The sequence below is a fragment of the Tenrec ecaudatus genome, chromosome 13, assembly GCF_050624435.1.
Source record: "Tenrec ecaudatus isolate mTenEca1 chromosome 13, mTenEca1.hap1, whole genome shotgun sequence".
Classification (NCBI taxonomy): domain Eukaryota; kingdom Metazoa; phylum Chordata; class Mammalia; order Afrosoricida; family Tenrecidae; genus Tenrec; species Tenrec ecaudatus.
Window position 1 is genome coordinate 77,491,925 of NC_134542.1, and position 288,358 is coordinate 77,780,282.

The following is a 288,358-nucleotide window of genomic DNA, read 5'->3' on the forward strand; positions in this document are numbered from 1 at the left end:
AAAATTTCATTTATAGGATTATTTTTCCACAACATGCGTTTAATTAAAACGTGGAAAAGAGCTTTGCAGGACACACACACACACACACACACACACACACACACACCCCACAATTGGAGACCTGTCGGTCTAACGTGAGAACATGACTCAGAATAGCATGAAGCAGTGCATAATCATTCGCAGTGGGGTCCCTGTACGGCTGTGGAGTGTCGTGTAAATGATCACCATGTGGGAGTTCACCGATACATATACAATAGATTTATTGGAAAACATCTGTTGTCCATGGGAGATAAATGTCACAGCAAATTGCTGACAAAGGTTTGTATTGAAAATCCCGCAACACGGTGACAAAGTTTTCTTAAAGCAGTTCATACAAGCCTAGTATTGGATCACATAATCAACCTTGAATCTTACCCAAATCTACTTGGTACTTTTTGCATTGTTGTCTGTGATGCTTCCCAAGAAGTGGTGAGCATGTGTCTACATATATATATATATTTTTTTTCCCAAATGGCTAAGTTAACATTAAGTTTTAGTTTACATATAAAGTCATAAGTATTAAATGCTTCATATTAAATCAAGGGAAGGCATAAATACAGTCTTTTAAAAAAGCTTTCAAGCAAACTGTTTTGATTTGGGTTTTTTGAAATAAGTCACTAATGCTAAGCTATAAAGACTACAAACGAGTAAGACTACCTTTCAAAATTCTTCGGAATGAAATCATCAGGCATCTTCAGGTCACTAAGGTCTGAACGTACAAACTAGGGAAATATGACCTGTCTTTTTAAGAAAGCGATTGTTCTCGTGAAACTGATGAGGAGAATGCGTGTTGGCAAATGTCTAACAGAGAGCAAGGAACATGAAAGTTCTCACCATTGGCTACTGTATATGCTCACAAGGGTGACTCACTGCGCAGAAGTTTAAACACAGAAAATGAAACGAATATTGCACTACTTACAGTATGAAGGTGGATTTGAGATGAGAGACAGAATTTACAATATACGATCAAAGCAGTTTTATTAATAATTAATTGTGGCACTCTTCTTGTATATGTTAAAAAATAAATTGAAGATCAAGTCATAGACAAGTCTCCCTGTCAACACCTTTCCCTGAGTCAGCTTTCTTCTCTTTTCGGCTTTCATTGCTACGGAGGAAAAAGGAGACATTTGTTAATGTAACCCTGCCTGGCAACGGTGAGATCGGCTTGCTCAGACACCCACCCCTTCTGCCCCCAGCCACCCCCAGAGCCCTTGGCCATTGCTCTCTCATGCTGTGAAGCTCAGAATCAATAGCAACAATTAAAATCCTCTGCACTCGGTGGGATAGAAACCAAGAAGTACAGAGAGGGGGGAAATTAAAACAAACAAAACAGAAACAAGACTGAGACGTTGTTCAAGTTGTCCCCAGAGCATGCAAGATTCACACCACGGACCTTAGTTGAAAGCAAATGAACCCCTGATGAGGGTTGACAAGGCTGGTCATGCCCTGTCTTAAGGAAGCCCGGACAGTGGGCAATGGCACAAACAAGACGTCACAGTAGGCATTTCTGGGCTCTGCTGCACGTGGCTCCTCCTTCAGGGGCACACAGCCCCTCAGCTTTGGTGAATGATTGGGTCGTGGAGGCCACCGGTCTAGAGGCAGTGGGGAGGGGCAGGTGCTCCCCTGTGTCTGGACTCGTGGGCTAGCTGCTCACTGACAAGCCCTCGCTGTGTCAGAAGAACAAGGTTTCTCTTCAGACTTTCTCAAAGAAACTTTCCAAAGTGCCTTCCGTTCGGTCTCCTCCCCAGTTAAATTCACCCAGGGGACAGCTGTCATTCTCTTCCATATTCTTCCCCAGGCTCGCTCCCCATCCTCACAGAGGCCGTGTTGATGGGAAATTCACATGCTGGGAGTTCGCACGGAGTGCCCGCTTCCCGAGGGGCAGGGCTGCCCACTGCCCACTGCGGCCAGCACACTGCCCGGTCACGCTCCACTTTGGGCAGCCTCCTTGGGCACCTCCCTGCACATGGCAGGAAAGGGCACCAGCAGTCAACCTTTGAGGGCCTGGGCTGGGCAAACTCCCTACATTTCTCCTGCTAACTTTGGCCTCCCGTGGAAATTTATGAAATAATGGATGGCAGCAGACCCCTTAGTTTTATAACTTTTCCAAGGAATTCAGTGACAATTAAAAAACAAAACAAAACACCCTTTCTTTGTATGGGCCCCCAGTGCGGCTGGTTCCTCGGTGGTCAGTAACGTAAGACACATTCCAAAGAGTGTGCTTTTTAAATTGTTTTTCCTCCAATGCAAGCTAGAAACAGCCCTTCTCAGTTGTCACCACCACCCGGCACCATCAGGTAAGAAGTGCCGGAGCTTCTGCCATCGGAGGCACGCTGCCAGCGCCGCGAGCTGGTGTGAGTGAGTGTCTACGGCACTCGGGTTGGTGCCTGCCACACTGCTCAGCACATACCACTTACAGGTCAGAGCAAAGCCACTTCCCTTCCCTGTCTTTTCTCCTTCAGCACAAGGAGATGACAGTGCGCACATGATGTGTTGAGAGCCTTAACTCTGTATTTTTACCTCCTCTCTCTGCACGACTCGTTTGCTTCTACTGAAAGTTCCATTCATGTGACAAGCGACGGCGACTCCGCTTTCCAAACGAGCTTTGCTTTGGATCCCACCTGGCTGTCCGTCCGCTCGACAAAGCCAATGAAAGAGAGTGGCTTGGGGCTCCACAGGACCTCTGCGCTCAGGAGGAGAGGAGAGCGGCCCAAGGCCCAGAAGTGGAGTGGGAGTAAGCCAGAGGTCCTGGATTTGTGACGTCATCTCCCTGCCCTTGGTTTCCTCACCTGTGAAACTAGGTTTGGATTGGGTGGTATCTAGTTTGAATTCCGGAGTTCCACAGTTCTCATTCCTTGTTCCAATGGGCTCTTTTGAACGCTATGCCGAACAGATCAAGGCCTTTATCACCCTATCTGTAGGGCTTTGTGGGGACAGGGGCAAACTTGTGGCAACATGTGAACGGTTCCTACGTGGCCAATACTTGGGAGACTAGGAAGTACTGCATGACCTTTGGGTAAGTTAATGACTGCCCAATGGCACTATTTGTCACCAAGTGGTGAATGTTGCTTCCATCTGCAGATGTGCACACAGCCCCCCCCCCCACCTGCCACCACCCCTCTCTGTGTTCTGCTTTGGTCATATTGATTGGTTATGCAACTACCTCTGGGTAAATGTCTATATATTTCTTTTAAACTAATGGATTTGGTATCAGGTTAGACTTCAAAGAACTATGAAATGGAAATTATAGAGTAAGCTCAAAATTGCTATGAAACTGACTCATTGCTTCTTACCATGGCTACTATCCCCTTTCTTGTTACGTTCATGTTTCTGGATACCGAGGGACAACAAGCCCTCATTGTGTTTCTATCTTGTATCACTATAATAAAAAGATTGCATATTTATTGTGCACCAGGCATCCTTTAAGAACTAGGGCTACAAAATGGATAGGACAATGCTTCGGGCCTTAAGGAGTTAACATTTTAAATATACCTTCTCATTTATTGACTATCCCATTATCCAAACTGTCACAATGATGAATATAGTAAAAATATCTACTATCCAATTATTTTGCCCATTGCTGTCATGCGCCTGGCAGCAATGAACACCAAGGTGCCAGGTGAGAGTAATGCTGGTTGTGATCGTTCTATGTCAATGTGACAGGTCATGACTCTCGGTGGTTCTGTAATTATGCAATGATGTCATTGGCAGTTATATGATAATGTAGTAATAATGTCACTCTCCATTTATGATCTGATGTGGTCATTCCCCATTCTTGCATAATGCCAACGTTGCCTAAAAACCTGCCCTTTGGAACCTAATGGTGCTGATAACAGGAAAGATATAAAACGAAGTTAATCGGTCATGAGAGAGCAAGAGGCAATCAGGCTTTTTCATATTGCTAAGGGATTTATGATGGGGTTACATAACAAAACAGTTGCTATGAACAATATTGACCAAGAAGTTATGAAAAGTCTCAGATTCAGGTCATCAGAGAAAAGAAGAATCTAAGATAGGGGCCAGGGGGTGGGCTTGGGGTGGGGTGGGGGGTACACAGCTTCAGAGTTCAGCTTCTGCCACCAAGACAAAACTAATCAGCAACAGCTGCCCATCTCTTCCGATGCACTGTGTGTTTGTCTTCTAGCTATGTGATGATCTTTATCCTCTGCGAACTTAAAGTATCGAGGTAGACTTTGTGTTGCAAACACACTCCGCATAACATATACCAATTTAACGGTTTCTCCATGTACAGCTCAGTGACATTGATTACAATCTTCAAGGGTTGCAAGTATTCCTACCCTAGTTTTCCAAATTGCTCTTCCCCATTTACATAAACTCATTAGCCCCACTATGTTTCCAATGAGACCCAGTTCCACAGATCTGCTCAGTGAGTTGCAAAAGAAGCTGGTCACAGATAACTTGCTACGCTTGTGTAAACTAGGGTCAAAAGTAGACATTCTAGAGATGTGGTCGAGTTTGCAGTTAGCTCATAGAGCCTCCTCGTTGTTACACTAGGCAAAGTCTTTTATGACAAAGAAAAATGAATGAAATAACTGCGAACATACAACTGTCATTCCAAACTCTCTAAGCAAGAGGTAGCTAGCCTTCTCTGATAGGCACACCGGACTTATAGCAACGAGAAGTAGGTTGGCGAACAACAAGGTGAGCATCAAAGGCTACATGGAAGTCAAATTCAGTCTCAGTAGTCACAGACCCTGCTAACTTGGGCTTTGGGTCTTTTGGACCAGTAGATACTCCCACATAAAGTCGGATATTCATTATTGATGTCATACTTTATTACCTTGAACAGAAACCAAGCGGAAGTAGCAGTTACAGAAGGGAACTGCTGCCACTAGCTCTGGGAGCGCCAGGATTCCAAGGGCCCTCTTACTGTCCATGGCCAGTTTAGAGAAATTAACGACCTAGAGATATTTTTCACATGGAAAACCAAAGTGGTTGCTTTCTTTTCTTTTATTTTTTCATCACATTGTGAGGTAAGGAAAGCTGGGTAAAAATTTCCTCTGGGAATATTCTGGACCTCCCCTCAGTAGGAGCATATGTTCTAACCATAAGAAATGAATGGTTATAATGGTTCGACAATGGACTGCAATCCAAGAAGTCAGCAGTTCCAAACCACCAGCTCCTCCTTGGGAGGTAGATGAGGCTGTCTACTCCTGTAAACAGCTACAGTCTCAGAAACACACAGGGGCATGTCTATCCTGTCCTACAGGGTTGCTATGATGGCAATGAGTTATTTGAAATCGGACTTGATTAAAGTACCTTACAAACTGTCCACTAATATCAATCTACTGTCTGAAGACTAGAAACATATTTTTCATCCAGATACATGTTTTTAAAAACAACTAGGCTTGTGTGATGAAGGGCATTATTTAGGTTTTCTTTGGAATCCCCGCTAATCACAAGGCTGGCAGTTCAAAACCACCTGCTGTTCTGCAGCAGGAAGATGGGGCTGTCTACCTCTGTAGAGAATTGCAGTCTCAGAAACCCAGAGGCAGTTTCTACCCTGTCTTATAGGGCCACCATGAGTCAGTATTGACTCTCTAGCAGATGTTGTTAGTTTGGATATTTCTTGGGTTGGAGATGGCCTATAATATCATGTCATGGAAAGTTTTACTTGATCCAAAGAAAAACAAGAGAGAGCGTCCCTACTACAAATTCATGTAGTACAGGAAGAAGAGCAACCTACAATTCTCCCTGTCTCAGATTCCTCCCCCACTCACCCACCCACATTCCACACAGCCAGCCTTTGACTCCAGTCTTACACCAGTTGTCACATTTCCAAATATCAGAGAGCCATATTTTTTCATGTGAAAGGGTCCACAAGCACATATTTCATTGAACTGGAGGAATCCTCCTTCTTAACAGTGCTCTGCTTTTCTTTTAAGAATTCCAGCAAAACACAGAGTTATTGTGAGTTCCAGTCTATCCGACTGACATGGGCGTCTTTGGGGAAAAGGAGATCAAGCATCTTTTAGAATCCAGTGTCATTTCTGCTTGAGCCACGCAAGGAAATACCCGCAGACTTTAAAACCCCATTAAAAGAAAGCAAACATTAACCACTACCAGCCCGCCAAGACTTCAAGACAATCGATAGAGTCTCTTTTAGAGTAAGTGTTGGAAGGTGTTGAGAAAGAGACAGCAGAGACAGAGAGAGAACAGGAGCTAACCCCCAGCTTCTGACATGCAGACTCTCTGGACATCCACTGTTTGTCTTGTTGATGCTATTTGGGGTAGAGATGACACTGTAACAGCATGCTATTTTGGGGTGACAAAATACATGCTCCAAGTCTAATGCAGCCTCTTTCTATATCCACACAGATTTCCCAATATTTCCCATGAAGTCAGACAATGCTTGCAGATTTGGATGCATGAATGCAGGATGGTGCATAAATGGAAGCTCCCAGTTTCACAGTTGCTTCATTTAAGGAGTGAATTTTCTTTTTCCAATCTAGAAATTTGGTACCACTATTAAATACCATTCTGTGGGACTTGTTGATTTATGCATGGTGCATTTATATCAGTCTTGCAGGGGGAAATAACGGTTAACTTGAGTTACCAACTCTCTTCTTGAGTTGAGGAAGAATACCGGAACCCTCAGTGTGAGGTGGAGCTAAGTCTGTGATTCAGGACTCTCCAGGCCTGTTGCTTCCCCAGACACACAGAGGACATGGGCTGACCAGGTTTTTTAGAAGACACCATTTAACACAAGGGAAAGTAATCAGCAAAGAGGTTTGAGGGAGAAGGTCTTACCTTTGGGAAATCAGCTGCTAGAGTGATTAGGACGGGGAGCTTTATGACAAAAAAATGTGATATAAAAATCAAGTAGAAAATGTTAATTTAAGGCTATCAAAAGAAAAGAAAAAACCCTAAATATTCATAATAAACACTGTCCCAAATCCCTCAATCACTTTCTTAACAAAATGAAATTTTAGCATAACACAGGAATTCCTTTTTCCTCAAGACCAGTGTCTAAGAAAATTGGACAGGATAAGATCTTATTTTTAAATCATGGCAACCCTCTGATGACTGAACCCTTGAAGACAAACTTGTCCCCCACATGCATGTAAAGCTCTCACTGGCAATTTTGAGAGTTGTGTGTACGTGTGTGTACAGAGAAATAAGAACTGGCAGGACCTTTTGGAGTTAGGGATCAGGGCAGATTTTCCAGGGAGTTAAACTTGAGAACCTGAAGGTCATTAAAGGATCCCTTGTAGTGTTTTATAATAAAACGTAAATTAAAAAATATTTAAGAGTGAAGTAGAAGATAAACTTACAGTAATATAGGCTTTTAGTATTGTCCTTAGACAGACCTAGCATTAATGGGTGCCAATCTGTTCCTCACCTCTCTTTTATTTTGTCTCCTTCTAATGAGAATGTCCCCTAGGACACTTTTTGGTGTAACTATGGGTGGAATTTTCCAAAGGAACAGATCCAGCGGATCCTGAGGAAACCTAGACTGCTGACCATGAACAAGCCCAGGAAGATGAATGATTCTCAGCCTCAAGTCCAGCATCTCCTTCTGAAAGCGCTTGCTCCCCTTAATATAGAATAGATTAGGAGAGTCTCATAAAGGAAAAGTAGTAAGATTCTATGTGCCTGGCTGCTAACCACAAGGTCAATAGTTTGAAACCACCAGCTGCTCCAAGGGAGAAAGAGAGGCTTTCTAATCTCCTAAAGAGCCACAGTCTCAGAAACCCACAGTCACAGTTCTGCTCTGTCCTACAGGGTTGCTATGAGTTGGAATTTGACGGCAGTGAGCTTGGTTTGGGAAGGTATTGAATGTAAAACTGTCCAAGCTTGTGTCATATGATTTTTAAAAATGGTTGCAAATGTGGTCAGACATCTAGGAGGGCTAAACAATTAAATTTCATTTTAAAAGAGTAGAGGCCAAAATGAATATCAAAAATATCATATACTGGGGACTCATTTATAGCACCATTTCCCCCCTCCACCGCCATAGTAATTTGGAGTTCACTTTCAATTTGAAAGAGAGATATTAAAAAGCATTCAAACATTTGTGATAAATATTATTCTACCCACTTAAAAAAAATTTCTGAAATACTTTGATGGAAACCAGTACTTATTCTTTGGGGCTAAAGACTGCATGTCATAAAAGTGATTGGTCTTAGCATATAATCTCAGGATTTTAAAATTCAAACCTTTTGGAAGGAAAGCTTGACTCCTTATCTTTCGGGTTATCAGCAGTCATCAGAAGATTTCTCCACAAAGCAGTCTTTGACATTTCATCAGAAATATTGATCACAGATGGATCCTCTCTAGATAGTTTACCCAAAAATGAAATAACATTCAGTGAGTTAACAGCACCTGCCCTGTGATAGAAAGCCTAATATATACCTGTGTTGAGTGTTTTTACAGTCGTTTGTACCAACCCCCCCCCCGATAAATATTAAATAGCTCTCTGAAGTATAAACATCTCATGAAAAAATAAAAATCTGAAGGAAAAATTCTAGGCATATAAAAATTGATTTGGCCACAATTTCCAGCACACACTCCATATTAAAACGTGAATTCTACATGGTGGCTGCTCCATCCCCTGCCTCTACCACACTCACAGGAGCTGTCTTCTGAAACCTAGATCAGATCACACCAACCTTGGGCTCAGAAGCCTGCACTGGCTCTCAGCATCCCGAATAATAGCTGGCATCCTTCCAACGCCCCAGGAGCCTCTGGTGCCACCTCAGCCCTCTGGCCTTGTCTATGGCTGCTGTTGCTCACTCCTCTGGGGCCCCAGGCTGTGGTAGAACACAGCACTCTCTGCCACAATGTCCCTTCCAAGCCTTGCCTCCTGTGAGGGTGCAACTCTTCCCTTCTGTCATGTTCATTGTGTCTTCTTGTCAACACTCCCCCTCCCCGCCCCCAATCTGTGTCACCTTGGCTAGGCCATGATTTGCAGTATTACTTGATTATCCTCTATTTTATGACCAGACTAATTATCCGGTGGGTTGTAAAGCTTAACTTCCATGATGTTAATGAGTAGAATTAGAGGGAGTTATGTTAATGAGGCAAAATACAATCCATGGGATAGGGATGTATCTTGACTTAATCTCTTTTGAGATATAAAAGTGATTAAACTTCAAGCCCCCTAACCTAACCTGTGAGAGAAAACATTTATCCTTGTGAGAGGCAGACACTTCGAGTACTTCTGCTTAGATGCCGTCACTGGACACCGGACTCCTTCTCTCAGAGGTCTCTGACTATTGAAAATTGCAATTCCAGCCCCTCCTGGGACTCATCCATTTTCGTAACTCCCTCCCCCTATCTTTCACTTTTATTGCACTTTTGTCATCTGACATACCATAGATTTTGCTTGTTTGTCTGTGTAATGTTTTTCCCTCCCCACCCCATTCTATTAGAATACAACCCGAGGCCAGGGATGCTTGAAGACACCAGATCCTGGCACTTAGCACTCTCTCACTACACAGTGGTGGATAAATGAAAACAGGCTGTACTTCAGACAGAAGTTTTCCTAACTGGCTGGGGGACTCACAACACCAGGGTCTATCTGACATATTACACCAGGTGGATATTTTGTTTTGTTTTTAAAAGCACCAATTACAGATGACACTCAGAAGACTACAAAACACTGAGCTAGAAATACAGCCAAATGGCAGCAAGAATAAGTGAGAGCCTAAGTCAGAGACGGTGACAGTGAATGAGATAACAACATTCTTTTAGCAGAGGGAAGAAAGTCTGCTGTGAAAAGGAATCAGGGTCTACCCAGGTCCTAGGCTGACATCACATCTTCCTCAATGGCGAGTGTCCACAAAAGAGCAACAGATGAACCTTTAAGAAGAAAAGCCTCGGGCAGAGTCCTGGCCTGGACGTGTGGTCTTCACTTCTACCCATCCCTCCAGCTCCTGGTCTGCCTAGAAAGATCATTTGCCAGTAACTGAAGTCAATTCGTTTCCCAGAGTGCCATGGGGAAGACAAGTTTTTCATCATGTTCATGACAGTCTTGTTGTGAGCAAGAGTTTAGAAAAAGCTAAACTAAGCAAATTCATTTATTTATATTTTTTTACAATGCAGTAAGATTTTGAAGTCTTAACAAGCCAATGTGCACTGTGAATCTCCAAAATGGCATACAGCATGGGACCTTTCCCAACGTATGCAACCACAAGCCCTTTGGAGAATCTCACTGGTACCACATGAGACAGATTTTCTACAAAACGCAGCTGGGAAAATGCTGGCTTCAACTAAACGACCTACCGAATTGTTCAATTTAAATATTATGAAAAAAATTTTAAGTGCTCATCTTTTAGAGGTAGACAATGGTAACAATAACAAGAAATCTTAGGGTTACCCTTTTAGAGTCAGAGCCTCTTCTATTTTGAATCTTTCACACTTTGAAAAATTCCCCACTCAGAGAAAACTCTTCCGCTTGTATTGGCACGCCTGAAATTTCCTTACGCACTTTGAGACCATGAAATTGGGTACTAGCTGATGCACAAAACATAATTGGACAAGAAAAATATGGAACTTAAACTAAAAGCGATGTAATTTGGGATCAAATACTTGGAAAAGTTTATTCTTATTATTACTCTTATAACTTACAGGAGTTTGCTTTCTTCTGTGGTCTTTGCACACAAAGATGGCGCACATATATTGGAGAGTTGCATTAAGATGTTCTAAAACGATTGCTGTGATTGAATTCTGCAACTGAGGCATTATGTCTCTACTTTTTATTTACTTGAGCAACATTATTTCTCTATTTGTGTATTTCTCTATTTTTCTCCATTATTTCTCTAGTCGTGTATTTTCTTGAGCATATCCCAAGAGTTAAAACATTTACAGTTGCTCAACTGATTTATCCCAGAAGCGAATCTGACCCTTGTCTTCTGGGGTGCTACTTTCCTACAAACACATTATGACATGCGGAGAAAACACTGTGGGCCAGAGCTCCCTGCCACTCTTTATCTCACACAGAAAGAGTGGCCAATTTAGTCCCCAGCCTTGGGCAATCCAATTCCTAGCCTAGAGCTTTCTACTCTATCACAGTGTCAATAAATCACGATAGGAATCCACACAACAACAAATTCCTAAATAGGTTACATCACCACAAATCCCACTACTCAGAGTGGAGTACCTGGAAATGATTATCTCACCTATAATGCCCTTCCAGTGGGAGCTGCACTGTGCCCTCGTCTTCCATTGCCAGCATACTTTGTTCTTCCTGGAAAGACACATATAAAGTATGTCCAACTAGCCTGATGAGTCCCCATTTTTCATTCAAGAGGAAACACAGATTCATGTTTCATTATCTCATTAACCTCAGAACCTTCTACTTTGTTTGCATTTATTAATGCCAGCACAGGTCCTTTCAATAAATCATCAGCTACCAGGAACATAAGTAATTAATGAGAGACTTGTACCACAAAGTAATTTAAATGCTAACAACAATCTCCATCGTGTCACTCAATGCAAAGCATGGTTAATTTCCAGAGTTTAAAAAAATCATCTAAGTTTCATAAAGACAAAAGCACGAGGAAGGGACTCAGTGTCATTGTTACAAAGTGAAAGTACATTTTATCTACTTAGAGAGGGCGAGGGAAGTGTTCAGAACAGCAGTTCTTAAACTTTCATTGACTTCCCAATCATCTTGTGGGCTTGATAAAACCAAAGGGTGCTAAGTCCCGCCCCGAAGTTTCCCATTCAGTAGGTCTGAAGTAAGACACAAACATTTTTCATGTCCAACAAGTTACCAGGTGATGCAGATTCTGTTGGTCTGCGGACCACATTTTGATTACCACTGTGCAATAGTGAACTCATAGGCGTAAGATCAAAACACATGGGGTGGGAAATGGCAGAGTTGACTGAACTTGGACGCATCTTACGCTTGGGTTTCATGGCCCAGATTTCTTCCCATAATCCTTCCTGATATTATCCAGGTATTCATCTTTCCATACATAATAATTTTAAACTATACATTTGGAATAAAAATAATTTTAGAGCTATCATACTCACGTGCTCTGGTTTAACTTGTTTTGAGCACCAAAAAAGAATTTTAGTTACCTGTAATTAGAACTATTGAATTAATTTATTTTCATGTAGGTCAGTTAGAACAGCTTATGTTCAGAGAATGATTAAGGATCATGTAAGAGTATTAGAATTCCAACTTCAAAGCTGGGAATTAACAATACATCGAGATGAAACGCTGCATGACCTCCTTCCTAAATGTAAAGTGAACAAAGACGTTAGGAACGGATTTGTAGCCTCATCCCCTTCCGGCTTTCAGTGGTTTATCCAAGAGTTAGCTCGGCTGGCTTAACCCAGGTTGTCAAAGAGATAAGATCTTTGGTTGAGGTCATTATTTCTGGTATGCAAGAGTGCAGGCTTTGACCCTGAATTTGCTCATGCCATGGTTTGAAAAACCATTGACATACTTCTTGTTCCTAGGAAAAAACTAATCTTTAGCCCCTCTGAAACACACAAACACACACATGCGCGCGTGTGCATATGTATCAAAACGAACCTCACTGCCATTAACCCCATTCAGACTCATCAGTGACCCTCTGTACAGATGTAGAATGCCTCGTCTTTCTCTTGTGGTTTCAGACTGCTGATCACCCCATGTGCGTGCACACACACATGTTTGTGTAGGTATAAACATATATGCATATAGATGGGGCATTTTTATGTGTTTATATAGCTACGGGGCTTGGTTAAACCACAGGGGTGCTCCTGGTGCATTTTGTGATCAACTCGCCACTCCCCACGGCAGGCCCCTCCCTGTGTGGGTTTTGGCCATACTACTTGCCGAGCATCTATGCCCAGTCTATTTTGTGCAATACTGGAGAGCCCAGAGGACTGTTCAAGCTACTTCGTTGCTTATAAGCTTCCCCCCTTAAACCCTACATTATATTTATGTTCTATGGTGCTAATGGCATGAACCTGCTAACTGTTTACATGAGCAGAATGAATTTTCTTTTCATGCTCTGCTGTTCTTCAGGAGAAAGTCGTTACAAGCATTTTCAGATGTATTTTATTACCTTTGTAAGTAATACTTGTGTTGAAAGAACTTGATCGACAGCTTCTTTGCGTACTACTATGAGAACTGACTCAAGATGAGCAGGCAGTATGCCACTGAGTGGAGACCACCTGTAACCTTTTAAGTACCGAGCAAGGCTAACCTTCAGCCTAGAAGAAGGCACGCCTTTCGCAGGAGCCAGTCAGCATGTACAGATGCATCACAAAGCACACTAAACCGTCTGCATAGCCTGGAGCCATGGGCAGAGCAGACATATCCTTTCAGGTGGACCAAGGACCTTTCTGTAGGAGAAGTTCCCGAATGTAACTCAATGAAGACGTTTCTGTGTCCCCAAATACGATTTAAGTGAAACCAAGATAAAGCTTAACGTCATTCTTCCCTTCGCTGTCAACTGAATGGTATCGTGTTTTCTGGCCAACTCAGAATAAAATGCCAAGAAGCCAGATAGAGAGGTTGAATAAAACATGAAACCAAAGAAGACTGAGGCTCAAGAGGCAATCTACCAGCAAAAAAAAGAGAGAGAGAGAGACACTAAGGCTTTGTGAACAACTTTGTTTTTTCCTCAGACGATTTTCCACTTTTCTCTCAAATTGCTTTCAATAATTATTTTGCACTCTGTGGCTTGTTAGCATGTGTGGGCTTTATACTAGTCATAATTCGATCCAAACAAAAACTCATCACCTCTAAAGATAGCATTTCCAAGCCATGCTTATCTGAAGACGGCTGAGAGAGCAGCCGCTGCCTTCAGTGCCAGAAGGCAGCTGGGTGGGTCCCCGGCCCGGAGCTCGGGGACAGACGGCCTGCTGCACCCAGGCAGCTCTCTGAGGACCCCACCCACCGAGTGAGCCTTTCTGGGCAGGGCAGCATCAAACCCTGCGCTGGTGGGTACGACTAGCATGGCCTCGTCTATCTCAAACGACAGCAAGGCAAGTCTGAGGAAGTAAAGCGTAACGCACAGCCACCGCTTTATAAAGCGGAAACACCTTAAAATGCGTTCAGCTCACCTTTTCAGTTACAAAGGGGCCATTAAAAAATGTGCAGAGTTGCAGAGACTGGGGAAAGGAGCCAGGGTGGTGTAGTGGATTGAGGGTTGGGCTGAAAACTACAAGGCTGATAGTTCAAACCCACTAGCCTCTCTGAGGGAAAAAGAGCAAGCTGCTGCTTCAGTCCAGATTCACAGTCTCTGAAACCCTAAGGAGCAGCTCTACTCGGTCCCATAGGTCCCCGAGGAACTGGGTTAGCGCTGGGCCATGGCAGGGTGGATGTGTTATCGGGATGATTGTTGATACTCCACCGAGAACATCTGAGAGCCTTTGCCAACTTGACTAGAGCAACAACATCCGTGCCGCGATTGCGGTGGCCTGGTTTAATTAAGGTAGTCACAACATTGCCCTCCCAATACGAAATAAGTGAAGGACAGTTAACTTGAAGGCAGGTAACGTGAGGCTTAGAAAAACTATTCTACTTCAACAACAAACCCAACTGCTGTCGCGGTGGTATGTTTCCAGTACGGATATTTTTACTGAACGCATGCACCATGTGATCACGCTACAATGGACAGACCGAGAACGAGCGGGAGTCGGCCATTAATTCACTCAATAAATATGTATGATCATGGTATCTGATCGGTACCAGAGACACAGTGAGGAGAACGGGATACAGCGCATGCTCAGCAGCCAAGGATCACTGAGAAACGTTCAGGAGCCTGGAAGCGGCCTCAGAATTCTTCCGAATGGATTGGTTTGGTGGCAGAAAGGGAGGCATCTAGGACAGTGTGGAAAGGATGCACAACACGTGGTTGTGTGGCAATGAACAAGGAGGGGCGTGGCTGGAGCCCACAGATGGCACTGAGCAGAAGTGGAAAAATAAAAATTGGGGCCAAGGGTGGCCTGTTTTGATGAATAAGATGTTCCATATTACATGATATCAGTTAGAATTGTATTCTGAGATAACATAGAGAATACAATTCAGATCCCAGGATACTTAAACAATGCTCTATTTGACTGGGCAAAATCATCATCTGTTACTATGTCCATTTTTCAGGCCAATCTAGATCTAAATAGTAGTCCCCCCTGCAAACTCAAAGCACAAATTGACAACAGAGAGACTTAATGTTTATAAACTGCTTAAAGTATTACAGAAGGAAAAGTGATTTCTGAATTCATAAGAAATGAAAGAAGCATAATAAATGGAAGGGCCTCCTGGTGGAGATTGATCAAGGGCAATGTAACTGAGAGAAATTACTGAAATCCAAATGAAGGTGGAGTATGACAGTGGGACAAAAGGAAAGTAAAAGGAAACAGAGGAAAGAACTAGGAGACAAAAGGTATTTATAGAGTTCTAAATACAGCATGTACATATGTAATTATATTTACATAGGATGGTGGGGAAATTTATCCACGTGCATAAATTTATAGGTTTAGTATTAAGGCAGCAGATGGACATTGGATCTCCCCTAAAGTACTTACTCAATGCAAGAATGCTTTGTTCTATTAAATTGGCATTCCATGATGCACACCTTCCCGACACAGTCACTTCTAAGACAAATGTGTGCATAAGCAAATGTGGTGAAGAAAGCTGATGGTGCCTGGCTATCAACAGATATAGCGTCTGGGGTCTTAAAGGCTTGAAGGTAAACAAGTGGCCATCTAGCTCAGAAGTATCAAAGCCCACATGGAAGAAGTACACCAGCCTGTGTGACCACGAGGTGTCGAAAGGATCAGGTATCAGGCATCAAAGAACAAAAATCATATCATTGTAAATGAAGGTGAGTGCAGAGTGGAGACCCAAAGCCCATCTGTAGGCAACTAGATACTCCCTTACTGAAGGGTCACGGGTAGATGACAAGCCAGTCAGGTTGCAGGGTAGCAACGATGAAACATATAACTTTCCTCTAATTCTTAAATGCTTCCTCCCCCCCTACCATGATCCCTATTCTACCTTACAAATCTGGCTAAACTAGAGGATGTATATGGGTACAGATAGCAACTGGAAACAAAGGGAGTCCAGGACAGATGGTCCCTTCAGGACCAGTGGTGAGAGTGACGATACCTGGAGGGTGGAGGGAAGGTGGCGTGGAAAAGGGGAACCGATTACAAAGATCTATATATAACTTCCTCCCTGGGGGATAGACAGCAGAAAAGTGGGTGAAGGGAGACGTAGGACAGTGTAAGATATGACAAAATAATAATAATTTATAAATTATCAAGAGTTCAAGGGGGGAAGCGGGTAGGGAGGGGAAAAATGAGGAGCTGATATCAAAGGCTCAAGGAGAAAACAAATATTTTGAGAATGATGATGGCAACAAATGTACAAATGTGCTTGACACAATGTATGTATATATGGATTGTGATAAGAATTGTACAAGTCCCCAATAAAATGATTAATAAAAAGAAATGGAAGGGCTTCAAAATCCCTGTTCCACCCTTTTATATTCTGGAAGACAAAAATGAGGCCGACAGAAGACAAGACGCATCTCACTCTCCCCTTGCATGAGCAGTAACAAAATAGTTTTGTGGACACACACACGCAGGGACGTTGAGTCCATTACAAGCCTATGTGTGCAGAGAAACACTGCTCGCTAGGTTTGCAAGACTGTGGCCTCTGCTTCTGTTTTGTTTCCAAACACCATGTATTCCTACAGAACATCGTTCACGTTCTTCAAGCAATATTTATTGGGCACTAACAAGGTCCCAGGCACTGAGGTGAATTCCAGAGTTAAATAAGATTTGGTCCCTTCTCCCAGAAGGAGCCCACAGAATGTATCGGGGGAAATTGAGTTAATGGACAAGTGTAACACAGGGCTTTCTGGGTATCCTCTGATTTCAGCCCAGAGTCATCTGACAACAGCAATGATAGGCCGGTTGTCCCTCCTCTTCTGAATCCAGCTTGAATTTCTAGCAGCTCCTGGTTGAGGCACCACTCCGTCTGTGTTAATTCTCTTCAGTATAATTTAACTTGCATGAGATTTCAATGATATTGTTCATTAATTTCCATATTTTGTTTGATTACCTTTCTTGGTAATAGGCACAGATATGAATCTCTTCCAGTTAGCTGAGCAGGTGACCAGCTTCCAAGTTTCTTGGCATAAAAGAATGACGGTGTCCAGTGTTGCATCAGTTTGTTAAAATGATCAGACCTTTCTTCCGAGAGGTTTCTGAGTGTTTGGACTACCACCCTTTCAGACAGTATTGGAGCGCCTAACCCAGTGGTTCTCAAGCTTCCCAATAAAGCTCCTCATGTGGTGGGGACCCCCCAACCACAAAATTATTTTTGTTGCTACTTCATAACTGTAACTTTGCTACTGTTATGAATCGGACCATCTCTGTGAAAGGGTCGTTCAATCCCCAAAGGGGTCACGACCCACAGGTTGAGAACCATTGACCTAACTATTTATATTACACAGATTCCTTTACATACATGTGTGTGTGTGTACTTTACATATATACATATGTACATATATATTGAGTCAGCTAAGACTCATAGAGACCCTATAGGACGACTAGAATTGCCCCTGTGGGCTTCTGAAATTGCAGTTCTTCACGGGAGTAGACAGCCTCGTTTTTCTACCTCAGAGTAGTGGTAGTTTTGAACTGCTGACCTTGCGATTAGTAGCCCAACACGCACAGACATGCACGTGTGTGTGTGTGTTCCACAGCCATCGAATTGGTTCCAACTCATAGGATCCTAGAAGGTAGAGTAGAATTGTTCTCTGGGTTTCCAAGGATGGGAATCTTCGTGAGAGCAGAGGTTTCATCTTTGCCCTCCTGGAGTGGCTAGGGAGTTCAAACTGCTGATCTTGTAGTTAGCGGCTCAACCCATAACCTACTGAACCACAGGGCTCTCTCCATGTGTATAATGTTAAAAGTAATTTGAGAATCTTAAAATGCTATATTGTGTTTCTTATGAGTTCCAACAGATAGATGAGCTGATATATTATTAAACTACTTATTCAACGATAAGCGTTGAAAAGAAAAAAAAATGGGGAAACCATAAAAAAAAATCCATGTAACTAGATAGAAGCAACATGTTTTTCTCCAGGATATTTGATTCATTGTCTACAAGTGACTTATCCAAATTATTATAAAATATTAACATTCTAAGAGTAGCCTATTCAGATGGGATTCTGTGACTTTAGGGAAGGTCTTTTCTCAATGTCAGCATGCATCAGCGTCACCTAGCAGCCGAGTCAAACTCGTGAACTGCCCAAACCCATCACCAGATTTCCCTTCATTTGGCTCAGGGTGGGACGTGAGCATTTGCATTCCCAAGAAGCTGCTAGGCGGTAGCTGATGCAACAGACCTCACGGGACCGCAGGTTGACAGTGACTGCTTAGGAAGGAGAATCTGTTTGCCTCACCCTACGAGTCAGTTGCAAGGCCACTTGGCTTGTAAAATAATAAAGCCATGCTCTCTAACTCCACCAACATTTCTGATCTTTCTTCACAGCAAGACAGACTGCTATTTTTTCTTTGCACTTCCTCTTAGACTGATGTGGTGCTCTCTTGGTCTTTCTCACGATCATGCTTTAGACCGATCACAAGCCCCGCTTGCTTCCTTTCGCTTCTCACAGCGTGCATGTGCTGGGGGACCCTTCATAAAACAAGAGGGGCCACTATCATGGGCACTCCCGCAGAGTCGCAGTTCCAGAATTTCTCTAACACTGTCCCTTGTGCAGAAGCAAATATTTTGCTGGTGGTTTCTGTTGGAAGAGCAGCCCTTTTGTTCCATGTGTACGACGTCCCGTAGAAAAGGGGAGTCAGAAACCAGCACGTTGTTCCTCTGGGCACATTTGGGTCTCCAGAATGGATTCTCCAGTCTTCTCTCTACACAGAGCAGTGTGCAAAATACCAGGGTTCCAGTATTCATTTCTACCCTGATTATAATCCTTTCTTCCTAAAAACGGAAGCATATGCATATGCATATGCATGAAGTACATGAAAATTTGGAACAGAAGCTCCGCGACCTTGGACTGGCCTGTGTAGCTATTTATTCTGCTTAGCGCATTATTGAATTTTAAGGTCAAACTAATGTTTTCTCGATGCCATAAGACCAAAAGTGGGCTACTGATAGGAAAACCCTGGAGGATAAAGGTGCAAGATTGTAACTATCATCAAAAGGTCAAGCGGTGAGCCGAGTTTAAATTCAAGTGTCAGGGAGCTGAGACATTCCTGTTATTTAACATCTTGCCAGATCACGATCAAAGTTACTCAATTAATTTGAGCAATTCCAGAAATGCACCATTCCCGGGGAACGTATCTGTTTACAACCTTTGTGCACACTGCGCTGCAAGGCTGACTGGGTGCTGTTCTAAGATGCTACACGAATCCATTCCCTTCCCTGAAGTCCACACGTCTCAAGAAGATGGGACCCTGAGAGCTGGAAACCAAGGAGAAAAATCAACCAGGAATTTAAGTTTCAGCTTAATCTTTCTTCATCCCTCCTACTCTCGATACGAATCTAACTCTTTTAATACTGATTCCAAGAGAGAAAGTCAGCATTTGACAACTTATTTCTCTCTCTTCAGTTGTCAGAGGGAGGACTTGATTTCTTTGCACTGGTCAGGAAGGTATTTTAATGTTAAGGAGGAAGTATTTCTTCCCTGCATCTCTCTTTCTCTCTCTCTCCCCCTAAATCAGGAGGGGCAAATGACAGCTCTTGAGTCATAGGTGGCTCTTTCAGTATGTACACGTGACTGGAGTAAAAATTGAAAATGAAAATAAAGCTATCATCGTTTTGTTTATAAAATTTTATTCAGATAAGGGTGATTCCATTTGTTTGTAGGAATATCTGTATGGCTCTCAAATGATTTTTAAATTGCTGTGGAGAGCGAGGTTGGCTCTCCCATCTCAAAAGTTTGTCAACCCTGTCCTATACCAAAGATCCCATTGAGCATGTCATTCTATCAATGTTTGAGGTGTTCAGCCTCTGTGAGTGGGTCTGCTTCATTACAAGAAACCCCCCAACCATCCACGCACACCTTTTCACTTACACAGATTTGCAGGATGTAGCTGTAAAAGTGCCGCCAATAAATCTTTAAACTAATTTTGTATCCTTTCAGAAAGCTCGAGTGCTAGGAAATTTAACAATAGTTAGTTCTAAAACCTCCACCTCATGGTTAGAATAATTAATTGCTGGGGTAAAACACGATATTCATGGGTATGCATGGGCACACAATGCACAAAGGTAAGAAGCTCATTACATAGGATCTCTGCCCCTCTGCGATCAATAAATTCCCAAGAAGATACATGGCATATATATGGACGAGCACCAGACACAGGTATGTGAGTGGGCAATGGAAAAACAAATTCAAAGAGACCTGTATTTTTTAATAAACAAACTTGTTTTTTCCCTATTTCATAGAGCAATAAAAGGAGAATCTGAAATTGTCTCTGAATGACAGCAGAGAAAGAGCTACAATATATCTGTACTACACTCATATTGTTTTTCATTTGACAAAGTTCTATGGGCAAGATTGTTCCATAGTATGAGCGTGGTCGAGAGTCCTTGTGGAAGCAATGTTTACATGACGAGGGTGACTCGCTTTTTCCAACAGTTAGAATAAAGACAAAAATAAAGCACAAAAATTACATTTCAAGTTGCTGGCTTCCTATACTTTGCTGTTAGATGCCGTAGAGTCAGGTCTGACTCATCAGAACCCTGTGTACGACTGAACAAAGCACTGTGATCCTCACAACTGTTCTTGTGCCATCGAGGCACACACTGTAGCAACCCATCTCGCGGAAAGCTTTCCTCTTTTTCAATGGTCCACCAATTTAACAAGCAGGATGTCCTTCTCCAGGGACTGGTCTCTCGTGGCAACATATCTGAAGTACGTGTGATGAAGTCTCCCCATCCTTTGCCTCTCGGGAGCACTACAGCCATATGGGCCTCTTCGCAGACTGATTGTCCTTCGTCTACAGTCTTCCTTTATGTCCAACTTTCGAATGCTGAGGAGACCATGGAAAATACCATGACTTCAATTAGGAGCACCTTAGCCCTCAAAGTAGCACCCTTGCTTTACAACATCGGTGCAGGAAATTCCCCCAGGGCAATGTATCATTTTTGGTCTCTTGACTGCTACTTCCATGAATATTGATTGCGAATCCAATCAAGATGAAATCCTTAACAATTTCGATCTTGTCTCTGTTTATCACGATTTTACCTACTGGTGTAATTGTGAGGGATTTGGCCTTCTTTAAATGGAGCTGTACTTCACACTGAAGGCTACAATCAGGGATCCTCATTAGCAAGTGCTTCAAGTCCTCCTGGCTTTCAGTGAGCAACATTGAATTGTCTCCATCTCACAGGTTGTCCATAAGCCTTCCTCAAACCTTTTACTTCATGCAGTGCAGCACTTTGGTGACTTGCTCACACACCGACGGAATAAGTATGGTGAGAGGACACAAGCGTGATGCACACCTTTTCGGACTGGAAACCAGGCAGTACGCCCTTGGTCTTTTTGCTCAACTACTTCTTAATCGATGTACAGGTTCCTCATGAGCATAATGCAGTGTTCCGGGATTCCCGTTCTTCTCAAGGCTCCCCATAGTTTGTTATGGTCCACAGAGCCGAATTCCTGAGCACAGTCAATAAACCACAAGTATTCTCTCTGCTGCCAGCCAAGACCCATCTGACATCAGCAACGAATCTCTCCCTCCACATACTCTTCTGAATCTGGCCGGACCCCCTGGCAGCTCCCTGTCAATGGACTGCTGCAACCATTGTTGGATCTCCAGCAAAAATTTACATTCATGTGATACTAATAAGATTGTTCTATACTTGGAGAGTTCTGTTGTGTCACCTTTCTTTGAAGTGTGTACAAATATGGATCTCTTCCAGTCAGCTGGCCCAGTAGCTGTCTTCCAAATTTCCTGGCATAGATGAGTGCGTGCCTCCAGTGTTTCATCAGCTTTTACTATGCTCACTAGTGGCACAATTACCAAAGGATTGGGAGAACTATGGGCAATACGGTTGGCATCCCAAATTGTTTTCCTAGGAATTAAAAGTTTCTTGTAAATTGCTTTCTACTTGAACGATTTTTAATTACATTAAGAATGAATAAGTTAAGGCTTTGGAATACTATATTCTGGTCTATATAAAATTTTAATTGATTTTTGTGCCACATTCTATTATATTTCTCTCAAATAGTATCTTTGGATAAAAGCAAACATCTACTAAAATAAAGGGTCAAAAATAAGATGGGAACTATAGAAATAATCTAGTTAAAGCCTTAATAAAACACTCAAATATTTAATAAGAATCTTCGTATCAAGAATAGATCAAATTTTAGAAACAGATTATAATATGATATGACATTTTAAAGTTATTATAGTATTTTTAGAAATATGATGGTAAGCATGCCTCCTACATTATGTGGGAGAGTGGAAATATGCAGAGATTAAGCAGCATTTTCATGACAGGGCGCTACTCACGAGAAGCCATGGTCAGCGATGGCATCCCATGAAACTGAATGAAGGCACGGCCATCATTAGAATAGCTTCATGTGCAGAAATCTCACTAGACTGTGTGGATTCATCATTCTAACCTCACTGAATGACTGACCAAAGCCTAATCCCCCTGAAACTTTGTATCAATGGGTTCCCCGAAGGAGAACGAAACATACCCTTGGACTGTGCAAGTATCCGAACAGACGGAATGCAAATATAGTTGCTGACTACCTTGTATGAGAAGGAAAGATGGAAAAAATGATGCGCACTTACATCCAGATGCTTTCTTTTAGCTCCGTTTACGGTCACATTGATCTCTTTTTATATATATTTATAGTCCAGTAGTTTTTATATACTTGAAAAGCATTTTTAACAACTACCCTTAAAAACAGACCCAAACTTACACTTGAATTTTAATATTTTCATAAATCTTAAATTATTTTAATAGTTGACAAAAGAAAAAAATAAATTAGAGGTCTATAAAAGTGCTTAAATTCCAACAGTGGTTCAAACAATATTTACTTAGTAATAAATCACTTTGAAAGTAACTTAGATTGTATTTCTCCCTCTTAAGTATTTCATATATTCCAAGAATAGCACATTTTTAATTGAATCTTTTTATTAAAACTTTTCCCATAGAAAAATGCCAACATTTTTTCTTCATTTTCCTTTTTTTCTTCTCACATATTCAACCAAAATGCAGTCATAAATTTGGAAATAGTTGAACACCAGAAAGGTCTGTCATACACCAGGCACACATGAAAAATGAAATCCTAATGAGATATGCAAATACTTTATACTTAATTACCCTTCAAATAATCAGAAAAATAAACCTTACAATTCAAAGGATAATTAAATTGTACAGGTATTTCCATATTTGTTAGAGTTTGATATTCTCCTGTGAAATCATCACTCTTTTCCCTCTTGGTGAGAGTTCCAAAGATGTGCTTTTCAGCATTGCGTTTCCACTGAACTATCGAGCTCTGGTTGTTTGTAATCAGTAAGACTTTAAAGATAAAATACAGTAATTTGTTTTCTAACGAGGGATTACTGTACAAATATTCTTTTAAAAATATAAGACATCGATTTTGCTCTGACTTACTTCTTTTTCAGCATCTTCTAGTTTCTTTTTCTTACTCTCGGGCATCAAGTCATCCAACCAGCTAAGTTCCCGTTTGGTAAATAAAAAGTCCATCAACTTCCTCACAAATACCAGAGCTAACACCTAAAGCAAATAAGGAAAAAAATTTAAGACCTAGAAATACAGGAATGGGATACATAAGGTGTTTCATGTGCCGGGGTGGTGGTGGTGGTGAAATCAGTGTAGATCAGGGCTGAGAGTAAATACTGAAGTGCGCGCGCACAGCATCTGAACTTCAGTGCTTTAATTTCCTGTTCTAGTCATCTCCTCACAACAATAGCTCTGAACTGATGCAATGCAGAAATCATTTGAAGAAGCTTAAAATTATTTTAATCTATAAAATATGTTTGAATATTCCCTTAAAACATGTGGCTAACATTTTGTGTTATATTATTAGCCCATTCTTATCCATGCTGATAAATTTCCTTTGTAATAGTTTTAATAATTTATTAAATTATTAACGACCACATTTATGTAGTATTTAAAAAGAGATATTGAACAAATTTAATTGTAAAAATAATTCTAATGTTTCACCTTTTAGCATATCTTTAACGTTAAATCTCAAAAGTTTACACTTTTCCATCCAACTTTAATTAATTTAAACTACTACCAATATTCAGAATTCTAAAAACACAAAACCCACATGCAACAAGGAAATCACAGGAAATCTCAAGGCCCATCTTAGTCACTCGGTTTAGTCACCAAAATTTACACCAAGGTTTCCAATAATTGTTCAAAGGGACTCTATTGTTCCGATTCCAGGTTATGTCTTTCCAAAAGGTGCAGAACAATGCAGGGAAACCATTGGCTCAGAAGCTCCTACCATCATGGGAAAGACGATAGCGGCTCTGGACACTTTGATTATCCACAGCAGGCCGAGGCAGCTCATCTGGATAATTGTAAAGAGGTGCACTTTTCGCAGAGGTACATGCCGCAGGTATATAAAATCGGGCTGGTGTTTTGCAGGCATCCAAAAGAGCCTTATTCTGTCAAATAACTGCAAAATAACAGATGAAGTTATGGTTTTAGAGTAATACACATAGAAGCAGGAAAAGTCAAGGTCTATGGAGGTCCAAGATTTTTGGTTTACAGGACACATCTGAATCACACACTTCAGTTGGTATCTAGGCACTACAGTCTGCAATCAGATGGTTTTGGCTTGATAATACCCCACATGTTTTTGCATGGAGACATGATGTAATCTCGAAGAGTTTAAAATTATTAAAGTTAACGTTAACATTGCTACTTGAGAGAGTAGAGCCCCGAGAGACAACACATAATCATCATCTTCTTTTTGTCACCTTCTAATTGCATCCTTCAGGAACCCTCATGGCAGAGAGGTTATGAGTTGGGCCTCAGTCTGTATGCTTGGCAGTTCTAAACTACCAGCCACTCTGTGGGAGAAAAACTGAGCTTTCTAATCCATAAACAGTTAGTCTGGGAAACCCACAGGGGTCACTAGGAGTCAGCATCAACTCAATGGCACTGAGAGTGAGTGATCTCATCCCTTATCTGCTCCTTAAACATCAGGGCTTCCTAGCCTTCCAATTCTCTGTTTCTCTCCTGGCAAGTTCATCCACACCCGTGGCTTGAACTTCCCAGACCTAGTCGGATTTCTAGACCCTGCACTAGCTCTTGTGTAGGATGTTTGACCTCCTTATTTGAATTCTGTTGTTTTGACCTCGCCAGTTTGATGCTGACAGTTGTTGATACATACAGCCTTTACAAATGCAAGCATCTGAAACCATACAAATTTAACCTCGGTTCATTTTTGTTAAGAAAATAGTTTCCAGTGAAAATCTTGTCCAATCAATTTCTTAATTATTTGAATTGTAATGGCTATATGGTCAAATAATTTACATATTTTTCAATTGCATTTTGGTAGAATGCTTTAATCCAAATCAATGGTGTTTTTGTTTGAGTTTTACCATAAAGATATTTTAATTATTCTCATATGATATAATATTGCCATAGCTTTGGCTTTGAGAGCATTTTTACCTTGCAAATCAAATTATACAGATTAAATTAAGATTTTATATATTAATTTTTCACTGAAAGCTTTGCTTCTCCTGTTTATTACTTACTAACAAATCACACTGCATGGTAGCTTTATTTTAGATAGCTCATTTTGTCTAATTTTAGGCCAATTTTTATATTGTAAAGGTGATTTAGAAAAAGCTTATTTCAATAGTTGTAAGTTCTGTTTTGTGCTATTTCTAGAGTAATAACCATTATGTGTTGTCACAGGGGTAATTTTAGATCTTATTTCTTAGCTATCTATAATAAAACGGAGCAATTTCCATCCAATATTTCAAAATTACCCTCTAATGTAGAGCAGTCAAAATGCTCAAGGGAAAAACTCCTGTCATATGGTCACCTCCTTATATGTACAGGAGGAACCTCAAGCCCCAATAAACCCCTGTTCTTCTGTGTTCCTTGCCTGCAGACACGGCAGGGCCACCTTAACTCACGTCCACACTAGAGTCATATACATGTGAATTCATCTATGCTTTCGTGTCCATTCACATATTCTAACAGCACTCACTGATCACCTTGCACGCAGCACTGTCTTGTGCTTGTGATCCGTTCCAGGCCATCTTCAAAACCCAGACTCCCTGCTGTCCTGTCCATCTCGATGCACGTTAACCCCACAGGACAGAGCAGAACTGCCCCTGTGGCCTTCTGCACTGCAACTCTTTCTTGGGGGCAGAAAACCTCATTCTTCTCTCGTGGAGGAGCTAGTGGGTTTTTTTCTTTTTACATAATTTTACTGGGGGCTCAGGTAACTCTTATCACAATCCATCCATCCATCCATTGGATGCCAAGCACATTTGTACATTCATTGCCATCATCATTCTGAAAACATTTGCTCCACTTAAGCCCCTGGCATCAGCTCCTCATTCCCCCCCCTCCCACCCCGCTCCCCGCTTCCCTCAATTTATAAATTATTATTTTGTCATATCTTGCCCTGTCCAATGTCTCCCTTCACCCACTTTCCTGTTGTCTGTCCCCCAGGGAGGAGGTTATATGTAGATCCTTGTAATCGGTTTCCCCTTTCTACCCCATCCTCCCGTATAGCTACTCTCAGCATTGGTCCTGAAGGGATCATCTGCCCTGTATTCCCTGTGTTTCCGGTTCCAATCTGCACCAGCGTACATCCTCTGGTTAGCAAACTTGGGGTGAGCAGCCCAACATGAAACCGCCATCCATTCGTGCATTGTGACCCTGCACCCCAGAGTAGAACTTCCCGGCAGGTTTTCAAGTCTGCAGTGTTGATGGAAGCTGGTTGCCAGGGTAAATGTCCTAGGCACACATCTCTCCAGATCGCTCCTCTCTGCATCATTGAGTCTTCTCATTTCTGTATCTTAAATACTGTACGTCTTAAAATTAGAAGTTACTAAACAGGCCAAACAGAAACCCTCAACTAAACACACGCAGTGCAGGATGGAAGTCAAACTTGAGGGGAAAAATAACCCCCCAGGTTACAATGGCCTACTTCAGTTTCGAAAGCACCATGTTTCCCCGGACACCAGTCCTTCGTGTGCGGACTGATGTCATTGAAAAAGTGCACTTCCGTGTGTGGGTGCTCTGACTGTTGCTGGGTAAATGGCACACGTGCTTTACTTTAGCTTCCTAAGTGTTGGAGTGAACATAGCTAGGATTACATATCTGAATAAAGAAATCGCACTCGGGAGAACACTGTGATCTGGTTTTGTTTTGTTTTTATTGTTTTCCTTTCCTGGCTGTCTTTCACAGGAAGATGCCTGGATATTAAGTTGCTGGCGTGTTATTGTTGTTGCTTCATGCTTCCAAACAACCAGGTAACATAGAAATCCCTTTAACAGCGGGAGTTTCAAATTAGCGTGTTCTTCAAACTATTGCTTTCAGCACATTTACTTATTACTACTCAAGTAATACTAATCTTGACAAATGTACCGTAATCTGAATCTTGCATGTTTAATTTATTTTGTTCCACTATGAATATCCCATTTTCTCATCCAGCTAGCCACCATTCCAAGAAGAACTTTCAACTACTGCTTTTATCTTGGCTCACAGATTTCTCCGTGTGAGACCCTGACCTCCTCGTGCGATCCTGCTTCCTGTTTTATTTGTGCGTATTTAAACCTCATTATACGTATCTCCTGGGTCTTTGATAATGTTTTCTTCAATTTTCACTTGAAAGATTCACACCAAAAATAATTCCAAAACTTGACATTTTTTGTTTAATTCTAAACCTCATGGGTTTAAAATCATTTGAGTAGAATTAGAGGGGAAAATCTGTTGAAATCTATCAAAATGATATTAGTTTATTTCTTAAACTTCTGCTGCTGTATTTATGTCAGCCTGGGGCCTAATAATAAATACTTTTCACTTAGAGATGAAATTAGTACTCGTGGAACTTTTGCCAGTGGCAAAAAAACAAAAACACAAACCTCCTAAGAATAAGCAACACAGCAAAACAAATAAACAAAAGCTCGACAGCATTTGTTCTTATTTGCCTTACCACACAGATTTTATCAAGATATACTTTCATACCTGTAATTGTAAGTGAGAAAATTAAATATAAGTAAAATTGAAACACATAATACCTTCAAGCATTTTCCTATCTCAAGTTATTGTACCCTGTGAAAGGCTGAACAGCCGTCCTATGAGTTTGGGTGTTCAAAATTACTAAAGTCTTAATAATGACTCTATATTGAAGTCCTTCTGCAGCCTTGGGACCCTGTATTATCCTAAAGCCTAAGCTATTTTTCTCTCCTAAAAGCAGAGGCTGGATAGTTATTCTTTCAGGAAAGGGGGGCCTGTGTTACTTGACTCACAGTCAGGTGACTTCTTTTCTACGATTTTGTATAGCAATGGTCTAACTGTGGCATAGGAAAAGTGTGAGTCATAATCTCCTTTAGGTAAACAAACAAACTCTGCAATAACTAAGCTGCAAAATTGGTCTCTGACTCTAAACAAATTTTCAAAATCACGTAAAGATTATTCTGAGACCATAAGCCAAGGAAGGGTGTGTCCCGGTGCTCTGTAAACATGTAGAACACACTCGTGGTGGTTTTAAAATACGTCCACACATACTTTGATATGCCTTCTTCTGATTTCAAGACGAACTGAGTGACTCATTTCTAATAGTTAGTAAAAAATGTGTAGGTGATGGTGTATGATTTAGGGACTAGGCCAAAAGGCACTTCATTCTCTTGCTGTCTCTCTCAGATCACTCACTCCGGGGAGAGCTTGCTGCCCCGTGGTGAGCACGCTCAAGCATCCTGAGGCCTCATACCAATAGCCAGAGAGCAACTGGTCTTCCGTTCACAGCTTTGGGCGTGAGCCTTGGGTCTTTCAGCCCCAGGGAAGACTTCTGGTGATGGCAGCTCTTACAAACATTTTCAAGTCATGAGAATATTAAGCCGGAATCACCTGTCTAAGCTGTTCTCAAATTGCTCGCTGACAGATACAGCGATGTCATCCATGTTTCTTGCTTTTATCCACGGAGTTTCAGAAAAATGTGCTTTGCAGCAATAGAAAATGAACATAGTTCCTAGATTTATTTAACCAGGATTTATTTAAATCATGTGTAAGACATCTCTAAGAGTTTGCCAGCTGTAAAAGCTTTTCTTTTTAACTTTACAAATGATTCCATCGCTAATTGTAACACTAGAAAGAGAAACATGGGACAAAATTCGTCCAGGACATTATGAACGTCTCACTCCCAGGTAGCCACCTTCTCCTCTGTTACAGTCGGCACTCACGCGGTTGGTACTGTTAGGTTCTACTGTGCCGGTTCCGACCCTCAGTGAGTCATGTGCCCCAGAAAGAAGCGCCGCCTGGTCTTGTGCCATCCTCACAGTTGCTGTGTGCGAGCCCCTGCTTGCAGCCATTGTGCCGATCCAGCTTTCACAGGGTCTCTCTCTTGTTTGCTGCCCTCCCGGTTTTCCAAGTGCCAATACTCTTAACTGTATCAACTCCGGAAGCTACAACTTGTTCTGTGTTGCCTGACCCCCTTTATGTTATATCATGAGTATGTTTTCCATGTTACTTTTATTATAACAATTATCAGTATTCAGGGATGTAGCATAGATGCTAGCTACTGGATTTCGGGACTGATTCTAATATTTTTGTAGTATGTAGCCCAATGAATATTTTTCTGCCCAGAGCTTTTCTATTTTCATAAATAAATGTTCATCAACCTAATTACAGCATTAAAGAGAAATATTTCAATACCTGAGTATTTTCTTTCTGTTTCTAAGAAGGCTATAACACTCCATACTCATACAATTTTAATAACTATGGCAAAAAAGTGCCCTAAAATCTTGAATCATGAAAAATTAAAATCATAGATCTTATTTTTAAAGGGGACCCTGCTTCAAACTTTTAAATTTTTATCAGGTTACCCAGTTTGGAGAAATTTAATTGTTGTCTAAAATCTTCTCCCTTAGATGATGCAATTTACTTAGCTATATATGGCTTAAACCTTAAGATATGTCATCACAGGAGTGCCAATATGATCGGAACTTACCTGAATTCCCTTTAGAGAGGAAGCACCCATGTAGAGAAACACTCCGTACAGCACTGGCATGGGGATAAACTGTAAAAGAAGAAATATGGAAAAGTCATAAATTATCCTCACATGTAATGTTACCAGGTGTTTTTTCACTTACCTAAGTAAAAAGAGAAACAAGATTAATACATTTAAAAGCCAGTAGCAGAGCAGAGTCAAAAGACGTGCATGCAAATCCTAGCTCTAGGATTTTTTAACTGTGTACACTTATGCAAATTACTTAAATGCCGTCTTAGAGTCTCAGTCTCTAAGAATGGATGGTAATAAGTAGGTTATTATGAGTATTATACAGGTGAAAACCTATTTTTAAAACACCCACTATGTAATAAACAACAAATATTAACAATTAGTATTATTATACCACTTTTAAGACAATCTGAGTTTTGCTGCAAGATAGTAATACATTTTAAGTAAAGCTTAAAATGAAGCTAGCATTTAGATATTGTTCCCACATCATACCAGATATTTGCAAGCATGTGGAGTGTTGCATTTTTCACTCTCTATTGGAATAGCTCAACACCATCCTATCGCTGTCTGAAAATTAGTTATTTAATGTAGAAATTAAATCTTGAAAAGCACTGCTGATTAAATAGTTCAATTAGAGTTTTCAAGTTATGGACAAGTAAAATGAGTTATTTAAAATGTAATCCCCACACCTTGTAAATATCTGCCAAAACTACATGACAAAATAATTACACGTTAACACTCTTCAAAATGAGTTCAATTATTTCGAGTGTGACAAAATAAGTGTCTGCCATGGTATCATCCTTGCAAACTGCATCTATGACCATGGATATAACTGTTCCCAGCATGGTACCACTAGCTGACACTAAGTTATATTAATTTCAGATATGTCTGTCCACTGACACGAAAATGGAAACTTTATTTTGGGTAAGCCGGCCGTGAAGTCAGATCACAAGTCTGTCAGAAATAATGAATGACTTTTTCCCATAGCTTGATTGCAAATTCAAAATTATGATAATAATTTTACACATCTAAATTTTACTTTGTCAGGCTAAATCTTTATTTATATATATATATATATAAGGATGCTACAATATTAGACAGACCCCCACTTCTTAAATTTAAAAAAGGAGCCCTGGTGGTGCAGTGCTTAAGTACTCGGCCGCTAACCAAAAGGTTGTCCGTTCAAACCCACCAACAGCAGTCAGACTTCATAGAGATTAAAGCCTTGGAAACCCAATGGGGGCAGTTCTACCCTAAAGGGTTGCTATGAGTAGTGGGTTTGGTTTTGCATAAGTTAAAATGAATTATATAAGCATAGTAAAAAATCACATTCAGAATATGCCACATAATATTTACAAATCTATTGCTTGGGTGCAAATTAACTTCCATAAATCATAATAAATACATTTGATCCTCTTTGAGTTCATAAAGGCAAAGTTTGTTACCTTCAGAATACTGGTCATAAAAACCGATGAGCCCATAAGAACAAAAATCATAAGCCCGGTCACTCTTTGCTCTCGAATGCCGAGAAATTTGGGTTGTTCTCCTGGAGCTGAGCATTCTGATTCCAGTTTGAGGCTGTTGACATGTGTGATGGAGAGGACAGTGGCAGCCACAAACCAGGGTAGGCCCATGATGGAGCACACCCCAAGCATGACAGCCACCATCAGTAGGTCCAGATGGTATCCACAGCCTTTCTGTTCAGAGACAGAGAAAGGAGAGTCTCAGAGGAGCGCTTCCTGGAGCAGCAAGGATCGAAAGAGACCTTGCTCCAATTCAGAGAAAAACGTGTTAGGTTTTTAATGAATGGACAAGAGATATCGTCTTTAGTATTACACATTGTTTGCTAAAATGAAACATCAATGCAAAAAAGGTAACAGTCTCCAAATATATAATCTACTTGAAGAAAAGTTATTAGTACAGGTGTTACCATAACAATTGCATTATTATGCTTTTTATTTTCATTGTGTCTATTCCAACTCATAAATACTTGTATAGGTTCAGTGCATGCCTGAGTGTGTGACATTTGCTTTCATTCAATTTCCATTGGATATGACAAGAGGCAGGGGGCCTCCAAAAATCTCACATTGTCTTTTAATTCCATGGTCCCAGAAACCCTTTGAAGCCCCCTCTTGTCATCATTTCATTAGGTGGGCAGCTTAATTCACAACTGATTCGCCTATCCATTCATCCATTAATTCGTGCAATTTAGTAGTTAAGATAGATAGATAGATAGATAGATAGATAGATAGATAGATAGATAGATAGATAGAATTCAAAGGTAAAAGAGTAAGAGCCTGAGTTGGACAAAGTAGAAAAAATAATGTTTTCTGGGTAATAGTGGTCCCTCCCCCCTAAAATTAGAAAACCAGTTTTGAAAAATACAAATATATACTAATTTTTTAAAATGCCATTTCCCTCTGATTGTGTTTTTGCAACAATGGAGCATCTTGATTGAATGCAAATGAAGGAAAGGAAAGCATTCTGGCAATTTCACTAATTAATCAGCATTCTTCCTCTTGTCTCACATTTAAATGTCTTTTAAAACTTGGACTTTGTCACCAAGTTACTAGCTGGTATGCATGCCAGCCCAAGGGACGTGTCCCTTTGTCAGAGAGAGAACTCTGTACCTTCTAACATATTTTTTGTAGATTTTTTTTTTCTCAAATAAAGACAGAACCAGAGTTTCTCTTCTCACATCCATCCATGAAGCACGGAAAATGGACATATGGGGGGAAAAGAGAGCCTAGCAACAGGTGATACGACACCAGACCCCACTGAAACCAACATGCAGCAAGACAAGAGGCCAGCCAAGAGGACCATCTGATACCCAGATGCCAGTGCTGAAAAAAGTCGTTTCAGAGCTTGGCAGCAATTTCCTGCATCTGTCAAGTTAACCACATAAAAGACTATAGATTGACATGAAGAACCAGGCTGACAAAGAGGGCAACAAAGCACATATCAAATGCCATAATCATCGAGAGAAAGCGGTGCCAAACGAATGTTGCAAACGCATTCATTTACTCAAACGATCTGAGATTGTATTGCTGTTTATTAAAAACGATGTCAAAAGAAGCTTGAACTGTCTACAGAAACATGCAGAAAAGCCCATAGTTGTATTTTTAGAGAAACTTTTTTTCCCTCTAAAATAATCTCTCTTTCCCCCACCCTCTCTCCTCTCCCACTCCCTCTGTCTTCCCTCTTAGAGACTGCACTCGATAGAAACGATGTATGTGCTCATGGTTCCCAAAGGTTTAAGTTAGTCTATACCGATTCTATTTCTAAAGGGAACAAAACGTGGTCCAGTGAGAAAGGCCCTCCACAGGATGACACGGTGGCTGCGATCCAGGGCTGCACCAGCACAGAGGGTGAGCGTGGGGACGACCTGGCAGGTTTCCCTCTGCTGTACACTGGGTTTGTATGGGTTGGGACCAACTCGGGGACACCTTAAATATGCACGTCTATCAACATTTTTATCGATACCACCCCTTATATCTCTGATCTTTCCGTTCTCAGATCGCCTCATTTGAAACTTTCCTCCCTCTTGTAAGACCCAAAGGTCTAGGGCGGTACATCTAGCTGATTTTGAATTCTTGCATTCTGAACGGGAGCGCAGAAGTCACATAGCCACCGTATCTCAACACAGGTCATCGTGCAGGGAGCACATACTCATTAAACAATAAAACAGATCTTTTAATGGCATGAAGCATCCTCTAAACTGAAACCAATCAGAGGGGCTTCAAAGAATTTGTACAAGGAGCTCCGGTGGCGTAGTGGTTTCGCGTGGGCTGCTAACCTCAAAGTCAGCTGTTCGAAACCACCAGGGGCCCCGCGGAAGCTAGATGGTGCTGTCTACTCTCACAGAGTTCCAGTCTCAGAAACTCACCTGGGCAGTTCTACCCTGTCTTATAAAATGCAAGCGACTCGATGACAGTAAGTTTGTGGTTTACTGGAATTAAATGATAACGGAGCGTGTGACCCACTGCTCAACCTGCTTCCTGGGCCACGACCCGCTGTGTAGTGGGGGTAGGTTTGAACGTGATGGGGGCTCCTCCATGCATGACACCTTCCCACCCTACAGCCTGCAAGTGCGGAATTAGCCGGGCAAAGTCAAGCACAAATACAGCAGGGCTGGGTCTAGCTTCTGAGCAGGGTAGCAGGCATCCAGATTATCCTTCGCACAGGGGTAGCAAATCCAGGTTATCCACAGGGGCAGCAAATCGCAATTAAGGAGCAAGATGCCACCCACGAAGCCTCCCTTCAAGGGTATCCAGACCTTGGACTTCGTGTGGAAGCTTACAATTAAGCCAACACTGTGGATCATGCAGTTAACGCGCTCAGGTGCTACACACCAGTCAAAGCTTCAAGTACATCCAAGACAGCGTCCACTGAAAACCCCGGGAGTACAGTTCTATTCTATCACGGCATTATCAAGGAAGCTTGCCCAAAGAGCGAGCCAAGCGCAGGTTTACCTCAGCTTACTTAGGAATCTGCCATGTGCAAGTTGTGCTTATTTACTAACCTGTTCGCTAGAGATCGGTAGGTGATGCAAAATGCACATGTGTTCGCCTTGCTTACTAAGTGGGTGCTCCATCCTATCAGGAATTGTGTATTTGAAATAAGCCTTTATTCTAATGAAAGGCACTGTGTGGCTGAGAGAAAAACAGATGCTGGCCACTCCTAGAAGCAAATCATTGATATGGTTTAAAAATGAAATTGTTCATTACAGATTTAAAAACAAGCCCATGCTTACTTCACTTACGAAGTAACCTGGCACCGGGTCACCATGAGTCAAAAACAGCAAATGGTGTTTTGGTTTTTGGTTAAATCTAAGTCTCAAGAAGTTAAGGAGCAAAAAAGAAAGAAAGAAAGAAAGAAATTTTGGCTACATATTACTTAATTTATTTAATAAAAAGCCAACTAATACAGTCTTGAACTATTTTTATTTTTCATTGTTCTAGATGACAAATTTGCCAGTTCAACATTTCTTCAGGTGTACCTCAAATTACCATGTGACAAAAATACCAAATGGCTGAGTTCTGCATTTAATTCTCTAAATATAAGCCCTTGAAAGAACCATTTAAAGAATGATTTATTGCATTTTAGACATTCTGCACCATACATAAAAGGGGGAGATAGGGTATATTTGTACATAGTGTGTTTCCAAATTCCTCCTGTGGACGCATTGTGAAGACCAAAGGCCTAATGTAGGCTTATGAGGAATAAGAAGCAAGGACTATGTGGTCTACAAGGTTGAGAGACTTAGAAAGAACAAGAAGAAAGATTAGCCAAAAACTCTGTAATCACTCTCCTCGAATCTCCATTTATTTACAGATTGTGTTCAAATAAATATTAATCCATTAATACTGAGAAAATACACTGCTGAGTCCTTTTAACTGATAGTCTTCACATAGGCAATTTTTCAATCAGTGGCATTTCCGCCGAGTTCACAGGAGCCCTGGTGGGGCACAGTGGTTATGTATCGGGCTGCTAACTGCACGGTCAGCAATTCAAAACCACCAGCCTCTCCTCTGGAGAAGGATAGGACTTTACACTCCCATCAAGAGTTATAGTCTCAAAAACTCACTAGAGTTGAGAATGCAGGGGTTCAGAATAGAGACCCAAACCCACCTGTGGACAATAGGACATCCCCTCACAGAAGGGTCACAAGGAAGGGATGAGTCAAGCAGGGCACACTGTAGCACTGTTGAAACACACAATATTCCTCTGGTTCCTTGAGGCTTCCTCACCCCCACACTATCCTGCCTTTCAGTTCTGGCCAGACCAGAGCACGCACACAGGTACAGATAAGAGCTCATGGTACGCAGAAACCAGGTCAGATAAATCACTCAGGAACAGAAATGGGAGTAGCAATACCAGGTGGGTAGGGGAAGGTGGGGAGAACAGGGGAGGAAGGGGGAACCGAGTGCAATGATAGAAGCGTAACTACAGCACACCACACCACATCCCAGCAGAAACTATAGAGGAAGGAAGACAGCGATCTGTGTAAGATAAGCACATAATTATAACTTATCATTTATCAAGGGGTCACAAGGAGAAGAGGGGAGGAGGGAGGGCAAAAAGAGGAGCTGATACCAAGGGCTCAACTAGAAAGTGAATATTTAGAAAAATAATGCTGGCAACATATGTACACATATGCTTGATACAATGGATGTATGGGTTGTTATAAGACTTGCAAGAGCCTCAAATAAAATGATGGTTTTAAAAAAGAAGAAAAACAAACTCACAGGGGAAGTTCCATCTTGGCCCATGGGGTCACTATGAGTCAGCATCAACTCAACGTCAATACGTTGTGTTTTGTTTTGTTTTACAGACTTTTAAAAATCCCTTTAAAAAGTGAGCAATGGTTATATGGCTTACTTTCTTGCTTAAGCAGGAGTCATTTATTTAATTTTAAAATATGTGTCATGCACCATTAGTTAGGCATTGGGCTGTGTGTTAAAGTCTGGTTAGACTAGAGAAACAAATTCATAAACATGCATATGTGTGAAAGAAAGAGCTTTATATACAAGAGCAATTGAATATTGAGAAAACCTCCCAACCCAGTCCATGTCAAGTCCATAGATCCAATATTAGCCCCTATGTTCATTATCAGTCTATAAATTCTTCTTCAGGCTCACACAGCACATGCAATGATGCAGAAGGCAGAACGATCACAGGCCAGTGGGTGGAAAGTCTGTGTGTGTGGTGGAAGCGTCTCAGTGCTGCTGCGGATCTGCATGTGACTCCTCAGCTCCAGGGCTCTGGCTTCATTAGCCTCTCTCCGTGTGATTGTCAATAGCAATGTCTCCCAGGGAGTGAGTGTGTGTCCCGCCTCCAGTGAGCTACTTCTCTCCTTAGTGCCTCCAAATGAGGTCATCAAGCTGCGATCTGATTGACAGGCTAAACTCCACCCCTTCACTCTTAAATTTCCAATTGACACCAGATTATGTAACTACCATAGGCTGATCACCACAAGATCTGCAGTTCAAAAACACCAGTTGTTCCTTGGGGAAAAGATGGGGCAGTCTGCTCCTGTAAAGATTTAGTCTCAGAAACCCTAATAGGGTTCCTATTAGTTAAAATCTACTAGAGGGCATTGATTTGATTTTGTTAGTGTCATCGAATTAAATATATATATTCATTGAAAATTATAGTAAAGATCTATATGGTTGGTGTGGGATGATTGCCATGGTAGGTTTATTATGTAAAAAATACGGTAAGAATTATATGTAGTATAACATATTTACTTGGCATATATAAAATATTGTGTTATATCTAGATAATAAAATTATAATTATTTTTCACATTTCTCTTTTAACTATCATATATTAGTTTTAAATCTGAAATGTAGAGATGCTTTTAATTTGAAATATATAAACTGGCACCTAGGGCAAATATTTTCCTACTCTTTACAAAGGAGTAGAGTAATGCAGTCGTCAACAAAAGTATTTGAACTTGTTTTGTAGATACACCTAAATTAATAGGCAATTTTAATAATAATAAAAATTGTAAAGATTTTTATTTTGGGGGGAGCGGGGAGGGAGGAGGAGGGGAAAAAAAGGAAATCGAGCTGATTCCAGGAACCCAAGTGGAAAGCAAATTTTGAGAATGACGAGTGAGTGCTGAGAATGTATAAGGGTGCTTTGCTCAATTGATGTATGTATGGATTGTGATAAGAGTTGTATGAGCTCCAATAAAAAGATTTATTTAAATAAATAAATAAATCTTAAGGCAGTTAGCCATAAAAATTGTAAAGATATCTTAAAATCAAATAAGATTTGTAGATTATTAATATTAAATAACTTGGGCATCAGAATCCCTTGTTCTGAGATCTATAAAAAACACAACAACTCCACTCCAGAATGTTTTATTTCAGGAGTTTTCTGGACCTAACGATATTGACTTGTGAGAGCCAGTTGCCCATTTTTCCTTTTTTTTTTTCTTTCTACAAATTGATGTCCCATTGGTTGCATGATGCCAGCCATGCTGTGAGTGTTCACAGCACAGAAATTACAAACAATATAAACCACGGTCTTTTTCCTTCCCCTCAGAGAGCTGGTAAAACATTCACCAGCACTCCATTGATCTAGCTCCTATGACCCACGTGAGATTTTGGTAAAATACACCTGACTTTATGAGATATTTTTATAAAATATATCCTTATTCATTAACATTTTATTTGGCAAAACCCACATTTGAATTGAATGAACTTTCAAAATGGGTTTTTAACCAGTAAGTTTCTTTCTCCAAAGAAAATGAAGCATGTTCCAAGCGTTAAGATAAATACACACATACCTAGTATGTATACAGCATTTCTCCTAAGCAATATTTATTAAGATTTAAAATATTTTATGCGATATTCTGTTGATGATGACAGCTGAAATCTGTTGGTCCATAAAAATAATAAAGCATTTTGAAATTTATATCATTACAATATCCCATCAGATAATTTCATCACATAGTATTCAACCTTCCTAACACATTTACAATATTATAATGCATGATTTCCATGGGTTTAATCATTTCCCCCACTAGAGTTTAAACTTTATAATGCATGATATCTATGGCCCTCACCATTTTTTCCCTAGAGTTTGACGCTAGCTGACAATTCTCTCTGGTGGCACAGTGGTTATGCTTTGGGCTGCGAGCCACAAGGTCAGCAGTTTAAAACCACCAGCTTCTCCACGGAAGAAAGATGAGGCCTTCTACTCCTGTAAGTGGTTACAGTCTTGGAAAGGGACAGGGCCACTTCTACTCTGTCCTATAGGGCCACTCTGAGTCAGTGCTAACATGATGCTAACAGGACAAGTTTGGCTTGGTATTGAGTTATCAAGACAAAACAAGGAACAGTATATGTGATTAGAAGCTTTGGTCTAGATGCTTCTTAATCATTTTACTGAATTCTTTAGCATATCCCTAAGAGTACTAGTGTGCATATTACATAAGTTAGACAAACTGCACTAGAGGACACCATTGAAGTGCATAACCGCAAAATGGCAAAGTCAGAATATAAGATACAACAATATAAGTAAGATATAGTCTGATTTAGGTCTCATTTTGTGAAAAGAACAAGTCAATGGAATATGCGCTCAAACTCCTAAAACAGTGTCACTTGCAATCATTCACATTTGTGACTAGGCATTGATGTTATAGGTATTATAAGCAGAGGAATAGTTGAAGAAAATGGGGAACACTTGAAGAAGTGATTTGTTCCAAGAATGAAAGATCTCTAATAGACATACTTGAGTCGATTAAATAAAGGAATCTTGTTGATGAAAGACACATTTTTAAGGGTCTGGGTCACCAGAATATATCATCATTTCGTTAAAATATAAAAACATGCTAAAGAATGTTAGACTTTTGTCAATGCTTTTTATTTTATGCCTTACATATAAGGTCACAGACTTTGATGTCTTAAATGAAAGGGGTTGACTGAGCGGTACAAACAAAGAAATAAATTATTTTAAAGCACATTGTATAAAGCTATCTTGATTAGCTAATAGAAAGTATGAACCTAAAATATGATTTAATATTTCACAGTCTGAATACAGAATAGAGGCAAAAGTCAATGTGAATTGGAATCAGAATGATTTATATGACTATGGATGTTAAATATACCTTCAGTTTATGCTCCTTTCGGTTGATGATGACGGCTGTAATCTGTTGGTCCATAAAAATCAGAATAGTACAAAGCAAAGCTGGAATGATCGCAGCTAGTATTGTCCACCACGGGTTTGGACCTAGGGGTGTCACAAACCAGCCACGGTCATCTCTGGTGGGCTGTGCAAACAAAAGCATGTCCGTAGTGGTTAGCTGAATCGATGAATGCCCAATTACATGAAATCTTACGACGCGACGAGAAACTGCCGAGTGGGCTCTACGTATTAACTTAATACTCGAAAGCATTCATAACTGTTCCATGCGTCCCTCTAAGCCATTTAACCATTCTAATTAATTTCATCTTTATAACGTCTGAAAGAAAGTGATACAGGCGAGGCAGCTGAAGCTGGGAAAGGGTCTGTCAGTACCCAAGGTCACATACGTAGTTAGTGACGTGGTCAGAAGCCTGTTCCAAACCCGTTTACAGCTGTACTGTGTTTCCAGCTCTATTTACCATGTAGCACTGCCTCATGATGAAATGAAATCAATACAATGCAGTTCTCTCAGTTTCAACAGGCTCCCATGTCTTTCCGAAACATTGTCTATAGATATTCCAACTAGGAGGGGGGAGTTGACAAAAGATGTTTTCAAGCATTCTCTAGGTTTGCTTCTTTGGTTGTTATTTATTTTAAATATTAGGTCAAAATTTTAGGGGTCCATGGTCATTTTATTTACTACTTTGTTAATCTATAGTGCTCATATTTTCAAGGACTGGGATTACAGACATTGACAGTGGAGATTAGATTTTAGAGAGTTAGACAGTAGATGCTGTGGTAAGTTCACCTTGAAGACACTTGGTACTTGTAGTTTTGGAGACGGAATCCCAAGGGCATAGTCAATTAGAACCATACAAAGAATTGTCAGAAAGACAGCAAAGTCACTCACTATCGACCGAACCTGGAAATAATAAAAACACTTGTCACTTGGAGGAGCTATAAATAGTGATGAGTACTCAGGAACCTAATCTAGAGTCACACGTTATAAACACTTTCTGACATCACATCACAATATTATCTTTCATGCATACTATAATATTACCATTAGCTCTGTCAGAACCTGAATATATATTTATATATCCATGTCATTAAGACTGCTGCACACTCTAACTTTTCCAGAATGAAGCTGTAATGGTGATTGTGTTCTTTTAAGTGCGTTCTTTCAAGCACTGATTTAAAAATCTACGTATGTTGGGAAACTTTAGAACACAAGGAGGCCTGGTGGCATAGTTGTTATGCATTGGGCTGCCAACTGCAACGTCTATAGTTCGAAATCACCCACCCATCCACCAGAGAAAAACGAGGCTTTCTTCTCCCATAAAGAGTTCCAGCCTTGGAAACACACAAGGGCCGTTCTACCCTGCCCTACAGCATCTCTCTGTGTCAGAATGGACTTGGCGGCAGGGAGTTTGGTTTTTAGTTTAGAACACAGAAAAGTCCTACGGCTGAATTTTAGAGCTCTCTTCAATATACACCTATGTACTTGTAGTTGTTGTGCAGTTTATTACAGAACAGATGCACAGCAATAGGAACCAGAAGATTGTCATGTCATTAATATTTTAGCACAATAAACTCAAAGAACCATAAAATGCCATTACATATTTGTATTAAAGACGTAATGGTGACATTATTTTATATAACAACAGAGTGGGTAAATTCCAACATTATTCTGGGCAAGCCTGTTTTGAAAGGCATTTATCCATTATAGAGTCATCTTTGAGCAAATCTCCTTACACAGTTATCAACAAGATATGGTTTCTATTAGGATGCTTTTATCATACACACATAAACAATAACAATAATCATTTCAATTTACCAAAACCCCATAATTTTGTGTTAATCAAACTAAGGTTTCGGTCAAAAGAAATGAATCTTACACTTCGTCTGGGAAAAAGGTGAAACAAACAGAAACCCTTTGTGATAGAAACAGTTCTTAAAATATTCCCCCAGAGTGGGCAAAGGGAGCCAGCGAATGAGGATATGAAAATGATCATAATTTATCATTTATCAGGGCTCCATGAAGGTGGGAGGGTAGGGAAGGGAGGGCGGAAGGAGCTGATACCAAGGCCTCAAGCAGAAAGAAAATGTTTTGAAAATAATGATGGCAACATATGTACAAATGTGTTCTATACAATTGATGTATGGATTGCTATAAGAGATGTAAGAGCCCCCCCCCATAAAATGATTTATTCATTGAGGGGGAAAAGCCTCTAAAAAGGAGAAAACGGACATTTTCCCAGAGTGAAATGTTGATGATCATCTTTAGCTCATGCCTAAAGAGTTTGTTTCCTTGCTCCTCCCACCCCCGCTCAATGCAACGTTCTCGGGTTACTTTGCAGTGCTACATATTGAACTAAACTGTCTTTTCTGCTTCCTGTCCTTTCCAAATATGCAGCTGCAAATGGGACAGGTGAGGAGGGACCGACACTGAAAACCGGAAGTGAGTAGCGGTCCAAGGAGTGTCGTAGGGGCTTTCCCAGTTCGGAACGGCCTGTCAGCTGGACGAGTTCCCAGGCACCGGGTTCTGGGTAATCGGGAACGGCGTGTGCTTTCCGTTTCCAAGAAGCCTGCGTGTGAAGCTAAGAGCTTACCCTTGGGATTTGTAGTTACGAGAAGAACATACTTTGTATCCTGAGAGGTTTGCTCTTCCCTCCCCTCACTCTGTCCTCACCCCAAGCTCCCAAAACTTCCTGAGTGATGCCTTCGATCACCTGGTGACGTAGTGGTTACGACTTGGCCTGCTCACCTCAAGTCCTGCAGTTAGAAACTAGCTACCAGTGGCTCCACCTTAAGCAAGGCTTTCAACTCCCCGTTGGAGTTACAGCCTCAGAAACCCACAGGGACAATCCGGCCCTGTTCTAGAGAGTCGCTAGGAGTCAGAGTCGACCCCTTGGCGGTGAGCTTGGTTGTGTTTTCTATCACATCAGGGGACCCAGTGGTGCCGTGGTTTATATGGATGCTAACTGAAGGTCAAGCTCACCAGCCACTGCCAGGGAGAATATTTCTGCTCCATTAAAGATAGATACACAGCCTCAGAACCCCCCAGGGGCAGTTCTACTCTGTCCCCTGGGGTTGCTACGAATCATTATCGACACGATGGCAGTAGCTTGGTCTGAGGTTTTATTGATAATCACATCAACTGCGCTTTCTTCTGTCCTAAACCATGGTTTGCTTTATAGGTTTTTACTCTTTGACCAGGAAAGCTATGGGTACCTTTGTAGGAAAATATCTGCTGGTCTTGAACTGCTTCAGAGTAGCTGACATAGTGACCGTGGCAAAGAACAGGATCACCGACCAAAAGAGGACATCTGGCACATACGGGTGCTCGTGGCCACAGGCTCGTCCCACGTACTCTCCATGCAAAGATTTGCATTCCTGTCACCGGGAGTAAAACACAGGGTGATTTAGAAGAGGTCGAACAAACTGGACACATTTCTTGCAAAAAAAACATGAACAGCTTAAGGTCAACTGCCATTGAGCTAATGCGGCCTTTCATCAGTATCTCTCACAAGGATGTCAGGAACATTACATCATGCTTTACAAAGCCTATCTGCGTTGGCACCAGGTTATCAGGAAGAATGGCCTCTGAGCAGCCACCTCAGCGAGGTGTCAACTAGCCCCACATGGAAAAAGCACACAGCCTATGTGACCCAAGAATGGCAACAACAACAACAAAAATCCAAACCCCAAGGACAGTGTCAGAAACCCACAAGGGTAGTTCTATCTGCCCTATCGGGTCACTGTGAGTCCATATTGACCCGATGGCAGTAATTTGGCTTCTGGAGTTTATGAAGAAAGTGGAAACCCAAAATCCATTTCTAGGGGCATCACACAGATTAAACCTTCAATGAATCCCCACTGACCATAGTCCAGGGACAGAAAGTATTGTAAAATAGGTTATGGTAGATACAGTTAGGCTAAAATGTAACATTTTACCATTTAATCTCCCTTTTGATCCATTTTAAAGTAGTTTCTTTCCGCTTTTAGCATTTTCTGCTTTCTTTTCAATTAAGGTTTTTCCCTCTTTTGTTTTTTTAATTGATGTTATTTGTTTTGTGTGGTTTTCTATCTGTGAAATCCGGGATAAGTCAATCTACAGAAGCAGTAACTGGATGACTAATTAATTGTGAAGGTGGGACACGGAACAGGAAGATGAGAGAAGAATCGATGCATTTGAGTTGTGCTGCTGGAGAAGACTATTGAAAGAAGTGCCATGCACTGCTAACAGGACAAGCCAATCTGTCTTGGAAGAAGTAAGGCAGAGTGCTCCTTAGGGGCAAGGATGGCGAGACTGCATCTCACATGCTTTGGACATCGTCGGGAGAGACCAGTCAGTGCCTGCAGAAGGACGTCCTGTTCGGTAAAGTCGAGGGGCAGTGAAAAAGAGAAAAGCCCTCAGTGAGACAGAGACTCAGTGGCTGCAAGAATGGACAGAACAATTGTGGGGACGGCACAAGACTAGCAGTGTTTTGTTCTGCTGTACACGCGGTTACCAAGAGTCAGAACTGGCTGATGGCATGTGACATCAACAGCAACAGGGGCATGGCTGGGAAGGTTGAGGGAGCTAAAAACAATGTGTATGAGAAAGAAGAGCATGACCAGCATTGACTGGGTGATGATTGTACACCTCTTCTTAGTAGGAAGCATTATGTTTTATGATAGATATGTGAATTATATGCCAATGAAACTATTTTTAAAACCTATCTGGATCGGTCCTAGGAAAAATCAAAAGATCACATCTTACATAAAATTTAAACAGGAACTGTTTTTCTGTTTACTTCCTTTAAAAATGAAATAGAAATGTATAAAATAAATCTATTTACCCATCAAAGTCTGTTTTTAACCTCCTGTCTACTAAGTTGCTGACCCTCAGTTTGTTGAAAATACGGCCTAGTTGGCAGTAAGTGACTACTAGGACCAGAGGCTGTCAAGCCCTGTAAACAGATCATTTCAATGAACTTTCACCTAAACCGTATCAAATAGGTCCATGTTATTATTTTTATTTGAAGCCGGAGGAGACAGGAAACAGAGAGGTTAGATCATTTTCAATGGCGCTCGGGGCAGCAGAGCTGGGACACGAACGTGGAAGCTGTCCAGGGAGTATCATTGCACATGAGAGAAGAACAAGGGTTCGGCAGAATTTTCTCATTTGAAAGCTTCCCAGAAAGGTGAGAAAGACTCGAGAACTGGGATGCACAATTATGGAAATAAAATTGTGATCAAAGGTGGGGCTCTTGAATTCAGGCCAAAGAACAAGTGAGCAAAAGTGACTAGGTGAGCCCAGCCAAACTCACATTGGCGATGACTTCTCCATGTCTTTTTTATTTTTCATTTTTCTGATACTTTATGTATTTCTATAAGTCCCTGCAAGAGCCTGTTTAATTGCTGCCTTAGCCATAAGGTGGCAGCAAAGTCAAAATAATTTTCTTTCTGCTAGAAAAACAGATAATTTTAAACATTAAATATCTGATGGGGGTGGGGTGGGGTGGAGGCTCCTTTGAGCTCCTTTTAGTTTCTTATTTTATTGGAAAAAAATAATTGTATATAACTTAATTTTTATTTCAAAAGAAAAACAACACTTTAAAGACTCCAGTGACTTTATTAGTCCTTGAGGTATGCTGGCCCTGGGCTGAGACTGAACAGGGGTCATGGTACAGAGAGACCTCTACATTTCCTGGATTTGGAGCACGTCATCAAGAGGGACCAGTCTCCCGAAAATGGCATCCTGCTTGGTAAAGCAGAGCATCATTGAAAATGGAGAACCTCAATGAGAAGGATTGACACAGCCTCTGTAGTAATCGATGTACTCAAGCAAAGCCATTGTCAAGATGGTGCAAACTCCAAAACCAAACTCCCTGCTATTGAGTTGATGCCAAATCATAGCAACCCGGGGGACAGAGTAGAGCCGCCCCTGTGAGTTTTTCTGAGACTGTCAACGCTTTACAAGGTTAGAAAGCCCAGTCTCTCGCCTATGGAGTATGGCTGGTGGACCTTGGAGATGGTAGCCCACCTTGTCATAACCACTACACCCCAGGGACCCTCTGAAGACTGTGAGGACCAGGTAACATTTCGTTCTGTTATCCGTGGGTCTCGATGAGTCAGAACAGACTCAATGACATGGAACAGCAGCGAGAACAGTGAGACTTTAGTGGGGAATGTGCATGGGAAGATGATCAGAAGAAAGGGCACACAATGAATCTAGACCCAGGACCTGAACTCCATGAACAGCAGAAAATAATAACTTCAATAGATTCTACAGCAAATCACAAAAAGCTACATTATTGTCCGAGAGTACCGGTGGCTTTCCGAAACAATTCTGACCCCTTTGGTAATCTTGCTTCTGAATTCCAGTTATGCATGCCAAGCTTATGTAGAATGAAATATCTTAGCTAACTAAAAACAACAGAAAAAAAACTCAGAAAAAAATCCTGCAGGTCTTAATTATGTTTTAATTTTTTTCTCTCTCTCAACTGTGAAAATAAAGTGTCCAGGATGAGGTCTTTGCATCTGTTGCTTCTTCTCCTCGCTGTTCAGAGATGCTACTAGATCAGTGAGTAAGCACCATGAGTCAGCCATTGGGCTTCTAACCACAAGGGTGGTGGTTCAAATACAACAGATGCTCTTCAGGAGAAAGATGAAGCTTTCAGCCCAGATAACGATTCATAAATGGCCATGGGTTGGAATGGACTCAGTGGCAGAGGGTAAATAAGAAGCAAATAGAATTGCTAAATATAAAGTAGAGTTAAAAGTCCACACTATCTGCGCAGACCACACAGGAGCACACTAAGAAGGGAAGAGAAAGAGAGAGAGAGAGAGAGAGAGAGAGAGAGAATGAACAGCATCCTGGCCCACCAAGCTTGGACTGCAGGGCAGGGCTTGGCACTGCATCAGACCCCATCAGAAAACCTTCCTACAGGTATGCAGAAAGACCTGGAACTGCTCATAGGCTGTTTGTTGTTTTTCTTTCTTTTTTTTAATGTCGATCTATATAAGATTGGGGGGATAAACAATCCAGAGGGGAAAACAACTGGACCAACAGTCCGTGAAGAAGAGGAGGTAGGGGAAAGGGTAGCTAACAAACTCAAGGACACAGGAACCACAAGAGATCTATGTCCAAGAAGGCATAGAGTGCCTGGTGGGGTTCTATCAAGTGCAATGTAGCCGAGAGGAAATATAGAGAGCCAAATGAAGTCCAAACCTGCTAGTAGGACAGGAGGAAAGTAAAAAGAAATATAAGAAAGAACTAGGAGGCAAAAGACATTTATCGAGGTATAAGCATAGGCATGTACATGTGTAAATATATTAATATATAATTATAAGGATGTAGGTCTATGTATATATATTTATATGTTAAGTGTTAAGATAGCAGACAGACATTGGGCCTTTACTCAAATCCTCCCTCAACACAAGAACATTTTATTCTAAAAAACTTGGCATTCTGTGATGCTCACCTTTCTGACATATCACTGAAGACAAAATGGTTGCATAAGCAAATTCGGTGAAGAAAGCTGATGGTACCCAGCTATTAGAAGAAACAATGCCTTAAAACAGGCATCCTCAAACTATAGCCCATGGGACACATGCGGCCCACCGAGGACATTTATCCAGGCCGCCAGGTGTTTTTGCCCCATTTGCATTTTTACTTCAAAATAAGATAAGTGCAGTGTGCATAGGGATTTGTTCATAGATTAAAAAAAAACACTAAAGCCTGGCCCTCCAATGGGTCTGAGGGGCAGTGAACTGGCCCCCTATTTAAAAAGTTTGAGGACCGCTGTCTTAAAGGCTTGAAGTTAAACAAGCATCCATCTAGCAGGGAAGCAACAAAACCCACATTGAAGAAGCACACCAGCCTGTGTGATCATGAGGTATCAGACATCAGAAGACCTAAAAAAAAAAAAAACCCAGCCATTTCTATGTGAATGAAGGGGGTCTGAATGGAGACCCAAAGCCCATCTGTACACAACTAGCCATCCCCTCACAGACGGGTCACAAGGAAGGGATGAGCCAGCCAGGGTGCAGTATAGCATTGAGGACACACAAAACATCCCTCTAGTTCTTTAATGCTTCCCCCATTCCCACCATCATGACCCCAGTTCTACCTTACAAATCTGGCTAGACAAGAGCATATACACTGGTACTGATGCAGATAAGCGATCTCAGCACACAGAATCCAGGACAGATAAATCCCTCAGGAATTGTAATGGGAGTATCCACAACATGAGGGTAGGGGGAAGGTGAGCAGAGAACGGGAAGAAAGGGGGAACCGGCTGCAATGATCTACCTACAAACCCCCTGCCCCCCCCCCCCACCAACTAGGAGTATGAACAACAGAAACACGGGTGAAGGGAGACAGCTGATGGTGTAAAATTTATAAAAATAATTTATAAATTATCAATGGTTCACGAGGGTGGAAGGGAGGGGGAGGGATGGGTAAAAAGAGGAGCTGAGACCAAGGGATCAAGTAAAAAGAAAAATGTTTTGGAAATAGTGATGGCAACATATGAACATGTGTACAAATGTGCTTGATACAATTGATGTATATATTGTTATAAGAGCTGTAGGATCCCCAATAAAATGATTTATGAAAATAAAAATAAATGGAGAAAAAAGAAAAGAAGTCCATGATAATACCTATAGATTTATATGTAGTATACAATTCTTCTCAATATTCCTTAGGTTTGGCTAGGTTTCACTTTCAAGTTTTAAAAATGTAGGTGGCATCTAAAGGATCAATTTGCTCTTTTATAACTTATAATAAATTTCCAAATAGCATGCAGAGTTAATTTAATTCAAAGCAAATTAGAAAATCACATTCTTTTTTTATCCTGATTGAGCATCCAAACTAAACTCACTGTGGAGTCAAATTCTGACCCTATCACAGGACAGGTAGAACTGCCCCTGTGGGTTTCTGAGACTGTAATTCTTTCAGTGAGTAGAAAGCCCAGTCTTTCTCCTGAAGTTTCAAACTGCTGACCTTTTGGTTCATAACCCCAGGTGGTATGAGAAAAATGAGAACTCTTGACGTACTAGATTCTAAATCTTCAGATTTATACTAACTGTACCCTCCAATAGGCACTCACATACATATATACAAGAAGCCCTGGGATTTAGAATTGAAACTAATATGGTTTCATCTGCAATGAGAACTTTAAAATGTTTATGTATACTACAATAAAAATAATTGACAGCTCATAGGTGGACAAGCATGATGACAATAGATGAGAAAGAGAAAGGAACCCTATCGACATATAGGTATGACAGAGGCTATTCCTACATATGTATTTACCTGTACTGCAAATATACCCATGAGTATATAGAGCCTATAAGGGGGAAAGTTGTGAAAACTGCTTAGCTGTAACGAAACACTTTCAGAGAAAAAAGTCCCTGAGCCTAGGGCTTAGCACGATAGTCCAAGAGGACACAAAAGTCAATTGGCATAACACAGTTCACCAAGACAATGTGTTACATCTTACTTTGATGGACAGCAACTGGGGCCTTAAAAGCTTTTGAGCAGCTGTCTAAGGTGCATTTATCTGTCTCTTCCCACCCAGAACAAAGCAGAGTGAGAAAAATTAAAGTTACTTGAAAATAACTAAACTGATGGACTAATGGACCACAATTTCAAACCTTAATTTCTATAACTCTGAGATCAGAAGAGCTAGATAGTGCCCGGCTATCCCTACTGCCTCTAAAAGGGTACACATTTAGAAAGTCCTCCTTAAAGTGGGAGAAAAGTGTAGGGGAAAAATTTGAACCATAAAAAAAGACCAGATTTATAGGTTGGATGAAAACTATTGGACAGTCCCTCCCCTCCCCATATCCCCTTTCCACACACACACACACACACACACACCCAAGCACACAAGATTATGGCCTTTAGTCATCCTTCAAGTCAGGAAATGAACTCACCCTGAGACTCAATTTTAGCCAAATATAGACAAATCAGGTGAAAAACGATCCTACAGAAGTCCACACTCCTTAGAGTGATCAGTCATCTGAGTTCAAAGGGACAGCGTTTGCGCAAGGTCCACGTCCAGAGGCAGGAAAATTAGGAATGGAACACGGGAACAGGAGCCACAGGAAGGAAGCGGGATAAGCGATGTGATGTTGTGGAGCTTGCAAACAATGACGAAGCAAAATGGGCATAAATTGTTGAATGGAAAATTTCTTTATTCTTTAAACTTTCACCAGCTTGTAAATATTATGGTAGAAAGTTAAAAAATAAAACAAAACAAAAAATTTTATCAATAAGTTGATTTCTACTAAATATTATTCCAAAAGGGTTTAAGTTTAAACAATTTTGTAAGTTGGCAAAAACAAGCTTCATAAAATAACTAAGTAAAATTGGCAGTCATCTCCTGTCCCTTATAAACACAGAAGCTAAATGTGTAAGTCAGGCATGGAAATAATTCTAATCCATTGCTAGTTAACTGCTTGTGAATATTTTAAACATTGCCATATTGCTTAGGAATTCCTTATATGAGTAATGGTTGATTTTTGAGAAATTGCTAAAAATATACAAGGGAGCTTCAAAAAATTGTGGAGAAATGGAATAAAAAGATAAAAATATAAACTCTATTTTTCAAAATAAGCTCTATCAAGGTTTGCCAGTGACACCACCCAAACCAAACTCACTGCCAGTGATCTTATTGGACAGGGTAGAACTGCCCCTGTGGGTCAGGCATGGGCCGTTCTGAGGGTGGTTGTGGCTGTGGCCCTGGAGGGCTGCATCTTCGTTCTCCCACAGAACAGCTGGTGGGTCCAACCTTGTGGACTGCAGCCCAACTCCATGCCACCAGGGTTCCATGAAGCACATCCTTAAAGAACCGAAGACCCTGGATTTAATCCGGCGAGTGCAGTGATTTTTACATTATAAATAGAAGAAAATGTGTCACTTTTAACGATTTTTTTTAAAATTAGGAAACACAAAGAAGTCAGAAGAGTCAAATTAGGACTACCAAGTGGATGTCTAATGATTCCCTATGAAAAACAATTGCAAAAGTATCTTTGCTTGATGAAAAGAATGAACCGGAGTTTTGTCGTAGTGGAAGAGGACTCTGAGCGATAAAGCCTATTGCCCTTGCTAAATTAACAAGATAAAAATGACAATTCATGAGATAGGAAATAATTCGATACAATAATATAATACCTTCCAAATAAATAATACACATGTGAGGCCTATTTAACTAAACTAGTTATACTGGACATTGGCACAGTGCTTTAGTTAAAAATGTCTTTGATGACATTGGTAATTTTCCTAAGAAAAAACTTTAGAAAAATAATCTAGACAAAAATTATAGCTTTTTAAATAAACTATACTAATGATACAATCAATAGAATTATCTTAAGCCCCATGAGGATGATTGATGAGGTACCACCACAGAAGGATAAAAATGTCTCTAGAAGTGAACCAAGGACATATAGAAACTATCGTTGTATGCAGGGATTTTGAGCTCCCACTTAATTACAGGCCTAATATAAGAACAATTAGTTCTTGTGACACGACCCTGCCAGGTACTCACTCTCCTGAGATCACTGAAGATCTGGGTACCAAAGCAAAGTATGGTGACAAAATCAGATGGTGCTTAGCTATCAGAAGAAATATGTAGTACTTGTGGTCTCAAAGGTTCCTTTCAAAATAAACAATCATCTAATTGGGGAGTAAGCTAACATCACACAGAAGAAACACACCAGCAGGTGTGATCCAAGGATTAGAATCAATAAGACTCAAACCCCGAGGAGGAACCAATACCAATGCCTAATTTTTAAATACTTCATTGCAAAATGCTGTGGATAATAGCGGAAGTCCCAAATCCATTAGCAGGTCCTTCTGTGAATTGAGTCCCCAGTGAGTCCTCACTGCCACAGGCTAGGGATTTGAACAGCATGATAGCAGAGGTTTGTAGCACATTAGAAAGAGGTTCTTAGCAACTGTAATTAGGCTGGAATGCAGTTAGTCTTGCCATTAGATCTCCCTCTGAACCCACTATCAGTTTATTCTAAATTTTTGATATAGCTTGCTTTCTCTTAGATTGATGCCTTTCACTGTTTTATCTGATCATTGCTGGTCCTTCTTTTTTCCTTTCTGTTCTCTTTCCTTGTTCCATGTGTTTTTCTGTGTAGGGAAGCCAGGATTTATGAAAAAGTAACTGAAATAATAATTGCCTGTGGCACGAAAGGGGAGGGTGGAAAATGGGAAGTCAATATCAGTGGGTACAAGAAAGAAGAAAATGCTTCAAAGTTGATTACTGTGATGATTGTACAACCCTTCTTAATAAGATTTAATTATAAATTGTATGCTGTGTTACTTATAGCTAATTAAAACCAATTAAAAATTAAATTAAGTTTGATAAAACTTTTTATTGACATGCTATCATAAGAATAACACTTGGAGTTTGTAGAACAGATATAAAATCTTTGTTTCACTAGATTGTCTACCTACTAAAATATATAATATCAGTGTCTGATAAAATTAATTAGAATTTATTTAATATGTGCTAGTGATTGTTTTGGGATTTGAACTTAAGCAGGTAGTAAATTGGCAGAAGATTTGAATTTAAAGGGTTTAACTGGGAAGAGAAGAGAGGAAACCAAGAACTTTCATATTTTGATAATTTTAAAAAGAAGAATACATTTAGATTTTCAAAAGATATATTTGTCTGAAAAGAAGGAAATGATGCTAAAATAGAAATTCACAAACATTATACCAGATTAAGGATGACTGAGAAATGTGCTATGAGAAAAATTAAAATCACAAAGCAGAAAAAAGTCAAATAAAAGTAAACAAAGGCATAGGATTTAATGGTGCTAAATGAAAAATAAATTGCCATTTGATTTCTTGAGTGGAAAAAAGTAATTAAATGGGAGTAAGAAAGTCCTTGTTGAAAGGGGCACCAAAATTTTGTTAACACAAGTGACTTTTGTACCTCCCAAAGACCTTAATATTTACAATAAAATATTTCAAAATATTCTCTCATTCACTGGCACATTTTGAACAACTGAAGCAGAATTAATAGTAAACTGAAACCAGTAAGGGTTCGCTACACAGAAGGCAGACTTAATTCGGGATATGCATTTAGATCAATGTGCTTTCTATTAATCTGTTATATTTTTTGTATATGTATGCTTTGGAATAGTCCAGCCCTACTAACTATGAAAAAAACTTTAACTTAATAATGAAGGAAAACTCCTGTTTATGGATAAATATCAGAAACTGCTCAAATTCAAATGAAAACAAAACTCACTTTTATAAAACTATGCACTCAAAAATTGATCTTAGTGGCAATAATTGATTCAGCATGTCCGCAAACTCTTTAAAGCAATAAAACTTAAGATATGACTAATCTTTTAATGTTGCACTTACCGACACAGTTAAATTCTCCCAAATTATGTCAGAGGCAGAGATATTAGAGTCCCTCCATTCTTGCAAGGTGTCATTACTTGGATTATGGGGTTCCACGCAGTTACACCTGAAAAGGCAAAGTCGTTTCTTTGTGAATTAAGTAGTGCCATGCTACTGTTTCCCAAACAAGTGAGCAATGGGTCCTTCTCGCCCCATCAGAGCTTTTCTTCGCCTAAGCAACAAGCAGTTGAGCCATTCTAAACTGCTCTAGAACAGGCTGTTTCCAGAAATCACTAGTGATGTTCCACACGACTTCGTTTACTAGAAGGAAGCTTTAGGCTCCAGACAGAGAAATTATTGGAAAGTGCAGGTTAGCACACAGGTCACTGGGGAGCATTCAAATCTGAATGCTTTCTAGACTTCACACCTATCACACTTCCACTTAGAGTATAAAGTGGTAGATTATAAATACCCAGATACATGATTATTTTTTTATTTAATGTATTTTAATTCATACTGTATAGCCATATGTTATTTGATTTGAATGAGTTGATTCTTAATCTAAAGAGGACGTATAACCTTGTTATACAATTCTACATGGAATCTTCAGATGTACTATTCTTTGAGCTGAGCAATCATCCTTCTGAAAAATTTTAAAATTCTGATTGCTGGGTAGGGGCAGAAGCAGAAAGAAGAAGAAATAGTGGTGATTATGTGATATGTAATAGTCTCTAGACTTACATCATAACATTAAAATGCAGATAGGAGAACATGATATAAAGAAAGATAGCCAACAAAGTAATGGCCTTGGAAGTTAGATCGATTTATGAATGATTTGTTTTCCAAAAGTTTGTTCACAGACATTCTATTTGCCATTCAAGAAGTATTTTCCTACAAAAGTGGTTTTTTAAATGTAATAGGTTGGGCACCCATGTAACCCATAGACACTGCATCATTTGAAACAGTACTTAAATGATATTAATGTAAATGGAGAGCCAAGCTGCCATTTCCAACATTGTTTCTATGGAAACTGTACATTTATTACCTTGTACTTGATAAGTAACCTCTTTCTACTGTTTCCTACATCAGGAATTTAGTCTACTTCTCTTTCACATCCCGCATTGATTTCCCAGAGAGTTAACCATACATCTATCACTAAGAAGCATCTTTATTAGATTTGGGAATATGGGCAGCTCCAGGGACTGCTCTTACTAAGGAAGCGAAGGAGACTCATTGCATTTAGAACGGGTCTCCAGGAGGGAGATGGTTGCTGTTGGCTGCCATGCAGCCAGTTCCGACTCACAGTGGCCCCATATAAACGAATTGTTGGCCCTCTGTCCGTCATCACAATTGTTAGGTTTGAGTCCGTTGTTGGAGTCTCTGTGTCAGTCCATCTCGTTGAGGGTCTTCCTCTTTTTCACATAGTCTCTATCTTACTGAGCATGATGTCTGTTTCCAGAAAATGGTACCACCTGTCAACATGTTCCAAGTAGGTGAGACTAAGTTTCAGCATGTTTGCTTCTAAGAAGCATTCTAACTGTGCCTCCGCAAATCAGATCTGCATCTTCTTCTGGTAGAATGTGGCACTTTCAATCTTCTTCGTCCATACTATAATTCATCAGTGTCAATTCTTTTCCAGCCTCTCTTATTTCTTGTCCAGCTTTCACAGACATATGAGATGATGAAAACTCTCCTGGCCTAGGCCAGGGGAACCATAGTCCTTTGGCGATATCTTTGCTCTTTACACAAGATAGAGGTTTGGCCAGCAGATGTGCCCAATGCAATATGTCGTTAGATTTCTTGACAGCTGTTTCTGTGTTTGTGGACCCATTGATTGTGAGTTCAAATTAATTAAAATTAAGTCCCTGAAAACCTCAATCAATTCTGACTCATAGTAATACTACAGGATAGAGTAGGAGCTAATAAATATGTGCTTCCCTGTTTAACCCCACCATATAAATTTTTTTCAGCTGCATTGAATAAAATTTCTTAAAGATCTTACCAAATCCAGTACCAGTTACACATGATGATGGCAAACTAGATAACTTGCAGTGGAACCTCTAAGAGCAAGAACTTGACTGCTTTGTTTCACAGGTCTCTCAGGGATGGCCCAGGGACAAATCCTAACAGGAAGAGCCGGTCCATACTCAATGAAGACATCCAGGTCGAGGGACTGAGAGTTAATAGTAGAGCTCCTGGTAGCCATGTGTATAGTGTGAAATAAGATGGCTACTTATTGAAAAGATAGAAGACAAAGTATAGACATTACCCTAGATGCAGGTGTCTTCAAACTATAGCCTGCGGGCCACATGAGGCCCGCTGAGGACATTTATCCAGTCCCCAGGGTGTTTTGGCCTCGTTTTTGCTTTTTACTTCAAAATAAGATACATACAAGGTGCATAGGAATTTGTTCATAGTTTTGTTTTAAACTGTAGTCCAGCCCTCTAATGGGTCTGAGGGACAGTGAACTGGTCCCTTTTAAAAAGTTTGAGGACCCCTGCTAGAGTCTCCTGCATAAGGAGGCTTAGATATTACACATATGGTATTCTCCAAAACAGTATAAATTGGTTTTGTCCTGAATATCTTGCTACAACTTTAGAATTGTGCATGTTCCAATGGAAAGAGCAAGGATTATAGGTCTTAAAGTGAACCTTCAAACTTCTATCTGTAAACCTGTTCTCTAGCAAGCAGCGGTGCCTTCCCTTGATGGAGGAATCTCCCCACTTGATCTTACTAATACTTTTCCTAGGGAAAAGAAAGGACTCAACACTGTAGTGGCTTGATGGAAAAATACTTTCATACTCAGAAAATATGATAAAAATACATTAAAATGTAAAATAGAAAAATATATTAATTTTCTTGCAGGAGTTATATAAAAAGAGTTAGCATTGTAATAGTTGTATATATCAAATAATGTGTGCAAAGTACACATATATATTTATGTGTGCATATATATGCAAACACATATGTTTATAAATTCTATTTCCATCTTGTTTTTGTTGGCGGTGTTGTTTTAGTTTCTTTTAATAGATGAACTTACTTATTTGAGGCTCTTAGAAATCTGATTTTGAGTGGACTTGGACTTAGAGGAGGAAGCTCTGAGAGGACAGCCCCAGTCTTGGCTATCTGCTCCCAATGTTGTCCTTTGGCATCCTTCGTTCACTTGGCCCAGACTCGGTATCCTGGGCTGCCTCCTTCTTTCTCTTGGGCCCTGTGTCCTCCCAGAAATGTGCTGCCATTTGTACTGCCAGACACGAGGAGGCATAAAACGCTGAATCCTGGGGGCTTTCTCATCTTGGGTTTCTTGCCTTCTGTGTTCCAGTGCTTTCTTACGCCTGTCAGACATTGTCCTCTTTAGGAAAATGGAAGAGTCTGGATTCTGCTTGTTCTTTTGGGCCCTAGGCTGTGAGGTACAGTAATATCAGTCAGTCCTGGGATATGTCCATCCCCTCCCCGGCTTCCCTTTATTTATCATACTCAAGTTGAGAATGTTTGGATTGGCCTCAGCAATGCAATCCCAGGCAGATCTGTGCTTCATCTCTCCTGTTCCACTTGTTCTGTAACAGGAGTGCCCCTTACTCAGTAACAGGCAAGTGCAATCCTTGGTCAGGGCACCCTGCTACATGGAAAAACCTTGCTTGTAATTCCCACTACTGATGGAGACAACATAATGCTTCTTTTTTTTTCATTTTGTTGGGAACTCTTACAAATATTATAACAATCCTTAATTCAATTAGATCAAGCATAATTATCTGATTGCTGCTACCATAACCCTTCTCAGTGTGGTGGCAGTAACTTCTGTAGCCATTCCTGTTCATAAAAGTCTCACAGTTTGCATTCAAAATCCACTTCAATGAGTTCCAGAGAGCTCATGGCTGAGAAGGAGAGGTACAGCTTCTTGGAAGAGCAGCCAATCATTTCTGTGAAGCCATGGAAAAGAACTCCATCTTATTAAAGAACATTGTTGAAATCAGGATTGCATTATATCTATACATCATTTTAGGTGAAAACCAAACTCGCTGCCATTGAGTTCACCTCTGACTCAGCAACTCCATATAGGATTCCCAAGACTGTAAATCTTTACAGAGGCAGACAACTTCAATATTTCTCCCACTGAGCAGCTGGTGTGTCGAAACCTGTGCCCTGATGGTTAGTAGTCCAATATCTAACACACACTGCCACTGGGGCTCATTTGCTTTGTTACTGTTGACGTTTTCACAATGGTAAGTCTTCCAATCCATGAGCATAGCATGTTTTTCCATTCATGTGAGTCTCTTTGGCTCCCTTGCAGTAGTGTTCTGTAGTTTTTCGTTGTATAAATATTCTATATACTTAGTTAGAATTATCTAAAGTGTATTAATTTTTAGGGAGGTATTACAAAATACATATTTTCCTGATTTCCATCCCAAAGTTCTCTAAAAGTAGCAGAATTCTACTGAGTTTTGAACTCAGTAATATGTCACTGCTGAATCCTTCTATTAGTTTCACTAACTTTCTTGTGGATTATCAGGAATTTTCTATTTGTGGGACCCACAAATGGGATAGTTTCACTTCTGTCTTACATATTTGAAAGCCCTCTCTTTGTCTCTCTGTCTTATTGTTCTAGCTAATTATTTTCAGTACAATATTGAATAAGAATGGTGATAGAAGAAATCCTAGTCTGGTTCACATTCTTAAGGGGAATGATTTCTGTGTCTCTCTGCTGAGAATAAAGTCAACAAGTTAGTTTTGTATATAAGAGTAAGTCAATAAGTATTGTTATTAAGGTCCAGTTCACTTATACACAAGTTTATGTCAAACAAAATGTTTAAACACATCTTGGTGATCAGTGGATGGCTGCAGACACATTCTTGCAGTAATACACCTGCTTTAGCCTCATTAGGGTGACTTCAAAACTCAAAATGGTCTAACCAAAATAGCAGTTCCCAAAGAAATCTGCTGGGCCAGTTAAATTCAAAGCAGAAAAGTCAGTTCAGCAGGCCACTATGACATTTTGTTGTTGATTTTGAAATATTGAATATTGATAGATGTTTCTCAAATGACATGACAATCATAGAGATTCATTAGGAAGAAGTTTTAAGAAAATTGCATTAGTGAGAAAAAGGCAAAGAGAGTTGCACCAATTAATTTTTTCCCATCACAAAGCACCTGCTCATTTTTCAAAGTAGCAGGACTTGTCCTGCAAGAATATCACTTGGAAATCTAACCCCATTCACCCTATACCCTTCAGAAATTTTTGTTCCCTCAAACTCCAAAACATGTAAACAGATCCTGATCAGAGTCCCTTGAGGGTTCCAAAATTGTCATTTTGATGTGGTATAAATGGAAGAGTGTAGACTTCTTCTGGCAAGGGTTAGAGATGGCAACACTGCCTTCTGAAATGTATAGACCAACATGAAGGATATGTCAATAAACAATAGTTTCACATTTTGATATTTTTGTTTAATAAATGCTTTTGTAATTTGCAGCAATACTTTGTGACTTACCTTCATATATGCACTTAGCTATGTTGAGGTTGTGTCCTTCTACTCTTATTTAACTGAAAGTTTTTATTAAGGAAGCATCTTGAATTTTATCAGGTACCTTTTATGCATCAAGTGTGGTGATTCTTTTTTCATTTATGTGATTAATTATGTTAATTTATTTTAAAATATTAAACCATCTGTGTATACCTGGTATGAATCCTATTTGTCATGATATAGTATTATTTGACATGTGTTTTTGGTGGGTGTGTGTGTGCATGCACACATGTGTATACTTTATTGAATTCCATTGGCAGAAATTGTGTTGAGCATTTTTGCATCCATATTCATGAAAAAAATTAACCTATGTTTTCTTTTCTTACTATTGTCCAGTTTTATTATCAGGGTTATACTTGCTTCATAGTTTAATTTGGGAGTATTCCTTCCTCTTCTATGTTCTGGAATCATTTGAGTATAATTGGTATCACCTCTTTTCTGAATATCAGGTAGAATTCTCCAGTGAAGTCATGGCTTGATTTGTTGGGATATATTTTTATATGATGTTTTAAATTTATTTTTATGTTATGAGTCTGTTAAAATTTTGCACCTCAATTTGTGTTAGTTTAGATAGGCAGTGCATTTCTATACATCTCTCATTTTCTATGAGGTTTTAAAATGTATTAGAGAACATATCCCCATAATACATGTTAGGATTATTTTCCTCTAAGTAGGTTGTTGTGACAACCTTCTTTTTACTTATTTTTGAATATTTTAATCTCATCTGTTAATGATTTGGCCAGTGGGTTGTTATTTTATTGATCTTTTCAAAGAACTGATTTCTAGTATTGATTTTTCCTATTGTTTATTCTTTTGCTATTCTGTTATTCTCATTTGACTAGGAATTTTAAAAATTTCACTTTTCATTTCTAAAATTACACATTGGATTTAAAGTATAATAGCATTCGGTTTCCATTTATTTACTTTTTCCTTTGTTCTTCTTGTTATTGACTTCTAATTCTATAGACTGGTGATTAGAGAAGATACATTACATTACTTAGAAATTGCTGAGGCCTGTTTTGTGGCTTAATATATTGTTATTCTGGAGAAGGGTCCCTGTGCATTGCAAAAGAATGTACATTGTGCTAATGTTGGGTAGATTGTTCTGTAAAAGTGTGTGAGATGAAGTTGGTTGATTGTATTATTCAGATTTTCTTTATCATGCTGAATTTACTTTTAGATGTTCTGTCCATCATTAAACGTGGCATGCTAATGTCTCTCACTATTATTGTGGGACTATTTCATTTTTCAGTAGAGTTAGAGCTTGTTTTTGTGTATTTTGGAGTTCTGGCATAGGATAAGGAGACCTAGTGGCACCGGGATTAATGCAGTAGGTTGATAACCAAAAGGTCTGCAGTTGACACATCCTAGCTGCTCCATGGACAAAAGATGTAGGAGTCGACTTTTGCCGAGATTTATAGCCTTGGAATCCGTGTACTCTATGTTAATGGACAACTGTACTCTATGCTAACTCTATGATAACTGTACTCTATGCTAACTCTATGATAACTGTACTCTGTGCTAATGGACATCTGCATCCTATGCTAACAGACAACTATGAATTGGAATAGATTTGGTTTGGGTTTGGTTTTGTCTTTGAGGGCATAAATATTTGTTCAATATGTCATTTTGATAAATTGATCTCTTAATCACTATTTGTCTTCTGCTGTAAAATCTGCCTTAAACAATGTTTTCAGAGATGAGTATTGCCCCCTTTCTTGTTTTTAGTTACTGTTTTCTGTATTTTTCCTTCCTCTGATTTTTAGTTTGTTTATATATCTTTGTCTGAAACGTGTCTCTGGTAGACAACTAATTGATGTATTTTTGTTGCTGTTCATTCCATTCCATCACTCTATTTCTCTTGTGTGGTATATTTAATACGTTTGCATTCAGCATGATTATCAATCAACATAGATTTTTCTACTGTCATATTCCTATAATAACCTCCTTTTATCCTTTTTTGTGATGTTGGTGGTTTATTTCTTCCACCTAATTTCCTCAGTTGAATTCTTCATATTCCTGTAGTTTTATTTCTTTCATTGCTGTTAATTTTGTGTTTACTAAATCTCTCTTCTGGAGACTGTGGACTTCTTTTGTTGCTCACGTCTGTTTATTCAGGTTATAAGGTTCAGGCATTTATTTATTATGAGCTTCCTCTTTCTTTTCTTTTTGGGGGCATGATGGTTTACTTGTTCCACTTATTTTCTTTTCAATTCTGATGAATAGTCAGCTATCAGTGGTGGATAGTGGGCCAGGGGAGTGCAGATGAGAACTCTCTACCTGGCAGGGTGGGGTGTGCAGTGTGCTTGATACCTTCTCCTTAAGGTCATATTGACATAATTAGATTTGAGCGCAGGTCCTTTTGACCCCAACACTTTTGCTCTTACAGCTATAGTATATTTTTTTTAGATCAGGAGTGTCAAACTCAATTAAAACGTGGATCATTTGATGCAACGGGCAAGATTCACATGGGCCACATCAGACTTACAAATTTTGTTAAATTTATATTTTGAAAGGAGGATTCAGGAATATGTATAGGATAATTAAGACACTAGATAATTGCTTTTATTTAAACATTTATTTAATGTACTTATAAAACTAAAATTATTCTCTTTTACCCAAAACTTGCCAGCACTTTCCTCCTACTAGTTTTTGCCTCTTATGTTGTGACTGGAAAATATAACAAAGTAACTAATAAAAAAACACAAAATGTTGGAAAGCTGACAAACGTGATGCACAATGGTCATGGCTTCCCTCTAAAAATGTGAACTAGCGCTGCCGCTAGCTATGATTCGTAACAGCACAACCCAGAGTGCTCTTTTTAACCTTTTCGCTATTGGGATCTGTTTACATGACGACATGGAGAGCGGCAGACATGTCACTTTCAAACGTCACTGGAACTGAGCGCGTTTATACACGTCCACAGGCCCCGGGGATAGGCACTGGGCCACGTGTATACTCACTTTCAGTACTTAAAGGGTTAACGGGGAATTGTGTGTGCGGTATTGCCTCAATCTCCCCTAAGCGCTATTTTCTTCATAACAATTTTTAAATTTTTCGTTTTATTTCAGAGCATCGCGGGCCACAAACAATTACCCGGGGGGCCCGCGGGCCAGTAGTTGACTCCCCTGCTCTAGATGCCACTCAAGTAACCTGGGGGCGCAAAGGTAAAGTGCTAAGGTGCTACCCAGAAGGTTGCTATGCCCCAGCAGCTCTGCGGGAGGAAGGTCTGGCAATCACCTCCTGTAACGATTATAGCAAAGACCACACCTGAGGCAATTCTCCTCCACTATACAAGGTCACTGTGAGTGAAACGCTGGCTTAACGGTATCTCACAACAAAGCTTCCACGTTAAGGAAGCTGCTCGTGTGAAGTTTAAGTTCTAGTCTACTAACCAAATAGTTGGTCAGCTAGGGGTGACATTTTAGACTACTAACTACAAGGTACGCAGTTTGAAACCACTACTTGCTCTGTGAGAGAAAAATGAGACTTTCTACCCCAGTAAAAAATTAGTCTGAGCAACCTACAGGAGCAGTTCTGCCCTGTCCTGTGGGGTCGCTCTGAGTCGGAATCAGGGGGAAGGCAGAGGTGTTCTTTGCAGCGGCTCCACAGAGAAAGCCGTGGTGGTCTGCTCCTGCAGGGCAGTTCTACCGTGTCACCTGGGATTTTGTGAGTAGAGATCAACTTGATGGCACCTAGACACAACAGACGTCATTCAGTGCCATTTCTGTCAATATAGGCAGTAGGGTGAGAATGGGCAGAGATGACTCCAGACTAGATTAAGTGATTTAGCTGTGTATTTCCCCCCAGCTTTCCCTTTCAGCATCCTACTCTGATTAAGAAAATTTCCAGATTGCACTACTGCCCTGCTTTCCTATCATAACTACATCATCACACCTGTAATTTATCTGCTAAATTCTTACCTCCCATAGCCCTTTTTCCATTGGGAAGAAATATTGAAGTCAAAAAACTGAACAGAAAATTTCAAAGGAAAAACTCAAGAAGACAAAGTATTATAATGAAATGTGAAAAGACCTAGAGTTAGACAACCACAAAGGAATGACTTGCACAGCAAATCTGAAACTAACAGACCTGAAAAAAAAAATTCAACGCTCAATTGCAGCATTGAAAGATTCTAAGGGCAAAATATTGAATTAATCAGGAAGCACCGAAAGATGAGACTAAAACACAGTCATTCTACCGAAAAGAGTTAGTCAGCATTCACCCACTGTAAGAGGCAGCACAAGAGCAAGACTCAGTGGTACTGAAGGAAGAAATTCAAGCTGCACGGAAAGCATTAGCCACCAACAAGGCTTCTAGAATTGCCGTATACCAATTGAAATGCTTCAACAGCCTGGCAAAGCACCGAAACCCTCATTCACCTATGCCAATATATATGGATGATAGCTACCTGGCCAACTGACCAGAAGAGGTCCATATGTGGACCAATTCCAAAGAAAGTTGACCCAAGCAAAGATCAAATTATAGAACAATTCATTCATATCACATGCAAGTGAAATTCTGCTAAAGATCATCCAACGACAGTTGTAGCAGGGAGTTGACAGTCTCAGGACTGATTCAGAAAAGGACATGGAACAAGGAATATTATTGCTGACATCAGAAGGATTCTGGTTGAAAGCAGAGAATACCAGAAAAATGTTTATTTGGGTTTTATTGAATATGCTAAAGTGTTTGTGTAGATCATGACCTATAGATAGCCTTGAGAAGAATGAAAATTCCAGAAGACCTCACTGTATTCATGTGGAACCTGTATGCGGATCATTAGACAGTTGTGCAAGCATAACAGGGGAATGCTACCTGATTTAAAATCAGGAAAGGTGTGTGTCGGAGCTATCTTCTCTCACCATACTTACTGAATCTGTGTGCTGAGAAAATCATCAGAGAAGCTGGACTATATGAGGAAGAATGTTGCATCAGGCCTGGAGGAAGGCTTATTAACAGCCTTCGATATTCAGAAAACAAACCTTTGCTTGCTGAAAGGGAGAAGGGATTGAAGCACTTACTGATGAAGATCACTGACGTCACCATCAAAGTGAATTACAACTTAATGGAAAGAAAACAAGTGTCATCACGGCTGGACCAATGGGTAACATCAGGATGAAACAGAAAAGATCGAAGTTGTCAGTGATTTCATCTTTCTTGGGTCCACAATAAGTGCTTGTGGAAGCAGCAGTCAAGAGATCAAACAACACATTGCAGTGGTTAAATTTCTTCCACAAGATCTTGCTAAAGTGTTGAAAAGCAAGGACGTTACTTTGAGGACTAAGGTGCACCTGACCCAAGTCATGATATTTTATTTTTCTTTTTTATAAATAATTGTATTGGGGGCTCTTACAACTCTTAAAACAATCCATACATCAATTGTATCAAACACATTGGTACATACATTGCCATCATCATTTTCAAAACATTTTCTTTCTACTTGAACCCTTGGTTATCATCTCCTCTTTTTTACCTCCCTCCCCTCCCCTCCCACCCTCATGGCCCCTTGATAAATTATAAATTATTACTATTTTCATATCTTACACCATCCACTGTCTCCCTTACCCACGATTCTGTTGTTCATCTCCCCGGGATTGGGAAGTATATGTTGATCATTGTGATCAATTCCCCCTTTCTCTTCCTTCTCCCCTGCCCTCTTTCCCCTACCCTCATGGTCTCACTACTCCCATTATTGTTCCTCAGGTCTTTATCTGTCCCGAATTCCGTGTGTCAAGAGGTCTTATGTGTACCAGTGTGCAAGCTCAAATCTAGCGGAAGTTGTAAGGTAGACTGGGTCATGATAATGGGGGTGGGGGACATTAAAGAACTAGAGAAATGTTGTGTGTTTTGTTGGTGCTATACTGCACCCTGGATGACTTGTCCCTTCCTTGTGACCCTTCTGGAAGGGATATCCAGTTGTCTACAGGTGGACTTTGGGTCTCCACTCTGACCCCCCATGTTTGCATCAATATGATTGTTTTGGGTCTTCTGAGGCCTGACATCCGCTCCTGTGGACACCTTCTGATCACACAGGCTGGTGGGCTTCTTCCAAACCATGCTATTTTCAAGCACTATGCATACATGTAAAAGTGGGACATTGTGTACGGACGACGGCAGAAGAATCAATACATTTGAATTATGGTGCTGGTAAAGAATATTGAAAGTACCAAGAACTGTCATCATCATCATCATCATCATCATCATAAACAAAGGTGTCTTGGAAAAAGTACAGCCAGAATGCTCCTTAGAAGGAAGGATGCTGAGACTTAGTCTCACATATTTTGGATGCATTACCAAGACAGACCAGTCCCTGGAAAAGGAAATCATGCTTGCTAAAGTATCAGGGCACCAAACAAGAGGAAGGCCCTGAACAAAAGAGACTGACACAGTGGCTGCAGCAATGACTGCAACGCAAGAACAGCTTTCCAGGAAGGCGCGGGACGAGGCAGTGGTTCGTTCTGTTATCCATAGGGTCTAATGTACACATCATAACAATGACACCAAACCATAGCAACGTAGCCCTATCTAAACTTGGCTACTAAGGTGATCTTCCTTCTTTCCTTTACTGCTCCTTGTGAGCAGGGACATTTGCTTTCCAAAGACAATGTACTCCTAGCTAGCGCAATGGAATAAATGTGGTACCTGAATCCTTGGGAGTTATTTAGGTTCAGTGGGGCTCTTGAAAGCACTAAGGTAGAATTTGGGGAATAAACAGGACATACTTGAGAGGCTCTTTAAAAAAAAATCTGATCTTTCAGCAGGCTTTCAGCATGAGTGGTTTCTTGTGCAGTCAAACTCTAGCTAATAATATTGGTCAGCGGTAAACTGACACTAGAAGGATATATTTTTATCTCAAATATTTATTTTGTACATCACAGATATTATGTACAGCCAAGAAAAATCATCATTCTATGCTGAGTTCCTATCTCTGCGATTTGGGGCCTCAGCAGATAACTCTAAAAGACTTCATGTCTGCACTGGAAGTTTGGAGATAAACTCTGTACCAGCCCACAGTGACTCAAAGAAGGTGCTGGAGGACTTGAGGTGTTATGTTTTTAACTATCTTAAGAAGATATTATAAATAATTAGAAAAAGAAAGGAAAATGGAACACATTCCTTGTTTGCCCTGGTTCTGATGAACTTAGTCCAAATACGTTCAATGCCAAATTACAAGACCACAGAGAGAAAAGGGGAGAGGAGAAAGGAGGCGAGGCCAGGAGAAGAGAGGAAAGAGGAAGGAAAGCATGGAAGCTCTCCTGTGAAAGGGTGGATTATGGCTTTGAAAAACAAAAACGTAAGTATACGGTATAGTTTAATGCTCAGACTCTGAATTCTGGACCTGTGGTCTTACAGTGGGTGTGTGTGGGGGGGGGGGGCAGTGTTAGTGACACCGTGAGAGGGGTGACACCAAAATGATCATGGAAAGCGTTCGTGCTCTATAATTAGCAGAAATTCTATTATTTTTGTATAAATACATTTCAGGGTCTTGTAGCTCTTTTAACAATCCATACATCAATTGTATCAAGCACATTTGTACATATGTTGTCACCATCATTTCTAAAACATTTTCTTTCTACTTGAGCCCTTGGTATCAGCTCCTCTTTTTCCCCCTGCCTCCTCTACCCTCCCACCCTTGTGAACCCTTGATAAATTATAAATTATTATTTTCATATTTTACATCATCTGCTGTCTCCCTTCACCCACATTTCTGTTGTTCATCCCTCTGGGGAGGGATTATACATTGATGATTACAATCAGTTCCTCCTTTCTCCCCTTCTCCCCCCACCATCCCGTTACCCTCATGGTATCATTTCTCCCATTAATGTTCCTGAAGGGTTTATCTCTCCTGAGTTCCATGTTTCAAAAGCTCTTATCTCTATAGTGTCTGGGGTCTTAAAGGCTTGAAAGTAAACAAGCGTCCATCTAGCCCAGAAGCAACAAGCCCACATGGAAGCAGCACACAAACGTGTGATCATGAAGGGCGGAGGGAACCAGGTTTCAAGCACCAAAGGCGGGGTGGGGGTGAGGGGAATCATATCACTGTGAATGAGGAGAGCACGTGATGGGGACCCAATGCCCATCTGTAGACAATTGGCCATCCCTTGCAGAAGGATAGTGGGGAGGAGATGAGTCACTCAGGGGTCAGTGTAGCAACAATGAAACTCAGAACCTTCCTCTAGTTCTTAAACACTTCTTCCCTCCAACTATCATGATCCCAATTCTACCTTGCAAACCTGGATGTACAGTGGTACAGATGGGACTAGAAACACAGGGATTCTAGGACAGATGAACCCCTCAGGACCAACAGTGAGAGTGGCGATACCAGAAGGGAAGAGAGGGTAGAAAGGGGAAACCGATCACGGGGATCTACATATAAACTCCTCTCTGGGGGATGGGCAAGGGAAACGTGGGTGAAGGGAGATACCAGTCAGTGTAAGATAAGATAAAATAATAATTTATAAATTATTAAGGGTTCATGAGGGAGGGGAAACGGGGAGGGAGGGAGAGGGAAAAAAGGAAAATGAGGAGCTGATTCCAGGAACCCAGGCAGAAGGCAAATTTTGGGAATGATGAGGGCAATGAATATATAGGTGTGCTTTGCACACTTGATGTATGTATGGATTGTGATGAGTTGTATGAGCCCCAATAAAATGATTTTAAAAATAAAAGCTCTCATCTCTACTAGTGTACATGTTCTGGTCCAGCCAGATTTGCAAGATATAACTGGGGTCATGATAGTGGGGGGGGGAAGGTTGGTGGAAGCATTATAGAACTCGAGCAATGGTGTGTTCCATCAGTGCTATACTGCACCTGGCTGGCTCATCCCTTTCTTGTGACCCTTCTGTGAGGGGATGTCCAACTGTCTACAGATGGAGACTCTGACCTCCCTCATTCACATCAATATGATTGATTGTTTGAGGTCTTCTGATACCTGATACTGAATCCCATCAATACCTTGTGATCACATGGGCTAGTGTGCTTCTTTCCTGTGGTGAATAATTCTTATAACAGTTCCAGGTGGATATGTTTAGAGGTCCTAGGACAGTCCAGGGAAGCAGAACCAGCCCCCTTGAAGCTTTGGGCCAAGACTGGATATGACGGTGTGTGTATGTGTGTGTGTGTGTGTGTGTGTCCATAGAAAAGAAAGGCCTTATTCATCGTGTGGTAAGACCAGTTTATATTGGCATTGTTCTTAAAACCCAGGCTCCTCTGTATCCCTCCCTCTGCTTTCACTAACAGGTCTCCAGTCAGAGCCCTAAGCTAATCGCCCTGAAAGACCATAGTGGACTTACATGTTGCCAGCAGGAAACGTCCCTCTGTCCTAGCTCTACCTACAGGAGTCAAGTGCTTCTCCTCTCCCCCAGATGTGTTCGTATCTCAAAGACTAAATCACATGGGAGGCCTTTAACAAAGGAAGCCTCTAGGGTGGCAGACATTTACCCCCAATGGCAGACTCGTACTGGGAAAGCATGGAAATTGATCATTGCTGGTGTAGTGGTTTTGTATTGGGCTGCAATCCACAAGGTCAGCAGTTTGAAACCACCAGCTGCTCCTCAGGAGAAAGATGAGGCTTTCTACTGCCACAAAAAGTTATCATTTCAAAAACCCACAGGGGCAGTTCTACCCTGTCCTGTAGGGGTGCTATCAGTCAGAATGGGCACATGGCAGTGGATGTTTCTAATGTGTTCCAATCAGAACTGTCATTATAACTCAATATCAGTGACACTTTGACTCACGCAGTTCACCTGCAACCACTACAAGCCTATGCTGTTGTTTGTGTTGTCGTCAGTGTTGGTATAAAACCAGAACTTACAGTCACCCAGTCAATTCTGAATAGAGAGATCTGCCCCCATGGGTTTCCCAGACTGTAATTTTATGGGAGTAGGAAGCCATATCTTTCTCCACAGAGTGGTTGCTGGTTTTGAACTGCGGACCTTGCAGTTAGCAGCCCAACACATAACCCCACTAATGCCACCAGGGATCCTGCGTGTTTTTGTAGCCACAAATATTCGTTAAAATTTCAAGTATTTTAGGTACAATATTGTAGTAAACCTATATCAATAATGTTTTTGGAATGAAACAGTAATTAAAGCAGAATAATCAGAAAGGTTTCTGCTCAGTTACTGATATTTTAAAAACTAATAATGTAAGTTAATATAAGAAGATTTTACACAGTATATGCTGATGAGATTCCTATAATCTAAGAAATATTATAAGTAATCAATTTTTACCTATGTTTGTCACATATTATTCTATAATTAAAGTTCACAATATAAAGTAGTACGGATTCTTAAAACCTGATATGGGACGAGGTCCCTGGGGGAGGGGTTGACAGCAGGAGTTTCTGCACCGATGAAGCCAGCCCTGACGGCACCATTGTCCTGGATGCTCGGACACATCCTACGCTCCTTCAAGTTGAAGTCCAGCCGTTTAGTGGAGCCATACTGAAAATGCTATTTGAAGCAGTCTGTATCACAGCATCTTATCTGTAAAATGATGGCTGTGGTAGTAATCCACTGATAGGCTCATTATGAGAATCAAATGTGTTAATACGGGGATAGTCAACTCCAACGGGGCTTGGCATGTAGACAGGATGAACGTGGAGAGCACGATCATTTCTGTTAGCTGTCACTGTTGTCACTACGATAAGCTCGTGAGGCTGGAAAGTGGAAGAATGGGCGATGTGTGCCCTTCTCTGCATTGAAAAATACTGACAATAATTTGGATTTATTGTGCTTGGTTGTTTGGTTTTAAACACAGGCTTTGGCAGTCAGGATTTCTACTACCCTTTACAGTCCAATGAAAAGAATGTTATCTAAGCCATATTGTTTGTCTAAATGGCTGCAGAGTGATTAGATAAATAGTATAATTAAATGCCCTCTTCCCGAAGCCGTTGCTTTTGTTGCAAGGCCTAATGGAGGTGATCACTCTTTCCCACGGAAGAAGAGCCTCTGGCTGTCTCCTGGAAACCATAATTTGGTAGAACTCCATTCCACGTGATCACTGACTTCAGTCTCTGGGCTGCAGATGCTCTCCTTTTGTCTCGGTGGGTATTAATAGTCCTTTCCGATCTGCACAGAGCAGTGTTGCTTTGTGATTTTCTTTTCAAAGTCACTTTATTGACGCAATTAGCCTCCAGAGCGTTGTGTGACAAGTTACGTATTTATAACAAACAAAATATCAGAGAATCCGGATCCAGCAGAGGGCACCCATGTCTTACGCTCATTCTTTTTCTATTTCTCAAAACATTTGAATTCGAAAACCCATAAAAGCACATTGCAGAACATTTATAAATTTTTTTAAGTAACTGCCTTTCTACCACAGTTACTGTAATTTTGTTGGTGTATTTCATTTAGTAATATTATTTAAGCATATTTCTGCATAGTTTTATGCACATACATGTTTTGGTAGCAATGTGACACAAACATTCTCTGTTGCAACATTACTTTTTTATAACCATTAGCTATCATGGCTATAATATTTACTCATTCTTTGTTTATTAAACATTTAACTTTTTCTATAAAGATGACACTGATACAGATAGGAACTGGAAACATAGGGAATCCAGAGTGGATGATTCCTTCAGGAACAGAGGTGTGAGTGACAATACTGGGAGGATAGAGGGAGGGTGGGTTGGAGAGGAGGAATTGATTACAGGATCTACATGTGACCTCCTCCCTGGGGGATGGACAACAGAAAAGTGGGTGAAGGGAGACATCGGACAGGGAAAGATATGACAAAATAATAATTTATAAATTATCAAGGGTTCGTGATGGAGCGGGTAGCGGGGAGGGAGGGGAAAATGAGGAGCTGATGCCAGGGGCTTAAGTGGAGAGCAAATGTTTTGAGAATGATGAGGGCAATGAATGTATAAATGTGCTTTACATAATTGATGTATGTATGGATTGTGATAAGAGTTGTATGAGCCCCTAATAAAATGATTTAAAAAAGAATGTTCTGGTTCTGAAAATATAGAGACAGATAAGGATAGATAAATGTATTTTTATTTCATAGAACTGAATAATACCGGTATGTTGTCATTGGTTCGTATGGATGGATGTTAAATACTTGTTAGACCATAGAATTTTACACCTCGTCTTGTGAGTTTATATACCAAGGGTAAAAATAAGATGTATGCTTAAATCATTTTCTAAAATAATTCAGTAATTTATTTGTTAATTTTTTCATTTATTCATTTTAACGGAATGGGGAACAGTAGGGTGCCTGCCATTAGCAGGTTAAATTCTGGAAGAAGAAGAAAAGCAAAATATACAATAAAATAATTATGAAATATAAAAGCCTTGAAGTAACCAATAAAGGACTCAGAGAATTCTTAAAAATATAAAAAAGATGACAATCTACCCTTTACTGGGCACACACCCAGAAAAGGTAAGAAAGAGACCACGACCAATTGTCTGTGCTCCATTGTTTACTGTAGCACAATTCACAGCCATAGAGAATTGGAAACAACCTAAATTTCCATTGATAGACAAGTGGATTAGAAAACTCTGGCACATACACACAATGGAGAAACACATTGACGCCTGGGAAGAGTTGGAGGAAATCATGCTAAGCAAAGTTAGTCAATCACAAAATGATAAGTACAAAGTGGGTCCACTAAGAACAATCAGCACAATAGGTACAGAAGAAAAGCCCTGTAGCTCACATTACCTGGGTTGAGGTACAGGCAGTCGGGTGGGGGACAGGCCAAACCCAAGGATGTACATATCATCCCAACACAAAGAAGGGGAAAGGGGCTGGGGGAGAGAAAAGGGTGGGAGAGACAATGGCACTAGGAAAGCAGGGCACTAACCCACCCACGAGGAGGGTATTGTTTGTCTCCATAGAAATGGGCATGTGCATGCAGACCCCACCATGCCATGTGCCAAACCTTGAGGGCAACATAACCACATGGAGCAACTCATGAAAAGAGTGGGCTACAGGGCCAAACTGACCCTTCTCTAGAAATACGTGCTACAGAGGACCACGCTAAACCTACAGGTTAGGGAAAGGGGCCAGCCTGTCACACTCACATGGAAGGAACATCACGAAGGAACAAGAGAGAGTGAGGGTCTAGACCCCATATTGGCACACCAAGCCCTGAGGACATCCCTGCACAGACCTGCTAAGGCACAGAGAGGACCATACCTTGAGGCATGATGTCCGCTCACTGGAGCATACCTTGACAAACAGCAGGGAGTGAATCCGGTCTGAACCCCTCCACAGTGGGGCGAACAAAAAGGGAACTTAGCAGATCAGTAATGGAAGCAAAGCAAAGACACAATGCCCTCGAGGAGCCCCATAGTAGACTTCAGGCTCGGAGGGGCAGTTCGTGGAGCCTCCCAGGACCGGTAAGGAGACAGTCATAAAGGTCAGCAGACAGACCTGGAATCAAGTATGATTTTTTGCTCTTTTGTTCTCTTTTTATTCAATATGTTTTCTTTTTGTTTTATCTCTGCTCTTCTTGGTTTGCCTGCCTATAGAAGATAGGCATGGGAAGCAAGCCTGAGGAGAAAGCAATGGGACCGATGGTTCTGGAGAGACTCAGGGGGAAGAGGTGGTGGGAGAAGGGAGCAGTAAGCAAACAATGCCACAGACAGGGGAACAACTGGGGAATTAAAATCAACAAAAAGGAGGATGTAGACATCCTGGGAGTGTTAAGAGCAATAGCAATCTAGCTTAGAGGAATACCTAAGAGGTAGAAGAAGGGCAAGCGTGATGGTAGGACAGGAGGAAGGTAAAGGCAAATGGAGGAAAGATTTGGAAGCAAAGTTATGGATAGAGGTATAAACATGGGTGTGAACATATGTAAATACATTAATTCATTCAAATAGAGGTCTTGGCCTGTGTACATATATTTATCTAGCAAGGCATTAAGAAAGTGGATGGGCTTTGGGCCTCTGCTCAAGCCCTCCCTCAATGCAAGGACATTTTGCTCAAGTAGTGTGATTTCAGAACAGGCAACAACATTCCTGTTGGTTCCTAAAATTTATTTTAACCATCAAAAAGAAAATTCTATCATGGAGTGCTTCATTTTTGGAGACAATAAGTATTTTGGGAAGATATATCAGTAAATGCCTACATGCTAGCTAGGTGGCACAAGTGGTTATGCACAGGGGTACTTGTCAAAATGCTGGCAGTTAGAACCCGCCCAGTCCCTGGAGAAGGACATTGAACCTGGTAAAGCAGAGTGGCAGTGGACAAGAGGAAGGCCCTCCATGAGATGGGCTGACACAGGCGGTGCTCTGCTCTGTTATACCTCGCTGGCTGTGAGTACGAAGCTACTGAAAGGCACCCAACAACCGAAGTCCCTCCGAAGACTGGCCTGCTAATCTACCTCTCAGTCACAGCCTTGGCAGCCCTGTGGAACAGCTCCACTCTGCACACTTGGTGCTGCTCAATGTTCAAATCTACTCAATGGCAAATAACAACTGATGGTGGTATAGTGGTTTCACATCCACATGGTCAGCAGTTTGAAACCACCAGCAGCTCCTGGAGCTCCTGAGTTAGTCTCAGAAACCCACAGGGGGAAGGGGTTGGTTTGCTGTGAGTCAGCATTGACTCAATGGTGGTTAGTGTGGTTTGGGTTTAATCACCTTGAGAAGAAGTTCTTATAGACTAAAGGCATTTGTGACACGAAGGGATGGAGTGACGTGATGGTGGAAGTGGAAGCAGCTCAACTAGCCTAGGTAGTTCAGACGGGTAATGAACATCCACTTAAGAAACATGTACATAATATGTGAAACATTGTACATAATATGTGAAAAGTCTGAGGGAAGATATTTATTAAGATATATTTTTGAAAAAAAATCATAGCATTGGGAATGAGGGGGAGTGCAGAGTGGGGAACCAGGGCCCATCTGGGGGAAATTGGACATCCCCTTGCAGAAGGGCTGTGGGGAGGTAATGAACCAGTCAGAGTACAGTGTAGCAATGATGAAACACAATTTTCCTCTAGTTCTTAAATGCTTCCTCCCCCCCCCCACCCTATCATGATCCAAATTCCACCTTACATATCTGGCTAGACTGGAGGATGTACACTGGCACAGATAGGAACTGGAAATACAGGGAATCCAGGACAGATGAACCCCTCAGGATCAGTGGTGAGAGTGGTGATATTGGGAGGGTGGAGGGAATGTGAGGGAGAAAGGGGGAACTGATGACAAGATCTACATAAAACCTCCTCCCTGGGAGACGGACAGCAGAGAAGTGGGTGAGGGAGATGTTGGAAAGTGTGATATGATAAAATAATAATAATTTATAAATTATCAAGTGTTCAGGGGCAGGGGGGAGCAGGAAGGGAGGCGAAAAAAATGAGGAGCTGATACCAAGGGCTTAAGTGGAAAGCAGGTGTTTCGAGAATGATGATGGCAACATATGTATGAATGTGTTGGACACAAATGATGTATGTACAGATTGTGAAAAGAATTATATGAGCCCCTAATAAAATTATTTTTTTAAAGATATATTTTTTGGCTGATATACATGTTTTTTCCTACAACTAAGAGCTATAACCCTCAAATGTTTTTATAAAGTATCTTTCTTTTTTAGAGTTGGACATATACTTCCTAACTTGGTGCTTTCTTATTTGCTAAATAATGAATGCAATGCACATGAACGGAACGCCTTACATTTTCAAGAAGTGCATTTATAAATAGAAAAACATGCCAATCGAACTGAATTTCCTTAGTTCCATAAATATCTAGTAAGAATAGTGCTCAGAGCAATTAACATATTTTCATAGTTAAATTAGAATGTTTCTTCCCCTAGGAAAATTATTAATAATGTCTCTAAGAATTAATTTAGCATTGCTAATACTATAAAAGATGGGGCCTTGGTAAAACAAAAGTTAGATGATTGGCTGCTAATGGAAAAGTTGGTAGTTTTAGCTCACGAGTGGGCCACAAAGCAAGTCTCAATAAATTAAAAAGCACCAAAAACCATTCAAAACAACCTTAAATCACATCATTATTGAGCGAGCTTTAACAATTTCATGGGGAAAAAATGTATTTTTTCCCCGAGAATTTTTGAAGCCCTGAGTTAGTTAGTTTATGGTGCCAACCTGGCCAATAAACACATGTGGGGTTAATGGAAGGGCAGAGGGATAAATGGCTCGGTGAGACTCGCCTTTCTATTTCTCAGGTCTCTTGCTTTGTGATGGTTGGACCAGGGTGCAGCTGCCTTTGTGGTTCCCTACTTAAGTTGGCAAAGCTGACTTTCTACAAGATATCCCCAAAGAGAAGCTGCATGGACCTACCCCGATGCAGCCCTAGGTGCTGGAACAGCTGTGTGGAGACCCCTGCCAGCGCTGAGATGCTTACACATTCACTGACTCGGCTTTCCTCCTGCAGTCGGCATCATTGCGTCTGTTTTATGAGATGGAGGAGGACGTTGTGGATTGGTGTTGGGCATATGGGCTAATGGGTTAATGTTGGACTTGTGGGCTTGGGCAGCACTGGGATGGGATGCTTTCTTGATGAGCCTTTATATAAACTCTCTCTTATACATGAGCTTCTGTGGATCTGTTTCTCTAAAGTACCCAGACTAACACCAGCCCCCTCATAATCATAGAAAGCAATACAAAGAACAGGAGGGGAAATAAGATACATGGAAAATGCATTACACCCTCTCTAAAAAGTACTGGATAATAGAAGAAAAATTGTGTAATAAGTTTTCTAGACTCAAAGGAGAAAGCACAACATGCCAAAACAGTTGGCACACAACAAAACCAGTGTTCTAAGACTAATTTATGCACACACACTAATCTATATACACACACACACTCACACATACACAACCCCCAACCCGCTGAAGATCAACACCTTAACTTAACGCATTTAACAATTTGACAAAGGGCAGCCGGGGAGTCTGCAGTTTCCAGAAGAAAAGAAATAATAAATACTGAAACAAATCAATGAAACAATAAAACAATAAAAGGAATAAAAAGACAAGGGTCTCGCTCTTTGAAACGATTGTCCAAGCTGAGAAACCACTGGCAAAGTTCATAAAGAGAAGATGCAAACACCAGGAATAAGATAGTGTGATGTTATAACAGAACCTATTGAAATCAGATGGATGTTAAGAGACTACTGAGAGACAAAGCACCCTGATGACTTTAAAACACATCAACAAATAGATTTCAAGATGTGCATGAGCTGCATAAATTAGCGCACACTGGGGTAGAAAATTTGAATACCACAAGGAAAGAAGAAACGGAATACATTTTTATTTAAAACAAAAACAACAAAAACCTTGCAAGGGAAAAAGCGCTGCCTCAGACAACTTCACTGTGAATTCGACCAAACATGCAGATAAGAGGTGTCATCAGTTCTACCCACACTCTTCCCGAGCATGGAAAAGGATTGCTTACCCCCAAACCTATTTTACGGAACAAGGATAACTCTGACACCAAAGTCCCCCAAAGACTTCTCTACAAAAGAAAATTATGGATTGATATCCCTCATGAACATAGGTAGAAAATTTTCAACAAATCCCACCTTTTAACCCCAACACCACATACAAAAACAACATATATCCTGACCAAGAGGGATTCAGACCAGCTAGGCAAGGATGGTTCAATCGTAGAAAAACAACACAATCTACTATATTAAAAATGTAATTATTTTAATAATAATATTATTAGCCATAATAAGGCTTCAGGAATTAATACCTATGGAAATGTTTCAGAAAGCTGAAAAAGCACTCACTCATCTGTCCCCGGAAAGCTGGAAAATAGCTACTTGGCCAACTTTCCAGGAAGAGATCCATATTTGTTCCAAAGAAAGGAGACCCATGAGAATGCTCAATCTATGGAAGAATAACATTGATATTGCTCACAAATAACCTTTTGCCTAACATCCTCCCACAAGGATAGAGCAGTCCATGACCGGGAACTGCCACAAGTTCAGGCTGGATTCAAAGAGGACCTGGAACAAGGGATATCATTGCTGATGCCAGATGGAGCTTGGCTCAAAACCGAGACTATCAGAAAGATGTGCATTTGTGATTCATTGACTATGCAAAGGCATTTGTGTTTTGCATAATACACTGTGGGTAACTTTGAGAAGAACAGGAACAGGATTTCCGGGAACAGAAGAATAAGAATTTCAGGACTTTATTGTGCAAATTCAGAACTTGTACATGGACCGAGGGACGGTTGTGTAAACAGAACAAAGGAATACTGCATGGTTTACAACCAAGAAAGGTGTGTGCTAGGGTTGTATCCTCACGCCATATTTGTTCAATCTTTATGTTGAGCAAATCACCGGAGAAGCCGGATTACATGAAGAAGAGTGGGGCATCAAGATTGGAGGATGTCTTATAAACAACCTGTGGTATGCAGATGACACAAGCTTGATTGTTGAAAGTGAGGGGAAATTGAAGTACTTGTTGCTGAAGATCAAGGATTATAGCCTTTAGTATGGATGGAAATCAATGCGAGGAAGACCAAAGTCAAGTGGCAAAAAGTTTGAAGTTGTCAAGAACTTACTTGAATCCACAATCAATGCTCATGGAAACAGCAGTCAAAAGATCAGAAGACCCATTGCATTAGATAAATCTACTGCACAAGACCTCTTAAGAGTGTTGAAGAACAAAGACGTTACTATTTTGAAGACTAAAGTGCATCTCACCCAAGCTATGGCATTCTCCGTTGCCTCATATGCATGTGAAAGTTGGATATTTAATCAGAAAGACCATAGAAGAATTGATGCTTTTGAATTGTGGTGCTGGAGAAGAATATTGAAAGCACCTGGGACTGCTGGAAGGACAAATCTATTTGTATTGGAAGAAGTACGATCAGAGTGCTCCTGAGATGCAAGGATGGCAAGACTTCATCTTACAGACTTTGGACATACTGTGAGGAGGGACCAGTCCCTGGAGAAAGCTATCGTGTTTGGTAAAGGGGAAGGCTGGTGAAAAATAAATGTCCTCAGTGAGATGGGCAGACACAGTGGCTGTATCCATGGACACAAGACCTCTCATGAGGCTGGCACAGGACCTCACAGTGTTTTGTTCTGTTGTGCATAGGGTCACTATGGGTCAGAGCTGAATCCATGGCACTTAACAACAACTATATAAATGAAACAGAAAACCCACAAAATCATATCCGTTGATAGAGAAATGGTCCCTGATAAAATCAAACACCCATTCTTGATAAAACTGTCAGCAAAATAGGAATATAAGGAAAACTCCTCAATATAATTAAGGGCACATACATAAAAGCAACAGCAAACATTATTCTCAATGGTGTGGGTGTACTGAAGTATAAGGGAAATGTTGATTATATATATATATATATATATATATTAGATATAAGAATGGATTTGGGGCTGACACTCAACTGCAAGCCCAGGCCTAAAAACAATCGGTTCTTATGAGGTGGTCCTGCTCAATACTTCCCTCATGAAGCGATCACTGAGGATAACATAACGGAATGTGGTGAAGAAATCATATGCTACCCTGCTAACCGAGGGACTAGTGTCTGGGTTCTTAAAGGCTTGCTAAAACAAGCAGCCATATAAATGAGGTGATAACTAAACTCACAAGAAAGAAGCACATCAGCCTGTCTGATCCAAGGACTATAAATAACAAATGCAAGATTAGAGGAGGGAACCATATGAGAGCTTAAATTCTGAGCAGCCAGTGTGCAGAAGGCCATGGATGACAACGAAAGCCCGAAATCCATTCGCAAAAAACCAACAGGGACTAAGCCTCCATTGAATATCCTCGGACCATTGGCCAGGGACAGGGAAAGCCCTCCCCACAGACAGTTATAATTTATTTTCCTTTAAATCCATTTTTAATTTGTTCTAATTTTTTTTCATTATCCTCGGATTTCCCTTGGGTTGAAAGAAATGTAACCAATGTCACTGAACAACTTTGTACAGCAATTGTTAAATGAAAGCCTAATCTGCTGTGTAAACCATCACTGAAAACACAATAGAATTTTATTAACTGCATTCAGATAACAGAATTTTTGGAGAAATTTTTTGAAGCTCTGTAATATTTAATAAACAGAGTAAGAGTTTATAAACTTTTTAGTCTTATCTAAACACCACAAAGATGAGTCACTGGGCCCAGAGGAATGGAATCACTGGCCTAGAGGTTTACAACCATAGTTTCAAGAGTCACTAAGGTAAATTGGCATAACAGCTCACAAGGACACTGTTCTGCATCCTACTTTGCTGAGTAGTGACTGGTGTCTTAAAAGCTTTGGAGCAGCCACCTTAGGGGCAGCTACTGATCTCTTCTCATATGCAGCAAAGACTACTAAAGAAAATCAAAGATGTATGAGGATTTCTACTTTTGGAAAGACTTACAGTCTCAGAATCCCACAAGGACTGTTCTAGCCTGTTCCTTAGGGTCTCTGTGAGTTGGAATCACTGGATGGTCATGAGTTTTGAGTTGGAGATGGAAACAATTCGTCCACAATACTAATGGACCACTGAAATCTCAGCTTCCATGACCTGAGACCAGAAAAACTAGAAAGTGCCCAGTTACCATAATATCCTTAGGACAATCACTCACGTAAGATCAGGAAAACGCTTAGCAGGTAGAAAGAAATAGCAAAGGAAGATGAGTGGAAGTAGTACACACGAAAAAAAAAAGTCGAGAGAATTCTCTTACATCCATAACTGTAATCAACACGAGGAAATAAAATGGAAAACCAATTATGCAATCACAATAAAAAGTTAAGAGGGAAAACAAATCTTCAGTGGGGAATTCAGAGCATTGCTGAGAGCTCACCGAAAAAGAGTGTTAGTATTGATTTTTGTCTTCTTCAAGTGGGCACAGAACATAATGCAATATGCAGTGATTTTAAAATTGAAAGAGCCTTCCTAAACAAATATATTCTTCATACTGAATTTGTCTGAAGTTATCTGCTGACTGAAGAGATGTTTTGTTTGAAATAAATCCATGCATATATGAACAGGAATCCTGGTAGCAATTAACTTACTTACCTGTTTGGGTGTGTATGGGGGGGGTTGTTATTGGAGAGTAAAGGCAAAAATATCTGTCTTTTAACTAATTTTTTAAATGGTGAATTAGGTTGGGGGTTTACATTTCAGACCCCAATACTCTTATAACTGATCCCTCAGCTCACTGGGGTTCCAGCTCTCTGTTATTTTAGGTACTTTTACTTCATCTTGTATGAAAGATTCACTAATCTCACTAATGATAATGTATTTCTGGCATTCAGCAATAATGCTTCAGGAATAGATCTCCCTATGTTAATGCTAGCTGACCCCTGAAAGAGTATGAACTCCTGACTAGCACAACGACCCACACTTGGAACCTCACTGGCGGATTATATGACCACAGTGTCCACACTGAGCTATTTTGAAGTAAATTAAAGTACCGTCATGCTCCATTCCAAATTCTTGGAAGACATCTTTAAATCTAGGTCAAGTTAGGGAAGGAGTTGAAAGGAAGACATCATGTCAAAGGTCAGGAACTTTCTGCAAATGGGCAGGACATTTCAGGAGGTGAGCTATTGCGCCGGCTGCAGAGTGCCGCTTGTGGCCATTTGAGCGCCTTCCAGACAGAAGCCATCAGTGTCACTCACCATCGGACATCCATGTCAACGGCTCTCTTTTCAAGGTTGCTTGACAAGCGTGAAAAAATGATTCTATTCAAAGTCTTGCAAGCTCTCCTCAAATAGAACACGTGGTAGCTGACGGTGGATCTGAGGAGTAGGAAAAACACTCACCGCCATGGAGTCAGTGCTGACTCATCACGGCCCTGTGTGGGTTGCTGAGACTGTAAGTGTTTACAGGAGTAGAAAGCCCATTCCTTGTCCTGCGGAGATGCTGGGGGTTCAAACTGCTGACTGTGTGGATCATAGCGCACTGTTAGCCACTGCGCCACCAAGGTTCCTAACAATGGACTTCAAGTACACCTAGAGTACTACCTGGGCGCCTCAGGGGATAACACTGCAATGTGTTTCCTACTTGAAAGAAAATTTACATCTAGTCAGAGATGAGAAAGAGGATGTTCTCCTGGGAACACAATGTTAGTCAGAAAGTTTTTATTCAGAACAGATTGTGCTGGGGTGTACACAAAGACTCTGTACAGCAGAAAACAACCAAAAGATGTAAGACAAGGAAAACCAACAACACTACCATAACTCTCTACCTTGGTTAATTGTTAGATTTTATTTAACTCTTGCTATTAGATGATACAAGTCTATTCCAACTCAGAGCGACCCCAATGTGACAGAGTAGAACGATCCCATGGGGTTCTCTAGGGTGCGGTCTTTTCTTTTTTGTCACCTTTTATTGACTTGAGGAAGCCCACAAAGCAAACTGATTTTCCATTCAACAAGTTGCACACATTTTGTTTTGTAACACTGATTGCAATCTCCACACTGTAACAGTAAACTTTCCACTTCCTCTCTGTTTTGCCATCTCCATTGGTCCTTCTTGCCCATCCCTCTTTGCCTTCTGAACTTTGACCTGAGCAAAGGCTTGACAGGAGCAAATCATCAGATCCATTTTTTTTTCTTTTTTGGCTTGGTAGAGCTGCTAGGTGGGTACAAACTGTCAACCTTTCCGTTAGCAGCTAAGGATCTTTTATTTAACACTAGTTTTTTAATATTGGAAAAACAGAGTAATACTCAGGCCGTACTCTTTGCTTTGATCTAGCCGATGGCAGAGAATTAATAACCATACAACCCTAATCTTTCTTTAGCCAGCATTCTTTCAAGTTTTACATAATTACTATACATTGAAGGAACATTTCATCTGACACCAGCGGAATGCTTTACTCTATTTTTGCGATTTAAAAAAAATCAAAGTAACTGAAAAAGAAATATTCCCACAAACTCATTACTTATTGCTAACTTGACATATTCAGTTTGATCATCTGGTGCAATGAATATATTCTCAACGTTGAACTGATGATCTTGACTCTTGCTCTTGGCACAATACAAAACAGTTTTCTACTTCAAATGCAAAGTCTACATATTATTACATTAGCAGGCTTGAAAGCTAGAAGAACTAAGAGAGTCTAACCAGGCAAAGACATCTTGATATTTAGTTGGCGAAACTATGCAGGTAAGGCAGTCAGAATATGGGAAGGCCGAGTATAAAGCATTTCTGAAATAGAGATCACTAGTATGCCACCTTTCCCCTAAGGTCTTACATCAGAACAAATTGGGTGGCAGAAGAGGCTTATTTTATTTGAAAAGATAGCAATCTCAGATATAGTTGTAACATTTTCTAAGAACTTTTATCTTAAAAGTTCCATTGAAAGCATGTAACTAATGACAGCTGAACTGGAAGCATTTAGGTGGACATTATAAAGAGTGGCCTTTATAAATTGCTCGGTGTGAAAAGATCACAGTGGCAAGGACAAGAAGCCGCAAGTGCCAGGTGGACATAATGAGACAGAGTAAGCCCTCCATATCTCAAGGTTCCTTATCTATGGATTCAACCAGCTTCAGGTTGAACATATTATGTGTGGATTGTACAATTTTTCTTGATGTAATTGAACTGTATATGTGAATTACATGTTAAATAAAACTTTTAAAAATATTGGAGTTTGGGATAGAAATGAAAGGGTTAAATGAATTCCTCCGAAGTTCCCAGAGAATATCTCACTCAAACTCATGGCCATCAAATTGATTCAAGCATGGCGCCCCTCTCGGACGGGGTAGAACTGCCCCTGTGGGTTTCTGAGACCAACTCCTTATGGGAATAGACTGCCTCATCTTTCTCTAAATAGAGAACAGGGGGCTCTTTATATGACATTTACAAGGCACTAGAGATTATAAGTAGAGATAATTTACAGTCTATGGGAGGCTCTATGTAGGTTATTTTCAATACTACACCGTTTTCCATAAGAGATTTGATCCTCCACAGGTGATTCGATATCCACAGGCATGGTGGTACCAATGTCCTACAGATGTTGAAAGTCTGAGATTCTACAATGCATCAAAGAAGAAGTTCCTGTTCATAATAACACTGCTATGTTTCCATGCACATGGCTAATGCATGTTGGTAAATATATGTATTTTCCGTGTAGTAACAAAGATCAGATTTCTTTCTTCAAAAAGCAAGTAATAGCAGTACCTGATCAGAAATAAGTGGGACACAGAAAGCCTGAGAATCTGGGTACAAAACTGAAGAGAAAAACCAATGTCTAAAGCGTCTCTGGTCAGTACTATATTCCCTAGGGAGCCTTTCTCTGTTTCCGTTGCACACATTCCCAATATGAAACGACTCTAAAGCCTCATGGTGCAGAGTGATGTTCGGATGTTGAGCCAATCTTTCCATCCCTTCTACATGCCCCATGACGGACTGAGACAGACACGCAGGCAAGGGAATGTAGTGATTAGCACACATTTGTGCTCAGCCTTCAAATAATTAGGCTTCTGATACACTGCTATCAAAGCAATTACACTTGTGGTATCACTGTCTCAAAAGCAGAGTTCTAAATATTAAGGAAGCCTGGGCCTGTGCTGCTCTTGCTTCCCATGACAGGCTCTCAGATCATCCGCTGAACATCTGCCTGAGACGAGAAGGCCACTTAATTAACCCCCGTTTGTCTTGATCTCATCACTTTCTGGCTCCCGAGTGATTGCAATCCCAGGTTTACCTTCCCTGTCTTCCCGGCTCCAATCTCATTCAACACATACAGTTCCTTTCTGTCACAATTACCCCTCTGTGATCTCTTCAGCAGCCACCCCACTTCCTCACCGCTTTGACATGCTTTCAGCATTTCCTTACCAGTTATGTTTATGTAATTTGTCCCCTCTCCAACTGGCCTAGTCCTACCTCTCCTCCCCACTGAAAGCAATTCCGAATGTTAACTGTTATCTCTTTTTAAATTATTTTCCCGATTCGACTTGATCTCTAAGCCATTTTCCTTGCTAAAGAGTTCTTGATACATTTTTCTTTTGGGTCCCTTGACATCCACTTCTGCTGTCTCTTTTTCGGTTTTTAGCTATTGGTTTGTTGTGGTTTCTTCATTCTTCTACCTCAGACTGTGAGCATGATTCAGAGCTCAGTCACTGTTTCTCGGATCATTTGTCCCAAACTGGAGCAGGTCGAGTTGTAATCCTCACTCTGAGATGCCGAAGAAGCTACGACCAAAGGTGAGGAAGCTGCTGGAAGAATCAGCAATAGGTTCCTTTTCTGTCATTTCGTGTGTGTGTGTGTGTGTGTGTGTGTGTGTTACTTGTTCTACACCTTTTCTTTTGGAGAGCTTCTTTTTGTTCATTGGTGTAATGAAAATCATGTTAGCGACAAACAGCATCCGTTTGATTTCTTGTGTCACCAGTAACTTTCTATATCACTTTGAACAAACCTTTCAAACCGTGAGCTAGTCTCTTACATCTGTAACTTGGCCATTCCCTCGGTTTGAAACACCTCTTTCTATTCCTCAGCCTCTTCCTGATTTCTATTGATGTTTGGTGTTATATGTCACTTCCCTCCTCCCTCAGTCTGGTTAAACTTCTCTGCTCACCTGGGGCCTACTGAATGATCCTGACACCTGTAGTCATGCTCTTCATAATTTTGTTCACAACAACCTCTTCATTTATTTTATTGGGAAAGCTATTTTGTATTCCCATTTTTATTATTCTTGTCCCAAACACAAGAGTTCTCTTTAAAACCATCTCTAAAAGACACACACACACACACACATCAAAATACTAAAAACCATGTTATTTTAAACATCAATTCATAATCCTTCTTGACAAAACTATAGCACTACATTATTTTGACTTCAATAACTTTAATGTGTCCTTTTTCAGTTTTAACTCAGATATATCCCTATATTAAGGCTTAAAACAGGACAGAGAATGTCTTCCAATAGTAAATAAAGATGCAAACCTCCAAAGCACTTTTTTTTCACCTCCAAAGCCCTTAAGGTCATATTTCAGTAATTTAAGGAAAACGCTTTGGTGGTTGATGCAGAGATTATAACTGATTATTTTTTATCATTTTATTAGGTGCTCTTAAAGCTCTTATCACAATCCATACATACACCTATGTGTCAAGCACATTTGGATATATGTTGCCATCATTTTCAAAATATTTCTTTCTACTTGAGCCCTTGATATCAGCTTCTCATCACCCCCTCCCTCCCTCATGATCCCTTGATAATTCATTTAAAAAAATTCCATGTCCTACAAGGACCTCTGTCTCCCTTCACCCACTTCTCTGTTGTCCATCCCCCTGGGAAAGGGTTATATGTAGATCATTGTGATTGGTTTCTACTTTCTCCGCCGACCTCCCTCTTCCCCTCCTGGTATCTCTATTTTCATTATTGTACCTGTGGGCTTTATCTGTCCTGGATTCCCTGTGTTGCGAGCTCTTATCTGCACCAGGGTGCATACTATGGTCTAGGTGAATTAGTAAGGGAGAATTGAGGTCACAATAGTGGGTGGAGGAAGCATTAAAGAACTAGAGGAAAATTGTATGTTTCATCAGTGCTATACTGCACCCTGACTGACTCGTCTCTTTCTTGTGACCCTTTTGTAAAGGGATGTCCAATTGTCTACAGATGGGCTTTGAGTGGAGACCCATTCTGTGCTCTCCATCATTCACATCGATATGATTTTTTGTTCTGGGTCTTTGATGCCTGATAATTGATCCCATCCACACCTCATGATCACACAGGCTGATGTGCTTCTTCCATGTGGGCTTTGTTGCTTCTCAGCTAGATGGCCACTTGTTTATCTTCAAGCCTTTCAGACCCAAGATGCAAAAAAAAAAAAAAGACCCAAGATGCTTTATCTTTTGATAGCCGGGTACTATCAACTTTCTTCATCACATTTGCTTATGCACCCATTTTGTCTTCAGTGATTGTGTTGGGAGGTGAGGATCACAGAATGCTGGATTATTAGAACAAAGTGTTCTTGTGTTGAGGGAGTACTTGAGTTGAGGACCAATGTCCATTTGCTACCTTAATACTTAATATATAAATATATGTACATAGATCTATTTTCCTATTGTTATACGGTATGTAAATATATTTATATATGTGCGTGCCTGTATTTAGACCTATATAAATGTCCTTTGCCTCTTAGTTATTTCCTCTATTTCCTTTTAATTTCCTCTTGTCCCACTATCATGTATAACTGATTCTTTTCTTAAATCATTTTATTGGGGGGCTCGTACAATTCTTATTACAATCCATACATCCATCCATTGTGTCAAGCGCATTTGTACATTTGTTGCCATCATCATTCTCAAAACATTTGCTTTCTACTTGAGCCCATAATATCAGCTCCTAATTGCCCCCTCCCTCCCCAGTTCCCACTCCCTCATGAACCCCTGATAATTTATAAATTATTATCATTTTGTCATATCTTACAGTGCCCGAAGTCTCCCTTCACCCACTTTTCTGTTGTACAACCCCAAGGGAGGAGATTATATGTAGATCCTTGTAATCTGTTCCCCCCTTCTATCCCACCTTCCCTCCACTCTCCAGGTATCGCCACTCTTTCCACTGGTCTTGAAGGGGTCATCTGTCCTGGATTCCCTGTGTTTCCAGTTCCTATCTGTACAAGTCTACATCCTCTGGTCTAGCCAGATTTGTAAGGTAGAATTGGGATCATGATAGTGTGGGAAGGAAGCATTTAAGAAGTAGAGGAAAGTTGTATGTTTCATCATTGCTACCCTGCAAACTGACTGGCTTGGCTCCTCCCCATGACCCTTCAGTAAGGGGATGTCCAGTTGCCTACAGATGGGCTTTGGATCTCCACTCTGCATTCACCCTCATTTACAATGATATGATTTTTTTGCTCTTTGATGCCTGATACCTGATTCCTTCGACACCTCATGGTCACACAGGCTGGTGTGCTTCTTCCATGTTGACTTTTTTGTTTCTGAGCTAGATGGATGCTTGTTTACCTGCAAGCCTTTAAGACCCCAGACACTATATCTTTTGATAGCCGGGCACCATCAGCTTTCTTCACCACATTTGCTTATGCACACATTTGTCTTCAGTGATCGTGTCGGGAAGGTGTGCATCATGGAATGCCAATTCAATAGAACAAAGTGTTCTTGAATTGAGTAAGTACTTGAGTGGAGATCCAATGTCCATCTGCTGCCTTAATACTAAACCTATAAATTTATGCACGTAGAACTATTTCCCCACCATCCTATATAAATATATTTATATATCTACATTCCTATATTTAGACCTCTATAAATACCCTTTGTCTCCTAGTTATTTCCTCTATTTCCTTTTACTTTCCTCTTGTCCCATTATCATGCTCAGCCTTCATTTGGGTTTCAGTAATTTCCCTCGGTTACATTGCCTTTGCTGAATCCCTACCAGGCTTCTCACAACCTCCTTGCCAGTAATTTTGGACCACTTGTTGCTCCCTTGGTATAACTGATTCTTAAAGGACCTATTACTTTAAATATTTGCTCTCTCAAACTATATACATAAATGCAAAGAAGGTCAATAATTAGATCACAGAAAAGAATTATTTAATGGCTACAGATACTCTGTAGACATAGAGACATTTCAAATTCCTAGCTTATCAAACCTACATAGACCAACTAGTCTAATCAATCTATAATCCAAAACTTTTAATACCACCTTCAAAGAGTAATATCTGAGTACCTCCATCATAAATGTCCTAACTTCTAAAAGCAAGATGAAATGGAAATTCAATGATTTTATCCACATTGTAATCATATTTTCATAAATATGATTATAATTTCAAACCAGTGAAATTATGTTATCTAATTGCTCTCAATATGTAACGTTAACGTTTTACCACTACATCTGTTTGGATTTATTATAAATTGAAAAGGCCCTAAAGGAAAGGCATAATAATAAAAATGTTGGCCAAATAAAAACCCTGGACAGTAACGCTGGCCTTGTTCCCTATCTCCTGGTGTTGGTGAACACTCAGTAAATAGAATGTCGCAGAGATATTCTTGGCAGTGATGCTCTAATGAGAACTCAAGGAGCACATGAGTGGCTGATTCGATGACTTTTAAAATTCGACTCTGTGAGTCTGCGATTTAGGTCATGAATCAATTTAAGGTACTCTATCTGCTGAGTGAGCTCCTCATAGTTCTTATAACAACAGCCATGTTTATAAAAAGAAAAGCCCAGAAGCCAACGGGGTAGGTGGTACTTACGAGTATTGTGTCAGCAGATTCAAATCGTTATGCATGTTGATCGGATATGATTCGCTGAGTTCAAACAGCTTCTCCAGGGCCTCGTAAATGAAGATGATGCAGATGAGCGAAGCGAAGGCTTCTTCCGTGAACCGAGTGATGTAGCAGACAAGTGAGCTGGCGTCGGTGGCCACAAGTATGATACACAGCGTGGCCGTCCAAAGGCCAATGCTGGCCCTGAGAGACAGGTATGACAGCCCGTATTCTCTACGAAGAGGAACAGCAAGGACACACAGAGAGAGAAGGTCATTGAGCAGCCTCCCACCATTTTAAGTAAATGGAAACAAGCCTAATCTAGGAAGTAAAAAAATTTTTTAAAGCTTCATATTGCATGAGTCACAAAACTCAAGATGCTGTCTACAGGGGACATCTGAGAGAGGGGAAAAACAAGGAGTGTTTCAGCGCTTGGAACTGAATTTTATTTTGATAAACATTACGTAGCAGTACACATCAATACTTTACTTTCCCTCTATGTCAATGGAGAGGCAAAAATGGCCAACTAAATCACTGGAGGCGTCTTCTCCTCTCCCCAGAGAACTCAAAATGTGATGCCAGGAGAACGTAGACACAGTAAAGGGTATAGAAAGGGGCTAAGGGTCAAAGGTGGGTCACACTTACTTGCAAAACTTAAACAAAATCTTTTCGAACACCAACACTGGTCCTGTACTTCCTAAAATGGTCAGCGGCTGTCCACCGAAGAGAGAATAGGCTATCCCAGTCATGGACGCTCCAAAGAGAGATTCAATGGCACTCTGTACAGAGATATAAATGGTCCCGTTACTGACGCCGCACAGCCAATCACTGCAGCCAGCGAGGACCTGCATAAAATGCACGCATACGTGGCAAGCTTAGCAACTTCTGGTAGGACCTGAAGGGCGAGCATGATCAAATGAGTGAGAACAACAGGTAAACAATAAATGTCGAGCGTGGGGGTGTATCCTCTCCACCTTCCTTATTTCACCTTCCGGTTGCCATATTGAGAGCTTAAACATATTCAGGATACGTGCCTGGGCAGAGCCTGCTCTGTGTCTACGGGAAGCATCAGAGAATGTGCACAGAACCTTGTGCAAGACTCAAAACAATTTGTTCGGAGCTATTCTGCTCTCAGATTGCCAAGTTCACTAGCAGTCCTGGAAATGTCTATGGAAGTTTATCCGGCAGACCATACATCAAATCTCTCTTCATAGCAGAATCCAAACTGAAAGGTTCGCTTATCTGACTGTGGATCTCAAAAACTGGTTGCGTTTCGAAGTTCTGAGCAAAAGAGAATACATACTATACGACCTTCCGTTGCTTCTCCCAGCAGTCCTCCGAACGTGATGACCGGAGACATGCAGGCGCAGTAGAGGAACAGGAACGACGCTAAGCACTGCAGGCTGAAAGCATCTCGGAAGTCGCTCCAGAAGTATGGCGCTTTTCTTTTGATATCTAATATAAGTCCCCCAAAGATCCTGAGATGGGGAAAACACAATAATGAAACCCAGGTATACAAGGTACAGAATCAAAATGCTCACTTGCATGGTGGCCCAGTTCCAGAATAAGTTTCCCATCAGAAGAAGTAAGATCCATATTAACCCGTGGCATTGTATATCGTGACCGATAGGAGCAGCTTTGCATCATTGTGTTTCCTTAGTCCCTAACAAAATGCTGTGTCCATAACCAAAGACCCAGATTCTCTCAAGCAAGGCTTACTCAACTCTCCAAAACACAGACCCACCACCCTTTAATTGTTTATGTTCCATTTAGCATGACCAAAAAAAGGGGTGAGGGATAATAAGATACCTTTGTAGAAGCCAAGACCGACCATTATCCAAGAGAGAAACTCCCTCACTAACATCAATTTTGACTCACAGCGACCCGATAGGACAGAGCAGAACTGCCCGTGTGGGTGTGATGCTTTATGGGCATAGAAAGCTATGTCTTTCTCCTGTAAGGAGACTGGTTGGTGGTTTTGAACTGCTGATGTTGTGGTTGGCAGCTCACCTGGTAACCCCCTACACCACCAAATGGCAAGATTTTACCATGATTCCAGTTACCTACTCCCTCTACCTTTCTCAAAAGAAATATTCTCACCAGACTATCCCAGGCAGACATCTATATGGCTTTCTGGGTATAGGCAGGCAGATTCCAGGGACATTTTAATTTTTAGGGGAGCCATAAAAATACCCACTGTCAGTCAAGTTCCATTCAGACTGACCCTCCATAGGTTTCTGAGGCTGTAACTTTTTACAGGAGCAGAGAGATGGGATAGAAGTCCAAGGCCTAGTCCACAGCCCCACCAAGTCAGAATAGAATGGATGATTTGGGTTGAAGAGGGAGCCTTATAATAACCAACCTGAATAAATACAACTTTGATTCACTATTCTCTAAACATATTCCAATGTTGATCCTTAGCTAGAAAATAATGACCTTCCCCGAACTGAGTAGACTCCAACGCATTGTGCCCCTACAGCCCAGCGGTTCCAAGGCAATCATCATTAAGAAAGCAACCCGTACTTCTTTCTCTCTCAGAGCAGATGGTCCTTTCCCAGAGCAACCAATGTACCTTCCTCATGGCCTTCCCTCTTACCCACTGCTACTAAGTGAGTTCTGACTCAGAGACACCTGCAGGTCAGAATAGAACTGTCCCAGGGGTTCCAGGGCTGCAAATGTCTATACTCACAAGCACGCTGCCACATCTTTCTTCAGCAGAGCAGCTAGTGGATTCAAACCACTGACCTTCTGGTTAGCAACCAAGCATATCAATCACATTGCCACTAAACCCAAGAAATATCACTACGGTTAAGCCGATTTCAACTCAGCAGCCCTCCACAGGGTTTTTTGAGACTGTACATCTTTACGGGAGCAGATAACATCTCACTACAGAGGGGTGAGTCTGAACCACTAAAGCCTGACACCTCATTAATCACCTTACTTGGTATAAACTCACCTGTGCCAAAAGAGATCCAAAAACGCACACAGACATATTTGAAGGAGGATTGTTTGTCAGGCGAAGTAGGGGTGGGTGGGGAGTATTTAATCAGGAAATGCTGCTAACATTTTTAAGTCTAAAATGTTCTGAGAGTATGAGAGCATTAATAAACAGGTATTCTTATTCTTTGAGCATTTAATAACCATATGCAAATGTAGCACTTAGCTTCAGAAAATGCTATAGAACAAAAACGCTATTTAAAATGTGTGAGACTATGATTGAGTTCCTACATGAAGGCTAATGACAATGTGCTGACTATGCTTGGAGATACAAAAGCACTAAACTTTTGTTATTTTAACAATCTAGAAGTTTATTAATCACTCTAAAAATTATTGTTTTCTGCTTTTGATTGGCTATAAGAATGTTGGGACTATTCAATATAACTACAAGTTGTACCTATTGTTTGCTTAACTTAATCTCAGCATAATAAAAATCAACTCCCTGTGATCGGGTCACTTCTGTCTCATAGCAACCCTCTAAGACAGCATGGAGCTACTCCTTGGAGTTTCCAAGAATGTACATTGTTGTGGGGACAGGCAGCCTCAGCCCTTTCCTATGAATGGCTCATGAGTGTGAGTCACCACGGCTCCGCAGGTCTAAGAAACTCACAGCTATCAACTGATCCTGACTCACAGTGACCTGTAGGGCAGGGAAAATGGCTCCTCTGAGCTTCTGAGGTTGTAACTCTATGGGAGTAGAATGCTTCATCTTTCTCCCACAGAGGAACTGGTGGTTTTGAACTGCCGACCTTGCATTAGCAGCCCAAGAAGTAACTACTGCATGACCAGGGCTCTGTAGGCATAAGTGTAATATATAAATAACTATCGTACTATGATGTGAGTGACCAATCACTGCGTTCCTATTGGTTGCTTCCATCAGACTGATGAAGAATAGTAAAGTATTGAAAGAAACAAAATTATAATTGAAAAGCAGGAAATTTATAATGCAGAGTATCTGTAAAATTCACATACCCACAAAGACTAACTTATGTTCATCTATCTATTTTGATTAAAAAAAAGAGAAGCATATATTTACTTGGGAATCATTCTGAATGGCTTGTTAACTTAGTCAAAGTCACAATTCAAAGTCATTCTATTGGCTTACTTATCTTGTCAACTCTTTTCTTTATACCTCACCTAATCCCCAAAGCAATTTGAGAAGGTTATGAAGTATTAATTCATACTTAATACTTAGCATTAGATACCGCGTTATGCTCGACCCCTGCTTTCTAGTTATTTGCTTATTGGAGCATACATTAGTTTGAATCGCTGTTCCATTACTGTCTAACACAGGTGCTCTTAGCAGTAAGAACCTAAGTCCCGAAGGGAGTTCATTACAGAGAACAGTGCCAGAGCAGCCCAGATGTGCTCCAGCAACGCGGGAGGGCCAATGAGTAATGGCTAGTCAGGTCAAGTCAGCAGCAGGATCTGTGGAAAACTCTGAAGAAGCGAAGAGACTGGATATTGGTGACCTGGGAGGATTGAGGAAGCAGTAAGAAAACGCGAACTTTGGGAGAAAAGAAAAGAGGAATAAAAAGTTATGAGGGACAATTAACACCTGAAAAAGAAAGAGAGAACCGCCCAAGAAAAGGACAACATCTGAAACTATGGATGCAAACAAATGGATAATAAAATGTGCAGTGGAGGGTAAATGAAAAAACAGAAGAATTATTTCAAATTAGTTATGGAGCCTGGGGAAGATGGTAAAGGGCATTTCCTCAAGGCCAAAACAGAGATGGGGCGAGAACTCCGAATGAGCAAAATGCATAGCATTGTCAGGAATGGGAAAGCCAGCCTAGAGGCTGCAGGGCGCGCAGGACGCAGAGCAATGATGATAAATAACGATGACAACGGCCAGGGGAGGGACACGCCGGTCCTGCCGAGCTTCAGCATCTGCCTTCAGCTGCAATGGAGGCTGTGCACACGGAGTCCCTGAAGAGAGACCCACCCAGGAGTTCCTGATTTTCTGCTCACACATTGCTTGTAGAGAGACAAGCTGTCCAAAAAAACTCACCACGAAAAACCACTTTAAGAAATAAATTGAAGCTTTCATCTCTTCAAAAATGTGTGATTAGAAAAATAAATCATATAGCTCTTCCCAAATCACAGTCATATTAATAAAAATACCATTATATACATTGCTACTTGTATTTAAACAGATATGAGCTACAAGAGTTCTTGGTGTTTATTTTTGTTTCTATCTTATATTTAAATCTTTCAACAGGTATTATGGATGGGTCAGCTGACAGTTTTCTTATTCATTTTAATAATCTGTGAAAGCACTTTATACACAGCAGCATGAAAGACTCGGTGAAATAAAATATAATGGTGTGTCCACGAGGACAACAATCAGCAGTAATTCCAGAGCAGTCAAATGAAAAAGCATGTTCACTTCTGAAGTATAGATATTAGGGGAATCGATATTAGAAATACAAAATAAATTAGATCTCAGCACGGCACTTTTTCTGACATGTGAGAATAGTCATATACATTTGTTCTTTAAACTTCCTTAAAAATGGTTTCTGTATTTTTCCCCCACTAACCTTCCTGTTCGCTGGAGTTCAGGCCCGCTGTGGCCTCCGTGGGGCTCGGCATCCCCGTGAGCAGCGGTGCCGTTTGGCACAGCCGGAATCTTCCTCTTTTCCTGTGGGAAGTTCATTAGATTTCAAGTTCTAGTTCATTGCAAGCACCCAAAGCAATATCTTCTCCTTACTGTCATGCCCCGAGCGGCTAAGTTTTCCCCGTTTGATACATGACCTCTGCAATATTGCATAGCTTCCTATAAAGTTCCCTATTAACTCGAGAGAACAACAGTATCTATCTCATAATATAGTTGAAAGTTCAGTAAAGTGATGGACATTCATATATTCCTTTATTAGGTGCCCAATATGTGCCATTCATTGGTAGGGGTGTTTGAAATAGAAAGTGAAGTTCCAAAGGCATCTATCAGTGGAGACAGACAATAAACTGAGGAGGTCAAGTGGAGACAGGAGCCACGAAGAAAAATGCAGTCAGACAAGGGTACAGAGCGAAAACATGATGGGGATGAGGTGGCTTAGAAGGTGTCAGCTATGAGATGGTACAATTTAATTCGGAAAGTTTAGCTGCTGTCAGAATAGAGACATAACAGCTGGTCATAAGCTAATGAAGACAATGCAATACAGAATAAAGGGCTGATGACTGAGGATCCAGTGTACAAAAGAGAAAGTGATTTCAGATCATCAATAGGAATAAATGATAAGGTGGAGTATGTGAGGATGAGGTGCGGGCTGGTAGAAGTGGACGCTTCCTTTTGATCTTTGCCAATTTCTCAGGAGATGTAGGAAACAAGTCAGCATCAGAGAGTGAGGATCAGGAAGGATGTGCTGAAGGCTTGCGAGCAAAGGTCTGAAATAGACATCTAGAAAAAGAGGACTGGATGAAGGACGCATGGCCCACTTGAGCGATGTGGGCCTGATTCTATGTGGGCCAGTCCACGTGGTTATTTGAATGCTTCTCTCAGTGCCAGCATCGCAAGCACATCCACACAGGGTAGCGGATTGAGTGGCATCCACACAGGATAGCGGATTGAGTGGAATTCACACAGGGTAGTGGATTGAGTAGAATTCACACAGGGTAGTGGATTGGTGGAATTCACACAGGGTAGCAGATTGAGTGGCATCCACACAGGGTAGCGGATTGAGAAGTAAATGCACGGCAGGAAAGATGAGCAAAGACGTTGAGGCTGTAAGCACGGTGTGATCATGAGGAGTGCTGACATGAATGTGCTCAGGGTTTTTAATGAAGTAACAGATTATTCTTCCCTCAAAGGGAAATTATTTAAGATTGTGGGTGTGCAGCCTGTGTGATCATGAGATGTCAACAGGACCAGGTGTCAGGCATCAGGAGAACCGTCCCCCCCCCCCCAAAAAAAAAACAATCATCTTGATGCGAATGACAAGGTGTGGAGTGGAGACCCAAAGCCCATCTGTAAATAATTGAACATCCTCTCACAGAAGGGTCAAAACAAAGGGATAATCCAGCCAGTGTGCATTATAGCACCGACGAAACACAAAATTCTTCTAGTTCTTGAATGCTTACCACCACCACCCACTATCAGAATCCCAGTTCTACCTTACAAATACTGCGATACCAGAGCATGTCCACCGGTGCATATAAGAGCTCTCGACACACGGAATCCAGGACAGATAAACCCCTCAGGAATAGTAATGGGAGCAGCGATACCATGAGGGTAGGGGGAAGGTGGGGGGAGAAAAGGGGAACCGATTGCAATGATCGATGTCTCCCTCCTTCCCCCCGCAGGGTGACAAACAACATAAACATGGAAGAAGTGAGACAGCAGATGGTGGAAGAGATGAAGAAAATAATAATTTATAATTTATCAAGGGTTCATGAGGGTGGGAGGGGAGGAAGAATAAAAAGGAGGAGCTGATACCAAGGGCTCAAGTAAAAGGGAAATCTTTTGAAAAGAATGATGGCAAGACATGTACAAATATGTTTGACCCATGGATTTATGGGTTATTATAAGAGCTGTAAGAGCCCCCAATAAAATGATTTGAAATTAATAAATAAATCATCATCATGAAAAAAAAAGTCCAAAAAAAGAGATTATGGGTGTGTTGTATACATTCAGAAGACTAAACACCATAATTATCCCACAGAGAGAATGTTAGTTGCTTGAGTATGAATTCAGGGTGCTTAATATGCTTTAATTGATCCTATTCCATTTTTAAAAGAAAAACATTTTATAATACCTATAATGAAATAAGGCACTCATCATTTGGAGTATTAATATCTAAGGAAGCATAGAGAAAATATCTCATTTAAACTCCTCATAAAGAATTATGCTGTCTAGTGTGGAAGCTACCAAGTTCATGTTGCCACATAAATTAAAATGAACTCCATTAAGTGAAGTTGAAAATTCCGTTGGTTCATTGCACTGGCCACATTTTAAGGGCACAGTGGTGGTTTGGGTTATTAGACAGAGCCGACACAGGAAATTGCCATTGCTGAAGAACTTTCTCTTGGGCAGCTCTGGTATAAAGATTAGTACAGAGACATCAAGGCATCTATTGAAGATCATACAAAAATAGTGCCTGAACCCACATGTCTAGATTCTTCCTAGAATGCTACATTTACTTTAACATCCCAAAATGCAACCTCCAGTAATAAATTTTAATTTAAAAGGGGCTCATAAAAATATGAGAAAAAAATAGAGTTCCCATGCTTCAATTTGACCCCAAGACATAATTTCTGTTAGATAAAATATTATAAGAAATACTTGACTTTAGATGAATTCCATGTTAATAACATCGTAACAGTATTATGAAATTCGTTCTGACCTGACAGACAACCAGAAATCAATCCCAACGTATCTGTTTGCTCCAGCATATCAAGGAGCATAATAAAGAAAATAATATTTGAACTGATTGACAGCTGATTTTAAAGGTCTCTCGGTGTACTAATATGTTCACTGAATTTCTCTAATTACCAATAATTAATGATTGCTTATTATTTACCTTTTATAACATCAAAAGTAGAAAAAGGAATGCTATTATGAGGTGCTGCACGGTTGGTTCTGATTTACCCATATGCACAACAGAACAAAACCCCTCCTGCGCCTGCGCCATGCTCACAATCTTTGCTCAGGTTTGGGTCATGATTGCAGCTGCTGTGTCAATCTAGCACAGCATATTCAATATCCTTGTCGGCGCCACAATGCAAAGGCATCATGTTTTCTCCATCCACCCGGCTTATTCTCTAGCTTCCGCGTGCATGTAAGGCCATTAAAATGCCATGACTTCGTCAGCTTTGTTCTCAAACTGGTATCCATAAAGAGGCCGTTTGCTGATTTGAGCAACAAATCATTTGCCTTTGTCGGTGTTGATTGTAGATCCAAGCAAAAGAAAATCTTCGACTACTTCAGTCTTGCAGTTTGTCACGATATTGCTTATTCATGCAGTTGTGAATCAGATTCATCCAGATCTCTGTTTGATGCTGAGCTGTGATGCACACTGCAGGCTGTCGACTTTGATCTTCATCAGTGGTTTACGTTCTTTGCACTTTCAGCAAGCAAGGTTGTGTCATTTGCACATCACAAATTGTGAATAAGCCTTCCTCCTATCCTGATCCTGATCCTTCATGTAGTTCAACATCTCGGATTATTTGCTCAGCATATAGATTGAATTAATTTCGTAAAAGGATACAACCCTAACACACAACTCCCCTGAGTTTAATCTATCCAATATCCTCAGGCTCAAACAACTGTCTCCTGGTCTAGCTACAGGTGCCACACAAGGATGACTTCAGTGCTCGGAATTCCCATTCTTCTCAGTATTATCCATAATTTGTTACGATACACATAGTTGAATGCCTTTGCATGGGCGATAAAATACAGACTGCTTATTTCTGGTGTTCGCTATTTCAGTACAGAGGCACCTAATATTACCAGTGATATCCCTCATTCCACGTCTTCCTCTGAATCAGGCATGGATCCAGCACTCCCTATCTATGTACTGCTGTAAATGTTTTAAAATTATCTTCAGCAAAATTTCATTGTGTGTGACATTAATGATGTGGTTTGGTAATGCCTGCACTCTGTTGGATCACCCTTCTCTGGAATGGGCACAAATATGGATCTATCCTGGTCAGTGGCATATTTCTTTCAGGATGAGCACTTCCAGCATGGCGTTCATCCATTGAAACATTTCAGTTGGGATGCTATCAACTCCTGGAGCCTGTCTGCCCTAACGCCTTCAATGCAGCTTGTCCTTGTTCCTCCAGGATCATTGGTTCTGGGCCATATGCCATCTCCTAACATGATTATAAAATGATTTTAGTATCATGACTCTGTGTATTCTGTCATCTATTTCCTGTGCCACTCAATATTTTTCCATTCTTCAATATTAGAGCCAAAGCTTACTTTTGTTTCCCCTTTTGGATCTTTTGCTAAGGAGGTAAATAGCTCACTGAAGACAGGACAGAGGCTCACTCCCTGCAAGACATTCCTTCTGACAAGACACATGGGCTACACTAGAGCCCTGGGAGCTGGAGGAGCCACATGGAAAGACCTGCCAGCGCTGAGATACTTCTATCGCCACAGGATCCATAAACCTTTCCATCCACTGGCCTGTGATCTTCCTGCATTCGGCATCATTGCATGTGCTGCATGAGTCTGAAGAGGAATTTATGGACAAGGATTGGACATATGGACTAATATCAGACTTATGGACTTGATCTGGACTGGGCTGGGATGCTTTCTTAACGTTCAATTACTCTTTTATATAAAGCTCTTTATTACACATGAGTGCCTATGAATTTGTTTCTCTCGTCAACCCAGATTAATATACACACACTTCCAAGTCCAATGCTCAGTTGACTAAGGAATCTGTCATTTCAACTGAGGAACTGGAATCTAATGAATCTAGACTTCACAAGGGTACAGGCCAAAGGTAACGCTGAGTAAATAAAAGCAGAAACAGAATCAGTAGGAATTGTGGCATCAATCTAAAGAGTGGATCACAACCACATTTAATCACCCCTCTCACCAAAGTCACATTTCCATTGAGAAAATTCACCCAAACAGGAGCAACAATCTTTATTTCTTTTTTTGTTAAAATGCATACTGGATTACAGGCATATTTTTTTCTTTTTTCTACTATAGCCACATATAGGTAATAAAAATATAAAATTATAAATTCTTCCCAAGCATAATATGTTTGGCACTAATGATTTGCCAATTCTAAGTCATGCAAGACATCACACAAAGTGACAGGGGACAGTAGTGAACTTTATCTTGAGCCATATTATGTTTTTTTAATGAAAATTTTAATCTTTTCCCCGCCTGGTATAATTTTAGTTTGAGTTGAAAATCTTTCCAGACATGTAGGTTGTTTCACTATCCGTGATTCTAATAGTTCACCATCAAAATGTCAAATTGTTCACTGAGGTATGCAACATAGAATTAACGATATTATAACTTCAGACCCTTTCTTCTGAAGGTTATAATTTAAATCACTTGAATCTTTTTTTGTAGGTTATACTATTTTAGGATGCATATCTCAAAGAGAACAAGATGATGGGATTTTCAGAGGGTGTTCACATCGACATACCTGGGAAGGAACATTTTTGGGAGGCTCTATTCGGATGCTCGGGTCCCATTCTCCAGGAGGGAGAACAGTAACCTGATCTAGAAATTCATCAATTCCGGATACTAAGTCATTCCGATCCTTAGCTTTGTAAGCAACATCATGAAATACCTAAAGAAGGAAAAGAAATGGCATTTATTCACTGAACGCAGTTATAAAATCTTAATTTGTCCATTATCTGCACTTCCCACTTATCTCATGTGAGATTGTTATAAGGATCTGAAGAAATGGGCATGTCTGGCCCTCAGGAAGTACATGATATAAAATGCTATCATTTTAGTTATGTGTGGATGTTAAAATGGCTTAAGCCAAAAGTCAGGGGAAGGACAAAAGGGATGAGAAGCCATGGAGTTATAATACATGGCTCAGGCTAAGCGAGGATGAAAGGATGGCTAAATCAAGCTCTCTGAAGAAAGCATTTGCTTAAATGTAGAGATCAAACTTTATATTTTTTAAATTGTGTCATATTATTTAATCTAGGAATACCTATACTAATAAAAGAGGTTAATTGTGTTTTAATTTTGGAAATGATAATGCTCTATAAAATGTTCTGGATATATATTATGCCTCAATATGTGCAGAAAGCACATTGTCATTCAAAGTATGTTAGGTTTTAAACTTGCACATGCACATGTGCGCACACACACACACACACACACACACACACGCACACCTTGTGATAATCACTGGAGCTGTTGACAGGTATCCCAGAACTCCTTCTGGCCATATGGTATGATTGCTCTTCTCTGCCATTATTGAAATTGGGGGTGGCCTATTAAATGTACATATGCCACCTCCAAATGGAAGCTCTGAGGGCCAGTGTGTGACTTATTATGTTACCTTGTCTTCCATAGTGATTAAGAAAACAGAGGCCTGGGTGGAACTCTATTAGTCTGGGTGCCTGCCTAGGTGACTACAATGCTGAGCTCCTCTGCCAGCCCGTGAGGGAGGGATAAACAACACTTGCTTTGCTGATTTAAGTCACTGGGATTTTAGAAGCTTAGTCCGGCCACATAAACCAACCTCTCCTGGTTTACATACAGGGAAGTGAAATAGCCAGGGTAGACGGCGAAAAGAAAAGTAAAGAAAAACCGGAATAGTTAATTTACACTAAACGTAAAACCTTCGGATGATTTCTGTATTCCACATTATATGAAATGGGACAGGTAGCTATTTGAGGTTAGGCATTCCTACATTCTTCCTTCTGCCTGCCTGCATTACAGTGACTTCAGGAAAGTCCTGCTTTCAAACATTCCGTCCCGCTTTTAGACTATTGGTTTCAACTGCTGGTCTGATAGGCTAAGTTGCAGGAAAAAATTATAATTATTTTAAAAGACTTTTTTTGCCTTCTGTTTTAGACAGGGTTTTCTAGAGAGATAAAACCAGATTGCTGATAATTATATATATATTTATAAAGATAGATCAATAACACAAGAAATGAAGTGCTAAATTATATACAGATAGATATATAATACAAGAAATGAACAGTTAAATTATAAAGCAATACAAATGGCTCAGAGCAACTCACTCCCATGAGAGAGTTGTGGGATACTGGCAGTCCTTCAAGTCTCGAGGGCCGCCAAGTAGTCCTCTGTAGAGAGAGCTAGGCTATCCCAGCACAGGCAGCAAACAGCAAGGCAGGCCACCAACTGTCAGCCAGGTCACCAACTGTCAGTCCCAGCTCAAGAGATGTAAATTTCAATTATGTGGTCTTAAAAGGACCTCAACTTACAATAACACAGTCCACAGGCTAGACGTCCCACAGGTAGTGTAGCCTGTAAATTGAGGCACAGAACAAGCAAGGCAGATGCATACTGGTCTGATGATCAAAGAGCAAGAGCGAGAGACAAGAAAGGCGAGGCTCCCCGAGCCATTTACCTCTCCGCCCTTCAATTAATCCCACTTGTGTTTATCAGCCAGGCTGGCACAATAAAGTAACTATCTCAACTGAGACCATTTCACAGAAAAAATTGCTGTGATGAAAAAATTGCTATATTTTTAAGACATAAAAATATAGCAATAATTTAGTTGTATTTTGAGAAAGAAAATTTTAAAATATTGACAATACATATGCCCCTTCTTCAAGATTCTGATTTTATGGACTAGAATACCCTCTTCTAAAGATCTTTACCTGGCCATGAGGCATAAACTGAACATTTATCAATTATAAATGCCCTTAAATTCTGTAAGTGTTCAGTTACCTAACTCTTCCAATGAGTAGCAACTTTCTTGAAACTTATTTTGATTTCGCGTAATCAAAAACATTGAAAATATCACATAATCCTATATATTTCTTTTAGTAGATGAATGCCCAAATATACCATATATACTTGAGCATAAGCAAAGTTTTTTCAGCATATTTTAAGGCAGTTTTTGTGGTAAAATTAGGTGCTGCGGCTGATATTCGGTTCAGCTTATACTTGAGTATCTACAGTACTTAGGACAGCTGATTTCCATTGATTTAAAAAGTCCTCCAAGGTACACATATCACAATTGTTAATATTTTAATTATAAATTATATTTGCAATGGTTTTCCTATGACCAAGAACCACAATAGCTTAATGAGCCACTGACTTAAATTGCTCTTCTCCATTCTCTTTGAATGACTGACCCCAAATCTGATTTCAATGTATAGCTGATTTTTTCAATGAAGCTTCTTTAACCCCTTTCAAACAAGATTAGCACAGCCTCAAATAACAGTTGTAACAATCTCCTATCATTTTGCTTTTCCTTGTGATACAGCTCTTTCTGTAATTTTATTGATTGTGATCATCACTAGGTAATTGTACAATGAATTGTTAGATGTATTGCTATTGGTAGAATAGCTAAGACACTGGTCATTAATCATTTTTGAAAAGAATGTGTTGGACCCTGATTTAAGGCTAGACACTGTGCTAAATCTGAAAATAGCAAAAGAAAAGACAGTCTACCGATATGGAGTTCCCCAAACAGAGAGAAAACCAGCAAATGGAGCTCAGTTCAACAAACACTGTTCTGTGAGTCAGGAAAGTGATTTTACAAGGGCGCAAATATGAATATGATCTGGTCACTGCTCTCATGCAATTTGCAGTTTAGTAAGACAAGTCAATTCACTACCCTCTCAAACAAAATAAATGTATGAATAAACAATAAATTTATTGTTTTTTTCTTAAGTATGATTAACTATTCAATAACCTTCAAAGCAGTGAGATAAATGGAACAACTGCATCAGCTGTGCTTTGAGCAATACAAAATTGACCCTCTTAAAAAGTATCCAAACTTGATCTGACTTCATCCATGTCCATTGCAGGACCCCTATTTTCAAATCAGAGCACTCTGGTGGGGTTCAGTTTCTTTATCCCATTGCCCACAAAGAGTTACAAGATGCCCTAAAATTAAGTGACACATTTTCAACTATAAAACATGTGGACTTGAGCCGTCACATGGTTGGTGCATGTTGTAAAGTTAGATAGTTTTCAACTAATAAAGGACATTACTTCTCTACTTTGATTCACCATCTAAAATTTGTAGAGGGTGAGTGTTTCTCTGCTATCCTGTGCCAATGTGATGACTCACAAAAGATTTCGTGACATCTTTCTGTTGGAAAAAAAAAAACCCTTGACTTGTAGTTGTGGACGCAGGTGGTAGGGAATAGAGGTCATATACTTTGAATGTTTTAGCACCTCGTAACAGAATGTGCCCCCTTCACATTACAGCACACTCCGTGCTCCATAAATGTCTAGATGTAATGCCCTGTGGTCCAAGATGATGAAATATTTTGTGTCTAATACATGATATAACAGTAGACACGAATGAGCATGGAAACAACGACGATGTATCATTTATGAGGATACAGGATTAACCAGGATAGAGACCATAAAAGAAAGGAGGCTGTTAGTGCTTAGAGAGCTCTTTGGTCCTCAAGAGGCCTTTTAAAATTTAAGCTGATTCTTTTAGAAAACTGGTAAAACATGATGCACTTTGTTTAGCGTTTTGGTCTCCATGTGTGTATCAATAACCGATTGAACAAAAACATCATTTGAATAGATATAATAGATTTCATACACCAAGAAAAAGTAATTTAAAAATACGAATTGTATATTCCATTACTACTGCATTTTGAATGAATGCTTCTCCTGTCGAATGCATTAGCAAATTATTTATATTCGATTCCAGAAAATATCAATCCCATTTGATAATTTAATACTGAATTTTGTATTCATGCTTCTTCCGGAGGTTTGCTTTTTGCTTTTGTTTCTGGTTTTTTTGTGTTTTTTTTTTTACATCTGTTCCTTGCCTCCTAACCATCACAGCAACCTGTCTCCATTAAGTTTCTAGGAACATAAATCAAAAGTGCCGGTGATACTGCTATTCACATTCTGCTCTGCAGCATCTGACATTTCTGAAACATGAACTTCTTGGATGAAAGCTTGCCCTGCCCCCTCAAACATACATAGACATTTTTCAACATACAAAAGAGTTGAGAAGGAATCCCGTTCAAATAGGCTAGCATTACTTTCATTAGACATGAAAATGACGTTTTCTGAAACAAGCTTTACAATGATTTTAACAGGGACACTTGTAATAAAAGGGGAAAGGTAGCATCTGGATTCTAAATGTCACTAAACAAGGTTTTTTGGGGGGAGGGGTTTTTTAAATATATTCACCAATATGAATTCATAAGCTCTTTGGACTATATTTTTCCCCAAGGGAAATTTTATTGTGGAAACCTGGGGGAAATGTGATTTATCAGAGAAATCTAATTCACTGCAAAGTATCATGCATGCAGGATCTCTAAAAACTAGGTGTAACTAGCCGGGGAAAAGGTGCTCAATGGGCTCAAATCAATACCTCATCTGTCATGAGGGTTGCGATGGATCTGCCAATCTCATGGTACTGCTGGCCCTTCCCCAGAGGTCCCAGGAGAATGAACAAAAACCTGTAATTAAGAAGGAAAAGAGAGAAACGTTTCAAGGTAGAAAGTAAAGATAATCTTAGTACAGAATCATTCACACTCAAAGATATTATACTGGTCTGGGGATTTTAGCATGAAATACTTCCATGATTCTTTATGGTTTATTATTGGAATGCTTTTGCAATGATTGAGCCTTACATCTTTAGCTCCTTGAGCATGGGAATAGGGGTTACTTTGATCTCAGTGCTTCCTCATTCAGCGTTCCCCTACGGAGTCTACGCAGTTGTGGGACATCTCAGGGGTTTGGAAGAGCTTCACAGGGAAAATGGGGTAGCAATGACGGTGGGACACACAGCCTAATTAAACTCTCCTGAATAAAAAGGAAAGGAACTCACTCATATAAATGAAAAATCACTTGGACGAAAGGAAAAAAGGTAGTGTCGTAGCATTATAGAAAAATATGGCTGAATAAACAGTAGGGTGGAGAAAAATTATTGTCAAGAATTAAAGGGTCAGTAGGCAGAAAAAATAGGGAGTTAGTGATTTCTTAATTCCAAGGCTAGTGTCGTAAAATTACCAGCTGTGTGGTGATCCTCAGTCCAAGTGAGATGGACAGTCTGTCAAACTCATTGTCACAATGAACACGTGAAAAGAAATCAGTGTGCACTTTACCTTTGGGGACGCGGTAATGACCCTGCCTCTGAGAAGGTGACAGATGCAGCGAAAGTGTGAAAATTGAAGAACCTCCTCCCCACCCCGCCATGGAATCTGATGGTGTTCATCTGTTCAACTGTGTATGCACTTAAGAATGAAAATGGGTCGGACAACAGAAAGGTGGGTGAAGGGAGACATTGGACAGTGACTTGTAAATTATCAAGTGTTCATGAGGGAGGAGGGAATGGGGAGAAAGGGGAAAAAATGAGGAGCTGATGCCAGGGGCTCAAGTGGAAAACAGATGTTTTGAGAATGATGATGGCAACAAATGTGCAAATGTGCTTGACACAATGGATGTATGTGTGGATTGTGATAAGAGTTGTACGAGCCCCCAATAAAATAATTTAAAAAATAAAATAAATAAAAATTAAAAAAAGAATGAAAATGGGCGGCACTGCAAGAGGGCCTGAAATAAATACTTGAATTCTCCCCTTTATTTAATCAGAAACTTTAAAGATTAGACACGTTTTATAGACTGTTACTCTTTTGTGTGTGGGTGTAAATCTTAAATTTAAGTCAACTTCTACTACTTAGAAGGGTTCAGTATACATTTAAATCATATGCGATTTGATGTAGTGGAAGAGGCTTTACCAACCACAATTCTTTTAAGAAATTTCCATTCCGTGGGCTATTTGTACAATCCTAAAACATTATCTGCTGATGTTTTTGCTATGTGTTGTCATTGTAATCACCTCCTGGCTCTTTGTGCTCCTGAGAAAGTGTAATTAGGAACCCAATGAGCCTCCTCTATTCTGTTTGTCTACGCCTTTTCCAGTTTTCACCTTTCTTGACTAACTGGTCTAGTCTTTTGACTCGATCCACAAAGAGTGGCCGTTTGGCGTCCCCGGTTTTTTCTCCTGTGCTCTCTACACATACTTTGCTGTGGCCGTGTGAAATGAGGTCAACAATAAACCTGGCGTTTCCAAAGTGAGGGTGCACAACCTCAGTGTGGTTATTCTTTTCTTCTGGGGATTTTATTTTTCTCCCCTTTGAAAGAGAGCAACGTTCGTTGTCACTCTTAGCCACCATGGACTCAGAGGTCACAAATGGTGGGAAGAAAGGCACTGCTTAGAAGGGTGAAAAAGAATTTTTAAACTCTGCTAAAATAATAGTATACTTGGTGACAAGGGAAAAAATTTTAAAAACCAAAAGCTGCCCTGAGGATGCAGTGGTTAAGTGTTTGGCCAGTGGATCGACTCCCCCAGATGCTCTGGGTGAGAAAGATATGGTGGTCTACTCCCGTGAAGATTTAAAAGCAAAAACAAAACACAGCCATAGAGTCGTTTCTTACTCAGAAGGACCCTATAGGTCGGGGAGAGCTGTCCCTGTGCGTTTCCTAGACTGTCACCCTTTATGGGACTGGAAAGCCTCATCTTTTTTGAACTGCTGGCCTCGAGGTTTGCACCGCACCTCATAAACACTGCGCCACCTGGCACAGGGCTCTCACCGGATAAGATTACAGCCTGGGAAATTGTATGGGTGGTTCTATTCCACCCTATAGGGTCTTTGTGAGTCAGAATCAACCCAACCTTGAGGTCCTAAATCTGAACCCTAGGCTCAAGGAGCTCCCAGAGGTGTGCGTAGAATATATCCTACAGTCAGATATTATTTTAATGTGTGTAGCACATCCTTCTTTTAAAATGAAATCTGGTATGTATCAGAATTCTTCACAGCCCTCAAATGGGATACGCAGAAATTTCTTTCTATAAGATGAACTGTAATCAAATTTTCTGCCTCAAACCTCCATGTCTGGCAAAGGTAAAGAAGCCTGAATTCTATTCTAGCCACCTGAACCCTTATCATGTAAGGCCTCACACCCTGCTTCGTGATTATATATTTGTGAAGATTTGATGAGTGATCCAAGCAGGGAGTGATGTAACTAGCTGGCTTTCGGTTGACACCAATGGCTCCCTAGAGGAAATATGCTGCCTCGTTGCCGCAGTGCCCGAGTCGCTCCTCGTTTGAATATGACCGAGGCGTGCGGTTTTGGAAGAGGATGTCTATGAACGGCACCAGAGACGGCTTCCGTGTGGAGCAAAGGGCACCTGTCATGTCGGAAATAGGAAACTAGACAGACATGGCTGGTTGTGAAGAGTAAGAGCAGAGTGCAAGGCTGTCCATAAAGAAGATGAGGGAAAAGGGAAGAAAGTAAAGACTAAGCATAAGGTCAGCAGTTCGAAACCACCAGCCACTCAATGAGGGAAAGATAAGGCTTTCTACCACCGTAAAGTTACCGTCTTGGAAGCCCCCAGGGGCAGTTCTACCCGTCACTCTGAGTTACAATGGACTCAGTAGCAGTGAGGGATTAAATGGCTAGGGATGTAAAGTACTGAAGGCAACACTCGGGTTTTTTTTCTTTTCTTTTTTTTTCAGTTTTGCCCATGGATTGTCCTATATCTCTAAGATAGTAATAAATAACAAACAACACTATTTCTACATAATTTCTGTCATAATTTTTATGTATGGTTTGATTGAAGAAACTTCAGCTGGCCAAATTAAAATTGTACTTTTGATCCAGATTCTAGCAACATTACCAGGAGGAGGCAACTATCGGTGATAATTTCGACCTCATGTGAGGGAAGTGGATTGTGCTTTGAAGGGAAATACAGCACACATCTGATAGGACCGGGGCTTTCTTAATAAGGACACATATATGTAGTTTGCAGGACTATTCATTCAAGCATAAAACAATCCTTGAAAGCATAGATTTTTTTTCCAGTTTAACCATATGTGTAATATATACATATATGTATTTTCCACTCTTAAGCTTCCCATTTAATGCAATCTTTGAGAACACCCTAACATTTTTTCTAAATCTTTTTATTTGGGCTCATACAACTCTTATCACAATCCATACATACATCAATTGAGTAAAGCACCCTATACATTCGTTGCCCTCATCATTCTCAAAATTCGCTTCCACATGGGTTCCTGGAATCAGTTCATTTTCCTTTTTCCCCCTCCCCCTCCCTCCCCGCTCCCCACTCCCTCATGAACCCTTAATAATTTATAAATTATTATTTTATCTTATCATACACTGCCCAGCGTCTCCCTTCACCCACGTTCCTGTGGCCCACCCCCCAGAGAGGAGGTTACATGCAGATCCCCGAGATCAGTTCTCCTTTTCTGCACCCTCTTCCCTCCCGGTGTCACCACTCACACTGTCCCTTTCTCCCTTATCCCCAAACCAAGAAAACAGATAGCCTATGGCCTACTCTCACGACGAAAGGCTATTTGATTCCTTGTTTCTTCCTCACAGACACACACACACAGACACACACGCACGCACACACACACAGTTAGAGAGGCATGCGAAAGACACTCTTCTGGCTGTTACCTGGTGGGGATCGGGACCTCAGCCAGCCCTTGAAGCAACACGGCTGGAGACAACCTGACAAACGCAACTACAGTCCGATCCAAAAACTCGAGCTCTCCCACGAGGATGTTCGACGCTTCAGCACCTGGAGGAATCTTTTTCATAAAATGCAGGTCAACCTGAGAGCACCACAAAGTAAAATAAGACGATGTGATAAGGCAACAATATGCTCAATCATATGCTAGCACAGTACTTCACATAGGGTATAGTTTAAATAAATAGATATCATTTAAACAAATATGCATGGCTGTTATCGTTAAAGTACTCCTTAACATTAGCAGACAAAATTTTAGAGGAGGAAAAAGTCTACAGTCAATTAAATGGGTATTACCAGATAGATATCGTTTTCTACTAATTACCTTTATTTTGTACACATTATCATTAATATTTGAAACATGCCTATTTCAAAATGAATGCAATCATATTTGCTGTATAGCATGCATTATGACGTTAACATTCATATTATTGCAATTGTTTTTAATTCTTCGCATTCTATCCTTGACAGGATAATACTTCCGTTTTAGTTTTCAGCGGAGAATTTAAGAAAAAACAACAATAAAATTCGCAACACTTGGAGCTGCTGAAAAGCCATAGCTGAATTTGATATGAAATGATTCAAATGAATGCACACAAAAGGAAATGCAACTTTCTAAGCGAGAAGAAACGCTAGGTCAACAGGTGAGGTCTGAGAAGGGATGTAAAATATCAGCAACAACAAATATCCTTTCTATATTCAGGGCTTCAGTGGAAATCAAGCAGTGAGTTGAAAATCAACTTTATAAGGCCGACCTTGTTTTTAAAAATTCATTTGAGCCGCTTTTTATAAAAGTCTGTGGGTAAACAGAATGAGTTTATCCGCCTCAATGGTTGGATTTATGCTTCTACATTAATGAGATGGAGGCCAAACAGAGTGGGAATAGTCCAGAGAGAGAAAGAAGAGTTTGGACAAGTATGGTTAAGCCTGGGATTTTCATTTTTAGGCCAGATGATTCGTTTGTAGGCTTAATGATATGGGAATGCTTTTTCCCCAAATTTTAATTTAGAAATAAAACTATTTAATACTCTAAGGAGGAGTCTATTAGAGAGGCACAGGCACAGTATTGTGACTAGATTAATATGCTGCTTCCTAAAATCACAATCTCATTACTGCGATTTGGAAGTCTTATAACTAATTCCTTTTATATAAACAATAGACTCCACAAACTATAAAGCCCAGTGTAAGGCATAAGGATTATATACATTTGATCACAAAAATTGGATACACAAATAATCTGCAGTATCCCCTTGAAAATATCCCATAAAACCAATGTTCTTTTTACATTAAAAAGAAGCATGATTTAATAGAGTAAAATTGCCCTTAACCAAAAATACATGACAAATATTATAAATTACAAAGCTCTCAACCTGAGTTTAAAATAATTCATAAATCATATTCACTAGGATGATATATGATATATATTTCTGTTTTATAGAATCTAGTTTATTAATTAATAGAGGGAAAAGGTTAAATTTCATGCAATTTATTATGGTGTTTTTGCATTTTTCTACTTAGGAGAAATTTGTACATTACAGAGCCATTTAGATTAGTAATGCTTTACTACAATGCAAAACTTCCCAAAGGAAGATTAAATGACTGATCATGAATTATGAGGCTTTATGAGAAAAATGTATGAATTTCCATAAATCTTTAAGCATCTCAGAGTAAATAATTCAACCCCCCCCACTCCCATGTAGAGAATACCACAAAATGTTAATACCCTAGAGTAAAATTTAAAATGAGAAAATAGCTTTTGAAGCCAATCTATAATTGAGTGTTGTTTTGCGATGTATTGTAGCTGTGAGAAAAAGTTCAAGTTTCATCTGGAAAAGGTTCCAGACTTATGTGAGCTGCAGTCCTAACCACTGAACTCTGAGATTCCTTGGGAAAGTAGCAATTTGAGAAATAACTGCCTTTGGCAAAAATGTAACTAAACAAGGGATTATATCGTGTACTCAAATATTTTAATTTTATAAATGAAACATATCTTCTTATATATTATTTTTGTTCTATTATATAATGCCTAATACATCACTGATAATAGCTTTAGAAAAGGCATTAGATTATACAGAATTTAATTTTCAAAGTAGCAAGTTTATGTTTTGATTCTAAAATGTGATCAATTGTGTTATATAATACAATCTTGGTGAGACATTATATTTAATGCCATACCTGATTCCTGGGTTCTCCATATATTCGAGGCAATATATAGTATCTAGTTATACTGCTTGCTACACATTATGTATAATATATAATGTATTTCTACTTTTGTGTTAACATGTAATTTATCCAAAATGTGGGCTACAATCTAGCTATCATTTAATTAAATAGCAACAAAAATCATATTTAAGGACAACATAGCCACTTACACAATGACAACTAAGCTAACTCAGAGGAGCCCTGGTGGCATGTGGTTTCCTGGTGGGCTGCTAGCCACAGGTTGGCCATTTGAAACCGCCAGCCCCTCTGAGGGAGAGAGAGGGGCTTTGCACCCCACCCTTCAAAGGTTGCCGGCTCAGAACTCACAGGGGTAGCTCTGCCCTGTCCTATGGGATCACTGGGAGTCAGAATCGATTTGATGTCAGTGAGTTTGGAGGTTTGTAAGATAACTCCGCTGATGTAAGTTGATGTACATCTCTTAAATAATTTAAGGCCCATGAAATCAGCACTATTAGCTACCACTATATAACTCTCCAAAGAGAAGTAGTTCTAGCCATCACATTAGAGATGGATTAATTCACGGTTTGGCCAAATATAGTGGGTTATTATTTTAGTTGGTAATTTTGTGTGGCTCCTCAAAGGTGTTACACATATTCAAATGGCCCTTGGCAGAAAAAGATTCCCTACCTTGCCTTCAACGATCTTCAAGTGGGCAGAGACACTTGAAGGAAATAAAAAGAAAGACTGGACTTTTCTGGCCCTGGGAACAGGATCTTGACGTAATCAAGCTGCATCTCGTTACATATGGACTTACACTCATGCTTCTGGGATCTCTCTCTCTAACCTTTGTGCCAAGAGAGAACGGGTGCTTTTTGGGGGGAGATTTGGTATTTAGGGTGTTAGTGAGAAATAGTCACATCTTAGAGGGGTTGAGATAATCAGAAGATCTTGCTGCAAACGGAGTCATCTGGGTAAGCTATACGCGTTAATGCAGTACAGAAAATTCAGTTCGAACAATAGGAAGAAATTTTACATCTTCAGGCCATTATAGAAATAAAAATTCATGGCCGTCAAGTGGACTATGACTCATAGTGACCCTCTAGGGAAGAACAGAATTGCCCTGGTGAGTTTCCAAGAACTGTAACTCTTTCCAGAAACTGCAAACCTTGTCTTTCTTCAGTGGGATGGCTGGTGGTTTCATACTGCTAACCTTGCAGTTAGCAGGCCAGCACATAGTCAGCATGCCACAGGGGCTCCCGTTACAGAAAAAGGAGAAGGTTAAGAGGATTCCCAAAGGGAAATGGTTTGTGACACTAACCTAACCTTGAGCAGCTCTTTAACCTCTATGGGATTCAGCTTTCTCACTAATTAAAGGAGAATATGCCTAAGGTTTTTCATATATCTAAGAATTTGATAATCCAACTCTATGTTTCACACACTTAAGATTAATGCAAAAAGAAAATCATTTCTAAATAAAGAAGTGAAATGGTATTTGGATTATTTGGGATGACATGTGCCCCCAACATTTGGGAAGTACTAAAAATAGCATCTTCTATATGCCTGTTTATAAAACAAAGGGACATAAAATTTTTTGACATATCTGCTTTTTAAATGTATTATGGGAAGCTAAAACCTCACCACTCAGATTATATCCTAAAGTACTTCTTAAATTAACAAGTTTGATGGACCTACATTAAAATATGTAGGTAGGATATGAGAAGGACATGGGAACAAGTTGCATGAAATAATAAATGCCTATTAATTTTTTCATGACATGTCAAGGTGCTCCTGGGATATTGTCTCTAGATTTTGTCTGAAACTTACAATATTTAATGGGACAAAATAACTTGTAAACTTCCTAAACTTTGGTAAATTTACTGCCAAACAAATAAAGAAGCTAAAATATCTTAATTTATGTACCTGCACAAAATCTGACACTAATATGTGTTTCCATGGTGATCAATCATGACTGTTCACTTCAAGGCTCTGTTCCTCTGCCTTCCCAAGTTAAAAAGGAAGAAATTTTATCCAATGTTTTCTTATTTCTTCCAAAATTAAAGGCTTAAGTGTTATTAAATCTCACAAGATTCACTCAACAATCAGCGCCTCCGCATTCTTCGAGGAATTAGAGATCCAATAATAACAGTAACTTCTGCTCTCATATTAATTTGGACACTATGTTTTCCACTAGCATCCATAACAATAGTACTAATAACTACCTTTTATTGAGCACCTACAATGTGCTAGCATTCTGCTAGACTCTTCAAATTAGCTAGCTTAATGCTTACAATAAATATATAAATCACTATTGCTATTCTCATTTCACAAATGGAGACAAAACAGAAGACTGAAAGTTGGAAAAATTCTCCCAGACCAGATCTGCTCTTTGAGTGAGAATTCAAGACCTCATGCTTTTATTCAAAACTCTCCTTCTTTCCAGTGTGCTGTGCCACAGAGAAGAGACAACAGAGAATACTGTCACACGTCAAGAGCTCTAGGGTTCAAAGTGTCCATGAAAAGAGAGAATGGGCCAGTGAACGGGAATTAAATAGGAAAAAGGGGCGGGGATTTAAAGGAAACAAAGTGTTTTTCACTGTCCTCTAATTCTTCCTGTTTGGGTGGGCCAAAGATAAAGACGACGCTCTCCTGTTGGCCATCTTCATTTTGGTTCTAAATTGCTCTAGAAGTTTCAAAGAAAGGTCCCACAACTATATGAAAAATGACATGGTGGTATAAAGTTCAGTGTCAAAGGGTGAGCTATGTGGCTTACTATATTTGTTTTTGAGGATTTAAAAATGCTCTTATTACACGAGGGTAAGTTAAGAGTACAGTTAATAGGGTTCATATGGCCAAAGGTTTAAATGGTTGTCAGTGACTGGCTGCAGACAAGTTCTCTCAGGAATGCCTTCTTCTTAGTCCCTTTACAGCGTCTTCAACAACAACAACAAAGGCTCAATCACAACCGTGACTTCTGCAGGGACTGGCTGGGCAGTGAATTTCCAGATGGAGAGAACAGCTCAGAGGGCAGATGCATGTCTGTTGTGGTCCTGAAAGGATAATCTTGACAGATTGTATAGACTGGGGTGGTGGGGCAGGAAGGGGAGCGGCACAGGGGGCTTGTGTACTGTGAAATATTAAGAAATCTGAAAACTGCATCAGTGAGAAAAGGCAACAAAAGTTGTGGTGAGGAATGTGTTTTCTGTCAAGACAAGTCACTTGCTCATTTTCAGAGGCAAGCAAGAACTGTTCTGTAAGAATTTCATTGGGAAACTCCATCCCTCCCATCCTCGAGCCCTGATCTTACTCCTTCACACTGCTTTTTGTTCTCCAAACTGAAAAATCATTGAAAAGCACAATTTGTGCTCTCAAGGATGCTGAAACTACTTTTGGTGTGGTGTCAACCAAAGAGTACAGAATTCTTCAGGCGAAGAGTTGGATGAACACACCATCCTTGAAAAGTGTAGGCTCAATGGAGGATGAGTCAAGAAACAATAGCTTCCCATTTTGAGATCTGTGTTGACTACAGGTTTTCACTACTCTATTGCAAAACTTTTGGACTCGGCCCATGCTGTTAAAGCGTCCATAAATAAGTAAGCAGCTTCTTACATCATTGCTTTTAAGATCATGTTTCCAGTTGAGACCAGAAATTAAATATATGGTGGTTTGAGACAACAATGTTATTCCAAATTGCAGATGAATGAAGATGTAATGCTTTTAAAAGATACTTTTTTTTATTGGAGTGGCAGATGGAGCATGTTTAAACTGGCTTCGTATTTGAATTGCATGCCTCCACACAGTGCAAGAAGCTTTGAACCCTTGTAGAAACAGAGCCCACGGATGCCCTCACCTCTCTCTCTTGCTGGTGTGGAGGTCCTTTGTCATGCCTTGGTTTCATCCCACATGGACTAGTATGCCCCTTTGGTTGGCCTCCCTGGCCCTGCACGCATAAGTAACACACTTAAGCTGGTACACCACGCTCCCACGGAAATCCCACTGGGCACCAGGGGGAGAGCATGCCCGTCACCAGTCCCCACTCATCCGGGCATTGGCTGAGGGATTCTGAAACTGCCCCAAGGAGCTAAGGGATACTAATCTTTGCAGAACTTTGATTTAGGATACTTCCTCCCATTCCCACCTCCTCCCACTGTTACAATTATCGCCAGTGCTAACAGCTTCAATCTATCACTCTGAGTTACTAGGGGTTCAGCCACTCAGGTAAGAGGTTTGCTGCCAGTATTGGAACTCCTACTCTTTCCCATTTAATAGTTTGCCGGCAGCGGCATGTTATAGAATGTCAGAATTTGCTCATCACAATTGCATTATTGCGACAAAGTTTTATTTTCCTAACACGATCCACTCGTGTAAATGATTCCATCTTCAATTGTCTCCAATTAGACTTATAGCACTTAAACATATTCCTTAGTATGTTTTTATTCAAAACTCACCTATGTTCTCTAAGTGATTCCTTAAATCCCCTTTTCTAAATTGCAATGATAGTAGAATTTTATAGTGTATGATTTGCTTTTCTAAGCACATAGGAAAAGTGATTTTGAAAAAAAGGCAAACATTTAAACAAGAAATTAAACACTTGTGAAATTGTCCATAAAGCCAATCATTCTATTTTATTTGACTTGAGTTTTATATCAAACCAAGTGGCTGAAACCTGAGAAATGTGAATTGACTTCCACATTTGTTTTTTTAAATAAGCAAAACTTGACATGTGGAATTAAATACTAACATTATCCATAAAACATCAAGCTTTGGTTATAAGAATGGGCATGCAAAAATTTGTGCCAACCCCTCTTAGCAGTGGGTAGGGATTTCTAGGAGTCATTTAGCAGCTCACTTAGATGCAATGCTTACCTTGCTAAAATCGACAGTGCTGTTTTCTCTGCTCACATCATTTTTATTTTCAACACAGGCTGGAGCAGACTGAGGAGAAACAACCTGACCTGCTAAAAGAAATTATTATTACAGAATACAAACAATTATTAACATAATTCTAGACACATGGGATGGAACATAAATTTCAATTAAACTAGATTAACAGGTTTCTTAACAAGGTTATCATGTAAGCATGAAGGGTCAATATAAAATGGATCTATATCAATGCAAAAGTTCTTATTTATCAATTACAGATAGAAATGGGAGAATTTCTTCAAGAAAATGTAAACCAATTCTCAAATAAAACTCAAACGACAGGGTTATGCTCAGAAAGATCGTGTAGGAAAAAAATTTGAGCCTCATCATCATTTTGAAATATTATTTGTAAATTTCAACCAAAACTAATGGTATATTTTTAGAGATAAGAAGGAAATCTATTAAGATTGAAGCTCAGATTAAGGAATGTAAAATCTTTTTTTTAATTTAGGAAAAGTGTTTAATGTAACTCTTGTAATATTTGATTCTGATTAATGATCAAACTGACATATTTATGTGGCTTTTCAAGGGGTTTGCTTATGAGAATTACCATTAATTTTTAAGTACACATTTTAGCTCATTGATGGAAATTAAACATTTCAATGGAATTTACAAAATTATGTAAATTATGATGGAATCATGCACCATAATAAATGGCTAAAATATTTCAATATAAATCAATAAATAAAACAGGAGGTTGTGTTTTTTTAAGGGGTATGAATATTGATTCTGAAAGTTCACCACACATTTCTATCTTCTATTGTATCTAGAAAACAAACTAGGAGAAGAAAATTCTTTGACAGTAGGTTTTAGAGATTGCTATATGAAGTGTTCAAGGAGTCCCCGGGTGGCTCAAATGATAAAGCATTGTACTACTAGCCAAAAGGTTGTAGGTTCAACCCCACACAGTGGTGCCCTGACGGTAAGGCCTGATGACCTTCTTTCAAAAGTTGACAGCCTTATAGTCCACACACATAGGGCCATCATGAATCAAAATCAACGTGACCGAAACCAGACCACCAACATATGAGAGGTTGAGAGTCTCTCTCTGGGTGGCCCAAATGGTAAAGCGCTCCACTATTACCTGAAAGAGCAACACTTCAAGTGCACCCACACTTCAGGTGCCTCACAAGAAAGGATCTACTTGTGAAAAATCCGCCAGGGGAAATCCTCTGGAACCCATGGCATCACCATACAGCAGAATCACCTCGGCAACAGCTGTTTCCTTTTGTTTTAACCAGAGGTTTAGTTAGAAATATATTTACATCATACAGACCAAACACTGGGAATGTGATTCTTGTCTGTCATTCTTCAGTAGTGTCCAAACCCCACTGCTGTGGAGTCAATGCCGACTCACAGCGAGTGTGTAGGGCAGAGAAGAACTGCCCCTGTGGGTTTCAGAAGCTGGCTATTGACAGAAGTAGAAAGCCTCATCTGCCTCCCACAGAGGGATGGGCCGGAGCTGTCCAACTGCTGGCCCTGCAGTTAGCAAGCCAACGCAAAACCCACTATGCCACCAGGCTCCCTTTCCAATCGTCTAAGCATGCTTACATTGATCTGCCTGCACAAGAAAATATTGAGCTTGAATTGTAATCATTTTCTATTAATGCTAAACAGCAAGTTAATCATTCTGTAGCCTTTTTAATTTCCACTACAGAAAAGATCGTTGTGTTACTTAAGTCAGAGGACCGTAGAGTGGAAAATGAGGCAATAGCAAGTAAAGGTTAATGAAAAATCATCGTTCACTGATTCCAAATATTCTTTGCAGTAATAAGTCACCTGATGTCTGTTTGGACTTAATGTATATGTGATAAAAATGAATGGAATTTACTTAATTCCATATGTATCACTCTTCTTCTGTAACTTATTTTCCCCACTTGTTATTTTTGCTGTGAAACAAGCAACTGACAACCTAACTTTGCAGTCTTGGCCATATTTATGATCATAATGCATTGGCTTCAAAGTACTGCTCTTCTAATTGCTATCAGTCTTAGATAGCGAGAATACTCTCTTCTCTGTGCCTACCTCTTTTCTCTACGGACTCTGCAATATTTTCAAAATTCATCCTTTGCCTTAGCTCCAATACCTAGCTGTCTGTACCTACCAGGACATTTTAAAATTTGGAGTGTGGAAGCACATAAAGTTTTCTTTGAATTATTTACAGACGACCACTCTTTCTTTACTACCTAGAAAATCTAAGTATGATTAATAATTCTAATAAATCACTTTCAAATAGTACTGTAATTTTTATTTTTAGACTATTAAGGTCCCCAAACAGGGGTCAAGAATTAATAGGCACATTTTTTAATGCTTTAAAACTTTTACTGCCAGAAAATAATAGGTTTAAGGCTCTTGCAGAACTTAAATATTTCTCTCTTTAAGAAAAGTAAAATAGTACATTTGGGGAAGATAAAAATAAAATGATATTTTAAAGCAAATTCACCTCAAACCATGTACACAGTGTCTTATTTTAGTAATGCCCGGGAAGTACATAAGCTTCACAGAAATGTCAGACTGAAGCTGCATAAATTACTGTCATTCTCCCATTTCTCACTGCAGTGTGCAGCCACGCCCGAACTGTTCCTTAGCAGCCATTCAATTTACCATTCTCAACATAATAACTGTAATCTTAAAGAAAGAACCTTTCACATAATGCATTTGTGCTACTAACAGATGTCTTCAATCACCAGTTTCACATCCTTTCTCCATATTTCCATCAGTTAGAACATTAGATATATTTAAACCTAAATTTACTGAATGTTCTGTAATAATGAGGGGTGAAATTCAAGGCACAGGAAATCAAATAAATATATATTTGTTCTTTTCTAATCATTTAGTTCTTGTAGTATAAAATAACATGGAAGGACCCTGACTTAATTACATCTGTAAACACACACACACAAAAAGTCATTCCAAAGCAAAACACTCAACTGTGAATGTATTGAACTGGCCCGAAATTAGGTTGTAATTCAAAATTTTTAGAAATTGAAAGACATATTTTTTCATATGTGTACTTTAAGCAGAACATTTCATAAATTACCCTCCACTCCCCTAATATAATTAAAGCACTATTATTTGTGTTTCCTCCTGTCAGTATTAATATGTTTGAGATATATCTTCTAGGCTATTGTCATTTTAAGCTTGATAACAATTTTTAAAATGTTATATCACAACAAAAATGAATTTAGAAATTTTAACAAGTATTTTAATTGAAACTAATTATAACCACAATAACATTTAACCAGCAGAAGACATACTAAAACCAAAATCAACCCCCCTGCCAACAAGTTGATCCACTTTTAAACAAGAGTTTTGAGGCTGTAATTCTTTATGGGAGCAGACAGCCTTGTCTTCCTCTCAAGGAGCAGTGGATTTAAACCGCTGACCTTTCAGTTAGCAGTTCAATGCCTAACCCACAGTGCTACCAGACTCTTTAGGAGGTATCCTAGAAAACAGTAAAACTCATGCTTGTTATAAATTGGAGAATATATGTGCAAAGATTATATGCTAATGCAGGTTAAAAAGCAATTTAAAACACCAAAACTCTGATATAGACCTAAAAGACACAAATGTAGAGTTTTTTCTGTTTCTGAAATAGTAGTAAAGTATTAGAGATAAGTACTAGTGGTTAAATGTATTTAGTCACAATATGAAGTTCTGTAAGGTTTGAAGAACACTCCAAATCCATGTATTATTTTTAAATATGAACATTAATTTGTTAAAATAAACCCATACCTAGCTTCAATGCAGTATCTGAAAATTTGACCAGATACAGAAAAATGCATCAGGGCTCATATTTAAAAGTTAAACTAACATGTTTGTCTTGGGTCATTCTAAACAAGTGTGTTGTGAAGTCGATGCTGACTCATGGGAGCTGAGAGTTGGGTGGAATCAACTACGGCATTCAAATTCTGAGCTGGAATCATCGCAATGACAGCGGGTCTGGGCTTTATTGATAAGAAAAATCAGTGACGCTGGGTTTTGAAAAGGCATCTCTTGTGTTCTAGCCGGTCTCTAATCTAAAGTAATAATAAAACACAAAATGATACTTTTTAGGCACAGCAATTTGCTTTCAGAACAAAAATAGGTATGTTCCTAATAGGGAAAAAAAATTTCCCCTTCAGGAGAATATAATGTAAATTTAGGATTTAGCACTTGTATGTGTGTGGGAACTTTTTAAAAGGCTAATTGTTTATGGTTTCTACTCACTATACCACAATTCTTGTAAACATAATTGTTTGTCCATTTATTTATTTAACCTTCACTTTGTACACTAATCATTGTCCAGGTCAATATTGTCCATAAGTGAATATAATTGCTATATTTATATTATTATAATATAATAATTTAGAGACATGAAAAAGACAATTTAAAAATGGACAAAAAATTTTAAAGATATATGTTAACTTAGTAGTTTTATTATCTTTGGGGTAAATATTTAAAAACTGATAAATATTAGTATTAGTTGGTAAGTGTTCATGACTATTTAAATATAAATGTTAAATAAATCTATCATCATCTATTTGCCACAATTTATTTCCTAAACTGTTACGTTCAGAATTCTTCATCCAAAATCCAAAATTCTAATATTTACATATTATTCATCTTATCAATTAAGCTATACATTGTGCAGTATCCATAGAAGCATCTGTTTGAATTAATTTTCCTTTCAGCTATAAATTGTTCTTTTTCCCTAGATAACCATGTAGGGATCATATATCAATCAGATAAAAGGCAATTGTAGACCTCACATTTTTCTAGGACAAGTAATAAAAAACAACTGGGGTGACAATTAATCAGAAAAAAATAAACATATCTTTGCTGCTTGTGACCCCATGACTTTCTCAATAGGCAAAGTCACTTCAGCTCTCCTAATGTCAGGGTGAGGAATAGTAGATTATGCCAGACACTATTCCACAAACTTACATAATTACAAGAGTCTTTTAAAAGTAACTATGAAAGCATTTTATTACAGAAACACGACTGTAAATATGTTCTGAAAATGTCTGCTGTTTTAACTTATTTCTGTCTCTTTCTATAGTTCTTTTTCAAATTAAATTATGTACGCAAGTATCACAAAACAGCAGCTTTTAAATTTCTATGTAGCCAAATTCAAACCAATAGATAAATGATATATTGCTTAAGTGTATCATTATTTGACATAGAAAACCGTGTCTATTAGAAGGAAACTGGGTTGAAGACATGGCAGTACATCCCGAGGAACCTGGAAACCCAGCTGGTTTACACTACCTCAGGAACTTTCAACGCACTTAGAGTGCCCAAAGGGTAGGAGGTGAGGGAGGTACAGAGATGAGATGAGCCTGTTAGAGACAGACACAAGACAGAGCAAAATAAAGAAATATAAAGATGAATGACAAGGTTACATACATGAGCAACAATACATTTATTCATGGAAATAGAGAATATGAAGAAAGAAAGACTAAATACTTAGAAAATGTTGATTAGGTGACTTACACTTCAAAAACATGAAAAGAATTTACATAACTTGGAGGGGAAAAAGTCATACCTGAAAATAATTAATGCAATATAACAAATAAGCAATTTAAATACACCATACCAGAAATATTATTGTTGTTAAGAACTAGTCTGAAAGACACGAGCTTGACACTCAGAGGCACAGTAACACCAGTACATCTTCTCCATTTTCTGAATAGACCCATCCATTGAATCAACAAAGTCATCTTGATTTTTTTGACACATGAAAAATATTGTCTTTGTAACACAATGGTTTAATGCTGTTACCTACATGAATCTTTCAACAGGTCTTCTCTCAAGTTACTCTGAAAATTACTATTCTCACTATTTTTTCCTTTGAAGGAAAAATATTATAATTCTTAAACTCTTGGCATCATTTTTCTGAGACCACCATGCTTAACCACCCTATTCAAACACATGAAAACATTATCCACCTGAAAACAAAAGATGCAGCATTTGTGAAAGAAGTGCTGATGAAGACACACAATTGATTTCCAAAACCTAGAAATAAAAATCACCCCCAAATAAAGGTGCACATTGTTTTAAGGGCTGGAATTTACCCAGGTTTGAAAAGTCAAGTCATATCCCAACCCTTCAAATGAAATGTTTTCATGTAGCTTATGCCTTTGAGCAGTGAGTCAGAAATTGTCTGCTCTGTAATGCATTTGGAAGCGATAAGTAAAAATCAGCATACAGATTTAGAAGTATTCTGGTTAAAAGGGAAAAGGGATACATGGAGGAAAAAACATTAGAAATCACTAGTAAAGAGCAAAATGGCACAAAGACACTCTGTGCCTAAGGAAATTAAGAACCTTAAATTATTTTTATAAGTCATCATAAAGATAATTATGTTTTATAATAGTTTCATAATAAAAACATCTACAATAATATTGAAGGCATGACCAAAATTATAAACACATGTATCAATACAGCTTTCTTTCTAGATTGTTTCATGTAAAAGACTTGTTTTTATTGTCAGGAAATCTCTCTAATGTCACAGAAATTATTTGAATTTTTTTTAGCTATTTCTTTGGAATACTTTCTATCCATATCCTTTTCTGAGCCCTAATGTCAAAGTAGATATTATTTTTCTATTATTTTTGCTGTTGTTTTCCCAAATGTAACTGTCACTTTTTATTGAAACATCAGAATCAGGCATTTAATTCTCACAGTTTTGATGCTTAATGAAAAGTGAAAGTTAAACACAGCATGGAGGCATTAAAAATGCATGGTGAATCCATAGCATCCTGCAACACCAAATTCAAAAAAATACACAACAAGTAAAGTAAGTGTATTTGGAGGTGAGATTGACAAATTATCACAAATCACGAAAATGGTATAAACAAAGGAGTGTGGATTTGGGAAGGAGAGGAGCAAGTCAATACACTATGTTGTTGATCTAATCTGCAAATAATGCAGAGTCACACCGCAAATGCAGTCTCTGAATGCTGACCATTTGGAGGGACTTCCGAGGGAGCATGCGCAGGTGAATTAAGGAAGTGGAAATCTTACTCATCTGACTCATTCAGAGCTGTTTAGAGCACCAGTCCAATTTGGAGAGAAAGTCAATTGTTTTGCCTCGAAAGGAAAAGACCATTCCACTAGAGGAGGGAACTTATTTTTATGCTTGGAAGGGGAAAATTATTCAGTTTTCAAGTTTTTTTGGGGAAAATTTCTCATTCTGTTCACTCACTGTTCCATAATTTTAAAAGTCCATTGGCCCTCAAGGTCAAAGGACATTCCACTAGAGGAGGGAACTCATTTCTCTGCCTAGGCTTGGGAAGGAAAATGTATCTGGCTTTTGTTTTCTGGGAAATCCTCCTTCTGTTCACTCCCTGTCCTATATTCTTGGAAGAAAAAGTCAATTGTTTTGCATAAAATGCTCTGTTGATTATGTTTTTAATACTAGGGGCACTATTTTTCCTCTTTTGGAAGTCTTTCAATCCTTTTGGATCTCTCATTAGTACTGCACATAAAATGTATACTGCTATTGCATATTTATAAACAGAAAGTCAAATCTACATCTATGGCTATGAATTTTGATTTGTCTGTTTACCTAGAGTTTGTCAGATTTGGAAGTTCATACGTAAATTGCAAACTGTAGTAATAAAGGCCCTTCACACTTCTTTCGCTTACGAGTAGGAGATTTATTCCTAAATTAGTAAAAACCTATACATATTTTCAGAATTGTCAGCACACATAATTATGTAAAGCGTGCAAGGAGCAAAACAGAGTCACAAGGAGGTGTTATAAGCCTGGGCTTAGAAAACCATTTTTGACAGCATATTCTACAACAATACTTAATTGGAGATATGAATCTTATTAGAAATGTTTCCAAGTTTTTATTACTGTAACGTATGCCTCCAAGATTTATGTGTGTTCAGATAAAGGGTGATGGGACAGACGGTGACAGAATCTCTCAGAATCCAGTTTTCAGAAAAATCTAGGCGTTGCCTGAATATGACAACTAGGCCTGTAAAATATCTTGTGTTTATGTGAATCTATGTGCAGACTTGCGATTCATGACTGCAATTCTATCGTCTCATCTTATACTTAACAGAAGTTTATAGCAGTAACTAAAAATGTCTAGGACTACAACATGTCTATTATAAAACATCAAAGACAGCAAATCAACATTTGTTGAGCAAAATAGTCTCATCTTCCCTCCAAAAAACACAATACAGTAAAAAATTTTTGTCTAGTAATCAGTATCCCAAATAGAACTTCAGATATAAGAATAACTAATGGCTCATCTAAAATCTTTACTCTGCATAAACATATATTCTTACTATAGATATGTATTTTATTTCTCGCTACTAATGAAAGAATAACATTTTAGAAATGTTTTTGCATTACTTTAAAGGTGTGCTAAATGGTTATTGTAATGTTATACTTTATTAAGTTTTTCAACCTTCTAGACATAAGCCCATCATCAAAATAAGTATTTTTGTTTCTATAACATGACCATGTCAAATAAGTACAAAGTATTGTAAGCATGAGAGGCATGACACTTATAATGTCTCAGAATATAGAAGTTTCAAGTTTTAATTTTTATGCATCATATTTTTAAATAAATTTTCATTTAGAATATTAATACATTTTAAATGTATGATGTGTTTCAAAGTAAATTAGACAATAGTAAAAATTTCCATGTGATAACTAAGTACAAACTGGTACATGTCCTAAAGTACTTAGAGCAATCTCAATGAACCTCATATAGATGAACATATGTAGGTTGGCTGTTCTATATAACAGTGACTTGTATCCAAGCATTGCAAGGACTTTAAAAATCAAATGAATATTTCAAAAATATTTTTCACATTAACAACTTGCTCTATATTCTGATACAAAGTACAAGGGGATACCCCCTCCTCAAAACTGATGCCATTTATTGGTTTGTGTTGGTGTGAGAGGGATAGTACATTTGGAGTTCAATCCTCCAGGTCAGACTGTTATTCAAGCTTTCTATTTAGAGGTTCTGAAAAGATTGCATAACAGTGTGTGACAAAAAAGGCCTGATTTGTGGCTGATGGGGAACCGGTTTTGCCACTATGTCAATGCACCTGCTCATGCAGCCATCTCAGAGCACTAGTTTGGGGCAAAAATAAAAAACAAAAGCAGCATGCCTCTCTTGCCCCGTGCACCTTATTCACCTGACCTCACTCTGTGTGACTTCTTTTTGTTTCCATAAATGAAGAGGAACATGAAAGAACAGCAATTTGATGATGGAGAAAGAGGTGAAGAAAAAAAAAGGGGGGGTTGAAAAATGTTTCCAAGGATGGAATCACAGAATTGACAAACGTATTGAGTGTAATGGAGAGTATTTTTGAAGTGATAACATTGTTTTGTAAAATTAATTAAATAAATAGCTTTGAAAACAATTCTGTTTTGGGGGGTACCCCCTCATATATCTAAATTATCTTTATCTAGTAATTAGACTATTTCTTTTATATGTGTGTGCATTGGGTGAATAGTCGGAAAACTGGCAGAAATTCCCGAATAAAGCAAAGCGTATAGCAAACTCCAGCTGGTGCATTTGTGTGGAAGGCAGCGCTGACGCTTTTGAAAAGAGGCGTGAGATGATACGTGATACTCCATGTACTCGAGGCATGCATTTTTGGTCAGTGCTGAAATTCAGAATCTTTCTTTAAAAGCTTTGGACAAGACTGCTCGCTAATTTTTATCTTGTTGAGCAGGAGACTTTAATGGCTGATGGGAGCGAACACAGCACAACTGCATTTTCCTAAGTGGGACTAGAGAAGAGGAGAGGTAGTGACATATTTCTAATCAACAAGAGAATATTTACAAAGGCCGCGTGGATACCAGGAGAGTGTGCCAAAGCATAAACTAGTCTGTGCACCCCCATGGGGAGCTACTCATGACTTGGAAAGGGACGGTTGGCATGTGAAGTAGTGAGAAGGGCAGCTCCATGGGTGCTTAAGATGCCAACTACAAAAAGCAATGAACCCAGGCACTGAAAACCAAGCTGAATATCAGGGGACTTTAAGAAGTTTCTGGAAAAGTGGAATTAAAAGATAATAGAATTTTTCCATGCGCCTTTTAAAGCCCCCTCATATATGCAAGGCCTCAAGAAAGGCACTGGCTGGTTTATCTCTAAATGGAATTATCTGACTATGAGCAAACACAAGTCAATCTCCTTTACTTACAAAAGCTAAATGGTGAGCCTAATTCATGATAAGCAAAGTACACTCAGTACCATAAGTCAAATCACTGTATTTGAATTCCCAAGCTAAGGGAGTGAGACTCGGGCCTTGGTCAGGAGGCAATACATGATGAGCTCTTGGGCACCGTATATCCCCTTTGCGTTCATTCCCGAGCCTTTAAGGAAATTCAAATCTCTACAATGTGATGCCAAGAAATGAAAGTATACATGCATATAGAAACAAGCAATTCTACAACAAACACCTGAACTTCAATAAACCATTTCCAAGTAAAGACTGGTTAAAGGACTGAGAACCACGTTCCTATTTCAGTGATCTGTAATCGACGCAAAGAGCACAGTAATGAAACATTTACCATTTTTATCCATGGAATTTGGTTCTGACTGCTTTTTGCCAATATCAGCAAATGAACGAACAATGGGAATCCTGTTGGTGAGTTTTTTCTGATTCTGGTGATGATGCTGTTTCATCAGTGCCTCGTGGACTCTGTGGCGAACATCTTCATGGAGCTGTCCCGAGCTCACTTGTTGGTCAAGGACCATATCTGGAAGGAATACAGGAGGAAGATAAGCCTACATCTCCGGCCATGCATGTGTGCTGCTATGATCCAGATATGCGTGAATGATACTAGTATACCCAAGGGTATATTTTTCCTCTTAAAATGTTAATTAATTCTTTTAAGCTCTCCAAGTATTGACCTTATAAGCAGAAACCTATTTTCCTTTAGAGAAATGTAGCACAAGAACAAATTGGACAAACTCTCATTGCAAGGTTTAAATATATAATCATCATATGAAATATTAGTTTCTCAAATGGACATAGTTCTTTATAAAGTTATGGTAAAGATATAAGTACTTTATAGTCATCTTTATTCACACTACTAGGAGAAAACAGAAACAGAGATAAGAATAATATAAAAAATCAATGTTTGAAGTAGGAACATGGTTTCATATTTATATTTTAATATGATTTTACTCCCATTTTCTAGTAGAGAATAATTTCCTTGTGTCCTCTTTGATAGCAGTCCATCTGAATATCTGATGCCACCAAGCCCAGCAGTTTTCTGATTATGGAAAGGAAACAACTCTTTGACCTTGATACAAAGGAGTCTTTTCTCACGCCTCCCTTGAAAATGTATTTAGATATCAAGGTCCTCTCTAAGTAAAAACAAAGGATAAAAGCGAGATTTTTCTGAAGATTATAAAATTGCTATGAGTCAGAATCAACTTACTGGCAGTAAAGTTTGACTTTGCTTTTTATAGTTTTTTAAAATACTTCTTTCTACTACTTAAAGAAAAAAAATTGGATGAATTTGTAAAATGATGAGAAATGGGGAAAGCTTGCTGTTGTCGTGGTATTCGCCTTGCTTGGATCCACAATGGATGCTCCCAGAGCAGCCAAGAGATAAAACAGCACGCTGCATTTGGGTAAATCTGCTGAACAAAATCTCAACATGTTGAAAAGCAAGGATGTTACTTTGAGAATTAAAGTGTGCCTGACACAAGCCATGGTATTGACAAATACCTCATATGCGTGTGACAGCTAGACATTAACTAGGGAGACTAAAGAAGCATAGGGGTGTTTGAATTAAGGTACTAGAAAATGATATTGAAAGAAAGTACAGTACTGCCAAAAGAACAAACAAATCTGTCTTGGAAGAACAACCAGACAGCTCCATAGAAACAATTATGGTGAGACAAATCTCATGTACTTTGGACCTGTTAGCAGGAAAAACTGGTCCCTGGAAAAGAACACCAGGCTTGGTAAAGTAAAACCCCAAACCAAACTCAGTCCATGGAGTCAATGCTGACTCAAGTGACCCCTCTGGGTTTCCGCCATGGCTTACGCGAGTAGAAAGCCCAATCTTTGTCCTGCCGAGCTGCTGGTGGTTATGCACCATCAGCCATGTAGATCACAGCTCCACGTGTAACCATTGCACCACCAGGGCTAAGCAGCAGCAAAATAGAGGACCCTCGTGAGACAGACGGACACAGTGTGCACCAATGGGCTCAAACAAGAACAATGGTGAAGATGGTGCAGGGCCAGGCAGTGTTTCCTTCTGTTGTCCTCAGGGGCGCGCTGAGTCCGAACCTACTGAACAGCACCTAACTAACAGAAGCCAGACTGACAGTCACCATGTGTAAAGTGAGCAAATTGTCATTTATCGCCAACAAAACAGGTCGATGAGAGAAGGTATTTTACATTTCTTGTAATGTAAAAATTTGCTACCAAAAATGTCAGTGTAATTTCAGATCATAAAACATAACTCTGTTTGGTTTTTTTTTTCTTTTTTTCTTCCTTGTCCCGGCGCTTGAGGATAGAACCGGCAGATGGGCAGCCGCCGGCACCGAAGACATGACGCCGAGGGGACCGGAGTCCGTTCCCTCTGCCTCCGTACATAACGGGGACCGGGACTGCACGCCCGGCCCCCGCCAAGAAAAGGAGGGTCTGTTTGGTTTTTTAAAGGCATTAACTCATAGATCAAAGTAGATTGAAATAGATATATTTCTTCCATTTCTATAGTCACTAGAATTAACGTTTCAAAATTAGCAGACTCCTCTCTCATAAACAATGTTTTTATACGGTGTAAAGGGGAAAATAATTTGGGAGACAGAGCTGGGTCACTCTAGTACATTCTACTGTATTGTCTTGCAAACTTGAATAACCTCAGTTGTTCTTATTTGTAAAATGGTGTTAATAATATCTATCTCATGTTGTTGACAGGATTAATGATATCAGACACCTGACACGCTCCCTAGGAACATGTTTCTGAGTCTCAGATTTTCTTTGAAATTTCCACTAAATATATAATTGGTTCCTGGTTCAAAATTTTAACCTAGTCTAAATACATTTTCACCCCCCATATTTTACAATGACATTCAATTGGAGGAAAAGTTGGGTTTATCAATCACAGGAAAACCAACCCAAACTAGCTAAAGCTCTGTGTTTTGTTGGGATCTCTACAGAAAGACCAAGGTTAAATCTGGCTCTAATTCTAGATCTCACTGACTCTGCAGCTTCCCCTCCTCGATGTGCCTTCGGAAGAAACAGATTGTTTGGCTTTTCCTGAAAAATTCTTTTTACACTTACCCCGAAAATATTCTCTCAAACCATGTTGATACAGCCTCCCCCATCCCTAAACAAACACTGGCAAAGGAGGGAGGATTCCCAAGATTGGTTGAGACCCATTGGGCTTTTCCCCTGGGTCAGTTTTCTAAACCAAACGCGAACACACTTTCATTGTAAAGGTTCAGGTAATCAATTCTTCAGGTTTTGCAGGCCATGTGGTCTTTTTCATAAATGCCCCACTCTGTCTTTGTGGCATGAAAGCAGCTACAGAAAACATGTAAAAAAATGTGGCTGTGTTCCAATAAAACTTTATTTATAGACACTGAAACATGAATTTCACATACTTTTCACATGACACCAATTATTACTAGTTTCCCAACCATCTAAAAAGGGAAAATATATCTTAGCTATCAAACCTCACACAAACAGCCACAGGGACGTATTTAGGCCCCAGCAGGCAGTTTGCTTTTCACCACGGGACTCAGCCATAGTGCGCCCATAATCCTCTCCAGAGTCCCTTCCAACTCTAAACCCATGTGATCGGGTAGAAAAACACTTCAGTCTATGTGACAGCTGTTTTGGTGTTTAGCACTTAGGATATCCGTAGATTAATTTAAATGAAAGGAAATGATCAATTGTAAACATAGGTGGCATCACCCTGAAACCTTCCCCAAGTGGAAAAACTACATGAAGTAGGTTATTGAAACACCAATAGGATGCCACTGTAAGGCAGTTTCATCTACAAACCGTAGTGCGTTACCCCTGTTCTAATCATAATCCAAATCAATCATGATAAACCATGGAAATAACATGAATGCCTACCAAAGCACAATCTTTTCAGGCTTAAGCATGACAGAATCCATATCCCCTAGTTTAACGCTTCTCAGATATAGTCTTTCCTGGTAAGAATTACATAAGAGAATGTGATCATGAACTAAACTGTCCCTCACCTGGGGCAGGCAAGCATGGAAAGATGAAGCGATGGGCTAAAATGCAGATAGGCATTAGCTTGGGTGAAAGGGAGGAGGAAGGGCCATACGGAGGAGAAGAAATATCAGGGGAGGGGGGATGAGATAGATTGTGAGGGGGATGGTCAATGAGTAGTTTGAGCCGTTGAAAGCAGAATTCATGGTCTGAAATGTAAACCCCCAATGCATAAGTCAATTTTTAAAAAGTTCCTCCTTTGTTCATCAATCAACAGGCCTTTGAGGAGGAATGCACCAAATAATATCCTAAGGAACTGGAAACGTTAATCACCTTGCTTAAGAAGATCACTTATATCAAATTAACAGTTACGTCCCAAAGGGAATTTGAATGCATTAATATCTCACCGTTTTCTCCTCACCATTATAGTACATATGAATATTAACCTCGAAAGTAGGAAAGCACAATGAACCATCAAGATTTTGGGCCCGGGGGCAAGTCCTACCATCTCAACAAGCTTTGATGCCTAAATAATACATCGTAGCCTGCCAAAGCAAAATGCGAAGATTTGCATGATAGGAAAAGAGGCATGACTTAAAAGGACAAAGAGATGACAGCCCTCCCTAACCCTAACCAGACTGTAGGAAAAATGGCTACACTCTGTTGCTAGTCATTGGTTCAAACCCACCAGCCATCCTTTGGGGAAAAGGTGTGCAGTCTGACTCTAGGGGGCGGGGTGGAGGCATTTCTATTTGGTCCTGTAGGATCTGAATCGTTACCACAAGGAATATTTGTTTGACCAGGATTTCAGAAGATGCGAGACTGTTCTAATGCTAATCATGTAATTATTTTATCATCACCAATCCATCTTGACTACGGAGGCCCTGGGGGACCTCAGCTTCTGTATGGACAACCTTGGAAACACTTTAAAATCCCATTGTCTTAACTTTAAAAGATGCTGTGGGGGAAATTTGGACTCAGGAATCTAAATTCTGTACTTTAGTTGTTAGCATTGACAGGGCTGTGTGTGCTGTAAAAATGTAAATGGCCATAAGAATACGTACTTTGCAAGCCAGCAATTGAAAAAATATACCTGTTACATCTATATCTAATATACATATGGCTCTATTCATAACCTCAAATCTGCAGATTACAGTCAGTGGACCAAGCTGCATTTTTCCTTCAAGAAAATAGTTTCAACAGCAAGGTTTATTTTAATGAGTAGAGAGCTATGATTAATAATCTGTCCATGGTATTAACTTGCTTTGGTCTTAATTTCTTCTTAACTCTTACTGACAGAATTAGGTTAAAGTAGACACACTGCCGAGAGAATATTTTCATTATTAATCTTCATAATGCTGAACTTCAAAGAGATTAACAGAGGAATAAAATCGCTTATAGTTTATATGAATACAATTAAGAAGAATTTTTATTGCAATTAATTCCTGTATCAGAATAAATTATGATAAGAAAACATATCTGGAGGATTCTGGATTGGAAAAGATTGCTGTGTTGAAGGAAAAAGTTTAACTTTATTCTGAGTTCTCTAAAGCTTAGGAAAATGGATGTATTTTAAATTAACTTTATCCACAAGAAAATCTGACTTTAATTACACCTGAAATTCTTGACAGACCTTCTAGAAACAAATAAGATTTCCTGCTACTAAGTCTACAAAAATTCCTTAAGAGAATTATCTAAGAATCTGTTCAAAGAAAATCAGAACATTGATTTAGAAATACCTTGTCATTCTAGAACAAAATCTGGGTTATCTCCCTATAGCAATAAATGTCAAGAAAACATGAATATACAGAGTACATATATTCCCTAAATATTAGGATTTAGAATTCTTAAAGATAAACGGCTCAATCTAGCATTTGGGAAATTGAAACTAGTGATTAATATATGTATATGTTAATAACTGCCTAACATAGATGAAACTAATGACAAACTGGAGGTGGAAAAGAGAGGGAGAGGTTTCATGGTTAATCACTGTGGTTCAAGTATCCTGAAATAAAACAAAATAAAATGTAGGATTACAGGTTAGTTAAAAAAAGAAAAGGCTACCCCTGTAAATGCCACCATCAATATTTCACTTTCTGTGTAGCTGATTATAAACTGGAGCGATAACCCCATCCTCCTGTAATAAGGTCTTTGTGAAATTAATACTAATGGATTTGAAAACAGTTTGCAAAACATACTAATTTATTACACATTTGGTAATACTGCTAAATTGTCCTAAACTGAAAATCACAGTGGCAAAAAGGATGAAAATAATTATGAGCTATAGGGAGAAAATGTAATGAGATCTCTTTGAGGACAGAAATGTTTTTTCTGGATTGGATAAATCAAATTACAACTACTTGATGAAAGAAAATCTATTCTTATTAATTATTAACAAGAACTCTAAGGTAATAATTATCAGCACAAATGTTTATAAACATATGTTTCCACATGATTCTAGTTCTCACTTGCCCGCCTTTTACAGAGTGCTCCTCACTGAAAATGGCACATTCAAGTTGGGCTATTTCAGACTCAGAAAGATACAACTAATTAGAAGAGCAGAAAAAGATACTAATAGCTATTTAGGTTATGAAGACTTCCACTGAACTACTTTCATTTGTAATGAAAACACTAAGAGGTCTTGTGGAAATAAATGGCTTAACATAGCTAACAACCTTCGCATAAGCTACAAAATTAAACTTTGGAAAATAGGATAAAATTCAGGAATAGGAGCACTATTTTAGAGAATAAAAGCAATACAAAGAATGTTAGACAAATTTCTGGAAGAAAACAACTGGTAGAAACAACTGCTTTATGGAAGCATTAGAAATTACGTAACATAAAGTTAAGGCATGGCAAAATTATGAAAAGGAAATTCCTGAGTCGGGGTTCGTTTCACCAGGGTGAGGAAGTTGACAGCCTCATAATAGATAGCCAATTCTAACTTTTTTGGATCAATCCATTTTCAAAGGTTGATCACTGATTTTAGCAGCAGAAATAAACTACTTATATTGGACAAGACTGAGTCAAACTCTCAGTGAGGGTCAAGTCTGACTCACAGCCACCCTGTAGAACAGAGCAGAAGTGGTCCAGCGGGATTCCAAAGATATCTAGGCCATGACATTTTTAGTTCCTGATTTCTCGCTGAAAAAATGAGAATGACATCTACCCCACAGGCTGTTCTGAAGATAATTACATATACTGCTTTTCTCATGGGGTTCTAGTATATGGTGTCCTAACATTTCTGAATCTATAACATTTTCTTTGTAAGAATTAACTTACAAACTTCCTAAAAGTATGTCCTCATATTTATATGTTAAGAATTAAAGTTGCAGATGGACATTGGCCCTCGACTCAAGTACTCCCTCTCAACACAAGAACACTTTGTTCTAACAATGCGGCATTCTGTGATGCTCACCTTCCCGACACGATTGCCGAACACAAAATGAGTGCATAAGCAAATGTGGTGAAGAAAGCTGATGGTGCCCAGCCATCAAAATATATAGCATCTGGAGTCTTAAAGGCTTGAAGATAAACAAGTGGCCATCTAGCTAAGAAGCAACAAAGCCCACATGGAATAATCACACCAGCATGTGTGATCATGAGGTGTTGATGGGATCAGGTGTCAAACATCTAAGACCCAGAACAAAATCATACCCAAGGTGAATGGGGTCGAGGGTGGGTGAGCATGGAGTGGAGACACAATGCCCACCTGTAGACAATTGGATAGGCCCTCACAGAGGAGTCACATGGAAGAGATGAGCCAGTCAGGGTGCAGTGTAACACCGATGAAACACACAACTTTCCTCTAGTTCTTTGGTGCTTCCTTCACCCCACTATCATGACCTCAATTCTACTTTACAAATCAGATTAGACCAGAACATGCATACTGCTACAGATAAGAGCCCACAACACAGGGAATCCAGGATAGATAAACTCCTCAGGATCAACAAGGAGAGTAGAGCTACCAGGAGGATTAGGGGAGGGTAGGAGAGAGAGGGGGAATTCATCACAAGGATCAGCATATAACCATCTCTCAGGGGGATGAACAATAGAAAAGTGGATGAGGGGCGATAGAGAACAATGTAAGACATGAAAATAACATCTCTAACTTATCAAGGGTTCGTGAGGGAGGGCGGGCGGGCGGGACATGGAAGGGGAAGAAATGGGGAGCTGATATCAGGGACTCAAGTGGGAAGAGGATGCTTTGAAAATGATGATGGTGGCATATGTGCAAATGTGCTTGATACACTGGATGAATGCATGGATTGTGATAAGAGATGTAAAAGCCCCCAATAAAAGCATTTTCAAAAAAAAGCCACAAATAGGGGCCAGGGGTTGGTTAGTTGGTTTTTCTGTCTCTATAATATAATGAACATATTGAAATATGCCTGAAGTCCCTTATTCTCTGCTTCTCTAATAAATCCCATATGTGATTGCTTTTATTTTTCCCAAACTAATTTTTAAAATAATTTCACTGGGGGCAGTTACAGCTCTTATAACAATCTATACATCAATTGTACAGATCACATTTGTACATATCTTAAAACATCATTTTCTAAACATTTTCATTCTGTTTGAGCTCTTGGTATCAGCAACTCTTTTTTCCCTCTGTCCCTTACCCTCCCACCCTCATGAACCATTGATAAATTATAAACTATTGCTTTCATATCTTACACTGACTGCTGTCTCCCTTCACCCACATTTCTGTTAACTAATATTTTTAATGACCTGAGTCCTAGTTTAAACTTTTTTAAACCCTCGATTAATAATTTTATACATACACTTTCCAAGCTCATTCTTGTGAGTTTATTTTTGTGTTGTACTGTTTTATTTTTACCAAAATGTTTTTTTATCATACAGATCAAAAGATACAGCCTTACTATCAGTCAGAGACCACTGTAATCTTGATTGTGCTGAATCGAACTTGGCAAGTTGACCACCCTATAAATGTGACCTGAATTGGCTCTGGGCGTAAGTATCTCCTAATGGTTCCATGACAGAAATTTCTTCCCTGGTTTCTAAATTTTTGTGGGGGTCTTTTCCTTCTTACACATCCCTTGTATTTTTGTCTGTGTCCTCTTAGGTGTGACCCTTACCACCTTAGTGTGATTTTGTTTTCTATTGTGTTTCCCAGCTGTGAAGCAGGTGGAGTGGATGCATAACGATAATAATTGACACAATGGGATATAAGGAATACAGAAGTGGGGGTAGTGGATGATAGGGAGGGTGTGGTAGTTACATAATCTCTTGTCAACTTGAGATTTAAGAGTGAAGAGGTGGAGTTTAGCCTGTCAGTCAAGTTGTAGGTTGATTACCTCATTTGGAGGCACTAAGAAGATAAATAGCTTGCTAAAGGTGGGACACAGGCTCACTCCCTGGGAGACATCTGTGTTGACAAGACATATGGAGCTACACTAGAGCCCTGAAGCTGGAGGAGCCACTTGGAGACCCCTGCCAGTGTTGAGATATCTCCACTGCCACTGGATTTACAAGACTTTCCACCCATTGGTTTGTGATCTTCCTGCATTTGGCCTCATTGCATGTGTTCTGTGAGTCTGAAGCGTAACTTACAGACTGGTATTGGATGTATGGATTAATATCATACTTATGGACTTCATCTGGACTTGGCTGGGATGTTTCCTTTATATATAATTACTCTTTTATATAAGATTCTTTCTTATTGACATGAGTGTCGATGAATTTGTTTCTCTAGTCAACCCAGACTAACACATTATGGTCCCTTGTGAGTGGGGTACTAGAAAAACAAACAATGAAGATGGAGAGTGGATGCTTGTGTGACCTCTACCTCATGGGAGGTTTTCTCATTTGGCTAGCCAGAGGGCAGATAGGTCCATGAAACAGACTTGGTTGCTTTTTTGGAAAGAGCATGGGAAGCTGAAGTTTTGATTAATTTGTTTGGCTGTTGTTTTTGGTTATTCCTGTTTGAAAGGGGATTTTAGGAGTCTATCATCAAGACGGGAGTGGGCACTAGAACATATTGTGATGACATAACTCAGCTTAGTGGCAGTGTAACCACGGCAGTACTTGGAGGGGAGGGGGAGTTCTAAAATTGATGTGGGGGTGGTTGTACAATTCTCCGTGATATGACTGAATGATTGAACTATTAAATTATATGATGTATAATTTACTTGCCAATAAAACTGTTGGGGAAAACAGGATGCAGCTCTTTGATTCAATTGTGAAGAGTCACCCTTGTGCCAACCCAGGGGGCAGTTCTAGCCTGTCCTAGAGGGTCACTGTGGGTCAGAATGGATGGGAGGGCAGTGAGTTTGAGTTTCACTTCTTCGGGTTGGTAATATCTTATCGTTCTCAGTACTTGGTGAATATAATTGCTTATGTTTTATAGCCATAAAAAAATGCAAATCCAAATCATTCCAGGCTCCAGTCATGGTATTAGCTAACAAAACTAATCTCCGTTTTATCACGTGGCTTCCTCTGTTATCTAGGAGTTTTAACTAAGTATATATATATGTATATGTGTGTGTGTGTGTGTGTGTGTGTGTGTGTAATGGGCACTTTCCTACATCCACTTAGACCCACATTTTTCCTGTTTATTGACATTGTTTTCATTTGGTGATTCCATGTGAGACCCATTTGTTCTGTTCTTCTGCTTTAATTTTCTAATGGTGGCAGTGAAAAACAAGAAACAAGGAATACTGCTGGTGTTTGGTGCCGTCAGTAAGAATATCTAAATATTCAGGTTTTCTTCTGGACCTGCCTATCATCAGTTAGGAGAAATTTCTCTGAGATTCAGCTTCCTTGTACTTAAGGGCGATGCAAAATGATTCCAAGGCCTCCTGAGTCATCCTGCTTGGTGGTGGGGGTCTGCAAAACTGAAGTCAACGTGCAGGGAGGTTAATGGGCACCATAGGCACCACGATGGACTCGGGCATAACAAACGCTCACGGAGATGGCCCAGGACCAGGCAACGAGCTACAACAATACGGGACAGGTACCGTGAACGTTAATTGTCCACACTTCGCGCACTTGTAGACTTATAAGTAAAAGAGAATAACCCAAAGCAGCTCTACCTACAGGTGTAAAAGAGACTGGGGGGGGGGAGGGGAGATATACCTGCAATTTCTTCTAAAGTGTTGGCATGCATGTCCAGCAGAACAGTTCCATTCAGAATACAACTTCTTAATTCAAACAGGCTATGCAGTGAGAGAGTAGCTACATACGGCTTACTCCACCTCTCTCCTCCATCTTCCACGTCTTCTTCAAACTTCAACCACCTGTGTAAATGAATATCATTGTCAGCACATCAAATCTGATTCTACTGTAGCGGAAGGATCCTTTATGCCAGTGAGAAAAAGTGGAGACAGAAAGATCTTCGTCTTGCTTCTTGGTTTCATGGGTTTTAGAAATCAATAAAAGCTAGCCCAAGCCTCTTGGTCTATGTCATTTTAATTCCATTGCATGAACTTTTTTTAAAATAAAAAATAAATATTTAAAACAAACTAAAATTCATGTTATGTCTCTTCATTTTTCTTGTTCAGGAAAAAAAGGTTAATATCAAAATTTAATCAATAATAACCGTAAAACGGGGAAGTAACTGCAACAGTTGACGCATGGCCCTCCCAGCTCCCTCTCCCCGGGGGATGGACAACAGAGACATGGTGAAGGGAGGCAGTGGACAATCTAAGACATGAAAATAATAATAATCTCTAATTTATCACGGTGGGGGAGGGAGGGAAACAAGAGGAGCTGATATCAAGGGCTCAAGTAGAAAGAAAATGCTTTGAAACTGATGATGCAACATATGCACAAATGTGCTCGATACAAGTCATGTATGGATTGTTGTAAGAGCCCCAATAAAATGACTTATTAAACAATTTAAAAAATAATAACTGGACAGTTGTATATAATGAAAATAGAGTTTGTTTATGGAAACAATGATGCCTGAAATAGATGTGAGAAAACGTGAAAGAATTTGTTTTTTAAGGGGCAATCTTAAATCTGAATACTTCTGTTTCTTAATGATTTGCTGATTGAATTGTTAGGGAGGCTTGTATAATTTAGAGACATTACATAGGAAAATCCTTTTAAAAGAGTCTGGGTAAGAATCCAGTGATGGTACAGAACTCTGGTGTCATTGTGGTTACAATTTGGGCTGCTAACTTCGAGGTTAGTAGTTCAAAACCACCAGCTGCTCCTCTGGAGAAAGATGGGGCTTTCTACTCAGGAACCAGTTACAGCCTCAGACACTCACAGGGACAGTTCTACTCAGCCCAAAAGGGTGGTTATGGGTCAGCAACTCAATGGCAGTGAGTTTACTTTTTGGTTCCCAAGATGGTGGTCACTTCCTACTGATTAAATATCTGAGAATTTATTTCAGCCTGCATTTGGGGAGTATTCCTGCTCGGGATGAACGAGAGAAGAAAGCCTTAACACTGAGTGCCAGTAAGACACCACTGCTGGGGAGGAGAGATGCATCAGAGGAATGAGTCAGGATCAACTCAGTAACAAGAGCACCCAGTTTTGCTTCTGAATAAAACCGATGAAAAGCATAGAGAGAAACGATGGTTTTGCTGCGCCGACAAAAAGCACTCACTCTTCTCTCATTAGTAACCCCATGAAATGAATGACCCATTTAATTCCGGCATTTCTAACGACTCCGCTTAAATTGATTTTCTCACCCCTTCTATTCCTACTATACCCTCATTCCATTGCTCCTTAGTCAGTTTGGGCTAAATTTCCTCTCTCCATGCAACAATGCCCAGATTCTCTGTAGGACTATATATTTGTCGATTAGAGGACAAATATCTGAGAGCAACTCGTTAAGGAACTAGGGGGGTGGGGTCACCCAGAAAAATTTATAATAATTCATGTGCCCAAACCAAAACTCATTATCAGAGTCCATTCCAACTCGGAGCGACACTGATAGCGTAGGACTTCCTCCACAGGATTTCCAAGATGCATTTTTATGGGATTAGATGGCCCCATCTTTCTGCCATGGAGAGGCTACTGGGTTCAAAGCACCAGGATTGCTGTCAACAGTCAAGTGCTTTCCAGCAGAGCTCCTTGATCAATATGTCGAGTGGCAAGTAGATCTGTCCCCAGGGTCAGGCAGTGAAAAAGAAACCGGTAGTTTTCAAACAGGAATGAACTTACTGGCATTGAGTCCATTCTGGTTCATAGCGATCCTGGTGGGGTATTCAACCATTGGGCTACTAACTGCAAGGTCAGCAGTTCAAAACCTCTGCAAAGGAGAACGATGAGGTTTTGTGTTCCCGTAAAGATTGAAAGTCTCGGAAACTCACAGGGGCAGTTCTGCCTTGGCCTGTAGGGTCTCTATGAGCCAGAAAGCACAGCTGTGCTCATTACATGTTATAAAACACCTGTTGTTGCTGCTTTTGTTGGGTGCCAGTGAGACAGTTCCCAATCAGAGTGACCCTACGTGCAATGGGGAACAACCACAGTCCTGTCCCACGGTATCCTCTCAAGAGTTTACTCAAAGCATCCATCAATAGTGCAACCTGAGACTTGAATGGTAGCTCCAATTCTTTTAGCTTAAGATATGCCAGTCATGTTCTTCCCTTTTGGTTCTCCAATTCCAAATCTTTGCACAGGTCATTATAAGACACTATCTTTTCTTGCTGCACTTTGAAATGTTCTGTTCCGCTCTTCTGCGTCATCACTTCTTCCACTTGTTTGGCCTCCCTCATCGGTCACTTGGTTGTACTGTGATGGTTTGCACAGTGTTGTTATGTTGGAAGCTATGCCACCAGTATTTCAAACAGCAGCCGAGTCACTTAGACCCCATCAGAGCTTCGAGACGAGGAGCAGACTATGGAAAAGGAGTAAGTTCTCCATTTCTGAGGAATTAGTCCCTGAAAACAGGCAGAGAGGCTGGGGTTGTTAAGTGCTGCCAGGTGAGTTCTAACTGCTAGTGCCCGTGTACGACAGAATGCAAAACTGCTCAGTCCTGGACGGTCAGTGCAACTCATGGAGGGCTTTTTCTTTCTCTCTGTCCTGATGGCATTATCCAACGTCCGTGAGCCAACGTCTGCCATCTCGATTCTAAGGCGCATTCTGGCTGTACTTCTCCCAATACAGATTTGTTTCTTCTTCTGGCATTCCATGGTATTCCTTACTGGTACAATAATTCAGGGGGGGTCCTCAAATATTTTAAGCAGGGGGCTACTTCACTGTTCCTCAGACCCATTGGAGAGCCAGACTAGAGTTAAAAAAAAAACTATCAACAAATTCCTATGCCCACTGCACATATCTTATTTTGAAGTCAAAAACAAAGGGGGCAAAAACACCAGGCGGGCTGGATAAATGTCCTCCGCGGGCCGCATGTGGCCTGCGGGCCATAGTTTGAGGATGCCTGGTTAATTCAAAGGGATCCATATTCTTCTGTCTTCCTTCTTCCTTTTCCTGATTTCACGTGCATATGAGGTGATTACAAATACCATGCCTAGGGCCAAGTGCACCTATGTCTTCAAATTAATATCTTTGGTTTTTAAAAAATTTTGAAGAGCTCTTTTGGAGCAGACTTGCCCAGTGCAAAATATCCTTGGAGTGGATGACTGTCGCTTCCATGGGGTTTTGATTGTGATCCCAGGTAAAATAAAATATCTGATAACATTAATATTTCTTTCAATTTATCATGATGTTGCTTCATAGTCCAGGTGTAAGGATTTAGTTTTCTTTATTTTGAGATATAATCCATATTACAGTCTTTATCAATAAGAGCTTCAAGTTCTTTTTACCTTCACAAGCAAGTTTGTGTCATCTTATTATCACAGTGGTTAATGATGTGAGATAGTTAGGTTTTATTGTGCCAACCTGACCAATAAACACATGTGGGAGTAATTGAAGGGGGGGGGGGATAAATGGCTCAGTGAGCCTCACCCTTTTAGTTCTCAGGTCTCTTGCTTTGTGATGATGGTCACACCAGGGTGCAGCTGCCTTAGCCAGTTCCCTGCTTCAGCTGGCAAGGCTCACTTCCTGCAAGACACCCCTAAGGAGAAGCCACATGGACCTACCCCAGTGCAGCCCGGGGTGCTGGAGCAGCCGTATGGAGATACCTGCCAACACTGAGATACTTACACCTCACTGATTCAGCTTTCCTCCTGAAGTTGGCTCCATTGCATGTGTTTTCTGAGACGGAGGAAGACTTTGTAGATCAGTGTCGGACATATGGACTAGTGTTGGACTTATGGGCTTGGGCAGCATTGAGTGGGATGTTTCCTTAATGTATATTTACCCTTTATATAAAACTCTCGCTTATACATATGAGTAACCCTTGCAATCACTAATCTATTCCTCATCACCATTGTTTTGCCATATTTAGTCTGCCTCTGTAACGTCTTGGGAAGCTCATGGGGATAGTTCTATTTTGTTTTGTAGTGGCTTTGAGTCGGAATTGAGTTGGCGTATGGAGATGGAGGGATTCCATTGTATGGATATATCAGAATTAGTTTGAAGAATGTTGGATTGCTTAAGGATTTTACTGTTTCAAATGAAACTTTCATGCAAATTCATATAGAGATTTTTTTTTCATGAACTTAAGTTTTCATTTCTCTGGAAAAAATTACCCAAGAATGTGATGACTGGGTTTATATAGAAAATGCATTATTTAGTTTGGTTTTCTTAAATAATTTTATTGGGGGTTCATACAACTCTTATCACAATCCACACATACATCAATTGTATAAAGCACATTTTTACATTTATTACCCTCACCATTCTCAAAACATTTGCTCTCTACTTAAGCCCCTGGCATCAACTCCTCATTTTCCCCTCCCTCCCTGCTACCCCCTCCCTCAGGAACCCTTGGCAATTTATAAATTATTATTGTGTCATATATTTCCCTGTCCGATGTCTCCCTTCACCCACTTTTCTGTTGTCTATCCCCCAGGGAGGAGGTTATATGTAGATCCTTGTAATTGGTTCCCCCTTTCCACCCTCCCTCCACCTTCCCGGTATCACCACTCTCACCACTAGTCCTGAAGGGATCATCTGTCCTGGGTTCCCTGTATTTCCAGTTCCTAACTTTACCAGTGTACATCCTGGTCTAGCCAGATTTGTAAGGTAGAACTGGGATCATGATAGTGGGTGGGTGGGGGGAAGCATTTAGGAACTAGAGGAAAGTTGTATGTTTCATCATTGCTACATTGCACCTTAATGGCTTGTCTCCTCCCCGTGACCCTTTGTAAGGGGATGTCCAGTTGCCTACAGATGGGTTTGGGGTCCCCATTCCGCACTCCTCCTCATTCACAATATGATTTCTTTGTTCTTTAATGCCTGATACCTCATCACTTTGACACCTCATGATCACAAAGACTGGTTTGCTTCTTCCGTGTGGGCTTTGTTGCTTCTGAGCTAGATGGCTGCTTGTTTACCTTCAAGCCTTTAAGATGCCAGATGCTATATCTTTTGATAGCCGGGCACCACCAGCTTCACCACATTTGCTTATACACACATTTGTCTTCAGCGATCATATCTATATTCAGTTTCATAAGAAATTATTAAACTGTTTTACAGAATGATCTGCCATTTTACACTCCCTTAAGTAATGTATGAAAGATGAATTTTCTCCCCATTATTGTCCGCATTTTTAACTTTTTAAATTGTAGCTATCATTAGTTGTGCAGTGAAATCTCATGATGATTATAACCTGAACTTCCTAATGACTACTGGTGTTATAAAATTTTCCATTTGCTTTTCAGGTGGTATAGTTCTTTTTAAATGAAAATCTGTTCATGCTTTTTATCCATTTTCCAAATTTAATTGGTTTCATACTGTTGAGCTTTTAGAATTCTTTATCTATTCTATATTGTTTATACTGTTACTATTATCTGATTCGAGTTTTTAAATATTGTTATCTTAAAGTACAACTTATCAATATTTTGTTTTATGAACCATGTTTTTGTTATCACAACTAAAATGTTATCTTCTATTCCTGGGTCCCCAAGATTTCTTCTTTGTATTCTTCTAAAATTTTTATAGATTATGTTTTACATTAACATTCATAAATATATCTTGAACTAATATTATACACGTGAATATTTAGATCAAAGTGCATTTTTTGTTCTATAATATCCATATTTTTCCAGTGCTGTTTGTTGTAAACATTATTCATCCATGGAATTAGTTTTTTCTCCTTTGTCAAAAATCCTTTGCTCACACTTAAGTTGGCCTGTTTCTGGTTCTCTATTCTCTTTCATAGACATATGTGTGTATCTGAAAAAATATTTTGGAAACAAATTCAAGAAAATGGCATTCTTTAGAAGGAAAACTCCTGTGGTTGTGTGTCAACTTGCCTGGGTCATAAGTCCCTGGTTTGGCCACTAAGATGCGATTTGGCAGTTATGTAGTGATGTAGTCAGCACTGGTGTTGTAGGGGCCTTACTCTGGCCTTACTGCTAAGAGAGATCCATTTGTCCTTTGGGTAGTCCATGATACTTTCAATATTCTTCTCCAGAACTATAATTCAAATCCATCGATTCCTCTTTGCTCTTTCTTATTCAAGGTCCAACTTTCACATATGTATGGAGCATTTCAAAATACCATGGCTTGGGTCAGGCGCACCTTAATCCTCAAAGTAACACCCTTGTTTTTCAATACTCTAAAGAGGTCTTTCATGGCTGGTTGACCTAATGCCAGGCATTTTTTTGATCTTTTGACTGCTACTTCCATGAGCATTGATTGTGGATCCAAGCAAGACAAAATCCTTAACAATTTCAACCTTTTCTCCACTTAGGATGGTACCTAATGGTCCAGCTGTAATGACTTTGTTCTTCTTCACATTGAATTATAATCCATACTGAAGGCTGCAATCCTTGATCTTCAACAGCATGTTTTATGAAGCATATTGAATAAATCATGAACTGCCAGAAGAATAAACAAATCTGTATTGAAAGAAGTATAGCCAGAATGCTCCTTAGAAATTGAGGATGCCAAGACTTTGAACTAAATACTTGCAGAGAATTTGGACATGTTATCAGGAGGGGCCCATTCCTGGTGGAGAACATTATGCTTGGTAAATAAGGGGTAAGTGACTAAAAGGCGGACCTTCAACAAGAAGTCTTGGTACCATGGCCATTACAATGGGCACAGGCATAGTCAATGTAAGAATGGTGCATAACGAGGCATTGCTCTGTTATGTTTCATGTGGGTTCACTCTGAGTCATGAATCAGAGCATACACAGAGTTTCTAACAGTAATGGCAGTAAAATACACACACAGTGTATCTTTTTTCCCCATTCCATTTCTTACTTCATAGATAGAAAACAATAGGTCTGGGAGCACACTAAATTTTATTTCATGATCTGTAGTCAGTGAATATATTGTCAGTTGGAAGTTGTCTGATTACAGCTAATGACCTAAATGACGGCAATTTGTTCTGGTTTTCAAATAAACTCAGCTGACACTTATCTGAGCAGTAAATCAAAGCAAACCAGAGTTTCAAAGTCATGATGGAGATATGATGGACGATGAAAACAAATAAAGTCATAGCCAATTGTATGACACTTTGAGGAGGGGAAGATTTAAACTTTGAGTAGATTATTTTTTTTCCTTCTGAATGTCTGGATCTGTTTTTAAATCACAATTAGTACCTCACAATCTCTTTATGTTAAACAACATGACACAGGTGTTTCATCAATTTTTTGAGGGTTAAGTGGATGATAATCTCTTCTGAAATATACATATTAAAGCCTATAAAATAAAATTATTCTCTAAGTTTGAAGTAAATATTTTCTATAAAAGTTAACTCTTCTTGTTTGCACTATTCACACTATTATATCAAATCTCTGCTATAAAGTAATTTATAGCCTTGTGAAAATTCATGGCTTGGAGGAAGGTAATGAAATCCTCAAGAGAAGAAAAATGGTCCTTTGAGCTCTCTTTGGGTTAAGTCAGGGAGTTGGACAATGGGCTGGTGGCATGGGGTGGAAGCTAGAGAATGGCGTTTATAGTCATGCAATCCACTTTAAGAGGAAATTCAATATATCCAAGCTGATAGTCTGTACACATTCTCTATCCTTGAACCACATTATTTCTATAGCCCCCTGTCAATGGGAAAATCTCGATCTGTTGAATGACTGCTGACTTGGAATATCAAGTACCTTGATAGTCTCAATATCATTACCTTCACGCAATAACGCTCTTCCACACAACCGTGTGCGCATCCGAGCCTACCTACCATCCTGCTTCGGTTCCTCTGAGCCCAGTTGGGAAAAGCACTTTTAAAGGGTAACACAGTGAATCGAGCATGTTGTCTCCACAGTGGCACAGCTGTGATATCATTGTGCACTTTCCTATTAATAACATTATATGTTATTTATAAGCAGGACATTGCAAATATGTTGATTTCATTAGCCTTGTCATATGGCTTCTTTGGGGGGTTTTATAAGTGAACAGCTGGTTTTCACAAAAATTTATTAAGTTATCATGTTTAAAAAACTAACTTCAAAAATCTAAAAACTTCAGTTTTACTTGGCAATGAGAGTGGACATGAATTATTCAAGATGTGATATGTGACAGGTGCAATGTGCTGATAAAATATCCTTCTAATTTCTACACTTATTTTAGAAAATTATTAATCCCACCTGGAATCCTACCCAAAAGAAAGAAATGCTTCCAATGGTTATGCTAATGAGTTTATTAGAATGAAATTGTGCTTGAAAAATCAAAAGGAGTCGTGAATTAGTTTAAATTAACATTTTCAGATGCATGAGGGCAGCCAGAACAAAATTACTCCTGCCACTTTAAAACCTACTACATTTCTAAGCCCTCCACAAATACATTCTGTTCCGTCCCAAGGAATTGTACATCAGCCAAAATATATCTATCCTCCTCTTCAATGCCTGTTAGCACTTCATTACTCATCAAACGTCTCCTGGTCCCCAGAGAGCTGTGCCATGCATACGGTTTCAGAAGCCTGGCTAAGGACCCAGGTATCTTAGTTGTCTAATGCAGTTACCACAGAAATATGACAAGTAGATGACTTTAGGAAAAGAAATTTCTTATTTCCCGGTTTAGGAGACTAGATGTCCACATTCAGTCTCTGTGGTAGGAGAAGAACTTCTACTTGTCTTGCCTCTGAAGGAAGGTCCTTTGCTCCTGTAAGCATCTGTAGGCCCAGCAGTCCTTGAAGATCTCTTTGTGTCATGACATTGATCTTCCCCTGCACCTAGGGAGTTCTCACTGCCAAGAACACGAGTTAAAAGAATAGCTTCTACTCTTGGCTCTTCTTTTTTGTTGAAAAAGAGATCCTCCTCCTCTCTTCTTGCTTCTCTGTCCTTTTATTTCTTGTGACATAGAAGATGTAGCTCACAGAGGGTATGGCATAAGTAATGTTAAGGCTTAAAGAAGGCTGTTGACTTCAGTGCATTAAATCATCCAACCTTCTAAAACTATGACTCAAGATAAAACCCCCAATCACCCTGATTCATTAACATATTGAGGTTAGGATTTACAGGACATCACAAAATGAAGGATAGTTACATCACAAAAGAGCGAACAATTGGAAATCATAATCTAGCTAAGCTGACACATATTTTGGGAGTGGACATAATTCAGTCCATGGTTCAAGAAATTACTGGCTGAAAATATCAGATCATTGTGTGATCTGTGAAATGAAAACAATTTTAAGAATAAGAGAGTTAATCATACTGAAATATGCATTGCCATATGACTTTTCAGCTCTTTTTCTTGTATGAGAAATCTAAGGGAAATGTTTCCAAAAATTGCTCCTTATCAAAACATTAGAGAGACCCAAACCAGCCAGCCTCATCTAGTCATCAAAAACACAGGACCATCTTTGAAGTCATCCAGGAAGAACGCCTTTGCCTTATTGACCTCAAATGCTTCTGGCATTCAGGAGATGTGCACCTCAACTTCCTATTGACAGCCTAAGTTATACCACTGATACGTAATGCAGAGTAACATGTGTTTTTTCATTCTCCGGATAAAGAGGATCACTACATACATTATGCATTTCCAAAGTCCCAAGTGCTTAGTTGTTTTTTGTTTGTTTGCAACTAAATCAAAAAGTGCAACATAGAAGGTTCTTAATCTTAAAATGTACTGTGTCTTCAATTTAGTTTTATATGTAAAATATTATGTGTAGGGAGCACCACAGGGAAAATTGATTAATTAATGCAAATTTTCTTTTACAATGGGATTCACACAAAATACAAGCCAGCAAGCTAAAGTATTAAGAAGGAAATTAAAGTATGGCTTGAGATTAAAATGAATAAAATAAATGTTTCACAGGAAAAGAAAAGCATAAAGATTCTCAATTTCATTAATAATTAAAGAAACTCTAACACACTGAAATTTACTTTCTTATCTGCCAAATTAAAAAAAGGTTTTAAAACTCTGATGATTCAATGTGACAAGGATTTAGGGGAAGTCAGTACTCTCATATTGCTGGTTAGAAATGTATATTATCAAACATTTTATTTTAAAAAATTTTGCACTCTGTATTGGTAAAAAAATTCAGTTCTTACTGATGCATGAATTCCAGTCTTAAAAATTCACCTTGCATAAATGTTAATAAAAGAATGCCAATGTGTATAAATAATCATTGCAGCAATGTTTGTAGCAAAAATTCAAACAACTTGAATATCTCTTAAGACTTGCTAATAAGAGAACGCTTATCCATAGAGTTGAATGGAATGCAGTAATGTATGAGGTTGAATTCATTTGTATTGCTGATATGGAAAATGTTCCAAATATATTATTATGTGGGAACATAAGATATGAACACCACAGATATCATCTCTAGAGTATAAATAAAAAGGATATATATCTATATGAATATCTAGTTAATTTTTTCTGAAAAATGAACAAGGAACTGTTAGCAATGACTGCTCTGAAAAGAAAGGCTGTAAATAAGGGTGAAGGCACAATTTAACTTTTAACAATATCTCCCTCATTTTCTTAAATGTTAACTATTGGCAGTGATTAAAGGTTTTCTGTTCTGCTTTGTTTTAATTTTAGTAATGAGCTAGGTGACAGCAACTTTGTTTTTGTTTTGTTTTCTCTTTCCTTTTAGTATAAGAACTGCCTAACAATTAGAACTCTCTGACCATGGAAGGCATAAATCAATAGCCCTGGAGTTGATTTCAACTCATAGTGACCCAACACCTCCTCCCCATCGTGTTTCCAAACTTGTACATATTTACAGAAGAAGACTGCCGCACCTTCTCTCTTGAGAAGCAGCTGGGGGTTGACGTCCCTGATCTCCTGGTCAGCAACTGTGTACTTAACACTGCACCAGTGGGGATCCCAAATGGAAGGGGTAGCCCAGTAAGCAATCAAACCTGGGTCAGTGATGTGTTTAAGCACATCCTGCTCCCTGTGCCTGAAACACACCCCACTCTCCGCTTCCCTGGCTACCTAAGTCTTATTCAGGAATGCTTAAGTGGGCCAAACAGTTGACATGCTTGGCTCGGAACTCAAAGCCTGGAAGTGAACGTCTGCACTGAGGTTCCTGAGAAGAATGACCTGGAAATCTACTTTGAAAAATCTCCCGTTTGGAAACTGTATGGAACACTTCTACTCTGCTACAGAAGACGGCGTTGAGACAGAAGCAACTGAACAGCAACTGGTTAAGTCCTGTTCCGCCTTCCAGAGTGAGCTCAACCATCATCATTTCTAGGGAGACTCCAGATCCCCCCCCCCATGCACTCATTTCGTTTAGAAGTCGATCCCAAGTGGTGTGCTCAAGCAAAACGTATTGACTCTGAGGCTCTAGACCCAAGGCCTGTGGAATCCCATTTGCTTCATATGTACATTAAACGATCCCATTTGCTTCATATGTACATTAAAGTTTGGGACACAGAGGAGAGGTGATAATGTGTGGCCGCAGCTCCTACTGCACACATTCAGCATCATTTAGTCATTTACATTCATTAGACTGCGAATCGATAGCAGCATGATATTTTTGTTTTGTTCTGTATCCATTTCAACATGATAGATTCTCCATAAATGTTTATAAAATAAATGAGCAAAAAGGAATACAAGCTAAACCCAAAATCTAGTTCATCTTTATAACACTTCACCAATATATTGTCAGACTTAAATGGATAGCACCTAACATAGTGATATTAATTACAACATAGAAGTATTAATTACAAATGATAGATAAAAAAAGTAATTTGTAGGGGGAAAACATTTTTTAAAACACTGTGTGTAAGTATAAATATCCTAGAAATATAAAATAGTTTTACCCTCATTAAATAGCAAATAAAATTCAGTGACTCTAAGGATGCTTATCTTTGCTTTATAAAAGCCCCAAACTTGTTATGTATAATATCCCTGGTTGGGCATGAGCCAACAGCCTCAAAGATGGAAATAAATTACTCCAAAATTTCTATTGTTTTACGGATGAAACACACATTATGTTACTATTTATCTTTAAGACTGCAGCTGTTGCTGGCTCGGTGTCACTGTTTACTATAATTACTGCCTTCAGATTCCATTCTGACCCACTTACCATTCTAGGATATGCCCAGGCCAGAAAGCAGTAGCCCGCATGGATGTTTGCAAAGTGTTACATTAGGAATCTCTAAATAAAATGCAAGTTTTGTCCTAGATCTTAATTCAGACAAAAGCTCTCACCTGGCTGTTTCTCGCCACTCAGCATCCTCACCTTCACGCCAGCAAATCTCGTCGAGTTCTGTGAAAAGGTCATGAGGGATGTGCTCCTCATCCTCATCCTCAGTTCCAAGGAGAAACTGTACCCGCTGGGATGGGGTGTCTATGGCAAACCAGAGACATGAGCTTACTTCAAGCTTAAAACGTTCCAGTCAGTCCCTGCCTTCAAGACGACCCCTAGGCTCCCAGCTCCCCAGCCCCCACATCAGCTCTCATCCAGAGTACAGACGAAAATCAAAGTTAGCATTACTTTAAGTATAGCATCATTTAGGAGCACAATTTATAAAATGTATACATATAATCTATACGTATACTGTAAGATTACAAGAACTCTGATCACTAGTTTGGATGACTTTTATGTATTGTGTATATCCCTTCTATGTGGGTCACTCAGCATGACACACACACGTTTCTCTCATCATATATGCTATATTTTCCGGTAGCATATTCAGATTAAGTTAGGGTGAAATTCACCCATACCAAAACATGACAGGCTGAATATAACTTCATATATCACATTATTATATTTAAATCTTAAAGTAACTTGTCATTGACATTTGTGTGACATACGGTTTTGATACTTTAATGTGATGTATGGTTTTGACACATATATCAATCAATGTAACCAACATTACAATGAGGACACAGTTGTGTGATAGAACAATGTATGTGTGAACCATTCTATCACACATACACACGCGCACACACACACACAACAACCGATCTTTTGTGTGGGATTACACCCTTAGCACGTAAGCCATAAGCACTATGGCTAGGATCTTATTTCTCTCGTTTTGCCCTTTCCATAATATTAGATAAATGGAATTATGTGCGTCATACAGCCTTCAATGTTGACTTAGTTCACTTAGCACGAAACCATGGGGATGTTGAGATCGGAAGCTTTATCTGGGTTATGATCACTATTTACCTGTGAATGGTGTCAGTAATTCATTCCTCTTATTCCTGGGTAGTTCCCACTGTAGAAAAGTCCTGTAGTTCGCTTATTTATTCCTCTGTTGAAGAACCTCTCCTCCCCTCCTCCCCACCTCAAATACTGGCAATTAGGAAGAGAGCTACTGATAAGGGTTCTTATACAGGTTTTTTGTGGACATAAATTTTTACTTCCCTCTGGCAATTACCTAGCGTGGAATTACTAGGTGGTGGCGCTGTCAGGTAAACTCTGGGCAAGGTCAGCAATTCACATCCACCAGCTATTCCCCTGGAGCGAGATGAGGCTGTCTGTAATTGTAAAGTTTTATTCTTGCAAACCCTACACAGGGTCGGTGGGCGTGGAATCGACTCAATGGCAGTAACATATTTGTTACTGTGGAGTCAATTCTAACTATAGCAATCCAGGTATTACAGAGCAGAACTATTTCCCTAGAGTTTGCTTGGCCGTAACCTTTTTTTAAAATCATTTTATAGGGGGCTCATATAATTCTTATCACAATCCATACATCCATCCATTGTGTCAAGAATATATGTACATTTGTTGCCATCATCATTCTCAAAATGTTTGCCTTCTACTTGAGCCCTTAATATCTGCTGCTCATTTCCCCTTCCCTCCCCACCCCCCTACCTCATGAGCCCTTCATCATTCATATATTATTATTATTTTGTCATATATTACACTGTATGACATCTCCCTCTGCCTTCTTCTCTGCTGTCCCTCCCCCAGGAAGGAGGCTGTACGTAGATTCTTGTAATAAGTTCCCCCTTTCTACCCCACATTCTCTCCACCCTCCAGGCATCACCACTCTCACCACTGGTCCTGGAGGAGTCATCTGTCCTGGATTCCCTGTGTTTCCAGTTGCTATCTGTACCAATGTACATCCTCCGATCTAGCCAGATTTGCAAGGTAGAATTGGGATCATGATAGTGGCGGGGAAGTATTTAAGAACAAGAGGAAAGTTATATGTTCCTTCATTGCTACCCTGTTAGCCGTAATCTTTACGGAAGCATCTCACCAGGCTTTCTACTCTGGTGTCAACAAATGGGTTCTTATGACCAACCTTCTGGTGAGGAATCAAGGGCAATGTTTTGGCCACTCAAGGACATTGTTTTACCACCAGGGACCTTGGTCATATTTAAGTGTACATTTAACTTGGGAAGAGTTTGATAAATTGTTTTCGAGAGTGATTTTACTAGTCTGGGTGTCCGGAAGCAATGTAAGCCAGGGGTTGTTGCTCTGCCTCCTTGCCAGCACCTGGACCGATCAGTTGTTTTAAGCGATACTTTGGCATGATATCGCATTGTAGCATACCTCGTTACATTTCTCTATTGACCATTCTTGAACATATTTTTGTATATTTGTTGTTATCCAAATATGCATAAATAATTTTCCCATTTATAATTATGTTTTTTCCTATTGTTCTGATTTGAGAGTTCTTTATATATTCCAGATACAAATTTAGTATTACTGCTGTTAAATATGTGACTTGCAAATATTTCTCTTTCCTTCAAGTTTATATCATGTCTTTAAAGATAAGATTTCTTGAAAGGTGTGTTCTACTGAGAGAAGGTGTATTTGGTTTTAATGAGGCACAATGGTGCAATTTATCTTTCATTCTGTTAAAGATTATGCTTTTGGAGATATTCAGACACAGCTTAATTTCAGATTAAAGATAGTTTCTCATAATGTTTTCTTTTAAAAGTTTTGTAATTTTATATCAAGATCTATTTTGAGCTAATTTGGTATAAGATTTTGTTTGCCATTTATTTTTTTTAGATGCTCAATTGTCCTAACATCAGAAATACAGGAATGGATTTGGGGCTCATACTTATGTAATGTAAACCATTAGTAATTATGAGAAGGTATTGCTTGACAGAAAGCAGATGGTGCCCGGCTATCAGAAAGAACAGTGTCTGGAGCCTTAAAGGCTTGTCATAAGACAAGTGAGACATCTAATTGAGGCAACAACACTAGCATGTGTGATCCTAGGATTGCAAATAGTAAAGTACAAATCCAGAGGAGTGAACGGTATTAGAGCTTAAATCCTGGACACAAGCTTTGTAGAAGGCCATGGTGATATGAACAGTCCAAATCTATTTGCAGCGTCCTCACATGGAGTGAGCATCCATGAATTCCCTCTGCCTATGGACCAGGGATATGAATAGTCTTGTTATCAGACAGTGCACTGTGGGGTGAATGCCTGCAGACACAGATAGGCTAAATGTGACACCTTGTCATTTGATATCCTGTTGGACTGGCTTTATATTTGTTCCAGTGTGCACTATTTCCTTTCTTTTCAATTGAGGTTTTACTCTGTTTCATTTTGTCATTGTTGTTGGCTTTTTGGTTTTGCTTTATATACTTTTCTGTATACGAACTTCACTAAAGGTAAATCTACAGAGACAGTAACTGGGTTAATGGTTTCCTAAGGCCGTGGCAGGGAAGGTCAGGGGGAATTGGTAGCTAACAACAAAGAAAAATATGTCCTAAAACTCTGATGATGGTTGCATAACTCTTTAAAATATAATTAAATACCCCAAACACTATTCCAATTGATTGCCAGACACGATCTGCTTTCTTTACCACACTTTGCTGTAGCACTGTTATCGTCAGTGATCATTTCATGAAGGTGAGTATGGAGCAGGGCCATTATGTAAGAGCTGACTGCCCTTAGTTAGGGCTAGATTTTAGTGTGAGCCCCAAACCCATTCCTGGATTTTTGCCTTTATTTTATTCATTTAATTTTTAATTAATTTGCTGTGATATGGGAGCCAAAACATATGCCCATAAATCCAAGGTTCCATCATGCTGTGATAGCTAGGTTTATCGTGCCAACTAGACCAATAGGAACACATAGGCAGAGTTTAATCAGGTCAAAGCTTGATTGGAAGACGTCCGAAATAAAGACATCTGTCATCCCAACTCCCTCTTGCTCCCTGGTGATCAGACCAGAGTGCTGCTGCTTTAGCTAGTTCTCTGCCTCAACCTCTGAGCTACACTACCCGTAGGACAAGTCAACCTGTTGTCATGTTGCTAGAGCTGAAGGCTCCTTGGAGACCTGCTTCACCATGCTGTTGGTGTGTACATTGCTTGAGATTGAGGTTGGTAGATCATGTCACTGTGAGTTCCAGATGCCATCAGGGCCTGCTTCACTAAGCTCCTGAGCTACTGACTGACTATTGCTCACCCACCCTGTTGTCTGCTGCCTGCGGGCAGACTATGCCTGCCTTGCCTGAGGGAAGACTTCACTGTCTCCTTCCTTGAACTTGGACTCAGACGCCCACCTGAGTTGAAGGGCTTCAGTATATTAACTATTCCATGAAAGTGAGTGTATGTGTGTGTATGTGTGTGTGTGTGTGTGTAATCATAAGTTTACTGGTTTTGTTTATCTAGAGAACCCTACCTAACACACATGTCAAACATAATTGTACTTTTTTTGCATAATCATACATGTTTTCTGACTTAAGTCCTCAGATTACAAGTGTGTCTGGGATAGCGTCCAGTTCACCCAGTGGAGTTCTCATTTGGCTTCTTTTTGGCTCTCATAGATTTTTTCTAATTTTCTTCAGATTTAACCTGAATTTACATAGGAGCAATTGATGATCATGTCCACAGTCGGACCCTGGACTGGTTTTAGCTGCTGATATTGAACTTCTCCTTTGTTTCTTCCCAGAGATGTAGACAATCTGATTTCCGTGTATTGCATCTGGAGAACACCTTTTGTGTTGTTGGGAAAAAAAAGTATTTGCTATGAAAAAAGCATTTTCTATGAGCAAATAGGTTTATAAAATGCTATCATGCCCTCTCCAGTCCACTTCCATCACCAAGTGCATGTCTTCCAACGGCTGTTCATTCCTTGTTCCCAACGTTTGCCTTCCGATCTCAAATAATTACTAATGCTCTTGATTACATGTTCGATTGACTTCTGACTGAGTCTTTGGTAGAATTCTTTGATTTCTTAAGCAATCGCTTTGGGGTTGGTGCATAAATTTCAGTGATGGTTATACTGATTTGATCGCCATGAAGGCAGATAGACATAATCCTATTACGGACAGGACTGTACTTCATGGTTGATTTTGTAATGTCCTTTTCGACAGTGAATGCCAAACCGTTCCTCCTGCTTGTGCTATTCCCAGCATAGTAAATAATATAATTTTCTTATGCCAAGTGGCCAATACCAGTCCATTTCAACTCACTAAGACCTAGGTATAGATCCTTATGTGCTAAATTTCATTTTTGACCACTTCAAATTTCTCTAGGCTCCTCCTTTCCACGTTCCAAGTTCTGGCCATTAGATTTTTGCAGTCATGTCTTCCATCTCACCGCACCATGAGTCCTGTTCCCTCAGCAAATGACGATCCTGAAGGCGCCAGTCCCACAGGCTCAACCTGACTCATGTCGCCACGGTCAACTCCACTCCGAGAATGCAGCACCTCCTCAGTCACATTTCGAGTGCCCCTCGACCTGAGGAGCCCAGCCTCCACCACATCTCCAATGAAAAGCTGCTTCAATTCTTAGACCTTCAGTATCTGACAATGTATCAAGGTTAGGCATTCGGTTTTCCGCGGCTCCTTCCTGTGAAGTGGGAAGGTGAGTAGCTCTTTGTTGTCTATTCTTAATCTGGAAGCTCCTCTGAAACCTGCTTGCTTTGGATGACCCTCCTGGCTTCTGAAAAACCAGGGCTGTCTCCTCTAGCCTCACAGCATCATGCACACCACCAGTCACCACAGTATGACCGACTGACAGGCAAGGGGCTGTCCTTTCAAATGTACAGACAAAAATCTCCGATGGATAGAGCAGTATAACAGGGGACAAACTAGAGAAATCCCTATGCTAATTAGAAAAAGGTTACCAACTCTCTACAAATGGATTAAAAAACTCAACCTGTCTGAAGATCGAGGCACTTCCACTGAGCAAAGGCTCGGTGCTTTCGTGGGCAATGGGCCAACAGGGGCGGGCTGTTTCAAATATAAAGTTCACAGACAAGACTTGTCAAGGGTCATTTATATGTATGCCCTCCAGAATAGTAGCCACTTGACATATACGGTTATCAAGCACTTTAAATGTGACCAAGTCAAATTCTGTTGTGGTGTAAGTGTGAAATACACTATTATTGCACTCAAGGTGAACAGATTTATTATAATAAAACTTAATAGATCTCGTTAATATTTTTATATTGATTACATGTTGAAACGATAATGTTTTAGACATATTGAGGTAAATAAACTATACTCTAAAACGATTGTACATTTTTCATTTAACTTTCTAAAATGAGATTGCTAAAAATATTTGAATGGCAGCCATGGTGGAGCTGCGATCTGCAAGGTCAACAGTTCAAAACCACCATCTTCCTTCTGAGGGAGAAAGATGGAGCTTTCTCCTCCGAGTTCACCTCAGAAATCCACAGGACGGCGCTCCCCTGTCCTATAAGCTTGCTATGAGTCACCAGCGACTCAATGACAGTGAGTTTGAGATGCTTGGCTTAGATTTCTTTTAGGCAGTTCTGCTCTAGAAACTTACGTTTATATAAAATTGTCCCTAATAATTGTTTGTTGCCCTTTGCTTTAAAAATCTGCCATTCATCTATCAAGCTGCTGTACTGGGGTAGTTTGCATATTGCTGCCGGAAGCTAAGTCACTAGTATTTCAAATAATAGCACGGTTACCCATGGTGGATAATTTTCAGTGGCACTTCCATACTAAGACTGACTAGAAAGGGGGGAAAACGGCCACTGAAAACTGTTATCAACAACAAGGGAACGTTGTCTGATGTAATGCCAGAAGATGAGGCCCTCGGTTAGAATCACTGGGATCTGCCTGGGGAAAGAGCGACTTCCTCGAACAGAGCACAGTTTTGAGACCTTCATCTGATGATGTGACAGGACTCAAAATGAGAATAAATACTTGCAGACATCCACTAATAACCAGAACATGGTTTGACACAGTGTCTGCGAGAAAGGGCTCAAAGACAGCCATAATTGAAGGAATGGTGCAGAACTGGGCAGTGATTCTGTCTGTTTACTCTAGGTTAAAGGTGATGTGGTGGCACCAAATGACAATAAAGGTACAAACCATGGTGCTACAAAAGTAGCACAAGACACAGGCCCTGTCCTTTTGAAGTTTACAATATATTTGTAGATAAAGCTAGTACATAGAAAATGATGCTACAAATTAAATACAATTGCTTAGCAGGTGCAAGGTCTGCATTCATGTATAAAATATAATAATATTGACCAGACATTATTAATTCCAAAATAATATGTATTTCATAAATTAATTGTGATGATTACTTGACGAGTAAGAGAAAATACTTAGGCGATTTCTGACTATACAGTAAACACTCAAAGAATGTACACATTTATCAAAATAGAAAATTGCCTTAAATAAGTCACCATCAAATCAATTCTAGCTTATAGAGAATTGATTGCACAATGGAGAACTGCCCCATATGGCTTCCCATGGTGCAATCAGACGGAAGCAGACAATCACATCTGTCACCATGCAACAGTTAGTGGGGTCACACAAACAACTTTGGGATTAGCAGTATGCTACCTCACACATAGCAAATGCTACAAAAAATATATAGATTTGCTGTCCGGAAAAAGCAATATTGTACTCTCCATTTTTTATTGAATTAGAATTGAGGAGAATGTGAACTTATATTTCTCTTCCAGTGAGACAGAATTTTAACTCTATGATACCTAAATCCATAAACATCTTGTAATAAGAATCAAGCTATGGTTTAATATATTACTTGTATCTCAAGAATATTAGGCTAAATGAATCTAGTCCTCCCATCTGAATAAAATCAAAGTGTCTTCCTTTCACCCAACAATTTTACCTAGCATATTATTCTTCTGACTTTTTCTTCTGAGGCCCTGTGGTAGTTATATAGTTCATGTCAACTTGATAAATAGAGTGAAGGGGTGGAGTTTAGCCTGTCAATCAGGTCACAGACTGATTGATGCCTCCTGGTGGACGTGGCCTTCTTAGGAGGATTCTGGGAACGTCTTCTCTTTTTCCTTGGAGGCAGAGCACACATTCTCTGTGCTACACATTCCTCTTCACATTCCTGCTTCACGTTCCTCTTCATGGAGCTATGCCGATGGTAGCCAGAGCCCTGGAGATGTGTCCACTGACATTGGTTCCACAAGGATTTCCACCCACCGGCCAGTGATCTTCCTGCATTTGGCATCCTTGCATGGGTTGCATGAGTCTTAAGAAGAATTCATGAGCTAATATTGGACTTATGGCCTACTATCAAATGTATGGACTTGATCTGGACTGTCTGGGGCATTTTATTGATGCATAATTACTTCTTGATATAACGTTCTCTCACACACATCTCTGGAGTGTCTCTGGGTTTGTTCCTCTAGTCTACCCAGACTAACACATTATGGTATCAGGAGTGGGATACCAGATAAACAAATCATAAAGATGGAAAGCAGATGCTTGTTTGACCTCTGCCTCAAGTAGTTTTCTTCTTCGGCTAGCCAGAGGTCAGATATGGCCATGCAGCTTACTGGGTGGTTTTCTGGAAAGACTATGGGATGTTTAAGTTTTGATTGTTTTCCTTGGCTGTTACCTTTGGTTGTTCCTGTTTGAAATGGTGAAAATTAATATGATTAATGAATATTTTGAGCTCAGGGGGCAAAGGTGCCCCTGGGATTTCTCAGAGACCATGCTACTTAGTGGAAATAGCAGGCCCAGCCTTGGCTTGATGCACCCAGGGACCTAATGTCATGTTTTGTATCAATGGACTAGTTTAGATAAGGATTAAGATAAGATGAGGACACAACTGTTTTAAGAATTGAGTTTAGGATCTGGTGGCTAGGTTTATAGTGTTGTCTTCTGTCTATTGTTATTGATACAATGGTTGATGGAAATGATGATTGCAAAGTAAAAATAGAGAGTTTGTAAGCCTACCTGGGTTAGGACACCCCTGCAAAGAAGGCTCTGAGAAGATAAGCCCCACCCTTTGCTTTGGAATACTCAGGACATTCGCATTCAAAGAGACTTGCCTCGGGGACTTTTGACAGACTGGAGAAGAAAATAGAACCCCTTTGACATTTTGAACTTTGAACTAGTGCTTTGTGCCTGAAGCTGGAAAAATCAGGAGCCTTGAAGAAACTCTCTTATCTAGAACTGAACATTAAAGAGAGCCTGTGGGCAGCCTGAAATGCTTGCTAGGTGACCACCTGGATCCACTATGTTGAGTGGAAGTGGAACAATAAGGAGATGAGTTGAATCTGGCCAATGACACCTGTGAACCTGATACACAGGGACTAGAAGAGATTAGAGAGGGTTGGTTAGTCTGAAGTTCATACCCAGCCCAAGGCGGCTATGGTTGTTGAGAATTTGTGACAGGGGCCATGGTCAAAAGGCAAGACAGCCAATGGACATGCTGGTGAGGCTAAGTAAGGTGGCCCATGCAGAGTTGACCAAACCTGACCAGATAAAGATAAAATATTTAAACCTGTGAATTGGCATATATTGCTAGTGATTTTATGGATGTCCTATCCTAACTTGTTTATGGATGCAAACTCACAAGGTTCCAACTGGAATGAAGATTCTTCACATCAAAGAACATGCTTGACTTCTCAGAGCACTGGGTTGATAAAAGTGGACAGTATGGAAATTGGATACCCCAAATGGGGAGGATAAAGGTATGACGTGGCTAGCTTACAAACTTCCATGGGTGATATAACGTGTTGATAGGATTATAGGTTAACTACAATTGTTAGGTACAGAATATTTTTGTTTTGTTTATTTATAGAATATTATGTTTAAATGAACTGACACATTTTGAGTTATGTGTATTTTAGTTTTATCCTGTTCGGTACAGGTATAACTTCATTTTTGTTTGGTTTAAAAATTATGTATGGCTAAAGAATATGGTAAAATTGTCAAGTTGACAAGGGGTGGTCTGTGGTAGTTACATACTTTCCTGTCAACTTGATAAATGGAGTGAAAGGGTGGAGCTTAGCCTGTCAATCAGGCCGCAGCCTGCTGATGTCTCCTGGTGCCTTCTCATGAGGGTCCTTTTCCTTGTTTCTCTAGTCTTCCCGCACTCACCCAGTCACCAATATTAGACGCATGGAGTTCCTCAGGGCTCCAAGGGTGTCACTCTGTATTTCATTTTTGCTGATTTCATCTTTGCTCTTGGTTTTACATTCCATTTATATGCTTATGACACCTAAATCTAAGGATAATTGTCCTATAAAAATTGATTTCATTTTAAAATATTGATAGCATATGTAACTACTTTCATAGAACAAAAAATAAGGTAAGAAGCTTTATTTCTTGACATTTTTATTACATAAAATAATCAACAAAAATGTCACTTGCTGTAGTGAGACTTTTGACATCCATTTGGGATGTAGAAAGCTGGAAAGAGCTTGGTGCCCACTCTTATAAACACACACACAGAGAGAGAGAGAGAGAAAGAGAGAGAGAGAGAGAGAGAGAGAGAGCAACACAATTTGCAAACTCAAAACTTTTCTAAAACCATCTGAGATTCGAATTCACAAGATAACCAACTAACACATCACACTTGCTTTTCTGGAGCAGATGGCTCTGAACAATAGCTACAAGTGTCACATAAGACATCAAAGAAGGGCAACATTATAGAGAATTTCTCTAAGACACACACAAAAGGAATCTCTAAACCTGAGGAGAATGCCAATGTTGAGGAAAGAACTATGAAAAACAAACCCACATTCTAAACCCAGGATAATGCTAGAGGAACTTTAAGCCTGCGGTGCACTAAGGATAACTATAACCACAATAGAGAGAAATAGATAAATATACAAATTTATTTGGCAATGTCACACTTACCTATAAGTAATTAATGCAACATATACGAAATAATTAACACTAATATATAGGAAATAATGAACACTATAGAAAATATAGTGCCTGGTGATGCAGTGAGTTAACTAAGTGAAAGATCAGTAATCAGACTCATCAACTATTTCCGACGGGGAATGTCTTCTCAGGAAAGATTCATAGCTTCAGAATCCCTGGGGAGCAGTTCTACTTTGTCCTACCTCCTACCGGGTTGCTATCAGGTGGAATTAAGTAGATTAAGATAGGGACATTCTGTCCATCTACTTTTCCTATTTGCATACATAGAATAAGCTACACAAAGCAGTAGCATTTGTTCTCTGAAAATACATGGAAAAATTCCCAAAGCAAGTCATGTAGCAAATTTTGACACATTTCAAAGAACAGAAATTGTGCATGATTTATTCTCTTTCTAAAAGAAATATACTAGAAATCAGTAATGGAAAGATAATAGGAACTAGCCAAATATTTGCAGATTAAGCAACACATTTCTCAATAAACAGCCTGTGATTCAAAGAGGAAGTTAAAAGATAAAATTAAATGTACTTTGAAATAAATGAAAACACAACATATCAAAGTTTAAGGATGCAGCTAAAGCAGCACCCACAATTAAACGTATAGCCTGAAAAGAAGAAAGGTCTTAATTGAGCAACATAAGCTTATTTTTTTTCTCATAAGCTTCTTCTTAAGACATTAAAAAGAAAGAACAAATTAAAGTCAAAGCAAGCAGAAAGAAGTAATAAAGTTAAGAACAGTTGCTAATAAAGAAAAAGAACAGAATGAGAAAGCCAACAACTTTGAAAATGGTAATAAAATTAATAACGCTCTAGACGGACTAACCACAAAAAATAACAGAAGGAAAAATGTACACATTATCTATTCTGGGTTGAAATAGTGAGCATCATGCCAGCCCCCACAGATACTTAAAGCATTATCGGTGAATGTTACACATATGCAGTTGCCACAACTCTGTGCTGATTCAATAACAGCTAAAAACAGCATAAAACTCTATGTTCTTCCATTTGACAATTTGGACAAATTTCTTAAAATACATAAATCTCCAAATTTCACCCAAAGAGAAATCATCTAAATAGTACTATATCTATTAAATAAATTTCATTCATAGTCTAAAACTTTCTCCAAACCAAATATTAAAACCACAAATATTAACACTGGCAAATACTTAGGAAGGAGTAAGATCAATTCTACACAATTTCTTCCAGAAGGTAAAACGAGAGGAAGCAGTTGCTAAATGCTCCCAAGATACTACAAGAAAAGAAATCTACATACATTTTATGAATATAAATGCAAATAGTCTCAAGAAAATATTAACAACTCAAAATCAAGAACTATTTATATAAATATATGAAAGAGATAGGACAAGTCCAAGTGCTGTCTGTCTGAGAAATATTTATTAAAATTAGAAAATAACAAATCAATATAATTATTGACATATTTACAACCTAAGGGGGAATAACATATGATCATCTAGAAATATGATTTTTTAAATGACAAAATATAACAGGAATTCTTGATTTAAAACAAAACAATTTTATTGAACTAATAATAAAAGAAAATTCCTTAATCTAATAAAGAATTTTCCAAAATCCTACAACAAACATTATACTTATGAATGAAAGACTGAACACTTTCCCCCTGAGGTCATGCACAATGAAAGCAATGAAGCCCTTGTCAGTGCAATAAGGCAAGAAAAATAAATAAAAGATATATAATTAGAGACGAAGAAATAAAACAATTCCATTCAAAGATGATATGATGCTCTACCTAGCAAACCCCAACAAATTCATCAATCAGCTTTAGCACTAATGTTGAAGTTCAATAAAGTCACAAATATGCTAAAAAACCAAAACCAAACTCACTGTCATTGAGTCAGTGCTGACTCAGGACCATGGAAGGTAAGACTGCCCTTGTGAGTTGCTGAGGTTATAATTCTTTACAGAAGTGGAAGCGCTGTCTTTCTCCTGAAAAGCAGCTAGTTGTTTTGAATTACAGGCCTTGAAAATCGAAGCCAAGCACATAACCCCTACACCACCAGAGCAATTGACTCTATTGACTCTATGTCTATATATTGTAATTATTATGCATTGCTAGTGAAAATATGTAGTATAGACACTCTGAAAAATAGTGTACCTGTTTCTTTTATAAGAAATATTCACTTACTATGTGACCCAGTGATCATATTCTTGGTATCTACCCAAGAGAAATGAAAACTTATATATACTGGAAACCAGCATACTATTATAAATAGAAGTTCTATCCATATTACCCTTATATTACAAATAATTCTGGTCTTTCAACCAGTGAATGGATAAACAAATTTACTATGGAATGTTATTCATAACCACACAAAAGGAGCAAGATACTAATTAGCAAAAAACTTAGATGAAAATTTCATTTTGCTAAGTGAAAGCAACCAGATTCAAAAGGTAATGCACAGTATGATTCCCTTGATACCACATTAAAGTTAAAAATGTTTACATGTTACACATGTTTGTCTTCATTGATCATATCAGGCAGGTGGGCACCCATTGATATGATTTTTAGTTCTTTGATGTCTGATAACTGGTCCCTTCTATACCTTGTGGTCACACAGGCTGGTGTGTTTCATCCACGTGGGCTTTGGTGCTTCTCAGCTAGATGGCCGCTTCTTTATCTTCAAGCCTTTAATACCCCAGATGCTATATATTTTGATAGCCTGGCACCGTCAGCTTTCTTCACCACATTTGCTTATGCACACATTTTTCTTCAGTAATCGTATCGGGAAGGTGTGTATCCTGGAATGCCAATTTAATAGAACGTGTTCTTGCATTGTGTAAGTGCTTGAGTGGAGGCCCAATGTACAGTTTGCCAGGGGTTGGGAGAGGAGAGGATGACAGAGGCAAATGAAGAAATGCTGTACATTGTAGAAATACGTCATGACTCTGAAGGTAAGAATACCACATTGTGCATTTTAATAAATCATAAAAATGTTTAAGTAAAAATTAAACAGTTGATAAGTGCTATAAGTAATAATGATGGTTCACAGATAGACTCACTAATACTTTATTTCCTTTAAATCAATGCAGCAATCCTAAATATCCGAGGGAACAACCAAAAAGGCACCGCTTGTCTGTCAGGTTGCCATACTGTGGTGGCCTGTGTGTTGCTGTGATGATAGTCTGGAGGAGAAAACAACGGGGCCAATGGTTCCAGGGGGGGACATGGGGGAGGGACTGGAGGGGTTAAGGAGGTGGTGCTGACCAACCCAGGAACAGGGGAACAATAAGTGGTCCAAAATCAGTAGCAAGGAGGGTGTGAGAGGACTGGTAGGGATTCAGCAAGGGCAACGTACCGAATGAAATTACTGAAATCCAAATGAAGGCTGAGTATGATAGTGTGACAAGAAGAAAGTAAAAGGAAATAGAGGAAAGAACTAGGTGATAAAGTGTATTTATAGAGATCTAAAGACTGAAATGTACATATGTAAATATATTTATATAAGAGTGAGAAGAAACAGATCTATGTGCATATATTTATAGGCTTATTATTAAGGCAGCAGATGGACATTGGGCCTCCACTCAAGCACTTACACAATGCAAGAACACGTTCTATTAAATTGGCATTCCAGGATACACACCTTCCCGATACGATTACTGAAGAAAAATGTGTGCATAAGCAAATGTGGTGAAGAAAGCTGACGGTGCCAGGCTATCAAAATATATAGCATCTGGGGTATTAAAGGCTTGAAGATAAAGAAGCGGCCATCTAGCTGAGAAGCACCAAAGCCCACGTGGATGAAACACACCAGCCTGTGTGACCACAAGGTATAGAAGGGACCAGTTATCAGACATCAAAGAACTAAAAATCATATCAATGGGTGCCCACCTCCCTGATACGATCAATGAAGACAAGCATGTGTATAAGCAAATGTGGTGAGGAAAGCTGATGGTGCCCGGCTATCAAAAGATATAGCGTCTAGGGTCTTAAAGGCTCAAAGATAAACAAGTGGCCATCTAGTCCAGAAGCAATAAAGCCCACATGGAAGAAACACACCAGCCTGTATGACCACGAGCAGTCGAAGAGATCAGGTATCAAGCATCAAGGAATAAAAAATCATATCGTTGTAAATGTGGGTGAGTTCAGAGTGGAGACTCAATGCCCATTGGTAGCCAACCAGACACCCCCTTACTGAAGGGTTGTGGAGAGATGAGCCAGTCAGGGTGCAGGGTAGCAACGATGAAACATACAACTTTCCTCTAGTTCTTAAATGCTTCCTCCCCCTCACTATTACGATCCCAATTCTACCTTTCAAATCTGGCTAGACCAGAGGATGCACATAGGTACTAATAGCAACTGGAAACACAGGGAACCCAGGACAGATGACTCCTTCAGGACCAGTGGTGAAAGTGGCAATGCCTGGAGGGTGGAGAGAATGTGGGGTAGAAAGGGGGAACTGATTACAAGTTTCTACATATAGCCTCCTCCCTGAGGGATGGACAGCAGAGAAGAAGGTGGGGGGAGACATCGGACAGTGCAACATATGACAAAATAATAATAATTTATGAATGATGAAGGGTTAATGAGGTAGGGAGATTGGGGAGGGAAAGGGAAGATGAGCAGCAGATATTAAGGGCTCAAGTAGAAGGCAAATGTTTTTAGAATGATGATGGCAACAAATGTACATATGTTCTTGACACGATGGATGCATGTATGGATTGTGAGGAGAATTGTACGAACCCCCAATAAAATGATTTATTTTAAAAAGAAAGAAAAAGAAATCAGATTGACTACATCTATGAAAAACACGATGGAGAAGCTCAGTATCAGCAGCTAAAATCAGGTGAAGGGCTGACTGTGGAACAGAACATTAATTGCTCATATGTAAGTTCAGGATAAAGCTAAAGAAAATCAAAACAATTTCACAAGAGCCAAAATATAACCTTGAGTCTATCTCACCTGAATTTTGAGAACATCTCAAGAACATATTTGACTCATTGAATACTAATTACAGAAGTAGCAGGACATAAAGAACATTCTTCATGAAGAAAGAAAAAGTCATGAAAAAGACAGGAAAGAAGGAAAAGATAAGCATGGATATCAGAAAAGATGCTGAACCTTGCTCTTAATCACAGAATAGATAAAGTAAATTGAAGAAATGATGACATCATGGAGCTGAACAGAAAATTTCAAAGGAAAGTTTGATAATACTACCCCAAATCTTATAATGAAATGTGCAAGGACTTAGAATTAGAAAAACCAAAGGGTAGAACATACTCCACATATCTGAGACTGAAAGAAATACAGAAAAAGTCAAGTCTTGATTTGCAATCTTGAGAGATTCTGTAGGCAAAATATTGAATAATGCAGGAAGCAACAGAACAGGATGGAAAGAATACACAGAGTCGCTGTAGCAAAAAGTCAACAGCCCACCACTTCAGGAGGTAGCATATCAGCAAGAAACAATGGTTCTGAAGGAAGAAATTCAAACTGCATTGAATGAGTTAAACAAAACAAGGCTCCAGGAATTAATGAAATACTCATTGAAATGTTTCAGAAAGCAGAGGCAGTGCTGGAAGCATTTACTCGTCTATGCCAGGAAATTTGGCTGACAGCTACTTTGCCAACTGACTGCAAGAGATTCATATTTATGCCCATTCCAAAGAAAGCTGACTCAATGGACTACTCAACCCACAGAATGATATAATTGATACAGCACAGGTAACATTTTGCTTCAGATAATACAGCAATTGCAAAAGTGCATTGGCCTGGAAATGCCAGTTCAGGCTAGATTCAGATGAGGACGTGCAACAAGGGATTGCTGGTGTCGGATGGATCTTGGCTCCAGTCACAGAATACCAGGCAGATGTTTCCTTGTGTTTCATTGACTATTCAAAGACATCTGACCGTGTGAACCATAACAAACTATGGCTAACTTTGGGAAGAATGGGAATTCTAGAACACTTCATTGTGCTTATTCAGAACTTGTACTTGGGTCAAGAGGCAATTCTGCAAACAGAAAAGGGGAATACTACATGGTTTAGAATCAGGAAAGGTTTCCACCAGGATTGAATCCTCTCACCACACTTGTTCAATTTATACACTGAGCAAATCATTAGAGAAGCTGGATGATATGAAAAATGATGTTCCATAAGAATTATTAACAACCTGTAATATGCCCATGACAAAACCTTGCTTGCTGAAAGCGAGGCCCTGAATTGAAGCACTTGCTAATGAAGATCAAAGATTGTAGCCTTCCATATGGAGAACAACTCAGCGTAAGGAAGACCAACGCCTCACATCATGGTAAACGGGGAAAAGGTTGAACTTGTCATGAATTCTGTCTTGCTTGGATCCACAACGGATGCTCATGGAAACAGCAGGAAAGAGATCAAAAGATGTATTGAATTAGGTAAATCTGCTGTACAAGACTTCTTTAGAGTATTGAAAAGCAAGGATGTTACTTTGAGGACGAAGGTGCACCTGTCCCAAGCCATGGTTGTCTCCATTGCATCATATGCTTGTGAACATTGGACACGGAATCAAGAAGACTGTAGAAGAATCGGTGCATTTGAATCGTGGTGCTGGAGAAGAATATTGAAAGTACCACTGCTAAGAGGACTACTTCATCAGAGTGCTCCTTAGAGACAAGAATGGCAACCCTTCAAGTTACATACGTAGGACATATTGTCAGGAGAGACCAGTGCTTGGAGAAGGTCATGTTTGTAAAGTGGAAGGACGGCGAAAAAGAGGAAGGTCCTCAAAGAGGTGCACAGTGGCTGCATCAATGGGATCCGGCACGGGAGCAACGGTGAGGATGGCGCAGGACTGTGCAGAGTTTCATTCTGTTGTGCGGAGGGTTGCGATGGGTGAGAACTGGTTCGATGGCAGCTAACAACACCTGAAAAAATATGGCTACAAAGTCATAGAGGCTTTTATTAACCAAACATAACAAAATGTGAAGTTGCCGTTTCTCAACATATCTTCCGACAAGGTCTATTTTCTTCTGAAGTCAGTGTTTCCATCTCTCAAACCCTTAGTCCAAGAATGTGGTGCTCTTTCATGGTCATGACATCAAAACAGTAGTTTCGGTATGCTAGAGGGGGTCAAGTCGTGTTCCTTTTAAATGCTCTTTGAGTTTGGGTAACAAAAATGAGTCAGAAGGGACAAAACCAGGGCTGGCGGGTGGATGGGTATGGTTCCTAACTGAAATGTGACAGGATAGCCCTTGCTACCCTTGAAGAATAAGCAACTAAATGGTCATATGGGTAAAATCCCTCTGTGCCACTTTCCTGGTCTTTTTCTCACAGATGCAGTTTTCAAGTTTCTGAAAACTTCTTTTACTAAGTAAGCACCCAGCAGCATCCTGTATCCTTCAAAAATATATTGATTGCCCCCTCTGAGATATTTTAAAAACAGGATCCATTTCCTTCTGAACTGGCTGACCTCTCTGCCTTGAATTTAACTGGTCCAGCAAATCCACTCAGAAGCCACTGCGCCTTTTCTGCAAGTACCCTAAGAAGACCAAGCACACTGCTGGGTGAAGTTGTCTTCAGTCATGGCACCAATGGCAGAGACATATTTCAGCAAGTTTTGTTTGGCTTAAACCCATGCATGTCTAATGTGGAACCCAGTGACAATATTTTTTGACTTACCTTTGTCTAAACAAAAACTCGGTTTTGAAGTGATGTGGCATAGTGGGTTTTTATTATCCCAGTCCTGCATGGTAACGTGTGTCTGCTTCAAACGTGAGGTATATTCAGTATCTTCCTATGTGTTGCTTAGGATTCAATAGTTTATGGAAAGATAAGCTTTGCTAACAAACTATACATGAGTTCCTGAGATTAAGAACCTATTAATCAAATAGACACTGAATTACTTCTTAAATACATATAGAAAGGTGCACATGGATAGATGTTAAAGAAAAAATTTTAAGAAAAAAATTGTGTTCATCTATTTAAATACATCAAATGTGTCTTATATGAAAATACCCAAAATAAGGGAATGTAGATTTGCATATGTAAATATGCAAAATCTTCTCAGAATGTTGTTCTTTTCACCTCTCTAGTTCTTTACCAGTGAAGTGAAATTATTTTGATTCTAAGATATTTGGATCAAGTAACAAAGAAACATATTTTTCCCTTTAAAATGAACATGCTTTTTATTTGAAATTTCAATTAATTTGTTTTTTGATTTTAAGGTATATATCCAAATATTCAAATACCTTCTATGCAATGCTAAAGCCATTTTTATATTTAAAATTGTCTCTGAAAATTCAACACGGAGTATCAATTAAAATATAAGTGCAATTGTTTTAAGAAGCAAGGTTTTCTACAAATGGAGAAAGAATTGTTTTCTTAAGTTTATTAAAGACTTAAATATTAGGTTCAAGTAACATATTTATTCTATTATAACCTAAAAAGTCAAAACAATAGGATGTTATACAATACATAAATATTAAAATTATACTATAGAATCATTACTAAGCGTTATCACGATAAGTATGAAGAATTATAGGAACTTTCATTTGAACTAATTGAATTGTTATATGGAATTTAAAATTCTTTAAACTAATAAATATCTCCTTTAATAGTCACCGTGTATAGACACTTGCTACTAAGACATTCTTATCACAATAAAAATAATTTATTGAGGCATATTTTTGTTATTCCACATCTCACTAAAGATTGCATAGTAATTGTTAAACTCTTTACAACATAATTTTTTTACCCTCTCCAAATTCCCTAGTGGATAGAAAAATACTTCCTCTACTCGATATAAATCATTGTTATACTTAATACTAAAGATTCTAGGCCTTTAGAAATTCCTACTTCTAATGGGTGAAATCCAAATTCCCCAAATACTTAATTTAAAATTCAACCTAAATGAAGTTTATTGGTGAGTGTGAAAAGTTTTGTTTTGTTTTTAACATCACCATCACCACCACAATGTAGCCACAAATATGTGTGTATCTTTGATCTCACCTCGCAGTCACATGTATCTGTCTCATCTGGTGGTGAGACCCTGCCATTGCACACCACAGCCATTAGCATGATCTTTTGGCGCTATTGTTAAGACCTGTTCATTTTTTACCTAAAGGTTGCACGGCTTTGATCAGGTTTCTAGCAATGCTAATTTGTTAGATTAAGTCATATTGCAAAGTGGAATTCTATTAACATAGCTGTGACAGAATATTTTAAGAATAGGAAAACACAAACATTTTCACCAAAATACTTTTTGGTAAATCAATGCTTATTCCAGCAAAGTGGGTCCAGATTAATGCATGTCCTCACAGATCCAGATGCCAATTTACAACATAAAACCTTCAGGTTCTCAGCACATGGCTATCAGTTTCCTTACTTTCTCTTCGATCTTATACTTCTTTGTAAGCTGAATTTTGAATAATCGTAAGGTATCTTTAGAAATATTTTCACAAATTTCATTGAAATCTCTCCAAATAAAAGAAATATAAGTAACAAAAGTTTCTTTGAAGTCTTCAGGACAGAAATTTCATAAATATTCTCTAGGCAAAAATTCATACAGCCTGCTGCCATAGAGTCGATTCTGACTCACAGTGACCCTGTATGGTAGGGTAGAGCTGCCACTGCATGTTTCCAAGGCTATAAATCTCCATGGGAGAAGAAAGACTCATCTTTCTCCCTCAAGTGGCTGGTGGTTCTGAACTGTTGACCGTGCAGTTAGCAAGCCACCCTGACATGGTTTCAGTTTCAGCTTGTGACTGGGTGCTTGATGAACTGAACTGATGGTAGAATGGAAATAAAGACAGATAATTAGTCTTTGAACGTGGGGAGAGGGGAAACGAGGAAGTTCCGCTGCCCAGAGACCACCAGGGTGTCAAATATTTGTCCCTGGTAAAACAGATGTGGTGTGGTGGGGTTTCACATTGGGCTGCCATCCGCACGGTTCACAGTTCAAAACCACCAGTAGCTCCTTGAGAGAAAGACAGAGCTTTCTACTTCCATGGAGAATTGTGATCTTGGGAATCGCAGGGACCCTATGAGACAGCAGTGACTCCGTGGCAGTAAGTGTGGGTTTGGAGGTCTAAATATCAATAAAGGTTCTCAGATGGTCGGGGGAGGAACGAGGTAGGAAGCCATCCCAAAATAGTGACTAACACATCAGATGGAGAATCAGGGCCACCTGGCTTATTTTCAAATTTCACCAAATAAAACAACAAGAATTTTAAGATCCATGATTTTGTTCATAGCTGCACATTAAACTCCATGGGTATCAGTATCTAGGGAAACAAACTACACATACTTTTAAAGCAAAGCGTAACATATAACCCATGCCCAGAACCTTAGAGATTCTAATAACTGTAAGCAGATGGAAAAAATAAAGTGAAAAATATGAAACAATTCCCTTCTTTTACTACTCTGCTAGACTCTATATCGTGAAACAAAATTCACTTGAAAATGTGTGAGGCAGTATATCGTCTACGCTTAACCATTGACTGAGAGAAAACCATATTGGGCCTTTAATATCGGTAGATATAAATAATATTCATCTGAAAACTTCCAGAAGGAGCTGGGCATCCTCAATAGACTATAAAAATATAGAACTTATCAAATAGAAAAACAAAGGCTAATTAATACATAAAAGGACGAGGTCTGAAGAAAATAAAATTAGATAAGGATTTCAGCAAAAAATGAAAATCTACAATAAAGTACAGAAGTGATACATCAGAGGAGAAGCCACAGTCCCGGCAGCTGGGGCGCAGCGTGGAGCGACCGGGGAGCGCAGGGCACGGAAAAAAAAAAAAAAAAAGAAGTGATACATCAGATAATCAAATGAGAAATCTGAAAGATTAACTTGAAACTACAGAGGAAACATCACAGAGCTCAAAAACACAGGACGTAAACAATTAATATTCACAAAGAAGAGAACAAAATAAAGGGAACATGATAAAACATAACAGGAAAACTCTTCTGAGGAGGGAAATGCCAGTGTCTGCAGATTGGACAAGTGTTTAACATCCTCTATTAGAACTATCTTAGCAAATTCCCTTAACTAGGGGGAATTCAAATATGTGTAAAAGTACTGAAGCTTAAAGAGATGAATCTAAGTGTAAAACCTGTAACTTAATGATATTAGCTACCGAATTTAAAAAGTATTGATAGAGTTTTAATTATGACTCATACATAAAAATTTTGTAGGGTAATGAGTTGGGTATTGCTGTGATGATGAAAGTTATGCTACCAGTATTTCAAATAACAGCAGGGTCACTTGTGATAGTCAGGTTTCAGTGGAGGTTCAGGAATAAGAGGACTGGTCAATATTTGATCATTCCAATAGATAACATCTGATCAAAACTCAATGCGATTGAAGAAAGGAATCTAAGCTCCACTGAAAGTGTTAAAGAACAATACTGAGGCTCCAAGAATTAATGGGATATCAGTTGAGATGGTTCAATAAATAGATGAAACACAGGATCACTCACTGCTATATGCCAAGAAGTTTGGAAGCCGGCTACCTGACCAACTGAATGGAAAAGATTCACATCTGTGCCTATTCCACAGACAGATGATTCACTAGAATGCAGCAATTATCAAACAATAGCATTAGTAACACACAAGCACTTACTGATGAATATCACAGACTACAGCCGTCAGAATATACTATACTTCCACACCAAGAAAGCAGCAATGCTCACAACCAGATCAATAAAAACTTTGATAAATGGAGAAAACACTGAACTGATCAATTAGAGGACAAAGGTGTCCTTCATTCAAGCTATGGTGTTTTCGGTCACCTGAAATGAATGCAATAATTGGACAATGAATAAGAAATATCAAATAAGAAGTTATGCCTTTGAGTTACAGTGTTGGCAAAGAATATTAAATATAGCATAGATTAGTAGAATGAACAAATCTGTCTTGGGAAAATACAGACAAGAGTGCTCCCTGTAAATGAAGATAGAGAGGCTTAATCTCATGTACTTAGGCATGTCATCAGGATGGACCAAACCCTGAATAAAGACATCATGCTTGATACAGGATCTTTGAAAACTAGTAAGGCCCCCAATGAGATGATTTGACATGGTAAGTGCAACAATGGGCTAACACAGAACAATAATTGTGAAGATAATGCAGGAGCGAACAGCGCTTCATTCTGTTGTCACTAGGACTGAAACTAGGAACCAACTTGTGAGTTTCTAACTACAACAACATGGAGTTATAATGTAAATTTTGTAAAGTAATACTTTCAAATGAAAGCAATTTACTTCATGTCTGAATAACTGTTGTAGAATGTGGTCTTGAGGAAAGTTTGGACAGGAGTTTAAGATCAGAGAAATGCTTCGCACTTAAAAGATGATGAGAGGTATTAGAGGAACCCCCAATACTATTTCCCTGAGCAAGCCTTCCAACTTGAAATTGAGAGCACAGCCAAAGTCCACTTTTGAGCGAAGTATATATGACTCTAAAACTATGTGAGGAGTGTGCTCCTGATAGCAGCCAACTAATAGGGCAGGATTTGCTTAAAACCAAAATGAGAGAAGATGGGGATGGACAAAGGGAAATGAGGGGGCCAGGTAGAATTGCAGGGATCACACCAGCATGAAGCACGCTGTACTGTGAGGGACTGAATGGAAAAACTATTGTAATAGAAGCATTCTTTAAAGCACTATATAATGTTAAAAGAGGGAGAGGACAAGATGAGAATGATGTAATCGACAGAAGAAGTCAAACAGATTGTATACTGTGTAAATTTCTCAAGATCGTAGTGAAAAGAAATAGAAAATACAGAAGAATGAAAATAAAACCTCTCTGCATCTGAGGGACCAGCTCCAATCCCAACTATGTGGACAATCCCCCCACCTCTGCCCAGAAGAAGTTACTTCAGAGGTCAGTACTGAAGCTACAGCTCAGGGAGAGGGGCACGTCTGATTAGAGCACATGGGAGCAAATGAAGGGGGAGGAAGAGAGAGTGGAGCACATCCCGGCCCACCAAGCCTTGAGGATGATATCCCTGCTCAGAGCAGCCAATGCACAGAGAGGACCATAGGGCCGGCTCCACTATGAGAGACATGACCCATAGCCCTATGGGGGACAACACTATAGTCACAGTGCGGGAATTGCCTCCAATCTGACCCCACCACCCCTAGACAAAACACTGAGGGCATGCAACAGAACAGCAAGGAGATCAGAGCAAGGAAATCCCAATGGAATACCAAAAATAGACTTTGGTGCCAAGGCATGGCACCCCATCAGACTCGACCAGAAAACACTCCTAAAGGTCAACAAACAAACATTGAACTATTTACAGGCTTTTCTTATTTTTGTATTGGTTTTGTTGTTTTCTTTTTTTGTTGTTGCTCTGTTTGACTCTGTCTTGTTTTTTGCTCATATTATTATCTCTCAAGTCTATCTAGATAAGATAGATGGGATAAACAATCTGGAGGAGAAAATAAGGGGACTGATGGTTCCAGAGGGACATAGGAGACGTGGAGGCGGGGGAAAGGAAGTTGGTGTTAACATACCAAGGGACAAAGGAGGGAACAACAAGTGATCTAAAATCAGTGGCAAGGAGGATATAAGAGGCCTAGTAGGGCTTGTTCAATGGCAATGTAACCAAAAGAAATTACTGAAAACCAAATGAAGGCTGAGCATGATAGTGGGACAAAAGGAAATAGAGGAAAGAACCAGGAGGCAAAGGACATTTATAGAAGTCTAAATACAGGCATGTACATATGTAAATATATTTATATATGACAGGGAAATAGATCTATGTGCATACATTTATAGGTTTAGTATTAAGGTAGCAGATGGACATTGGGCCTCTACTCAAGTACTCCCTCAATGCAAGAACACTGTGTTCTATTAAACTGGCATTCCATGATGCTCACCTTCCCTACATGATCCCTGAAGACAAAGCAGGTGCATAAGCAAATGTGAAGAAGGATGATGGTGACTGGCTATCAAAAGATATAGCATCTGGGGTCTTAAAGGTTTGAAGATAAACAAGCAGCCATCTAGCTGAGAAGCAACAAAGTCCATATGGGAGAAGCACCCCAGCCTGTGTGATCATGAGATGTCGATGGGATCAGGTATCAGCCATCAAAGAACAAAAAGTCATATCATTGTGAATAAGGAGGAGTGCAGAGTGGGGACCCAAAGCCCATCTATAGGCAACTGGACATTCTCATGCAGAAGGGTAATGGGGAGGAAATGAGCCAGTCGGTGTGCAGTGTAGCAACAATGAAACATATAACTTTGCTCTAGTTCTTTAATTCTTCCCTCCCTGCCCTAACCCACTATCATGATCCCAATTCTACCTTACAAACAGAGCTAGACCAGAGGATGTACACTGGTACAGATAAGAACTGGAAACACAGGGAATCCAGGACAGATAAACAACCCCTCAGGACCATAATAAGAGTAGCAATACCAGGAGAGGAAGGAGAAGGTGGGGTAGAAAGGGGAAACTGATCACAAGAATCTACATATAAGTCCCTCCCTGCGGGACGGACAACAGAAAATTGGGTGAAGGGAGACACTGGACAGTGTAAAACATGGAAAAATAATAATTTATAAATTATCAAGGGTTCGTGAGGGAGGCTAGGTGGGAAGGGAGGGGGAAAATGAGGAGCTGATATCAAGGGTTTAAGTAGACAGAAAATATTTTGAGAATGATAATGGCAACACAGTACAGATGTGCTTGACACAATGGATGTTTAAATGGATTGTGATAAGAGTTTTATGTGCCCCAATAAAATGATTTTTAAAATAAAGAAATAAAACCTCTCTAAATGCTCATATGAATGAAATTTCAGGTTGAAGTTGAATTATAACAAGTCAATGACAACCAAAACACAACATTCAGTAAATCCCATATGAATTTAAAGACTCTCAAGAATAAATTTGACACAATGAACACTAATGTCAGAAGACCTGATGAACTGTGGGAAGACATCAAAAACAACACACATGATAAAAGTAAACAGTTATGAAAATATCAGGAAAAAAGAAAATACTACTGAAACTCTTGAGTGTAGAGTAGCTAAAACAAATTAAATAAACGATGAAATAAAAGTGATGAATAGAAAATTTCAAGAAGCTAAGTTATAGAGATAGAGATGAGAGAGAAGAGAGAATTACAATGAAATGTTCCAAGTCCTGGAATTATAAAGCCAAAAGGGAAGAATAAGCTCAGCATATCTCAAGCCTAAAGAACTAAAGAAAAACTGCAAGCACTGAATTGAAATGTTGCAGGATTCCGTTAGGAAAATAGTGAATGATTCAGTAACTATGAAAAGAAGTTAGAGGGAATGCATAGAGTCACTGTACCAAAAAGAATCAGTTGGTGTTAAACCATTTCAAGAGGCGGCTTATGATCAAGAGCTGATGGTATAGAAGACAGAAGTCCACCCTGCACTGAAAATATTAGGGAAAAAGCAAATCTCCAGGAATTGAAATGCTTCAACAATCTGATGAAGTTTCTGTGTCAAGAAATTTGGAAAACAGCTAACTGGCTAACCAATTGGAAGAAATTCAAGTGCATACCTTCCAAAGAAAGATGAACAGACAGAATGTGGAAATTATTGAGCAACAGAATTCATATTGCATGCAAGTAAAATTTTGCTGACGATCAGTCAAGAATGGTTGTAGCAGTACTTTGACAGGGAGCTGCGTGACACGCAAGCCAAATTCAGAAAAGGCATTTGACTGTGTGGGTCATAACAAACTATGTAGAACAATGAGAAGAATGGGAATTCCAGAACACTTTATTGTGCTCCTGAGGAACCTGTACATAGACCAGGAGGTACTCAATTGAAAGAAGAAGGGAATCCTATTCGGATGAAAATTAGGGAAGTTGTCGTGAGGACTGCATCCTTTCACCAGATTTATCTATCTGTTTACTGGGCAAATAATGCAAGAAGTTAGATTATATGAAGAAGAATGCAGCATCAGGATTGGAGAAAGGTTCATTAACAACTGACATATGCAGGTGACATAACCCTGCTTGTTGAATGTGAGCAGGACTTGAAGCACTTACTGATGAAGATCAAGAATTACATCCTTCAGTATGGGCTATAATTCATTGTAAAGAATTCCTCACAACTGGCCCAGTAAACAGTATTACGAGAAATTAAGAAAAAATTGAAGTTGTCAAGGAATTGATTTTGCTATAATATACAATCAATATTCATGGAAGTGGCAGTCAAGAAATCAAATGATGTACTAGACTGGGAAAATATGCGTCATCAAATCTATTTAGTGTTGAAGAGAAAAGATGTCACTTCGAGTACTAAGGTGCACCTGACCCAAACCATGGTCTACTGTTTTCAAACTCTTCATATGCATATGAAACCTGGAGAATCAAAAAGAGGAAGACCACAAAGGAATGCATGCATTTGAATTATGATTATGTTGGAAAATATTAAAAGTACAATGGACTTTCAGAAAAACAAACAGATCTGTCTTAGAAGAAATATACCTAAGACTCCTTAGAAGTAAGGATGTTGAGACTTTGTCTCCCATAATTTGGACATGTTATCAAGAAGGACCAGTGCTAGAAGAGGACATTATTGTGGTCAAGTTGAGAGTCAGTGAAAAATAGGACGTCCTCAATGAGATGTGTGTTACACAGGGTTCTCTAGAGAAACAAAACCAGGACACTTATGATTATAGGTAGGTAGGTAGAAGATTAGATAGATATAGATAGATAGATAGATAGATAGATAGATAGATAGATAGATAGATAGATAGATGATAGATAGATAGATAGTGTGAAGGAATATAAAGGCTCATTAGTCTACACAGCAGTACAGAGGGCTGAGTTCAACTCACTTCCATGGAACAGTTAATATACTGAAAGTCCTTCAATTCATGAGGGCTGCTGGGTTCAAAGTCAAGGAAGCAGACAGCTGAGACTTCCCTTGGGCAATGCAGGCAGCAAACAGCAGGGCAGGTCACAACAGTCAGAGATCAGGCGCTAGTAAAGCAGGCTGGGACAGGATATTGAACTCAAGCAATGCAAGATGACAAGATCCGACAGCCTCAGGCTCAAGCAATGTATACACCAGTTGCAAAGCAAGTTTTGAAGGAACCTCAAGCTCTAGCAACAAGATCCACGGGTTGGCTGCCCCACAGGTAGTGTAGCTCACAAGTTGAGGCAGAGAACTAGCTAAGCAGGTGCATACTGGTTCCATCACCAGAGAATAAGAGAAAAAGAGACAGGCTTTACTGATCCATTTAGCTCTGCCCGCCAAGCAAACTGTGACCTTATTAATCCCACATGTTCCTGTTGGCCAGGTTGGCACAATAAACCTACCTATCACAAGGTGGACCGACACAGTGGCTCAAACATAACAATAATTGTGATGACAGGGACAGTGTTCTGTTCTGTTGTACACAGGGTCACTATGAGTCAGAACTGAATCAATAGTGCCTAACACCAGCAGCAAGGATTAAGAGCCAAGACAATGAACACATATAGTAAAGTGTGTGGATGCTCCTATTTATTCTCCCAGCAACTAAATCACTAAACCATGGGTGGGGGACATTCAGTCCATGAACTATGTATGGCCCATGAAATCATCAATACCAGTGAATTTCAAGGTCAGTAGATTACAATCACCAGCCATTCTGTGGGAGAAAGACAAGGCTTTCTACTCCTGAAAACAGTTACAGTCTTGGAAACTCATAGGGGTAGTTCTACTCTGTTTTATAGGATGTCAGAATCAACTCCTTGGTAGTGAGTTTGGAGTTTGAGGGTTGGCATTTCCCATCCCCCAAATCCGCTTTTTTCACTTGTGTGTCCAATCGCCTCTATATTTAAGAGATTGACTGAAGATACCTAAAAACACAAACCCATGGCCAACAATCCAATTATCACTCATAGAAACTCTACAGGCAGGGTAGAACTTTCCTATAGGGCTTCCAGAGCTGAAAAATTTTGTGGAAACCTACTTCCACATATTTTTCTCATGAAGCAGCCCCTTTAAGATCTTGCTTAGAAACTCTATGAGTCTGATATTGAAGTTCATCACTCACAAGCCGAACTTTCACCACACTTAATACACTTCTTTGCCACCACATTAAAAGCATCATCCTGGCAACAAATGTACAGGTGTGCTTGACACAATGGATGGATGGATGGATTGTGATATGAGTTGTATGAGCCCCCAATAAAATTATTTATTTTTTTAAAAAGCATCATCCTTCCTTCGTGGTGCAATCATGAGTTCTTTTGGAGCCTGACATGAAGTAACTCTAATGTCCACATTTCTAGCAATATTCTGTTGCTGCCTGGGTATTCTCCTAGACAATAGAGTCGTTCTCTATAGTTCTTCTCACTTCTTCATAAGTCTTAACCAGACTTACCTGTGACATCTGTGTTATTCCAGTTTGACAAGAGACAAATCCAGAGACACTCATATGTGTGGAAGAAAGAGCTTTATATCAAAGAGCAATTGTATATCAAGAAAACATCCCAGCCCGATCCATATCAAGTCAATAAGTGCAATATTGGCCCATAGGTCCATACTAATCTACAAATTCCTCTTCAGACTCACACAGCACATACACTGACGCTGAATGCAGAAAGATCATAGGCCAGTGGGTGAAAAGTCTTGTGGATCAGTGGCAGGGGAAGTATCTCAGCACTGGCAAGGGTCTCCATATGGCTCCTCAACAGAAAGATGAAGCAGAGAGATTATGTGGCTCTCCTCCAGGGAGAAAAAGAGGAAGCTCCTAGAATCCTCATGAGAAGGTCGCACCCACCAGGTGGCATTATCAGGCTGTGACCTGACTAACAGGCTAAACTCCATCCATTTGCTCTATTTATCAAGTAATTATGTAACTACCACAACATCCATAAGTTCATGAGCAGTCTCATCACGGCAACCTAGGCTTTTACTATTGGGCACCTTAAAACTCTTCAGTCTCCATTCATTCCTCATTTCCAAAACCCCTTCCACATTGGAGGCATTTGCTAGCAGCCCCACCACTTACCCAAATCATTCTTAGTTACAGGGGGAAGCAGGCCGTAAAGAACCCAAACCACTGCCAGAGTCGCTGTGAGTTGGAAAAGACTCGATGTCTGTGGCTCTAGAACAAACGCGGACAAGACGCTTCTTCAGTGATTTAAAGCTGCACAAACAGCCAATTAAGGTGATTGAGATGACTTTGTTGCAGTAGGGTTAGTTCATTCACACAGCGGTTGACTCAAAGTGAGGGCTAATTTACCCCAAAAAGCAGGACTTCAAATACGGTGGCACCTCACTCCAAGAGGATGGCACTCAATTCATAAAATGGGGGTTAATGTATGATTGAATGTGCATGACTCTCCACAATGCTGCCAATAGTCTAATCGCACACATCAGGTGCCCGACAGTTCCCTACAGCACTTCCAAGCCTCCCGTCCCACAGCTTTGATCCATAATGTTTCCCATTCTATTTACTGTGATGACTCAACCAATTTACTTCATCAGCAATGACAGTACCAGTTAAAAACGCAAAAACCAAGCTCACTGCCATCGAGTCAATTAAACAAGTAGTTGTCCATAAGTCAGGTGTTCATAACCAGACGATTATCTTCTATAAAATACTCAACCCTGCATGAAAACTAAACACGTTCTTCTCCATTGCGCACGGAACATTTTCCAAAATAGACCATTCTGTTTCATTCTGTTGTGCACAGGATCTCTGAGAGTCAGAACCAACTAAATAGCATCTAACAGCAGCCACTCTACCAAGCATGATATCCTTCTTCAGGGACTGGTCTCTCCAAATTACATGTCCAAAGTACATGGGACAAAGTCCTACCATGCTCACTTCTAAGGAGCAATCTGGCTGTACTTCACCCAAGGCAGATACATTGATTTTCTAGAAGTCCATGGTATTTTCATTATTCTTCACTAACACCATGATTCAAAGGTGCCAATTCTCCATTCTTCCCTAGTCCTTGTTCAGCATATCAGGCGATTGAAAAAATTATGGGTTGAGTCAGGTACATCTGAGTCCTCAAAGTGACATTGTGCTCTTTTCAGTTTAAATACATCTTGTGCAGAAAATTTGCCTTGTGTGATTTGTCATTCGATTTCTTAATGCTTCCATGAGCTTTAATTGTGGATCAAAGTAAAATTAAATTCTTGACACCTTCAAGTTTCTTTCTGTTTATAATGCTGTCTGTTGGTCTGATTATGAGGATTTTTGTTTTCTTTACATTGAGATGCCGTCCATCCTGAATACTAGTCTTTGAACTTCATTCAGCAACTCAAATGGTATCATCTGCATATGGCAGATAGTTAAGGAGGCTTCTTCCAGTCCTGAGCTGTGTTCTTCTTCATATAGTTCAGTTTCTCAGAATGTTTTCTCAGCATACCAAGTGAACAAGTATGGTGAAAGGACACAACCCTCACACAAACTTCTCCTGATGCATACCTTTCTATCACACACACAAAAAATGAATATTGTAAGCAACTAATATAGTAAAAAGTCAAGAAAACATTTACATAGAAAGAAGTATTCTTTGAAGACTTCCAGGTGTGAGAGAGTGAGAGAGGATATAACAGTTAGAGTTTAGGTCAGCTTGCACTTATGTTGGGGTAGAGTCCAGGCTATCAATCAAGTCACAGCCTGATGCCCCCTAGGAAGTGGGGACAGTTATAAGAGTCACTGAGGACTTCACCCTTTCTGTCCCCTCACCTTACTGCTTCATGGGACACTTACCTGTCTCCAGGTGAGAGCTGTCTGTCCTGCTATGTTTCCACTGACCTTGGAGCCACATGATTCTGCACCCACTGGCCTTGATCTTCCTGCACCCCACTTCCCCCTTCTGCATCATCTGCCTGCAGCTCTGTGAGTCTGAGGAGGGCTCCAGCCAGCACCAGACCCATGGAATAAGTTGGACTGGGCTAGGAGGTCTTCTTGATATAAGACAACTTTTTGATAGAAAGTTCTTTCATAAACATACATGTGAGTCACTTGTTTTGTTTCTGTAGAAAACCCAGCCTAACACAGAGGGTAGATCACTAAGTAGGTGAGTGATGGAGGGGAAATACACTAAGGAGGAGCTCAGCACAAAATGATCATGGCAAAGGAAGACACTGGGAGGAGCACATTGTTAAAGGCAACAAGGGAAAACACTATTACTTACATCGCCCTGAAATAATAAAAGTGCTTTGCAAGTGGATACACAGCTAGCTACTCAAACTGAACAAGGGTGGGAAGACAAATAGATCACACTCAAGAATATATCCAGGCTTGACAGAGTATATTTCTACTTACGTATCTATCTATGCTGTAACTATATCCATACATACAGTAGGATATACGGAAAGCAGAGTTATGCAAACTTCTTATCAAAATCCAAACACCTGGAGGAAATGTGTTGCTGGACCTGGGGCTCACAGCTACGGTCTCAGAGGACACCAAAGTCAACATTGTCTGCAATGACAGTGTTTGACCTCCTACTTGGTGACTAGCCCCTGGGGTCCTAAAACTAGTGAGTGGCCATCTAAGATGCAATCATTGGTGTGTCCCTCTCTGGAACAAAGAAGAGTAAAAAAAAAACACAAAGATGCAAGGAAAAATCAGCCAAACGATTAACAGACCAGTGAATACCAGCCTCCATGACAGTGAGATCAGAAGAACTAGATGGAGCCTGGCTACCCCTTCTGACTGCACTGAAAGGGATAATAATAGGAGGTCCTGCACAGAATGGAAGAAAATGTAGAATCATACTCATCTATCAAATATGAATGATTGGATTGAGACTGGTGAAATCCCCATGACCAAGACCCTTAGGACTCCTTCAAACCTAGATTTGAACTTACCTCTGTGACTTGACTTTCATCCAAACATAGACAGGTTAGGCCTATAAATAATGGCAGTAGGGGGGTGCACCCTGCTTAGAACCACCAACCGCAGGAGATAAAAAAGGTGGCATTCCTGCTTGAAGCTCACCCTCATGAAAAGATCACTGATGATAGGGACGCTGTAGCGAAGTGTGTTAAGAGAATCAGATAGCGCCCAGCTGTGAGGAAAAAAATCGTGTCTGGGGTCTTAAAAGCAAGTCTTGAAACAGCAGTCATCTAAGTGAGGTGTCAACTGAGTTCACAGGGAAGAAACACACCAACTTTGGGGACCAAATGACTATAAATAATATAATCCAAATCCAAAGGAAGAAATGGTATCAGATCTTAAATGGTGAACACGTGGTTTGCAGAAGGCTATGCATGACAGTGTAGGATTCACACCAGGATTGAACTCTGGTGGATTCCCTCTGATCATAGTGGAGAGGCGTGAATGTCCTTGGTATCGGACACAGAGCATTATAAAGTCAATTGTGGCAGACGTGGTAAAATTTAATATCTGGTCATTTGTCTCCCCTTTGACCCATATTAAAATTGCTTCAGTTTTAAAAGTTCAGAGAAAATACATGCGGATTAAGCCTCGAGTAGACCCCTCTGAGCATGGATGGGCACGTGAACTGCCTTACTATCATGCAGATTGCACTGGCAAGTGGATATACTGCAGATGCAGTTAGGTTCACATTGAGCACCTGATCATTTGATCACTCTTGTAATCCATTTTAAATTTGTCCTCATTTTTAATATTTTCTGCTTTCTTTACAATTGTGGTTTTTATCTGTTTTTACTTTGTTGATAGTTTTTGTTGTGTAATGTTTTTCTGTATATGAAATCCAAGATAAATAAGTACAACTATAGAGAAAGTAACTGTATTAATGGATCCTTGGGGGTATGACAGGGCAGGCTGTAGGGAACTGGGGACCTTATAATGAATATAAAAATACAAAAAATGTCTGAAACTCCTCTTGGTGTGATAGAACTACTGAATTGTATGATACGTGAATTATATTCCAACAACTGCTTTAAAAGTACCAAGTGAGATGGTAAAAATGCAGAAAGAGTCCAGACATTAAATTAAATTTTAAAATGCCTAAACTTTCTGTGTTTTTTATGAGCATTAAATGGAATAATAGATGTAAAGTACTTAGGACCCAATGCTTGGAACATGGCTAAGTATTTAATAAATGGTAGTCATTAGTAAGGCTGTTAATTTTATTATTCCTATTGAATAAGGTACAATCGAAATGCCAATAAGTTGAATCAAATCAAATTCAGCCCCCCACCCCACTTCCACACGCCACCTAAAAAATAAAAATAAAGCAGCATTTTCCCAGGGAGAAAGCTCTGAGGCAGGAAAGGCTGGGGAAGGAAATGAAGGCAAATGGTAAACACAGGAAGGAAGTGAGAAAACTGTTGTGACATTGTGGGGATTGCAAAACAGCTACAAAACAAAATGTGTATGAATTAGGAAAAGAAAAATCAATTTGCTCAGTAAACTTTCACCTTAATCACAATGAAAAGTTACAAAGGAAGGGAAGCCGTGAAGGAGAAGCAAGAAAGAAAGTGACAGTTTAAAAATTGGAAAATAAAGCAGTCGGGTCAATTGACGGAAGATTTTGACAAGGTAGAAAAAGAAATCACCCTTGGGATAATTGCACAAGCAAGAAGGAAGCAGTGATCTGACAGCGTGGTGCTTAAATCACTGACTAGAGGTGGAGCAACTATGGATAAGTGTGCGATTGAGGCTCAGTGGAGATCTTAGACAACAAGGATGTCAAGGAACTGAAAGCCGAGTTCTTAGTCATGTCGTACAAGTAGGCTTTCATGGAATTCTGGAATGTTTAACACTACTATGACAATATATTTGCATATTTGGATATCCTGGTTACAATTCGAAATGAACAATATTAAAAATAGTAGTGTTCACAAACATTTCCAAAACAAATATCCAAGAGGGAAATGCATATCACGTTTTCTCTCTACTGCTTCTTAACAATGCCCAGCATCTTTCATTAAGGTGTAAACAGCATTGTGAGTATGAGGAATCCAGTTATAAATGTATACAAGCTAGGATAGTCCTTTCACAATAATGAATCCAATAAAAACAAGGAAAACAGTTCTTACCAAAGGACGGTGACTCCCTTCCATCCTCTAAACCCGAGTCTCTCTCTCGGTCTCTTTTTCTGTGCTTGTGACCACGGTGCCTGTGGCGTCGATGGCTCTTTCGTCCTCCCAGGGGCACATGCACACCAATAAACAGAGTCCGGTGACCTGTTGTAGAGAATAAACACACAAAATTCAACTCAAAAGTAGTCCAAGGCATCAAAGATGACGATGATGATATGTTAATGGAAGCACTAATTAGTTTAATTTAGCAAAGAGTTCTTGAGACTGAATCTACCCCACAAAAACAGTATGCAACTATTTATTTGGTTTTCTATTTTGCAATCATCACTAATTATTTTAATCCCTTTTGGCCCGTATCTTACATGCCTTTCATTTTAAGAAATCTATTCTACCTTCCCTCATCTCTCAACTGTCTTAATTTACCCATTTCCTCTGTAATCGTTAACTTTGTGAAGCATTAGTCTACCTCCATTATCTCTAATGAAATGGATTTCATGAAGATCCCTAGTGACGCCAACTATGCCAGGCTTTTCAAAATTCTACTGTTTATTTCTGGTACTTGTTCTTGTTGGCCACTCTCTTTTTTTCTGACGCAATTATCTCTCGGTCTTCTTTGTTCGCTTTATTTTCTTTTGCTGAATTTTCTTCTGTTTACTTCTTCGAGGTTGGAAAATCATTGAATTTTATCTCTGACCTAGACTCTTCTTAGTTTTGTGGCTTCAGATCGGGCGGGCTTGTGTGTGTGCGTGCGTGTGTATGTACGTGCATGCGTGCGTGTGATATTGCAGTATATAAGACATACATCCACATTTCTCTCGCTTGAACTCCAAACCTAGGTGTCTATCCATATTCACCTGTACATCCCTCTCACAGGCACGTCAAATTCAACCTGTCATGTAACTCGTGCTTTTCTTCGTCCTGCAAGTATCAAACCTCTTTTACCTCGCTTAGTAAATGCATCATCATCTCTCCTGTCTTCCCAAAGTCCATTCAGTGTATCACCATGACTTCTTAGCGTATCTTGATTCTGCTTCTTCTTCATCATCGTTACTTCTATTCTCTTTGCTCGGGATCTTACCGTCTCTTACCAAGGCTGTAGTAGCATTGTCCTCCTTGAGATTCTTTTTTTGTGAAAAACCTTGAACTTGACTTTTTTTCTTGCATAACAATAGTCTCATACATTATTTGTCCTTTTGTGATTAACTAACGTCACTCAGCATAACGCTCCCAATCCATCCATGTTGTAAGTTGTCCCACAGCTCCATTGTTATCATTTAACAATGCATGCTCCTCCATTGTTTCGGGTACCAAAGTTCATGTATCCATCCTTCTACTGAGGGCATGTGGGTTGCTCCATTTTCTTGCTATTGTGCTAAGGGCTTCGATAGACATAAGTGTCTATCATTTTTTGTAACTACAATATTTTTCTACTTTCTATTCATTTTGAGGTTGATACCATTTGTTTTGCTTTCTCAAAAATGTGAATCAGACAATACTTCCCCTGCTTTAAACCAATTGATATATCTCCCTAAAATCTTTAGGATAAAGTGTTTAGTACTCTATAAGGCCAAACAAAATCTGACATCTGCTGATCGCTCAAGCCTGGTCTCTAAACACACGCTGAGTCACAGACAAAAAAAGCCACGAAGTGCTCCCTTATCCCCGGGGAGCCAGAGGTTCGCAAGTCTCTCTGCCTTTACTTAGTGCTGCTCTTCTTGTTCCAGCTGCATAGAGTTACTTCCTTCTGCTATCGGATAATTGATCTCTCCAGTCTCAGTTAAAAGATATTAGCTAAGCAATGTTCTACATATTCTTATTCTAAATGTAGTCGATCACTATTATTCTTAAGACCAATTATAATTATTTATTTATAGGTAGGCTTTTAAGTAATTTTCTCTAAAAATAGGGGGCATGCATTTTTCACTGCATATCTGTCACCTGACATAGTGCCTGGCATATAACAAGTGCCTATCAACTGTTTACTGAAATGTTGGAAATATATTTCTTAAACAGCACTAGCCATAGAGAAAATCATTGATGTTTTATTACATTAAAATTAGGAAATTCTCTATATTCAAAGACTGAAAAAAGGACCAACAACAAACAGTAAAATGTATTTGTAAAACATGTAACTGTCAAGGGTCCAATAAACAGTATACAGAGATGTTCCACATAGCTTAAGAGAATGATTGTAGCCCAATAAGAAAATCAAGAAAAAATAAATAGGCATTTATTAAAAGGGAAAGCCATATGGTTAATAAACCTATTAAAAGGTTCTTGACTCCATTCATTGTCAGGGAAATGTGATTTTAAATAATAAACTGAAATGTCTGAATTCCATGTCTTGGTGTGATGTAGACCAATTTATCATATAGTATGAGTGGTAGTATTACTTTGAAATGGTTTTGCATTTTCTATACAATTTGAAAATACCCAGCAATTTCCCGGAGCTCTAGAGAAATGTGAAGATATACACATGTGTAAGAGATATCTGTAGGAATGCCTATAGCAGTCCTGTTTATGAAGAGTAAAAAATGGAAACAAGCCAACCCCAATAGCAAATTTTATAAGTGAACTTGGTTGCATTCACACAATGGAATATGCTTTCGTCAGGTGACATCGAGTCAGTTCCGACTCATATCGACCCTGTACAATAGCCTGAAACACTGCCCATGCTGGGACATCCTCCAAAATGTTATTACATTTGATACCATTATTGCAGCCACTGGGTCAATCCATCTTGTCAAAGGTCTTCCTCTTTTTAAAGCATGTCATTTTTACCAAGTATGAAGTCCTTCTCCAGGGACTAGTCTGTCTTGACAACATGTCCAAACTATGTGAGATAAATCTCGACACACTTGCCTCTAAAGAGCTTTCTGACTGTACTTCTAAGACAGATGAGTTTATTCTTTTGGCAGTCTGTGTTAATTTCAATATTCTTCACCACTGCTTTAGTTCAAACACATTGATATTTCTTCAGTCTCCCTTATTCAATGTCTAACATTCATAGGCATATGCGGTATTGAAAATACCAAGGCTGAGCCAGGAACACATTAGTCCTCAAAGTAACATACTGGATTTTCAACTTTAAAGAGGTCTTGTGCAGTATATTTACCCAATGTCAACAATGAACAAACAATTGGTATATACAGCATGGATAAATTTCATAAGGATGATGTTGAGCCAAAAAAAATGAAACAAAAAAAATCCATTATAATCTCCATTACAAAAAACGTCAAACAACAGAGATCAAATATATTACTGAAGGATGCATAATAACATACTGTCCTCAAGTTGATTTAGATCTAAGTGGCCCTATGCAGTAGATTAGAATCGCTCTAGAGGGCTTCTGCGACAAAACATCTTTATGGGAGAAGAAAGTCTCATCTGTCCCCGATAAAGCAACTAGTGTGTCTGAACCATACACATAGATGGGAAAGGTCACTAAAATGATCAGAATCATTGTTAAGTCCGGTCAAAAGAAAGGGAGGGATGGCAATGGAAGAGAACATGACGAGCTCCCACGGTGCTGGCAATGTTCTGTTCTTTGACACAGTATCTGCATCGGAATTAATTATTAAACTTTATATATTTGTATTCTGCTTTTGTGTTGTATGTATGCTCCATCTCTCAACAAGATAGAAACCAAAGGGAGCGAGAATTCCAAGGAAGAAGTTAACCATTTATATGCTTTAGAAGAGTCAAGAAGAATAAATAATGAACGTGAGCCATTACTTTTGGAAACTAAATGTTTATTTGCAACTTTTTTCAAAGTATTTTCAGTGTTGCAGAAATGAGTTTGAATGGACTGCATGTGGTGGGTGAATAGTGACCATTGATGCAAAGTCTTTACAGTGGTGGCACTCGAGCTAAGTCTTCAAGGTGACAAAGGTTTCTAAGAAACAACGATGAACACAATCATTTTTAGATGGGCAAAAGTGAGACGCAGCCTTGGTTTGGCTGACAAGTCCAGAGGGCCTGCCTGGGCCTCGTGAAAGGGAACTTATTGCCAGAAGTAACATCCTAAGGGGTTGCCAAGTTAAGGACAAATAAATAATCTGAAACTATATCCACATATGAGCAGATAAAAAGAAGAGGCCAAGACACACAACTGAGCTGGCGACTTGAGGACATTAAACTTGGATAGAGGGAAAATCAGGCTAAAAGAATTTCCTGTGGCAGAATGTCACAGGGCTGGTTAATTTTTTTTCCTAAATAGTTGTGGGAAAAGAGTATTTTATGAAGAAGCAAAAGTTAAAGCAAAGTATCAGGTATTGGGGGTAGCAAGTAACTTGTTGCCAAATTGTAGATTGCACATAACAGTGTACTCTATTGTGGGTAATTCCTAAAAATGCATTAGATGTATATGAGGGGTTTGGGTTTTTTAATTAAATATTTTATTGGGGGTTCTTACATCTCTTATCACAAGCCATACATTCATCCAGTGTGTCAAATACATTTGCACGTATGCTGCCATCATCATTTTCAAAGCATTTTCTACTTGAGCCCTTGATATCAACTCCTCATTTTACCCCACCCACCTTCCCTCATGAACCCTTGATAAGTTATAGATTATTATTTTCATATCTTACATCATCCTCTGTCATCTTTCACCCACTTTTTCATTGTTCATCTCCATGGGAGGGGGTTATATGTTGATGCTTGTGATCGATTCCCCCTTTCTCCCAACACCTTCCCCTAAGCCTCCTGGTATCTCTACTCTCCTTGTTGGCCCTGAGGGGGTTTATCTATCCTGGATTCCCTGTGTTGCCGGCTCTTATCTGTAGCAGGGTGCATGTTCTGGCCTAATCCGATTTGCAAGGTAAAATTGAGGTCATGATACTGTGGGGGAAGGAAGCAGTAAAGAACTAGAGGAAAGTTGGGTGTTTCATAGGTGCTATACTACACCCTGACTGGCTGATCTCTTCCTTGTGACCCTTCTGTGAGGGGATTTCCAGTTGTCTACAGATGGGCTTTGGGTCTTCACCCCACACCGTCCACCACCCTCCCCATTCACATTGGGTATGATTTTCTTCTGTATCTTAGATGCTTGATACCTGATCCCATTGACACCTCATGATCACACAGGCTGTTGTGCTTCGTCCATGTGGACTTTGTTGCTTCTTAGTTAGATGGCCTCTTGTTTATCTGCAAGTCTTTAAGACCCCAGATGCTATCTTTTAATAAGTGGGCATCATCAGCTTTCTTCACCACATTTGCTTATGCACCCATTTTGTACTTCAGCAATCGTTTCAGGAAGGTGAGCATCACAGAATTCCGGGTTATTAGAACAAAGTGTTCCTGTGTTGAGGGCATACTTGGTACATTGAGGTTCAATGTCTATCTGCAACCTTAATTTTTAAAATCATTTTATTGGGGGCTTGTACAACTCTTATCACAATCTATGCATACATGCATTGTGTCAAGTACATTTGTTGCCCTCATCATTCTAAGAGTTAAAAAAAAAAACCTTACTTTCTCAAATGTCAAACAATACAAAAATCAATCATGACCAGGAGGCCTACACCAAAACCCTTACAGCTGTACCAAGTTTCAGAAAAGATGCAGCACTTCCAAAAGGTGGAGTGCATATCATTTAGCTGATGGTGCTACTTTAAAAGGGATAGTTAAATTTTACAAAAACCCATATGCTTGTTTTGGTGGCTATATTTGTATTTAAGTTATATATTTTTTTGCTTTATGGAAAAACAAAATTTATTTATTTAGCTAAAGCTGCAATACTTCCAAATTTCAGCAGGATTGAATGTGAGTGGGTAGAAACCTATGTCTGGAAGTAGATTCCTCTATTTCTGGATAATGAACTGATATTATAGATATTTAATAGGGGGGTTAATATTCTTGAGTAATGATTGTAAATGTATTGCAGGCTGAAGAATCTTTTGTATATTTAGGTGATTATCCCATGTATGTGTCCATGCAGAACAGTGGAAAATATGAACTGGTCCAGTGTATTGATGATGCTGCTGTTAGGTGTGGTTTTGACTCATAGCAACCTTATGTAAACAGAATGAAGCACCATCCTCACAGGTGTTACACTTAACCCCATCATTGCAGTCACAGGTGATTGACAATTAGAATGCACAGTGAGCTCTTCAACAATTCAGATGGGCTTAATTTTGATACAGGTGTCAAAATGATATGTGTGTCTGGCTCTACTATAACTTTAACACATTATCAAGTTACATTATGTGGGAAACACTATAGAGTAGGATTTAAAAGCCTGATGTCTGAAGTTGAATCAAATGCTCAAATTCAAAATTGGTCTCCAACATGAAGTAGCTTTAAAATCTTGGGGGGAAATCATTTTATCTTTCTAACCCTGTTACTTCATCTATTATATGAAGACATTATTCCTATATTTTTCAGATAATGTGCTATTTTATAATATATATAAATTAATAATCCATATATACAATTGCTATAATTTATATAGTATACATTATATATTTTTATATATGATTGGTATAAAATTTCTTATAATTTAAGACAAAAGATACAAGAGGTTATTTCAAGTCCCACAATTAACAAACAAATCTATTTACAGTCTTTAGAGTTTAAGCACATGGAGTTTGTGGAAGTGACAAGCTGCTAACTAAAGGGTACCAAAATAAAGTGTGGAAAGTATAAGTGTCAAGGTGAGCATCAGTTAAAGAATACTATCCTCCTTCATCTCGGAAATGCGGCACAAGTGCTGACCCTAATAAAATCCCTTTCCAGTTGAACCTTTGTCAGCAGTAGATAAACTGTCTTTCAAAATAGAGAGTAGAAAGATTTATGGAAATAAGAAAATCAGCACAGGACGTAGAGTGATATCATGGTCACAGAAGAATCCCTTGCCTCTTTTATCAGATAAAGCAAAAGAAAAGGCAATGAAGTTTGTTATTTTTAAGACAATTGGCCAATAAGAATGATCTATGCTCTCCTCTTACCCGTCCACTCGCTCCCCCTTCTTTAATGGAACTCAAGCCCCACTTCCTCCTGACAGTGGGGAGAGGAGTGGACTAAGGGAACTGGTGTCCTTTGCTCCATTCTACTACTTTCATATCATTTCCCCTCATCCTCCTGCCAAGCCCTCAAATTAAAATCTGATGTTAGACTTTCATGATTACCGCACGCCTCTCTTCATTTTTATTGCTATTTACCAAAATCAGATAATCTCCAAACTGTAGTAAAAAGTTTTCTAAAAAGGTAAACCTTTAGAATAAGATTTTAATTAATGAAAATGATCAGCATAATTTGTCATGTTACACACCTAAAAGTTAGCCAAAATACAGAGTCATTTTGATATGAATATGTTTTTAAAACACCAGTGAGGACGGGGTCATGCTAGTAAAAGAAAATATTATTGTTCGGCTATGTTCATAACATTAGGATCTATTCTGAATTTACCTGTCATTGAAATTATTTCACATCTCAGGCACAAAGCTAAAAATGAAACAATTCCTTTCTTTTTTCCCTACACCCTCAATAATTCCTTTCTTTTGATGTATAACATCTTATCTTCTTTTAAAAAGCTTGTCTTCTTCAATTTACTTTTTGAGCCAGTAAACAAGACGTCTTTAAGGAGAGCCACAATTAGAGAAAAAAAACTCTGGAATCCAGAATCTAGTAGATAATTCATAATGAAGTCTGAGAAAATAAAATGTAGTTAATATGCAGTATGGGCAGGAAAAAGTCAAAGGTGGTTTTTCTCTCTTTTGATTGTAGTGAAAAGAATGAATATTATCAGTTGAGCAAAAATACAGTTGCCCTATAAAGAAAAACAGGGTTTCATTTTCTTTCTGAGCTCAAACCTTGGTAAAAATCATGGATTCAAATTATGTAGACATTATATTGATAAACAGGTTCAGAATTGTCCAAATATTTTAGTTATACAACTGGCTACAATATTGAAAGAACTCTTAAAGTAGTTGTGGTCATGGTATAGTGAATGCTTACAAATTGCAGGGAGGAGAGGGATGCACATGGGAATGGAAAGAAATCTTAGTATGATTAATAATAATAGTAATAAACTACTCTCCTTTATTTAGCTGGCAAGGAGGGGGGTCCAGCTTTCTACTCTTGAAGAGAACTATGTGTTTTTTTCCTGTGAAATGAATATAACACAGCTGGTGCATAATTACTGAGTTGCTATAGTCATTTAGATATGTCAATCACAGAAAAGGTCAAGTACATTAAGCCAAATAAGTATGTGATCTCTAATTCCATGGAGACTCGAGCAAAGTCAGAAAACACAACAGGCATCATTTGTCATAATATATCAAAGAACTTTCAATCGAACAGAAATGATCTGCTAAAAGATAGCAAGTGGGAAAGAGATCAAGAGGGTGAGGGTGAGAGAGAGAGAGAGAGAGAGAGAGAGAGAGAGAGAGAGAGAGAGAGAGAGGCAAAGAGATACATTTAGGCTGTTATACTCTGTGGGTTGTTTTTGTTGAAAGAAAGATCATTGTTACCTAAACCTAAAACTACACAACCACCTGGCCCTGGTCTACACTGGCAGTTACGACAAAAACCTGAGGCTCAGGATGGTGGCTGTTGTGTAGATAAAGTAGAAATTTTATAAAGCTGAAGTTGTTTCTCAAAGACTCATTGTCTCAGATTTACTAGTTCTGAAGAGGCTGGGTATTCTTTAAAATATCATATCTTATGTATCACAATACTGCCTTAAAGCAAATCTAAACTGCTTTGAATCTTGAGATAGGTGTTTTTTTTTCATTCTGGAACATAGTAAGCACTCAATATTTCTTAAATCAATGTATGAATCCTAATATCCATCTCTTAAGGAAAAAAATTATATTGCCATTTTGTATATCTGCTGCACAAGACTTATTTACAATGTTATAGAGCAGACATCACTTGGAGGGCTAAGGTGATGACAAACTTTGTGTCTTTACTCTGTCTACATGCATGTGAAAGCTAGGCAACAAATAAGACAGATCTCAGAAGGATTGATGCATTTATATTATGGTCTTGGCAAAGAATATTCAGACTGCCATGGACTGCCAGAAGAACAAATAAATCTGTCTTGAACGAAGTACAGCAAGAACGATCCTTAGAAGAGAGACTGACAAGACTTGACTCTCCTCTATCCTGGACATGTTATCAGAAGACCATTCCTTGGAAAAGGATAGCATGCTTAGTAAAGTAGAGGGTCATCAAAAAACCCAGGAAGACTATCAAGGAGATAGATGGACGCAATCGTTGCCACCAGGAGCTCAAACACAGCGATTGTTAGGAAAGTGCAGGAGTAGGCAGTGAAGTTTCCCTCCTTTGTGTGGAGGGATGCTGTGAACCAGAACAGGAGAAAGAATGGGGCGTTCCCAATTCTGATAAAGTCTAGAACAGCTTTATGTTGGATGTTTGCAGCGCTCAATGGGAGGCTGGCGCTGAAATCAATTAAGTTATAGGTATGATCTGTGAACTTGGAAAAACAAATTCAGTTGTTGAGGAATCAAGTGCAACCAACAAATAGCAGTCAACTCTATAAATCAGGATTCATGAAAGAGTAGTAATCAATCCCAATCTGTGTTCAAATGCATGATCTTGTGTGACACCAGACATTAAATGTCGTAGAAGTTACTAATAGAGAAATCAAGGGCAAGCCAAGCATTCAGGTAAAACCTCACAGAGTATTTGGAGCTTGAATTGGGTTTTATTAAATAGGATTTAGACTAGCAAAAGAGGGGACGTTTAGAAAAAGCAGGTAACATGGGCGAAAACAGAGGAGAAATTTAAAGGATAATGTGAAATACATTTTTGGACTTGGAGGAAAAAATAAGAAGGCATAGAGTATGTTTTGATAATCACAAAAACATACAATTTCACTATTGTTTTCAAATATTTGTCCTTTTTATTTTTCAAGGAAGCAGGAGAAAGTTGATGAGTATATTTTCTGAGATACTTAGAAACATGAATATAAAAAGGTGGTGTTCCGCATCATGCCCCATTTTAAATTTTATGATTTATGAATAGCCCTGCCTTTGTATCAGGGAAATAGGTTAATAAATTAACCAAAGCATTAAACTGTAATAATCCTTGCATCATCGATGCTTTTTTCAGATTTAATTTTGCTTATTTAATTAAAAATAAACGTGAACTAAAACCAAAAGGTACACAAGTAAACACTGGCTCATTCTGGGGTTTAAAGTAATTAAAAAATTTTCCTGGAAAGTATAAGGAGTTGTTAAGAGAGACAGCAGATTTCTACAGGAGAGCATAGATGAAATTCACCTGAGAAATTTAAGCGATTAAATAGATTAAAAAAAAACACCTGAAAGCAAAGGGAAAGAGGGCTGGCATTGCCTTCCTGTTATTGTCATTGTTAGGTGTTATCTAACTGGTTCCAACTCACGGTGACCCTGTTCACAACAAAACAAAACACTACACGGCACGTGCCATCCTCCCAAGTGTTGCTATGTTTGAGCCCTGGTTGAAACCATTGTCAATCCACCCCACTGAGGAACTTCCTGCCTTTACTGGTACCCTACTAAGTATGATGTCCCTCTCCCAAATTGCAGAAGATGATGTCTCACCATTCTTGCTTCCGAGGAACATTCTGCCTGTGCTTCTGTTGTGGATTGAATTGTGCATCCCCAAAATATATATCATGATTCTCAATATTATATAATTACCCTTAATTTTATGATCTTATGATTATCCCCATTTTTTATCAGAAGCAATTATCCTAGGTGTTGCATATCCTAACCTCTGTGATGTCAATGAGGCAGACAGAATTAGAGGTTGATATGTTAGTGAGGAATAAGTATGGCCAGAGTGCTCCTTAGAGGGAAAGACTTCTTACAGACTTCGGACCTGTCAGGAGAGACCAGTGCCTGCAGAAGGACATCTTGTTCGGTAAAGTAAGGAGAGACCAGTGCCTGCAGAAGGACATCTTGTTCGGTAAAGTAAGGAGAGACCAGTGCCTGCAGAAGGACATCAAGTTCGGTAAAGTAAGGAGAGACCAGTGCCTGCAGAAGGACATCATGTTCGGTAAAGTAAGGAGAGACCAGTGCCTGCAGAAGGACATCAAGTTCGGTAAAGTAGAGGGGCAATGGACACGAGGAAGGCCCTCAACAAGCGGATTGACACAGCGGCTGCAACAATGGGCTCAAACATAGAAACAACTGTGAGGATGGCACTGTTTCGTTCCATGTGCATAGGAGTTGCCGTGGGTCAGAACTGACTCGGTGGCACCCAACGACAACAGTGTTAATGAGGAAGGTTACAATCAACAGGATTAGGTTGTATATTAAGTCCTATAAGCTGAGATACAGGAGATTCAACTAGTGAGCAGAGATCAGGGAACATCAATACCAAGAGAAAAGGACCTGAATTGGGGCTGAGAATCTTCTAGATACAGGAGACAAAAGGCTGTAAATGCTAGAAACAGTGCAAAATGGACAAAGGAAGCACCAGAGAACCAAAGCAGCAGAATCAGAAGACTGGCAGGACAGAAGCCGTGTATGTGCTTGCTGATTAACAGAGTGAGAGATCTGAGCAACTTCAGGATGTATTAGATTTGGACAGCAGGAGAACATTTTGCCATTCATAATCAATCTCTCCACGCAATAAGCATGGCTCTCATTTTCATAATTAATATTGGTATTAACTAGATTGGTGTTGCTGACACTATGGATTTGTATTACTCACTGGGTGCAATAAAATGTTCTATATTTTCATTTAGTTACTCATGGCACTTTACATTGTGAGAAATACTGAGTTATTCAATGGAGAAAACACAGGACAATGCAGTTGGAAATTGGAACTCATTTTACTAATAAGACTGTAATATTTTTGTGTGGTTTCATACCTATCACTTAAAGGATGCCCAATGAATGACAACCGAGCCCAACACCTATTTTCTGTCTTACCCTCTCTTTATTAGTGACATATGTTAGTCTACCAGGCATTGTTCTGCCTTCATAAATGAGTGTTACTGAACTTATTGCCATATCTCCAACCCTGACGACCAGTGTAACCAGTGTCCCATCACCAAAGATATGAGGATGGGCAAGTTAACAATTCATGTATTGGAATCTAATAAGATGTCCTACATATGCTTAAAATTCTTTGCAGAACAGTGTTTTACTATTGACTATAATAATTGTTACTATCAATAGAGTTACCTTAAGTCCTATGGTGATGATCTATGATGTGCTACAATAAAATAATAAAGATATCTCCAAAAGTGAACAAAGGACATTACAAAGACCATAGTCATATGAATGGATTTTGAGTGCTCACTTGATCATAGCCCTAATATAAGAACAATTAGTTCTTAATTGTGACATGGCTCTGCCTGGTACTTGCCCTCCTGAGATCACTGAAGATGTGCGTGCCATAGCAACGTGTGGTGAAGAAATCAAATGGTGCCAGGTAAAATAGCATTTGGTCTTAAAAACTTCTCTCAAAATAAGCAGCCATCAAATTAAGGGGTCAGCTAAGTCTACACAGAGAAGCACACCATAATAATGTGATCCAAGCACTGGGTCTCTACTCAGGTACTCTCTCAATACAAGAAAGCTTCATTGTATTAACCTGGCATTCCATGAGACTCACCTTCCCAACATGATCGCTGAAGATAAAAAGGGTGCATAAGTAAATGTGGTAAAGAAAACTGATGGTGCCTGGCTATCAAAAGATATAGCATCTGGGTCTTAAGGCATGAAGATAAACAAGTGGCCATCTAGCTGAGAAGCAACAAAGCCCACATGGAAGAAGCACACAGGCTTGTGTGATCATGAGGTATTGATGGGATCAGATATCAGACATTGAAGACCCAAACAAAAAATTATATCACTGTGAAAGAGGGGGAGTGCAGAGTGGAGACCCGAAGCCCATCTGCAGACAATTGGATACCTTTAAAGATATGTCACAAGGAAGAGATGAGTCCGTGAGAGTGCAATATAGCACCGATGAAATATACAACTTTCCTCTAGGTCTTTAATGCTTCCTCACCCACCCACCCACTATCATCAACCCAATTCTACCTTACAAATCTGACTAGACCAGATCATATACACTGGTACAGATAAGAGCTGGAAACACAGGGAATCCAGGACAGATAAATAACCCCTCAGGAGCAATTATGAGAGTAGCAATACTAGGAGGGTATGGGAAGGGTGGAGGGAGAAATGGGGGGAAATTATCACAATTATCTACATATAAGCCCCTCCCAGGGGGTGAACAACAGAAAAGTGGGTGAAAGGAAACATCATTCAGTGTAAGACATGAAAAAGTAATAATAATTTATAAGTTATCAAGAGTTCATGAGCTGATACCAAGGTTTCAAGTAGTAAGAAAATGTTTTTAAAATGGTGATGAAAACATATGTACAAATGTGCTTGACACAATGGATATGTATGGATTGTGGTAAGAGCTGTACGAGCCCCCAAAAAATGATTTTTTAAGGTATGATCCAACATTTGTAATTCTCAACACCTGGTTTATAGAATGCTTTGGATGACAGCAGAAGCCCAAAATCCGTCTATTGGGTCTCTACGTCGTTTGAGTGTCCAGTGATTCCCCACTGTTCATGTGCTAGGAAAGCGAACAGCCCTAAATGTCAGACAAAGAGCCTTACAAAGTGGTTCTCAGCAGCTGGACTTAGGCTAGAATATAAAACCTTACCATTAGACCCACTTTCAAGTTATTCTAAATTGTTGATATTCTCTGTTTTTCATTAGATTGGAGACTTTCTCTGTTTTATATGCTCATTGTTGCTGGGTTGTTGGTTTGGGGTTGTTTTGTTTGTTTGTTTGTTTGTTTTTGTCCTTGTTTGGTATGTTTCTCTCTGCAGGGAAGGCAGGATGAGTATGGATTTATGGATGCAGTGACTGAATTAATAATTTCCTGGGAGCATGGAAGGAGAGAGTGACAAATGGGGATGCACCACCAAGGGGCACAAGGAATAAAATGTTACACAGTAGATTGCGGTGATTATTGCACAATGTTTCTCAATATGACTGAACTATTGAATTGTAAGATGCATTAATTATAGCTCAATAAAATAATTTTAAAGAAGGACTGTAATACTTTTATTACAACTCCACCTGGGGTAACTTTAAAACCATTTTTGAAGAGCCAAACAGAACGTTCACAATCTCTTCACCCAGAGACCTTAATACAAAGCTGATTTTATTGGTAGAAAATTAAATTTTTGCTTTCCTCTAATTATGACTTCAATTGGTTTCCTTTATTGTCTCCCCACCTGAAGCTCATTAAGGGTAGAAATGGAAAAGAAAGGAAATAAATAGAATTAAAATTTCCCATTGGGTCTTCAAGCAGTTATGACACACCAGGGGAGGTAGGAATGAGTTTGTGGACAGGAAAGAGTGAAGACAGGATGGGGATTAAGCAAGGTCACTGACAGAGATTTGGAAAAGGACACTCAGAACAAGCAACCTCAGAACACCCCACAGTGGAATTAATTATATTCTAGTTTTAGTGACCTATTGATGAAGCCATGTGGTTATATTATCCAAAATATCAATAGCATAATCTCTTTCTAGTGTTTTCTAACACTGCTCATTTTCATCATCTTTATCAACTGATATTTTAAGTGTATACAATCACGGGCAAGGTAGCCACAGAAATTTATTCTCCAAACAGGAGCTAGACCTCAAGGGACGTCCCGCTTGACAGTACCGCTACATGAGCATCCCTGGATAACTCAGAACATAAGCGAGAATCTTGGTTCTGACTCATAATGACTCTTCAGGCTACTGTCTCAATCCATCTCTTTTGGGGCCTTTGCCTTATTTGCCGATCCTCTGTTTTATCAAGCATGATGCCCCTCTCCAGGGACTAGACCCTCCGATAACACGTGTGAAATATTTGAAACCAAGTCTCACCTTACTTGATTCTAAGAAACCGTTTGGTTGGACTTCTTCCAACACAATGTGTTCATTCTTCTGGCAGACCAGGGCATATTCAATATTCTTTGCCAACACCATGACGCAAAGACATGGAATTGTCGAGAGTTTGCATGTGTAGGAGAACACTGAAATACCATGGCTTGGATTGGGAAACTATTAGTATTGAACTTTAGTGAATGATGATAACTGGAGAGATTCCCTAATTGCCTACACCCTGCGTCCTTAGGTGGCAGGGGATCCTGTTTCAGAATCACAGACATTTGAGGATCTATAAACTAGGGTAGGCCTATTGCAAAAAATCAGCAGCTAAAATACAGATTTAAAAATTTAATCAAGTCGACTTAAGTTGATCGCCTTCACCATGTCACCACCACATTCAATCCCCATATTATTGTTCAGTATAACTAAGACAATAAAAACACTGAAGTCACACATGCCTGGAAAATGTAAATCAAGGATAGAGGAGTGGGGAGAGGGGAGGGATAGATTATTGAGGCGAGGGGGAAAATAACCACATATCCAGAGGGTTTAACAGGATATTGCTGTGAATTTCATTTTTTGAGATGGGCTCTGTAAATATTTGCAGTGTGCTTTTAAAAATATCCCTCCAGATTTCTTATCCCTCAACACTAAATAGTGGTCTGAGTGGCTTTAAAAAAGGGAGGGGGGTGTAAAATGGAAATGGACTTGAACATTTTAGTGACAAACAAGCTCATCTCCAGGAATAAAGAAAGAAAGAAAAAAAGAGAAAAAAAGAAAGAAAGAACGAAAACGCAATACAAAAATATATTATTAGTATAAGCCAATGTAGTAAATCTTAAGGTATTTTTCAAGAAAAATACTCAGCAGTTCAAACTTAGCAGCCACTTCATAGGTGAAAGAAGAGGCTTTCTGTTTATAAAGATTTACAACCTTGCACACTCAAATGGGCAGTGCTATTCTGCCCTATAGGGACATTATGAGTCAGAATTGACTCAATAGCTGAAGTTTTGAATTACTATCAGTGGACCAAATAGAATTGCCTCATCAATTAACATTAAGTCTTTAGGAAATATATTAATTATCCAAAGTTAATCAACCAATAATAGCAGTGGGGGGAAGCAGCAAACATTTGGAACAGTATCAAACAAAAGCCATCCAGTTGATCCAGAATCACAATGACCTAGAGGACAGAGTAGAACTGTCCCAGAGGCTTACAAGGCTGTAAAATGTCCCAGAAACAGACAGCCTCATCATTCTCCTGCAGAGCAAACGATGGGCTCAAATCCCCGACTGTTCAGTTAGCAGCCCAATACTTAATCCATTGCACCACCAGGGAAGTAATAAGATTATTCATTTTGTGGTGTCAAAGAAAAGGAATTCAAATAGGCAACCATAAAGGTGCACTTATATATTATACCTTTATTATATAAGAGAATAATAAAGTTGTCTATGTTGGGTAGAGTTGGCTTTCGTTTTTATGGAAATCAGAGGCTAATGAGAATGTGCTAACTATAAAATTTTTGCAAAATCATTTGGCTTGCACAAGACTACTAACTACAAGGTTGGAGGTTCAAACACCTAGCAATGCTGCAGAAGACAGGCCTGTAAAAGGTCTGCTTTTACACGGATCACAGCCAAGAAAAGCATATCCAGCAATTCCCCTCTGTAACACCTGGGGTCCCTGTAATTCAGAATGAACTCCACAGCTTCACTTACCTGAGATCATTGGACTTTAGCTCGAGAATCCATTCTTCTTGTTGTTACTTAAGTGAATTCTGACTCATGGTTACCTCTATGAGCAAAGGTGGCTGACCCCAAAGAAAATAAGCTAGTAAGGCAATTTTTTTCTCAGATGGAATGAACAGAAGAAGGTAAGGCACAATATTTCCATTAAATCCTTGACCAAAAATGTTTTTGATAGGTGATAAAAACAAGGCTTGGAGTTAATTTTAAAAATTTAATTTGTTTGCCAAGGGTCATTGATTAGTTTAACTTTTCAAATTACGGATTCCTGTATAACACTATATTACGCTGAAGTGTAAGAGGATTAATTTATCTTAATATAGTATAGCATAAGTAGAGATGCTTGTATTTGCATGTAAATATTTGAAAAGTAATTAAGCATTTGATTATCATTGTGCACCTAAGTGCATTATATAAAATCAATGACGAATTACATAAATTCAACAAAGCACTCTTCTTTAGTGTCTATCTTCTTTAAGAAAAGGTGCTGGGTATCATAGGAGAATGAAACAATCTGTCCTTCAATCCCCCTTTTGGCAAGCAAGATTGTGTCATCTGTAAATCAAAGGTTGTTAATTTTTCCTCAGAGAACCCAGCTTCTCTGAGTATTTGTTCAGCATACAAGTTGGATAAGTATGGACAAATAACCCAGATGCACACCTTTCCTGATTTCAAATCATGTAGTGTTCCCTTGTCCTGTTCACACATTGTCTCTCAATCCATGTACAAGAGTTCCATATCAGCACAGCAATGTTTTCTGGATTCCCATTTTTCTCCTTGCTATCCATCCTTTGTGATGTAGTGCCATTGAATGAAGGCCTCAACTCAGAAGCTGAGAAACCTGGGCTTCCCCAAACGAAAGCAAGAGAACTGGGCCTTTGCATTCCTTTATTGACTGTTCATTGAATTCAGGATGCCAGAGAAGGCAGTTCCTTCTGGCAAAGGAGCCTCCTCCTGCAGAGGAAGAACTCCCTCAGGTCAGGGCTGTCAGGTAGTCACACTCTTCAGTTAGGGAAATAAGTGGTTCATTTTTTAAGGGAAAGTTTTAGGTGCTTATCAAAACATCTACTGCTAGGATTAAGACTAAGCAAATAAAAAACAGTGAGAGAACATTCCATGGAGGACCCTGCTACCAAAAAAGGAGGCTGGATTGTGGGGAAGTACACAGCACGATACACAGAAGGGGAAGGAACTCCCGGAGTAGCAGTGGGAACGGGAAGAGAAAGCTGAGAAGAGATCAAACTAAAGCATTTATACGGAAAAATAGGAAGCAAAGAGCAGCCGCTCACACACCTATGTTCTCGATGTTCGGTAGCAGGAAGAGGAGAAAACAAGATAACTCGTACAAAAATAGGTTTGAAATGTGGCATCGCTCATCAGAATGCATAATGTAAGTAAGGAAATGTATAATGTATATCTATAATGTAAGCAAGGCCTGGTTGTATCATGTATCATGTAAGTAAGAATGTGTAATCTGAGGAAGGCCTAGTTGTATCATGTATAATGTAAGTAAGAATGTATAATCTGAGGAAGGCCTGGTTGTATCATGTATCATGTAAGTAAGAATGTATAATCTGAGCAAGGCCTGGTTGTATCATGTATAATGTAATAAGAATGTATAATCTGAGCAAGGCCTGGTTGTGGCCGTATGGGGGGCATCGTGCCTCCTCTGGCTGCATAGTGGAGAAAGAACACCCAACCCCAGCCCCAGGCTACCCCCTACCCCCAATCCTTCTTTACACTCTTCTGACCTCAGCATCCTGCCGGTAGCATTCTACTTCTCTGTTGGTTTGATGATACATTGAAATGAGCACCCAGAACTCACAGACAATACTCACAATTAGGGGTTATTAGGAAAGCTAATAGGTTACAAATATTTAAGACACGGTTCCTTTGTCGGCAATGCCTCTTCTCTGTGCTAGTCAGCGTGCCTCTCTCTGGTCCTCAGTAGCTCAGCCATGTGCTCTCTTGGTCTCTGCCTTATTCAACTTGAGGTTTTTAAGAATAAAGGGGTGGGGTCTAGCCTGTCGTTCAGGTCACAGCCTGATGACCCACAAGACTTTTCATTCACTAGCCATGATCTTCCTGCATTTGGCATCATTGTGAGCGGTTATATGCGTCTGAGGAGGATTTTATGTACTAGTATCGGTAATATGAGTGAATATCAGATAATGGACTTGATCGGGCTAGGCTAAGATGTTTTCTTGATATACAATTGCTCTTCCATATAAAGTTCTCTCCTATAAATATGAGTGTCTCTGGATTTGTTTCTCTAATCAACCCGATCTAACATGCTGTGCCTCATATTCTTGGTGTTTCTCTACCCTGTCTCATGGTCTCATGCTGTGACCTCTTGTGCTTCTGCTGCCATCCTGACTTCGGAGGAGGATCTCACAGATGCTTCGATGTTGTTTCTTTCTTTGTGGTCACATGATCCTCTCTCTTCCAGCTCTCTGAGACGGCTCACTTGCAGACAAAGTGTCATGACAACACTGACACGTCTCCTCTCTCAGTAGTTCACACAATGTACCTACATGGCCCCACCAAGTCATGTGATGAAGCTGCAAAGACGTAGACCAAGTCATTTCACTTCACCACAGTAGGTCAATGAATTAATATACCGCACCAGGCAGTTGTTATTGGGAAGGCTATCATTCCCCATGTATATATCTCCCATTGATACTTACAGGCAATTTTAACCTGCTGTACTCCGCATTTCTACAAGCTGTACTCAGCAGGAAAAATTATACTAGTAATTCCATTAGCTAAGGATACACACATTAATTCTGAGAAATAAATTTCAGATTTAAAACCTTAATTGAAAACATTTGCAAAACGTGTGCTTGCTTACAAAGGCAATTCCACTTTCTACGTTATTTAAATTATGTATTTATTGATCTATTTTATTTATATTATGAAATAAGATGGCCTTCCCAGGTAGAGTTTAGGCCTCTTCCTATAATGACAGAAAAGAAGAAACAACCATTGCCATTCACCTCAGTGGTGCGAGTTTTCCAACTAGTCTTCTCCCATTTATTCACTCTATATTATGCTGTCAGTTGATTATCTCTGAGGCATGACACCCATCAGAGAACACCTACATTGTTTTCTAAGAGAGGTCAATGATACTGGAACTGGCACATGAATCTATCTATTCTTTGAGTGCTCCACAACGAAATCCTCCAGAACATCCTGAGATGCCTGAATGATGAATTATTTATGATGGGTTATAAAAGCTCACAGCGACCCCCCAGGACAGCGGAGAAGTGCCTCTGCACATTTCTGGGACTGCAGAGTAGAAAGCCCCATATTTCTCCCTACTGTGGGTTAGGGACAGAACACATATTTATGAAGTAATTATAAATAAGATCTGGGGATTTTTTTGTTATTTGTTTCTATTTCCTTCAAAATTCTAAGTTTCAATTTTACCATTGAAATTTAATGTTGATAGCAATCACTTATGACTTATCCAAAATTATTAGCTTTGGGAATTAAAAGTATGAACTGTAGGTATCTGAAAACAGAGCAAAGATTGGATTATCTACTAATCAGATTTTTGTTTAATGGTGTAGCGTGTGAAGCATCAGCCGCTAACCACAAGGTCAGCATTCAAACCCAGCAGTTATTCTGTGAGAGAAAGATGAAGCTTCCTACTTCTATGCTGGCAGCCTCGGAAACCCCAGGGAGCAGTTTTAATCTGCCTTATGGGATCATTCTGAGTAGGAATGGACTTGCATTCAGTTCCCCAGGTACAGATCGATGGTTTGAAGCTACTTAGCAGAGCCTCAAAAGTCAGACTTGGTGGTCTGTTTCTATAAAGATTTCTACAAAGAAAACCTTCTGGAGATAAGCACTACTAAGAACCGAAACCAGAATCAAGCAACTGACAACAACTTTGGTTCTGCTACTACATCCCCTCTATAACCTAGCCCTAAGCAGGCCTATTTTGTTTGATTTTCTCCCTTTAGGCAGGAAGGATGTTCAATATGTGTTAACTATTTTAGTATAATAATTTCTTTTAAGTGAAAAACTATTACATCAACTTCCAACTATCTATGTATGGCTATTCTGTAAAGAATTTTAACAATTGTACTACCAGGGGTCCTTCTAGAAAAGATTAGAAGCCAGTGGTTGTAGAAGGTTATTAGTTGGGCTACTAACTACAAGGTAAGCAGTTCAAGGTCCTCCAGAGGAAAAAGGTGAGCCTTTCTGCTCACATAAATATTTATAGCTTCCAAAACCCACAGATGGCAGATGGACCTTGTTCTATAGTGGCATCAGAGTTAGAATTAACTTGATGGCAGTGAAATTGGTCTTTTGTTGGTTTGGTATTCTAGGGACATTTTACTCTTATACTTAGACAAGGTCAGATCATGCCTTTCCTGTAAACATCCTATGCTAAGTGCTCTCTGTGCAGTTGATATGCGGATTTGTCTTTGAGGTAGTTAGTTTATTGTGCCAACCTGGCCAATAAACACAATTGGGGTTAATTGAAGGGCAGAGAAATAAATGGCTCAGCTACCCTCACCTTTTTTGTCTCTTGCTCTTTGATCATCGGACCACTGTGTGTGACTGCCTTGCTTGTTCTTTGCCTCCATTTGCAAGCTACACTACCTGTGGAAGACCTAACCCATGGACTGTGTCTCTGTAACTTGAGGTTTCTTCAAGACCTGCTTTGCCACACCATTGGAATTTACATCTCTTGAGCTGGGGACTGTCGGACCCTGTCATCTGTCTGACTGTTGGTGACCTGCCTTGCTGTTTGCTGCCTGTGCCCGGATAGCCTGAATTGCTCTACAGAGGATTGTCTGGTGGCCCTCAATTCTTGAAGAACTGCCAGTGTCTCACAACTGTCTCACGGAGTAAGTTGCACTGAGCTATTTGGATTGTTTTATAATTTAATTAACTGTTTATTTCTTATGTTATACCCCTATCTAGCTGTATAAATATATATAAATTTATTAGCATTCTGGTTTTGTTTCTCTAGAGAACCCTGTCTAACAGTCTTCAATGGTTTACTTTCATTTCTCAGTTGATTGTAATTTCTTAAAGTAAGAGTTATTAAAATACTAATTCACAGAATAGTGCCTGATGAATAGATAAATATTTCTATTTATTTGCAGGTCTGCCTATTGGAATTCCCAATTAACCAAAGCTACAATATCTCCCTCTTTTCCACTCTCTATTACTCTGATTCCAACACTTGGAATACTCAACAAGACAAGCTTCATAGTTCTCTTTGAAATAATTCAGAAACAAAAAGCAAACCAAGAGCTATTTCAAGAAGGAAAATGTTTACCTTCTAAGTCCTCTTTCTCAAAGTGTGTTTTGAGAATAGAACGAGTTCCACCACGATCCACAACTGCTTCTTCATCATTTCTCTGTAGAATTAGGAGGAAAAAAGATTAACTATAGCGCATAGAATCTCAAATGATCAGAAAATTAGTTTTAATAAAATGAAAGATTTTAGGCTTTTAATTCATTCAAGTCTACATGTAAATGGCATCTATTTGATTACCAAGAGTTGGTTTAAAATTGAGAAGATTAAAATTAATTTCACAACAAATCAAGAGAAGAAATTTCCTTTGATTTTGCATAAACTTGATGGCCTTCTATCATGCCAGTGAGTATCATTTGTTAGTGAGATGAAAATCAGAAAAGTTATTCATTTAATTTAGTGCCATTCCTTTTTCTCTGATAATGAATGCTTCTTTACAAAATGATATTTTGAACTATGCAAGGAAAATGAATTAATATTTGCATTAGCAATACTAAATCATTAGTATTAACATCCTTAAAAGTAGGGTAAAGTGAAATAATTCTACTGTTATTAAAAATAGTGTTGGAGGATCTAATACCTTGAAAGAAATTAGGAGCAAATACAAAGCAAATTACAATCATAATTGCTTTACTTCAATATAATTCATTTTCTTCAATGGATACAATGTAAATTACAATCATGTGCATTAAGCTTCAATTTGGCTTAGAGTGGCTGGCAATGGGCTTTAGACACTGTAAACGACATTCAAAATAATGCATTCTCTCATTTGGTGCTCAATTAGTGGGGGAAAGCATATGATCCAATCGATCATAAAGGAATGGACAAATCACAAAATACTGAATGAAATAGACTACAAACTACTTCCAACATTCATATGGTTATGAACACTGAGTACAAAGGAAGAAATGAAAAAATAAACTACAGATAAACAAAGTTTCTAAAATGTATTTTCAATCATTCTAAAATGTAGCTATTAGAAAATATTTTTTTCTTTGAAACCCAAAGGAGTGTACTAAAGAAGAGAAATGCGTGTGATCTTTTAATGTTTCACTGTCATAAGTAATACTCAACAAGAGTATGGAAATCTACAATTAGATCCGTGTTCATTTAGAAGGATTGACCTGACTTTTTCCTCAGGGGTTGCATAGACTTTTCAAGTTGGAGAAGTAACAAATATAGAAATGTATGTAGTTAGTGAACTAGAGAAGATATAAAATTCAAAAACCAAATCCACTGTCCTCAGGTTGATTCTCACTCACAATGACCCGACAAGGCTGCCTGCAACGGCTCCTGTGGGGTTCTGAGGCTGTAAGCCTTCAAGTGAGGAGAAACTTCACCTTTCTCCCAAGGAGGGAATGGTGGTTTTGAACTGCTGGCCTGGCAGTTTGCAGCCCAACTAGTAAGTCCCTTTGCCACCAGAGTGCCTTAGAAGATTAGACAAGCTGAATTCAAGAGTTTGATAGGAATAGACTCAGGAATGAAATCATGACGTTTTCCAAAGAAAAAGGCTGAGAGTGTGTTCTGTAAAAGATAAACAAAGAGGTACTATTGTCCACATTAAAGTGGTAGATTATAATGACAGAGAAAAATAAATGACAATAGTAGCACTATATTCATTGGACAAGATTATAATGCAAAGTTGTTAAGGCTAGATGTCCAAGAGCATGAAGCTATCACTGGAAGAAGTAAGCAAGGTAGTAAGAAGTTAGTTTAGTGATCTGAAGCAAACAGTTGCATTTTGTATTCGTAGTAAAGACTACTTGAAACGAGAGTAAGATTTACAAGTGGAAATTCACAGCAAACAACAGGCGGTGCAGAATTAGAGGACAAATGAGAGGTGGGAGTTGGAGATGTGGATTTAAGTCTCAGACAATAAGATTGTGAAGGTTAAATTCGGCCTTAAATATCATCTCGTATACCAACTCGTAAAGTTTAAACCCAGTGTATAATTTTCCTTTCAATGAGCTGTCCAGACTATACTTAAGTTCTCAGCAAAGGAGGAACCCTCTATCTCAGAATAAAGCTCATTGCATTTTACATGGATCTGTCTTGTAGTTTCCTTTATGGTGAGATAAAATGTATTTTCTTAGGATTTCTACCCACCAGTGCTAACTCTGCTCTTTTAGTCATATTAAATATCTTCCTCCCTATCACTTAAGGCAATCTTTCAAATAACCAAAGGCAATAATCATGCCTTGTTCTTTTATCCCACCCCTATTTTCCTTTTGGAAAAAAATTCCCAATAAGTTATTCTGTTTCTTACATAAAATATTAGTATGTTATGCAATAATTTATGTAAATGAGTTGTCTGAGGACAAAGTAGAAAATGAAAATAAATTGTTTTTTAAAGTTTAGAAAATTCTTGTAAATAAGATACATGGGGACTAAAGTAAAAAGAGAAATAAAAGAATAATAGATGACATCAACCACATATACTAGGTATATGAAACAATGCATAGCTCTTTTCTTAAGCTGTCGGACCAGAACCACATCATTAATGATACCTTTGAGCGGAGGCACCTGTGAGGAAAATGCCAGAGAAACCCCATCAAGAGGAACTGCAGTGAGGAGTTAGGAAAAGTTGATGAGGAGCCTCCAATTAAGAAGATAAATTACAAAACAAAAAACAAAAAAAATAGAAATAATTAAAGGAAGGTGGGAAATTGAAACCCAATATTATCTCTCTTTGCAAGTCAGCTAGATCTTTGCAAATCTGAAAGTGAAAAGGTCGGGGTCAATACAGCTGGGCAAGTCGCTAGAAGGTGCCCACCGGAAGCCAGAGAGACTATGATGCTGGAGGATGCTACCAGCCTTAGAGATGGGACCTTTCTTCTAAAAATCAAAGAAGCTATTATATAAATCAAAGATATGCGGATGAATAAAGAAAATGGTCAATAAAAAGCTTCTGTTGGATAATATTGATATTTTAGAGAAAGTCAGAGGTGATATAATCTGCCAGCAGTACCAGGTACACATACTAAGGAATAGAACCATGTATATTAATGCTAATTTCAAATCGCTGCTAAATGTGATATTTTAGTTGACACTCTACCTTTTAAGGATAATCCAATAGAAGCGACCCCAATTATACCTGTGCAGTTTCAGATGGCCAAGGCAAAAGATGCTAAGGATAAAAACAATGACAATACATTCTAATTCCCTCAACTAGGCATCAAGGACAGTTAAAACGAAAAGAAGTAGACTTTGAAGGCTATGGAAAAATGGAGAGGGCAGGGGGAGGCAGGGAAGAGGTGGAGAGAGGAGAAAAAAGTAGTTAAAATCACTGTAAGAGCAAGACTAAAAAATTGCACTGTCCCAGGTGATTTACACCTTCCTTCAAATGAGTTTCTTTTAAATGTCTTCAGAGAATTAGATGAAAACCCAAACTACACCCATTGCTGTGAAGTTGATTCCAGCACAGTGATTCCGTAGGATGGAGTAGAACTTCCCCCTGGGGCTTCCGTAGGATGGAGTAGAACTTCCCCCTGGGGCTTCCGTAGGATGGAGTAGAACTTCCCCATGGGGCTTCCGTAGGATGGAGTAGAACTTCTCCATGGGGTTTCCAAGGCAGTAATCTATTTTTTTAGTGACTCACTATTTTTATTTTATTTTATTTATTTTTTATTAAAAGATCATTTTTTTGAGGGCTCTTCAACTCATAGCATTTCATACATCAATCGTATCAGGCACATTTGTACTTATATCACCATTGTTCTTTTCTAGATATTCACTTTCTATTGAGCCCTTGGTATCAGCTCCTCTTTTTTCCCCTCCCTCCCCCCACCCTCATGGCCCCTTGATAGATTATAAATTAATATTATTTTCATATCTCACACCGACCACTGTCTCCCTTCCCCCTGGTTTCTGTCATTCCTTTCCCTGGAGGTGAGTATATGGTTATGTGCCAATCATTGCGCTCGGTTCCCTGTTCTTCCCCTTCTCTCCCCTCCTGTCCCCACCCTTTTGGTATCGCTATTCACCATTTCTGTTCCTGGACTCCATGTGCCATGAGCTTTATCTCTTATCTGTACCTGTGCACCTGCTCTGGTCCAGTCCAGAGTGGGAACCAGCACTGGGAGGTGAGGAAGCCTCAGAGAACAAGAGGAATATTTGTTGTGTGAACCATCGGTGCTCTCCTGCACCCTGGTTGACTCATCCCTTCCCTGCCACCCCTCTGTGGGGGGATGTTCCATTGTCTACAGATGGGCTTTGGGTCTTTGCTCCCACTTCCCTCATTCTCACCACCATGTTTCTGTTTGTTTGTTGTTTGTTTGTTATGTGTCCTCTGATGCCCCAGGCAGCAATCTTTACAGAAGCAAACTAGCACATCTCTCTCCCACAGAGCAGTTGGGAAGTTCATACAACTGTTTGGGTACTTTAACCACCATGTGGTCAAAGGCTTGAGAATGAGCCACTGGACTAGAAAAGAAGGTGGGAGTTATAGGGTTAAATGCTAGCCCAACTCTTTTGAAAAGGAAGTCAGAGAGTGCTACACAGTTATGACGTATTCCAGTCAGCTGCCCAAGGTGTTCCTGTCACACATTCTGCTTTTTACTAAATAAAGTAAAAGGAAAAAGGAATTCTGTTTTGGTGTGAAAATAGCCAAGGTACATATACATGCCCTTTATAATCCTGAACACATAATCTTGTTAAAATTTGGTCTACATGATTCTTAGAGGGATGCTTTGAGTTAAGATTATAGGCAGATTTCAGCATACAGAATTCCTATGTAGTTCACATTCAAGAAAATGCCCAGTGGAAGGGCTTCTTTTATAGTCTGATCCTGTGTCTTCCTGTTGACAGGTTGCTGAGTTAAAAGAGATATGCCCTATTAGGGAGAATAAGACAAAAATAAAGATGGGATTCAGCGCTCCTTGCTCTTCTGGGCAAAGATTCAAATATTTTCTCAGTTGATTTGAGAAATAATGGCAACAGACAAAACTGAGGAGTCACTCTAGTAACCTTGAGCCGAATCTGACTCATTCCTGAACCAGACAAATGCCAGTTTCATTCTATGTCGAATTCACTCTTGAGGCATGTGTAAACCAAATGCATTCTCTGTGTAAGACGTGTCCCAATATATGTCACATTGGAATACCTCTCTTCTCTCCGTGTATCCATGTTCAAAGGTCAAAAAGAGCACTCTTCGACCACATCTCACAATGGCAGTCTCTTAGAACAAGTAATTACAAAATGGGAAGCTTTATATGTAAGCTAAGAAAATGGCTTCCCTGCATAATAATATAATTTTAATTTCAAGGAGCTAAATCAATGTCTTAATTTACACAAAAAGTATTTGTCTTTATTTATATAAAACATGTGGATGCTGTCCTCATACAAAATATAATGGCATTGAGGTGATAATGTACAATATAACCGATATTTAAACAATAGGAAAAAATGGAAACAAAAATCTTGAGACAAAGTGAAATTTTACCCCACTAAAAGTGGAATCCTAAAATAAAGTTTTCTAGTTACTATCCAAGTTGTCAAATGAAATTACCTAATTTTAATATTTGTATTAAGAAAAAAGAGGACTAGTGGCCAAACTATGAAGGGGACTCAATGTCCACGCCTCATTGTGAAGCTTCCTTTCCATCATCCACTTCACATACCCCGGAAGTCACGGGAACGTCACATGCACAATCTTTTAGGCTGAAAACTTCCAAGAAACAAGTTAGTACTATGTACACAGGAAGCGCTCATTTCCATTACATTTCAAGGATTATTTGCATATTGCTCAAGGCTTTGATAAAGCATTCCCCTTCCCCTTTGCTGCCAAGAGCTGACAAACATGGGCATGATAAAGGAAGTCCTTTTGCCTACGTGGGAGAGTCCCAACGCTAGATGCCAGACATGGCTATTGCAAATATACCTACAAGCTAAAGCTTGATTTCATGTTATACTGAGTTACACTCTTTAGATTTGTTGAGCATCAAACCCTATTAGTGGGTCCTCTTTTTTTATTAATCATTTTATTGGAGGTTCATACAACTCTCATCACAATCCATACATCCATCCATTGTGTCAAGCACATTTGTACATTTGGTGCCATCATCATTCTCAAAATATTTGCTTTCTACTTGAGCCCTTGGTATCAGCTCCTCATTTTTTTCCTCTCCCTCCCCGCCTCCTCCCTCACAAACCCATGATAATTTATAAATTATTATTATCTTGTCATGTCTTACACTATCCAACGTCTCCCTTCATTCACTTTTCTGTTGTCAGTCCCCCAGGGAGGGGGTTATGTATACATCCTTGTCATCGGTTCCCTCTTAATACCCCATCTTCCCTCCACCCTCCCGGTATCGCCACTCTCTCTACTGGTCCTGAAGGGATCATCTGTCCTGAATTCCCTGTGTTTCCAGTTCCGATCTGTACCAGTGTACATACTCTGGTCTAACTGTATTTGTAAGGTAGAATTGGGATCATGATGGGGGGGGAGTGCATTTAAGAACTAGAGGAAAGTTGTGTTTCCCATTGCTACACTGCACCCTGACTGGCTCGTCTCCTCCCCACAACCCTTCTGTAAGGAGATGTCCAGTTGCCTACAGATGAGCTTTGGGTCCCCACTCCACACTCCTCATTCACAATGATGTTATTTTTTGTTCTTTGATGCCTGATCCCTGATCCCTTCAACACCTCATGATCACACAGGCTGGTGTGCTTTGTCCATGTGGGCTTTGTTGCTTCTCAGCTAGATGGCTGCTTGTTTATCTTTAAGCTTTTAAGACCCCAGATGCTATATCTTTTGATAACTAGGTACCATCATCTTTCTTCACCACATTTGCTTATGCACCTGCTTTGTCTTCAGTGATCATGTCGGAAAGGTGAGCATCATGGGATGCCAGTTTAATAGAACAGTGTTCTTGCATTGAGGGAGTACTTGAGTGGAGGTCCAATGTCCATCTGCTACCTTAATACTAAACCTATAAATATATGCACATAGATCTTTTTCCCCATCATAATATGTATACTTATATATGTACATGCCTGTATTTAGACCTCTATAAATGCCCATTGCCTCCTAGTTTTTTCCTCTATTTCCTTTTACTTTCCTCTTGTCCCATTATCATGCTCAGCCTGCATTTGGGTTTCAGTAATTCCTCTTGGTTACATTACCTGTGATCAAGCCCTACCAGGCCTCTTACATCCTCCTTACCACCGATTTGGGATCATGTGGTTTGTTAGTACCATTTCCTTTCCCCCACCTCCCCCTCTTCCATGTTCCTCTAGAACCGTTGGTCCCATTGTTTTCTCCTCCAGATTGCTTATCCCACCTATCTTATCCAGATAGACCTGAGAGATAATAATATGCACAAAAACAAGACAGAGCAAAACAAAGCAACAAGAGAAAACAAAACAACAACAAACCAATGACAAAAATAAGAAAAGCCTGTAACTAGTTCAAGGTCTATTTGTTGACCTTAAGGAGTGTTTTCTAGTCGAGTCTGGTGGGGTGCCAAGCCCTGGCCCCAAAGTTGATTTTTGGTATTCCCTCACGACTTCCTTGCTCTGCTCCCCTTGCTGTTCTGTTAGTGCGCCTACCTTTGCACAAGCATTTAGCATGCTAGAAACAAATTTCAATAATATATGTGTATATGTATAAATACATATATAGAGAGATAGAGAGAGAGAGCAGATGATTTCATTGCATTATCCCTCAAGCGCAATGTATCTGGACTACGTCATTGACTACATATTTACAGACATACTGCGGAGATATTTGGAATTCAGTTTTAGGCCACTATAGTAACAACAATGGTACAATACAGTGACTTGTTTGTTTGTTTGTTTCCCAGTGCACGTAGAAACTTGGGCTACGCTGTACTCCAGTCTGTGGTCAGCAAACTGTGGCTCTGGAGCCTTATGTAGTGTACTGGTATGTATCGGTGACTCTGAAGTCAATGTGAAAATGAGAATAAAACTTTTAAAGGATATTATTCAGATAATGGTGACTTCATTTTTAATACATATATACATATATAATTCTGGAATTAATTTTAAATTGTTGTCAGGGACAGGTTTGGCTCTTCCATGTCAGAAGTTTGCCAACCTAACCTCTAGTCTATGAAGTGTGAAATAAATAGCATTTTAGACAAGTTGGAAATAGTATGAAAATCACCAAAATGTGACACAGACACACTAAGTGAGCACATGATGAGGAAAAAATAACATCAACACGCTTGCTGAACACAGGGTCGCCACACCGCTTCAATTAGTCAGACAGAAAACAAAATGCTCTGTCTGCAAAGCACAACAAAATGGGGTATGTGTTAACTGATGGGCTCTCGTATATAGTATAGGTCACTATGTAAAATAAAGAATTTGGATATGATCCACAATGAAAATATATTTTAAACCACCACATAGTCACATACTTATATATACGTGTGTAATAAAAACAAAAGTTTCACCTACTAAACTGCCATTAATACACACTATATACTCTGATGTTTCCTAGTTTAGGTTATTATATGTCATTTTTAAATAGCATTCAGAATCCATTAAATTTACTTAAGGATCTAATAATGGGTTGTGACCTATTATTTGAAAAATACTCATTATAGGCTGTGGTCTGGGATCCCGTTTAGTTAGTTGTTATCTGGTTGACTTCCAGGGGATTCCAAATCCTAGGAACTGTCCAAGACTCCATAGAGTCTTTACAGAGTCCGAGGGCCATGTCTGTCCCCATAGAATGTCTGCTAGGTTCAAACAGCCAACATTTGGATTTCCACCGAGCTTTAACCTCTGTGCCAACAGTGCCACTTAATCTGTAATTTGCTGCTTCTCAAATTGTTTTTCCCAATTTGTGTATTTTCAGGCAGGAGCCCTGGTGGTATAATGGGTTATTCTTTGGGCTGCTAACCTCTAAGTCAGTAGTTCAAAACCACCAGCTGCTTCACCTGAGAAATATGAGGCTTTCTACTTGCATAAACACTTAGACTCTCAAAACCCATAGGGGCAGTTCTACCATGTCCTAGTGGGTCACAATGGGTCGGAATCGGCTGGAAGGCAGTGAGGATGGTTTGTTCTCAGCATTTTTAGGCTTTCTGTTTATGTACACATGTACACATTGCTGACATTGCATGAATCATAGATTTTTTTAATAACTATTTTGCCTTCTTTTCCCTCCTTCCTCTAGGAGAGTAGCAGTTTCTTTTCCTAGATCCCCTGAAGTACATTTCCCTGATGTTTCCCAAAGGAAAAATCCACAGTTCCAGGTAAACCCTGTCCACTACGGAGTGGAATTTATACTCATCTATTTTAAGGCAAATTTCATGTAATTGGTGACTCAAACATTTTCCATGGTGCTCTGTAATTTGATTCTTTCTAAACACTGAGATATTTTTTATTTCTTTGCATGGGTTTGGATCTAGATGCAGACAATGGTACAATGGGAATATAGTTGGCCTTTTTTTTTCCCTAGGGGAACAATATCCCTTATTTTATTGCACCGATATTAGATAGCAATACAGAAAGAAGAGCTTGCTAGTTTACCCTGGTGTTAGTGTTAAATAGTCAGATAAAATTATCCATAATTTCCTCTACAATTGTTTGTGACTATCATTAAACTGCAGGAGCCCTGGTGGTAGAGGGAATTATGTGTTGGTCTGCTAATTGCAAGGTCAGCCGTTCAAAGCCAGTGGCCTCTCCACAGGAGAAAGGTGAGGCTTTCTCCTACTGTTAAGATCTCCAATCCTAGAAACCCAAAAGAAGCTGCTGTGTTACCTGTACCAGTGGGTCACTGTGAGCTGGAACCAACTGAGATGTGGCGAGTTTGGTTGGAGTTGGGTGATTACGCTTTCTATACACAGGCTTCTAAGAAGTATTGTGCTAGTTAAGTGCAACTCTTATCTAGTGTCTTTGATGAAATATATGTTCTCTAGTTTTACAAATCCTGACAGTAATCATATAGGCAGGAAACTTCGATGTTTTCATGTCCACTACATAATATTTCTTTCTAATCCTCGTCATATTCTGGAATAGAGTAATAAAGGAGAAAGTCGATTTTCAATCCAAATGTTTTCCTCCAGAATTGTTTATCCTATCAGTTTATAAAAAGGAACAACCTTGTCTGCTTTTCTTTTTTTTTTAGGTGTTAGGATTAATATGATCACTGTGCATATTCCCCCAACCCGTAAGAATCTACCTTCCACTCTTCACCATGCTCTGTCTTGATGGACTGTGTACTAAGTTCCCCTGTCCTCTAGCTTCTCGTCGAGTTTAGTTATTAAGAGATAATGGGAAGGTTGGAGAGAGAACAGAGAAATGGACCCTTTGAATCCATAGCTTGCCAATGATTACATGCTTCTGTCAAAGACCACGGGTGTTGAAAGGTGGCTCTCTTACACAATCATAGCTCTTACCAAGTTGTACGCTCTGCTCCACAAGTCATAAGGGCAGTCAAAGCTTCCTGGGAGCCCTCGCTGTACAGTAGTTAGGCATTGAGCTGCTAGCTGCAAGGTCAGCAGTTAGAAACCACAAACAACTCCACAGAAGAAAGAACTTTCTACTCCCATAGAGAGGTACCATTTTTGGAAACTCCAAGGGGCAGTTCTACCCACTCCTACAGGGTCATTATGAGCTGGTATTGATGCAATGACAGTGCTGAGAGCTGGATCCATTGGGGCCAGAGAGGAGGTATACCTCTAGGCTTTCATGACTGCAAGTTGATTTCCCTTTCTCGTGTCCACACATTTGAAAATAGTTCCTTCATTAAACTCTTTAAGCCCATCTTTGAACCACCTGTCTCGCAATGTGATGGGGACATATATCTGTGTTACATTTATTTTAATGACTAAAACTCCATTACATCAACTTTTCAAAATAATAGATTTACACATATGACTTTGACTTAAAATAAACCAAAACCAAAGTTGCTGTCATCAAGTCAGAGCTGACTCACAGGGACCTCTGTGGGCTAACCGGGACTGTAACTGTTTACTGCAATAGAAGGCCCAGTTTTCACCCCTTGGAGCTTTCTGCGTAGGATCTGCCCATGCAGGATTCAGCCCAACACTTAACCACTTGCCACTAGACCTCCCGAAAGACAATCACTGTGAAACTGTACTAGAAAATGGAGAGTAACCAAAATCAGATCAAACTCACGGTCACTGAGTATATTCCAACTCACAGAAACCCTATAGGACAGGGTAGAGCTGACCCTGAGACTATAAGTCTTTACAGGAGTAGAAAGCCTCATCTTCTTTCCATCGAGCACCTGGTGGCTTCAAACTGGTGACCTTTTAGCTTGCAGCCCAATGCATAACCACTATGCCACTAGAGCTTCCAGGAGACTATTGCTGTCAAACTCTGACTGTGGTGGTAGTCCCATTTTGGAGTGAGCTCTCTAGTAGGGTTGTAACAAGGTAGGATCATGGTAAGGTGGATCTTGAGTCATCAGACTTGCCCCAGTCATCACCCTTCACTGCCCTGCTGAATGAAAACCATTTCTTGAGTCACACCTTTATCTTTAAGAGAGAAAAAGAGAGGGAAGTGAGTCGAAGAGGGGACACCTGACTACCGAGAAGAAACAGAAGCAGAGGACACCCTTTGGAAGGAGGATCCTGCTCTAGAAACCGCCTAGATCCAGGAGACAGAGCTACAAGACTAGAGATGGCAAGCAGCAATGGTAGAAAGCCAGTGGCATCGGCGGGAGCTGAACCAAGAGACCAGCATAAGACAGAGCAATGGCCTTTCTGGCCCATGGAATCCATGGACCCAGAAAGATGCTTGCCTTTGGGCAGGAGGCTTGCTGGCTACGTGGGATATCTCTGAGCACTTATTGGCAAAGCCAAAAGCGCTTTGTAACACTTGCCTGGATAGGGCAAGAGCTAAGAGTCCACACGTTCTGAGAGATCAAGAGACAGAGAGGTGGGGCGGGGAGCACGCCTGAGAAGAGGCTGTTCTGACTCACGGAGTGTATCCTGAGTCATTTCTGATCCCGAATTTTAGTCTCTTCCTTCCCTAACAAACCCCATAATCATAAGCACTGCCTATTAATTCTGTGTGGCCATTGCAATATATTATGGAAATGAGAGAAATGGAGTGCTGGAGGTATGATTGATGCTAGAATTTATATATATATATATATATATATATATCTGACATCAACCTCATATGAATCAGCCTTGGATGGCTGCTGCTGGTGATCTTGATTCTCCTTCCCCCTCCTTGTGAAGGGGGATAGGGTCAGATTCCACTCATGCCACAGTTATAACCCAGGAGTGACAGAGAATAAAAGGACCTAATTATGAGATGCTTTTACGAATGTCTTATAACCTATGGAATGTATCTCTACTCATGAGGCTCCATGCATAAATTATATTTAAACAGAGTTTACTGGGTACCTTTTAAACTATGGATAAGTATCTTGGTTAAATTTGGATAAACTATTTTCTAATAGTGATTAAATAGAAGTTGACACATGTGATTTGTAAACATGACGTGAGGAGTAGTTTTAAGACATGTTTACTTCTTCCAAGGCTCCAACTGTTGTCAATTCTCATTATGTCAGTACTCATTCATGTTAAAACACTGGCAGAAAACTAAGGTTGATCTTATCATTCACTGATGTTAAAACATGTATTTTTGAAATACTTACACTCTTCTTTTTAATGTGTTGGTATTTTCATTAAATAAAACTTATACTGATTTATCTTCACAGTATTTTGCTCATGCTCTCTTTATCTTTCATTTTTAATTATGAAATTAAGAAAATTGACTCAACATTTGGACTCTATATTATACTCATTGTAAATATCTATTATATACTCTAGAGCAGTTCCAATTCTTTAATTAAGTTAAAGCATAATGAAAAAAACTCAATTGTTTACTAATTGCATGAAGTCATATTAAATAGGACAATTAGGTAAAAGCATGAGGTCAGACATACCTGAAACCTTCAATAAATACCAGCTGAACTGGAAGCTAAACATATCAAGCCTATCTTTTGCTTAACTGAACATATTACCATAAAATAAATGAATCTATATCTTTTACCAGTATATTACTTTTAAGTCAAGTATTTAAAATATGGTATCTGTTCTGTGATAAAACATATAGCACCAAATAGATAATATGAATTCTCTATCTTATACACTATATTAAATCAATCACATACATTTTTTTCTCTAATTCAGTAATTTACTCTTTCTCCATCCCGGAATTTTACTGAAGAAGCATAAAAGTACCTAATTGGAAATGTGGCATACCGACAAAATTAGGTTCACTTACTTATGCAGAGTAAATGTGTTATTTCATCTTTACACATACAAGAGAAAATAGAACTGGGAATAAGAATTAGAGAGTAAAATCCTCTGTTGTAGGATTAATGTTAAGAAAGCATGAACAAAATCATTATGTAAAAATGTCTAGAGTTTCATATATATATATATATATATATATATATATATATAATCTCTGCCCAATTCAAACTTAAAGACTTGTTAAAGGAGCACACCGTTAGGCCAAGAAAGCTCATTTGTTGATCTGAAATGGTCCAGAGTCCGGTTCAAAGTTGAAAGATTTGAGAATAAGGGTTTCCAATACTGGAGCTATATCTGGCTCAGGATTTACATGATCACAACATGAGTATTGTATCCTCTGCTGCCAATAAAGAATACTGTTTCTGCTAGTGGGCATCACATCTCACAGTACTGATAGTACGCAGATAGAAATGCTTTGAGAAATTAACAGTAGTTTCCATTTGCAAAAATTATTCCAAAGGCTGCAAAATTAAGTTCCTGCCTTATAGGCTATGAAAATTCAAAAAACCAAACTCACTACCATCAAGACATTTCTGGCCCTACAGGCCAGAGTAGAACTGCCCCTGCAGGTTTCTGAGTTTGTAACTCTTTACAGGAGTAGAAAGCCAAGTCTTTCTCCTGTGGAGCAGTTGGTGAGTTCAAACCGCTGACCTTGCAGTTAGCAGCTCAATGTATGACTTCTGTGCCATCAGGGTTCCTGAAGGAGCCATGAAAGAGTCCTGAAAAATCTCGATTCTTGGCATAATGAGTTCTGCCAAAGTAAGTCCAACTCCATCTTCATTGTTCTTTTGGAGTTTACTCTCAAATCAGTTCGCCAGAATGCTTCCGGAAGCCTGGAGGTGTCTCTTTGTCCTCCTGCTTCCTCTGAAAGCATGCTCCAAGGACGAGTGCCTGCCCGGGACAGCCTCCGCAGATCCACAGATTAACAATGCGACTCAACCATCGTGACAAAACAGTGCTTCAGATCTCGCCAGTGACAGCTAAAACGTGGTTTTGTAAAGGTCAACCAAGCAGAATTTTTCCTTGAAAGTTCCTGAATTTTCTGGACTTCAACTTTGTGAGACATCCCTCTCACCAACTGCTTCCCAATTCACATTGTTGTATTTATTCCAAAATTTTTAAATTTTAACACAGACTCTAGTTTTCTCTGTGACATATTTTATAGTCAGCAATTGAGAGCTATGGAGGTGCGTTTCCCACAGTGGCCCCTGAGGACTTGACGATCAGATCTAGTACCAAGCGGGGCTGTTTGGGCTCATTTCCATGAACTTCTCAGGCATCACCATCAGATAAGTAATCTCTAGAATTTCAAGTTTTATCTCTTTGTGAAGAGCTCTTCAAGGGTTTCTCTAAAGAGTTGGATTACTTTTGTCACCATCTGTTTCAGGTTTTTCTTGTCTGGTTTTCTTCTGGTCGTTCAAGAATTAGCCTCTGCTAGCAGCAGGAATGGAAATTCTGGATTTTTACAAAACCGTGTACTGGAAGAGTCTGAGTTTGTAGACTCTCTGGTTCCAAAAACCTACCACCATTGGGTCTATTCCAATTCAGAGTGATGCTTTGTAGGGTTTTCAAGGTTTAGATTTTTACAGGAACAAGACAGCCTCATCTTTATCCTGCAGAGCAGCTGTTGGGTTTAAACTGCTAACCTTGTAGAGAGCAAGCCAATACTTTCCCAATAGTACCATTAGGGTTCTTGGACTCCATAAGCAGCAAGAATACAAAGGCATGGTTTTACTAGCTACAAGCAGTGAGAGCAATTGCTATTCACATAAAAGTAGTAAAAGCTTCCCATGATGTGATAAGCCAGAGCATTAACCAGCCTGCCAGCCACAAGACAGTGCCACCACTAGTCTCCGGTACAGTGGTTAAAGTAATATACTGTCCACACTCCTTCTGCTCCCCAGGAGTCTTAAATGTTAAACTTAAAGCTTCTTTGAAAATAGAAAATGCCATAGCGAGGGACACAATATAATCTCTGTCTGGGACTTCTGCCCATCATATATTGTAGACACACTATGACTTGGCCACCTCCTCATATCTACTGTATTAGCATTCCTTTACCAAGGACAGTCTGAAAAACATATGGTTAATTTGTTTACTCTTTTGAAAATTCTAAATTGAAAATTCTGTATAAAACATTAAAATTAAAAGGCTCCTGAATTAAGCAGAACCAATGGGGTGCATTTTTGTAATTGGTATTTTAAAGTTTCCAGAAGACATTAAGAGGAAATATGCTTCCTATGAGATAACCTTTCTAAGTTAACCAAACAAAATACAGAGTTACAATATCAGATTTATGTCCCAACTACCTACCTACATTGTCCCAGAACCATCTGTTCCTTTGCTGGCTTCTCTTAGTAGCCTCAACTGCCTCCTTACTCCTTTGATCCTCCTAAAGATGCCTCTAACCCACAGTCATACAGGATCACAAAAATCAGGCTCTCGCTGGATCTGGTTTGAGGTTTTAAGCTAAATCTTTAAGAAAGCAGACTGCCACACCTGTCTCCCACAGAGTGGCGAGAAAGTTTGAACCAATGTTCTTTCCATTAATGGCCACCGACGTTCCATGTTTTTCTCTCTCTAGCCAATCACACTCAGAGTATACAGTTACTTGCTTTTAATCTTCTAGTTTTTAATTTTGGTTCTTACACGTGCTCACCATATTCTGTTCAGTTTCTCTTTGCGTAGTATAGAAATTGTATTCTACAGTTCCCACACTCTTACAGAGAAGAGTGTGGGCCAACGGGTAGAGGTGTAACTGACTGTGCACCGCAGATGGACTCAGTCTCACCTCTGACCTGCAAGCAAGAAATAAACTTTCATTGTATTAGGCAACTAATACTTTGGGAGGTGTTGATAGATAGGTAGATAGATAGATAGATAGATAGATAGATAGATAGATAGATAGATAGATAGATAAAGAGATAGATAGAATTGCATCATAATATAGCCAAATCTTAAGAAAATAAACATGTTGTTTCATACTTCTCAAAATCTTGCGTTCTAATACTATATATTATTTCAACAAGGTGATGTCCTAGCTCTCTTCCTTTACTAAGTCATTTAGAGTTTTACCTAATTTCTCGTGAATACAAGTAATTGCATAATGAACATGATTGCAGGGGTTAAATGCTGGGAATGTTGAAAGAAACACATAGAAGCTAAAACACATCACTATATTTGGTGTCTAGTGCATCTAAACACTGGACACAATGCGACGGTTTGGGTTTTTTAATGATGCTTGGATTAAATGAAAAGCTCTGAGTCCAAGTTAAAGAGAAAGGGAAGGTGTCATATGTAATATTATGAAAAGTCTTACAGCAAGGTAGGTATTAGACAATTGAAAATAAAGAAGGCATTGCTTGGTGTAAGGAATAAAGATATTGGAGCTGTGAGAAAAACAAATAAAAGATGTCTGAAGGGACAGGGCCAATATTATACAAGAAAGAAGGAATTATTTAAAACCAACATGCAGCTACTCCCCATAGATATTTCTGTGCATGAGAGGAAAGAAGGCGAAACTGGATAGATAAGAAAAATTGCTCTATCATAGACTTAATGTATGGCTGTTGGAAGAACCCTCATAAATTGCCTAATCTATGAACCTTATTTTAAGATGAGTTAATGCAAGTCCTCCAAAAGTTCAACCAAGATCTCAGACACATACAACACGGCTTTTGTTTCTTCTCTATTTCAGATCCGCACCCCTCCCCCCTCCATCTTTTGCAGTTAGTGAAAGAAATCAAAGGTTGGAATACCTACTCACATACTAAATCAGAAACTAAACTGATGTAGCATTGAAGCAAAACTTTACTTATTTTAGGCCCATAATCAGCTTTCAGAAGGTCCTGATGGCAATGCACATAAAACATCACAAGGCTGAAAAGAGAATGAGTGGGGGACTGTACTCTGATTAAACAAAATCCCTTATGGCAACAGTTGTGTCCAATAACTCTGATGCATAATTTAGTTCCTTATATATGTAAGTTCTTTGTTTTAAAATTAGAATTCCAAACTAAAAAGAATCATCTACTCAGAAAACACGATAGCATTATCAGTGATATTATTTTTTATGACTGTGCTCAAGTTTTGCCTGTGCTTAACAAGGCTGAATTGCCTTCTCCTACCTACTAAATTCCTTAACAGTGAGTGTGTAATACTTGTATTTGTCATTTTTAATAGGCAACATTTAAAAACAAATTTAGCTAATTATAAACTGATATAAGGCCAAAGAATAAAAGAACTTTTAATAGTTGAACTGTGGTTAAAAGAGGAGCCTTCAATCAGTTATCAAGCATCAAAGAAGAAAAATCATCTCATTGTAAGCTCACCTTCCCAGTACAATTGCTGAAGACCAATGGGTATATAAGCAAATGTGGTGAAAAAAGCTGATGGTGCCCAGCTATCAAAAGATACAGCGTCTGCGGTTTTAAAAACTTGAAGGTAACAAGCAGTCTTTTACCTCAGAAGCAATAAAACCCACATGGAAGAAGCACACTAGCCTGTGTGATCACAAGTTGTCGAAGAATCAGTTATGAGTCATCAACTGGACATCCCCTTACAGAAGAGTCGCAGGGAAGAAATGAGCCAGTCAGGTTGCCGTATTGCAATAATGAAACATGCAACTTTTCTCTAGTTCCTAAATGCTTCCTCCCCCCACTCTCCCTCACTTTCATGAGCCCAATTCTACATTACAAATTGGGCTAGACCAGAGCATGTACACTGGTACAGATAGGAACTGAAAACACAGGGAATCCACAACAGATGATCCCTTCAGGACCAGGGCTGAGAGTGGCAATACCGGGAGGGTGGAGGGAAGGGGGTGTGGAAAGGGCAAACCAATTACAAGGATCTACATATAACCTCCTCCCTAGAGGGTGGACAACAGAAAAGTGGGTGAAGGAAAACATTGGCCAGTATAAGATGTGACAAAATAAAAATAACATAAATTATCAAGGGTTCATGAGAGAGTGGGGAGTGGGGAGAGAGGGGGAAAATGAGAAGCTGATACCAAGGTACCAAGGGCTCAAGTAGAAAGCAAACGTTTTGATAATGATGATGACAACAAATGTACAAGTGTGCTTGACACAATGGATGTATGTACGGATTGTGATAAGAGTTGTATGAGCCCCCAATAAAATGATTTTTTAAAAAGAGGAGCCTTCAATCATTTGTAGGAAAATGACACTAAATAATAATAGTATTTTCCCACTAACTTTTTGAAGCCCCCTCATATATCAAAATATACATGAGAATATGTCTATTTTCTTACATAATAGTAACTTGTAAAATAAATCATTAAAGTTTATTTCATATGTATTCCCCCTATACCTATTAATTTTGAAAGGAAGAAGATGAAGAAAAAAGAGAGACACATGACTACAAATTCTCCAGAAATATTACATGCCTATGACATAGTCATTCATGTGATTGGCATGAAGCCAAATCCAATTAGCTTTCACTGTCCTAACAAGAAGCTGTAGAGAAATAAGACATTCTAAGGCAAAAATCCAATATTTGGATATGAAATTATGTCTTATAGACATATATTTAGTGTTGCTTCCAAGACTCTTAACCCTAGCTTAATTTTACATGCACTCAGGTTTTGACTTTGTCACAGAGCTGTGTTTTAGAATGACTTCAATTTTCTAATTTAAAAAAAGTATGCTCGGCATCACAGAAATTCAAAACTGCTTACAGGTCTGTATCATAGTTCCTGATATTTAACCCAAAGGATCAAAACTTAAGAGAAAATAATATAAGTCAAGAGGTCAGTGAAGTGAGCAGGCTTTAAAACGCTAGCGTACCTTCCTTAGACTTTCGCGATATGGAAAATTTTGTAGTTAGCTTGAGAGTTTTATGAAAAGAGTCCATCTCTGTCTGTAATTTATAGATTTATGTCATTTGTAAGAAAAAAGTGAAATAACCTTTAAAATTCAATAATTCCTTCATCAAGAGTGTGTTCATATTAGGGTTTATCTCCGATGTATTATGTCATTGGAGGTCACCCTCTTGAATTTGTGTTACATGGTTTTTCTGTTTTTCAGTATTTGAAACCCAGGATTGATGTATCTTCTATAGAGACAGCAAGTACAATAAGGGCTTCTCTGGAGCACAGTGAGGGGGGGGGGGTGTCAGTAAAAGCGAGATGATGTCAAGGAATCCAAGAAGGAAAAGATTGTTTGGAAACTGATTGAGGTAGCAATTGTACAATGCTGCTGGATGTGATTGAATTATGGAATCATACATGCATTCATTTCCAAATTTTAAAAAAATCATAAAAGAAAAAAGTTGACATACATATTACTAATATTAATAATAACCATATCAATGTTGGGTGTTTTTCCAATCCATCTCACTAAATTCTAACATTATCTCTACTTTAAAAGTAGAGGGGTGGGATCAGAGAAGGTAAGTATTCTATTTTATTTTAAATCTACTTTTTGATATTTCTATCCCTTAGCTGTTTTGTATTTCTCATAGTAAAAACAATAATTAAAAATAGCAGAAAGGCTATCAAATTACCAGAAACATTGTTAGGATTTTACATAAATTTCTTTAAAAGTTCTCACCAAGGTAAATGTTGTGAATCTTAAAGGGGATAAGAAACTTTCCCAAGGCACTCGGCACCCACAAGGTTGGCCATCTTACAAGAAATAATAGAAGGAGTTCTTTGGACAGAGAACCAACAACAGCAGAGAACAACTTGAGATGAATAAACAGGACAATGCCCCCCTAAAGTCAACCCGAATGCAGATGTCTCCAACGTAAAACAAACCGACAAGACTCAAAATCGGGAACCCCTGATCTGAATTTGTAATGAAGACAGTTTCAAAGTAAAAAGAGGAAATAGTATCATTAGAGAACTTCTAAACGGAGAAGTCAAGCAAGTTTCAGGAGTTTGGTTAAGACAATGAACAATAAGAGGGAAGTTAATGAAATATAGTGGCGCTAGAAGAAACACTGAGAGGAACGGAAGATGAAAAGCAATAGGGTAAACGGTGTTATATACACGGTCATACAATATTGGCGATCTACAAATAGATGGACCCGCAGGCTGAACTGGTGTAAAAAGGGAAAGTATCTATGTTATGGGCTACAAAAAACATGGAATTTTTCTCCCATAAGTTGTATATTCACATTTTTTAAAATAAAATAACCTTATCACCTTCAAAGCGCTCTCCATTACACTTAATACATTTGTCAAATCTGTGATTCCATTCTTGGAAACATTTTTCAAATTCATGTGTTGGATGGCTGACACCTCCCTTGTTTTTGCTGCACCTCTTCTATGTCATCAAATCACTGTCCTTTCATGTCTCTCTCCTTTCGTGGAAACAAAAAGAGGTCACACAGAGTGAGGTCAGATGAGTAAGGGGTGTGGGGCAAGAGAGGCATGGTGCTTTTTGCCAAAAGCTGGTGCAATGAGATGGCTGCGTGAGCAGGTGCGCTGCTGTGGTGGCAAAACGGGTCCTCCAACTGCCACAAATCAGGCCTTTTTTGTCACACACTGTTACACATCTTCTCAGAATCTCCAAACAGAAAACTGGATTAACAGTCTGACTTGGTGGAACGACCTCCAGATGCCCTACAAGTTGACATTCCCATCCATGTGAGAGGTTGGCGGATGTCTAGAAGGTGGTTTGTCATCGATTAACATTTCACCTTTTTTGAAACCAGAAAACACCACTCGAATGCTTGAGTTTTTCCCATAATGCTGTCCTTGTGAGCTGTGTTCAACATCAAAACAGTTTTTCTGTGGCATTTTCCCAGAGCAGGACACAAAATTTCATGACAACATGCTGTTCTCTTAAATCGGACATCACAAGAAAATGAGGTTCAAGCGAAACTGCTTGTACAGAAAAATTCACTGTGACCCTAGAGAACCTTCCCAGGGGATGGCCCTGGGTTCTTTAACTCACAGCGCGTTGTTCTATGCTTGCCCTGCAGGAAAAGTGTGGACTGCAAAAGCTCTGTTCTCCCCAGTGCAATGCCGGGGTTGTTTTTTGGTGTTTTTTTGTAACACACACCAACACACACACACACATAGAGAATATTTGTACATGGCTCCTTCCCTTTGCTTCAATTATATCCATATAGATGGAAGTTTTTTGAAAACTTCTTAGCCATCATTAAACACCTTGAGGGGATGAGTCCCTAGGCCTAGGGGCTCAGGACCACAGTCTTGAGGGACACCAAGACAAATTGGCACGGTAGTCTACACAATGCCCATCTTAGTTTGGTCAGGGATGACGGGGCCTTAAGTATCTGTAAAAGGCCATTAAGTGCAAGTATCGGCCTCTTTCTGTCTGGAGGAAAAAGAGGGATAAAAACCGAATATACATCAAACCAATTAGTCCAATGATCTAATGGACCACATAAACATCAATTGCCATGACCCTGATGGTCCTGGATGGAGTGGGAGAAAAGTGGAACACTCAAACCCAGCTGGTGGGGCTGGAAGGCCAGACGGCACTTCTGTAAAAAGTTGGAAATAAAAATATCATATGATCCAGCGCCTACCATCAGTTGCATATCCTGGGGACATAAGGAAATGGGCCACAACACTAATAGATATATGCATATTCATATTCATCAACGCATTTTCCACAATAGCATAAAAAGGGAAACAACCTAAATGCTCATCAAGGTAAGAATGGAGAAATACCCTATGGTAAATACACACTATGCAATACTTTGCAACATTAAAGAATAATGATTAATATGCAGAGCGCCTCACAATATGGATGAACCTGAAGGACATTGTGTTAAGGGAAATAAATCAACCACAGATAACAAATATTGTTTGGGACCATTATTATTAAGAGTCAAGAAAAACAATTTACACAAAAGGAAGCATTCTCTTGTGGTTATCAAGGGCAGGGGTGGTGGGGAAGGTGGAATTACCAACTAGAGGGTAACCACATATTAACTTCGTCGAAAGGGAAGGCAATATACAATAATAGCAAAGTTAATAAAAACTTATGAAATCAAAGATACTGGGAGGAGTACAAGGGTCAAAGGCAACAAATGTGAATGGTATTATATATGCAATCCTGCAATAACAATAATGTATGAGTGGATGCATAGATACAAAATCTAAATAGGTGTAAGAAAGAAAATGGTGATTTTATATATATACATATCTATATGTTTGAAAGATTATTTATCTACATATGTATTTACCTAGTTGCAAATAAAACCATAAATTGCAAATAAAACCATAAATACAGCAGAACCTACAGGGGAAAAAGTTATGGACATTTTTTAGACATAACCAAACACCTTAAAAGACTAAGTTACTGAGTGATTTAGTTAGTTTATTGTGCCAACCTGGCCAATAAACACATGTGGGGTTAATTGAAGGGCAGCGGGATAAATAGCTCAGTAAGCCTCGCCTTTCGAGTTCTCGGGTCTCTTGCTTTCTGATGGTCGGACCAGGGTGCAGCTGCCTTCGCCAGTTCCCTGTTTCAGCTGGCAAGGCTCACTTCCTGCAAGACTTCCCTGAGGAGAAGCCACATGGACCTACCCTGCTACAGCCCTGGGTGCTGGAGCACCGGATGGAGACCCCTGCCAGCACTAAAAAATGTTTACACGTTCACTGATTCAGCTTTCCTTCTACAGTCAGCGTCATTGCGTCGGTTTTTTGAGATTGAGAAGGACTTTGTGGATTGGTGTTGGACGTATGGGTTACTGTTGGACTTGTGGGTTTGGGAAGTACTGGGTTAGGATGTTTTCTTGATGTGCACTTACCCTTTATATATTAAAAAAAACTCTCTCTTATACATGAGTTTCTGTGGATTTGTTTCTCTAATGTACCCAGACTAACACAGGGGCTCAGGACCATACTCCCAGCAGACACCAAGGTCGATCAGAATAACAGCTTCTACAAATATGCTGTCCTCCTTCCTCCTTTGGTGAGTAGGGGTATTAAAGGCTCCTGAGCAACATCTACATATGATACACATCATCTTGTATGATACTATTGGTCTAGTCTTGCCTAAAGGAAAGGAGAATAAAGAAAAGCAAAGATATAAGGAAGCAATTACTCCAAAGGACTAATGGACCATGTGAGACCAACTGCCATGCCCCTGAGGCCAGCAAAACCGCATGGTGCCCGTCTATCACTTCTGACTGCACAGAGAGGAGCTGTAACAGAAAGTCCCTGACGAGTGGAAAAATATATATATATATAGGGGAAAAAATCAAAATCATTTAAAAATCCAGTTTTACTTCTCTGATAAAGACTGGTGGAACCTCTAAGACTACAGATAACTCTTAGACACTCTTCAAGCCTGCAACTGAGCTCATCTTTGTGAGTCGGCTTTAAGTCAAACAATAAACAGGCCTATACGGTAAACAGTAATACCAGGGAGGTATGCAGTCCCTAAAAGCATCAACCATGTGGTACTAAATGGGCTGTGTTTTCCCAGGGATAAAGCTCAGAAAGCAGGTCTGGGTAGGAAAGAAGGACAATGGGAAGCAGAAAGTGCCGAGTGCTGCTTACATGAAAGGATTGCCAATAAGATCACAAATCAAATGGATAAATTGTCCACTGCACCATCAGCTTGTTTTGTAAACTCTCATTCAAGTATCAATAAAAAGTTGTTGTTTTTAAGATCTATTGCTCTTGTTTGTACTCTACAATATTCTTTGGTGTAGTCAGCAGGACTTGAAGAACATTACCTTGAGTATTTCCTGGAAATCATGACCTTGGCTGTGCTGAGTCCCTTGTGCTCAAACCAGCTCCTGAAATCTCAGGGACTACTTAAGGTAAGCACTCTCAAATCTTGGGTATCCTCTGTGTGGCAAAGATGACTCTTTGAGAGATACATGGTCTATCTTTTCATTGTATTTTTGGATTCTGCTCACTTTCCAAGTAGCATTATGTATTCATTGTCAAATTAAGGCTGGCAAGCCTATTGGACAGCCTGATTATTGAACTCTTTTTCCCAGTACACTGTAACATTTTGGCATGCTTAAGGTTTTAAATGCTTGCAAGTTTCTTAGAAAAATAGGGATTGCCTTCTTCAAGATTCACTTAGGGACTTCTACTGTGTACATAATTAGACATTACAGGCCCAAATCAGTCTTGTACATTGTCCACTGATATACCTTTACTAAGGAGAATGTAAAAGATCAAAGCCATTTTAGAGATCATTTCATCTAAAAATGTTGAATTTTCTAAGTAGTGCATTAGAACAGAAAGTGTCCTAAATTAAGAAGTATTTAAGAGATGAAAAGAAAGCTGAACAGTTTCACTGCAGAACAATCCACTGTCATTTAACAGATTCTAATGATGGTGACTCTATAGTATAGAGAAAATAGGGCTCCTTTAAGTTATCAAGACTAAATCTTTACAGCAGCAGTAAACCTCAACTTTCTCCCATGTAGTGGCCGGTGGGTTTCAACTGCTGATCTTGCTGTCCAATATTTAATCTACTATGCCATTAGGGCTCCTTCACTACAGGCCACAGTATACAAAATAATACAATCAACTAGGTGCTACAATATCTATGACCTGCTCTCCTCTGCTCCTTTAAATCAGAGGGTACTTTCTAATTAGAAAAACTATATGTTTAAATCAAGAGACTAAGTATATAGCTGGTAAGATGAACTCCGTTCAAAAGAACGCTCAATCCATCTCGTGTACTATTGTATACGCCTGTGGCATGGGTCATCAAGTGCTCATATGCAAGTTCAACTTGAAGCTGAAGAAAATTATTAAAACAAACCCATGAAAGCCGAAGCATGACCTTGAGCATATCCCACCTGAATTTCAAAAACAGCTCACTAACAGTGTTGACTCACTGGATACTAATAACCAGAGACTCGATGAGCTGTGGGCTGACATTAAGGACAGAGCGCATGAAGAATCAAAGGGTCGTTAAAGACACAGGGAAGACAAAGGATCAATCTGGAATCAGCGGGGACTGACCCTCGCCCTTGAGCTGAAAGCAAATGAAAGAAATCATGAAACAAAAAGAGCTGAACAGAAAATTGCAAGGGGCAGCTCAAGAAGATAGTGTATTATAATGATCTGCCCTGTTCAGTAGTTAGAAAGACACACTCAGGAAGAATACACTCAGTGTATCTCCCTCTGAAAGAAGTGGAGGGAAAAAAAATCAATCCTTGAGCTGAAATATTGAAGAAATCCATTGGCAAAATATTAACAATGCAGAAAACATCAAGATGGAAGAAATAGAGTGTCACTGTACTGAAAAAGAAGCCAACATGCAATCGTTTCAAGAGGTAGCATATACTCAAGGACCAGTGGTTTTGATGGAAGAGATCCAAGCTGCCTCCGAAGACTTTAGTGAAGAACAAGGTTCCAGAAAGTGGTAGGATGCCAATTAAAATGTGTCCCCAAGTTGATGAAACACTAGAGGCATGTATGATCGCTCACCTATGATAAGCAACGTGGAAGACAGCTTCCTAAGTGGCTGCAAGAGTGCCGTGGTAGCAGCGGTTTCCATTCCCAAGACAACTGACCCAAAGATGCCGAAATTATCAAACAATAGCATTAATCTCTTATGCCAGTCAAGTTCTCCCAGTGAGATTTCAAAAGCAGCTGGAGTACTACCTTGACAGGGAACTTCAAGAAACTCAAACCGAATTCAGAAGAGAGCTTGGAATGGGAATACTGTTGGTGTCAGAGGCCTCTTGGCTGAAAGCAGAGTGCCAGGAAGAGGTTTGCTTGTGCTTTACTGACTGTGCAAGAGCATTTGATTGTGTGGGTCATGCCAAGCCACAGCTAACAGTGAAAATAATGGAAGGCACAGAGCGCCTCCTGGTGCTTACGCAGCAAGAGGCCGTCATGTGAAATAACCAGGGGACTAGGGACCATATGAAAAACTCAGCTTCAGGCTAGGAGAAAGGCGAATATGCAGATGACACAGTCCTGCTTGTTGAAACCGAGGGCTACACAAACCTTCACCAGCCTTCGGTATGGATTGTAACTCCATTCCAATTTAAAGGAATTTCAAGGAAAAAAATGAAATTTAAAGAAAATGAAAATCCTCACTACAGGATCAGTGGACAACTTGAAGAAGACACTTAACTTGTCAAGGATCTCATTTCGCTTAGGTCACAGTAAATGCTCATGGAAGCAGCAGTCAAGAAATTAAATTTATTGCATTGGATAACTCTGCTGCACAAGACGAGTTTAAAGTATTGAAGACAAAGATGTCACTGTGAGGAGTGGGTTGTCCCTGAGCTTAGCCAAGGTATTTCCAATCCCTTTATGTGCATAAGAAATCTGGACAATAAGAATGGTGGAAGAAGGACTGATGTTGTTTGCATTATATCATTGGTGAAGAATATTCAAAGTACCACAGACTGCCAGAAGCACAAACAAATCCACCTTGGAAAAAAACACAGCTAGAATGCTCTTTAGAAGGGATGGTGGTGAGACTTTGTCTGGAAAAAAGAGGCCCAGTGAAAATGAGGAAGGTCCTAAGTGAGATGGATTGACACAGTGGCTGCATCAATGGTCTAAAGCACAGCTGTGGTGAGGATGGAGCAAGACTGAGCCATGTTTCCTTTTGTGTGCACAGGGCCATTATGAATCAGAGCTGGCGCAGTGACACCTGGCCACCATGAAGCATATGGTCAAATCAGGAAAAGTACCAAATTTTCCTTGAATTAATATTTATATGTAAGGTTTGCCTGATACTGGACAACAAGCACTCAAATTCAAGCTCATTATCAAACTCATTGCCAGCGAGTCAATTGGACCTGGTGGTGACCCTTTAAGGCAGAGACGAACTGGCCCTGTGGGTTTATAAGACTGAAAGTCTGTATGGGAGTAGAGTGCCTCATCTATGTCCAGAGGAGAACAAAAGCAGCTGGTGACCTTACGGTTGGCAGAAAAACAAGTAACCCCTATGCCACCAGCAGTCCTCGGGCATATAATAGTATGTCATAATTTTCTTATCCAAATTGTTAACTCGGTTACATTTATGTTTTCTTTGAAACATGGCATTATCAAAGTCAATGGTTTTAACTGGAGAACTCATTTACCCATAGAGTTATCATTAATATCACACAGAAGTACAGTTATGCTGAAGATAATTTTAAATGATTGCAGCATTACAGAATAGGGACTGCAAGGCAAAGAGAAATGCAGATTATTTTCACTCCTTTAAAGACTGAAAATCTACCTCACTGGGTGTGCAATTGTCCCCGAGGTTGAGATACAGTTGTCGAAGATGGCTCTCAGGTCATCATAATAGGAAAGAGAAGCTGTTTTGAGGAGAAAATGGTAACTTTAATTTTGAATGTAAGAAGCTTGAGATGTTTTTCAGACAAATGAATCAAGATGTCTACAGAATGCCATGTCTAGGAGACAGAACAGAGCTGTGCTTTAGATTTGAAGTCATCCCCATATAAAGTTGCATTTCCAAATTGTGACTTCCATAACGTTTGCCTAGAAATATCTTTTAAAATATGAAGGGAGGTGCTCTATCTTCAGAGGCTTTATTTAGTAATTCTAAGACACACGTGGGCCTATATGTTATGAAAAATCTGGTACCAAGTCACAATGTAGGTGCAGTGATGGGTAATTTAAGGAGCACGTCGGTGCTTTTTAAACAGCAGCCGGCAGCCCACTCCTGGAGAGTAAAGAGAAATGATCAGAGAGATGATGAGCTAATACCCACTGTGGCTCACTGAACACCGAGGTAAGAACAATGCTAGTATTTCTAGGGGAAGGGAAAACCACAACAGACATGGTACACGTCATACCCCTTCCAAGACGTTTTCCACGGTAATTTCCATTTATATGGATGTGTCATTGACATTTCAACTTAAACACTTCCATCAAATCGTTACAACTACAGAGCTGGGTAAAACCACCCATGAGTTTCCAAGGTTGTGCACTGTATAGGAGTAGAAAACCTCATTTTTCCCTCAAGGAGCAGCCAGTGGTTTTTATAAAAGCAGTCATTACAAGTAAGAGCTTTAGAGAGAGGCTTCCATGTTTGAACACCATTCTGTCTTATTCTTTGCTGCCAAGTTTGATTTTACACAAGTACTGCACATACCTATTGTGTAGCATGTCTTATAAACCTGTGTGAAATGTGTATCTACGTATATACATATGTGTGCATTCTATGTATATACCACCTATGTTATGTGTGTTGGAGATCCGGTGACTCCTGTTATTAAGAGCTTAGCTGCTGACAAACAGGTCAAGGGCTGCAGGTCACCAGCGGCTCCCCTGGAGAAAGATATGGCAGGCTGCTTCTGTAAGCGTTACAGCCTTGACGACCCTACAGGGAAGTTCAACTCGTCCCTTGATGGCTGATTCCTGCTCTATTCCTAGATTCGTATTTTTGAAAGGCACCGGGTGAGAACTAGATCATTTTTCTCTAAATGTCTTTGAGTAAGAAGACAAACATTTGTAAGGGTTTTTTGTTTTTCTTTAACAGTTTATTGGCATACGATTCACGTGCCATGCAATTAAAATAGTTCAATCATACCAAGAAGAGTTGTACAATCCTCACCACAATCAATTCCAGAACGTTTTCTTCTGTCTTCCACTCATTGTTATTATCTCCTCACTTTCCCCCAACCTCCCTTGCCATGCCCCCAAGAAACCATTAATCCTGCTACTGTCTCTAACGATTCGCCCATTGTGGGTTTCATATACAGCACACACCAAACAACTAACAATAACAAAGTAAAATAGAGAAAACGCTCAATCAAAAAGAAAGCAGGAAATATTAAAAACAACAAATTTACAATAGCCAAAAGGGAGATCAAATGATAAGGTGTTTCATTTTAACCTAATTTTGCCTGCATTGATTCACTTTCGAATGCATTCCACCACACAGCAAAGCTTTTACATCCCTAGTCTATGATCAGAGGGAATTTACTGGAGTAAATATTGCTATAGAAGATCAAACGGATAAACCTGATTTGAATGGTTACAGCTGTGTCTTCTGATCCACCCTGTGATGCACCTTAGACTTGATCTGGTTTTCAACATGTGCTGAATTTTTTTGGTTTTTGTCTGTTCATATCGGGGTTTATCTCAGATATGTTATGTCTTTAGGAGTCAACCTCCTGAATTTGTGTTATATGCTTTCAGTACAAGAAACCCAGGATTGATGAACTTATAGGGACAGCAAATAGAATCAGGGTTTGGGGGATTTGAGGGAGTACCGAGGGGGGCTAAGGAGGTAAAAGGGCGATGGTGTCAAGGAATCCAGGAAGGAAAAGATTGTTTGGAAACTGATTAAGGTAGCAATTGTACAACCTTGCTTGATGTGGTTAAACTATGGAACAACATGTGGGTTAACTCCCAATGCGGGAAATACATGTGGAATAAGCCTTCAGTGAGGGAAATAAAAGTTCTAAAGTGACTCAAGAGCCAGTGTCCTCGAGGTTTCTCACAGCAAAGGGTCCTTGATTCTAAAACAAGTGCTGATAATACATGGAATTTCTATAACGTATCAACAGGTATGGCACTTTGCCAGGCCATGTCTGGTCACAGTGATTTATAATACGCTAATGAGAACTTCTAGAACATAGGCTTTCAAATAATTGCAGACATTTACAGGAAAAAGCAGGCTGTCCTCAGTCACATGGGTCTTCTAGTGCTCTGAAATTAGAGTCAGAAGTGTATCTGCGTCTGCTTCAATTTCACATTCCCCCGTGGAGCTCCATGAGCTCTGCTTCTGACATACTCGATAGGGATGATGTCCTATTTGAGAGCACTAGGTTTCTCTCTCTGTCTCTCTCTCTCTCTCTCTCTCTCTCTCTCTCTCTCTCTCTCTCTCTCTCTCTCTCTCTCTCTTTCTCTCTCTCTCTCTCTTTCCTATGCACACATGACATCTTCCTGGATTTGATGCCAAAAGTCACCTCCCAGCTGTCATATCGAAAGGAAATCTGTGCTTGGATGGTACCCAATTTGTCCACTAATTCCAAGCAATACCAAAATGGCTCTCTTCTAGTGCACAGGGGAAAAGACTTAAAGGTGATGCTAAAAAGATTAGCAATGGCCACTTACTTTATCATTTCTAAACGACCAAAAGCAAGCTAAATTAACCATGTAACTTCATATGCTTAGAAACAGCCATTTCCCTTTCCCATTTTCTCTAAGGTCAAGTCCTTTTTATCCAAAATTTCACCACAGGGACAGGAGTATTCGTTGCATTAGACTGATCCCACTAGCTTGTCCTCTGTCTATGAAATGTCAAAAGCAAAAGCAGATTACCAGCAAATAAAGCACATTTACATCAAGGGACAGGCAGGAGGTCTCTTAGGATCTGAAATCTGGGACGTCCAGTGGCTGTGGAGAGGCTGAAAAATGTCCTCACATGCAACTTCACTAGAGAATTTTATTAAAATCCTTCCTTTTGTTTCTACCCCCTACTCTGTCTGCTAACTACTAAATCTACTCAGGAATTTAATTTTCATTTCCAAAGTCTCAAGAGGGTTAGAGCTTTCAAAATGACTTCAAGATATGACATTGCTCTTTTGTTTGTTGTTTTAATTTTCCACAGGAATAAGTAGAAATATTCCAGTTCAGGCATCATAATCTAGCATGTAAGACTTTATCTGGATCCCACAACCCTTTCCGGGCATAGTCGGAATTACTCGATGAGACTGTTTCTCACCCTACATTTATTCCTGTTGTTTCCTCCACCTGAAATGGCCTGTCCTCATCTGGCAGTCTGCAGGCTCTACTTCAGGTGTGACCTTTTCCATCTTTCCCATTGTGCCTGCCCTCAACTCTCCCACTTCAGCTTGACGTATTCTCTCCATGAAGCTTCAACAAAACAATTGTACTTCTTTCACCTCTTTTTACAATCTGTTCTGCATACTTACATTGAGTGTTGATGACTCGCTAGTTGCAATCTTCTGAAGGCAAAACCCTACAGTGGTCTTCTTCTCATTGTCCGGTACTCTTAGGAGCACATTGTAGGTACACATATAGTTCTAATGAATTGCATTACCCTGAAGGTCAATTGCTCCTGTGCCAATATGAGTAGAAAAGCTTCAGGTTGCGAAAATGGCTCAAAAGGAGAGAAAAATGTGTGCATAAGCAAATGCAGTGAAGAAAGCTGATGGTGCCTGGCTACCAAAAGAAATAGCGTCTGGGGTCTTAAAGGCTTGAAGATAAACAAGTGGCCATCTAGCTGAGAAGCATCAAAGCCCACATGGAAGAAGCAAATGAGCCTGTCTGACCACAAGGTGCAGAAGGGACCAGTTATCAGACATCAAAGAGCTAAAAACCTTATCAGTGGGTGCCCACCTCCCTGATACGATCAATGAAGCCAAGCATGTGCATAAGCAAATGTGATGAAGAAAGCAGATGTGCCCAGTTATCAAAAGATATAGCGTCTGGGGTCTTAAAGGCTCCAAGATAAACAAGTGGCCATATAGCTCAGAAGCAACAAAGCCCACATGGAAGAAACACACCAGCCGGTGTGACCATGAGCTATCGAAGGGATTAGGTATCACGCATCAAGGAACAAAAAATCATATCATTGAAAATGTGGGTGAGTGCAGAGTGGAGACTCAAAGCCCAATGGTAGCCAACCGGACACCCCTTGCTGAGGGGTTGTGGGGAGGAGATGAACCAGGCAGGGTTCAGGGTAGCAACGATGAAACATATAACTTTCCTCTAGTTCTTAAATACTTCCTCTCCCCCCTCCCCCCACTCTCATGATCCCAATTCTACCTTGAAAATCTGGCTAGACCAGAGGATGTACATTGGTACAGATAGCAACTGGAAACACAGAGAATCCAGTATAGATGACTCCTCCAGAACCAGTGATGAGAGTGGCGATGCCTGGAGGGTAAAGAGAATGTGAGGTAGAAAGGGGGGACTGATTACAGGAATCTACATATAGCCTCCTCCCTGGGGGAGGGACAGCAGAGAAGAGGGTAGGGGGAGACATCAGACAGTGTAATATATGACAAAATAATAATAATATATGAATGATGAAGGGTTCATGTGGTAGGGGGCATTGGGGAGGGAGGGGGAAAATTAGCAGCAGATATTAAGGGCTCAAGTAGAAGGCAAATGTTTTGAGAATGATGATGGCAACAAATGTACATATGTTCTTGACACAATGGATGGATGTATGGATTGTGATAAGAATTGTACGAACCCCCAATAAAATGATTTTTTAAAAAAAAAGAAGAGAACTGGGACTCGGCCTCATGACAGAAGGCTGCACTTCAGCATTTACATTTCATCCAAATCTCAAATAACTCATTTTCACCTAGGAATTTATTGACTGCTAAGGAGATAGGCTTTTTACCATTTTAATCACCAAGAATTCAACATATCATATCCTACCAAATAGGAACTTGAATTATTCTAGTCATCTATCAAGTATTGCTTGGTAACCTATTTAGTATTAGTCTTTCATTTAGAGTTGAATTACTCAATAAAAATGCAATTCATTTTTAAAAAGTCATTAGTGAAAAATAAATTTGTTTAACTTTCAGTGAAATATATTTGGTCCTGGGCATTGTGATAAAAAAACTAAATAAGTAAGAATATTCCATCTAAACTATGTAATTTGTATCTATTATTTTCTTCAAACCTTGATTCCTTGCCCTTTACGTTTAATCATCAAACATAATGAGCAAAAGCTTCACACAGTTGTAAAGCCTGTGCAGGTTCTGAGAAGCTTTCCAGCATGGAGGCAATAGCTTGTATAATACAGGAAGGGTGTGTGTCAGGAAGCTAAGGACCTATCCGCAGAGCAGAAACAAAAGTTTGAATCAGCCACATTTGCAGACGCAAAAGAAAAACAAGCCTTTCAATACAAAATGTTCTCATCAAGCTTCAATTCCTATTGTCAAAAATTTTAGAATTTAATTCGAAGGTAATATGGTTTTCTTCATTTGCATTTTTATCACCTACTTTATTTCTATGTACTAAATCTATGCTTTGGCTGAATCTCTTATTTTGATATAAGAGAAATGAGAAAGAGGTGCAAGACTAAACTGCATGACTGCCCTTCCTATAAATTCTGGGTATCATTGCCATCCCAGCTCTGAGAGCGTGTACGATAATGTCTGCCGATAAACACAGTGCTTTCTAGATGCTGCTGCTGTTGTTCAGCACCATCGAGTCGGTTCTGACTCACAGCGACCCGCTGCACAACAGACAGCAGCAGCGCATGGCCCTGGGTTCGGTGCCGGAGTGCGTTGCTGCGGTCACAGTGCGCGGCCTTCTCAGCAAGGGCCTTCCTCGTCTTTACTTCCCCTCCACTGTCCTGGTCTCTCCTGACAATCCGAAGCATATAAGACATTCTGCACCTATATGCTAGGTGCACCCATGTGCTATATGCTAAGTGCTCTTATAAATGTTTTATAAGAGCTTACAACTCTTTAAGGTAGATAGAGTTGTGATCCTATGAGAACAAGGAAAATGAAAGCTAAGTAATTTTCCCACGATCATATAGCTAGTAAATAGCACAGCGAAGATTTGAACTCAATCAATATGGCTCCAGAGTTCGTACACCTAATGACCATACTGTAAATCTCTTAGGTCAGCCGAACCAGAAGTAAATCAGAAGAAACCACCTTTGCATGACTCTAATCAGCTACCAGGCACTTTGGAGGATCTTTGGGGGAGTATCCCCCAGGTTGGGATTCTGAGGAAGCAGGGCTTGGCGTCCACTCTACCCATCCCCCGGTAGCTTTCCGCCTCTACACTGAAGTGAAAATGGGGGTTAGAGTGGTCTGACGCTCCAGCGCCTGCTAGCTAAGGTTCTTTCCATGATCACTGCTCCGAGCCCTCCCCCCTTTTATTTTCCAGTGCTTGAGGTGAACCCTATTTCTGTCATTGTGTTCAAAGGGCTCTCCAAAATGACCTCGTTAGCATCAGACAATCACACACTTGCTACCCTTGATTTCCAAAATGTCATTTATGTGGTCCAACTGCCCTCCCCCAACCCTGGCTTCTCCAGCTTGCTGTGAGTGGGAGTGCCCTGGACTGCAGCCAACAGAGCTGTGTGGTCCCTAGTCTGTCCTCTGATAGTGGACAGACTCTCCTCCACTCTCAAAATAAACTCACGTATCTGCTTATGAAATATGCAAAGCTATATTACGGATTCATAATTTATAATACCTTGGCACAGCACATTGGGCATTCTAAAAGAATGTAATGCAATTGTAATAAAATTCTGAAATTTTATAATATCGCTTGCTATGACCTCATCCTAGGCTGGAACATCAGTTAAACTGCTTGTAGCATACCACCTTGGGAAGTCCATTCCAACGTGAGCATCCCTCATTGTGTACATTTGATCAGAAGCTTAAGAGCATGAAATATCCTTTTCTGTACTCTTCACAATACCATTTGCAGTCTCTTGTAAATGGTCACCTTTCATGTAATTTTTATTTAATGGCAGAATAACTCAAGTCCTTTCTTAAGGATGGCTTCATCTTTAGGAACATCTATGATACATACCGGGTTACATGTTAGTTTCATTATGCATCACAAGCCCAGGTCAATGGGTTTGTGATACATAATGGAATACTGATATAAAATAATACAGACAGAGGCAAACATTGAAAAAAAACATGACCAACCATTATGGCCAGTTTCGCTATCCAAAAGGCCACGACCACCTCACAACACAAGAAGTGCTTACATCCATTTACTTGTCTGCTACATTCCAAACCACCTTCACCTTTTTAATGCAGTGTATTTTGACATGGCAACAAATGAGAATTTCTCTCCAATTTGTAGAAGAAATGACAATGCCCAGATCTGGTCTGTTTTTTTCACCTTACAAAAATTCTTACGATGTCTTCGTTTGGGGGTACTGAAAAGTTAATCAATAATCCTTATGGTTTATTTTTTTCTTTGGAAAAAGCTATGAATACAGTCAACAACAAAAAAATCTAACAAAATGCTGTGAAACCAATACCTAGAAGAATCCCAAAGCAATGCCAAGAAACAGAATGTACTCATAGTGACTAATACATGCAAGTACTGGAAATAAATTCTAACAGATTAAATAGGTTTTGTAGCAACTGAGAGGTATATTCAATCCATTCCAGAACTAATCAAGCTTAAGAATATGGCAATCTTCCTTCCTAATAAGAACATAAGCTGCCTAAATAGCCTGAATAGCATATAAATTATAGTCAATATCCGTAGGTGGAAGTCTTTCAGCATGATTTTAATTAAAAAGGAGAGCTGCCTTCTTAACTGAACCAATTCACTGTTGCAGACTTCTACTCCAGCTTTTTGTTAGGCATATTAATTTTTAATACCATATCATTTCACCCTGATGAGGTATTAAATCCTAATCATACTATGAAATCCTAAAGAACAAACTATCTTTCTGTTAAGAAAGGCTGAAACACTTCAGCTCATTTAATATAAAGTATCTGACAAGTTGTCCAAAAATAAGGTAGAAATACATGGAACATGAAAAATAAAATGTATTTCCTTCAAAACAAGAATGTCAAACACAGATAGTTTCCAACCAAACTATTACTTCTGAAGAGATGCTACATCAACAAAGTTAGAAGTCTCACAATTTGATGGGTAAAAATGCTTTAAAATAAGGAGCAGAGTTTCAGGAGAAAATGGTGATCGGCATTTAAAACCTTTGCTGAGCTGATTCCTTACTCTGTGTATTGAGCATGTTTAACAGAGGCAAGTCTTTTCCGTTTGAACATGAAAGTAAACAAATGTTGGATCTCTCCGGGTCAAGCATCTAACACAGCTTAAGTAGCATACATTCTCTTTGTGCAAAACAGATTTATAGTCTGCATTCATTATAAGCAATGCCTCAGCAAATATCTACATTTAAAGCCCAAAGCATCAGTACTTCAACATATCTGAGGAAGCACTGGCAGCAGTGTCTTTCAAAACAATTCAGGTACTGCGAATATATATTTCAGCAAATTAGCTTATATCCCAGATGCTAGTAAACATTCTACTTTAAAAACTTTCATGGCTATTTTATTGTAGACTACAAAGGAGGCAGCACCTATATCCATGCAAAAGAAATTGCATACCAAAAAAAAAAGGGTTGTAATATGTCACTGTCTATATAGAAACAGCTAGTTAGGTTATATCCTTATCAGTGTGATCATTGTGTTCTATTTTTATCATTCTGAATAAGAGATGCAGTTTGTGTTTACTGAGGCTTAAGCCAGAAAAATCTGTAGTGCCCCAAACCTTCCTTTTAATTATATACAAATGATTTCTTTCCTTACTCTCCACTTCGCCAAAAACAAAGCCACACATACACACACACACACACACAGATTTCCAAAATTCATATTGTTTGACTAGTGCTCATTATTTGTTCACATTACTTGTTCAAATATACTAAGGAAAATCTGATAATAAACAATTGCACTGATTAACATATTCTAACTAAAAAACAGCAATAACCCTGATTCTCATAATACCATCATAATTCATGAGGTCATACCTGATGACTGAGAGATTGGAAAGGCTCCCAGACTCCAGACTGCATGGCCACTTTCTTTCCAGAAACCCCCAAAGATTGCATGTCCTGTTTTAAAGGAGATAAACACAGCCACCTCTCTCTCTCAGCATCTTCAGGACTAGTGAAGAAAACATCAAACAGCAGATCTGTCCATCAACATCTCTTTAAGCCATCATCAAGATGTCAGATCACGTCTATTGTTTATCGTTTCCCCCGTGCAGTTTCAAAGCCCCCATATGATGGGAGGCTGGCACAGTTGTATTTGCTGATGCAGCCGATGCCGTCTGAAAACAGTCAGCTTACAGCTTGGAGCAATTCTGCATCATCCAGACAGTAGGTTCCCCACTTCTGCTACTATAGAGATTCCCACTTGCCAAAATGAGACTTGGTTGTGCCGAGGTTAGGAGTGGGGTGGTGAGGGGGTAGTCTTTAAATGTAAGTAATGTTCTATTTAATTAAATACCCAATGTGTCTGTTACAAGGCCCATTAAAAGGTCAGTCTTAATTATTAGGCAGTTTTCTCTGTGCATGACTAAGCTTTAGTACAATAATCTAGCCAGCAAATTGTGTTCTTTTTAAAAATGGATCTGTCTTCCAAACCATCATTACTCATCCAAACCACTAAATTAAAAGTCCCCCCAAATAAGATAGTTTTATTCTGGCAGTTACTGTAATAATATATGGGCACATAACCACTTTTTTAACTTTCAGGAACTGAACTTTTATTTCATATACTTCAGACCAACCTGATTGAAGTAGTTGGTTTATTGTACCAACCTGGCCAAAAAACACATGTGGGATTAATTGAAGGGTGGAGAGATAAATGGCTCGGTGAGCCTTGCTTTTTTTTTCTCTTGCTCTTTGACCATTGGACCAGCGTGTGACTGCCTTGCTTGTTCTGTGCCTCCATTTGCAAACTACACTACCTGTGGGACACCTAACCTATGGACTGTGTCGCTGTAATTTGAGGTTCCTTCAAGACCTGCTTTGCTACACCATTGGAATTTACATTTCTTGAGCTGGGGACTGTCGGACCCTGTCATCTGGCTGACTGTTGGTGACCTGCCTTGCTGTTTACTGCCTGTGCCCGGATAGCCTGAACTGTCTACAAAGGACTACCTTGGGGCCCTCAAGACTTGAAAGACTGCCAGGGTCTCACAACTGTCTCACGGGAGTGAGTTGCACTGAGCCATTTGTACTGCTTTATAACTTAATTAACTGTTTATTTCTTATGTTATATATATCTATAAATATATATATGTATATATATAATTATTAGCATTCTGGTTTTCTCTAGAGAACTCTGTCTAACACACTGATCCAAATCAAAATGCCTTTTTAATGTTTATTTAATAGCTTTTAAAAGTGCTTAACATGCAAAAGACAGTATGTCATTATCAAATATGACTACTGCTTGATTAAATATAAGAATGAGATTTTGTAAGTCATTGTCATTTTATTATGAATTTTATTTTGTCTTTGATGTTCATCACAATTCTCGTGATGTTGTTTGTTTTCCACAACACAGCAGCTATTTTTTAATTAATAAAGAAATCATATAATAGAGTCCCAGTAGTAAAGTGAAATTATCTACATATGGCCCTTTGATCCATGTCTGTAATTCCCCCCAAATTATTGGGTGTATCCACATGCAAATAGAATGTGTGAAACAGTAATAGCGGGATTCTTCAGTTTTGCTATTCCTCTGCATATGAAAGAGCAATCTCAGAAGCAGCGAGGAAATAATCACGTGACCATCAAAAACCATAGAGCCCCCAGTAGAACATGAGCAGAATCCCTGTTTAAGGTGGCAGAGGTACCAGAGACTGCAGCAGCACTGAGACCAGGAAGCAGTGCTGAGGAGCAGCATTGACACCATGAGACAAAACACAGAAGCTGTAAAGGAGGCCGAGCTGTGGGTGAGACCAAAGGACTAGGAGGCAGAGAGGTGGAGGACCAGAGCTACATGCCTGCCAGCAAGGCTAGGACATGGTGTGGACAAAAGGATGATAGCCTCACCATTGCGTGAGCCCCTGCCACTTCCTCAGAACCAATAGCTTCAAAAAGTATAACTGGAAATGCTTTCTCTTTGCTCTGTGACAAAAGTTTGTATTTTAGAAATGAAACAAAATGACAAAAATTTTAGTTAATTTAACTCAATTTGAAATTAGGACAGGAAGTACAACATGTCACCCTAAAACAGCTATCACATTAGCTACGTCCTAAATTAATGATGCTATGAACACTTTATTTATATACCTGTGAAATAAACTAATTGAGATTTAATGATAGCTAAAGTGCTGTGCAGAAAATGTTTTAGATAAATGTAGCCTACTAATAAATCAGTGTAATTCCCATTCTCCCACGCACAAAATTTGATGAGCCTAATATGTATCTTTATGGAAACAAGCCAAAAGGAGTCTTAAGACATTAGCATTTTTAATAGCCTGAGATGCACTATCTCTTTAGAGAAGTTTCTAGCTGTCCCTCCACAAGTGCAGACATGGTTGTTACTGTTATTAGGTGCCATTCAACTGGTGCGGACTCACAACAATTCTATGAGAGCACTGTCAGGCCTGTGCGAGCCTCGCAATTGTCCCTACGTTTAATTCCATTTTTGCAAGTATTAATCCATCTCCATGAGGGTCCTCCTCTTCTTTGCTGGCCCTATACTTTACCAAGCATGATGTCATTCTGCAGAGACTGGTCCCTTCTGATAACATGATCAAAGTGCATGATATAAAGTATCGCCATCCTGACATTGAAGTTGCTTTACTGCTTCAAACACAGATTTACCCCTTCGTTGGGCAATGCATGGTATATTGAATATTCTTCACCAACACCATAATTCAAAGGCATTACTTCTTCTTTTGTCTTCCTTATTTGTTGTTTGGCTTTAACATATATATGATGCAATTGAAAATATGATGACATGAGTTGGGCACACATAGTCCTCAAGGTGACAGCGCTTTGACTTTTTTCTGAGCCTGACTCATTTGTAGACATTTAGTAACTTAATTTTTTTTTTCAAATATGGCATATGTATCCTCCACCACTTCCACTTAGCTTTTTAACACTTTCAAGAAGTTTTGTGCAGCCAATTTGGCCAACACAATACATCGTCTGATTTCTTCTAAACTGCTGCTTCCAGGAGCATTGGTTCAGCTGTTATTGTTTGCATGTTAAGTCAGACCTAGAGTTTAGTATTTGGACTGTGTCTACACAACGGCTTCTACCTGAATGAAAGCTCATATGTAGACAAATATGATTCATCCATGCAGTATTTACCCTCTTACTGTAATCTAAACAGGTGCTCATCCTTTAAGACCCATCTGCTCAGTAAGACCTTCCTAAACTCATCAAAGAAGCTGTGCTGGCCAAGTGCATTCCATCTTGGCCTGCTAACCACATGGTCAGCATGGTCAGTTAGAAACCACCAGCTTCTCCAGGGAGAAAGGGGAGGTTTTCTATTCCTATGAAGATTTACAGTCTCTGAAACCCCCAGGGGCAGTGCTAATCTGTCCTACCGGTTTCACTGCATGTTCAGAGCACTCTGGGTAGTATTGACATTTCACAATAGTACGTATTCCTTTCCATACATATGGTATGTTTTGCCCTTGAGGTGGGGCCCTTGATTTCTAGCAGGAAGATTTTGTAGTTTTCTTTGTATAAGCCGTTGTACCTCTGGTTACTTTTATTCCTATGTATTTTATTTTTCTGATTACTATTATAAATGGTCTTATTTTCTTTATTTCCTCTTCTGAGTTCACTCAGTTGGTGTTTATGAATCTGAATAATTATTTTTATATTGACCTTTTGCACTGCCACTTTTCTGAATCTTTTGATTAATTCTACTAGGTTTCTTTTTTTTTTTTAAAGAAATGTTTAGCTTTATTTTATGTTCATCTCTTAGGGAAATGTGATCCAATGTCTTTATTTAATAGATGAAGTCATTGAACCATAAAACGGGTAAGTAACTTGCTCAAGATTAACTAAGAGCAAAGTGCAGAATTAAAAATTTTCATAGTTTCAAATTTTGGCATCATATAAACACATCACTTTCAATTTCATTTTTGTAATATACTTTATCTTCAATAACAAAAATTACTTCCATTTTTGATATTGTTTCCTATATTTTTGTTAGGTTCCGAAGCATAATAGATGAACATTGAAGATAATGCATTAAGAATTACTAGGTTTTTATATTAAAGTATTCTATCATAAATTATTTTACTTAAAAGTGACATTTGAGAGAATATCTCTAAAAAGTTATGTAAAGCAAAAGTTAAGTAAATTAATTTTGTTTCATATATTACTGATAGAAATGTAAATTAGTTCCATTTCAAAACAATTTAGTCAAATGTTAATGTTGTTGTAAAGGGCCATCGAGTGAATTCCAACTCATAGAACCCTTTGCGCATTGGGGGAAACACCCCCCAGTCGTGAGCCATCCTCAAGATTATTCTTATGCTTGTGTTCCTTTGTCAACCCATAGAAAAATGTATTAAGTTACCAAAATACTTAATTCTTTATCTCAATATTTCTAGCTTGGAGAAGTGTCAAAAGAAAATCATCTAAAATGAAGAGTAATGTTTATGCAAAAATAAATGCTAAACTGTTTAGAAGAGAAAAACCAGGAGAAGCAATTATGGAAATTTTTATTAAATTATGAATAAAAATCCTCACTTCCACCAAATCAAGAACAACTCATAGAGTAGAGGTTAAAACTACTCTGTGGGTTTCCAAGACTATAACTCTGTATGGGAGTAGAAAGCCTCATCGTTCTCCTGTGGAGTAGCTGGTGGTTTCAAACTACGGACGTTGCAGATAGCAGCCTAAGACATAACCACACCACAACCAGGACTCCTTATTAAATCATGCTGTTGTTGTTGTTAAGTGTCATCAAGTCAGTTGCAACCCTATGCACAACAGAGCAAAACACTACACAGTCCTGCACCATCCTTACAACTGTGTATATGCCTGAGCCCCTTACTGCAGCCGCTGTGTCAACTCATCTCCTTTTCGCTGCCCCTCCACTTTACTGAAGATGACGTCCTTCTCCAGGGACTGGTCTCCTTTGACCATATGTCCAAAGTATGTAAAACTGAGTCTTGCCATCTTTGCCTCTAAGGAGCACTCTGACCTTTTTTTTTAACAGTTATATTGGCCCTTTATCCACATGTTATACAATTCAATGATTCACTCATATCAGGAAGAGTTTGTACAATCATCCCCACAATCAATTCTAAAATATCTTCTTCCTTGTAATCGTATTCATGTAATTATTTTTTAAATTGTGACAAAAGTATGCACAACAAAGCACTCTCCAATTCAACAATTTCCACATGTATAAATCTATGCTATTGATTATATTCTTCATGCCATGTAACCATTATTGATAAATTTTCCCAAATTATTCCACCACCCTTAACATAAAGTTAATGCCTCCCCAGCCTTACTTCTTCCAAGACAGATGTGTTTGTTCCTTTAGCGATGCGTAATACTTTCAGGATTCTTCTCCAGCTCCACATTTCAAATTCATGGAGTCTTCTTCAGTGGTCTTTATTCAATGGCCAACCTACACATGCAAATGAGGTCATGGAACATGACTTGTGTCATGGAACATGGCTTGGGTCAAGCGAATCTTAGGCCTCCAAGTACCATCCTTCCTCTACAATATTCTAAAGTGGTCTTGTGCTCTTGACTTTGCTCCCATGAATATTGATTGTGGATCCAAGTAAGATGACATCCTTGACAAAGTCAACATTTTCACCATTTATGATAAAAGTGAGGATTTTGGTCTTCTTTACATTAAGATGTCACCCATACTGAAGGTGTCAATCTTTGATCTTCATCAGCAAGTGCTTCAAGTTCTTCTTACTTTCAGCAAGCATCTGCACACTGCAGGTTGTCATCTGCACACTGCGGGTTGTTAATGAGACTCCTCTAATTCTGGTGTCACATTCTTCTTCGTATAATCCGGTGTGTCTGGTGATTTGCTCAACATATAAATCAAACAAGTGTGGTGAGAGGACACAACCTGATGAACACCTCTCCTGATTTTAAACCAAAAACCATGCAATATTCCCTTGTTCTGTTTGCACAACTGCCTCTTGATCCATGGACAAGTTCCACGTGAGCATAATGAAGTGTTCTGGAATTCCCATTTTTCTTAAGCTTTTTCATAGTTTATTGCATAGTCAATAAAACACAGACAAACATATTTAGGGTATTCTCTGCTTTGATCCAAAATCCATCTGATATCAGCAATGAGATACCTTGTTGTACTTCCTCTTCTAAATCTGGCCTGAACTTCTGGTAGCTCCCTGTCAATGTACTACCCCAACTGCTGTTGGATGATCTTCAGCAACATTTTACCTGCATGTGATATCAATGACATTGTTCTGTGGTTTAAGCATTTTGTTGGGTCACCCTTCATTGGAATGGACACACAAATGGATCACTTGCAGTTAGTTTGCAGTTAGTTCAATTTATATTCCATAAACCTGGAGCACTGTTTTTGGCTAAAGCACTTGGTGGAGCATGGACTCTTTCCTTCAGCACCCTTGGTTCTTGTTAATATGCTACCTCTTGAATTGGTGAAATATCTGCTGGTTCTTTTTGGTACAGTGACTCTGTATTCTTTTCTTCTCCTTTGGATACTTCCGGTGTCATTCAATGCTTTTCCTACAGAGTATTTCAAGATTGCAACTCAAGGCTTGAGTGCTCTCAATTTAAGATATGTTGAGCATGTTCTTCCTGTTTGGTCTTCTAATTCCAGGTCTTTGCACACTTCACTGAGATATCTGGCATTGTCTTCTCTAGCTGCCCCCTTGAAATGTTCTATTTAGCTCCTTGACTTCATCCTTGCTTCCATTTGCTTTACCTACTCAAAGATTAAGAGGAATTTTCAGTCTCTGCTGATATCCACTTTGCTATCAGAAGATAGCCACTTTTTTTCATTCCTGTGTCTTTAATGATCTTTTGCTTTCTTCATGAATGATGGCCTTGATGTCCTCCCATGATGCTTTGCTTTTTTCATGATGATGGCCTCATCAGTTCTTCTGCCATTGGTGTTCAATGTTTTAAACCTGTTCTTGAGATTTTCTTGAAATTCAGTTGGGATAGACTCGGGGTCAGTTTTGGCTCTCATGGACTTGTTTTAATTCTCGTCAGCTTTATCCTAAACTTACATATGAGCAGTTGATGGTCTGCCTGTTCCACAGTCAGTCACTGGTCTGACTTTATCTACTGATATTGAGTTTTCCAGTGTCTCCTCCCACAGATATAATCAAAATTATTTCTGTGTATTACATATGAGAAGTATATGTGTATAGTTACCATTTGTGTTATTGAAAAAAGATATACTTTTGCTGTCTTTTTGTTTTGTTTTTTCTTCTTTTAAATTTTGTATGTCAGTGGCTTTTTTGTTTTTGTTTATTAGCATGTCGGTGTTGCTGCTGTTGGCACCATGTTCTTATGTGCCACTTTAGTGCTGTCAAAGCCATCCACATTTTTATGCACATTTTACTATAGCTGTAGGTCCACCTAGATAAGCTAGGCTGGACAAACAATGTGAGAAGAAAATAACAGGACCAATGGTCCTGGAGGGACATGAGAGTGTGGTAGGTAGGGGAAGAGAGGAGGTGTGGGCCAACCCAGGGACAAGGGAACAACGAGTGGTTCAAAACCAGTGGAAGGAGGGGATGGGAGGACTGGTTTGGAGAGACAAAGGGCAATGTAACCAAGAGGAATTACTGAAACCAGAATGAAGGCTGAACAGGTAGTGGGACAGGAGGAAAGTGTAAGGAAATAAAGGAAAGGAGTAGGAGGGAAAGGGCATACATAGAAGCCTAAATACAGACATATACATATGTAAATATATTTATTATTATGAGGGAAATAGACCTATGTGCATATATTTATAGGTTCAGTAGTAGGGTAGCAGGTGGACATTGGGCCTCCTTGTGCACACTCCCTCAATACAATAGCACCTTGCTCAGCTAAATGGTCATTCCATGATACCCACCTTCCCCATATGATCGCTGAAGAGAGACGTGTGCATAAGCTAACGTAGTGAAGAAAGCTGATGGTGCCCAGCTATCAAAAAGATATAGCATTTGTGGTCTTAAAGGCTTGAAGACAAACTAGCGGCCATCTAGTTTGGAAGCAACAAAGCCCACATAGAAGAAGCATACAAGCCTAAGTAAACACGAGGTGTTGAAGGGATCAGGTAGCAGACACCAAAGAACAAAAACCATCAATGTGTGATCACCTTCCCACATAAACGCTGAAGATGAATGTGTGCATAAGTAAGTGTGGTGAAGAAGGCTGATGGTGCCCGACTATTGAGAGATATAGCGTCTGGGGACTTAAAGGCTTGAAAGTAAGCATGCGGCCATCTAGCCCAGAAGCAACAAAGCCTACATGGAAGCAGCACACCAACATGTGTGACCATGAAGGGCCGAGGGGACCAGGTTTCAAGCAACAAAGGCAGGGGGGGAAAACATATCATCATGAATGAGGGAAGTGCATGATGGGGACCCAATGCCCATCTGTACACAACAGGACATCCCTTGCATAGGGGTAGTGGACAACTAACTGGACATCCCTTGCAGAGGGGTAGTGGGGAGGAGATGAGTCACTCAGGGTTCAGTGTAGCAATAATGAAACTCACAACCTTCCTCTAGTTCTTAAACACTTCCTCCCCCCCCCCCCCCCCAACTATCATGATCCCAATTCTACCTTGCAAACCTGGTTAGACCAGAGGATGCACAGCGGTACAGTTGGGATCTGGAAACACAGGGAATTTAGGACAGATGAACCCCTCAGGACCAACAGTGAGAGTGGCGATACCAGGAGGGAAGGGGGGTAAAAAGGGGGAACCAATCTCGGGGATCTACATATAACCTCCTTTCTGGGGGATGGGCAACTGGAAAGTGGGTGAAGGGAGATACCAGGCAGTGTAAGATAAGATAAAATAATAACTTATAAATTATTAATGGTTCATGAGGGAGGGGGGAGCAGAGGGAGGGGTGAGAATAAAAATGAGCTGATTCCAGGAACCCAAGCAGAAGGCGAATTTTGAGAATGATGACAGCAATGAATGTGTAAGGGTGCTTTACTCAATTGATGTATGTATGGATTATGATAAGAGTTGTATGAGCTCCAATAAAATGATTTTTTAAAGAAAAATATATTTGCATGAACAATTCGTGGATTTTTCAAAATTCCATCATGTAACCTCCAGCTTAATTTCTATCAGCAAATCCAAACTTTCCAACTATGGTTCCTTCCTCTTTGTCTCCAATCTTTCCTTTCATTGCCAACAGTTATTGATGCATCTTGATTACATGTTTGATCAATTAAGACTGAAGTCATTGAGAGATTTCTTTAATTTCTTCCTCACTAGCTTTTGTGCTTGGTGCATAAATATGAAAGGAGACATATATAACCCCATCACAAACAGCATTGTACTTCATGATATTCAAGATCCTTTCTGACATTAAATGCCTCACGATTCCTTTGATTGTGTTATTCCCAGCATAGTAAATTCTATGACTTTCTGATTCAAAATGACCAATACGAAGTCCATTTCCACTCACACATGCCTGGGACATCAATCTTCGTTCATTCCATTTCATTTTTGACCACTTCCAATTTTCCTAGATTCATACTTCGCACTTTTCAAATTCTAATCTTTAGCAGATTTTTGAAGCTTGAGCTTGAGTTGTATCCCATCAGCAAATTGATATCGTGAAGGCCCCTCCCCCACAGGTTTACCTGACTCACATCACCATGAGGCCAAGAAAGCAGCTCCTCCTCAGTCGCATTTCTAGTGGTCTCTGACCGGAGGGGCCCATCCTCCTGCACCATCTCTGACAATGGTCTGCTTCCATTAATTTGGTCTTCAATCTATCACAATGAGTCAAAGCTACACAGAAGAGTCTCAGTGGGGTGTGGAGTCCTTCTTTGTTGTCTGTTTGGAGTCTGGAAGCTCAGCTAGAGCCTCTTCAATTTGGGTGACCATGCTGGTATTTGAAATAACAGTGGCCTAGCTTCCAGCATCACAGGCACACGCACGACACTATAACTGATAGGCAAGTGGTGGTGTTAAATTACAGTACTCAAAAAAATGGAAAGCCAAGTAACCCTAGAATAATATAAGTAAGAACAAGACAGCTCTGCTATGACTCATCTTAACAACATATATTTACAGATTCACTTTTTCTTATAAAAATAAGAAAAAGTTTCTAGGGAGTATTTTAACATTTGGATACATTCTTGTTTCTTGTGCGCCTGCTGTTTTTAATAAAACTTATGCTTCAAATTTCAATTTTTTAAAAGTTTCCCCATAGTTTTGCTCTAATTTCATTTTTTAAATTACCGGTAAATCTACTTCTGTGAGAAAATTCTTTTTAAAAATTGCTTTTCAAGTGCCTATCATAGCATTTATTCTATGTGTGTGATTGTTTTCACACTTTATTTATATTGAGGTAAAGCTGATTCAATGAGCCCTAGAAAGGTAATATACTAACTAAGTACTGGGCTGCTAACCCAAGGTTGGATGTTCAAATCCAACAGCCACTCCTCATGAGTAAGGTGAGGCTGTCTGCTCCTGTAAAAATTTACAATCTTGGGATCATTCTACTCTATCAAAAATGATAACTATGAGATGGAATTACCTCAAAGGCAGGGTGTTTCTGAAGCTAATACAGACTGTTTTGGCAAATTAGCCCTCACACTACTTTTGATGTCAGATGAGGAAGAAAGAAAGAAAGGAGGGAAGGAAGAATTTATGTAGGATGACATTGTGGCACTGACTATATAACTCAAAGCTTCAAAGGTTTTGACATTGTGGTTTGGTCTGAAGTAATATTTATAGCCAGACTATGGGAAGGATGTAGAGATCTGTAGACTACCTATTCCTGTTGCTATTGTTGTTCGTGTCTAAGACATATTCAGACTGACTTATTCCTCAGCTTATACAGACGTGGTTCAATTGCAGGGCACAGATAGCCAACTCTGTGTTGTGCACAGTCTAAAACATCAGGGAACACAATCTTATAAACAGCAAGGAAACTAGCCATGCTCACTGAAATTCTGACTCTTATGGCCAATACTCAATATTGCCTGATCGGTTCAAATGAAGTTTTGTATGTTTTAAGAAAGAAAAATAAAATCAGTTTATTGTCTACCTAAATGAATAAAGAGATGGTAAGTTTTCAGTAAAAGAATGGCAAAGAAAGCCCAATAATATTTATCATATCTTTTTTTAAACTTCAAGTTAGTAACAAATTTTACTTTTCTCTAATTTCATTAGTACTTTATTAGCTATCCTAGTAAAACTGTAAAGTGGAGCATGAAACAAATGTGAATAAGAGCTGTAACAAATTACTAAATAATTTTTATTTTTAAAAACCATTTTGGATCCTAGGAAACACTCTAGGAAACCATTTAAAAGAAACCCAGTCCAAAACAATGGTGATATTGGTCATAAAATTTCATTGTCCACAGATAACCATTATCATTTACTTCTGGTATTTTAATTAATATACTCAACACAAATTCCAAACTCCCAAATGATTTATCCTTGCCAAGGAGCACTGGTGGTGTAGTGGTTACACAATGGGCTTCAATCTACATGGTCATCAGTTCAAAACCACTAGCAGCTCTCAGAACAAAGACTAGGCTATGTGATGATCACACAGTGCTTTTTAATGTATTTAAACCACTGAATTGTATAATATGTGAATTAATTGTCAGTAAAAGTGTCAAACTTTTAAAAAGCTATTGGCATAGGGTCACAATGAGTCTACATGAAAATGGGAGTCCTCTTTGAGCACACTCCAGTGCTAAGCAAATTGTGGAGGAGAGAAATCCATAAATACAAATTCAGAATGACTTTAATCTTCCTAATGCTCATGCTATAAAAGAAATAAAACGTTGTTCTTTTGAATGAAATTTTCTGATAGATTTAACCATCATTAAAATGCAATCTTGACAATACACAAATATGTACTTAACATGACAGTGAGAGAAAATTGAAGGCAGATTTGGCAACTTTAATTTTAATGTAGCCTGGGTCACAGATAATAAATGAATAAAATGTCTAAAGAAAAAAATACTAAAACTTAAAATACCTCACAGCCCACATTGCATCAATTAGTCAAAACAATTCATTGGTCTGGAGCTCACAGCATGAAGATAAGGCGACAGACTACTGAACTCCTGGCTTTGTTACTTGGGATGTCTGTATGGTCTTTCTACTTCCATTTCCTCACATATGATGATAATTCAAGCATTGTTGTAATTGCTTAGTAAATGTTTGCTATTGTGTATCCACTCCTCACTCAATTTTGGCTTTGTTATAGCATTTTTAAAAGAAGAAAGGAAAAGAAGAGAAACATAGAAAAATCAACTGCATAAAATAAGGTTATTAAACAATCATAAGCATGTACATGTGTGAAAGGATATTTCCAAAATCTGAAGCTGGCAAAATGGTTATATTTAAAAGTCAAAGTTGTAACAAAAGTTACACTATAGTGGCATACATGAACCTAGGTTAAATCTTGAGTTTACCATGAGAAAGTCGTTCAAGCTGCTAAATTCTGTTTTCTCAATTGTTATCTGTCTCGGAAGTTAGTTATCTACCTTTTAAAGTTCTTTTGACGTTAAATATATTTGAAAGTTAACAGAGTCTAGCTCATATAAAGACAAAAATTATCATTATTTTTAGCTCCCATATTAACGGAAGAATCAATGGGTCATTTAAAAGGCTGATAAACTAAAAGTAGATGGTAAAGTTCACATTGGAAGACTGCCCCCTTTCCCCCCTTGCTAAAGAGAAGGGCAGCATTCCGTGCCCACCAGGGACTCCTCAGTACAAAGGTGGAGCTGCCTGCCCCCTAAAGATTAAAAACTCTCAGAAAACCAGTGGTCCATGACTCTGTGCTGCCACGGGGTCGCAGGACTGAGAATCAGCTGATTCTGAATCAGCAGTGGATGGGGTTAGATTGCATTTCTCTGAGCATGCCCAGTGGTGATTTCTTTGCCCTGGTTAGTTTCAACTTTGTCAGCCCGTGCCTCACACTCTGCCACAGAATAAGTACACTTGCTGACTAGGTTTTTAATCTGAAAAATTCTCAGGGGTGCCTCCATTGGCCTGGGCCCCAGGCAGGGCTGTCGTAGCCAGGCTAAAGTGACACAGAACATGGTGGGATGGTTTGTAGAAAATAAGTCTCTAAGACGGGTTGGTAATATGGCAAATGTCAGCTACCCATGTAATTGCTTTCACCTAACTATTTTTCTATTTAATTCTTGTTCTTTTTTGGTACTTATGATAATAGCATGAGGAATTTGACTATGAAGAAGCTCATACATTTAAGAGAAGATTGTTTCTTATGGCTAATTGTCAATTGAGCTATAACTTGATTTAACCATTGGGAATGTCATACATAAAAAGATCCCAACGGGCAACACCATGGAGATAAAAATGCAATGATGTTCCTTGGGGAACATATTTATAGAGTGAGACGTTGGAAAAACCTTTACTGGTAAATCAGTCAATGGATCTCGCGTTAAATAGGCAGATTTAAAAGGCTTCAAGGAATCATATTAAATGCCAGCAGTTGTTAACAAAGGAATTTTAGACTGGTTGAGTAGCCGAGGAAGATCTGTCCCCAAACTGTACCTCCCAAAGGATGACAATGAAACTAGTACAGGACAGAAAGGAAATCAAACTTTAAAAATCATCAGCTCTACTATTTGTGTCTCCCAAGACTCTCTGTTGGATGTAGAAGCACACATTAAGTGATATAAAAGAAACCTCCGCAAGGGCATGTGATTTTCTGTTCATAACATTTGAAAGAAAGGCTAAGTGTGGTGTGCTGAGGATCAGCTTCAGGGAGCGGCACAGGTCAGAAGCTTCAGGAAGAGAAGCAAGGGATGGAGGAACAGCCATCGCCTCGCTATTCAAATTACCATCGTATTATTCATGTCTCTGTATCTGAAAGTTATAATATTTATTCAGTCTCCATTTTATTGAATTTCAGGGATCTTACTGTTATTGCTTTGAGGGGAAGAATGTCATTCTTACATTATATTCACATACACAAATATTGTTGCATAGTTACGGTTTCACATTCTGTCTCTTTTTTATATAAATCCACAAAGAATAAAATGGGTTAGTGAGCTTTTGCTTAAAGAACTAGTCTTTGACTATAGAACACAGAGATAAAAGAAATTATTTGATGTTGACAGATGAATTTTTTAAAATAATCAATCTCAATGTCATTTACTGCAGTCGGTAATTTGAAGCTAAAATAGCTATCTATATCAGGAGCATAAATTACTGACAGATGGGATGTGTTAATAGTCTTTCCAAAGAAAATGATACATGATTTATTTTCTGTTGACTAATGGTTACCTTTCATATTTTATATTGGGTTATGGAGGTTTTAAGATTGTCAGTTAAGTCCAACTCAAGCATACTTCACAGAACATGAATTAGTCTGGTTATTAGGCATAAGTACAACACTTTGTTAATCATCCAAGTTTCTCCACTATATACAAAAACTTAAGGGCTCTATTCCTTTCATTAAGTAAAAAATGACATGCTATACACAATTTCATTCACTGAACAATGTTCTATGATTCTAATTTATCATGGGGAAGTCTACATAAAGTAGAATTCTGTATCAAACCTCAAGGAGCTTGAATTGTGTGTGGATAAATAAGGCATGTGCATAAACAGGTATAGCACAAACACCATGGAAGTTGTGCATACAAATCCTATGGCAAATTAGGGGTCTGAACCTTGCAGAGGTCTCCCGGGGTTAATTCCTAAACTTCAGTAATGTGTGCCCCTAGATTTGTTTACACTACACACCTATGATATCAGGTAATATGACATAAATGATATGTCTCAAAGTCACAGGTGTCCCAAACTAATTATTGGTGAGGTAGGTAAAGTGACCAATGAAACAAAAGAGTCTGTGGCCCAGAAAAGCCAGCTGCATCTCACGACTCTTCAAAGACTGGCAGTACTTTAGTGAATGTGCCAACTTTTGAGTATTTCTTTAAACTTGTACCCTAGAAACCATAAATCTTACAGTTCACCAATATATATCCGTGTATAGTACATAACTGCTGAGGCTACGGTCTCCTCTCCTGAACACCACCATGCCACTCAAATCTTACGTAGAAGTTTACTTAGTGCGTGTTGCATCAAACCTGAATGAGTTAGTATTAAGAGTCAAGTATTTTGTTGTATTGAACATACAATCTAATATATATATATATATATATATATATATATATATATATATATATATATATATATATATATATATATATATATATTCTCTCCTGAAGCTACTGGTGGTTTCGAACTGTGGGCCCTCAGGTTAGCAGCCTCACCCATAATCACTGTGTCCCCCCGGCTCCAAGCTGTCTGTGATCATTTTTATATCAACTTGTCTGGGTCAGGATTCTCCTAGGATGTGATCTAGCGTAATGTGATCAACTCCATGGTGGGATCTTCTAAGAAGCAGCAAGCAATCATGGGAACAACAGAATAGCACCACCTCCTTAATCTGGTCACAGCCTTGATACCATTGAGAGGAGGTTTCGTTCAGGATAGGTTGACACTGTGGGGGAAGCTAGCTCATGTCTTCTGCTAGACCTGGATCCTACATCTGGTTCATCAACTTCTTATCAAATCCCTGGCCAATCCCAGCAGCCATCAGTGGACTGCCAACTTTGGATGGACTCAGCTCTGCATCCACCAACCTGTGGTCTTCCTGCTTCACCTTCCTGATTTCTCGGCCTCTGCAGCCAGATGGGTCGAAAGGCTTCCAGTTTACTAGCTGACCCACAGATTTGAACCAGACTGAACTTACCGCCTTTTACAAGTTTGTCAACCAATTCTTGATCTAAATCTATTCGTATAAGCAAACACTTCTAGGCATCATTGGATTTGCTTCTCTAAAGAGCCCAGCCTAGCACACCATTTATATCTAGACAGCTCAGTAGAGGGAATACCGCATGGATACTGGGTTGACTCCTACTCATGGTGGCCTTGTTAAGGCTTCTGAGACTGGAAGTCTTTACAGGAGTAGACTTGCCTCATGGTGGCGATAGAAGAGAGCCATGTTCAATTTCCTACCCTGGACTTGTTCAGATTTGGATGTTTCCATTGCCTCCTGCCCTTCCTTTGCCCCTGCTCTCTTGACTGCCAATTAGCCACCTTTTCCGTTTAAATAGGCTTTCTTCTCTTTCACTGCTAGCCAGTCAATTCTAATTCACAACGACACTATAGGACAGAGCAGAACTGCTTCTCTTGGTTTCTGAGTCTAACTTTATAGGAGTAGAAAGTCTCATCTCTCTCCCATGGAGGCCCTGGTGGTTTCAAATTGTTGACCTTATAGTTAGCAGCCCAGAGCATAACAGCTACACCACCAGGGCTCCAGTCTTTCTTCAGCAATGTAACATTTAAATGGTTTCAGTAAATCATTGTAGGTTTGGAAGTCTTTCACTTTGAGTAATATTTTTTTATCTTTAAGCCATTGAGTAATAGTTTAAAAGGTTAATTCTTATAAGTTACTCTATCTTATTTTCAAATATGTGACAAAATTCCAATAGAATTCTAAATAGGAAATATTTTCCTCACAAGGAAATGAGTCACATATGTTGCACATTCAAACTCTTAGTCCATGGGAAAAGGTACCACAATATTTATTTTCCTTGAATATTTTATATTTCTACATATCTACCTAAAATGTTCAAACCTCTCTAAAAATACTAATGGTAAAAAGTCATAATACAAATATTGTCGAAGACCTACTATGATAAGGATAAACACCAAGACAAAGGCAGGCATGTGTTTTCAGCTCATGAGAGCTTCTCACCTGGTTTCCCAAGCAATGAAGGGTATGCCTCCCTCATAGTCATGATCCATATCTCACTCCCTATTTGTACATCTTGATAACCATTTGTCCAGAGCAGGCTTCACCTCAGCTATGGCCAATTCCTCAAGCTGGCAGGAGAAGTAGAAGACCAATCAATTCCTGCCTTAAAACATCCTACAGGTATCTGAAATCAACAGAAAGTTCCACAAGGGTGCTCAGTTAACTTGATAGAATTTCAAGTCTGTGTGGAGAAACTAATTTCACTTCTTTTGGTAGATAAATGAGGTGAAACAACTTGCCATTGGGAAAAACATTTACCATTGCTTGTATAGACGCCCAAGGACAGGATATGCCTGGTATTATGTTCTTAATTGGGCACTTTTGACCTACTTTGTTTCCAGCCCTTAGTGAAGCAGGCCACATGCAATAGACAACCTGGACGTTAGACTCTGTCCTTTAAGGTGCATAATGTCCTACACAGGCCACATCAGAGGGATACGATTTGGAATTCCCACTATGTGAAGTGGACGTTACCTTAAAATTAACTGAAGCACTTTTAAGAAACTGAAATACTCCCTTGGACTTATGGATGAAATGCCCTATTGTGAGAAGAAGCAGATGATTACTATCCCACGTATATGAAATCAGTGGTCATTGGACTTTGGTCACATCTCTAGTTTTGAGAGGGCTCAAAGAATGGTAGCAGGGACTACCACATTTTTACTATTTTCATGCTCTCTTTTTATGACATGTGTCAGTCTAGCAAGCAGGGTTATGCCTTTGGGAATGATTTTTATTGAATGTTTTGCCCTAGCTCCAACTTCATAGTATCCAGTCACACTTCTAATCTGCACAAGTGAATAATTCATATATTGCCGTCTAAAAATCTGGCCTATTGACATATACTTTCCTTTTTCAAAGGCATTTTAAATTCTACACCATTGGCTAAATTAATGATACTATCAGTAGAGCATATATATATTCTTATGGAAATCAAATTAATATCTATATTATAGATCACCTCTTTCAAATACTTGTCTAAGAAAATGCACTAAATAGTGTTGCTTCCAGACCTATTTAGCACCCAACTGGTACCTGCCATTGCACAAAAGGACAAGAACGAGAGTTGTATACAAATGGCCTTGGGAACAGAGCAGATGGACCAGCAGGTTCACATGCTGTGATATGAGAAGACACAGAACAAATGCCAGTGTTGCCTGGAATTTTCAGTATCAGCGGTCATGCCTCAAGGGCCTGGTATTATTTTACTGGATTCAGAAATTATGTCACATAAATGAAATTTTTAATTGATTTTGAAGATTAGTATATTCCATAAATTCAATACAATTTGTTGAAGAACAAAAAAGTTTTTTAAAATTGGTGAGCACATGAAACCCGTCATTTCATGGGAAGAGTTGGAGGAAATTATGCTAAGTGAAGTCAGCCAATCACAAAAGGACAAGTGCAGCATGGGTCCCCTGAGGTAAGTATAATCAGCACAGCAGGTAAAGAAGAAAAGCCATTTATTTCACAATGTACCGGTTGAGGTACAGGTAGTTAGGTGGAAGTCAGACCAAACCCAAGGAGGTACATGTCAATCCAACACACAGAAGGGGAAAGGGGGGAGGGAGAAAAAGGGAGGGGAGAAACTGAGATGATAGCATGGGGGTGGCGCAAGGCACTAACCCACCCAGGGGGAGAGTATTGGTTATGCCTCCACAGAATTGGGAGAGTGCATCCAGACCCCACCACGGTGCACCAAACCAGGAGGGCAACGTAACCACATGAGCAGATGCATGGACCAGAGCCAATCTGACCCCCTCCCAGAAGTATGTATGACAGAGAACAACACTAAACCTTCAGGTTGGAGAAAGGCTGACATGTCATGCCCACATGGAAGCAAACCAAGAAGGAAAAAGAGAGAGGGACAGTCAGTCTAGCCCCCTATTGGCACAGCAAGGGTGATGTCCCTGCACGGAGCTGCTAAGGCACACAGAGGACTGTAGAGCTGAAACCAGTTCGTGACATGCTGTTCCCTTACTGGAGCATACTGCGACGGAGAACAGTAATGTGGACACATGGTGGGGTAGCGGGGTCTGAACCCCCGCAGCCGGCAAACCAAGAAGGGAACATAACAGATCAGCAAGTGGAGCAAAGCCAAGCCACAGAGCCCCTAAAGAGCCCCAAAATAGACTTCAAGCTAGGAGAGGCAGCTCCCGGAATCCCCCAGGACCACAGGAGAGATAGTCATAAAGGTCAGCAAACAAAACTGTAATTATGTATGTTTTTTCTTTCCTTTCTTTTCTTTTCTTTTTTCAACCTTTTGTTTTCTTATTGTTTGGTCTATGTCATGGTTTGCTTGCCTACTTATATGTAGGGCAGGCATGGGAAGCAAGCTCAGGGAGAAAGCAATGGGGCCGATGGTCCCAGAGGATCTTGGGAAGAGAAAATGGCACAATCGCACACCCAGAGCCATCACTGAAGACAAAGTGGGTGCATAAGCAAATGTGGTGAAGAAAGCAGATGGTGCCCAGCTATTAAAGGATATAACATCTGAGGTCTTAAAGGCTTGAAGGCAAACAAGCAGCCATCAGCACTGAAGTACCAGCCCACATGCAGAAGCACAGCAGCTGGTGCGATCATGAGGTGTCATCGGGACCAGGTGTTACCTCTTCTGAGGTAATAGGCCTCAGAAGATCCATAACAAACAAACAAAATCATATTGTTGAGAACAAAGGGGGTCAGAGCGGAGACCCAACGTCCATCTGTAGACAATGGAACATCTGGAACAGAGGAGTCTCAGGGAAGGGATGAGTCAACCGGGGTGCAGTAAAGCACCGATGGAACACACAATATTTCTCTGGTTCCTTGAGGCATCTTCATCCCCACTATCATGGCCCCAGTGTTGCTTCTCTCTCTGGACTGGACCAGAGCATGTACACAGGTATGGATAAGAGATAAACGCTCACGACACATGGGATCCAGGAACAGCAATGGGAATAGTGATATCAGAAGAGTAGGGGGAAAGGGGAGAGGAGTGGGGAGGAAGGGGAACCAATCGCAATGACCGACACAGAACCACACAGACTCCTCCAGGGGGAAGAACAACAGAAACCATGGGGGAAGGGAGACAGCAGTCAGTGTGAGATATGAAAATTATAAAAATTTATAATCTATCAAGGGACCACGAGGGTGGGGGTGGAAGAGGAGCTGATCCCAAGGGCTCAATAGAACAGAACTGTCTAGAAAAGAACGATTGGCATCAAATGTACAAATATGCCTGATACAATTGCTGCATGGATTGTAATAAGAGTTGTAAGAGCCCCAATAAAATGATCTTTTAATTTAAAAAATTAGTGAGCAGGGGATGCTCATGGTAAAGCAGGCCGAAAAGGATCTGAACAGAAATGCACCAAAAGAAAAGGTTCAAAGATAGGTCACAATTTTGCCACGAGCCTATGTACAAACTTATTACATGTAGTGATAGATTCTAATGGATTTTTAAATACAAAATTAGTCTCATAGATCATTTATAAAGTCCCATAGATCATTTATGAAAGTGAAGATCAACTAAAGTTATAAAACCTTCTTTATATGACATTTCCTGGAGACTCTGCTGTCGCCCAGTTAAATTCACCCAGGAAATATAAAACAAATAATCCCCAAACACTTGCCGTGGGATTCCGTCTTCCACAGATTATTTGGCGGCACTTTGTGTTTACAAAATACAAGTTGGGAAAATGGACAGAGTTATATTAAGGTTTTAAAAAAGGAAAAGGCATGATTATTCATAAGAATTATTTTTGCATATTTATAGTAATAACATAATTTTTAAATAAAACAATAGAGAAACCAGATGCATGTACTCAGAGTGGTGATGGAGACAGGTGCACAATATGAAGCCTCACGTGTAACACAAATAGCATGCAACTGTCATAGTTCATGTCGGCGTGGCTTCATGATTTTTTCTCTCAACTAAGTGTTCTCAGAACACTGTTTCATTTCCCTAGGTCTGCCCAACAAAGCATCACAAAGTGGGGAGAACAAGCAAAAGACATGCATTCGCTCCCCGTTCTGGGGAGCTATGTTGCTTTAGATAAGTAATTTACTATTTCTGGCCTCATCTCCAAAATCAATATTATCTATGTGATCCTTTCTGGTTCTGTGCGCCTCTAATTTTAGGTGGATGAATGCGCACGCTGATTAAATTTTAACAGTGCAGGGTTGAAATGGAAGGATGACAGTGAGGAGCTGTATGCGTCATAAAGATGAATGTTGGCAGCCAACTCCAGGAGAGGAATACTGTGAATCCATTATGTTCTCTATGATAGATATAAATGAATGCGAGTAATGACATCTACTTCATCCAATATAAAGAAGAGAGCTATCTCCAATATGATATTCTGTAGGTAAAACTGGGCAAACCATTATCTCTAGCTTCTTCCTGAACTGAAGAGAGTTGAAGAAAATGAGGACATATCCAAAGGTGGGATTCAAATAATTTAACATCTGGTTTGCTGCCTAATGACCGCTTAAGTATGAAAAAAGGAGATACCAAAAGATAGAGTACTTCATGTTGATATGTAAATTAAACAATAAAAGAGGTACATAGAACTAGGTCAATTACTGCTTAAGTATGAAAAAAAGAGATACCAAAAGATAGTTTATTATTTCATGCTGATATGTAAATTAAACAATAAAAGAGGTAAAACTAGGTCAATTACAAGAGTTTTTAAATGTTGATGAAAAATATTTAACAATACCTGACCCAAAAAAGCATTGAAACCCTTATTTAAGATATTTCCATATTGCTTCTTCATTGACATCCTCACTTGCAATATTCTTTGCTTTTATCTGAGCCTCATCGGCTGTGTGATTTATCCTTAACCATATGTCGCAGTAAGACATATGCATGTCCCATTGTTTTAGAGGAAGGCCAATTAGACCACAGTCCTGGTATTTCATGTACTAGAAACAGGTGACTTCGCTTCTCTGAACATATTTGAAAAAACTCTTTTAGCTTCTGCTGGACTTTCATCAATGGTTCTGACAACATTTTTAGCTCTCTGAACACCTTCGGGAATTGCATAATTCACTCATAATATCTCATGTGAATTTGGGGTGTAACTCAAAATTGAAATAGATGACACCATGTCCCTCTCTGGTTGTTTGGCACTTTTTCTCTTTATATTATATATTTGTTTACTGAACTAACAAATGCAAGGGAATGAAAATGTAGTATTTCACTCAAAGGGTAATGAATTTCATGAAATTCATGAATAAATATTCCAAGCATGGGTCCGTCGAGTTTTGTATACCTATGGACACAATCAATGACCATTGCTACAGTCACTTAGAATATGCGGTTGTACACATGAATGTTAAAAGGGAGAAAGGGGTGTACATTTGTGATTGCCACATTGGCCAGCTGCCCAGGCGCCTACCTTAGGGAGCACCCTCACTACTAGGGCCAATTTAACAACTGGTTCAACGAACACAACAAACAAATTAGGTCTTGGTTCTTCGGAACCAGCTGAATCCCACCACTGGGTATACCCCATCCTGCTGCGAAGTAATATTAATTTGTCCTTTACTGTATTGACTTGTATCGGCCTCTCCCTCTCAGTCCCAACTGCCTTACTCTTCTCTCAGCTCTCATCACCTCAGGTGTTCACCAACACCTTCTATTGTATTTTACTGCCTCTAATCTCCAGCGGGGCAAGGATTAAGCACTCAATATTAAATGAAGGCTTGGAGACTCTGTTCCAACCCACTGGGCCCCCACCGGGCAAAGAGGACAGCCAGGAAATCCTGTGGGCGGCTCCACTCTGTCCTTCAGGGCGGCTGAGGGAAGATGAACTTGACCGCACACCGCAGCAACTTCTCCCCGAAAATTCCACTCTCCCTGCTGCTATTAAAATAAAGCTTGTGTTCCTCGTATTATTTCGTTAAGCAAAACCCCATAATGACTCTCCCTTGCCATCCATATCTAGCCCAACTCTCTAGGATTTTAAAATCCCATCACGCTCTGACCCTATTCTACCTCTTGTGTCTTCAATTCCGTGTCCTTTAACATCACCCTCCCGGACAGGTACTTCCAACATACGTTGAAACCTCCCTTCTCCCATATTTAGACTCAGTGTATTTCAGTGTGGTTCTTTTTAAAACTTAAATGTTTGAAACTCTAGAACAAACAAATGAATTTACTGTATTGGTCCTAAAGTGTGTTTCTTAGCTAGCAAAGGTACCAAATACCAGAGGTGGAAAGTAGGGGTTCGGGAGGGGGGGAAGTATATGAAAAGATTACACACAAGCACCAACAGAATAATCCCAAAGGTAAGAGCTAACTATTTTAATTGCCACTCAGTAGTTAATTCCACGGCCCATGACAGAGCAACATACACAGAAAGGACAGGACAGTCATTCTCCTCCACGCTGGTCCCTTGGTTTTATTATAAAGGGTGTCAAGAATCTTCTGAAATAATAGCTTTGTCCTGATATAACATGCATTAATTGCTAAATTTTGAGAGGATTATAGGCTCTAAGGATCATTTTGGTACTCCTTCGGAGGCAGCCATCTGTCCTTTCGGCTGTCTATAGTACCTTTCCTGTTCTTCACCTGCATCATCAGTCAAAGGCATCGATTCTTCTTCAGTCTTCCTTATTCAATGTCCAACTTTCACACGCACATGTGGTGACTGGAAATACTAAGGGGTGGGTCAGGCATGGATCAGGCATCCCTTCTGCCTCAGTGGGGCAAACTTGAGGGCCTTAATTTATGCCGTAAATAGATGATGAAACATAATAAAAATGTATAAATAGCAGAAGATAAACTAGATAACAGGGACTTCCAAGAATAAAATATGCATATGCATCAAAAGACTTCTTCAAAAGGGAATTGATAGGTTAGGAAAAAAATGTTTGGAAACAATATATGCAACCAAAAACAATTTTATGAATTTTATGGAAACTTTTTAACAGCACAAGCACAAACAAGACAGGGAATCAATCTTTTAAATGAGCAGACAACAGGAACGGACACTTCACCAAAGAATTTCATATCTGTTTGTGCTGTAATTATATCCATGAAGATAGCAGGCATCATGTTCGGTAAAGTAGAAGGGCAACTAAAAGGGGGATGGATCCTCCCCGAGACAGTGGTCGCAGTAATCGGCTCAAACCTAAGGATGTGAGGACAGCTTGTTTCCTTCCCTTGCACTCAGCGCCTCTGTGCAAGTGAGCTAACTGTGAGCACCCACCAACAGCAGCACGGAGCAGCTCCAACACAAGGCTGAGGGATACCAACTTTTTAGCTGTAACCAAACACCTGGAGAGAATACACTATCTGCCCTGAGGGCTCAAGATCATGGTGTGGGTAGAGGGAGCATCCAGGTCAATAGGCAAAGTCTACAAAGACAAATGCTCTATATTCTACTTGGTGAGTAACAAGTCAGATCTGATAAGCTTGAAAGTGACCACTGGAACTGTCGGGTTTGGTGTCTGCCTCTCTAAAGCAAAACAGAATGAAGAAAATCAAAGACGTGTGGAAACAACTGGCCCAACGAACTAATGGTCCCAAACTTCCCCTCTATGACCCTAGGCCAGAACTAAACGGTACCTCCGTTACCACTACAAACCACCTTGAATAGGATGGCAATGGGAGGTCATATGGAACAGGAGGAAAAAAGATATTAAATAAAACAAAATCCTTTTTTTAAAAGACCAGAATTATCAATGTGGCAGAGTCTGAAGACCCTCAGGCACTCTTCAGACTTGGGATTGGACTCAGTCCAATGGCTCAAGGACAGATGGGCCTACACGGTGAACAGCAACACCAGAGAAGTATGCATTCTTCAGAACAGTCAACAATAAGGGAATAGGACAGTATGTTCCAAGGGACACATGTCAGGGGTCAGGGGTGGATAGGAAGGGTGAAAGAAGGAAAGCAGTAAACACAGGGAGGCGGTGGAACGAGTGCTGTGAGACTGCAGGAACAGCAACCAGTGTCACACAACAAAACCTGTACACATTGTTGGACTTTCTGTCAACTTTCACTCGTCACAATGAAAGATTTTAAAAAGAAAAGGGCTACCAAGATCAAGGTGCAGGTCCTGGGGAACCTTGGGTGTCATTTCTATACACTCTGAGCTCTGGTGGTATAGTGGTTACAAGTTGTACTGTGGTCTGCAAGGTCCTAGGTTCAAAATCACCAGCGTCTCAGTGGGAGAAAACTGTACGTTCTACTCCAGACTCTCAGAAGCAGTTCTACCCTGTCCTATATGAGTCACATCAACTGATAGCAGTGAGTTTGGTTTGGTTTTTTTGGTTTTGATACCTAGACAGCCCAAACTGGACAGACCATGTGAGCAGGCTTCAGGCCCAGCCTCCATCCATGAGAAATAAAATCATCACAGTGAAGGTCACCTTAGTATATGGGAAGGGGAATGAAATGCTATAAAAATAGTGTCCTGTGAAAGGTTGCAAGAAGTCTTCAGTGGCAAATGCTGTTTCCTCCTCACCTAAGGTTTGGCTGTACCGGCCACTGTCGCACAAAATGAATTACAGCTACGCTGAGCTGATCCAATGCAACTTCACAATCCTAATCTTGAAATGGATTTCATTTTCTTAAGATCAGTCAAGTGGGATAGACCGGCTATGTTAAGAACTTTTTATTAAAAGTCCATTAAGCTGCTGTAACTTGGAAGGAGAAACGAGTGCTAGATGCTTGCCCATTTTGAGAAAGCTCATGCTTAAGAATTAGGGGGTTGATTTTTGTTTTGTTGCTTAAGTTTGGAAAAATTTAACAAACTTAGATCCCTTACTTCTTCATGTGTGTGCTTTTCTCTCTAAAAAGTAGGCTTTTTGATAGTTTCTATTTTATTCACAGCTATATCCCCCAGACACAGTATAGTGGCTTCATCAAGTAAATGCTCAATATAAGTATTAGTATATTTGTGGAACAGAGAAAGGGAATGAGGGAGAAAGGAAGAAAAATTATTTTTTTCCAAATTGAGATATACATTAATAGGTTGTGTATATTCAATCTTCTCGGGACCCTAATGCCATTTCTAACCATATTATGGAAATAAAAACATCTTGTGATAAAATGTGATGGCCAGCCAGATCAAATGTCTCATTTGTTCCCATTAGAGCAGTGCTTTCTTTTTTTCTTTTTCTCTTTTTTAGCATTTTATTAACCATTCTTACAGATATTATTACAATGCATAGTTCCATTAGATCAAGCATAATTGTAAAATTGCTGCCATCATCATTTTCAATACATTTTCCCTCTTCTTGAAAACCTTGATATCAGTTCCCCTTTATCCCCTCCCTCCCCCCTAAGTAACTATATAACTTACACCATGCCATGTATCCATTCACCTACAACCCTGATGTTCATTCACCTCCAGTGGGGTTTGCAGTCATCATTGCTATCAGCTCCCCCTCCCCCTCCCCTTCCTGCATCCTCAGGGAGTCATTACTCCCCCTACTCTCTGGGGGGTTTATCTATCTTGAATTTCATCCATTGAAAGATCTTGATTGTACCTATATACATATGCAGGCTTAGCTAAGATTAGTAAGGTACAACGAAGGTCATCATAGTGGGATGAAGAAACTTTAAAGAACTAGATGATCGTTTACATTTTTATTCTCAATTACTAACAAAATAGAATCAACAACAGCATCAGTAGTAGTAATAATAGTAATAGATATTATAATAATAGCTTTCTTCCATTAAATATCTGCTATATACATCATTCATTGAATACCTATCAGGTCCCAGGTACTTTAAACACACTATCGGTAATCTTCACAATTCTATAAAAGAGGAATTTTTGCCTCAGGTTATAGAAGGAAACAAGACATTAGTGTTCAGAGATATTAAGACATTTTCCTGAAGGCACACATGCAAGAGAAAGATATTTGGAATTCACAATCAGACATGCTTTAATTAACTAGAATAAAGTTAAATGATTTCACATCATTTCCTTATACAATGCTCCCTATCTTTTGTTTGAAAATGCACTGCTACCTAAATGCTTGACACACAAGATCCATGTTTCAAAACCACAGTTCAAGATCCATGTCTCAAGATACCCTCTTTAAATTTTTATGTGACATTTTCATGAATTAGAGGAGCAGGATGGGTTGTTGTTTGTTTAACTCACTCACTGTCATCAAGACAATCCCTACTCACAGTGACCCTGGAGTACTGGGTGGAACTGCCCCGGCGATTTCCTGGACTGGAACTCTGCAGAAGTAGAAAGCCTAGTCTTTCTCCCCCATGGCAGCTGGTGGTTTCAAACTGATAACCTGTGGTCAGCTGCCCAGCATGTAACGACTGTGCCATCTGAGCTCCTGTTGTCAAACTAGATCATATTTATTGCTACAATGAAATTTTTATCAGATTGTACCAGGATGTACCTTTTGTGGAACTTTGGAAAGCATTTCTCTCACTCCTCCTCTGCCCCACCCAGCCATTTATTAAAAAAAATAACACTGTCTCCTTTTAAAAGAACTACCAACATTGAGCAGAGTGATTACAACTTCACCAAGACATTTAGCAAATATGTCAAAATATACTTTACTGAGGAAACAACCGTCCCAAGAAATCTATCATCAACTGGACTCAAGGAAATACGCTCTATGCCCTATCTATTTTAAAGTCAGAGAAGCTAAATTCTCAGTGTCACAGAGTGAGTATCACGGAGTCAGAAATCAACTTGGGGGCACCAATTAACAGCCGGGTGAGCTAGAGAAAGAATCTATTCATAATCATGCCACCATTTCATCAAAAGGGTTAGCGGGATGTTTGGTGTGTCATTTACTACGCTATGCATTCCATGCTCCACACCCAAGCCATTCCCCCATCTAATAACACGTACTCGCCTATTCTAATGGCATGAGCCTTGATCTGAGACTCAGAAAGCTCCAGAATGGTTTGACCTTGATAGAAGAACCTAAAATAACTGTCCTCGTTTCCAGAATTGAACCATCTCAAAATATTTTTCCTTTACTTGTATTCCTGGACTTATCTGTCAAAAACAATCAAAATGACTATAATTAAATGGAAAATAGTCAAATATATGCATATAGTATAAGTAAAAGAAATACAAAATTAAATGTTCACTTTAATATAATTTTAAATAATGTATCCCTAGTTCACTTTAGTATAATTTAACCCTAGAATTGAATACTGGCAAGTAAATCAATCATTTGTTGCTTAATTGTGAATTGCTCATTTACAGATAAACCTGAAAACTTGTATATTACTTGATTATATACAAAAAGCCAAGTAATGCAGCATAAGATGTTTCTATGTTCTTAAAACCCCTTAAGGGCAATGCAGGAAATCAGTAAGACAAATGAGCTCAATGTCAATCAATAAGACTGCTGACTCTAATTTGGAGAGGGGGCAAAGATACTTTTCTCTTCTTAAAATAAAGTTTTAGTTATTTTTTACAGCATTAAAATTTGAAAGGCATTAGTTAGCTATTTGTCAACCTTTCAAATATTCATAAGAAAAAAACATAAAGTTTAAGTTTCCTTCGATTCAATCAAATCTCAATCTCTAAAGAGGCCTCGAGGGTCGTCATGTTCAAACCGAATCTGGACCATTACTTCACTTCTCAAAAGCCCTTAATTAGCCTTTAATCTGACTTTAATTAGCAGCCCAAGCTCCTTTCTCAACCTGCCTTCTAATGCATCCCACCATGTTCCCTACCTTTCCATTGTAGCCCCTTACCTGTATTCCCAACCGCTTTCTACAAAATTCCTCTACAAGGGTCAAAGTGCAGCTCAGATGTCAGTTTCTTATTAAAACATTCTCATATACACTCAATAAAAATTAGATAACCCTTTCACTGCACCCTCAAACGCATTGCCTGCTATTATTTAACAGCGTGTTTCCTTTGTCTCCAGTGACGCTTTTCACCTCTTTCTGAACTGCAAGGGTGCTGAGATCAGAGTCCATTGTTAGTTAGCTTCCGATCTTCCTCTTCCCGATTCCTGACATCTAGACTCCCATTTAAAGGCAAAGTCGGACGGCAGTGAGCGACGCTGTGCCTCCGCATGAAATGAAACATAATTCAACATGGGCTGAGCAGCCAAGAGGCAAAACGTCATCATCGGCAATCTTTGTGCAAACTTGCCAGGAGGAACACCAGACACCCCGGATGTCTCGTCCATTACTTAGTTTCCTAAGAAGTGCCCAGAGACGTGGAAGGCCACGTCTGCTCCAGAGAAGAGGGACGTGATGACGTGGCTAAGGTGGGCAAGGCCCCTTGTGAAAGAGAAGTTAAAACTTAAATCCACCCGAAAGGGGAGAGAAAAAGTTCAAGCATCCCAACGCACCGAAGAGGCTTCTTTCGGCCTTTTTATGGTTTTGTTCTGAGTATCGCCTCCAGATCAAAGGATAACACACCGGACTGTCCTTCATGGAAATTGCGAAGGAGCTGGGAAAGATGTGGAATCACACTTCTGCTAATGACAAGCAGCCCTAGGAGACAGACGCCAAGCTGAAGTGGAAATATGGAAAGGAGATTGTTAAGTACAGGGCTACAGGGAAGTCTAATGCCGCCATAAGGGGGGGGGGGTCATCAAAGTCGAGAAAAGCGAAGAAAGAAGAAAGCGAAACTAAAGAAAAAGATGATGATGAATAAGTTGATTCTAACACGGGCGTTTTTGTGTATAAAGCATGTTACACAACTCACTCCTTTTAGAGGGAAAAAAATAAATGTTAGGCTGTGTACAATATGTCTAACTGTACAGTATCTTTGTTTTGTATAATTAATACAATGTGTCTTTCTATAGCCCTGTCCTTGTGGTCTTTTCAATAGCCACTGACCTTTCCTGGTACCTTATGAGGTTGTAAATTGACATTGGAAAGTTAAAGCCAGTCCTTGTTGGTGCACAGCACAAATTAGTTATATGTGGGGATGATAGCTTGGTTTTGCTTTTCCTTTTTCAGTTGTCTCTGATGAAACCTATATGAAATAATTGTTCTCTTAACTGAATACCAATCTGTAATTGCCAAGAAAAAATGTTGTAACTGTTTTGTTGACCTTCTGAATGCTTCTAAGTAAATACAAATTTTTCTTAGTTTAAAAAAAAGGACTCTAAAAGCTTTAAATTCTGAAATGTTTGTGTAAAGAGCTGACTAAGTTGAGTTCTTTTCCATCTTTAACTTACACTTAACACTAAGATCTAAATATCTATTATTGTTGTTGTTGTTGCTGCTGATGTTGTATCTTTTCAGGACTAAATGTTGGCAGGAACAAACAATGAAACTATAATATCAACATTGAAGGCTTGCACCTCCCACCCGAACAACAGAGAGGTCTATAATGTGAACAATAACATCTTTAAAGAACATACCCAACAGAACAATTAACCACTTGAGACCAAAAGAGCAACATTTGCCCCAAAACAACACTGAACAAACAGGTAGCAGTTGAGAAGGATGCATGGAGCCATCAAGTGTGGGAAGAGCGCTGCCAGGGAACTGCAACTCACTGTGAAACAGGACATGTATGTACAACAAAAGACGTCTTCAGAAGAGTCAACAGAGAGCCCACAGATTGGGGGGAAATATTCAGTAACAATACATCAGAAAGGGGGCTATTTTTTAAAATCTATTGAACACTACAACATCTTACCAAGAAAAATACAATGCAGGGACTATCTCAACCCAGACCATTTCCCAAGTGAAACTAGTAGGCATACACCCTTACAGACCACTGGGAGCCCTGCACTGGAGCTCACCGTGGCCTGCCCAACAGAGCTGTCCTTGTTATACGTAAACAGGATTCCCTCTCTCCCCTTCTTATACGCTGTCCTTGTTATACGTAAACAGGATTCCCTCTCTCCCCTTCTTATAAAGACGCAGCTCTAATGGCCACCAGAAAAGAAAACTCCCAGCTAACTTAAAAGGAATCCTGCCCCAGTAGGCAAGTACACAAATTGAAACTGCTTGGGGCTACAAGAGTACTCTGTAATGGCTTTTTACCTATTTTCTGTTAAGGAAGAAAACCACAAAATTCCTTTTCTGGCCAGTTACCATAACCCAGTATTTCCTTGTTTCTCAGCATCTCCCCCTTCCCCTATCTAGGTGTCTGGTGGACAAAGGAACTCAGGTCAGATTCAGCTCCACCTCCTGGTTGGAAGCCCCCTCCCCACCACATTTGGTGCCCACTCCCATAGCCTATTTCCACTCTAGGACCACATGCAAAAAGTGCATAGTACTGAGTCGAGCAGAAATGTACAATAAAAGGGCTTTCTGTTATCAAAACAGTTACAAAAGGGCTGCACTCTCCCTAGATAATATACAGGGTCAATAAGTGACTGGTAAATTTCTTAATATCCCCTCACCTACCCCAGCCACCATTGCTTCAAGACCCTGCTTCTTCCACCTCAGTAACACACATTCTCTTATAACCTACCAACTAACAACACATCTCTTACACCCCTCTTCTTCAGCTCATCAGTCTTAACCTGTGGGTGTGACCCCTTTGGAGTTCGAAAGACCTTTTCACAGGGGTCACCCGATTCATAACAGTAACAAAATTACAGTGATGAAGTAGCAATGAAAATAATTTTATGGTTGGGGGGGGGGGTCACCACAACATGAGGAACTGTATTAAAGGGTCGTGGCATGAGGAAGGTTGAGAACCACTGCCTTAACAGGAAGGCTCCCTATGATTAATACCACCACTTAAAGCCTACTCCTAAGCACCTATATCCTACTCCTCCTACGAACCCAACTATCACTCTCTCCTCATCTACACACAATACAGTTTCCAGCATTTATATAATTAACCCCTAACCTAAAGAGCCACCCCCCCCCCTCCCACACACACACACACAGCCCAGAAACCTACGCATCACATACAGCCCAGCCACTATGCGGCACAAACAACAGTCTTTAGCAGCTACTACAAAAAATAAATCAAGAGAAACAAAATTCAGCAACTGAAGATTAACAAACCCAATGGAAGACACAGAAGAGGCAGGCCTGGCATTGACAGATAGGGAGTAGAAGAGAAGGGTGCTGAGGGCCATGCGAGAGAACAGGAGATCAATCCGGAGAGCAGAGGGCAAAACGGAGCTCCTGGAAACCTTACACCCAAAGGAAACTCAGCGCTAAGGAAGGATGTAGCAGAAATAAAAAACAACGTACAAGATCTGACCAATAGAATGGAACGAATGAAAATTAAAGTACCAAACTTGAAGATAACCAAGCAGAATTTAGCAAAGAGAGTAACAAACAAAAGAGCAAAAGAATCAGAAGAAAGCCAGAGGATGATGTGGGATACCATAAACGACATAATATTCGAATTATTGGGATGCCTGAGCAGGAAGAAGCAAATAAGTCTGCAGTTAAAATAGTAAGGGAATTCTTGGAAGAAAATTTCCCCAATATCACAAAGGAGGAGACAATAACCACCCAGGAAGCAGGGAAAACACCAAATAGATTAAACCTCCTGAAAAACCATTAACCTACCTTCTGTGTCTATGGATTTGCCTGTTCTGAATATTTTGTATAATTAGAAGCATATATGTGTTCTTTTGCTTGTTTTACTTCACATAATTTTTTTATTTTAGCTTTTTAACAGCTTATTGGGACATAATCCACATAACATACAAGTCAATAGTTAAATCATATCAAGAAGAGTTGTGCAATCATGACCACAATCAAATTTAAAATATTTTCTTCTTTCTTATAGTTCTTGTTATTAGATCCCCTTCCCTCCCCACCACCCAAACTCCCCTGCCATACCACCAATAAATCACTACTCCAGTTACTATATCTACTGATTCACCCATCCTGGATTTCTAACAACATATCAAAAAATAATAATACATCATGATCAAGTAAGATTCATACCAGGGATACAAGGATGATTTAACATTCAATAAACAACATAATCCATCACATCAACAAGAAAAAGATAAGAACCATATGATCATGTCAATTGCAGGAGAAGCATTTAACAATATCCAACAGCCATTATTAATAAAAGCTCTCAAGAAGATGGGGTTAGAAGGGGAGATCCGCAATACAATAAAGGCCATATGTGAAAAGGCAATAGCCAATATTACACTCAGTGGAGAAAAGCTAAAAACATTTCCACTGAATGAGGGAACCAACAGGATGTCCCTTATCACCACTTTTATCCAGCATTTGGGGAGAAAATTGAAACTCTTCTCTATTGCAGACGACATGCTTTCGTACACTGAGAATCCTACGGTGTTCACAATAGGATTGCTGGAAAAAATACAGGAGTTTAGTGGAGTAGAGGACCTTAGTAGAGTAGCAGGATATAAAGTGAACAAGCAGAAATCAGTTGAATTCCTATATACCAGCGATGGGAATACCAAATATATATATATGTATTGTTTCCTTGATATATGTATATATATACATATATCAAGGGAACAATACCATTCACCATAACCACACAAAAACTGAAATACCTAGGAATCAACCTAAGGAAAACAAAAACCTGTACAAAGAAAACTACAGAACATTAATTCACGAAAACAAAAGGGCTCTACACAAATGTAAGAATGTCCCATGTTTGTGAATCAAAAGACCCAATATTGTGAAAATGTCAATAAAGCAACCCACAAATTCAATACAATTCTGATCCATATACCAGCATCATTTTTTAAAGAAATGGACAAACTAATTACCAACTTCATATGGAGAGGGAAGAAGCCCAGGACAGGCAAGAACTCAAAAAGAGAAAATTAGGTGGTCTACACTACCTGACCTCAAAACCTACTATACAGACACAGTTGTCAAAACAGCCTGGTACTGGTATGATAGACACATGGAACAATGGATCAGGACAGAAACCCAGAAATAAAAACATCCACATACACACAACTGATTTTTAACAAAAGCGCAAAAAAAAAAACATTAAATGTGAACCAGATGCCCTCTTCAAAAAATAGTGCTGGAAAAATGGATATCCACCTGCAGAAGAATGAAACAAGACCCATATCTCACCCCATGCACAAAAGCAAACTCAAGGTAGATCAAAGCCTTAAATGTAAAACTCAAAGCTACCAGAATTATCTATGAGAAAATTTGGACAAATCTAAGTGCCTTAGTGCAGGGAATACATGGGCTAGCAGAGATATCAAAGGAAATACACTAGGCAAAGAGATGAGTGGGACCTATTGGAAATAAAACCCTTAAGTACATCGGAAGACTTCGTTGAAAGAGTAAAGAGAGAGTCCACAGACTGGGAACAGATAGTTAGTAATGACATAACAAAGAACTAATAACTAAAATCTACAGAATTTACAGACCAACAACCAGGAAAAAACTAACAACCTTCTAAGAAGGTGAGCAAAGGACTGAAACACATGATCCACGAAGGATGACACTTGAAAGGCTGATAAACACATGAGGAAATGCTCCTGTTCATGAGTCAAAACAGCCAAGAGATACCATCTAACACCCATAACTGTAACCCAAGTTTTAAGAACTGTGAACAGCAAATGCTGGTAGGACGTGGTGACACTGGAACACTTATCCACTGCTGGTGGGCTGATAACTACGCACTGTGGAAGGTGATACAGTGATACCTAAAACAGAGAGCAATTGAAATACTATATGACCCAGCTCGACCATTACTGGGCATATACCCAAAAGAAGTAAGAAGCAGATCATGAACAGATGTAGGCTCCCTCAAATTCCTTGCAGCACTGTTCACAATAGCAAGAAGCTGGAAACAGCCCAAATTCCCATCAGTAGAAGATCAGAAGCAAAGCCTCTGGTATGTACACACAAGGGAACGCTATGCATCTATAAAAACCAGGGATGCAACGGTGAAGCCCCTCACGAGGTGGAGGGATCTGGAGGACGTTATACTGAGTGAAGTGAGTCAATCACAAAAAGACAAATACTGTGTGAGTCCACCGCTGTAGGAACACGCAGCAGAACGGGAATCAGCTCAGGCCTGTAGGGCATCCAGTCTGCTGGCTGGCTGGAGAGTCAGACCGTTTGGTAGAGAGCCTGACAGTTTGGTCCAGGGCCAATGAACCAGACACCATCTGCTCTAGGTAAGTATTTCAGAGGTCACTCTGTCGGCGCCTCACATCATCTGGGATCAAATGGTCAAGGGAGGGGAAGTTGGTTACTGAGTGGCTGCCATGTAAGTCTATGTTGAGTTCACCTGGGACAGGTAGCCCTATAGAGGGATGAGGGATACTGATAGGAGAGAAAAAAATCAGGAGTGGAGAAAGGGAGTAAACACGTCTGGGGGAACACAAATGCATGTCTGTTGGTAAGGAAAGAGGGAGGACCGACCTCCAGTTAGGGAGAAGAATGACTGAAAAGGCTTTTAGGGAGACTAGTGGAATATGAACTAGTGGGTACACTCTGGTGATGATGTCAAGGAATCCAGGAAGAAAAGAATATGAGGAAACGAGTAGCAAGTGCACAATTCTGCTAGACTCAATTGAACTGTGGAATGGTATGTGTGTTGAATCCAAATTAATCTCAAATTACTTTAAAATAAATACAAATTAAAATAGCAAATGCTGGAGAGGATGTCAAGAGAGGAATACTTCTACACTGCAGGTCAGGCTGTAGAACTGTAAAAGCATTATGGAAATCAGGATGACACCTCTTTAAACAAATTCAAACCCAAATACCTATGATACAGCAATCTCTCTATTGGGTATAACCCTAAAGAAATTAAGAATATAACACAAATATATATATGTATATCTTTGTTTATTACAGTAATTTTCACAATAGCAAAACCAAAAACCCCAACTATAGAGGAATGGATACACAAGCTCTGGTACATTCATTTTTTGACATTTTATCCATCCATCAAAAACAATGAGAACTCTCTTAAACACCACATACATGGACAAAAATAAAGAAAATTATGCTTGGGAAACTCAGCCAGTCTTACAAAATTAATATTTAATACCACCATTGCTATAAACCAAAACAAAAAGAAGAAATGTGGTTTATACATCAAGAGACATGGTTTGATGACCACTAGAAGGCCACAGAGGGGGGTGGACTAAGGGAGAGGGGAGGGATAGGAATGGGGGGGTCTAAAAAAATTGAGGGTTTAACAGGAAATAAAATAAAAATTTCTCCATAAAAATTAAAACGTTAAACCCTCCAGATTCCTTACTCTTCAGCTGTAAACATTGGCCTGAGTGGTTCAAAATGAAGGAAGGTATCAGAACCCTGATAGCAAGGGCTCAAATAGAAAGGAAATGTTTAGAAAACGATGATGGCAACATAGGGACAAATATGCTTGACACCATGGATGCATGGAATGTGATAAGAGCTGTAAAAGGCCCCAATAAAATTATCTTTTCAAAAGAAGAAGAAAGGAAAGTAAAACTGAAGTGGATTTGGAGTCTTCAGTGACCAATAAGATCACTTCAAACAATACACAGATTGATAATGTATTACTGTGTGCCAGGCATTGTTCAAACACTTTACATACATGTATCTATTCATTTAATTCTCATTGCAATACAAGGAGTAGGTACAATTAGTATATCAAATCTATAGAAATGAACAATGGGGCTCAACTGCACAGGAAGGTCACACAGATAGTAAGTGAAGAACTATTTCCCTTCAGATTCTGCATTTGTAGTCCTAAAAAAGGAAGCCACGCTTTTCCTTCGCCTTTTCAATTAATCACACCATAGCTGAATCTATCAAAACACGACTTCAGAAGCAGTGCAGCCGGTTGCGTTGAGTCACCCTGTAGGAGCTCCACATTAGTAATCTACATTATGACTCACTGGACCACTCTTTACAGAGTGGCAGCAACAAGGGCTTCTTTTGCCTCATCTCTAAAATAAAATAATATGCATTGCCCTGTCAGCTCTACATTAATAGTAAGCTTTAATCATATCTTTAAATATCAACTCTGCCCTGTGTTTATATATCACATGACATTCTTATTACTAATTTAATACTACAAAAGTCTGTCTTTAACTGTAAAATTATTTTAAATCCAAATGTTATGGACATTACTCATGTTAGCATTGCATAGAACAATACTTCCATGCCAAATTAATTGACCCCAAAGTAACCAGGATATATTTCATTACCAAATTAATCTGCTTAGATTTGAGAAGAGGCAATCCAAGAAAAAGACTAATCTGGGTTTCTTTGTTTTCAATAATTATCTTTAAATAAATGAAACAGACCCTATGACTTTTTACTGAGATCCATCCTTCAGTGTTCCTGAATAAAGAGTGTTTTTCCACAAATAATTTCATAATCTCAATTTGGGAGCAAAGAGATTTAATTTAGTTTGTTTCTCCACAAAAATCAAAGACACGAAACCAAGGGTTTTTCGTGAGCCCAAAACAAATTGTTTCATCTCATATAGTCGAAATTGCTTTATAGTCACATAGCTTGGTTCTAGCATTTCCAAGACTATCCAGCAGCACGAATACTGACAGGAAGACATGCTACAACATGAGGGAAATGCAAATTAATTCATTTAAAAGGGGGGAAGACCTTCTACACTAAATCCTTAGCATAAGAGCACAAAAAGCTAGAACTTGATAGACGTGACACGACGCTCACTTAATAATGAAAGATGACATCTGTGGGCCATTCACAGTGAGATAAATTGAAAACTGAAAATGAAGTCTCAATGCTGAGCAAAGGTAGCCTTTTGTTGAACACAGTAGAATCAGAAATAAGGATAAATCAATTCAATTGAAAGCCTTTTTCAAAAGATTCCGGACACTAAAAGAGAAAAATTGTACAATCCAAATTCTCTGGTAATATAAAAGTAATGTGCTTCTAAAACATTATAGTACAACTGTAGTCCAAGATATGAACATTGAAATACATGCACAGAGAGTTACAGAGTCCCTGATGCAGTAAAATCTATTTTGAAAGAAAAATCTTCACCTGTCATTGAATCATGGGATTGATGGAACATAATCATCTAGTCTTCTAATTCCCCTCTCAGTATAAGAACAGGGGCCACGTGGTCTGTGCATTCTCTAGTAATTCACTCAAGGACAGCTGGTGGTGCCAATACTGATGAAGAACTCACTTCTTTGAGAATGCCTGCTCCAATCAGGGATAAACTGCTCCTTTGTCTTATCCCTTTTCTCTCTCTCTCTCTCTCTCTCTCTCTCTCTCTCTCTCTCTCTCTCTCTCTCTCTCTCTCTCGGTCGCTCGCTCGCTCGCTCGCTCTCCACTCTTCATTGTGAATTAGGTGGATTTACAGAGCAGATCATCAGTTTTACCTTCAACAATTCATATAATTTTCACTTTAACTTTTCCCTCAATGTACCATCACATATCCCATTTCATCCTTCTGAAATTTGCCCTTGAGGTAAATGTGGCCTTTTTACTTCTCAAATGGTTGATTATTGTAGCACCAGTTCTAGACCTGAACTGTGACCAAGAGCCACAGTGTTAGGGTACCACCAGTCCCTAGCTGACCTGTAAGTCTAATCTCTTTGGCCCCTCTCATCACTAGAGTCTAATGTGATCCTTTTCTCAGTAGTTGGTAGTGGCAGCTGGGTACCATCTAGTACTTCACATCTCAGGGCTTTTGAAACTGATGTTTTTGTATGTTCCAGTAACCCATTAGAAAAATTGTTTTCATGTGTATTTAAATTTTCATCACTCTTCATTCTCTCTGTTGATGAGAGAGAGACCTGAATTTTAAAAAGAAAAAAAGAATAGGTGAAGGAATCAAGAACTGTAACCCGGAGATGATAAAATCCAGGGAAGATATTGATTCAATCAAACTCACTGCCACTGAGTCAATATGGACTCGTAGCGACCCTTTAAGCCAGCGTAAAACTGCCCGTGAGGCTTTCTGAGCTGCGACTTTGAGAGCTGATAGCTTCATATTTCTCCTGCAGAAGGGCCGGCAAATTCAAACTGCTGACCGTGTGGTTAACAGCCCAACGTGTGTCCCACCACGCCATCAGGGCTTAGTGAGGATATTGATAATTGTTTGAAATGATCGGAAGGACTTCCTTGCAGATGATTACATTGCACCTGTCACATAAAGGAAACATTCTTTGATGACGATCAGGAGTGAGAGGGGAGGGGAGGAAGGGCAAGTCGAGGGTTGGAGGGTAGACCCGGTGAACTTGGGTGAATGAGAAGGCCTTGTGCATGGCCAGGGAGGGCAGGACAAAATGAGGGATGCAGAGAGAGGCACTGGGAGGTTTCGAGAGTGAGAGGTAACAGGCAAATACTGTTATGCACAGTCTGCAATAGTGATGATCTATGAGCACATGCTTGGATAGACATGCAGGTGTGGGGGGGGGGCAGTGGAAGCATATCTAGGAAGAGATATAAATTTGAAGGTATTTTTACTTATGGATTCACCGTTGCTGCAAATATGTCCATGAATGTGGTGGAGCAGAGAGGGGGCAAAGCTAGGAACACTTTTTAGACATAAAAAGTCTTTGGGCCTGGGGCTCAGGACCATAGTCTTGGGGGCTACTAAGGTGAATTGGTATAACATGGTTGACAAAGGTAGTATGCTACATCCTGCCTTGGGATATAGCCCCTGGGGTCTGAAAGGTTCACGAGCAACCTCTAAAGTGCAGCTATTGTTCTCTCTCTATTCAACAGAGAGAATGAAGAGTGGTGAAATTTTTAATACACATGTAAACAATTTGTCTAATTGATTAATGGAACATAAAAAAAACATGGGATAAAAAATCTAGAGGAGAAAGCCACGGGGACCTATGGTTCTTGGGTGACATGGGAGAGGGGAAGGCAGGGGAAAAGAAGTGGGTGTTAACAAACCCAGGGACAAGGGAACAACAAGTGATCCAAAATCGATGGCAAGGAGGATGGAAGAGGTCTGGTAGGACTTGATAATTCACCCATTCTTCAGGAAGCACTTTCTTTCACAGTCCATCCCTGCCACCTGAGATCCCCTGCCACACACAGGTCCCCGGCCACACACAGGTCCCCGGCCACACACAGGTCCCTGCCACACACAGGTCCCCTGCCATACACAGGTCCCCAGCCACACACAGGTCCCTGCCACACACAGGTCCCTGCCTCACACAGGTCCCTGCCACACACAGGTCCCTGCCACACACAGGTCCCCGGCCACACACAGGTCCCCGGCCACACACAGGTCCCTGCCTCACACAGGTCCCTGCCTCACACATGTCCCTGCCACAAACAGGTCCCTGCCTCACACAGGTCCCTGCCTCACACATGTCCCTGCCACAAACAGGTCCCTGCCTCACACAGGGCCCTGCCGCACACAGGTCCCTGCCGCACACAGGTCCCTGCCACACACAGGTCCCTGCCTCACACAGGGCCCTGCCACACACAGGTCCCTGCCACACACAGGTCCCTGCCACACACAGGTCCCTGCCTCACACAGGTCCCCTGCCTCACACAGGGCCCTGCCACACACAGGTCCCTGCCTCACACAGGTCCCTGCCACACACAGGTCCCTGCCTCACACAGGTCCCTGCCTCACACAGGGCCCTGCCTCACACAGGACCCTGCCACACACAGGTCCCTGCCTCACACAGGTCCCCTGCCTCACACAGGTCCCCTGCCTCACACAGGTCCCTGCCACACACAGGTCCCTGCCTCACACAGGTCCCCTGCCTCACACAGGTCCCTGCCTCACACAGGTCCCTGCTCCAAAAGGGACTACTCCAGGTAGATAACCAGACAAAGACAGAACTCAAGCAATTCTGGAATCAAAGTTGCAGCTATAATAATCCTGAAACAAGCACATATCTACATTACTATCAGTGTTCAATTTTTTGGTGATTGTTTTAAAACTGCCTTCCGAGTCAGTTCCTGAGTACAGAAGAAAATTAGATTCATAGCTTCATGGTGACAATCTTGTTTGATTGTTACATCTGTCTTTATTCTTCTCTTTTTACTCACAGAATAATGTTGCCCTCTTACTCAAGCACCACATTAGCCATATTTGGTTTTGGATAGGTTCTGGGCCTTTTAAAAGCTAAATCCAGCTCCCAAAGCACGAAAAGTTAAGTTGAAGATTTTTCATATTTTTGAAAACATATCCAAAAGAGGAACTGACAGATACTTGAATGATGGCTGCATTGCTTGAATGAATACAGATCTGCATATGTACGTTAGACATATCATTACACAGGGATACATAAAATTATGCTACGGAATGATAAAAACACTTATTAAGCAAAAAATATTAAAAAGTGAAGTTCTTGTTTCTTAATCTACCTTCCATGTCTACACTTCTGTGTTCATTTCGCTAACCATCCCTGAAAAGTTCTGCACCCTCATTTACCTCCCTTCAAAGGAGGGGTTTCGGCAAATGTGGGCTCTCACATGATGTTCTTTACCCCTGCTCTTTGCTTTGGGAACTGCAGTCTGAAGAACTACGTTGGTTTCCTGATGAAATTTGCCTCAGTCCTTGCATTTTTGAAGAACAAACAATGTCCAATGGAAACAAATGCCTCAACAGAACTCGTTCCCCCTTTGTTCATCAGTGCAGTTTTCAGTTTTCATTAAACTTCTTAATAAGTCCCCACGATCACTTTATGTCCTAGAAAAATCTGTAAGACTACCCTCTGGGAATCCAAAATGCAGAAACAGTCACCATAACCTCTGAGCTGATCTCTCTGCCTCAAATTTAACTGGACCAGAATATCCCTTGGGAAACCACTGTTTTGATTAGACTCTTTTTAACAGTTTTTTTAAAATAATTCACATATCATATAATTCGAAAATTGAATCACGTCAAGAATTGTACAGCCATCATCACAATCAGTTTTAGAACATTTTCTTCATTCTTGAACTCATCGCTATTAGCTCCCCATTTTCCCCAACCTTCCTTTCTATATCCTCAAGGAACCATTAATCCAGTTACTGTCTCTATTGATTTACCTATCATGAGTATCATATACAGAAAAATATTTTTTAACTAACAACAATAACAAAGTAAAACAGATTAAAAACCTCAGTTGAGAAGAAAACAGAAAATATGAGAAACTAGAGCAAATTGAAAATGAACCATATGGGAGATCAAATAATAAGGTACTAACGTTTAACCTAGCTACATTTGCAATAATAGATATTTTCTGAAGGCCCCCTACTGAGACTAAGACAAGTGGATTACTGAGAGACTGGTCTACAGTCACCAGTGCACTGGTCACAGAGACAGGTTTAAACACGTTTCCTTTGGAATAAAGTGTACATGTGTGAACTGCAAACCTAGTAGCGTCCCTTGGGAATTTCTCAAGGAAACTGAAACAACTCATGGTGATATGTTGAAAACCTCTGAACACCAGTCTGAAATGATAGGTTAGAGTCTTACGATGTCTCTTGACTGAATCTTGTGCAATGTCAAACTAAAGCCTACTTGTTGCACAATCACAAATGATTAAATGAACTTGACAACTTCTTTCCTCCATCTTGATACACTGTATTGCAATTATTAGTTAACGTGTCTTCCCTATAAAGTCTATGTCCGTAAGGGCAAAGATGTTGGTTTTCCTAACTGTTTCATAATTTGCTGAAATAATGTAAAGAAATTAGATTTATTCCTATTATCTGCACCCTTTTTTTGAAAGGTAAAGACAATAGAGGAAAATTAGATCCTAACACTTAGACATTGCTCTGAGACACAGTGTTTAAAATTCTAAGATCTGTTATAAACAAACATAAAACCAAATCTCCTACTGGCAAGTCTATTATGACTCGCAGATATATATCCCCAACATTATAGGAAATGCAACAAATGTGAACACATGAACTATATGTATACACACGCACCATAAAGTTTTGTATAGATATGATCAATATCATTATGAATTCCAATTTCCAAACTCCATAATGTCTGGGGATTTTTTCCCTCCCATGGAAAAAATATTTACTACCCACATCATAGACCTAGGGGAGCTGGTAAGGTAGTGGTTATACATTCGGCAGCTAACCACAAGGCCAGCAGTTCAAAACCAGAGGCGCTCCTTGGGAAACCCACAGAGGCAATGCTACTCTGTCCTCTATGGTCACTACAAGTCAGAATTGGCTCACTGGCCACGAGCTTGGTTTTGGGTTTGTCAGGCACCTACCTGAAAAAAGATTTTGCATACCCACTCAACATAACATAGTACCAAAATAAAAAGGCTTATTTACATAATACAGCTTGTAAGCTCTCTGTTAAGTGGTTCACTGCATTTGAAAACGATTAACCGGACCAGAAGGAGGCCTGGTGTTGCAGCGATTAACGCTTCAGGCTGCTAACTTCAAGATCAGTATTTTGAACTCACCACGTGCTCCAAGGGAGAATGATGTGTGGTCTGCTTCCACAGGGGATTTAGAGCCCTGGAAACTTTATAGAGAAGCTCTACTCTGTTCTATAGGGTTGAATGGTGTCAGAATCCACTCCACAGCAGTGGGTTGAGAAAGAATAGAAATATAGCATACTTACATAAAATGACACTGCTTCTTTCAAGCCACTAATAACCTTGTTTTTGACATTCTATTGAAATTCTATCCACAAATCTTTTAAAACTTCAATATTCTATTTTCATACTCTTTATTATTTGTTATATGAGAAATACTAGCTCATGAATTATTCATAGTATCTAGTCAGATCTGTTACATCAGGTGTCAGATTAATCTAGGAGGTAAAAAGTGCTGAGTTTTACATGAAGTATTCATTAAACTTGGTGAACTCATTAAAGTATGTTAATTAGGTAATAGACAAAGGCACTTGGTATTTGGTAGAGACTGGGCACTGTTAATACCTTGCTTTGCACTAATACCTTGACTGCAGGGTTTTTTCCCCCCTTAATGAGCACAGAGAAAAGCTGATTATTCCAAAGGCAGAAGGGGAAAAAATATCACATGTGTTCCGTGTTGGAAAAATTGCCCCAGGTGACAAAGGAAAGGCATCCCAGAGGAAGAGGTGCTTTAACAAAGAGCGCATCCTTCCAAAGCTCCGGAAAGTTCTTTGGTGTAATATTCTGTCATGAGAAAACCACATGTTAATTTTGATATTAGAAGAACATTCCACTGTTGCTAATTATGACTAACATGGTTTTTTATTTCAGTTCAGATCTGCTTATATCACAAGTGCATGATGCTTGTCATGTTCTATTATGTTGTTACATTTTTTACACGAAAATTCTAAATGCCCAAGAGCGTTCACGTTCATTTGTAAACAAGGCAAAAGAAATCAGAGTAGTTTTGCTTTAATAAAAATGTCCTATCAAATGGAAGTTTTGCGAAGGCTGTATGACATTTCCCACAGAAAGATCAGAGTATTCGAACAGAGAAAGAGCAAGCGTTTTGGATCCTCTTGATACAACCACACACAAGTAATGCCAAAAAGATGGCCTCGGGGCTCTTTCTGACCTGATCCTGTTACCTCGAAGAGAGCAATTTAAGTGGCACACACCTATCTATATGGCTCAACGTAATGCCCATGATGGTTTACTTGTGCGAAATTCTTAATTGTTATATGAAATAAAATTCATTCCTAAAAACAAAAATAAACGGTTCCTTCTCTCTGATAAATGCCTGAGCATTTGTCTCCCCTTTGAAAAGTCAGTCGTCCCAAGCACCCACTGCTATACATTCAGCCTTTCATTCAAACCCCAAAGTCTGACCTACATCGTAAACTGATATTTAAACATGCTATCTATTTCATAAGACTCTGCCTATCTTATTTTCTATTATTTATTCTTCTGCATATAAAAATAATTGTTACTTCACATGCAAAATCTAACAATGTAAACAAAATGATTTAACCAAGATGAGATAATGCATGTCATATTTAGTTAGCAAACAGCTGGTTCTGTGAAAAACCCGACTCCATCTGTGCCGTGGGCCAGGCTCACCTAGTCATTGTCTGCCTTTCTTTCTCCTCGTTCTGCAGCACAACCTCTCAGATGTGCACATGCCCCTGAAAACGCAAAGGAAATTACCTCTTTTGAAAAGAGTAATTTTTTATTTAGCAATTCCAAGTGGAAAATGTTCTCACTCTAACGACAATAATATTTCTCAAAAGCTGCTACAAATGTTAGATTGTGCCTACCCAACAAAGGGTGATTTCTTTTAATAATCCAACAAAGGTTACCTAAAACAAAAATTCAAACATATGTCTGAAATTCTCTTTATAAAAATGCATTTCTTCAATTTCTAAACTAATTCACCTATTAGGTGTCTACCAAGATTTTTTAAGCCTGTATTTCTACATGTAATTGTATCTTTAATTAAAAGATATAAAAACCAAAATAGTACCATAAATAGAATGTTTTGAGTATTGCTGCTGTTTCTTAGGCTTTTCTCGAACTATACAAAAAATGCACCAAAAATGTGTCACTGTGGAAACCAAGCATATATGGAAATAGAATATATAAAATTTGGGCAAGTTTTAAAGAACTAATTTTTCCTAAAAAGCAACTAACCCAAACTAAAGTTAATCCACTGCCATCAAGTCAACTCTGACTCAGAGCAATGGTATATAGGGGTTTTGAGACCATAAATCTTTACAAAGACAGACAGCATCGTCTTTTCCCCACAGCCACTACTGCTGCACTGAACTGCAGACTTCTCAGCACCCTGCACTTAACCATATTCCACCAGCACTTCTTCTAACTGTACTCCAATGCCTTCAAACGAATTCAGACTCACACTGTTTTTAGGTGCAGTAGAGCTGGTTCCTTCTCACAGGGACCCTAAAGCAACAGAATGAAAGGTCTTACTTATACCTTCCTCAATAACAATTCCTTAGTAACAATTGTTATTAAGTTTGAACCCCTGATGGTAGTCGCTATGATAATTCATCTTACGGGTCTTGCTCTTTTTTGCTGCCTCTCTCCTTTACCAAGTATAATGGATAACCCTCTCCCCGAGGACTGGTCCCTCCTGCTAACATGTCCAAAGTACATGAGACTCAGTCTTGCCCTTTTCTGCTTCTAATGAGCACTCTGTGCTTCCACAAAAACAGCCACCTTTGGTTCTTCTGGCTGTCCACAGGACGTTCAGTGTCCCAGACAGCACTTTAATTCAACGGCTCCCTCCCACTCAGTGTCTGGGTTTCTCATGCAAATGAGGCGATAAAGGATGTCCGCATCTGTTTTTTTCTCAATTTGAGTCAAGCCCCTTCAGCAAAAGGAGTGCCTGAAAGCATTGCTCATTGGGATCATTAAAGCCGACTGTA

The 288,358-nt window shown here is 39.5% G+C and overlaps 1 protein-coding gene and 1 non-coding gene across 4 annotated transcripts; both read right to left on the bottom strand.

Moving 5' to 3' along the window:
- Positions 1 to 1,077: 1,077 nt before the first annotated feature.
- On the bottom strand, positions 1,078 to 242,331 carry SLC4A10 (solute carrier family 4 member 10). Of its 3 annotated transcripts, XM_075528844.1 has the most exons (26): positions 242,251 to 242,331; positions 205,569 to 205,650; positions 183,645 to 183,791; positions 148,853 to 148,991; positions 136,343 to 136,503; positions 125,607 to 125,795; positions 115,017 to 115,108; positions 114,001 to 114,090; positions 107,918 to 108,075; positions 103,803 to 103,890; positions 98,937 to 99,083; positions 93,369 to 93,469; positions 89,132 to 89,306; positions 88,474 to 88,607; positions 87,817 to 88,062; positions 53,205 to 53,310; positions 43,055 to 43,216; positions 40,629 to 40,742; positions 39,804 to 39,965; positions 31,628 to 31,879; positions 30,174 to 30,242; positions 24,480 to 24,653; positions 23,618 to 23,740; positions 11,184 to 11,251; positions 8,220 to 8,336; positions 1,078 to 1,144 (listed from the first exon to the last, which is right to left on the bottom strand). In XM_075528844.1, the coding sequence occupies exons 1-26, from the start codon at positions 242,329 to 242,331 to the stop codon at positions 1,078 to 1,080; spliced, it is 3,444 nt and encodes a 1,147-aa protein (XP_075384959.1). The 3 variants fall into 3 exon arrangements, with proteins under 3 accessions (XP_075384959.1, XP_075384960.1, XP_075384961.1); XM_075528845.1 differs by lacking the exon at positions 114,001 to 114,090; XM_075528846.1 differs by lacking the exon at positions 242,251 to 242,331 and having other exon boundaries at positions 115,017 to 115,105; positions 205,569 to 205,644.
- LOC142425180 (small nucleolar RNA SNORA57) lies at positions 127,549 to 127,697 on the bottom strand. Its single transcript, XR_012779540.1, has one exon. It is a non-coding gene; the product is annotated as a small nucleolar RNA SNORA57 (small nucleolar RNA).
- Positions 242,332 to 288,358: the final 46,027 nt, after the last annotated feature.

What these genes read in the sequence shown, in the direction of transcription:
- SLC4A10 (XM_075528844.1), bottom strand. Translation starts at nt 242,331, where the DNA reads ATGCAATCTTTGGGGGTTTCTGGAAAGAAAGTGGCCATGCAGTCTGGA. An exon ending in GCAGATATTTTCCTACAAAG is followed by an intron (nt 40,743 to 43,054) that starts GTACCCATAGCT and finishes TATTATTTCCAG; the next exon opens with GTTCGGTCGATAGTGAGTGA. An exon ending in CCACTGGAAGGGCATTATAG is followed by an intron (nt 8,337 to 11,183) that starts GTGAGATAATCA and finishes TAAACTATCTAG; the next exon opens with AGAGGATCCATCTGTGATCA.